Source organism: Anarhichas minor, unplaced genomic scaffold (assembly GCF_050575085.1).
Source record: "Anarhichas minor isolate MPS153535 unplaced genomic scaffold, ASM5057508v1 ptg000011l, whole genome shotgun sequence".
Lineage (NCBI taxonomy): Eukaryota > Metazoa > Chordata > Actinopteri > Perciformes > Anarhichadidae > Anarhichas > Anarhichas minor.
The window spans coordinates 4,137,426-4,425,783 of NW_027466457.1; the positions used below are offsets into that span (position 1 = coordinate 4,137,426).

At 41.3% G+C, this 288,358-nt stretch overlaps 17 protein-coding genes and 1 long non-coding RNA gene across 19 annotated transcripts in view; 7 read left to right on the forward strand and 11 right to left on the reverse strand.

Annotated features, from left to right (window-relative positions):
• Positions 1-1,227: 1,227 nt before the first annotated feature.
• LOC142947990 (kelch repeat and BTB domain-containing protein 13) lies at positions 1,228-3,888 on the reverse strand. The gene is given in 8 exon segments (XM_076089866.1): positions 1,228-1,410; positions 1,564-1,721; positions 1,865-2,019; positions 2,204-2,349; positions 2,480-2,831; positions 2,949-3,133; positions 3,241-3,429; positions 3,517-3,888. Coding segments are annotated over 8 exon segments (1,656 nt in total). The 5' UTR covers positions 3,805-3,888.
• A 560-nt stretch (positions 3,889-4,448) lies between these two features.
• Positions 4,449-11,938, reverse strand: chkb (choline kinase beta). Its single transcript, XM_076088968.1, has 11 exons — positions 11,415-11,938; positions 10,661-10,769; positions 10,376-10,489; positions 9,665-9,798; positions 9,469-9,573; positions 8,035-8,093; positions 6,617-6,704; positions 6,398-6,506; positions 5,690-5,790; positions 5,492-5,573; positions 4,449-5,404 (listed from the first exon to the last, which is right to left on the reverse strand). The coding sequence occupies exons 1-11, from the start codon at positions 11,909-11,911 to the stop codon at positions 5,333-5,335; spliced, it is 1,470 nt and encodes a 489-aa protein (XP_075945083.1). The 5' UTR covers positions 11,912-11,938; the 3' UTR covers positions 4,449-5,332.
• Positions 11,939-13,175: 1,237 nt separating this feature from the next.
• Positions 13,176-15,599, reverse strand: LOC142947875 (zona pellucida sperm-binding protein 4-like). Its single transcript, XM_076089744.1, has 8 exons — positions 15,152-15,599; positions 14,873-15,057; positions 14,682-14,779; positions 14,293-14,450; positions 14,017-14,209; positions 13,737-13,920; positions 13,549-13,624; positions 13,176-13,276 (listed from the first exon to the last, which is right to left on the reverse strand). The coding sequence occupies exons 1-8, from the start codon at positions 15,597-15,599 to the stop codon at positions 13,176-13,178; spliced, it is 1,443 nt and encodes a 480-aa protein (XP_075945859.1).
• A 4,371-nt stretch (positions 15,600-19,970) lies between these two features.
• LOC142947991 (zona pellucida sperm-binding protein 3-like) lies at positions 19,971-22,090 on the forward strand. The gene is made up of 8 exons (XM_076089867.1): positions 19,971-20,372; positions 20,461-20,579; positions 20,805-20,908; positions 21,016-21,193; positions 21,307-21,424; positions 21,509-21,591; positions 21,670-21,860; positions 22,029-22,090. The coding sequence occupies exons 1-8, from the start codon at positions 19,971-19,973 to the stop codon at positions 22,088-22,090; spliced, it is 1,257 nt and encodes a 418-aa protein (XP_075945982.1).
• A 2,160-nt stretch (positions 22,091-24,250) lies between these two features.
• Positions 24,251-50,610, forward strand: mapk8ip2 (mitogen-activated protein kinase 8 interacting protein 2). The gene is made up of 14 exons (XM_076089869.1): positions 24,251-24,315; positions 35,439-35,544; positions 42,499-42,732; positions 42,852-42,927; positions 44,061-44,264; positions 44,663-46,889; positions 47,159-47,367; positions 48,347-48,422; positions 49,156-49,328; positions 49,427-49,536; positions 49,658-49,780; positions 49,911-49,981; positions 50,074-50,172; positions 50,538-50,610. The coding sequence occupies exons 1-14, from the start codon at positions 24,251-24,253 to the stop codon at positions 50,608-50,610; spliced, it is 3,846 nt and encodes a 1,281-aa protein (XP_075945984.1).
• On the reverse strand, positions 30,853-33,658 carry LOC142947993 (gastricsin-like). Its single transcript, XM_076089870.1, has 10 exons — positions 33,603-33,658; positions 33,309-33,450; positions 33,093-33,210; positions 32,853-32,854; positions 32,603-32,719; positions 31,967-32,166; positions 31,729-31,845; positions 31,430-31,577; positions 31,150-31,248; positions 30,853-31,014 (listed from the first exon to the last, which is right to left on the reverse strand). Exons 1-10 carry the CDS (start codon positions 33,656-33,658, stop codon positions 30,853-30,855), a joined length of 1,161 nt encoding a protein of 386 aa, XP_075945985.1.
• Positions 50,611-52,405: 1,795 nt separating the features above from the next.
• arsa (arylsulfatase A) lies at positions 52,406-57,225 on the reverse strand. Its single transcript, XM_076088969.1, has 8 exons — positions 56,952-57,225; positions 55,888-56,128; positions 55,497-55,715; positions 55,157-55,326; positions 54,806-54,930; positions 54,355-54,482; positions 53,807-53,909; positions 52,406-53,703 (listed from the first exon to the last, which is right to left on the reverse strand). The coding sequence occupies exons 1-8, from the start codon at positions 57,170-57,172 to the stop codon at positions 53,408-53,410; spliced, it is 1,503 nt and encodes a 500-aa protein (XP_075945084.1). The 5' UTR covers positions 57,173-57,225; the 3' UTR covers positions 52,406-53,407.
• A 51,322-nt stretch (positions 57,226-108,547) lies between these two features.
• On the forward strand, positions 108,548-230,644 carry shank3a (SH3 and multiple ankyrin repeat domains 3a). Its single transcript, XM_076089871.1, has 25 exons — positions 108,548-108,865; positions 130,482-130,685; positions 133,337-133,408; positions 154,422-154,530; positions 154,898-155,049; positions 155,743-155,910; positions 158,760-158,876; positions 165,916-165,993; positions 166,471-166,537; positions 167,412-167,647; positions 167,849-168,018; positions 177,570-177,751; positions 178,175-178,198; positions 194,187-194,300; positions 211,874-211,949; positions 214,746-214,828; positions 216,112-216,236; positions 216,782-216,917; positions 219,923-220,003; positions 220,129-220,152; positions 220,535-220,662; positions 220,964-221,069; positions 221,653-222,179; positions 222,286-224,405; positions 230,074-230,644. Exons 1-25 carry the CDS (start codon positions 108,548-108,550, stop codon positions 230,642-230,644), a joined length of 5,988 nt encoding a protein of 1,995 aa, XP_075945986.1.
• Positions 230,645-235,913: 5,269 nt separating this feature from the next.
• Positions 235,914-238,854, reverse strand: rabl2 (RAB, member of RAS oncogene family-like 2). Its single transcript, XM_076088972.1, has 8 exons — positions 238,171-238,854; positions 238,027-238,056; positions 237,744-237,823; positions 237,551-237,630; positions 237,117-237,228; positions 236,830-236,927; positions 236,504-236,587; positions 235,914-236,247 (listed from the first exon to the last, which is right to left on the reverse strand). The coding sequence occupies exons 1-8, from the start codon at positions 238,275-238,277 to the stop codon at positions 236,167-236,169; spliced, it is 672 nt and encodes a 223-aa protein (XP_075945087.1). The 5' UTR covers positions 238,278-238,854; the 3' UTR covers positions 235,914-236,166.
• A 174-nt stretch (positions 238,855-239,028) lies between these two features.
• On the reverse strand, positions 239,029-241,386 carry cimap1b (ciliary microtubule associated protein 1B). The gene is made up of 6 exons (XM_076088971.1): positions 241,220-241,386; positions 240,923-241,126; positions 240,645-240,746; positions 240,437-240,558; positions 240,205-240,345; positions 239,029-240,125 (listed from the first exon to the last, which is right to left on the reverse strand). The coding sequence occupies exons 1-6, from the start codon at positions 241,365-241,367 to the stop codon at positions 240,033-240,035; spliced, it is 810 nt and encodes a 269-aa protein (XP_075945086.1). The 5' UTR covers positions 241,368-241,386; the 3' UTR covers positions 239,029-240,032.
• A 1,174-nt stretch (positions 241,387-242,560) lies between these two features.
• LOC142947995 (protein tyrosine phosphatase domain-containing protein 1) lies at positions 242,561-247,301 on the reverse strand. The gene is made up of 12 exons (XM_076089872.1): positions 246,899-247,301; positions 246,724-246,804; positions 246,227-246,345; positions 245,964-246,101; positions 245,575-245,846; positions 245,181-245,483; positions 244,817-245,071; positions 244,613-244,729; positions 244,409-244,510; positions 244,230-244,310; positions 244,016-244,126; positions 242,561-243,920 (listed from the first exon to the last, which is right to left on the reverse strand). The coding sequence occupies exons 1-12, from the start codon at positions 247,078-247,080 to the stop codon at positions 243,798-243,800; spliced, it is 1,884 nt and encodes a 627-aa protein (XP_075945987.1). The 5' UTR covers positions 247,081-247,301; the 3' UTR covers positions 242,561-243,797.
• A 1,471-nt stretch (positions 247,302-248,772) lies between these two features.
• On the reverse strand, positions 248,773-253,616 carry LOC142947412 (ADP-ribosylation factor 4-like). Its single transcript, XM_076088974.1, has 6 exons — positions 253,425-253,616; positions 252,628-252,708; positions 252,380-252,489; positions 252,061-252,132; positions 250,219-250,344; positions 248,773-250,124 (listed from the first exon to the last, which is right to left on the reverse strand). Exons 1-6 carry the CDS (start codon positions 253,489-253,491, stop codon positions 250,038-250,040), a joined length of 543 nt encoding a protein of 180 aa, XP_075945089.1. The 5' UTR covers positions 253,492-253,616; the 3' UTR covers positions 248,773-250,037.
• Positions 253,617-254,360: 744 nt separating this feature from the next.
• Positions 254,361-259,482, forward strand: LOC142947411 (uncharacterized). Its single transcript, XM_076088973.1, has 12 exons — positions 254,361-254,470; positions 254,610-254,653; positions 255,444-255,507; positions 255,718-255,849; positions 256,764-256,868; positions 256,951-257,012; positions 257,122-257,241; positions 257,338-257,383; positions 257,603-257,674; positions 257,825-257,978; positions 258,095-258,177; positions 258,269-259,482. Exons 1-12 carry the CDS (start codon positions 254,438-254,440, stop codon positions 258,422-258,424), a joined length of 1,071 nt encoding a protein of 356 aa, XP_075945088.1. The 5' UTR covers positions 254,361-254,437; the 3' UTR covers positions 258,425-259,482.
• Positions 259,483-260,798: 1,316 nt separating this feature from the next.
• neto2b (neuropilin (NRP) and tolloid (TLL)-like 2b) lies at positions 260,799-266,983 on the reverse strand. Its single transcript, XM_076089746.1, has 12 exons — positions 266,908-266,983; positions 265,681-265,737; positions 264,972-265,130; positions 264,220-264,468; positions 263,998-264,045; positions 263,708-263,835; positions 263,240-263,341; positions 262,835-262,961; positions 262,198-262,311; positions 261,527-261,657; positions 261,325-261,417; positions 260,799-261,248 (listed from the first exon to the last, which is right to left on the reverse strand). The coding sequence occupies exons 1-12, from the start codon at positions 266,981-266,983 to the stop codon at positions 260,799-260,801; spliced, it is 1,734 nt and encodes a 577-aa protein (XP_075945861.1).
• Positions 266,984-273,605: 6,622 nt separating this feature from the next.
• On the forward strand, positions 273,606-274,064 carry LOC142947996 (uncharacterized). Its single transcript, XR_012953433.1, has 2 exons — positions 273,606-273,651; positions 273,758-274,064. It is a non-coding gene; the product is annotated as an uncharacterized LOC142947996 (long non-coding RNA).
• A 2,178-nt stretch (positions 274,065-276,242) lies between these two features.
• Positions 276,243-278,808, forward strand: LOC142947997 (uncharacterized). The gene is made up of 2 exons (XM_076089873.1): positions 276,243-276,364; positions 277,250-278,808. Exon 2 carries the CDS (start codon positions 277,257-277,259, stop codon positions 278,115-278,117), a length of 861 nt encoding a protein of 286 aa, XP_075945988.1. The 5' UTR covers positions 276,243-276,364; positions 277,250-277,256; the 3' UTR covers positions 278,118-278,808.
• Positions 278,809-280,344: 1,536 nt separating this feature from the next.
• On the reverse strand, positions 280,345-287,887 carry terb1 (telomere repeat binding bouquet formation protein 1). Of its 2 annotated transcripts, XM_076088975.1 has the most exons (20): positions 287,570-287,887; positions 287,321-287,431; positions 286,995-287,126; positions 286,305-286,436; positions 286,065-286,125; positions 285,849-285,967; positions 285,545-285,673; positions 285,285-285,437; positions 285,054-285,185; positions 284,844-284,969; positions 284,443-284,594; positions 283,982-284,349; positions 283,825-283,895; positions 283,628-283,705; positions 283,287-283,520; positions 282,786-282,866; positions 282,588-282,653; positions 282,449-282,484; positions 281,393-281,469; positions 280,345-280,866 (listed from the first exon to the last, which is right to left on the reverse strand). In XM_076088975.1, exons 1-20 carry the CDS (start codon positions 287,604-287,606, stop codon positions 280,687-280,689), a joined length of 2,475 nt encoding a protein of 824 aa, XP_075945090.1. In that variant the 5' UTR covers positions 287,607-287,887; the 3' UTR covers positions 280,345-280,686. The 2 variants fall into 2 exon arrangements, with proteins under 2 accessions (XP_075945090.1, XP_075945091.1); XM_076088976.1 differs by lacking the exon at positions 282,449-282,484.
• Positions 287,888-288,179: 292 nt separating this feature from the next.
• Positions 288,180-288,358, forward strand: part of pdp2 (putative pyruvate dehydrogenase phosphatase isoenzyme 2) — a 3,389-nt gene continuing 3,210 nt past the window's right edge. Inside the window, exon 1 of the mRNA XM_076088977.1 lies at positions 288,180-288,256. The gene's annotated coding sequence lies outside the window, so the exon portion shown is untranslated. The remainder of the gene's footprint in view (positions 288,257-288,358) is intronic.

The following is a 288,358-nucleotide window of genomic DNA, read 5'->3' on the forward strand; positions in this document are numbered from 1 at the left end:
TGCAGCTAATACAACTACCTACATGCAGAACTGAATACGACAGATACTTTACCTATGTCAGAACAGAGTCAGTATAATCCACTCAGGCAGAGGAAAGCTGTGACTTTGTGTCAGGCAATGAAATTCCTCTGTACTCAGGCTTGTGTGATCTGTGTGACTCCAGTGCCCTTGATGTGGCTTTCCTCAGGTAGTGAGGTCAGAGCTGTCGTCTCCTGTGCTTTCCAACCCTCCCTCCCTCTCTCCTCCTTCCCCAACTCCATTCTCTGGCTTACTCTCTCTCTCTCTCCCCTCCCCTCTCTGCCTGTTCCTCTCTCACCCGGGACATGCTTCATTTTGTAACAAGACACCAAACATATACAGAGCCTAACCTCATGTGCCTTGAGGTCTCTGCTATGCAGCTGAAAATGCTGCAGTGCTGTGTGAGGATGTAACTGAAAGCAATGTGACGTTTCCTTTTCAAGTACTGAGAGTCCCAGCAGTAGTTAACTGTGATAATACAAATGAAATGGTGTGATCAGAATGACAGCATACAAATCTCAGATTATTATCAGCAGATTCATGTGTTTAGAGGTTACAGGTTAGAGGCCTAGAGGCATAAAAGAGAAGATAAAAAACTAAAACATTTTTTGCAAACCAACGATTTTAGGTCGTACCATCACAACTTTAAAATCAAACAATAATGTAAATAGTAGAGGAGGACATTTTTTATTAATGTTAACCACAAACACAAATATAAACAAAGGGAGACATCATACTCCTGTCTTAGATTAGGTCTTAAATGTCATGATTCCCTACGTATACCCTTATTCATGAATTACCCTTATTAACCAAGAAAAATAAAGATTTTGAATCTCTTATACAAGGGAGAAAAGCAGAGATACTTATACAGCACCAAGTCCGTTTTCTTAAAAAGCAGTCTATGAAGTAGCCTTCCAAAGTGCAAACTGAACCCGACTATAACACATTTATAATATACAATGAAGTCAGGTTCTGAAGTTGTCAATATTCTTCAATTATTTTTCTCGCTGTGCTTGAGGTATACATCTAACTGTAATCTGCCTTAAAACTTAAAACAAACGGACTGGGATTTTAAGCACAAGAGATAATGATAATCCATATAGGGGAGTTTATCTTCTTATGTTTGAGGAAGGCTTAAGCACTATGACATTCAGCCACAAAAAACAATCACAAATTGTGTGCAGTATAGCAAAAGAGCTATCTATAACATTAAAAGTGAAGATAAAAGACAGCTTCATAGCGGGTGGAGATGGGTAGAGGAGGAAGAACTCTGAGGGAGAGGGTTTGGAGATCCATCCTTGCAACAGTGTTGTGCTCTATACTTGGCATCAGCACCTGTTCGTCTACAACTGCCCCCTGTCCTGCAAATGCCACTTTCTCAGCCTTGTGCACCTAAAAAGAATAAAACCCATTTTTACTTTAGTTAAACATATTAGGCATGAATATGAAAGACGTCTGTGTGCTTCAGATACACATAACTCTGCTAAATGGGAGGAAGTAGCCATGTTTTATTTTTATTTTTTAATCAACATATCTCTTTCGCACCTGTCCCCATCTTTGTGACTGCACACAGAATGATGTCACCACATTCTCTGAGTTGTTGCCACCAATCACAATCAGCCTGTCAGTGGCACCCAGGAAGTAAAGAGTAGGGAGGTCTGCATCTGCTCTGGTAAGGGTGGGAAGCAGTTCAGACCAGGAGTCTAATAGACAGAGACAATATAGAAGCACCATTCGTCATACGTCCTGATCAGTGTGTTAGAAAATAGTCTGTACAAGCTGTCTAGGCTGTAAAAAAAAACAACATATTCCTCTTGCCAAACATTGCTGTGCTCTTCTGCCTTACCTTGACTTGTGTTGTACTGCAGCAGCAGTTTCTCTCCAGTCCTCTGGATGCTGCCCAACACATAGAGACAGTGTCCAAGGCTAGTGGCAAGGGGCAAATCATGGGACAAGGACATGGTGAACTGGAAGTCAGTGAGTGGCAGTGAGGAGACAAACCTAAGGCAGAGATCATATTCAGTCACTAATACACACACCTAAGGCAGAGATTATATCCAATCACTAATACACTAACAAATAATTAAAGGATTACTTTTCTGAAGGGACCACACATCAATTAGAAAATGTGTTTTCAGTGTCATCCCAAAAACCTACCAGCTGAACTGATAAAGAGGACACAAACCTCCATGTGTCCTCCCATGGATCATAGCACTCTACAGCTGTATAAAGAGATGTGCTGGAGTCTGGGGTCACCAGTGAATCCAAGTACCAGCCTCCCACGGCGTAAATACAGCCTTCACAGGCCACTGCACTGAAGTGCCTTCTGTGCTGTAGATGCAACAGATGGGGACAGTTTTCATTAGTGTGAAAGAAATGACTGCGGAAGGCCAGGCAACTTTTATTTTGGTTGAGACGGATTGGTCATCTGCTTAATTCACACGGTAGAAGACTGTCTCACCTTGAGCAGTGGAGCTGTAGCGGCCCACGAATGAGTGAGGGGATTATACCTAAAGGAAGCCATCTTGAACTCCCAGCCTCTCTTAACAGGCTGGCGGTAGCCTCCTATTACATACAGGTAGTTATACAGGACAACTGCAGTGAAGCACCACTTATCAGCACTGAAAGGAAGCTCTGTAACTGGATACCAATCTCCGCTGTCCTCTGACCGCTTTAGGGTGAAGATATGTCAGGCACGTTCTGTTTCTGGGTCATTCCAAGAAGTCAGGTTCTCTTTCCTAAGGCTGCAGAGACGTCTGTCTCCTTGAATCCTCAGGTGGACAACTTCGTCCTTCTCTGCATCATTCAGACACCTGAGGAGTGAATCAGTTTTAGGGACAAGAAAGAAACATAAAGTCAACTCTGTCCTTGTAGCAAATCCTGATTACAATCCAAAGATTTCATCTCATGTACCGTTAAGCGCTGCATACTTGATAAGGTGAGGAAGCTCCAGCAGGTTTCTACTCAGGTAGGTGAACACTGTCATCTTCAGCTCCACACAGCAGATCTCCTGAGCCAGACTCAGATATGACAAACAGTTACCTGGGCTGAGTTCATCTGCGAGGACTGACAAGCACCTTGAGAGGAAGGCCTCGGCCAGGAGATAGCTGCTGACCTCCAGAGTTTTAAAAGGGAGAAAAAAAAAAAAAAAAAAGAGTTGGTTGGTTTTGGGGTGAATCACGGCGCTGATGGAAATCATGCGATGTCGAATAGTGTGCATACCTGGATGTGTGTGCCCAACTCCTCCTGAGGGACTTTAAACTGATCAAGGAAGGAAAACTCAAGGAGATTGTGGAAAGCGGAGGAGGACACATGTTCCAGGTGGATGAGGCTCTCTGAGGTCTCTCTCATTCTGGACCGGGACAAGGCTCGGAAGTACTCACTGCACTCGGAGAGTCTCCCAAGATCCACCTTAAAAATTAATTAGCAAAACAAAGTTTCTTCAGCCTTTTTTTAAATGAACGTGTACGGTTGGGAGGTTTGTGTTTTGTTACTTACATGGAATGCACATGTGCTGGTTTGGACCGTTACAGTGGTTTCGTCTCCATCTCCAGGGTGATATGTGCGAAGAGCCTCATTGGTTTTCCACTCCGAGTCTGCTTTGCATGATCCTGTATCTGTGATATCTGGGGATGCTATATGACTTTTGACTGCTGGAAAAGCTCCCCAAAGCCTTGTAAGAATATGTTTTGCCCACAAACCTATCCACTCTAATAGTATCATAAAATGTTGCCTGAGAGGATTCATCACACTGACAGAGTGTTGTTTGGATCCACGTTTAGACATTACAACAGTTTTTATACCGCCTGCACGTGTTATTTGTTTGAACTCCAAAGGTCTAAAGATGCAATGCACCTCTCACACAACCACTGCTCCAATCACGCTTTCAGAACGACACTGTAAGAGCTTGAAACAAGTGAAGACAAGTCCCCTGAGGAATTTAAAGCAGCCAATTCAATGGAAAGATCGAGGACGAACAAGCAGTTCAGTCCATGTTCCACTGGCTCGTCTCATTCTCCATGCTGCAGCTCTCACTGATCGACTTTGTGGAACAGCTGAGACTAAAGATTAAAGACCACATGCCGACAGAAACGGTTCATTAAAGAAAATAGTGCAGTGAACAGCAACATTAAATCTTCAATTTCAGAACTCCTGTTTGTTCCGAGACAGATCCAGTCGATTCAAAAGTGTCCCTTGATCTTCGAGCGGCGTAGTTTTTTTCCGGGCTGGTCTATTTTTGGCACATGGAGGTGGGACATACAGTCAGCCCTCTGGGTTCAAACTAACTCTGCTCTTGACATCACCATGGGCCAATCAAGTTTGATCTTATGAGCGTAACTTCCATGTTCGACAAAATGCATCAATGCATTTGTTAAAATATCTTTTTACAGAAGGATACGTAGTATATAAGAAAGACAGTACAGCACTGATACAGGTTCTAAGCATACATGTTTATTAGTTTTTAAATGATACGTCTGTTGTGGAAAGAGGACAGAAATCCTACTGAGAAATATAAAAAAAGGGATCAGAATAAGTCCAAACCCCGCTTCACATTCAAATAAGCCAAAGAGAAAGTCATGATGAGAATTTATTATAATATAGATCTTACTTCATTCTGGATCTAATTTAAGCACTTCAGGTTGACATGGTTACATGCATATGCACAGATGGACATTTTAGTTAACCTAATACAACAGGTCAGAATGACAAAAACAAAAACACAAGCTGAATGGAATACGGGCAGACAGTTAAACTGTGCAGTCAATAGATCCAATAATTGTGACTTAACTGCCTTATGCTTTGTAACCGTTCTCTTAAATTTACATTATTGTTGACTACGGTGGTACTGTTTTAAACAGCCCGTGTGCAATAATTTGCTGAATGTGGGTAAGTTTTTAACTTAATTGGACCTTGAACAAAAAATCGGAATACAGAATAAACATCAGAAGAAAGATGTGAGGTAGAAGGACAAAAAACACGAAAGCAAAGAGATACACAAAAACCTACCCACACCAAAATGACTAGAACAGTAAAATGTACAGTCTGAAGTTTAAAGACAGGATTTCTCTGGCAGCTAACATTACAATAGTCGACCGTCAGAGTGACCGAGCCTCTCAAATGATTAACAACAACATTCAATACTAAAGAGCTCGAACAAAATGTCCCACTGTGTGGAGAGTGGCTTCAATAAAAGGGGTTGTGTTCAAATCTAAATGTCCATCCTTCATCCAACATTGCTTGTCATAAGGAGAGCTTCATAATACCGGAGTTTCAAGAACATAACACAGTCGAAAGAATAGACATCACATTCAGATCAACATGGTGGAAATCCGGAGAAGAGCTTTTTTTGCTTGGAGTAGGCATCAAAACGACACATGGCATAGTCCTGCAAAACAATATGGTTTACCATGAGGCACGGTTTACTAAAAACATCTGGTGTATTGAACTAAATGTAGTATGTTGCTCTGCTTACCATGTATCCAAACTCAATCTTGGATATCTTGGCTTGAATGATGGACCACAGCCCCCAGAGGAAATGTGATGCTAACGCGTACCTACAAATCAGAGCAAACAACGATGGAGACATAACAAAGTCAGGGTTCTGGTGCTTCTGTTGTAAATGTTAACTGTACATAGCGCTGCTGTATATCATTGGAACACCACGTGTTACCTGTTAGCTTCAATTATCAGGTCCTCTTCCATCTGTGTCTGGTCCATGGTAATGTCAGAGTGTCTTCTCCGCTCTGCCAAATAACCTCTCATAAAATGAAGCTGAAACAAAAAGCAAAATGATTCGCGACATTTTATAAATGTAGTAAGTTATCATCTCTTGATGATTTATTACATCCTCGTTTGTTCAAGCCCTTTCTATTGCCCTGCACAACAGTGAATATTGCAAAATAATCCCTAACTTTGTTTTCATTTGGTTATCTTCAGACGGTAGTGACATTAGTTTCAGCCATTGGGGGAAAAAAGCTCCAGTATCTAATTTACAAAACAATTGCTTAAGTGTACAGAAAGATAAATTATGATTTAAATAATGGATATAGCCCTCTCTTCAACTCAAAATTGCGCTACCATGTTTTTGTGGTCGGAGCACTGAATCTGAGCATCACAGGGGAAATGGAAAATCAACTCTACAATCAAACAGTATTTATCAGAGTGACACAAACAATTGGGAACATTTGTATTAACTGGTAAATTCGTTGATGCAGCATGACTGTAACTATTACGGTTTGTATTTGAGATCAATATGAAGGCACAGTTTGAAAATGGGTGGGGTCCGAGCAATGGCGCTGGAAGTCGGGGGTTGAAAGTGGGGGAAGGGGCCGTTAGAAAGGTGGACTGTCTTTGTCAGCTGTTAGGGGTTTGGACTGACCTGCTGCTCTCTGGTGGGATAGTTCTCCGGTATGGCTTTGTAGAAGGGCCACTGGTTATAGGTGTAGTCATACATCCACTCACAGAAATGGTTCCCAAAGTCAAAACCCCTACACAAAAGAAAACATTATGGTGTTGATCTAGAATTGGAGCTCAAACCACTAGTTTCTAAACAAAAGATATCAATGTGGTTGATGAACAAAAAGAGTTTACACTTTACCTGTAGTTGTAGCTGCTGTACTCAAAGTCGATGAGCATGAGTGTATCTGTTGAGTGCTGGTCCTTGTCATCCAGCATCAGAATGTTGCCTGCAGCGGCACAACAACCATCATCATCATCCACACGCTCTTATTTGACCTACCGTGCGGTTTAGACTAGCGGATAGTTTAGCCTAAAACTAAAAACTATTTCTGTTATACTGACAAATATCTGAACTATTCAGACTGGTCACCACACACAGGATGATGCATGTGAATTAGTGCTGGGCGGTATGACCAAAAATTTGTATCACGGTATTTTTTAAGATTCTGCTGGTTTCACGGTATTTGTTTTCCCCTTGACTGTGTTTTTATATAGGTTTATAGTGGCTTACTCTACTGTCAGGAGTACATAGAATATAAAAACATGTTAATGTCATCATGTGTAAAGGCTTTGCTTACTATAGGGTGTGCTCGTTTGTTCGTATAATGTTGGGATAGCAGTTAGGCTGAAGTATTTTCGCCCCGGTAAGACGTACCTTGAATCCAGTGTTTTAATCATTGCTCTGAGCCCGTCTTTCTCGACTGTCTGTAGCGGGACCATGTCCTTGCATAGCTGGATCGTTATTGCGTTCGTAATGTCGCTCCGCCGCTTGCTTTTCTTGTCATATGCAGCGCTTCGAGCAAATGCCTCTTCAAGCGATGTGTGACCCTTTGGCTTCACTCGCGTTAACGTTACCGGTTGACGACCGAAATCACACTCTTGGTATTCCAACTCATGTTTTCTGCTGAGGTGATGGAGAAAGTTGCTCTGTTACAGCAGTGGCTCGACACACTTTGCAATATATAGTCTTTTGGACGTCGGATTTTTACAGGATTTTACTGTAGCGACGGAGCCTCTCCCAGCTGTTAGCAGACTGTTGTGCTCGCGGGCTAGCTAGCGAGCTGTACCCAGCATGCCGTTCGGCGGTGTAATTTTATAAATGTACAATTATTAGTGTTACAAATTGTTTATGTGTCACAAACTGTTGTGTCGTGGTGTTTTGTCCTGTTAAAGAGCGTTAGTTGTGGGTTATTAATTGTTGTTATAAAGTTATAACCATGACGAGGGGTCCCTCTCAATACACTTAAGACAACTAGCTCCGACCGCAGCGCCCTTAGTAGCGAACAATATATTTTGCTGCCTGTTGAAGAGCGACAGCAGTTGGTCTCGGCTATGTGAAAAATTCTTATCATACGGGTAATTAAAACTGGTATAACCGGTATACCACCCAGCACTAATGTGAATGTGAGCTATTTCTATTAATACCTACACCCCAGCCTTCTTTGACTTATGTTATATACTGCTCTCCTAAGCAATGCGACAGTGAAGCCAGCGGGCTGATCAATCAACCCAGATAAGAGGTGTGACGATACAAGAGGAACGAGGATCTGTTTTTACCTTCCTGGACGTCATTGTGGCAGAACACCACTGACGATGGAGTCGCTGCCAGCAACGCACTGTTGTGGAGACGAGAGCCAGATGAACAGAGTAGGTGATGACAGAAAGATATTGTCAGTGTTGCATTCACAGGTTAAAATCTAAATTCTTGTGTAAGCAAAAGAAATGATGTACCGTATTTTCCGCACTATAAAGCGCACCGGATTATAAGGCGCACCTTCAATGAATGGCCTATTTTAGAACTGTTTTTATATATAGGGCGCACCGGATTATAAGGCGCATAGAATAGAATAGCGTCGTAAGCGTGTCTCTTGAAAGGTGCCATTTTGGGGTCTTTATACACACAAGTGGTGTTGGACTAGGAGTAAGCACAGTACCGGTGTTTACCGCGGTGCGGCTTTGTAGTTTACCAGTCGTACTGAAACATTTTGACAGAGCGCCGTGTACAACCAGTATGGATCAACCAATTAACCAATTGATCCATATATAAGGCGCTCCGGATTACAAGGCGCACTGTCGTTTTTTGAGAAAATTAAAGGCTTTTAAGTGCGCCTTATAGTGCGGAAAATACGGTAATCGAATCAGATATGTCTTTAGATGACTGCTGCAATACACCAGGGGATTTTCATGCAGACTGCTACTTATCTACAAGATAACAAATGTTCTCATAGATAACACTGACAACAAACACCGGGCTGATGTTCTGCTGGCTGCCGAGGTCAGACTGGTTGGAGGACTGATGTCGTGGAGGCACTGGGACAAAGGTCAGCCATTAGACTGAAACCAAAGATGCAGCTTCTTTTCCCCTAAACTATTTTTTTGCGGGCAACAAATCTCAAACTATAACCCTTACAGCCTTCTTCATGTAGCATATACATTTTCAAATAAATATACATAATGTTTAAGTCCCAATGGGTACGTTTCATGACATTTAGTTTGAATACGGCACACGTTGGATGAATAGAAATGAATGTAGCCGAGCATATGCTAGATAACAAGGTACCCAATGTGCTGTCTCACATTGGTTTTCAGAATCAGGTTCTAAGGGTTACTTTGAAGCCCCATTGGAAGCAAAAAATGTCTACAAAGACGTTTAACTGTTTAGTTTCCCTCCTCTGTTCCTTTGATCACCTGGGACACGACGATAAATTGTGTTTGTTTTTCGTGGCCTTCCAGCATCAGTAGTTGAACGGGTTAAACTGCCGCCCTGTCTAAAGTCTAGATGGAAATTTGTGTGAATACACAAAATACAAACAGTAAGAACAGCATCAACATTGTGTAACTTAGAGTAAGCAACATGACCAACCATCTTGTTAACACTTGTTACAGTCATTCCTTAACTGTACCTGCCACAACTTTAGGGCTTTATGTATAGCACATGTACAAAGTCACTCCATGCAATAAACAGCATTTGTGAACTGTGCCCCAACTCACCGGAGGCTCTCCAGCTCAGCAGGTAGGTCCAACTTCATCAGCTTCTTGTACTTCTTCACATGTGCTTCACGCAGGAAAGTGAGGGACATCACTTGATCCATGTATCTGATGGAGGAAAAAAAAACACAGTATGATTAATCAATAAAAAACAGGCAGCTTTAGTAAAAGACATAGAGTGATTTCAGGTTGTCCGTACTTGTTAATGGTCCCAAAGAGCCACTTAGGCTCTTTGTTAAAGGGCATGCTCATTTCATGGAAACGGGCCAACTTGGTGGCAATCTCAGTTGATATGGCTGGATTTGACAGTTGATCCGTGCGCATGCGAGTATTCTGTAAAAACAGAGAAATACAGATTATACAGATGCTTCCTCTACATTAGGAACTAGATCAAGTAAATACACTAGGAGCTTTAAATCTACACACGTGATAATAATAATACATTTTATTTTATTTATATAGCGCTTTGATGGCGTTACATAGGCAACTAAACAGTTTATAAGAGAAGATAATCCTTTATTAGTCCCGCAGCGGGGACATTTACAGGGTTACAGCAGCATAGTGGATAGTGCAAACAAGAGACTTAGTAAAAACAAGATCAAAACAAGTATTATAAATAAGTAATAAACAGTAAAGAATATTAAATAAGTAAAAAAGTTTTAAAAAATCCACGATACCTAAAATACAACTATAACTAAAAAAATAAAAATAATATATATATATATATATATATATATATACAGACAGAATAATTGTTGTATTGTGAACGTATCTTTAAAGATGTATTCAATAGAATCTGCACATTGTAGTTCAACCCTTAATGTTGAATGAATTATACAACGCATTTTTATCTTATGAAAGTCAAGGATACGTGTCACTATGTCTCCACACGTTAGGTGTGTATTCATACCGGAAGGTACTGTTCCAAGCGTCCTTCAGGGAAGACGCCGTAAAGTTTTGGTCCTAGAGTTCGTTCCGCCAGGATTGCAAACATCACGCTCTCCAACACCAGGGAGTCCACTCCCTACATCACAGGAAGACAGTCAGACACAGTGTGATGCTCTTTTAGTTCATACGGCCATGTGAAGGAAAATGACACTGCTACGGTAGATTGACTACAATGGCGGTATACAATTTTCTCCCCATGATTCATGGTGAAATAAATTACTGAGGATCCCCTACTAGGCAGACCAACCTGTAAGATGGCACCATATACTCTGAGGAGCACCTGGTGAGGTTCCTCTCCCACACAGTGTACACGGTCCGGCAAACTACACAGGTACAGCAGATTACTCAGTCCACCGCTGCCAAGGAAAAACACCAGCGTTATCCCATCAGAGCAAAGTAAATTCAACCCCACAGAATCTAGTCACACAACACCAGTAGATCGCTCTTAGAATGATTTTATTGGGGGCGATGGCATCAACTTCTATCTAACTATTTTGCCATCAAGTGACTGATCATTTGCACGACTTATTTAGCCGTGCCACACTACTATGAATATGTACAGAATATGCTCTTAAAATTTCTACATTTTGCTACTGTATTTTATTTCTTACACTGCTTTTTTGTGTTTTAATGACTGTTTTTAATGTTTCAATGATTGTTCTTAATTTTTTTTAAATCTCCTTTTCTTTTGCCTTATGTTTTGATGCTTTTATGTGAACACCTTGTTGTTGAAATGTGCTATACAAATAAACTTGCCTTGCCTTACAACCCATATATATTTATATATATCCCACCCATAGTGTGTGTTCATATCTATACAACTGCAAATGTATATCGCCTGCTTGCGACACATGTAAATACGTTTTTCCTACTGCATATATCTCAGTGCATTCATATCACACCGTTCTTACTGTAGATAGCCTTTCTTAGCGCATGTATATCCACCCTACTGATGAGGTAAAGAAGTAGGCCTACTGCAAGCTGCAATTGCCATTATTTACCTGACGATGCTGATTTGAAAATCACCCTCTTTGATGGTCTTCCAAGACCCTGACAGAAACTCTCGGCACCAAGTAAACGCCCTGCCCCTGGTGTCCGGGTCGACCTCCTCGGTTCTCCCATCTCTGAACGCCTCTGCCTCCGAGTCGTCATCACAGTTTGCCGCAAACAGGGGACTCGGGGTCCTCGCGTTTCGCTCGTTGACGAGGAGCGTACTTACCGCTCGTATCTTCTCCGCCGGAGGACCCCCAGCTTCTGTTGTGACACTCGGGATGTTGCCGAGAAGGCCCGACCCTTGCGTCTCCGCTGTGCCGCCGCAGTTGCTGCTGGTGGTTACATTTCGACTCGACTGCATCGTGAGTTCCCGGGCGAAAAGTAAAGGAAGACCGGTGTGAAATGCCGGTCTGAACGAGCATAAGGGACGCACTGTTAACCGCAGTTCACTTGTTCGGCTACTTAGCCGGAAAAGCGAAACATAGCGGTATGGTTTAAGCCTCATGGGGGGAGGTTGACGACAGACGACTGTTCCTATTCGCACGCGCAGTAAGAAGTGATTTGCACTCATTGTTCGATGTCCAATCACAGTTTGATTCCGCGTTAGATTGTTCAGCTCATTGGCCGTTGCGAGGAGGTGACATTGTACGTCGGCTTCCCGGTATGCTGAAGGCTTCTGGGAAATGGAGTGTTTTCGGCGTATATACATCCTTGAATGAATAATTTTGTTTTTGGTACAACCATGGGTGTGTGAGTAATGTTATAGATTACATTATAGGCTACGATAGTCCACTGAGAGATGTGGTTTTATGGTGAATGCAAGTTCTGAACGTGTTTTAGGTTTTGAGTTGGATTATTAATAAACTCATATCGGCCTGCCGTTTTAAAAACAAATGGGAAAGGTTAGAGAAAAGTATGAAAACATTTTTTTTTCTCAAATTTTCACAGTGTGATCCCTTAAATTAATTCCAACACCCCCTTAGTGGGCCCTGACCCCAAGGTTGGGAACCATTGTTGGACCACCTATTATGTCAATTCTTCTTTTCTTTATATTTATTCATATTACTGTGAATTATTGTCTTAAAATGTGTTATACGTTTATATTTTAATTTACAACTGTATTCATTAATAAATACAAATTACTGTTTGTTTCGTTCTTTGTGATGTGTTAAGCATATTTATTTTTCACTGTATTATAGGCCTAACTGCTTTAAGGTGTAGCATGAGTGGTAGTTAAATGTGCAAAGGCATTCAAGAACACTGGCATTGTCCTTTAAAGACTTTGAAAACACACAGGATAATATACAAGTTCTATATTCCAATCAATCACAAATGACTTTAATGTTTTATTAGCTTAATGCAAGATGTAACTAGGTAGGGCTAAGTCAGCTGGTTTATTTAATTAGTGGTTTTAGTTTATTCAAAAATTTAAATTGACATCACTCCATAATGGAAAGCTTTTTGACAGCCACTAAATTGTCTCTTTGTTTTGGTTCCCTCACATTACTGTCAGAAGACAACGCAGCATCTTATCTGACCTTCTGGATGTTAAGAACTTCATGCTGAAGCATAGTCATATGTATTTTCTATCATAATATGATTAGCTTTTAGGCTACCTCTGTGAGGTCACAAGGAAAAAATGTATCTGAATGACATGGTATAAGACCAGACCACATAATTCAGCAATTTAGAGATTTATTTGACACTCAATCACTGTTTAGTAAGCTTCTGGAACAGATATTTCATGATAAATTTCTGTCCGCATGCTATTACTGAATACTGCTTGGGTTGATGAGGACAAGCTCCTTACTGCTAACCAAGGTGCTCTCAGCTGTGGAGCCTCCATGGCCTGAAGCAGCAACGTCTCTCCCTGTGTACAATACATGGCAATGGTCAGTTGCTGTCAGACTTGAGGTTAAGACACAAGATGATGCACATAAAACCCTTTAGGTGAGAATATGTTCAGCTATGAGTTTCTCTTGATTTTTATACCACAAACCGTGTTGTTCCTGTATAACACTTGAAAAGCATGATCTATTTAGCTCCCCATATTCATTTTAGTCAAAAACAAGGGCAATAGACTTCAGACTAACACCATATTAATGGTGTATATATCATCAAAGCATATACCATACTACTTACTCTTTCTGAAGCACCTGGGTTCACAATTATTTCCAAGAGTGGGTTGGCACACAGCTGTGTCACAGTGGATATACACCTAGTAAAAAACAAATGTATCGTTTAAAAATAATGAAATAAGGTGATATTGAAAATAATATAAAAACTAAACTAAGCTAAAACCTTTTTTCTTAGATAGCTGGATCCTATACCTTTTCGTGGAGAGGAACCATGGCCTCTGCATTTGCAGTCGTTTTCTTGCTAGGATGGTTAGCTACAGTAGTTACAAATGTGAACATCTTGAAAACAAAATGTTTGTAGTGGGTTGGGTACAAGATATCTGGGGAATTCACAGGTATCAAGACAGTCTGGTAACGGTCATCACGGTATGGGCAGCTGTGGCAAGAAGAGAGAGTGTAGAATAGGGATTGAGTATAACGTAAAAAAAATCTACAATAAATCACTATTTTCAAGTAAAATCAACAGTCTTACCCGTCAATCAGCAAGTCCCACTGAGGAAGACTATGAGCGTAGGGGTTAGATGTTGCCCAGCATCTTCCAAGAGTCAAGACAAGGTTGGGATCAGTCCTCTCCAGCATTCGGACTTCAACGTACACAGGATCCCTGAGCACCTTTGTGACGGGGTAGTCAGAATCCATGTAAAAGGAGTTGTAGGCCACGTCCTCTGCTCAAGCAGAAAGAATGGGTGATGACACACTCACAGCAAAATGAAAGAAACTGCACAAAATGTATCTCCTTCACACTGACCTTCCATACAACCCTTCATAGTACACTGTCCATTGCCCAGCCTCAGCTCCACGCGCAGAGGTCCAGGAGCTGCAACTGGGGGTGGTGGAGGAACAAGGCCAACCTCAACGACCAGAGCCTCAATCGAGGAGCCGACATATCTACACTGGAAAACCAGCCTGAGACAAGGAATGAGGTCTATGTCAGTCAGTCAGAAAACCATTGGAGTTTGTCTTCTAAAATGTCACAATTAACTAACCCTAACCCATTGTAGTGACTTCAAGGTCAGTTTACTGTATCCTCTGGATACCACTGAATTGTCTGAAAACTTAAAGCCTTAGCTGAGCAGTAGAAGTCGCAATATTTTATGTTGTGACCACTCAGTGTTAAAGAAAGAAAGAAAAACATACTCATATTGGCTGTCCCTGGTAATTATTCCGTAGGGTCCCATAGCGACTTCATATGTGGAGGACATCCTGTTCTCATAGATAAGAATCCCAGGCTCGTCCTACAGTAAATTGACAGTGTTTCAATCTTTGTAACTACTGGAAAAAAATGAATACCAATCAAATTGAACAGTCAAATGAGTTGCAACCCTTACATTCTTGACAGTGCCGCAGGCAGTGACAGGGAACTGGTATACGGCAAAAGCTGAAGTGGTGCCAACAGGACTGCAGTTTTCATCATTTCCAAGGAAAGAAATCGAGTCTAAGTCGAGGTAGGGTAGTGTGGCGTCTCTGGCCACCACCACAATAATTTGGCCGTCCTTGGTGCACTGAAGAGTCACTGAGAACAACAAATTTGAAAGCAAAGATGAGTGCTCATGCTATTCTCTTTGTAGATATCTATGTAATTCTGAAAGGAATAGAAAAATGCTTACCAGCTTTGCCATAATAGCAACTTTGTCCATCAAAGCAGCAGTTTAGAGCACCACAAGCTAAAGCAGTGGTGCCACTAGCTCCACACGGTATCTTGTATTGATCAGCCACTTCACAACTGTGAACTGTGTCTGTCGGATGCAGAGGCTTGGAAGACACCTGAGGCTGCCACGGAGACGGCGGAGACACCTGAGGCTTCCACGGAGACGGCGGAGACACCTGATGCAATTGAGGTTTCAGGGGCCACGGATTCTGCGAAGTCACCTGAGGTTTCGGGTGCCACGGATTCAGTGGAGTCACCTGAGTTTTCGTGAGCCACGGATTCACTGGAGTCACCTGAGGTTTCAGGGGCCACGGATTCGGTGGTTTAGTTTGCTGATACTGAGCATCAGCCAGATAGCCAATCATGGCAACTGCCAGAAGACAACCACAAATCAACTTCATTGCCATGGCTTCACAGCACAGTGAACACCAGATGCTATGAATAATATATGAATTCGCTGACTTTTATAAGGTATTGGTCATGTTGACTTGTTGATGACCCGCACCCGATTTGCCAGCCTCAACTGCCAATCAAATGCTCCAGTTACTGTTTGGTGTGTGGTGATGCAAGGAAGAGATTTGCCAAAACAAAGTGAGAACACAGAACAAATTACAGGAATTTTAGAGGTATTGCATTAAATGATTATAACAGTACACATAATTGTAAACTTCTTATTGCATGGACATTAATATTTATTGATTAGTATGTAATACATGCTTGTTACAAAGTGCTTGCAGATTGTTATTGATCCTGAATGAAAGAAATTCCAGCTTGTTTATGCAATTTCCAAAGAAGAACCTTCACAGGGTCTGTATGACCTACAATGTGCAGGTCACGCTGTATTTGTGCAGCAGGACAAAACAAATACCTCTTCTTTTCACTTAGTGTACTTACCATTGCTGAAAATTTTGATTTTAAAATCAAATTGAATCGAGAAGTATTCAGAATAACCTAGATTATCATTTAAATTTGTCCAGTTTAAAGAATAAGTAAAGTGGTTGGAGTAAGCAGGCAGTCTGTGGGTATATAGCAAGTCTTTCCATGTTGAATAGCTTGACAGGATCCACATTTCACATATTAGATAGTAATATATTCATGACTTTAGATGTAACTCAAACTAAATAGTCTCGCAATACCAACGAGCAACATGTAGAGAAGTTGACGTAGTATTACAATGACCATTATTGAAAGTTACATTCTTGGTCTTCCTTGCTATCTTTCAAAGGATTTATTTTGACATAATCCAGATGTGTGATGTAAAACACTGTATTAACACATTTACTACACTCACTTGTTTTAAGTTGAAATGTGACTATGGCAACCATAACATGAAACATGAATTATTGTCTCTTCACATAACAATGGGGTAGAGACAAGAATATACTGTATATATATATATATATATATATATATATATATATATATATATAACATACTGATTTCTGTGCCAGTTAAGACGTGTATGTCTTTATATTTCTTCAGAATTTTGAAGAATCTCTCGACGTCATAATTAAAGAAATGCAGGTTGGACTGTTGACACAAAGGACTTTTGCATGATGTGTTTCGTTTGGAAGTCTCAAATGTGGCTGTGGTAGTAGAGGAGAAGAACTTCCCACATGAGCTCAGAGATTGCCAAGTTATTGGGCGCAATCTACTGCTTACTGCATAATATGAAGTACTACTTTGAGTTCCTTCAGAGGGTTATCATGAACATTAAACCAGACCAATGCTCAGCAAGAATCCATGGGCTCAGACATAAACTGCTCAGATATTGCCTGTAAACAAATGAATGCATATCAAGCCCCTACTAGGAGGAAGCCGTTATTTTGGACTTTTGCATTGTTCTTCACATAAACACTGTTCATGTTTTTATCAGGTTTGTAGAGATATGGAGAAAGTAAGTCAAGTATGGATGACAAATTAAAAGGTGAAAAACCTCACACACTGTTCTGAACTGTACGTTTGGTAGTTTAAACCTGTAACCTTTTGTGAGGCGTCTTTGTTTCATAACAAAGACAAACCAAATTTTTTTTAGCAATGTGTTAATTCTCCTATTCCCAGTTTTGAAAGTATGTGATTAACTCATCTGCTTTTTGATACTTTATCGCACAACATTTTCTTCTTTTTTATATTCAAATTTTATGAACCTGATGTAATTATATTAATTTGTTTCATTGTACAATCCACTCCACCTGTCTGTCTGTCTACAACCCCACCTTCTGTCTGCCCCTCATTTCCTCCACTTGAGGGCCCGGCCCGTTCATCGCTGCTTGCAGCTTTAAATACTTGTTAAATTGCTTTTTAGAAATGAAATAAAGACATCCTTAGTTGAAAGTAGGGCTGAATAGATAATAGATCCTAATAATAATAATAATAATAATAATAATAATATTAATAATAATAATAGAGATATCTGAGCTATAGTTTGATAAATGATGACAGTTCCATATGCTACATTTTCACCAGGATGCTGTGATGTAATCAATTTGCAAAAAAGTGTTATTGTCAGTTTCTCCAATAGGCTAAAGAGTCCTCTTTGTAGGCTATAACTGGATATCTTTAACTGATGCGGAGGAGAGAATAATCCTTAAAACCTGGATCGACTTTTAGTAATGCCACTGCATGACTCGTCTGTGTTAAAATCATTTGTCATGAAATCCCTTGGCCATGACGTAAGCACCCTCTTCAACAAACAGTTAAGTATTATAGTCAAATCATGTAACAGCCAATCATTTTTTTTTCTATTGCATACAGCTTAACCCTTACATACTGTTAGGGTCAAATTTGACCCGTTTTGACATTTGACAGCAGTAAAACTAAACGTCATTTTTTTAGCCTGAAATTTGATGACTTTTCCTAAAGTGACCCAAAATACACAAAAATGAAAACATTTAAAAATGATATACTTTCGTACAGGTGCTACAAGTTTTTGCACACTGAGGCTGTTTCGGGTCAAATTTACCCGTATCTATTGAGATGGATTTTAGATCTACCAGTTTGGGTCAAATCAAGGAAAATGGTGGTTTTAGGGAATCTTGAAACTGTGAAACTGTATAGTCTGTGTGTATTTTTTATGGGACAGTGGTGACAGAGTTCAAGGGGGACCTCGACACTGTCACGAGAACTGTCTGTGTTCCCACGACATTTGCCCAGGTTCCCGCAGAGACAGACACCTGCTGGTCTTTGAAGTGGCATGGGGGAGCCTCGAAACAGTGAAATAATAAAACAGCACAGGAGTGATCATGGTGCACAAAGGGAGTCATCCAGAGGTCAGGGGGTGCCTTGTCACAGACACAGGATCTGCACCTGCAAGCACAAGCAACTGCAATGTAATAACATAATCTACAAAGTAACAAATTGGAATCAATTTGGGTTGGGAGGGTGGTGGTGATTTCAGTGACTGACATCATGGCAGCAAGATTTAGTGTGCAACAGGCCCTTGATCTGTTCTTCCAACATGAGGAGGTTGATAGTGATTTGGAGGATGTGTCAGAGCAGGAAGACAATGTGGAAGAAAACTCTGATTGCTGACTGATTATTGACTAGTTTATTATAAGCATTTTATTATGTAATGTTTTGTGTTCTAAGTGGTAAATGTTGAATTAATATTGATAATTATGATTTCTTATGATATAGCAGTGAGGACAGCGTTTAATGGTTGCAATGATTAAATATGGTTATATTATAAATTCCAACAGATCCAGAATGTTCATGCCATTTTCAAATTCAATACAATATATTGGTCATTGTGGCTTTTATGTTTCTATGTCTTATGTAAAACAGGACATGATAACGTGTAATAGTAGAGGTTTTTGTCCAAAAACGAATGTTGTAAAACTTAAAAAATACACTCTCCCTGCTCTCTGAAACATTTATTAAGGATTAATCATACATTTATTAATGAGACATAGGCTATGTAGACATTCTAAATATATCTATAGTTTAAAATTTGGTATAGACACTTACTATGAGGTAATTCTTGGTCTGGGTCAAAATTGACCCGAACCATACTGTGAAGGCATGACATATAAACAGTATGTAAGGGTTAAACAGATACAAAAACACAAAAACAGAAGGCAAAAACACAAAATACTTGTGGTGTTGGGCCCGATGTGTTTAAAATTTGTATATTCAGCCTGCTCAATACATTCTTGTGCGCCCCTTATGTTTACATTGGGCCTGCTCACAGAAATCAAATGCCCTTCTATGGATTTAAGTCTGCCCCCGGTCTGGTTGGAGCCTTATTGATTTGCAGTCTTTCACAAAATGTACTTTGGCAAATAAAATGAGTTTGACATGCTGAGGGCAAGTAGACCTAACCCAGGGTCAGCATAACGTTTTTGTGACCGCTACTTTCTGAGTACATGTCAACCAACTCTTTATCTTTTCTTACTTTCTTGAACAAAAATACATTTTAATGAAAGAAATAAATTAAAATTAAAATGACCCTAATTTGTGTCAGCACATGAATGGTTTTGTGTTCATTTCTACACACTGCTTGTTCATTCTTGGCACAGTGGCATTGTATGCATTCAAATAATGAATAATCTAAACCCAGCTAATGATGCCTCATCAGAATTGTATCACTTTTGATCAACAGCTGCAATAATTTCATTGGCTGAGGTTTACTCTCATCAGATATGATGGGGATTGGCCAACAGAAGGGGCGGGAATGTAATGGAAGTAAACATGCTCACTCTATTATAAAAGTAGGTGCACATTTCCATCTTTCTTACAGCACCTAGTGAACAGTGCAAGTCACTTGTTGTTGTGAAGCCATGGTGATGAAGTGTACTGCTGTGTGCCTTATGGCACTGACCTTGCTTGGCAGCTTCTGTGATGCTCAATACCAGAAGCCAGGAAAACCTCTCGTGGATCTCCAACAGACGAGGCAGTCATTTGAGAAACCTCTTACCTGGAGATACCCTACAGATCCCAAGCCTGAGGTCCCAGTCGATGTGCCTTTCGAGCTGAGACATCCTGTTCCTGCTGCAACTGTTGCTGTCGATTGCAGAGAGAAGATTACTCATGTGGAAGTCAAGAAGGACCTGTTTGGGACAGGCCAGTACATCAATCCTGCTGACCTTACTCTGGGAAACTGTGGTGCTGTCGGAGAGGACAATAATGCTCAAGTGTTAATTTATGAGGCGGAACTGCAGGAATGTCTCAGCTCATTAGCGGTAAGCACAATGAAGATGCCAGTCACTGAAAAATAACTAAGAAATTGTAAGGAATATTAATTAAAACTTTGGTTTGTTTTTTATTTAGATGACAGAAGATTCCCTCATCTACACCTTCATGCTGAACTATGTTCCCCGACCTCTGGGGGGCTCTCCTGTGGTGAGGACCAGCCAAGCTGCTGTAATTGTTGAATGCCACTACCCAAGGTATGTAGACTATCAGTTAGAGATGTGGTAATAAACAGGCAAAAAAATGAATAAATAAATAACCTAGAGTCACATAAAAATCTTAAACTGATATGTTATCGATTTCCCTTGGCAAATCCAGTAACCATGATCACCAAATCTGATTAGTGCATTCCAATGGCAGATGCACAATAATGTGAGGATTACTTCAGTCTGCATTCTAAGGAAACATATTTAATCCTTTAGGAAGCACAATGTGAGCAGCCTTGGTCTTGATCCCCAGTGGATCCCATTCTCTGCGGTTAAGGTAGCAGAAGAATTCTTATACTTCACCCTGAAACTCATGACTGGTGAGTAAGAGTAACAATTTATATGCACATTTTAGCTTTTGTAGAACTGTGATTTTAAGTATATATGTATGTAAACATGCCTAAAATGTCATTATCTCATTGCACAGACAACTGGCAGTATGAGAGGCCAAGCTACCAGTATTACCTGGGAGACGTCATAAATATTCAGGCTGTCGTCAAGCAGTACTTCCACGTGCCCCTCCGTGTTTATGTGGACAGCTGCGTAGCTACTCTATCACCTGATATGTCCTCCAGCCCCAGATATGCCTTCATTGATCACAATGGGTAAGGTACTTTAATGGTTTAATTGAAGTTGTTCTGTACAGTGTGAACAAATCATCACAAACACATTTATTTTGCACCTCTAATGTTAATTTGTATTTTTTCTCTGCACACAGGTGTTTGCTTGATGGTAGGATCACAGGCTCTGGCTCTAGGTTCACGTCTCGGTCTGCAGACAACGCTCTTCAGTTCCAGTTGGAGGCATTCAAGTTCCAGGGTTCTGACAGTGGAATGGTGAGCATTTAATAATTTCTGTTATACATCAAAGTCATTAGAAATACATCAAATAATGATCTAAACCCTTTATTATTCTAACAGCTCTACATCACCTGCCACTTGAAAGCAACATGTGCAACCCATCTCATCGATGAAAGTCATAGAGCTTGTTCCTGGAACAACGGGTGAGTCTGCAGGTGTGCATGATAAAGTGTGATTGGAGGATTGATATGGTATTTACTGCTTGCATCTCTCTTTCTTAGATGGATGGAGGCCAGCGGGATTAATGGAGTTTGTGGCAGCTGTGAAGTCCCCGGATTGGGACATCCACATACCAGCACCGGCACCGGCATCGGCACCGGCACCGGCACCGGCAGCGGCACCGGCACCGGCACCGGCACTGGCAGCTGGCTAACTCCTGGAAGGAAGGTTCGTGATGTGTCCGAAAGTGAAGGTATGTTACTGAAAAATAGATTGCCTAAAGCATTTAATATTAGATGAGGGAAATTGAAGTCAACATATTTTTTTACACCATTGTTGATGTTATGTTACCATCATCATGATAAGTGAGACAATCACAGTGGTGCATAATGTGACACATGTCTTTTGTCCTACTTTCTAGTTGTCGAATGGGAAGGTGATGTCACCCTGGGTCCCATCCCCATTTCAGAGAGGATGGTTTAACTCAATTCCCTGCAATGGCTATGGCCATCAAAATAAACAGCCTCAATGGTTCAGAACTGTCTGTATGTTATTCACTTGCTTCTTGTTAATAGTTGAAAGTCACCACATTTACTTCATTAATTGTAATCAACATTTGACATATCAAGAACATAATAAAAGCGTAAGAACCAGAAGAAGATTAAAGTGTAACTTGCTTTATTTTGTCATCTGTTTAATGCTACATATTACATATGGAACACATCTCTCCAGTTCTTAGACTGTAAATCCTACCATTTGATGGAAATAAAAATGCAAGTGGGTGAGAAGCTTGTGACATTCATTGGATAGAACCATCACAGAAAAGGCAAACCTTTTGCTATTATCTCTTCAACTGGACGCTGACCCATAAGTAAATAACTAGAAAAATAAAATAGACTATGATTTCTTATTAGTAGACATCATAAAGTTAATAGCCAATTGAATAAATAAAACAAATTATTAATAAAAATGAAAGTTTAAAGTAAAAACGACTTCATCACTGTTTGTTGGTTTAATGGTTTAGTAAATCCTGTTAAGTCTAAGAGCAATATGCAATGCTTTGTTAAAGGCTCGTCAGCGTTTCAGCGTTGAGTTAATATGTACCGCCCCCATGTGGCAAAGATGGTAATCTGCAGTTGAGCAATATACAGTACTCTTCAGTACCACAGTCTGTGAACAGCTCCACACTACAACATGTACACAGTACAACACAATACAACACAGTACAACATGACGCCTTTAAAGTCTGAGGTGTGATTCACTGATTGATTGTTCACTGTGATCCAGTGGTAAATAAAAGGAAAAGAAAACTGCAACCATCTGCTTAATTAAAGCAATGCCAATCTCAATGTAATTAATGCTAATGTATTTTTCTCCGAAAGACTGTTTTTTGGAGAAAAAAGGGTATTAACTATAGGGCTGTATTCTTTATGGCTTATTGTGATGAATGGTAAATCTAATGTCCAAAATGAATGATAATTGAATGCCGGAAATGAAAACGTGCTTTTAGACCTTCCATAATACCACATATATTATTATTGTTATGATAACATATACGTTGCAGTATAAACACTGTAAAGTGGCATATATTGTTTTTAATTCCTTATTCCACAGTGAAACTAAAACATAACAGTCGTTTTATATGCAGCACCAAACGTGTTTTGTATCTTACACTGTGGGATTTTCGTTTAGCATTTTATTTTCTGGCACTTCCCTCTGCACTGTAGCTACGTTTCATCCTGTCTGCCTTTGCGCTCAGTATACTGACCTGTTTTCGTTAGGTAAAGTTTATGTTGCTCTGTGCTCTCCTGCTTGCAACACTTTATCGTTTCTGTCTCTTTGTCTTTATGGAGATCAGGATTGACAAAAGTGGGATGTGCTCCAAAAAAACCCAAACGCATATTTAAACGAGAGTCACTCGTATCCACACTAAAACACGGGCGTGAATACAATTGAAACGCATGTATTTTCCGGGGAAGCCCTGAACCCCCCCATACACTTTGGAAAGCAAGTTTCCAACACACGTTTTGGCTGCTTATTTTACTGTTAGTATAATTCATTGTAATTTTAAAACTCTACGCAAATTGTTTTTTACGCAACGGGTTTGCTGAGCTACATGTCCACCCAGGACAGCCTGCTCAAACGGTAACGGCACTGACGTTATATCGTCTCTGCTGCACCCCCCCCCCCCCCCCCCCCCCCCCCTCCCCTCTCTCTCTCTGCCGGTCTCCGCACTGCTGGCGCGTATCCGTTGTGTGTCACATGCAGCATCACAGCAGCAGACATTTGACGAGGATAAAGACGACTGCGGTCATATTCCGCACGCGTATGCTTTGCGTGGACGTATCGGGGAGGGGGGGACCAGGATTGCATTTTAATTTCCGCGGTGTTGTGCACGATCTCTGAAGATCCCTTCTGCCCTCACACCCTCCCCTCCCCTGCTTGTGTGGATGGTTTACTGCAGATTTGATGGTGCTGAGCAGGCTCGTCTGATTGAAGGCTTGCGGCCAGGGGGGCATCTGTGGGGCCGCGGAGAGAGACGTCTCTGTCCACGGCTGCGTCTGTCCTCTGCCCTGTGCTTGTGAATGGACTGCACTCCCTCTGTGATTTTCTGCAGTTGCTCTGAGTCATTTGTGGAAGAAGATGGCGGACAGGGCTGAGATGTTTTCCCTATCCACTTTCCATTCCCTCTCTCCTCCTGGCTGCAGGTAAGAGCTGACATGTAGAGCGACAGTGGGGGGTGATGGGGGACGACGCACACGGTTGATGAGTGGAGGAAATGACAGCAAGATGACTAACATTTCTATCCGTTTTGTTTTGGTGACTGCAACAAAACGCACATCCAATACCTTCGGTAGTAGCCTAATGGGTGTTTTTGAATAACCTGCCGGGCCTGCTGCTGCCACCCTGCGCGCCAATAGGTGCTGCAGCTGATCTGGGTCCGTTTTTTTGTGTGTTTTAGACCTGATACGTTCCTTGAAGACAACTGTTTTTGAAAGACAGCTTTCATTATTGTTAAGTGTTAAGAAGGGTAAACGATAAAATAGATGACAAATGATTGATCGTAAGCTGTCGCGTCAGGCAGCCGCCTTGCGCATTCTCTGTGTGAGGCCCACGCCCTGTTGAGTCCAAGCAGGCAAGGGCATGCTGCCGAACAATGATTTACGGAAGTCCTATTGATATTGTTTCAAACGACTCGAATGTGACCTCTGCGACACACAATATGACAAATCTGACTGAACACAACTGCGAATGGTAATCTACTGTTACCAGAGATCAGAAACTTCTGCAGAATTAGTGACAGCTATATCATTTTTCTCCAAGGTTGTTTTTTTGTTGCTGGAATATTCAGACCGGCTTTGCCTTGAGGCAGGACTATGTTGGATATATATGATAGATATCCTTGTGTTTCTATTTGATTTCCATATGCAATAATGGCCTGCCTAGTGCTGCTGATGCAAGGCCTTCCTCTCTGTTACCAATGTCAAAGAACAAATCCCATAGGCTATAATGCCACATTTCATTGTCTCTGTGTCTGCCTCCACATGTCCAATGTCCTTACAGAACGCAATCACATTAGCAAGTCAGGCCCCAGTGGATTTCATATCCACTACATGCACTCATGTGGGGGATTTAGTTACACACTGTAGCCTCATCTCATTGGCCAGATCATATCAGATCAATAGACCTGATTTTTTGCTTGATTACCAAATGACCTCAGTTCAGAGCACAGATGCAAGGTTTGGCCATTACATCAATATTTTAAATGTACAGCGTTGGCAAACAGCTGGAGCAAGCTTATCTTTATTTATCTTTTATTTATCAAAGAAATAATGGAATAACTCTTCTCTTCAGTCTTTTGACCCGCTTATATTCTGTCACTGACTCCAAAGTCTTTCTTGCATTAATTCAATGACGTAGAGATTGATCAGTTGCACTCTATTGTTTTCAATTACTGTTGTGTGCATTCAAGAGTAAACACATGATTTGTGTTTATTTTGGGGCAGCTATGAATCATTGATTTCAGACTGTGAAATACCAATAATGCACTTTGATTAAATATTTGGAGCATGAGATGTCTGTATTTGTATAGACATTGTTTTTTCCAGTAAAAGTGCATTGCTCATTTAATAATTTGTGTTCATGGGTGTGTATTTTCCTTGTAGTATGTGTCTTTTGTCTTTGTGTTTTTTGTGTCTGGCTGATTCATGGATGAAACCACCAGTGGTGTGATGGTGAGGTACAGTAATCTGCCTTACATAACCCTAACACTGTTTCCAATGGGCAACATAATCCGTAAGGGAGCCTGCCTTTCTCTCCTGAGCTTCAGAGATTTCTATAATTTCTCCTGCACCGAGGGATCCCTCTCTCCACTATCAATACAAACCTCAAAGGATACATATCAGCCTGTATAAATGATGCACTTTACAGTTGATGTAACATTTTATTTCTGTTGGTAAGAGAAAATGTGAGTAAAATCCCCTCCAACATGAACGGAGAGACATGAACATTCTCTGAAATGTCTCTTATATTTTCTCTTACATTTCTGTTAAGAGAAAAAGTAAGAGAAGTCAACGCCAGACGCACCAGACATTCTTAACCATCCAGATCTGGTCTTGTTAGGGGGATGATTCCCACTTGATCATAAATTGGAGGCTTGTGGTTGGTGATTAGCATAGGTAACGCCCCCTAAAACACTACAAAGGGAAGGTGTTGTGCTTTGTGCAAACACTCTGACACATGAATTGGAGAGATGCCACCAAAAAAACGGCTGTGAGAAGAAGAAGAATTTTAGCAGTAGGGACATTTAGGTGGTGTTGAATAAAATTACACAAAGTAAACATGTGTAGAGAAAAATAAAGATGCAAAAGCAATATTTAAGACATTCAGAAGCTGAACGCTGTGAGTGTTTGGGAGGGTTGGGTTCGGATAGTGGGTTCCATTTTGGATCTAGTTGGTTAAATGAGTTCAACAAATCACTTGTATTTTCAATTTTCAAAACATTCTCATTGTGATGTAGCAAAATAGCATAATGTATGTAATCTATCTGGCAAAATCTGAGCTCTGGTCCTTTAATGTCAGTCCCTATACATTTTTAGATATAAAGTTACTTCTTAACCTTGAATTAAATTCTATGTTACTTAATCAATCTGTTCATATCAATACAAAATATATTTAACAATTTAGAAAATCCATTAAAAATGGTAAACATTTACTTGTAGCTTCTCAAATCTGGGTATTTTCATGGTTCTCTTAGTCTTCTATGACAATAAAATGTATGTATTTTGATTTTCAACTGTTGATCAGACAAGCAAGACATTTGAAGCCATCGTTTTAGGAAACTGTGATAGACATGTTTCCCTTCTTTCTGAGTAACTGATGAATCAAGAAAATAATTGTGAGATTACTGATATCAATAATGGAAGTAATCTTAAATTGCAGCTCTTGATAACAAAGGATCTGAACGGTTTGGGATTGGATTTAAAATATATATATATATATATATATATATATATATATATATAATTTAATAACGTATTTAAAGATTTGATATAATTCTGTCAAACCTCATTTGTATTCCTTCATCATACATCAATATTTTAAAACTAGACTACTACACCATTTCCAGTAAGCGTCCTTCTGATTTCCCCCCTCTCCCCGCAAAACTCACATGTTTAGCAGTCGATGTTCTACTTTTGCCGTCTGACTCTTTGAAGGCTGTTTGAGAAGGCAGAAGGGGGGAGGTGAGTGGTGGGGATGGTTACATGGGGTAAGAAGCTTAAATCAAATACAGATCCATTTTAGCTTAAGCATTCCATTTCTGCCTCCCTCCTGCTGCATTTCATCTCTCTCTTCGTATTTCTGTATTTCCTCTCTCTTTCCCGCTCTTACACAACCAACACTTGCCATGTTTTTGCATGTCAATCATTGCAGCGGCTGTTGCTATAGCATTGTTTTTCCATTCAGCAATAATTAAATGAATGATATTCACGCAGTCCATGAGATTTGTTTTCCATCAATATGACTCCAGTGAGTGATTTGCTAGATGAATTCAAATACAACCAAATCAACTTGAAAGCATCAGCTCTGAGCAAACCGATGCATCATTTCCACCTTTGGTTCAAAGATGGCGTAATCTTCAGGTTTGGATCTGACACAGACAACAGAGGGGGCTTCATTAGGTTAAATGTATGACTCATGTGTATTTGTCTGCGTGTGGGTGTGTCTTACGGAAGACTGATGGTGGGTAGAAAGCCTGGGAAATTGATCTTGTTAATGAGTCAGTAGCAACCACATCAGATGTCCTTGGCTTCTGAAGATGATGATGTTACCGGAAAGCAGGCACTGACGGATGAAAGGCAGCTTAATTACAGAAGACAGAGGGTCTTTTTCATTTCTTCTCATATTCTTATTTTTCTCTCATTTCCTTTTTTTGAATATATCTGTTATTCTGCTATTTTTACATACATATACAACTTTATAGGCATTTACTTCATATTACTTTGTTGTGATTTCACACTCTCACATTGCAGAAACTCGAACAATCCAATGTCGGGCTTTATTGCTTGAAAAATGTTTAAATGATTAATCGATTATAAAAATGTGAAAGTGTGTAAAATAGATTTGCTTAGTTAAATATAGCATATAACAAAACTCAGACAGAATTAGACAAGCAAAGATGACAGTGTGCTGGTTTGACTATTTCTGGTCTGGACATGACAATATCAGAGACGGCTGAGAATAACATAACAAATGTGGGCCGGTTGGATTGTTTAAGCCTGAGAACGTCAAGAACAAAATTCAAAGAAAGAGCATATCTACAGACACACAGAGGTGGTAGCAAAACCTTAGCAGTGCTAGTGAATGCTGGGTGTGCCATTGCAGCAACATGACTGGCACCAGTGAATGGTCATTTTGTGCTGACTTGTTTTCTTGTGGTAGGATTCTCATTTTGCTCAGCAAATCACAGTCCAGAAGAGGTAGAGACTGATGTGATGCAGGCCTTTTTTTCTGCACTATATGGAGAATGGTATGAGTGGTAAGCCTCAGCTTCACATCCTAATTATTAACAATGATCGCAAGCAGTGGTGGAGTGAATGCAAGGGATGTCACAGTGTGCTGTGTACACAACATGGCGTGACAGGAACTGCACACTCACTTGGATGCTGTCTAAACATCAGGCAGAAACATGGACATGAAATGTCGACACTGCAGTGGTGGCTGTATCTCACCAACTGATGTAGATTCTGAAATCAAAATCATGCGGAATATGTCAGAAAGGGACATAAACCATCCAAGAGAAAAGAAACGGTTTGTATGTGTGCATGCATATGAAGTGTAGCTGTACCTTTGTGTGCGGATTGGGACTGTCGGTGTTTTCCCTCTTCAAGGCGAGGACAGAGGCCTTTGCTCTGTGCGTTGTTCTGTGTCTGCAGCTTCTAACTGACACACATTCTTAGGTTTTGCAGTTATGGGGAAATGGGGCCACACGCTATTGTGACGTGCATTGCTGATCTACAGGAGAACTCCAACACTAAGCAGATGAGCACACAAACAAAATGGAGTCTGGAAACGCAGCAGAATAGAGAACGGAGGACACCAGGAAAGGGAGAAGAGAAAAGACAAATGTCAGACAATAATGAAGGCCCAGTTCATCCAAATTTTCTCAATTACCTTTTTTTATTTAAATCCAGGTTTTGGGATATCTAGCTCAGATTTCTGCCTCCACCCCAGTACAGTGGAAGATAATGGAATTTAGTTAGTGGAGAAAAACATAGAAAGTAACATAGACTTTTTTTTTTTACCAGAAACTGGGCCCCTGCTACTCTGTAAATCCACACACTTAACTATAAACTAGAGTTTTCATCGGAAATACAGCAGTTTATACTTTTCTTTCTAAAGTTACAACACTTCACTCCGTTGTGCGGATTAGCCAGAGTAGCAGACACTGTTTCTTAAAAGTGGTTGCTACAGATTTTTTTTAATTGTAAATTTCTAAAGCTATGAGCACCATAATGGGGTTTCGGTTCGACAGACAGTAAAACAAATAAAATCACAGCTACTCGCATGGCTAGATGTTGCAATAGTTAAGTGAGAAAATATGTTTCATTGTAATTTGGGTGAAATTAAATTTGAATGTGGTATTGTAGCACATGTTGGACATCAGTATATTTAGTTTAAGAAAGAGACAATCACAAACATTTGATGACTCTACAGCAGCTTTTTCTGGGGGCCCAGTTTTTAAAGATGACAAACCATCGCGACCCAATCCACAATAGGCCTTATCTATAAATAGTGTGAAGAGCAAATTTGTGCATTAATGAATGTTTACTGCCATTTCAGCATCATTTTATATTATCTTAAATAGGGTAAACCAGCCATTTCGATATATGTTTGATAAATCACATTTTGTGCATGTTTTATTGAAAGAAAATCCACATATTAGATAATTTATAAACTAAACCAAATAAATGCATTTAGGCAGAGTTTATTTTCCTATCATCAGTAAACGCTAGCCTTCATTTTCGATTCAATGTTATTCAAAGGCTACAATTATCAGAACAATACCGAACATTCAGGCTCTCTCTCATGTGGCTCAAAGGTGTACTGCAGATATAAATATTGATGGAGAAAGTCTTTACATTTATTTGGTTACCATAATACAATCTCCTGTGACCCACCTGTGTGTCCCGACTTAATCTTTGGAAATGACTGCTCTACAGCTTGTATGCATTTTATCTGGAGTGGCAGGTTGCTTTGTGCCATGAAGATACAACAAATACAAAGATTTGTATTTGTCCTGTGCACTTAAACCTTTTGAATTCAACATTTCTACTTGCTACATGATTCTCTTCTTCCTCCCTCCTTGTCCAGCTGAACTGTTCCTCTGTTTCTCCATAACCCTCCAAGCCTTAATCCACAAACAGAACATGGGACTTTACTCCACTTGTGTGGTGGTCACAGCTGCCTTGGATACAGCTATACTGGATACCGATGTTTTTTCCATGAGCTAGTGACTTTATTTCTCCAGTTTTGGTTAAGACATACATTTTGACAGATGGGAAGTTAGTCTTGGTGGCTCGTCTTGGTAAGACACGTAGACCAATATTGCATAACAATATATCTCAGAACAAAAGTTTGAGATGAACCAATGCCTCAGGTTCTTGGCAGTGTTTGAGGGGAAGCAGACTAAATCATTATTATCTGACCATGTTAATGGTCAGGTTAGCTTACACTGAGGACACCTAGACAGCTGCAGCAAAGCCGAGACGGTTGGTGCGGTCGTAGATCGAGTAGTACTCTCTGAGGAACACATCTCCAAAGATCCACAGGGGCCGGCCATCACGAGAGGGAAGGTAGGTGGGGGTGATGCCCACTGAGCAGAACTGGTATCCATTCTGGTAGTGCTGGAGGTGGAGACGGGACATTTCGTAATGTTCATAACGTTGCACGCACACCAACAAATACAAAAATATGGCATGCACATTGAGGCACACACACACAAATGTGTGTTTATGCTATTCATGCATGTAGTAACTTACCTGAATGATGTAAGCAGAAGGAGGCAGCGGGAAAGACACGCCGCTGATAACAAAGCTGAGAGTTGGCAGGTTGTTGATCTGGCTGCAGTCCACCATATACTGGAGATCAAGACAAGAAAGAGATAGTGTTTGAGAGCGACAGAAACTCAGACCAAAACAAACTGGCCTAATTTGTACATTGTTTCATAACATTCCGGTGCAGCCTGTGGACAGAACTGTATCTTAATGAGGAATAATAATGGTGGCTTCAGTGTGACCATGTCATCTGTTCATTTGTTACCTGTCCATACTGGCTCTGTTGAGCTCCAATGGCCTGCATGATGGAACCCATGAGCTGGCTTGGGGCCGTCAGCATGGAGGTTCCAGTGTCCACAATGGACTGGCAGCCCTGAGAGCACCAGCCAGTCTCTTGACCATTGATCTGGAATCTGCAATGCACCACATATGCCAAGAGTTTTAGTTTTTTCTTGCGGTCTTAATAGAACAAAGAAAATAACCACTAATCAAGGCAGCAAAACTCAGCAGTTATCAGAAGATCATCAGACATTTCATGCTGATGAAATGTTGAAAAGCACAGACCCATCAACGCCAATCTGCCAGTAGGTGTCAGAGGTCACAGGGGTCCAGTAGATCTGGCCCTGGTACATGCTGTTGTCCACTCCTCCGAAAGAGAGCATGCTGCCCTGCTGTCCTTCTCTACACCAGACCACAAATAAAAACGTATCAGCTCTCCGGATGGATATACAGTAACATCTGAGGCCATGTGTCCATACTATACATTTTACAGTACCGAATAGAAGCCTTGTGGCAGTTATACCTGGATAGGTAGAAAGCAAATATGTCGGCATTCAGCAGGTTTTGACTAATCATGTTGTCCATGACAGGGGTCTCTCCTCCAGCTGATATGCTTGGGTAGGACAGGCCGAGGATGCCGTCAAACTTTGCCACCACAACGTTCTGACCAGGCTCGTTTGTGCTCAGACCGATCTCCTGGTTATTGATCACAATGCCGCCAACCTATGGGTCCAAAACTGAACAATACGACGAGTAAGATGACAATTCATAGACTGTTTTCATACGTGGTCAAGCCTCAGCCTATATGACTGTAGACAGCGCCATTAAATAAAGGAGACCTCTGTTGATTCTATACATCATTAAAATGATTCTTCTAGTTGAGTGGTATTGAAAGTATCTTGTGTATAAAAATGTATATTTCCTTGTCTTTTCACTAATTCAACACTTAATACACACATAACAAGCTGCTGCACTGATTTTTGTGTATGGAGACTTTCTTTGGCCACACCAGTGTTAGATATGTTTTAACTGTGAGACATCACTAATTGAGGTGATATTAAAAATGTCTGCTTTCTGGCAGTTCTCTGTCTCAGATCCTAAGACTGGTCCAGTCTAGTGTTAGCAGATGTACATGGTTTGTTTGCTGGGTTTGACTCACATTGACAGTGTCATATTCAAAGACTCCATAGAGGCTTCCAGCTCCGTAGGGCAGGTAGAAGGACTGTCCCTTGTCAGAGTAGGTAGACGACTGCTGGGGGTTGAACTTTGTGTGCGTCTGTGAATCCCATAGATCGGGATTATCTCTGGAGCCATTTCTACAAACGTGTCCTAATGCCTTGCAGAGCCGTTTGACATTCTAAAAATTTGCTTGATTTTAGAAATCATGGGCTGAATCTTATTTTACTAACAGCTGCTGGCGCTTGCCAAAGACCGAAAATACGTAGTGGCATGCCTGTAATTACACTAGAACTCTAAATCCCATGTATGTACAATATGTAATCTCTTGGAAATAGGATGACTAGTTCTGCTCGCTTGGCCTATATCAGCTTTAATAAGTCCTCAAGAGGAGTTCATCACATGCAAATATGCTCTGCAGAGTGTGACAAATGAGGGATTTTGTCGTGAAAAGCCTGTTAGTTTTTACTCACTGCAGGCCTGAGTGTTGCAGTAGACAGAGTCCACCCACAGGTTGGCAGAGCTGGTGTCAAACAGTACTTGGAAGGACTGGGGGGGTGATCCGATACTGATGGCGCCATAGTAGGTGGTCTGGGGAACAAGAAAGATAAAGAGGTAAAGACAAGTACAAACCCATCAGTCAATGCTGTGAACAGTATGTAAAACTGCCGAAACCTAGGATTTCTTACATCGGCGTAGTTATTGATGTACATGTTGGCAGAGCCGGCAAACTCATCAGCCTGGTACTTGAGAGCTGGATCCTGGTAAGGCAGCTCGATCCCTTTCTCTCTCAGGGCCTCACGCATAGACTTGTGCTTCTGCAGAGGGATCCTGAGGAAGGAGGAAGAAAAAACACTTCCTATGACTTTCACTTTAGCAGTGGATCTTCAAAAGTACCATTTAGCTCTTTGATATAAAAAAAAATATTTTTATATCACACAACAGGCACAGAATTGAAAATCACAGAGAAATAGTTTCCTTACTTGACGATTCCCTCTGCGAGCACCACGCAGACCAAAACAGCGACAAGACACTTCATGATTCCTCCTGTACACTCTTGGATGGATACAACTCTGCTTGGATCTGAACAGGCTTTTTATACACATGTGGAGGCCCATATCAGCCAGAGCGTCATCAAAACTTCAGTCATATTAGTTCAGGCAGGGTGACCCTTAGAGGCTTTCTCTTAGAAGCTACATACTTGATTTGCACATCTAACATTAATTCAATATACCTCACCCCCTGTGATAGTAACACTCCACAAACAGCCAAAAACCTCCTAACCAAACACATTATAGAACAAGGACATAATAAGATGTTATTCATTTGGGTATTTCAATTTGTCTCTTTAAGTAAAGTACTTATTTGAATCTTATTTAATGTACCATAGCTGAATATTGCTTGTTCTACACGAAAATCAATAAGCTATGTAGGAACCATATTTAAATCTAAAAATGATAAATGAAGAAGTATCATGAATGTGTGTGAATTGTTGTTTATGAAAATGTATGCTGAGTACTAAACTATGACTTTAAGTTTGGATTATGAATACATTTCTAGCATTTTTGTAATAGGAGCTTTCTGTAGTTTTCCCCCAAAAATGGAAATCCTCAAGTTGCATCTTTAGTACAATTTTTCTCCAATTAGATAATACATATCAACAGCAAGGTCAAGCTTAATAGTTTGTGTGTAACTGTAACTTTCCACAAAGGAAAATGAACGAGTTATATCAAGGTGTCAGTATCAGTAGCAGCTTAATTAACCACACCATTTTACAAAACCTTTTGTGCTGTTCAGATTATCATAACTTTTAATATTGTTTAACTTTTCACACCTTTTTTCCCTTTGATAAGCGTAAGGACTTATATAAAATGTGTTTATGCACATTAACTGATCGTATTCTCTATGCTTTGACTGAATTATATTAATTGACCAAAGACTTATAACAGGCTATATTTACTTTTTATCTCTGCCATGATTAGCTTTGTATTTTACCTGTATTTTCTGTCAGTAGCACCTTGCTGTACATTAAAGCAGACCAGTAGCATGGGGCCGGTCTGATTACAGTGACTTATTCATGACCCCCTTTTGTGATACTTTTAGATGCATCAGCACGTCCTCATTTTCTCCATGGCACCAATGACATTGTGTCGACAGGACCCTATATGACCGTGTGATGTAAGCTTGCATCCATACATAATATGCACTGTCCTTTTCTTCGTAGCAAAGCTGCAATGCAGCATTTCCTTCAACACATAGCGAGCTAACCTCTGTAGATTTGAGAGCCTGCTGAAACTAATGGGGCAAAGATGAGATAGAGCCTAATCAAGAAAACTTGCAATGCCACAGCTTCCCTGCTGTAGTGTGCTGTTGCCGAAGTTCAGAAACTCTGGTGCAAGAGGCAACTGCCAGTAATTCACTGACAACTCTGTTAATACCATTCACATCTTGCATGATCGAATTTAGCCAACTTTATTTAAAATATAGGCATTTAATTGCTGTACTTTATGTGTTGCTGTTGTTGCTTGCTGCAGATGTCATTCTGCACCACTGGAATGTGTCTCATCTTGTTAGTGTGGATTGTTATAAGGGAAGAGAAGATAGAGGACGTGGGTGTGTGGCTGCCTCTGTCCAGTATATGTGACTGGGGCCCAGCTAAACAGTGACAGTCCATGAGGTAGAGCAGGTCTCAGTGTGTGGGCATAATTCAATGAGAAATTCTCCTCTGGAGCGTCCACCGATGAAACATGCATATTGCAGGCATGAGTGTTCTTCGTCACAACATAGTAGTGAATGTACTGTCTCTCTTGTTTCTCCAGGCCAGCCCACGACATCAGCTTGGAGGAGTTTGATGATGAAGATCTCTCTGAAATCACAGATGACTGTGGGATTGGACTCAATTATGACTCTGATCCGTATGAGAAGGTGGGCCACTCCTTTGTTGTTATGTTGTTTCTTTTATTTCAATTTTTACCATTCCTCGCATCTTTTGTGACAACGCAAATGGACATGAGTACAGTGCATGTTGTTTTACTGTTTGCATGATGGATTTTCTTCTGTCTTGCTCCTCTAAGGTTGCTTTGGGTGAATTCTTATCACACAGTAGTTCATTAATGTCAATGATGTGTCAATCTGCAGGTAATACAGAAAGGAAATAGCAAGCGTAGTAGCAAACTATATTCAGCCCTAACCCTTGTAACCCTTGTGCCTTACTACAGATATTTCTGGCTTTTTCATTTTTCATTTTATGATTATTTTGTGTTTTTTTGTGTTAATGCAAATGTCATAAAAATTGGTAGGGTTGTGAGGGTTTTTTCAAAATTTTGGAAGTTCAACCACAGCTTCTATAATAAGTCTATAATAAACAGTGTAGCCGAAATACAGACACTCAGCTGCTTAAGAATAAATATGTCCCCATTGAAACCCATTAAAACCACACTATTTTGACAACCATAGCGTACGTTCTATTATCTCAGGCTTTCAATCTAAAGCTCTGGCTTCAAAATTGTAGTTTTTACTATATTCCACCATATTGAGCTATTTTCTCATGTTTGCCCTATGAGGCAAATATGTGCTATTTCCACTAAGGGCATCACAGTGATATTATGAAACTGTGTAGCAAGTGTATACAACTAAAATAATTTATGTGTGTTGATATGGATGTCAGAGAGTGGTATATGTGTGTATGGAAAAAAGAGTGTGTGTGTGTGTGTGTGTGTGTGTGTGTGTGTGTGTGTGTAAGAAGCAAGAGGTATAGACATTATATTGCACTGCAAGTCACAATTCCTCCCCCCTCCCTGTCTCTCTCATTCTCTCTGCATCTCACACGTACATACACACACCTTCACCCAACACAGAACACACAGGCTTTCAAACTTAATATAATATACCTCGTAGGTTCAGTACATTTCTGTACATGAGTAACAGTATAGGCTATTGAGCTTTGTAGGTAGGTAGGTAGGTAGGTGTGTGTATGTGTGTGTGTGTGTGTGTGTGTGTGTGTGCCTACATGCATGTGTATTTGTTTGCATGACAACATAAGCCAAGAGTAAGTGGATCTCCTGGCATTTTTATTTCATTTGCTTTGATTTATGTATTTTTTACGTACATTTATAAACATGACCCATTACAGCATAAGCTCATGCACTCCTTTATGTCAGGCTTTCTGTCTAGAGGTGTCTAAAGGTACCAATAAGGAGTTTTTTTCTAAATCTTACATTGAGCAAAGAATAGCCAAAATCAATGTATGTATAGTTGTTTAATGTTCAGAACTGCTTATTTACATATAGCTATCTTATGTAAGCCTCTGTAGCTCAGGAATTTTTATCTAAGCTACCAGCACTGCAGTCATCACAGTCATTACTGTGATGACTGCAGTAAGCCTCGTATACCATATTTTAATACCAGGGACAAAATGAGAAGCATGCATGGCTTTAGTGTACAGAGTGAAGCATTCTCCATGTACTCTGATAATCATACAGATCATTATAATACATACTGGATCTGAGCAAACCGTAAACATTCACTAAACTCCTCGGCATATAATATAAATTCTAAGTACTTCCAAGCATCCTATTCAAGTGACTGTGTTATGAAGTGTTATGCAAACAATTGAGTCATTAGCTGTATCATCCCAAATGTCTGACCAGCTTAGACCTTAATTACACAACTATTATCTCATATCCTCTCTCTCTTTCTGTCTTTCTGTCTCTCTCCATCCTGTGGGATGTAAATGTTTTATGGTGGTGGCGTGGAGCCACAGCTGCAGCAGAGGGTGGGTGACCCAGTGCAGTTTGCTGCTATGCAGAGACAACCTCCGTCCCTCCCTCTCTCCCTCCCATGTGTCTTCCCTTCCCTCCCTGCTTTGCAGAGTGTTGCTCAGAGACAGAGCTCAGATTCCCTCCTCCCTTGTTCTCTACCACCTCTCCACTCCCTTTTCCCCTTAAAGCTTTGCGCCACTCTCTCTCTCACTCACTCTCTCTCTCTCTCTCTCTCTCTCTCTCTCTCTCTCTCTCGTTCTGTTGAGGTGACTAGGAACGGGGATTTGGCTCAGGGATGGTTGGGTTTAAGCTCTGTGCTAGATATTTTGCTTCCTCCACTTTAATCCACCAACAAAACACATTATGGATAGAAAGCTGCGTTTCACATAGCATGTGAGGAGACCGACAGAGAAAGAGAGACTGTAAAGGGTGGATTTATTTTTCTTGTGCCAGAGAGGTCATACAGCAGTAAACCATGCATCAGTGGCCTCTGCCTCCTCCTACCTCCCTCCTTCCTTCCCTTATGCACACAAACAAATCAGACACACATCAGCAGAGGCCCTGACTGCTCTCTTCACAAACAAGAAAGCACAGAGCAGAGATAGTGTCTGTCCTTGTTACATCATTGCCCAGAGGAAGTCATCTTGCTGACATGGGATGGATAGGACACACCCAGTTGCCCTCTGAGAGTACAACAGAGAAAGAAAGGCGAGACAGAGAATTTCGTGCGAGTATTTCACATGGTATTTGATTTTGCCTGCATCAGTAGGGTGGGTGACACTCTGTCAGCTCATCAGCAGCAGCAGTCCCTCCCTTGCGTCCCGCACTCTGCTGATGAGGAGAGAGGCTTCTGGTTTTTACATCAGTAGGGTTCAGCCATACTGGGCAGCATGTCTTTGATGTTTAGGAAGAACAGCCAAACTAAACAGTGAGATTATTTCTCCGGCCCCAATCCCCAGCTCTGATTAATTCCAATTCGTTATGGGGTTCAGGTCTTAATCTGCATAACCCTTTAGATCAGTACTTCGTGACAGGAGCACACACACAAACACGCGAACAAAAAAGAATAGACTCACACACATGATGCCTTAAGATATCTTATCCTACCATCCGGAGCAGAAGGCAGGCAATTAAAGATCGTTCACATGGGTTTGTTTTCAATGTCTGATTTTATGTCTCTGAGGAAATGGTAATTGCTGGCCAAATGCCAAAACGCTATTGCATTTCTGGCTCCAGCTTTCCTCTCCATGATGTCAGAGGGGATTAGGTTTGACAATGTGTTTTCAACCGTGTGATTTGATTTTTTTTTCCCTGACCTTTCATTTTTTTTCAACCGAGCACATCAACATAACAAGCAGAGCGACCACAACAGAGGGAGCCCCTCCCTTTTTTTGTCTCTGAATCTTTCCTCTGAGTACCACATAAACACACACACACACACACACACACACACACGCCCTGCTGCTTTCTGCCGCATCTCGCCCCTGATTCTTCACTTCCTGTCTCTCTAAGATCCGTCTCTCCAGAGCCCTGATTGAACACCATGAGTGCATACATAATTCAGTATGTGTCTCAGCTGTGGTGTCTGTTTCTCAGCTGTGGTGCTAGTTTGAAATGTGGAAATTGAGAGATGCACTGATAGATGGAGGTCATCACTCACTAGGTGGTCTCCATTAATAGGAGGCTAATCGACATCTGTCGCGCACTCCCGCAAAAAACTGACCCAGACGACGAGCCACATTTGGTGAATGGGCTTTACGTGGGCGCACATGCACCCACACACAGACACAATTTATAGTATCATTGTACAAACGAAACCAATTTAGGGGATACATTTGGGACAATAGCGATTATGAAGGTATAACTTTATTCATGATCAGGATGTGAGCTAAATGACCAATGAGTGTAGATGTAGTAAATAGTAAGTCATCTCCATTTTTCCATTATTGAGTGATCCAAGACTAATGGCTTTGCAGGTGTGTTCAAATACAATCATGCAAAAGACAGACAAATAACTGATTGCAACATGATCCCAGCCAACAGATAACATCTGCAGTAATTGGGCAGCATTGCATTCATGGTTGTATTCAACAGATGTATATGGGCCTCTGCCGGGAGGTTTTTTCACCTCCACTAGACCCTTCCTGTTTTTTGTTGACCCCGCTGTCTGTTAGATCTTACAGTAAAAGACCACTTTATTCTAAGCCTCCACTGAGATTTACCAGTCCCTGGCGTCCATTTCATTTGCAAAGCACGAGCTCAGATTGTTTCTCTCATCTGTCCAGAGTTTTTCTCTGTCAGCTGGTGTGCTCAGTAAGCAAGATGGCCCTGCAGTTCAACCCGAAGCCTCTTGTCTCCCCAGTCAGGACAGCGCTGTATAGTGGAGCAGTCATCTCACTATGTGCAGCAGCAGAAGCAGTGTAGAATTACCCATTAGCCTGTGGTCTGCTAATTAGAGATCAGACAGCATCAGACACTGCCCTATTGGAGAGAAAAAAATGACTGTATAAATATTAGTCATAAGCAGAGCTGTTAAAAAAATCACAAGTGTGTTTATGACTGTGAAGCAATACAGTTTGAATGCATTTGGGCGTGTCTGTGTATGATACAAGGAATACCATTTTAACTTTACAATAGTTTAATTTCTATTGACTGCAGTTGCGCTCTCCAATGCTTCCTTCTGTGTGTGTAAGAGGACTAAACTCATTCACAACACCTCCTCTGCCAGCAGGAGAGTATGACTGCATAAGTCTGCTGACTGACAGAGGAGGGACAGTCACGGGTATATATGGGTTGTCCTTGGGAACTGGAGACCATGTGAATCGCGTCTCGACAACACATAGTTCTCATCTATAGTTCTCTTTTTTTTTCCTTTAAGTGTGCCTGCCTGTGTGTCAGGTGGCCTCGCCAAAGGATGTCTCCTGACAGTGCAGATTATTCTCCCAAGCAGATGTGGCATTTTCACAACCTCGCTGATGGATGTCTCGGTGTTATGGATTGATGTCACAGAGTTATAGGTCACATATCCCCAGTGATGGATTATAATGGGTCAGTGTGAGGAAACAGCATTGTGAATTTTGACAGTAGATTATGAAGCAAGAATGCTTATAATGATGGACTGAAAGGTTTCTCAACATATATGCTGTTACGACTCGTGGAACCACAGGGAAAAACAGGACTCAATAGCACAACCCAGAGAGCAGGATAAGGTGCAGAAAAGCAGACTTTACTCCTCAGAAACAGGGTTGCTACAAAGGAGATCCGTCAGGTCATCAGGCAGGGATGAGGCAAAGACGAGGTCAGGAGTAGCAAGCAGAGATCACAAAAAACAGGACCATTAACACAAGGAAATCGCTTGACACAGGGAACAAAGACGAGTTGTGGGTGATTACACACAGGTGGATCCAATCAGGGGCTGGGCAGACAATCACAAAGGCGGGAAACACACAAAGGCAGGAAGTAAAGAGTCTGAAACGAGAGTAGAGGTAAGTAACACAAAATAAAACAGGAAACATTGAAATAAAAGATAAAAGAAAACATAAAACATAAGGAGGAAGACTAGACATGGCCCAGACACAAACCTTTAAAAACATTTCTTCACATCCGATAAGCTAAATCACGTAAAAATAGTTAATTAGATGTAGGTATGCATATTCATGTGAACTCTCTCGGTAATAGATTGAGTGTTAATGTTTGTTGCTGTGGCATAAAGTGGACGCACCAGGCGTCAGCAGAATTGTATTGGCTGTGCGAGAGGGTGAGCTTTGATTCCTCCATTAAAGAGACTGCACTGAGAGGCAGAGAAACTGCTGCGCTGTTCAAACGGCAAAGCCGAATAAATCAATAAGTGAGTAGGGATGGGACGATATGGACTTTTAACGTGGCTCGTGATTAAGAAAACAGTCACAATAAGTTGATCGTGGTGAATTTCTAATATTGGGATAATTGGGAACGTCACAAGTGACTTGAAAAAGCTTTCTAACTCGCTATCATGGCAGAAAGCCTGACTAAGCCAGAATTTTGGCCAGGATAACCACGACATTTTCATATTGTCACTTTTGTCTGCTCTGTAAGGTTGAATGTAGATCAGAGATTATACAGTTCCAAAAGCAGCTATGACCAATTTTGTCTCGTCAAAGAATGTGCAATTATCTCTTCTTCCATGATAAGCAGCCAGTGTCAGATGTGTGTCAATAAGCTATTTTCTAGACTTCTCACCATCAATAATACACCTTGTATCTGGCAAACATTAAAGCTACACCGCTACATTGCAACATATACACACTCTTGGAGGTGTGGTCTGATAAACCTCACAATCATTCAGTGCGCTGCTTTCCGGTAAACCAGCCGAAACTTGAGAGACTTCTGATTGATCCGTTCTCATTTAATTTCCCCTCCTATGTCCTTCTTTCATCTTCGTCTTTCGCTCACATACACACTATTTCTCTCTCCTTTCTCTTCCTAACAGTCCATCCTCAAGACTACTCCATTGTTCTGCTCTGCTTTGCATTTAGTGACTTAATTAGTTTAACCTTTTCACCTTTATCTTTTTCCGGGGAGGTGGTAATGCTGCTGATGCTGAAGCCTGCACTTAGCTTCTGTGTTTTATGTACTTACATGCATGTATTCAGACTTGCACACACACACACATGCACGCACGCACGCACGCACACACACACACACACACACACACACACACACACACACACACACACACACACAAAACACTCTAGGCTGCATGAAAAAACATCAGCAAAATGTGCTGTGGCTGTTAATGTGAACTCTGTTGCAGTGTTGCCCACTACAGTGCTTTTATGTGTGTGTGTGTGTTTTACAAATGCCCTGTAATCAAAGAACATTGTGTTGCATGCTGTCCATCTGTGCTCTCCTTGTTCTATTCATCTCTCAGACAGGCCTGTTCTTGGCAAAGCTTTAAAATGAAAATGGAAGTAATAGGCAGTGGACTGAAGGTAGCAGCTTTTTCCCTTTGTGTTGGCTCACTACATAATAGTTAATTTGTCTGAAATAGGCTGAAGGTGGGAAAGTATAAAGCATCCTTTACTTTATCCTCTCTACCCCATTACAAGTCTCTCTCTTTCCCTCTCTCTTCCGGCATCAGGACTCTCTCATTCTGGAGAAGAGTGACATGCACCGCCCAGTATGCTCCTTCCAGGATGACTTCCAAGAGTTTGAGATGATTGACGACGAGGATGACGATGATGATGAGGAAGATGATGAAGAGGTTGACCCTGATGCACCCCCGTCCCCCTCTGCCTCCCCTCCCCTCTCCCCTACTCTTGGCACACTGAAGAGTAGACCCACCACACTAAACCTCACCACTGCTGTGTCACAGGTAAGCAGCCTGAAGCTGTGGTCCAAAGCACACACGAAACACAGATTATGTTTAACTCTTAGTCTTTGTAATTGTACTGTACATTTTTATGAATATCTCCTTCTCTCTCTTCTCATTAGGATTCACTTAACAATAACAGCAGTCTGTCCCCAAAGAAAGGAAGCTGGCAGGACTCTTTACGCAAGACCTCACAGGGTAAATACACACAATTGTCTCTATAGATTTGGGTATGGACGATTTTTTATTTATTTTAGTTGTTAGTCTACTACACATGATACTTCACAAAAGATGCAGCTTATTTTGACTGACAAGATTTCGGTTAATCTTTGGAGAAGTTATCAGAAATAATTGTAATTAATTTGCATGTTGCAGGAATTATGTTGCTTCATCGTTTTTCATACGTTGGATGCAGTACACCCAACATTCATTTATTTGTCTGGACAACACTATATGGAGTAAGCTATGTCCTGATCATAGATCAGGCATACTGTATGGCATACATCGAAGCTTTGCCTTGAATGGTTTTAGATGGATTTCTCTCAAGAGAAAGAGAAAGAAACAATTAAACATAAAAAACTAGAAAGGTGCACTTAATGAGAAGCGTCTGCAATGTTGTAATGTTTGAATGAACCCATAATTGGATCTCACTCGCACATCTCACTCATCAGACATGCTCTCCTTTTAATCACGTATCAGCTCTGTCTCAGGGCATGACCGTGATTTGAAGCATTTATTTGTGCTTCAAGTCTACCTTTTAGACAATGCACGGGTAAACTTGATGTTGATGCCCAATAAAAATGCACTGAATAACTGTGTCTCTGGCAGCAGCTGAGCGGCGGGAATGCCTTCATCTGTGTGTGTACCGGTAGTTGTGTTAGCTGTTAGCTGCTAAACAAACCGTCGAAAATAATCGAATTTAACAAACGTTTTCTAACCACTCAATGTGCTTTACACCCATACACTTATGGCAGAGGCTACATGCAAGGTGCCACCTGCCCATCAGGAGCCTTTAACTAATTCACACATCCAGTTTGGTGCAGCAGTATGTCAAATTAGCCGTGGACAGACAGAGATGCACACGCTCACTCACACACGCAGATACACAACCGATCTCATTATCTCTTCGCAGAGATATTAATTACTTGCCACAACAGTCAATTCATTAGACATTCTGTGAGACATTTTGTTTTTTTCACATTTTTCATTTTTGAATTGATTGTCCCAGATGGGCAGGTTTATGTTGCCTTGTTTAAAATAAAGTCCGCTATTATAAACAATCCTTACACTGCAGGCATTACATTGAAAATGAATATCTTCTCTACCTGCAGGTCGTCTGTCTCCAACCCACTCGTGTCTGGAGGATGGTAGCCATGTGACAGGCCAGTGCCTAGCCTCTCCAGTTTCCCAGGCACCAGGGTCTCAGAGCAAAGGTACACCACCAAAACAGGCAGGGGAGGGCGGGAACCCCCAATCCCCTCACAGGCCCCTCCTTTGCGACATGGAGGGCAACAGGCGAGAGAGGCCCGAATACGGTAACATAAAGGCCAGCCTGGCAAGCTTAGAGCTCATTCCATTATCATCAGTGTCGTGTAGTGCCGTGATGTTAAATGGAGTGATGTGATATGAATACTCTATTTTAGGGAATCAAATTATTGTGTTTTTAAATGAAGAGTTTGCTGGACTTGCTCATCCCACATCTTCTTTTTCTAAACTGATTATTAATTTAAGAAAAATGTCTCTTTGTTATTCTTTAAGCCCTTTTTTTAATCTCCTCTCTTTAATTGTCCAAATTGCCTCCACAACTCTTATGACCTGTCACCTTTGACTTTTTTCATTCTCTACATCATCTTCTCCATAATCCTCAATGTCCTCCTGTATTTTCATTCTCTCATGGCCTTTGTTGTGTCTCCTCACCTTTTTATATTCACAGGCTCATTTGGTCAACACAAGACCCACCCTCGCTCTGGTGACATCACTGAGCCAAAGGCAGACCCTTTAATTCAGACAACCAGAGTACCTTCTGTAGACGAGCACTCCCAGTGTTCCGACACAGAGGTGGACCACGACCTCAACAGTGACCACAACCACAAACATTCAAACCGGCGTGCCACTGACACTTATACGATCACCAGTGAGTCAGGTGTGGAGCCTGAGAACGACTTAGACCTAGATGGAACCAGTCGTTGCTTGTCATCCACTGCACCCATGGGAGCCAACGACGGTGCCGATACACCCTTCTCTGATGAGGAGCTGGAGAAAGATTTTGAGGTGGAGTTCATGTGTAAGGAGACGTACGACATGGTGTGTAAGGAGAATCGGTCGTCATATGTGGAATTCCCCTCCATTGAACCCGTCTCCTTCTCTAGCTATGTGTCCTCCAGCCGCTCAGATGCTCTTGGCCATTCCAACAGTTCAGATGCAGTAGTTTCTGCCATGGAGGCAGCAGCTAACGACTCAACCTCACCTTCCTCAGACCCAGGGATAGCAGATATGAACCAGCATGGTTACATAACTTCAGACCAGGACAAGGACCTCAGCTCTCCAGGCTCTGACTCTGACATTGAAGGGGAGCTGGAGGCAGCGTTTGCCTGTGGAGGCCCCGTGGTCTCCAACATGATCTCCTCTATCTCAGAGACAGAGCTGGATCTGACCAGTGATGACAGCAGCAGTGGACGCTCATCTCATCTCACCAACTCCATTGAGGAGGCCAGCTCGCCTACATCAGACCAGGAACTGGACCTGGATACAGAGTTAGAGCAGGACAGTGACATCGTGGGACTCAAAGCGTCTCTACTCCTGGGCCAGCCTGACCCAATCAAAGAAGGGTCTACTCTTCCCTCTCCTTCGCCTCTACCCTCACCTACTATTGCTACACCATCCCCTGATGACTCACCCGTCTTACCTCCTGAGTCCTACGACGATGATCAACCTCTGATGGGGACAGATGAGCTGTCCTTTGAGCACCAGGCTGACCCAGATGAGACTCTGCCTCCAGCACAACGATGTGAGGACAGTCTGTCCAGACAGATGGTGCTGCAGATAGAACCAGACCACAGTCTGGAGAGCTTCAAACGCTCCTTCTACCTGCCAGTGGGACCCAGGCTAATGCCCAGTGCAGATGAATATGATGGAACCAGTGAGGGAGACTCTGAATCAGAAAGCGAAGACGACCTGAGTGAGAACTCAGACTCACCGTGGCTCCTCAGCAACTTGGTCAACAGGATGATCTCAGAGGGCTCGTACCCAATCAGCTGTCCTGAGGACTGCTTCAAGAGGAAAGTGTCTGTGTCAGACACCATCTCACCATCCTCAGACATTGGAGAGGGAGATGGTTTCAATGATGAGGACCAAGAGAAGAAATCAGAATTGGAGGGATCAGAGGAAGAAGAAAAGGAAGGTGAGGGGTACAGAAAGGATATGATGGAGCCAGGAGAGAGGAGAAAGAGCATGGAGACTTCAAAAGAAGGCGCAGTGATAAGTCCCTGTCTGTATATGAACAACCCTACTGGTGACACCATAGCCCCATTGATCTTGGAGCACTGTGCAACCAACGGAAGGGGAACCACAGATTTCAGCTCCAAGTATACCACTAAAGACTCTGAGAAGATCTTCACAGACAAACTATCTAAGAACGCCAGGAGACAAGAGGAAAATGAAGAGCCTAATAATGACTTGATGATGCTGGAGGGTAGGAAGGATCTGGACTCACCGAGCCTCAGTGAGAGTGTGGTCAGCGACAAGGACGAAGGACGAGAGACGGAGCCCAGGCCAAAGAGCCGTTCCTCAGCATCTCTTGAGCGTATCACCGAGGTTAAACACAGCCTGACACTGGATATACCCACTGCCCAGACTAACCGCTGCTTTAGCCTCACCTACTCCACAGACAATGACGAAGAGGAGGATGACGGAGACTCTTACCCATTCCTGGGTGGCTTGAGGAAGGAGTCTTACCGGGGTAGTGACTTAGAGCTTGACAGTTCACCACCTATTGATTCCAGTGTGCAAGACCGTCCCTTACCTGACCATGACCTCCCACTGTGTAAGAAAGATCTGGCTCTAAGGGAGCCGAACGAAGAGGATGAACTGGCCTATGACTCCATGAAGTACACGTTAGTGGTGGATGAGAATACTACGCTGGAACTAGTCAGCCTCAGAAGGTATGCTCTGAAAATTAGTGAAATGTGTGGAAGCTAAATATAAACTGGAGTATGAGTGTGTCTGTGTATAAACTGAGCAGAGCAACTGGAATATTCTTTGCATAATTCTTCTACTAGAGCTAATATTGTCTAACATTTCTTTAAAATGCTCTAATTAAACACTACTTCAGAATGATGTGCCTTATAGTAGTGAATCAAGCTGTCTGTCAGTACTTGTGGATTACTAGCCCTAATTGGAAATTTGAAACGGACAAACTGTGTCCTATCAGGTGCACCTCCGTTCTGAGTGATGACAGTGAGCTGTCCACACTATGTGACGAGGAGCCTTTGGGGACAGGAGAAGTGTGCTATGGTCGAGATGATGAGGAAGTGAGGCCAGAACTTCTCAGTTCTTCTGAGGACTCCTCTCCTGAAGCTGACCTCCCATTCTCCAAGAAGTTCCTCAATGTGTTTGTCAACAGCACCTCCCGCTCCTCCAGTAAGTTGAGCATAATGCTATTTAGACACTGCACCCTTCCTTAAAACTCTCAGATATGTACTTGCAATCAAAGATTTTTAGTGATTAAAGGAATAGTTTGTCACTTTGGGAAATACACATATTCTCTTTCTTCCTGAGAGTTGAACATCTATACAACTCTTCTATTGGTCAATTAAATATAAAACTACAGTCAGGAGATGGGTAGCTAAGCGAACTAAGACAAAGTATATCTTGCGTGTTTCATTCAGAATGCACATAAAACCAATACTTGTTGTTTTTACTCTTTGGTTTGTTAATAAGTGATCTTCAAAGGTGTTGGTTTTTACCTTTGGATGGAGCCAGGCTAGCTGTTTCCCCCGTTTTCAGCTTTTATGCTAAGCTAAGCTAACCGTCTCCTGGCTTAGTATACACACATGAAAGTGGTATTGATCTTCTCATCTAACTCTAGGCAGAAAATGAACGTCCAAAATTCCAAAATGTGGAACTATTCCTTTAACCTAAGGCCCCTGTAAATAATTTAGCATACAGCTAATGGCCCTGGAGCATCTTTGCTAAAATCTTTCACTCAGGGTCCTCAGAATGAATATACGGCATTGGGGTTTAACTCATCACTGTCAGCATTATACATTAACATGTGATCTAAATTTGGCAGGGAGCCCACACAAAACCTATGGGAGGGCTCTGCTTCCCAGTACATCCATCATCAATCAGTGCTCTCGCTTCAAGACTCATGTCCATAATGAAGGGTGATTTGCATAATGAAAGGCTCATTACAAGGACTTTAGTTGCCATTTCTTTTTTTACAAATCCAATTAGCTTCCATTTAGACTTCCTCACATAAAGGTTATTTGAGAATGTTCCCCCAACAAATAACAAAAAATATTATTTGTATTTTATTTTGGACATTTACCTTTCTATTTGAAATAAAAAAGTTTTCAGGGCATTAAAACAGCGTAACTGGTGTCTGTTTACCACGTAGGCACAGAGTCCTTTGGGCTTTTCTCCTGTACCATCAATGGAGAGGAGAGGGACCAGACACACAGGGCAGTCTACAGGTAAGACAATCTACAGTACACTCATTTTTAATAATGGGACCTCAATGTGAATTGGTGCAACAATCATATTTATAATTAACTAGACCAGCCAGGTCGCCAAATCGGTCCAGGGGCGTAAAGTGGGAGAGACAATGGCCCCTTCCCCACATCCTACCTCCCTACTTCCAGGGAATTGTGAATGCCATTAGCTCCAATTTTCAAATTACCATTTTGTGTCTGGGGAAAAAAAGTCCTTGAGAAGACAAACAAAACAATATTTCTTTCGAGGTTTCACTAATTGTGTTACGGAGGAGAGCAGATGGCCAAGCTAAAGCTGAGCTCGAGAGCTGCAGGGTGACCAGTGATAAGTACATCAGCCACCACCTGTGTCTGTGCTTGTGTGTGTGTGTGCGAGCTAGAGGGAAAGCTACATGCACCTCCTTTGTATACACGTACATGTTGTGAATGTATTATTCTGTATTTGCTTTGCCACGGTCCTCTATCAGTAAGTACATCCCCACATTTAGAGCTCGTTGTCTTCCTCCACCCACCCCACAATCTTTTCTCTGTCAGCTGTTTCATCCCTCTTCTCTCTCTGCTCCGCAATGGGAGTAACCTGAAACTCAAACAGACGCTTCCTGATCAAATTACCTCCACTCTATAAGATACCAAGCAGCACCGATACCATGTAAGACAGTGTGTGTAACAGTAGTTTCTGTTTTTTAGTCCTCCTCCTCTCTGCTGCTCTCTGCAGGTTCATTCCCAGACATTCAGATGAGCTGGAGCTGGATGTGGATGATCCTTTATATGTAGAGGAAGAAGAGGATGACTACTGGTACCGAGGCTATAACATGCGGACAGGGGAGAAGGGCATATTTCCTGCTTTCTATGCCCATGAGGTCATAGGCCAGTCCAAGGAGCTGTTGGGTGAGTTGAGAGACACACCAACTGTTGTTTCCTCTGCCTCTCTGTTAGGGTCAGAAAAATCACATGTTCTGTACGTGTGTCCATGTTGCTCCCCGTAGGAATGAAACGAAATCCAGCATGGATCGAGACTTTCAGCGTTCAGTTTTTGGGGTCTGTTGAGGTTCCTCATCACCAAGGCAACGGCATTCTCTGTGCCGCCATGCAGAAGGTAAGTGGAAAAACAACAAAACATTATGCGCGATCACACAAAACGGACCCAATCATGTATGACATACTGTGTGCACCATTAAAGCATGTTTGTTTTGACATATCACAATATTTTCTATTAGATTGCAATATCAAGAAAACGGACGGTACATGTGCGACCTCCTTCCCTCTGTGAGCTGGAGATTAGCTTGCAAGGAGTGAAACTGATCATGAGCCTGGAGGATGACTATGACATCCTTGATGAGGTATGGAAAAACAAATCATAAATAAACAAATCATAGACAATTTATCCAAAGTCAGTCTTCCCTTTAATGTGAAATAATGTGGCATTGATAGCTTTTTTTCTTTCTTCCTGTCTGTCTCTGCATCTCATAGTATGACAGATGTAGTCACTTCTTCCAGATGAAAAACATTTCCTTCTGCGGATGCCATCCGAGGAACAACTGGTGAACAAGCACATTGGTTTTCTGCCCTCGTGTCAGCAGCGTACAGTGTAACATCTGACTGATTTCTTCATATTGTTTTCTTCTCTTTGCAGCTACTTTGGCTTCATCACTAAGCACCCGATGCTGAACAGATTTGCTTGCCACGTGTTTGTATCCCAGGAGTCCATGCGACCTGTAGCAGAGTGTGTTGGGTGAATACAAATCACATTATTAAACATACAACAAGGCACGATAATGTCTGTACATCTTTTTTTTATGTTTCTCTCAATTTGTTTGATTTGATATGTTTACTCCACTTAAACTGTAAATGCACTTTTATTGTCAACATGCTGTGTTAAAAGAGATTGGAGAATTCTATCATATTTGAAGTGCTTATTAATGGTTTGCATTTGTAGTCTGATCTCAAAGTCCTGGATTAAAGTGCATCTTTACTACCAATCACTCTCATCTGTAGTTGCAACAGTGATCGGGTATCCAGGTTTATTTTGCACCGTAGAAGGCTGTCTTCTAACAGCTGGCAGGTTCGTCTTTAGTCATCTGTCCGTCTCTTCCGCAGACGAGCCTTCCAGGAGTACTACCAGGAACATCTGGAGTACGCCTGCCCCACCGAGGACATCTACCTGGAGTAAGAAGTGTTGCCATGACGACCACCTTCTTTCTCCGCAGCTTGTGTGTGTCCACCGGGTTTGCCACCAGAGGGCGCTGTCAGTGGGGTCTTCTCTCCATTGTAAAACGCTCTTCTGTGAGATCTTAATTTTTACAGTATGCTAGGCATTTGACTGATTTCATTCATCCCTCTCTCTCTGTTTATTTCCGTCATCTAGATGGATCGATTGCCTGTTTCTTTGATCTTTTTCTATGATATAAAACTAAGATGCCGAGCACCTGTTTATTTAAGGGTTCCTCTTTTGAAATGAAAACAATATACCTACTACTGCTGTTTCACTCTGCATGGCTAGTAGGGTTACTGCACACAGACACACTAAGAAATACACATATCCATGAGAATGGCAAGCAGCTCAACAATCAAAACGGGAATGGTGTAGAATCCAGAGGTTAGCGTTTGATTAACTGTAAATATGTATTTGTTCAATATTGACAAACTGCTAATTTGATTTCTACCGATAGTGACATTGGAGCAAAGTAGAGAGAGTGCAGTGAACTGTCCTTGGTCCGATCTTACCCTTGTGTCGCGTACGAGACGTAGTGTGTGTTGTAAATACGTGTATAGAAAGTAGACATACAGGCGCCTCATCCAGACTAATTAAGAAACACTCACAGCTGAGACTGATGGAGGGGATTTTGTTTTGTTGTGGGTATTAATGACTCACTCTGACAGGAGTAACTGCAGGTGTAAGAGATCTGAAAGTAATGACTTGTAATGAACTTTGAATGTCATTTGCCACGGAGATATTTTATTCAGCTTGGATTAGGTGCAGTGAGTGTCAGCACATTCGGATGATATGACAGAACCGTTTTACTTTTGTCCCGTCCTCAAAGTTGCACTGCTTGCTGACCTTCACACTGGGTAGCTTTCATAGGAAATTCTTCAACTGTTAGATTTTGCAAATCATAGATCACTGTCGGCTTTGCTTTGATTGATGTGCGTTTCAGGTCAAAGAAAGCAAAGACCCTCTGAAAAGCCATATTCTTACACCTCCGACTGTTTAACTCTGGTTGTCAGTGACGTCCTCGTCTCCGTTTTCTTTTGACTTGACAGTTTCAGTGAGGGAAAAGGAATGACTTACCGGTAGCTACGTGTCAGTAATACTGTTTTGCAGTGTGCCTACTGTACAGGGAGAGCGTCCTGCTAATACTTGGTCCTGGTATCACAATGTTATCAAACCTTTAATGAAGCATTAAAAGGGAGGTTTTATAATTATGTAAACGGTTAGACCTTGATCTTGTTTTTAAAGTATGATGGATAAAAGGGATGACAACATCTTCCCACGTTCATTTATTGCTCTTAGTCTAGTTCAAAGGTTGAAGCATCATTCACACATTTCACAATAACCTACTCTGGGGTTGTTGTAGCTTACTATAGCTTACAGTCTAGTACCTTATATACAGGAGGAGAGGGGTTATATTTAACAATTAATGCACTCACTACAGAAATATCAGGCTTTACCACCCCCCGACCATCCCCATTGTTCTTTCACACTGTTTAGCATCTTGTTCTGCCGCTTTCGGTCATAGTCCACAAGAACAAACTCCTCAGTTCACTGTTGATATGGCAGGAGAGCGGTAGGGTGTTATCTACATATGTATCGCTGTCACTTAGATCATGTATATATAATAGCGAATCTAAGATAGTGCTGTGTCCTTTATGTTGAGTATGTTATGAAATAGTATGTACATGACTTAAAAAAAGAAAGATCACAACCAGACAAAAACCCCCCGAAAGAAAAGAAAAACATAAAAATCTGTGATCCGCAATAATTTTATTTCAGTGTCTTATGTTTCTTCACAAGATGTTAACTCAGAATCTGTGAAACAGGTGGCTTTTTGGGTTCCTGCCAACTGCATAACTCTCTGCAGACAGGCTTCAGCAGCACATTTAGGGCACATTTGTGAGATGTGACATCACTAGTGTGACACACACACCCACCAGACTACTGACCGATCTGCTGTTAGAGCTGAATAGTGACCGAGTCAGCTTCCACTGGAAAACTATTATTGCATCTTGCCGATTATAGTAATCACCTTTGAGCTCCAACAGTGTGACCCATCGCTGATCTGTATCTATTTGCTTCTAATTATGTTTTTCTATCTCATCACAGCACAGTTAAAACCGCTCTTTCCACACAGCTACACAAAAACCTCCGAGGATGATCTAGTCCCATATAGCCGCTCAGACATAAACAGTTAAACCAAACTTTTGACTTTAATACATTAACAAGATTCTTCACTGTATACTTAGAGCAAAACATTGTGACAGAACCAACATATCCTATCTTGTATCTTTAAAAACAAGGACTTGTAAAATTAATGACAATTCCAGGGAAAAACAAAGAAAAAAAATGACAAAAGAAATCACTCTGCCTTGTCATGGGTTTGGTCTTATGAATAAAATATATGCTTGATGTCTGAAACCTTTTTTGTTGTCTTTATTGTTCAGATCCACTCTTTATTGTTCGTGTGACTGCAAGGCATTTCACATGAAACCCAGACATCTATTCAAAATGTTGATTCCAAAGAATGTTGAGGTGAAAATGGAATCTATTCAAATAAACAGTACACTGTTATACAATAGTTCTCAATGTAGTCAATATAAATATTAAGAAAATCATCTCCTCATTGAGGAAACTGATTGTTTGCCATGTTACTTTTCAGTACAAACTCTTAATTATGTACAGAACAACCTCATAATCAGTGCAGTACCTCCAGCCTGTCCCACATCGTTAGCGGTTGTGGGAATTTGTCCCGTTAACACTTGCAGCAGCTGGGCTTGGGGCTACACTGAGGATTGCAGCAAGGCTCCAGGTTCGGGTCTGATCCTTTCGATATCTGGCTCTCTCCAAACACCATGGAGGCTTCAAACTGCCCCTTGACTTTCTTGATCCTCTCCAACACGGCTTGGAGGTCGGGTCTTCCCATCAGGGGGAGAGGGTAGTGCTCTGAGGGGTCGGCCTCCAGGTTAAAAATAAGAGGGGGGTCGTGGGCCTTGAGGACTGTAAATAATGAGCAGTCTTGGTCCGGGGTAGTACTGCTGTGGGTAGCACCTGAATGCACAAACACGGACAAGCAGGAGTCAGAAATACCTCAGCTCTGACTGTGTGATTATGCTTCTTGACATTTCAACTGTGCACACGATGCCTCTTGTACCTCGTGTATAGAAGTGGGCCTTGTACTTCCCAAGCCTGAGAGCAAACAGACCATACATCTCACTGGGGTCTGTGGGGTAGAACATCATCGCCTCCCTTTTACTCTGCAAAAAACGGTAGAATTAGGTGAGGTTGGCAGAGCATACCAGCGACGGCACAGTAGACGCCATTACCGTCCAAAGTAACTTTTTACCGTCCTCTGCGACGGAATTTACAATCAGATGTTATGTAGCTCACCCACACGAGGAGAAATTTGTTTAAATTCGCAATACAGCTACATTTTATAGATACTAGAATAATTACATCAAATAGTAGAAAGGAAATCATTTGATTTTATATATTTGATTCCATCAGCACAGCAACATATCTTCATGTGTGTTTCGTTGACATAATGGCATTATGTCGGACTGTTTGTTTGTGTTGTCCGTCTGCTGTCTACCTTCTGCCTGCTTCCATGTGAAAGCACCATTAGAGATAATAGAATTAATACGTCAGCTTGGTTTTCACATTATTTCAATCTCTTCAGAGTGTGAGGTATGATGTCACTACCTTTCCTTGGTTGACAAGGATTTCTGTCATATCGACCCCATCCAGCATCACCCGGGGTAGTTTGGCTCCTGCCAGACTTGCAATGGTGGGGAGGATATCTAGAGTGCTGGCCATCTCATGAGTCACACCTAAAGAGATGCGTACGGAGAAGGAACAAGCGACAATCGCTAAAAGGCCACGTGTAATGGGTTTGCATTCATTTTAATATGGTATTTATATTTTCATACTGGATTGTATGAAATCAGTGAAAAGACTTGCGGTATGCTTTTGAAAACGGTCAGCAGTAAAGCTTAGCATACGTGACTGAAATAAGCAAAACCACCAGTACGGTCTTTGAATATATACACCAAGTGGTCGGTGTAGAAAACTCTGGTGTAGAAACCTTTTTGTTTTGTACTTGGTAGCATCACTCAGCCTAAACTTTTGGTGCAGAGGATTAAGGAGTCCAGACCTGGCCTGATGGTCCCGGGCCAGAAGGCGATGGCTGGCTCTCTCATGCCCCCCTCATAAGTGGTGCCCTTTCCACATTTCAGAGGACCAGCGTTACCTCCACGGGACATACGCATAAGTTCGGGCCTACACACGGAGACGGGAATAACACAACATTTGATGAAAGGCAGTAAAAGCATTAGCATAAGAAGGCAATAAATCAAATATAAAAGAGGGCAAAGATATAATGCAACTTCCCCTTTGAACAATACTGTACCACAGCTATGAGGAGGGAGAGTAAAATGTCTGCATAAGAAACTACAAATACAACACAGGCCATAGATTCATAAACAAACTGGCAACAAAAACCAACCCATTGTCTGAAGTGAAGAAGACCAGTGTGTTGTTGATCACTCCTGTCTTCTCCAGAGTTGTCATGAGGTTTCCTATTGTGTTGTCAAACTCCAAAAGTGCATCTCCAAATGGGCCCCTTAACGAGCGCCCGGCTGCCCCTGGACCTGCATACTGGGGGTAGTGGGTGTGCTGTAAGAGGAAGTAGAATACTGGGTTTACTGCCTCGCTGCACTACCAGTGCACTCACGTTTTGCCTTCTAAAGACTTTAACCGACCAGGAGAGAGCTCTGATTCTGCCCTGATTGTAAATGTTGTTTTGCTCGAGGGGTACACCATCAAAGACTGTCTTTTTTGCTTACATGGGAGGGATAGTAGAGGAAGAACGGTTGTTTTTTCTTGGCTGAGGAGGTGATGAAACTGGTTGCAAAATCACCGTAAGCCCTTTCCAGATCGAGGAAGTTGACTGGCTGCTGCTTGATGACCTCATTTTGCATTAGTGGGACAGTTACAGTGGCAACATCACACAATCCAAAACACTTAACAGCTGGAGGGAAACAAGTCAGGTTCTGACAGGGGCCCTGGGAAAGACAGAGCGAGACAGAAGAAAAATAGACAAAAAATGAAATAGACACTAAGATAGACATTGCAGAAAATAAATCACATTACGCTATTTTTTAACAATTACCAGCACAGATTACTTTTCAAAACTTTGATTCATTTTAGTTTGGCACTCAATTCAATTGCACTGACCATGTCATGGGAGTAGGGGATCCCCAGGTACTGGTCAAACCCCTGCCTGGTTGGAAGAAAGGTCCCGTTGGCCCCGACTCCTAAGTGCCACTTCCCCATGGCAGCAGTAGCATAGCCCACAGGTTTCAACACTTCAGCAATGGTGGTCTCATTTAGAGGAAGACCGCCTCTAGAGCCTGGGTACAACACTCCTGGGTAGATACCTGAGCGGGTCTGATAGCGCCCCGTCAACAACGATGCCCTGGAAAGCCATCGAAGAGGTAGGAAGGATGGGAAAGTGTATAATGTGTGTGGACTAGAGAGTTCAGTTTTGCAAAATGTGGCTAAAAGAATATAAGGCATGTTTTACTGTAATTTACAAATGCCTTTGAACATGGAGATATTCTTCAACGTGAACCAGCTGTTGTTACACACAGAGAAACTAAGTATAAGGATGTAAACGGTGCAGAAACTAAGTATAAGGATGTAAACGGTGCAGAAACTAAGTATAAGGATGTAAACGGTGCAGAATATGAAAAGCAAAGGAATAATAGTTCATCCATGCATCTATTTTCTATGCCAGCTTACCTTTTCCAGGGTGGAGCATTTAACAACATGCATGTATAGTGGAATTTTAAAGTCACGGCTAAGAAATGTAAACTTGTTTCCGATTGTGTTGAACAATACTGCTGATGAAGTGACATAATGTTTTGATTTAGTTGTGGTGTATCATTGTTTGTGTGTAATATACTTGAACAACTACTACTAAGTTATAATGTGTTAAATTGAAGAAGTCAATGTAAGCCACATTGTGAGACACAATTTATTTTTTGCAGAGTTATCAAATTGTGACAACATGCACGTTTTCTTTTTTATTACATAATTATTGTTTGGCTGGCACGCACGCACGCACGCGTAGCCACATTTTAAAGTCAGAAACAGCAAGCAATTACGGGATTTAGCGGGACTTCCACATAGAAATGATTGTCCAGGTGTGATAATCTCTCGGATTCTCCCTCTCACCTGAACCGTACATTTAAATCAACCAGCGGCGGTCCTGCGTGAACAACGGACAGTGTAACTACCTGGACGGGGTGCAGACGGGACTGGTGCAGTAGAAATCTGTGAACCGGAGTCCTCCCGCTGCCAGGCGGTCCAGGTTTGGAGTGAGTGAACTGGGGTGTCCATAGCAGCCCAGGTCCCCGAAACCTAAATCGTCTGCGAAAAGGAGGACAAAATTCGGCGTTGAAGCCGAGCAGGTGTAAAACAGGAAAATTGTCAAAAGGTAGAAGCGGATGTTGTCCATCCTGCGTCGTTCTTCATCTGCGTGAAGATACAGGCGCTGAGAGGAATCACGAACCAGGAACCAAAACAAAACGTCACGTGTTCAATTGCGGAAACTGTCGCGTACAGCTGACGTCACGCACAGCCAGGAAATGTAGTTTGGACCAGTCCACACAATTCAGGCAAATTAATGTTATTTAAAATAAAGGAAATTGTGCAGTACCCTATTTATGAAGAACAATTTGGACTTTTCCTGTCCTTCGTGAGGAAGGTGGTTACAGCTGTTTAGCTGGACTTTGATTGCCAAAGCACATTAGTTTGTATCAAGACATCCTTGTCTGGTGACTGTGCCTGCTGTGGGAAGACAGAGACTGTCCCCAATGTCCTCAGCTGGTTATGCCTCCTGAATGAAATTGTGGGTCTGAGGGCCTGCGGCTGAGTTTCTGTCCTCTGTGGTAACCTTGGTATCTGCCTTTAATGCAAACTGACACGTGGTCAATTACGCAAACAAGGTGAGAAATAAGTCACCGGTGCAGTGCTGCAGGAGCCACCGGTTTGAGGAGAAATGGACGTCACAGCTGATTTAGTTATGTACAGACTATAGTCCAGTTCTGGGCCTATTCATTTATTTATTCTCAGAGTCAAGCGTCAGCGAGTTGGACAGGACATGAACAGGAGGGTACCACCTGCATTCAAATGAGCTGGCGTTGTGTGTTTGAGAGTGAGACAGGTGCAATGGGATGAATGAGAGAGAATAGATGGAAATCCCTACACACGTGTCATTTGAAGCACCAGAAAACTTCACTCAGGGCAATTCCCAGGTGCTTTTATGCAAAGTGATGCTGACACCTGAAACAGAATCAGTGAGGAGTGGCCTGATAGCGGAATTCTGATAAAGGCTGTTTACTTTGGTCCGGATGAATTATGCAACACATACACTGTACATTTTCACCACACACACCATTTTGTGTGTCTGTGTGTGTTTGTGTGTGTGCGCACAGGTATGGCTATGAGTTAGCTCATGTGCTGTCCAGCAGCCTTAGGGATGCATTGATGTGGCGTCAGCTGATACAGAGTTTTCATTTACTATTCACTTTCACATTTCTCTACAGGACTGACCTACATTCAGCAGCTACAGTAGTGTGTGTTAGAGCTAGAGAGAAGAAAAGGAGAAAATGGAGATAAAATATATAAGAGGCACATGATCCAACTATTGCTGCAATTTTGTCAGCTGTTCGGCTTCTCTCTTTTTAATGCTGGGGGTAATATCAAACCCACCCAGCCATCTATGGATGATACAGATTTACGTCAGTTCTGTACATACTTTATGTGTGTAATGTATTGTGTCATTGACGTATATAGCCAACAGAGTGACCCTGGGGGAAAGTGAAGAGGCAGGCTTACTGCTTGCAGTAAGATCTTTTACTTGACCTGCTGAACTTAAGAGAGCGTGCACATAAACACACACTTGTACACAAATATACATATGCGTACATGCATAGGTGGATGCTACGTAAAGCCAAAGATTAGAAATATGATCACTCTGAGCTTTTGAAGAGCTACCTCCCTGCAGGAGGTCTTATCTAATCGTCGGAAACCCTGAGCTCTGGAAACATCCCTGCAAGAAACAACCTGGTGCTTTAAGCCTGGAGGGGGGCCACTGGCATTCCTCCTTTTGCATGGTAGGTGTTGATTTCATTAATCCTGTAACTTTTAGTGGAATACCTAGAGGCGGCATCATTGGGGGCAAAACATTTATGATGGCCAGGTGGCCCATCTAATGGACAAGCCTGTCTCACGGAGAGGAATAAGGAGAGCCACTGTGCATAAATGACAGGCTGTGTTCTACACAGCCCTGCCTGCACTGTGATTCAGTAAAAGAGGACTGCTCTGACCTTTTGCTGTCAGTAAATGAAAACTGTTGTCAGAGACGAACGCAGAGCAGAACAAGTAGCTTGAAGCAGCTGAGGCTACATAAAGGTCCTTACCCCGGCCCGTGTGTGTGGATGGTGGATATGTGTGACATATGTGTGTCCATATGTCTGCTAAACTTCATTTGCCATCTTCTCTGGACTGTTGCTGATGATGGAGTCGCTGAATTTACTTGGGACTGAAATTTGGGCGTCTTTATATAAAATGGATTGCGCCAGTCAGAGAGAGACAGGCTGTGTCTGTGAATCTTGAGCAGCTTTTCGCTTTGAACATCTGCTCTCACACTTTTTTTTTGCGTTTGTGTCTCTCCGTGTGTTTATGTGTGTGCACTTACAAGTCCGTGCATGTGCTCGTAATGTGATCGCTTCAAGCCGATGGAGGTGTGGTACAAAACAACTCAGAAGAGTCGATGGAGAAAATGAATCACACCATCCAAGCTCATCCCTCAGTCCAGAAACAAGGAGAGAGGGAAACCAGCAGGGAGAGGCTCTCTCCCCGCCTCTTCATCTCACCTCTTCATCTCCCTCTCCTCACCTTCTCCTTCTCCTCTTAAGAATTAGATACCCCGCTGCACATGCTTCTCTAGTTAAGTTGGCGTCACAAGAGGCACAGCAGGAAATAATTGGTATGTGAGCCAACAGTAAACAAGCACCGATGGGTCCCCTTTTTCACCGTCTTCTTGCTGTTCGTCATTTCACACAACATTAACAGTCTGAACCTGTGAGTTAAACTGTGAAGTATAACGCAGCAGTGTTTGTGGACTGCTAGTCTGTGTAGCCTAAATCAGCTAGAGAAGGTGCCGGTAAACAGTTTGAGCACTAGTGGGCACCATTGGATCACAGTTCTCCTCACTTCTGTGCATGTGTCGGTCTCTTCTTGCCATTTCTCTTAATGAAACTAATTTCATGGCCTCTCACCTTTTGTGGTAACATGCAAATTACTTGCAGACCGCTGTTGAGAAGGTTGTAGTTGATGTAGGACTACTGAGAGGCATAGCAAAAGGAGATAGATGGATCGATAGAGTGCAAGTGAGAGAAACCGAGGGGGGAGGGGGTAGAGAAAGGGAGGCAGGAGGATAAATCAGTGGATAATTCAGAACCATGGACAGCCCTTAATACTTTTGATTTAGCTCTGCCCTGACAGCAGAACGTTTCTAAATGAGCATGCCTGCTATTATCTTGTTGTCATGCAAATCCATTTTGAGCAGCATTTGCCACAACATCTTTGAAGTTGCTCCTGAGAGAAGATATAGTGATGAATAAGGGCAAATTGTAAATAAACATCAAAAGTGTTTCATATCCTGCGGTTTTCATTACAGACTTCACAAACAAACTGCACTTTAGCGTGGTAAATAACAGTTATTACGCATATTATCTGTATGATATTAGAAAAGCTTACCAACACAGTTTAATTTAGTTTAAATAGCAAGATTACATCCACGCTATGTAGACAGCCTGAGGTTTTCGCTTAGATGTCTGAGCAGCACATTTTGCAACAATCTGCTGTATGAGCAGGGATCAACCAGTCCTTTCGATGATGAAAAGTCATTGTTATTCTGGCTTGTGAGCTGAGGGAGCAGTGATAGGAAACATCCTAGCAAATAAACAGAGGTTCATTGGCACAATAGAAGCTGGAACAGAGCACAGAATTATGCAATGAAATCTAACAGGCCTCTGTGGAGCAACATGAGCTGAAGAACTCATAAATGTTCGAGGACCTGCTGGGGTAATGTGCACTTTTGTCGATGTTCTCGGCCCATACAAGCTCTCATTGCACTAAACTTAGAGCACCTGTCCACAAAATACTGAAGAGACGTCACAGTCATAATGAGTGTAACTGTCGTTTTGTCTTCACTGCATGCACACATTGACAGTCAGATGAACGCCTCGTGTTATCCAGTTGATGTGTCCCTGTGTGGTTCCTGCTGCTTTCTTATGAAGGACTACTGGTGGTAAGAACCACCTGCCCTTGCAAGTATTTCCTCTTCAACTGCCTGATGCTATTATAAAGAAAGACAGCCTGAGTGGCCCTCATGTCCGCTGCCATCCTCCAACTACCCTCCAGCTGTCATCTGCTTCCACACTGCAAAGCTCCACAAGTGATTCATTCTTTTTCAGAGTGACTCCTGCATCACCCCTGCTCTCGTCATGCAGACGACAGGCCTGAGAGATACACAGAGATGACTCGAGGGGAACGGGCCTGCAACCGAGTAAGATGAAATATTCACAAAAGTGACTTTCTGCAGCATTTGTTGGGCTATGAGATAACTGATGTATGCTAAGCTGAAAATATTGAGATGAGTGTTACATGAGATAAATGCCAAAAATGTGTATGAATATTGAGATTTATCATCCCAGCTCCTTCATCTACTGCTCAGCTCGCCTTGAGATGTGCTTTGGCTCAACTTGTCCTCAGGGACAAAAAACTATCGGCTTTGATTGTAAACAACTCTCTGTCTGAATTTATTATCATCCGCCACAAGTGTATAATCACAAAGGCCAGTTCCTCGTGTCTACATTTACATATTCATGCAAATGCTGTTGTTGAAAGTAAATGGTAATTTCTTTCATTTTCCAATTTGAATTGTGCATTGTCATCATTTGGAATTGGAACAGACATAGCCAACCCACTAAGCTGCACTGTATTCCTCCCCTAGCTTCTTGTGATTGATTAGAACGAGTAACACAGAGCACTGTGTGGATGTAACAAATTCTGACTTACAGTACTCGGGTCACTTTTCCTGTAATTGCCATGCTACAGCAATTAGCAACAGAGACACTAGTACACATACATATCACATTGCAAAACATATTTAAATCTTTTCTCTCAGTATTCATCATTCATCGCATCGGACAAACTGATTTCAAAGACTTGTAAAATGCAAACAGAATATATTTCACAGTAGAAGACGTAAACACGATTGTTAGGCCCTTCATTAGCAGCTTCAGTGCTTTGCTCACTTATTGTATGTGACCAGATCACTCTTAATGACTTTGGAGCCGCACACCGTATGAATGAATGCAAAACGCATGAGCTGACATAATGATTATGCTCCCATTTGAGAGTTTATCTTGATCAGCTGTTGGTAGACGTGGCTTCATCTGCAGCTCGTCCCGAGTACCGGGCGGATCTGATAGAGGTAAGAGGAGATGATAAAGAAACAAACAAATGGAAAGGTAAGAAATATCAAACATCGGAAATAGTATTCTGACGTTTTTTTTGTTTATTTTACATTCGGGTCTACTTACTAGATTGCATTTGTGCTTCCAGCCACTTATCTGGACTCTTCTGCAGATGGATTTTGCTCAGTTGTCATGTTTTATTGATTAAAAAAAAATGTAGTCGTATACATATACCTGTATATCGCCAATCATTCATTATCTGTTTATATACCAGTTGCGCTTCACAGTTATAGCTGCACATAAACACATAAAAATGATCTCATCTCTATTGACAAATTCATTATTGCGCGTTATAAGCCATTAATTAGTTGCTTATACACTTTTTATAAATGCTAATCGGGGATAAGAATAAAGTGGTTCCCTTTGGTATTTAATATTTCTCAACTTCATAATGAGGCTTAGTGTCTGACTACAGTAATGCTCATCATCCTTCTTACTGTTTCCAGTGCCAGATTGCTTTACTCACATGAAATTATACAATTAATGAATGAATTAATTAACAAGTATATTAATACAAAGTGTCTATTTACAGTTGACTCTGAATTAGCTATTAGCCACATCAGTTTGAGGAGAGGATCTTCATAGCTGATCCTCACTCTCCATCAAATAGGTATTTAGGCTATCACACTGCATGTCAGCTCCCACACAATAACGTTCCTGGGGTTCCCCTCTGAGCAGATCTAGATCCTTGAATCAATTACCTCTCCAATACCCACAAACCCAGATCCCATTTCTTTGCGTCACGCTCGATAAAAGCTATTCCCTGTCTTTCGACGCTGTCCGTCTCTCTCAGCGCCGAAGCTGTTTCTCATTTGTCTCATCTGATCTTTAAAGTGCTGGCTATTTCACTTTTTGAAAAGTGACTCAGACAACTCCCAAATGTCATAGTTTAGGTCTTGGCTGTACCTGCCATCACATCCACAATCTGAACTCATATTTTTCCTCTTTGCAGAGAAAAACAGCAGATGAATACAAAGAATTCTCATGGCAGCGGAACCAACGTTTTTTTTTCCTGGTTACATTACTTAAATTACTTTTACTATTATTATCTCTTCAGCACTTAACCGCTAAGAAGCTGAGAGCAGTTTGGGTTAGAGTGCTAACTGACACCTTTATGTTGCTTTACGCCATGCTCATTATTTGGAAAAATCTAGCTTTGTCTCTACATTACTCACAACGAGTCTGAAGATGCCCTGTTAGTACTTTTCTATGCTTGAAATAAATTGTCTTTCATTTATGTACAAAAACCCTGTCTGTTTAAATATGCTGATGTTCAACAATTTCAAACAAGAATGATCAATAGCTGTCATAGCCAGACACTGATACACACACACACACACACACACACACACACACACACACACACACACACACACACACACACACACACACACGTATTCCTTTGTGGTGGGCACAGAGGCTAGTGCCATGTTTTCGTTGATGAAAATGCAGCATCTACTTTGCTGACAACAAAGTCTTATGTGGTCTCTGGTGAAACAGATGGAAATGTACATCAAGTCCTCGCTGTCAACAAAATAAAACTGTCAGAATAACATTGTTAATAAAAGGAAAGAGTTGCACATGGGGATAAAGTTGTGATAGTACAAAAGCACGAGAAACACATATTCAAAGAAGTCCATTGAGGGTAGTGAGATAAGAGGTGTGTTGGTTTAAAGTGGATTAGAGACAAAAGAGGCAAAATAAGGATAGAAAAATAAATAGATTGGATATATTAGTTATTATTGAGGGCACCTTGGACATTACAATAAGGTTTGAATTAGTACCACCCTTTCAATTGATAATCAATAATCAATGGAATCATATCGGAATGAAATCCTATCGAAATATCATCAAATATCGAGATATTAAATTACCTATATCGGAATAGAAGATTTTTGTCATATTGGTGAAGGAGCAAATAATACAGCTGCAACAATGTAAAAACGTTTGTTTTCATTCTGGCTTTGTATTGACATCCCGTTAACTGTTCTGCCTTCCTCTGTCTATATGGACGGCACTTGACACTGATCAGTTGAAACCAGCTGCGCCTTTCCTTGAAGGTGACCCTTGTCAGATTTAGTCAGCATTGTTCAGTTTCACCATGAATATGTAAATTGTCTCTTTTGGCTCCATTTGAGTTGAGATCAATTTTAGGCTGACGGGGATTGACTGTTAAATACCCAGAAATCTCATTGACATGAGTGACAGGCTCTGCCTTTCTCAGGAGAGTGAGAGGAATATTAGGATAGTTGAGCAAGCGCTTGTGTGTGTGTGTGTGTGTGTGTGTGTGTGTGTGTGTGTGCATAAAGTATAACTGTACTGATAAAGATGCCACGGCTTGAGAGTGGTAATTATAAGAAGTAAATCCTTATCCCTCTAATTCCAATCTGGTAAAATGCCTACCAGAGAAACAACATTTTGCTGACTTTCAATGCGGAAAAAGATACAGGGTGCAGATATTTACAGCACAGTACAGATAAACAAAGGCTGAGTTTCCTCTCAGGCAGACACACCGAGCATTCCTCAATTATTTATGCAGGCGTGGATTACCTCTGCAGACAGGGAGAGTTTACTCATAGGTAAAACGTGATCTGTTTCACTCTATCTGCCCAACTTTCATCTCCGTCAGACCCCCTCAGCCATATCATCCCGTTTAACTCCCCAAGAGAACCTTTGAACCTGATTCCTGATGAAACACGGGCACACACAAACACACATTGAAACCTAATGACTGGCCAGTTGCTGAAAGGCTTGCCTCCTTCCTTTTCTCACAGAGGAGGTATTCAGTGCCCCCCTGCCTCTGTCTGGTCTGTCCTAGCCTGGCTAAGATCGGCTCAGTGTGACTCAGTCCAGTCTGTTCATCTCTGTTTGAATGGCCAGGTACTGTTTCACTCGGCAGGATCCTCTTACTATGGACAACAAAGAGAGGCCGCTATACCCTCCTTACACACACACACACACACACACAGGAACAGTCAGAGTAGTTGGGTCGACAGCCCGAGAGCAGCAGTCACATTTTCCCAGGTGTCTGCCTAGAAAGCTGCAAGGGAATCAAGTTCTTTACAGACTTTCAAGGGAGCAGATACAGAAACTTCCTTCATGGTGGCTGGAGTTTCCTGCTTTTTCATGACAGAATGATTCTGTACTTGTATACTTAAGTAAATTTGCTGGCGGAACTCAGCAGTGTTCTCCTCCTGCTGTTTGGGGTCCATCTCTTCAGGTAGGACAGAGCAAAAGATGAATGAATGAGTACGGACGTTGTTGAGTTCTCTCTTTTCTTGTTTCTAATTGAAAAGATTTTTCATACCTTCATGTTTTTCAGCAATATTACATGAACTGCCTCACAGATACATTGCATACTTTTGTATTAATTGGATTTTAAATTTTAACCATAGCATTGGACCTTATCATTTTTCCTTATAATCCTATTGTTGTATTTCCACTAAATGTTCATTAAATAAACAGTTTGGTTCAGCTCCTATTGCATTAAGATACAGAGGTGACAAAATCTCTTTTTGAATTTCCTCTCCTGGTTTATTCGATGTTTTCCATGTGTGCGAGGAGTTTCTTCTCTTGGAAAGCTTAAAATCAGTCAGAAACTGCTGCTTTATAGGCCTGGAAGCCCATTGTGTCATTATATACAACTTATCTTGACATTTCAATTTAATTTGCAAGACAAAGTTTAAAACAATAAGCTCCAATTCCTGAATCATAACTAAGACCAGCACATATATCAAGGACTGAAAGAGCCAAAACAACAATGTCAAGAGAGCTGGATACGTGTATATTTTCCCACGAGTCCGCAATATTCGAGTAGCTTCAATAAAGGAAGCAGCAGAACCAAAACATATCTCTAGGTAATAACACAGGATGAAAACATACATTTCTTGCAAAAAACTGCAATATCCAAGAGTCACTATTAAATCAAAGACACCATGAATACAAACAGTGTGAGGAACCAAATGAGAATTGAGGTTTATTTTCTTCAAGTCATCAGAATCAGGTGGAAGCACAATAGATAGGGAAGCTATAAGGGAGGAAAAAGTGTTTCTCCGTGACTTCCCCTCCATAAATAAAGTCTCACTGAGAACACGAGCTCCATGTATTAAAGTGTATAAGGGCCTATGTCTGCTGCTTACCTCCCGTGCTGTGTTTGATTTAAACTTTAATGACATTTGGACAGATTAAAACAACCTATATTCAAAATTACGGCGTAGCTCACTAGATGTGATGATACAATTTGATGAGCTTTCCATTTCTTAAAAAGATGTTCCTTATCATCCTGTGTCTCGGCTTCAGGATTGTTCATGAGGAGCCTCAGTTGTTAAATAGTGTTTGTTTACATGCAGTGGAAAAGGGAGTCAGTGGGTCTTCTCTGCGTCCTCTCCTGATGGCCTCAACATGCTCTGTGTCTCTTTTCTCCTTTCATCGCCGCTGCCCTCGGGGCTCCTCCTCACCCTCCTCACCCTCCTCAACTCTTCCATCTGTTTCAATTAGCAGGAGTGCGGGGTGGAGCGCTGAGGTCTATCGCACAAGCACAGAGCTGCAGGTGCACCTACAGTATAGAACGCAGCTGACAACCAAGAGTCACTCTGTGCCTGTTCGGAGTTACGTTGTCTCAGGTGAGACTATGAGGCGGTCTTTGCTATAGTAGGGAGCTGCATCAGACAATCAGAGCCGAGACACAGTCACAAGCACTATCCACCCACCCTCCTACTTATCTATTCCAACCCTCACCTAACTCCCCCACACACAGATTGGACTTCCCTCCTGCATCGGTGTGTCTGCTGTGCATGCATGAGAGTGTGTTAGTGCTCCTATTCACCTTGGATGAGCAGTGAATGTGCCTCTCTGAGCTTAATTCTGGTGTTCCAGTATTATCGAGCACTCTGCACCCTGATAAGAGCTACTCGGGGATTTTATTCCATCTTTACAAACTATGTTATTGGTGAGACAGACAACCTTGTCTTGTTTTACAGCATGTGGATCCGCTCGTGCCTTGTGTTGTATATTGTGTCAACACACAGGTGTAATTTATCCATAAATAAAACATTTAATTGGTTTGTATCTAGTGGAGTAGTGAGGACATCTGGTATGTAGGCCTTTTTCTGTCATACAAATGAAGTGCTTTGTTTATAAGGAGGGAGGGTGCTGTGGAATGTGCTGAACCCCAGCATTGTGAATCGTTGGCTGCTGTATTTGAATAGCTGAATTCTAGGTGGACGTGTAGCATCTGTTCCCGTCAGAATCGTGCTTAAATGTGGTCTCGTTAAGAGTAAGGAAGACTTAAAAAGTTCCTCAACAAAATATATGTCTGTGTGTAATGCTCACATGTACTTGGGCCACTTTTTCAGTGAAGAACAACTATGAGAAGGGAAATTATATAACAAAGGTAAACTGCTGTGTAATTGATGGACTACTATCTCTTTTGCCCCAAAAACTGCAATGAATGATCCCCTTATTTTACAGCGTTGTGTGCCTACAACCGGAATTTTTAATTTCCTTTGGTGGAAATGTTAACTGGGGTTGCCTAAACACGAATTAACAAAATCGGTCAGATTGTTTGGCTGAATAATAGTGTCCTTTAAACCTGGCTTTTCCCATTTTACATAATTACTGGCTCTCAAATACATCTCTATCACGTCAGAAACAGTATCCAACTGTTTAAATAAATTGTCAATTGTTCCAAATTCATCATTACCATAATCCTCTGCACTGTCTTCACTCCCTCAAACGGCTCAATCTAATCTACATCTTCTGATTGAAATAGTTCAATACCCGCTGGACATTGCATTTTTCCCTGTCTGCCATTTTCTCTCCAGTCGTCCTCTGGCCTTGAATCTTAAGATCCCAGTAGATCGGTATGTTAAAAGTTCAAGACTTTCTTCAAAGGCCCGAGGTTCCAGCGGTAACTATTTTAGCTGCTATGTAGCGAAACATCCCTCCTTGCTTGCAAGAGGCAGACAGTCCTTCAGTGGGGTTTGTGACTAGAGGGTAAAATCATGTCATGGCTCCAGTTTTTGAGTTTTTTCAGCCCTCAAGCCACGAGAGTTCAGATATTTTTTTACATATAAAATATTTACCAGGTCTTTTGAACCGTTGCAAGTTGAATTGGCCACTTACTTTCAGATGCTTCGGGCGGAATTTGAACTGATCGGTTTTATAATTATACAGTACATACAGTACAGGTCCAGATGTCTGCCAGTCTGTGTTCCCACTCCCGCACAGAAGCAGGAGACTGAGTCATTTCAGCCCTGAATCCATCTTCTAGTTCTTAGCAAAAGGCTCACAGGCGGCTGGTAATGTAGTCATGAAGGTGATCAAAAGCCTTTAGATATGTACATCTGTGTGCCCTGCAAATATTGATCGTGTTACAGCCTTCTACAAAGGGCTCTCTTTGACCCACATGCTCCACCACTGAAATAAAACTGAGGACCTCTACGTTTGGGATTGGCCTAACGAATGGCAGTCAGGTCAACCAATAGGCCGCGAGGGATGAGTGATAGAGGATGTGATACCAGCAGAACAGAGGCAGATGCTCTTTTGACTCCCTGTCAGACAGGGAGAGATGCTAATGACATTCTCCCTTAAGCACTGAGGAGATATATAGAGAGAAACACTAATGACTCTCTATCTCTCCGGTCACTAGCAGGTCTGCAGACAGCTTGTTAAATCTCACAGCAGACCAACAAGCTGTTATTTTGCATGTTTGGAGGCAACTACACACAGAAAATGTCTGGCATTTAAAAAAAACGTTTGTGCAATTAACAATGTCTATGATGACAATTTAATTTTTTTTTTTTTTTTTTTACAGTGGCATCCTTAGTGCAAGTGTTTCCCCTTATACACCTGCCAACATAGTGGGCATTCTCTGTGAGCGTCGTACCAGAGCATGGTTTCATCCGTGCAAAACAACTTTATCGTTATCTATATCATTAAAAATATGGTTTGACATTTGCTTTCTTGTTGAGTTATATGAGATGGCGAGGGAATGACCTGTCCTACTCTACCTCTGATTGGCTGGTAAACCAATCAGAGTCAGGTCATGCCATCGCCATATAGAAACACAAAACATTGCATCTTGACTGTAAGTTTATCTTTGGCATACAGACACAAGAATAGTATCAATATTCTCATCTAACTCTTGGCAAGAAAGCATCAAAAAATCACATTGCCCTCCTCCTTTGAAGTGAAATGAATGAGGAAGGGCAAACCACAGCGTGTTCTGTATTTTGCAGTTCAACCAAGGAGGATGCCTTTCCAACTTGTTAACTCCCAAACTAATATCTGTTATTGTTAATGGGGAAAGGCAGAGCAATTGCCTCTATTACAGTCTCTTCCTCAGAGAATCCTTCCTTGATTAAGGAAATGATCATGCCCCAGTGTGGGATATAGATACCAGATATACATGTGCAGGCTCACACACACACACACACACACACACACACACGCACACACACACACACACACACACACACACACACACACACACAAAAGTTACTACTACTGGACCGTCAGTCATCAGAGTTTACAGAGTAAACAGAGAAATTACTCACTAAGCTTCTGCCAGTTGTAAAGCTGTTATTCAAGGTGTATAAACATCCATGTGACTTATCTGCATATTTGTGAAATTGTAGGGCTTACGCAACATTGTTATTCTCAGTTGCCAAGCAGTTACATAATCAAAAAACAAAAAGAAAGCTAACAACAGAGAAAAATTGGATGGCTGAACAATATTACAAACCTCCTCATCTCTAGAGAAGATTTCAGCATCATAAAAAATACAGGCTTTATCTAACTCTTCCCAGGTTTCACCATCTTTTTTTCCTTCTCAATAATAAGCATTTAGACTTCACAAAGAAATATGTCTCCCTCCGCCTGGTACGGTGTTTCTGTCTCTAGTCATGAAGCTTCAGGGGAATTCTGAAGCTCTGCCTCTCTGTCAGAGATGCCTACAAGGGGAGCCACCGTACAGGATGATTGACTGTTTGTCTCTAACCCCTATCAATGATGAGACGAGCACTTTGGGGCGAGAGTCAGACTCATCTGTCACTTTCAGATCCCCTCTTACCCTATACGCATCAATCCCTTCCCTGCTGTTACGCTTTAACAAACATGCGATGGGGAACTGCAAAAACACCAAGACTGAAGTCAATGAACTTATGGGCAGTCACTGGATAAACACTGTGTGTGTGTGGGTGTGTGTGTGCTCACACGAGCCTTTTTTTTTTGTTTAACATTGTTTTGAGAAGAAATTAGACACCGACACTGAAATTCTGTCCAGCTGGATACTGTAGCTGTAGAAATTAACAATCAGCTGAGGTATTGTTGGAACAAGAGCGTCCTGAGTTGTACAGCTGGGCTGCCTCTGTGAAACATCTGGAAGCAAACTGTAAGTGCTCTTTGATTGAAGTATATATTTTTTGTTGGACAGAGCTGTGATGGAGTGGAATTATTTTTTTTCTTAACAAATGGGTCAGCACATAGATGACCCGGAAGACCTCAAAACATTTTAATGTGATGTATTTGTAAAGACTTAGTTGACATTTCGCCTCTTCTTTCAACAGATAGTATCTGATTCATTTTCCTCTCAACAGATAAGATCGTGTCTTGAATGTGACACCACACAGAAGCTCACAGGGTTTAGAGTTCAGGGCTTTGATTTAGTCATTTAAATAATTTATCATGGAGATTAAAGGGTGCTGGGGATTATTGAAACAGCAGCACATCATGGAACCATGTCTGCTACAAAATTGCATTCCTATAAAATTAAACTGGACTCTCAATTAAGTTTTGAGGAAAACATATTTTCTACGGGATTACGGTGGCAGTATTAAACAATTTAAAACACGCTGTCAATCAAAAACAATAAGACAAAAAATCGTCCGGAACATTTTTATAATTGGCTTAAAAAGACTACAAAATTGAAACAAAACAAAACAAAAGTACACCGCTCACACGGGAAACAAACCGTGTGAGCAGGGCTGTATCATGAAATGGTCTCTGAAGCGTCACCACTATTATGATCAGCGGAGACGGTTGTATTCAGATCCTTCATCCTTCAGCAAGTAGTAACACAACAATATAAAATACTGTAAAATAAGTATAAAGTTCTGCGTTCAATTCCTTACTTCAGTGAAAGTGAAAGATATTATACAAGAAGCTGGACAAGATGGTTAATAACAAATAGTTTAATCTCAGTTGTCAATAATAATTCACCCAAATGAGAACAATGCATAATACAGTGAATAAATTGAGGTAGAACCAGAGGTCATTTATCTTCTCTCTTCCATTATGTCACATATTGCAGAATCACCAGTATAGGTAATCATAGGTAATGCATCGTTAGAAAATGGCATGGATGGCTACACTCTTCTTCCTCCCTGAAATATTCATCATGACATTATCGGTTTATGTGTTAGTTTTGCAGGTTCATGTGAGCAGAGTCCCGGCAGCATTAGCGGTTGATTCGCGAAGGTCATGTCAGAGCCTTTCAGCTGAGTTCTGAGGTGTTTAGTGTCTCTGCTCCGGTTCACCCCTCCTGCTGATCTAATCGTCACTGTAATGGCAGTGTTGACTTTGCCGCCGGCTTCACTGTCTGTCTCACTTTCACCGCCATTTCGTCTCGCCGTCTCTTTCTCTTACTTTACGTGTCTGCCCTCTATCCCTCCATCTTCAAGGATTGATTCAACATCTATTTTCCGCCATGTGTCTTTTCCCTTCTCTGCGTCCGTCTTTTTTGTTGTTGTTACATTTAACGGTAATGCAACTCTCACTGGCCACTATGGACACGGTCTGTCAGTGGTAACAGTATAGTGTTACCTTTGAATTGGCAGAGCCACTCATTCTATATTTCACACCAATGCTGGTAGAGGTTTGATTACAATCTAATAATTGTGCATGTAGGTCGATAAAACAGGAGATTTAATAAAGCCATTGATTCGTTTTGTAATTGAATTGACTTGCAACCACCCCAGCATTACATTTCACCCAGATCATCATAGAGCAATGTGCACTGAACGCCTGTTATTGGGTAACTCAAGGCCGCTTTCATGGCAAACACTCAAACTCTAATTGAATGCAATGTTCTCAATCAGAGTACCCTTGCATCGACCATGTTGTTGTGTGGCGGAGCAGATACATGTGCATGAGTGACATGAGTTGTAGTATAAAAACAAATTAACATGTTACCTAGCTTAATGTTTAACAAAACAAACAAGGGGTATGCCTTGAAACACATAGTTCTAAATGTTAAGCCTTCTGAGGCATATTGTGATTTTATGCAATACAAAAAATAACTTTACTTGACTTTAGTCAGGCAATGGAGCCCTCTAAATGTCGGTAATGTCAAAGATGGAGCCAATCAAGACAGACCCACCAACCTGTCCTGGAGGGGAACAGGCTTTATAGATTGCTGCCATACCCTTAACCTGGCGTCCATGGTGAGTCAGGCAGCAGCCAAGCAACAGGGTTCTACCTATTCTATTCACACGTTTGCTTTATGTGTCTGAAACCCTCTCAAGGTCCGTAGTTAGCACTGAGACAACTATGGCATGCTGTGAGGTGTTGTTTGCCTGCTTAAAGCTCTTGTGTATAGCAGAAGGCAGGTGAGGAGTGGCTGTTTGTCCCTGACTGTTTTGTCAAGTCCAAATGAAATTATCCACTCAGTCAGGCTTCTTCAATTCAGAAAGAGAGAGGGCTCTTGGATTAGTGGCAAGGCATCTTCAACTCTGCAGCTCCAATTTAGTGGATAATTTCATTTTGACATGATGTTGTACCATCGGGATGAATGACGTTAACACCTGACCGCTTGTGTTTTATTGGTTCATTATTATCACTTACAGACCTGTAGTTGGGAGAGGTTTTTGTGATTGCATCTTACAGTGATGGTACTCTGCTGAAGCCACTCTTGTGTCAGTTTTGACTTAGTGACCTAACTGCTCTGTGGTCTACAGAGACTGAGAGATTTCTGTGTCACAGGGTTGCATTATTGGAGTGAGCTTTATTACAGGGCTTTACACTAAGCACTTTAACTATGCTCACACAACTAAGGCAGCAATATCTATTCACTCTTGTTTTTAGATGGTTGACTTTTTCATCCATCCATTGCGCTCTTATTAGCAGCCCCCAGCACTCAGCAGTGGTTAACTCAATTAAGTAGCTCCGTTGTAATCCGTGAGAGCTGGAATGACAGCCTGAGCTATCATGAAGCTGATGGAGGACTCAGTCCTAGCTATAACCTGCTGTTTACATGCAGAAAGAGCTGGCCTCTATGGGGTTCGGCTCGGAGATGGACAACATGCACAGTTGGACATTGATTGAGGAGCTGCAATTTACATGCTGCACAGATGTGGAACAAGGTCTCTCTGCTTCTGCTCCTGGGGGATGTTGCCCACAGAAATAGGATAGAGTGCGTTTGTCTGCTGGGATCCAACATAGACATTAGTAAACGGGCAGAATCATATCTGTTGGAGGGAAAGAATATACAGCCAGGTAAGCATAGAATTAGACAGAAGAACAGACAGACAGACGGCAGTCATGCACAAATGTGCACACAAAGACACATTGAGTGGAGTAAATGCAATTACAAAGAACCACAGGGGAGCATATAAAACAATACGGTTATTACACTTTCATTATCGGCAATATCAACATTGCTTAGCCATAGGAAATGGGGTAATATGATTATAACAATGTGAATTTGATGATTGCAGTCTCTTTCTGATTGAACTATTGCGTTTTGGTTTCATATAAATTGGCCTAACCTAATTAACAGTGTTAAAACTGAGTTCTGAGGGTTTGTCTTTGAAGTCCTTTCCCTCTGCATACAGTTAGAAAAACGTGTCTCATGTGTGGAGCAGTTCCTTCTCTCCGCTCTGTGCCTTGGTAGCGCACTCGCTCTCGTCACGATTCAGCTGTTGGCCAAAAGCAAAGAAAACAGAGAAACTCATTACTGCTCTTCTGGCTCTTCTGGCCTTCCAGTTTTGTTTTTTTCAAGTCTGCAAAAACATTTCAGAAATAAATACCACATGTGTGTGTCTGTTTTTGTGTGTGCCTGTGTGTATGTATGAATCAGTGATGCTTAGTGCTGTTTCATAGGAACTTTAATAAGACCTCATAAATCTGATGCAGATACGGGTCTTTGGCCTTGCCCAAATATGGATTAGCCTTATTTTATGTCATTGTCTGTTTTCAACCAAATCTATATAAACATCGACTTTTGCCTTTGTGTTAGTCCTGGACCCATTGAATTCTATAAACATTTTTACATCAAGAAACTTACAACAGGCTGATGCATGCATGCAAAATGCTTAGCTTTAGATACTGAAAGCCATATTTGGGCAAGGCTAACACACTCCTACCATCCCGATTAATGTGTCTCTGTCACATCTCTTAGATGTATTTCTCTTTATCAGATCTTGGCCCAAGTTGTGCCCTCATTGTCTGTCTCTGCTTTGCCAGAAGTGGCCACTGGACAGACATAGCCAGGCAGAGGGCCAGACAATCCCTTTAGAGGCAGCGGATCTCTGGCTTCTCTTCTCCTAACTCTCAGTGGCTCTACACCACCAAACTATCAGCCAATAACTCTATGAGGAAGGCTGATAGGAGGAGTAATTAGTGCTCGGCAACACTTTGATGGAATTCTTTGTGTGTGGGGGGGGGGGGGGGGGTGGAAGAGAAGAGCGACCGAGGGAAGGACAGAGAAATAGAGAGAAAGGGCTCATCCTTGTGGAGTCACAGTGCCCCCTCTACAATAGCAAATCAAGAAAAGTGATTGCATGTAAGGGTGGTTTTCCAGACCTCATTAGCAAAATGGTTTCCAATGGGGTAAAGGTTACGAATCAAAATTCAGGCCAGGGTCTGCGGGTATAGATAACACATGCAATCATGATGGCTGCTGTGAGGATTCGGGCTTTGAAAGTGAATGAATATGAAAAGAATCCTCTTGTATGCATATCTGTGCATGTATGAGAGTGTGCGATCAGCTGCACGTCTTCCCATTGACCTCAGTATGTAGTTTGCTTTTTAGAACAGATGGTCCTGGGAAACTTTCGCTGCTTGTATAGGTCAGTGCTTGCTGTGTCTTTTATTAAGTGCGTCCTTCAGTCTGTTTCTGTCCTCTGAATGTCCTGTACAGCATTTGTTGCTAAGTGACAGTAAGGTCAGAGCATCACTGCTGTTAAATACATTCTCAAATCCTATACTAGGACTTATTATACTTGGTAATGTGAGAGTTGCAGAGATCTTTGGTGATTTTAATCCCATGAAAATATGTAAATCTCTAAGATAAAAATTCCAACACAAATGACCAACCCCACGACTGGAGTCCGTTGCAAAACCCGTGTCTGTGAAAGTCATTGTAGTTTCATCTCTATTTGGGTTCTTTTATTTCTTCTACATTACAATTTTCTTCTGTTTACAGTCAAGAAAAATGGTAATTATAGTAGTGTTGAGCAAGGTTATAATGCATTTCCTGCACAAAACATCAAGTTCCCCCTTGTTAAATCAAAACGTTAGAAAATGTACGGCCTTGACTTAAATGTTATTGTCATTTGCAAATGTGTTCCACAAAAAAGCAGAGATAGGAGCCCTGGTTTTTCCAGTACAAATTTCAGAGTGTATAAGCAACAAAACTGATCGACAATGGGATGAAAAAACAGAGACACAGCGGAAGAGAACCAAAAAGAGTGTTTGCTCCAGCTAGTTTTTCTACCTCAATCTAGTAATGCTAAAACAATTATTATCTAAAAAAGACACAAAAAAGACTCTTTAAAGAACCACAATGACTGTCATGTTTTCCAATATTGTGTTATTCAGTTCCAATAAACTGAATCGAGTAAATAGAAATCATTCTACTTCGTCAGTGACATTAAGGTCGCTTGGTTTCAAGGGAGGCTCGGCACCAGGAGTTTGATTTCCCAGTTGGAGTGGAGACCCTCAAGAATCCTTCAGCCTGAAAGACCAGTGAAGAGAAACGCCTCAATAATTTTGATTAAAGCTCTAATCCCCAAACATCTGACACAATTACACCGATTAACACAGGTAATTACACTGCACGCAGGCACACACACACACACACACACACACACACACACACACACACACACACACATGCGTGCACACATGAGATGAGGGAAAGAAATGTTCAGGCATGTTTGTATCCGTTTGTTTAATTCTGTATGTAAAATCTTGCTTTTCTGATAAAGTTAATTACTAGTTAACTAGGCGCTATATGTTTTTTCTCAAGATGTATTTTAAAATGTGCAAATGCTGCAGAAATGACCATCGTTTTTGAATCCGTATTTTGCTTGGAAACCATATACTCATTGAGAGAAAATCTCTGTCTCACAACAAAGAGTCAACCAGCCAACAAACAGCCCATTGACTTTGTGAGGTACTGTAGGTTCAGGTTGAGGGTTGAGGGAGATGAGCACCGAGGGCTATCTGAGCTCAACTGATGTCAGCTGGAGTTTAAGGTGGATTGCTGATACGCTTCTTGGCAACCAGGCGAGTCACAGAGAGGTGAGAACAGGAAGGGAAGACCGACTGATGGACAGGAGAGGGAAAGGAGGAAATGGAGAAAGGCGGAATGTCAAATCTGGTGCATTGGAAGTGATTTTGGCAGGAAACCTAAGTTACCATAGCGACCTGGTGAAAGCTCTGCAGCAATAAGAGGCGAGAGAGAAAGAAGGAGAGCAGACCTTGAGGTGTTGTGTCTCTCACTGTCTTGGTCTTTCATAGCAATATTTTTGACTTGGATGTTTACTTAATGATGTGTATAAATACATAGCTTCGGCAGAAGTGCATAACCGACTCTATGAATACTGAATACTTATTATTGACATAATCGATGTATTATTTAACTTGATGATCAGGGGAACACAGGTTTTTGCGACTACTTTGTCTCTTTTAATATTGAAGCACAGTTAATCAAAGCCCTGGTTAAAAGGGTATGAAGCTGAACTATCCATTTCCATCAGTGGATGGAGCTGGTAGTCTTTGATGCGCTGGACTGCTGACTTCAATAAGATTATTCACTAGCATGAAGATTCAGATATGGGTTGTACCACAGACAATCAACGGGATAAGTGAACACACACAAGCGCACACACACTTTTTTGAACAGCGCCCATGAATTGAATGCTCAGGGCAATTCAAATACATGACAGCTCTAAGAGCACATAGCACTTTACATCCATGTCAGCCCACCAGCACAAACACAGATACAAAGGGGAGGAGTCAGAGGTATATCTGTCTATGTAACAGGATCTCCTGGGATTTCTTTAGTGCTTAATATCCATCTGCCCAAAGATGCAACAAAAGATACACACTTGGCAGAACACGATTATCCTTGAATCTGTCTCATACTATTCCTGTGTCTCACTTCCTCTTTGTCTCTACTGTATTTGATGGCAGACTGCATTAGTCATGTACCAGACTGTAATACCTCAAAGTTCTGCTGCCATCATTCTCCAGGCGTGGAAGAAGTAACTGTTATTCAAAGCAAAGTAGCTACACCACAATATAAAAACACTCAGTGCATTCTTTTCTTAAGTACTGTAAAGGTATCAAAGTGGTATCAGCAAAATGTACTGATGTACTCAATATGTCGAATTGATCCTTAATATTGATTTCGTAATCCAGTATCAATATATTATATTGGATTATTACAAATGATGCATTAACAACAGTTGATCAAGGTGGAGCTATTCTGAATCCTGTTGGTTCGTTGAATCTGTAGATTGTGTTGAATAAAATAATCATACTGTTTGCTTTGGATACAATTTTTAATCTGAGAGACAACTAATAACTCGCGATCAAATTAAATTAGTGGAGTAAAAGTACAAAGTAGTATGATATTTAAATGCTGAAGTTAAGAACATGTAACTCATTGCAGTTACAGTATTTAAACAAATGTACTTAATTTCTTTCGCCACGCATTTTCCTACAGTTCGAGCTTCCTTTAACGCCTCTCGGATTTTTTAGGCAGATGAGCCTTTGAGAAGCCTACTTATCGACAGCGTGTTTAAGAGGCATTGATGGACAAATGGGACTCATCAATCCCCTCCATTACATCCTGGTTCCTGGTCGATCTCACCCTCTCTCTCTCTCTCTCTCTCTCTCTCTCTCTCACTCTTTGTGAATCCTCTACAAATGTCAAACAAAGACATTCCTTGGCCAGTTCCTCACACTTTATCACCCAGGATTTGTGTGTGTGTGTCTTTATGTTTGCATGTGTGTACTTGTCAGTGTATGTCTTGGTCGACATTGCTGAAGGGCTGCTTTGTTTGTATGATCCCGAGATGCGTAGGAAATGGCACTCAAACTGGAGATAGTACAACGTGACTCACTACCATCACATTTTGTCTGACTGTTTACTTGAAGTCGTCTTTTTAACCAAGCAGGGGTGGATGGGTAATAAATCATCCCATCTTCAATTGGAAAGACGTTCAAATCACTACATGTTTTGTCCTATTTGGAGAGATTGCCACTTGCGTGTGTGTGTGTGTATGGGAATGTGTACAAGTTGAAGGCAACAAGTGTTGAGAGCTTGTTTATTACATCCGCAAGTGATCAGCTTAGTTTCAAAAGGCGATGACTACAATGATCGATTTCATGTGCTGCTGATAGTTGTATGGTATCTATTGTGCCTGTGTGTGTGTGTGTGTGTGTGTGTGTGTGTGTGTGTGTGTGTGTGTGTGTGTGTGCGTGTGAGAGAGAGTATGAAATTGTCTGGCAAAAGCTTTCTTCTGTGTCGCTCTGAGAAATGCTGTGGGGTCACCATGGTTAACAGCAGGCATGCTTCTCTTGCTTACATTCAGTAGAGCGAGATTTTCCCATGTGGTGAAATCAACAAAAAACTCCGTTCATCCACTGACCTGTAATACATATCACAGTGCTGTATTTACAAAACTAGAATCATTTTTTGATGACCTCGCTTCTTGTTTCACTGTCTGGGGCGTTTGCCATCATGGAGTCTCGTCCAGCCAAGTATTGGTTTCGTCACTGCTGTCAACTGTCCAGTAGAGGGAAAATACCAAAAATATTTATTATTTCAAAGACTTTTAAATAATAAATATTTCCGAAAAATGCCAGAGACACTTTGAGTGTTTGCTGATGTTTTGAGTAAATAGCTGCAAGGTGCAAGGAAGGAAACTGTAACTAATCAACAATTCATTGAATCGTCCATTTGTTGGCTCTGAGTCACAAAACACACACACACACACACACACACACACACACACACACACACACACACACACACACACACAGCAGGACAAAGAAAACAGGGGGAGGTGTCAGCTGGTAATTGGCGTTTTCTCTTTCATGAGCAAGTGTTTGTTTTTATGTCAATTAACAGAACAAGGGTTCAGCTTAATGAGGCTAATGAGGAAGCTCCTCATTTGGCTCTGCTAGTTTAACGATCTGTCGGTGGAGGAACAAAACACGCTAACACACATTATACACTCAAATTCAAGAATTAAAACTGAAATACTTATTTGTAATTCGTATCGTTGCCTGTAAAACTATTGGAATCTAAAATCGACAATCAACACGATTTAATCATAATATAGTTAAATCTGCTTTTCAGCCAAAGAAAATGTATTTAATAAGCATTACGCTCCACCCAGTTAAGACTATCAACTTGATTATTTAAATTATTAATCAGGCCGAGTCATCGTGACTAATATTGACTGTAATCAGAGTCGCTTTCATGGCTGATGATGAGTACTCTCCGTTTCCATTATCATCATCATGGGTATGGTTGTGCAATCTACCCCATAGTGATGCATTCAAGTATGATGACGCTGATAAGGCTAATCAGCAATTAGTACTGTGGAGAGAGAGGGAGAGAGAGCGTCCATGTCTGTATGTGTGCATATGTAAGTGATTTTCAATGTGTTGTTGAGTATGTGTTAGCGTGCGTTGTGTATTGGCTCTGGTGACAGCCGTGTCAGAGTTAGTTCGGTGCAGCTCTTCCAGTGGTGGTGGGATTGTTGTGCAACAGTGAACACTGTTGAAGTGAATGCTCCACTCGAGAGCTGTAAGCACCTTCAAAAAGAGTTGAACTCATAACCTAATGCATAATTATCTCCATCAGCCCTAATCCAAATCCAAATTCAACTCAGGTAGAGGACTCAGAGGGGGTTGTGCTTGGGGAGATCTCTCCTCATTTCCAGTTTGCCCTTTAACCAATGATTTGCTTCTTATGTGCATGTGTAAAGAATATCTGGGTTGTTCATCTGGAGGAACAAAAAAGATTTACCACTTAAGATTTAAGTTGATGTCAATTTAAAATTTCACGTTATGGTCCATCAACTTCTCTCATAGTCGCCATTTGTTTCAAACAAAGTGACATGAAATGTAATTGACTTCACTGAGGCAAAATGACTCTCCTTCACAAGGATCGTTTGATTATATTCCTTATAAGTGAAAGATTAAAAAAAAAAGTGGGGATCAGACAAGACATTTTACAAGAAACATACTTCAATATGCTACTTTTGTGGATTTTTAATTATCTAAAGCAGACAGAGAACCACACTTAATATTATCTGTCTATCTCATCCGTTATACAGCTGAGAATTGTTAAAAGTGCCTTCATGCCGGGTAGCTCTGTGGTATTTGCTAAACCCACAACCCCTTAAATGGGTGTCCTTCACTAATGGCTAACCATATTCCCAGGTTGCTCCAGCAAATCCTTGATGGTGGGCTGGAGACTGCAGGCCATGTTAAATGTGTGATAGCAGGTGTTTCAGGTTGTAGTCATGGTGGCTTGTTTTTGTCTTTCTGTTTGATTACTGTTTCTGTGTTCAGCATGGCTGAACACTGAGCCACACAGCAGCACGGGCTATCTATCTTTCCGCACGGTACGCACACACACACGCACACACACACACACACACACACACACACGGTGAAACAAAGTAGAGTCCAATTTATAAAAACCACCAGCTGTTCACACTCATCAAAACTATCATAGACACTGCACTGCATCTGAGACAATAGGACACACAATAGAATCTCTTTTACATTGATGAATTCAACCAACTGACATATGAATATGAACTAAACTGACACCACAGATGAAGCAAAATGTGGCCGTTTAAACATTGACATGCACCCCAGGTCAGTAAATGGTTTACCTGGCCCCTGTGGCCCCACAGCAACCGTTTTGATAGTGGGCACTTTGTCTGGTTCTGACCTTCATTTATCAGGTTGTTTATTCACCCGTTTGCACAGTCCAGCCTGCCAGCAGGGATGTGGGAACAGTTGATGATGGATTAACAGAGAAAGACATTAGGATTGGTTCAAAGCCAGGAGATGAACTCTGTGATTTGGTTCGTTATGCTTCCCTCCCAAAACCCTCCCTTCCTCTTCTGCTCAGTCTCTCATTCTCTCACACTCGTTGCTCAAGCCTTCTGTTACTTTCTCACATTTAATACAACTCACTTTTTGTATTTATCAACGTTTTATTAACATCCACAACCACATATCCACACACATCCAGAGCCCTATCGGCCCGGCGAACATTTTATCTCATTATTTTGTCTTTTTATCCCTGTGTTTCCTTTCCATTATCTGTTCAATTTTCTCCTTCTTCACAAACAATTAATCAAGATCCCGCAGCCAGATGCAAGTCATCTATCTCTCTCCCTCTCAGCCCTTCCTTTGCTCATCTGCATGCTGGTCTCTGTTTACGCTCTCTGTCTTTTTCTCTATTCATTATTTCTTTCTCTCTGTTTGTGTCTTCAGTGGCTGTGTATAGATTATAAACTGCACAGAGAGAGGATGTCATGTGATATTGTGCTTCCCTTTTCGCTGTGATCAATGCGGCTTGTTAACATGCATATGCTTGTTTCTATTGAGCCTGGCAACATCTGATCAATATCCGTAGTATAGACACTCATCACTAGCAGCATCCTTCTCAGTACGCATGTGCTCGCAGATCAATAACAATGATCCCACTTCATTTACATCCAGAGACCATTCACAAAACAACTCGAGGAGAGTATAATCCTCAATAATTCTGATATAAATCTGCCATAACTGTACATGTCAGCTAGAGTACCCCAGTCTTAATGACTTGTCCTTTTTTATTTGACAGTGTACAAAAGGAAACGGCCTGCTCTATTATCGAAATGATAAGGAAACGGAGAGTGCCTCCATTAAAACATAGAGCATTTCAGTATTTTATTCATACTATCATCTCTCTTTTTTTTTCAATGCAGCCCCCTTACCTTCTCCTCATACTGCTTCCACTACTTTTCTGTCTTTTACTATATGCTGTGAAAGGGATTTTCCACTGCTTGCTGGGCAACAGTCCAGCAGAGATCTTGAGAGATGGAGGCAGAGAAAGGACCAAGGAGAGGAGAGAAAAGGGAGTGGAGGGGTGGGGTGGAGGTGGACTGAGGGATTGCACAGAGGGTGGCTCCTGCCAAGGCGGCACAGAGGAAGGTTTGTATCTGTGTTTGCATTAGTGGTCCCGTGTGTCTTAGCAGCCGCAGCAAAGGACCAGTTTGCAGCATCCCAGATCTGTTGTTGGGGTTCTGCTGCCAAGGCCAACAGTGGGGCCACACAGCCATCTGTCCACATGTACCAACACACTGGTTAGCGGCCAACCACTCAGAGAGTCAACCTCTCCCTTCAGCTGCCTTTTAGAGCCAGAGATCAACTGAGCACTAAAGGCATGATAGGCTATTATACGAGTGCATTTCAATCATTTCAATAGCTATGAGCCATTTGAGTGGACATGTCTTGTCATTATAGTGTTTAAATGACATCATATTATCTCACGGCCAGCCTCATTACAGGCGGACTTCAGACCCAAGGAGAATTATAATTTAAAAGCAAAATGAAGTCCATGTGACCCTCAAATAACCCTCCGTCCACATCTCTTGATTAAGGTCAGTCGTGCTCATTGTTCTGCTCTGGTAGGCCGGAAGCAAGGATATGCATTCAACAGTTTTCAGTTTTGCCTAATATTAGCTTTATTTATTTGTATACCAATTTCAGATTATATAACGAGTTGTCAGGGTACAAACTCTGCTCTGAACTATTATCTATGGCACTTTTGCCACAGGTCATCAGTTTATGCTTTTTGTTGGTATGTCTTGTTTCCTGATATATTGCCTCATAAAGTAATCTAATGTCAGTGTTGAATATTAACACATTTGATGTAAGTTCCAAGGGAAAAAACATGTTCTGGAAGGAAATGTGATGACACTATCAATCACTATAACAAAATCAGGGAGTGTATCTTTAATCCCAGGTTTAGAAAGTTTTAATGGGATCTTGAGACAACGCCACTGAATGCCAATCACACTTCAGCAAAGAACACGTCATCATAGGACGATGACAGAAAACACTCTGATATATGGCATGGTATTCAGCTGTTATGTCCTGTGCCTGCTTCTGTGTTGTCACAACCCAGATTAGCAAGAGTATTAGAATACAATAGGCAGTCATCCCGTCTATGTCTTATTAAATGGCCCAGTGCCGTGCTCTGTGTTGTCTGAGCTCTCCTCTGTGTTTGATATCTCATTTTGCATTCCCTCTGTGCACAGCCCTCGTTATCGTATTCCTATGGAATGCACTGGCGTTTGACATACAGACACCAAAGACTCTGGCAGCATTGCAGATCAACTGCCTCTCACAGCAGTACTCTCTCCCTGTCTCATTGTGTCTCTTCCTCTCATCTTGTCTTGCCTCTAGACCTCAAACAGGTGATGGACCTAAGGGATCACTGACTTGTTTAAGCATTCGTTTGATTTGAATCAGGTCACTGTGCGTCTGCGGTTAGATCAGTGTGTATCTGTGTGCGGCGTTGGAGATGACAGGGAGGCGAGGCAAGCATGAGGCTGATAAAAGGAGTGTTTTTTTTGCCATTTGAGGGGTTTTATTATCACACAGGCAGATATTACAGATGATCTCAACCACGTGATCTGTGATTTATGCTTCTGTTTTTTTGCGCCAGTGGGTTCATTGTCTAATGAGTAATGCAGCCAATGTGTTGTAAATCAGTCCTTTGGTAAATCATTTGATCGTGATATAATAATGGCAGGAGGGACAATATTGCTTTACTGGAAAATGGCAGTGGTTTAACGGGGCAGAAGTCAGTGAATGTGCGTGTGTAACTAGGGAAGCGATGTAGAGGGGAGACTTTGATCGTCTTTTTTTCAGGAACAATCATTTCTCAATGTGTTTTGGCTCAGAGTTTCATCAATGACTTACTTGATCTAAAACGATACAAGCCTCAAAACGTGCTTCACAGAAAACTTTCTGGATTACTCGACACACTCCCCGAAGCCTCAGCACATAACATCACTATAAATACCGCTTCTGCTCACCAGAAGATACTTTATATTGTCATGATGGGAACTTCTCATGTTCCTTGCAATTGCAACTGGAATGAACCCTCTACCGCTTAGCAGAGACTTTTTGGTGTGTTGTCTTGTTTGCATGTGGTGTGTGACAGCCCTTTGATTCATTTTGGTGAGAGATGTGCCCATTTTATATTTAGTAACAAAGATACTTTTTGTTTACCTAAGGTCAAGTCAGCCTTTTAATATAGCCCAAAATCACAAATCACATAGTTGTCCTAAAGGATCTGCACAACATACAACACACTCTATCCTTAGACCCTCAATTTGGATAAGGAGAAACTTTACAAGAAATCCTTTTGCAGAAAAAAAGGTAGAAACCCCAGGACGGACAGATTACACTACAATAACAACAATAGTACAATTATAATGTGAAGAATCTGAATGACAATGTCAGGTAAATAAAGTCCACATATGCTCCACTCACTACCCTTTTTTTCTGGTGCTTTCAACATCATCTCACAGGCTTCATCAGCAGATGGAGTTTGCTCAGCTGTGACGGAGATGGCTCAGGTGTCATATACTTTGTTTTGTTTGCAGTTCTAACGTTGGACCCACAGCATGTTAGTTTTTACTCATACAACTTAACAGTCAAAAACAATAGGTCATCATTTTGTCTTTGTTCAGTTCTTGCTTATCATTGAGTATTTTTTCATTTTTAGCGCAGATATTCACTTTCCTTCTGTGTTTGAGGTCCCTTCAGTCTGTTCCTATTTCAGCTTCCTTCTCCTAAGCAGTGAACCTCTTTTGTCGACCAAGCTTTCTTTTGGAAAGAGGTTCCCCCTCATTGGTCAATGTTTTTTAGATCAGCAAGATATAAAACAGTGAGTTACTGTTTTGATGAAGCACTTGGCAATTTCAAATAGTAAACTATACATTTATTTATGTGAAAGAAGTAGATACAATACACACTAAAAAACATATATAGTTGTTGCTTTTTTGCATAAATCATTACATTAAATGGGTTCCAACTGTCACTTAAAACAAGCCATATCAATTGTTTTCCTTTGGTTGCATGAGCACATTATATTTTCTCTGAGCAAGGAGGGAATTAGTAAATCAACAGTATTAGCTATTGAGGTGTTATTTATAGCCTGTGGCATGTGTTGGGATGAGGCCAGATGGACAGCTGTGATCCTATTACCTCTGCTAATTCTCACTGTTGTGTGTCTCCCTCCAGATCCTGCATTCCCACAGTAGACAGTACACATGGACAGGTTTGGTTCTTCTGTTCATTAACTCTGGGCAGACCTCTGAGTTCTCAGTCTATCCATTCAGAGAGCAGGGCTGATCACGGTTCATGGTACGTGTCTCTAAAGAAGGATTTTGTTCGTATTTGGTGTTGTAATTAGATGCTGGCATCAGTGCATTGTACTCTGTGCTGTGTTGCCTTTTTAGTGAAATGTGGGGAAGGTATGCTCTCACAGAAATGCATGCGTGTTTGGATATTCATTAAATCTCCTGAATATTTTTTATACACAAACAGGTTACATGAAAGCAGGAGCTTTTCTAAAAAATAAAATGATAAAGTAGAATAGAGTTAAACATATTTGTTATGAAAACCATATGATTGAGCCAATGATGAACACATCTTTGGATCATAATCACAATCTAAATAATTTGTATCTATCAGGCTTAAAATGAGGAGAAAACGAGTGCACACGGAGGGCAGACAGGTGGGAGACAGTGCTGATCAGCAGCTGGATGACTCACGTGCAGCTCATTCATGCTTTAGACACAGTGCTGGTTGGTCGACTGAATATGGCTCTTCCACTTGTAAAACACCAGCTTTTCTCTTTAAAATATTTCATTAAAAGGACAGTAAGGTAAAGTGAAGAGGAGAGCTAGAGAGTAAGTGAAGTGTGTAGTTCACAATTTTTATTTTTAAATTTGTGTATCTGTGTTAAAATCGTAGCTGTTCTGACATTTTTTTGCAATAACAGTCTTAAAAACCTAAACAGACAACACACCAGACTAAAGCCGAAAAAAAATATAATTGAAACAATACAGCTTTGAGCAAAGATTCCTGGTTATCTATACATCTGCTATGTTATTTAAATGTTGCCTGAATGTCAGCTCTCCCCACCTGCATTGGGAAATGGCACAGAGAGGTGTTTAAAGATGAATGATTATGAAAAATAAACGTCATTTTTGTTAAACTGTTTAAATGGCTGGTTTCAAAATGGCAGTAATTGTCTTGATGTGTCAATGCTTTTGCATTTGAGACATTGTTATCATGTCCCTGTCTAATATGCATGATGACTTCATTTCCTTTTTTTACCCAAGTCTGTCTCATGTTGCTTATCAGTTGGTTGACAAAAAGACTTGGTAAGATGGAGGATAAGAAATGTTGTTAAGATCTTATCTTTATTTCCTGTACAGGAAATGTACTCTGGGTGGAAATAGTGAAATGAAGGATATTTTATGAGGTAAATTGTCATTATATATTTCAGTAGACATTAGTTTTACACTATTGTAATGTTCCAACTCCTCCAGTAGAACAGAACTACCACATAACACCACGCAGTTATCCTCTGTAGAAATGTATTGACAAGCATTGCTGCATTAGTGTGTTTCTCACGACGTCTGCTTGCTCTGCCTGCAACAACAAGCTGATGTTTGTCAATTTGATCATGAAAGTTCATATCAACAGACAGACTGTACACACAATAACTATGTAGCGACATTTCAGACACCTTTTGAAGTATGCGAGGGTATTTCAGATTTTATGAGCACGGTAACTTGCCTTTCCAGCAGTTGGGTGGAAGTGAACAAATACATGCTTAACATCCATTTCAAGAATTACTCAATTAGTTCATTTTTCTTTTTAATTCAATTATGTTTGCTATGTTTCTAAAGTGCATTTTAATTGGTACTCTCAATTGGTAACATTAATTCGTACATTTAAAATTTTTTGAAAGTATGAAATTTTTCCTTTTTCAGCAAAATTTGTTTGAATTCATATTCATTATAATCATAAACTACTTTAATTGGAGTTTTGCATCTTAAACAGAGCAAGGACACAATTAGCTTACTATGACAGGCAGTGCCCCAAGGCATCAAGCAGGATATGATCTTTATCACACTCACCATCAGCCCTCTGAGTGTTAAAGTCACTTCAGTTCCTGGATGCAGAGAGTAAGAAGAGAGAAAGTACAAGGGCAGATAAGAGGACACGTCAAAGGCCTACAAAGTAGAGAGTGAAAACCAGAGAGGAAGGCTAACATGTGTTATGTATTTAACCAGTTGTGTCCTTAGTTTCAAGTTAAGAATGAGATAAATTGATTAGTACCCATATAGAATTCGGTTTTGAATGTTTGTTTTGCACACTTCTCGCTCTCTTCCTCTGTCTTCGTGCCATTCGTCATTTGTCTTAGTCACTATCTTCCAAAACATGCAAATTGAATCATAATTATGCAGACATCTTAAAAAGGAGTATGGAAGGGCTGCTTTCCATCTTGCCTGGTTTGCCGTTTCTCCGAGACCTCTGCTTAAAAGCCTGGCTGCCTCCCCAGACTCACAATCCCATTTCTTGTCTGGCCAGCTGGTTTCAAAGTAATGTGCTGAGGTTTGATGTTAAAGAGCCATTTCTTTTCCCATGCCGGTGTAAAATCACCATCTGTCTCAGTGTCTGCTCTGATTTAAGTAGTCTCTCTGCCAGACCGGCGTGCAGATGCAACCCCACGAGACCAGCGTCTCACCTCGTTGCCTGTACACTTTTTCAAAGCATGCATACTGCATATGACTACTGTTTATTACTTGTACTGTAACGTCTTCTCAAATAACACATATTTTGACTTTTTTGCCCAAGACACCGTCATACTGTAGTGTACCCAATACTTAGATATATGAAGCTGGCAAATATTTGTACAAACTCTTTGTTTATGTGGTACTTACGATTACTTCGTTTCATTGTGCCTCTACACCCACGACAGCCCTTTTTGTGTATAGTTTGTGCGGCTTATATGTTTTTGGTGGTTTTCGTCCAACAACAGGAGCCTTAGTTGATGTCTGTGCATTGATGTCATCGTCAGTCAATAAGTTATGTCAAAAAAGGAATTATCCCTTTAATTATTTTCCCTTTATCAGAGGTTGGCTTTAGGTCCCACAGGTCTTCTCATTCATGCGTATCTGTGCACTTGCTTATACAAACACATGGACACACAAAGTATTTTAAATAGTAATTATAAAACGCAGATCTAAGGCCCTTGCCTGGTAATTTGTTCCAACAGCAGCATTTGAGAGACGAGATTCGCATGTCGTGTGTTAGCATATTGGTAAAAGAGAGGAAAGAGCAAAGCCTGCCTTTAGACTGACGGTTAATTGACTCAATTTCAAATGCATGCTTCTCTCTCTCTCTGTCTTTTATTCCCTCTCTCTTTATTTATCTATCTTCCTCTCTGTGATCCTCTGGGCTAAATGAATGAGAGAGCAGTGAAAGGGTGTTTACAAGATTAACAAATGCCTCAACACTTAGTCCGTGTATATGAGCGTTAGTCGGGGTCTGTGCTGTCCCAAAGGGGCTGTGAGGATTACACCAGCATACGATCTACCAGATGCTTTAGTTTTCATCACAGCCCTGCATCTCGCCGAACTGATCTAGAACTATTATACCTGAACAATCTGAAAGGGCTTGTATATTATACAGTGGAATAGCTGGTAGGACTGTCAATGAGAAGCCATGTAATACCTGTCCATTATCAGTTTGTACTGTCAACCCAAAATTCATTAATGTTCTTTGCTCAAGGGAAGGGATTATCATAAAGTTATATACCTTAATCACTTTATAGTGAACAGACATGGGCAGTTTTCTCTGTTGCTTTATTTTTCCTTTTTCTCATCACCGATCCTCCTCTCGCTCTTGCTCTCCCTCTCTCTCTCCGTCTTTTTCTCCTTCTAAGCCTTTGTAGGCTTAGAAGTGATTCCACCAAAGAACATTTTTATACAAAATCTGTCGCCTCAATCTGGGACTGTTCCCGTACATGAAGGCGACTTAGCACTGTAGAAGATATTTTATTCTTTCTTTTCTAGCTTTTTCATGTATCACAATTAGGCTAATTCATATCCAGGAGAGGCGAGAGCATGCGAATACAGAGTCATACGTTGATATCGAGCAAGTTTCTGCAAGAAATAGATCTTGACCACCTTTCCACATCAGTAGAACATTTCCTGCTCCTGCTGCATTCAGCTGAGCAGTTGTGGGACTGATAACTTTCAGTGAAGAGATTCCCAGAGCTCGATTCCGGTCCCCTTGGTGAGTAATTATAAAGGGTTTGATCATGAAGTTACAATAAGCTGTTTAATTTACAGGCTGTCAGTAAATACTTGCACAAAAGATATTTACACACACAGCAAAATGTCCCCTCATGTTTAAAAGAGTGACAGGTAATTACCATTGGCAAAGGGTATTGACACCACCAACGGACAGATGAGAGGATACGCTCCACTGAATTTTTCCTTCTAATTACTTTCTCCCATACACTTATGGGAGCCTCAGCCGTGTGAAGGGGTTTAGTGTGGTTTACGTGTTCATGTGTTTTTGAGTGTAGCATGTGAGATATGCCTGTGTTTTGACCTCCCAGTGCCGAAGTGAGGATGCTGTTCTGCCAGAAAAGCATCTTATAAAGCCGTTAGCAAGATGAAGGTGCACATTTTTTCCCTAACAGTTACTCTATAAACCAATTGTAGCTTCTTTTGAACTAAATTACTCCAACACTCATTTCGCAAACACTTTTGTGACAGTACTATTTGTTTGGTTAAATGCGTATCTATTTTTAGCTTTAGTCCCAACTCAACTGTATGAATCAGCACTCTTTTGTATCAGTGGTAACAGGTTTAGGAATTAATTTGCTTAATTTACTCTATTTACTTGAACCTAGCTTCCCAATGAATCATTTGTTTGCAAGAAAATATTTTAACTCAAGATTATAGCAGGGGTGTAATGGTACAGAAAATCCACTGCTCAGTATGCTCCTCGGTTTCGGGATCACAGTTCGGTATGTTTTTGCTAATAAAGAGAAGACAGAAGAGGTATATTCAACATTACAAAGCCGCTGATTAATTCTTACTTTCACAATTATGCCACTCAAATACTGGCATATTGTGAGTATAGTATAGTATAGTGTGGTCTTATACTCCGCAATAAACACTATAGCATTAGTAACTGCCGCATGGTTTGAATCTGCAGTAGGAAGCTGCCTGAACGCTGTGGGGAGGAGTGGAGGTTTATCCACATACTTCCCCGACTTCAGTTTAATCCTTGTTGTTTCTACTTATGTCTGCATATTCCTTTTCTTAGAGCCTATAGGAAGATGACCCCATATACAGTAACAGTAGATCTGTTAATTATCCAGAGAAGGGAATTAAGCATTAATACATTATTATGTGTATAAGGTCAATCCCAAGACTGGCAATGCCACTCATTAGTCCCTCCCTATTCATCTCAACCACTTGTGCTCTCAATCCCTTGTGAGGCTTTTGTAACAACCCCTCTTACTTGCATATTCATTTTCTAAAGAATATGATGGAAAGTAGACTCAATGGTGTGTGATGGGAGGCAGTGGAGGAAATTGAAAAATGGAGGAGAGATATGCAGATGTTAGAGCCTGTGTGTGTGTGTGTGTGTGTGTGTGTGTGTGTGTGTGTGTGTGTGTGTGTGTGTGTGTGTGTGTGTGTGTGTGTGTGGGAAGGAGGTGCATTGGGAAATGATGATGGCCCACCCTCCAAAAAATGCTTTGGATCAAAGATGGAAATGTAGGCACTGTCCCATTATCCCGTACAGGCTTAGTGAGTGGCATTGTAGTGAAAAAATTAAAAAATTAAGATCAGCCAAGAAAATCGCATTGGGCGCAATGTATAACAATAGTATGAACATAGTGGGGTTTGTGTGCCGATTTGAAAGGATTGTGATCACCGTAGTACTCGCCTTGTGTACAGTATGCAGGATGTAGAAAGGAACTGTCTCAAATATAGCAATATGAAGTGTTTTCATCTTTTCTGTGATATTTCTGAATGACTGATGCACAGTTATACAGCTAATGTTTTAATCCACTGTTATCCACCACACAAAACTACTAAATGTTTCCCAATATGTATGTTTACATGAATGCATGTTTGTCCCATTTGTCACACACGCATACACACACACGCACACACACACACACACACACACACACATTATTTCACCCCTGAAGATGCTCAGACGTGTATGTGCTAAACGTCTGTTTCAGTGGCAGGGCGTTACACAGCGAGCCCTTGTCCAAGCTGTTGGGTATGAGAGTGCGGTGAGCTGTGCTTTGCTTTTACTTGCATTACACATTCATTTTTCATCTATAATCCTACCTTTCCATATTTTTGTTACTGTTCCGAGTGGTTTGTGAAGCACAAAAAGGCATTGGACGCGACAGCTCTGAGAAAGAGGCTAATCATTTTTTTTTTCTGCACCCTATTAGGCTGAAGGACTACCGTTTCACATTCAGGCAAATGCATGTGCAATCACACACACACACACACACACACACACACACACACATACATACACACACACACACACACACACACACACATACACACCTACATGTGTAAAGCACACTCAAAAAAGCACACAGATCGGTGTAGCTTACGTGAAATGAACACCTCTTCTGTAAGCCCTCTCCAGAGGCTATTGATTAGCTTCCCTCCCTGCAGAGTTGTGAGTTTTTATTTTCAGGGAATGATGTATTCTTAAGGAAATGTCAGATGTCAATAAAGAAAGGGAATATGAGTAACACAGTAGTAGGGCTGTCCCAAATACCACTTTTTGGATGGACGGGGGCGGCAGACTCAACCTGCAGCGGGCACGGGACCGCCGTGAGCCACTCGGTTAGTATGCAGCTCGGACTTGTGTCGTTAAAGCAGCAATTCCTTTGTTACACAAGCAAAGGCTTCCCCCACTTTGGTAACCAAAATTGTGTCATGTTGTCCCGAGGGGTTAAAAAACAAAACAAAACGAATATCTGAATACAAAATTTGAAAACTGAATACCTACCCAACGAACAAATAGCTGAATAGTCGAATACTCGGTTCCAGTCCTACATAGTAATCTTAATCCAAACTCAGTGTTTTTATATTGCTGCATCTAAATAAACCACTTCTGCAAAATCTTCTTATTCCTGCCTCGTTGTCAGCCCCTGGCAGGAGTCCTGCTTAGTAATAACTCTCTTCGGTTAAGCTGGCGCCGTGAAGCCGAGGGGCAGCCAATGAATGACAATCCATAAGTGAGTTGCCATCAAGATAGCCAATAAATGGCCGTCCTTCCGAATATTCATGCCACAACTTTAGGCTGGTAGGCATTAATGGCAGACCTTTAGTTTATAGCACCATTTGGAAAACAAAAATGACTCTCGTGGCCATTGCCCGCATTTCTGCAAGTATTGTTTAATACAGACGTGACACAAAATCATAAAGGCAAAATGTGTATATGGTTGTTTATGTAGTTTTTCTTCAGGCATGTTACCTCATGATGCCATACCAACCATACTGTCACTGTGTAACTATCCATAATGTTCTTCTCTTTACAGTACGTTACTGATGCTTCTATCGAAAGCAACTTACAATAAGTGCATTACACTTCATCAAATATGCTATTTACTTCAAGTGCTATATTTAGAGACAGTAAGAGATGGTAAACTATATTTATATTTTTTTGGAGCAAGGTGCAGTCTGAACAGAAGATTTTCAGTCTGCAGCGGTAGTGTGGATTTTCTGCTGTTGTGATGTCATTGTGGGGTTCGTTCCACCATTGGGGAGTCATCATTGTCGAGCGTTAGGCAGGCACTCTTCATAGTCAGGGAGTAGCAAGCCAATTGGCAATAGCAGTCAACGGGCTGGGGTGCATGGTTTGACCATGTCCTGGATGTTGGAAAAGCTCACCAGCAGCATCATTCTTTACCCTCGTGCTAACCTCCGCTTGCTAGCTACAGCGGTTCTTGTTGATACCAGAATTTGTAACTGATAAGCCCTTTGGAATCTGTGTAACAGCTTTTTTAAATTCTCAAAGCCCCAATTCTGTGAACAACAACAAACAACTTTTTCTAGTGGAAACCCAGCAGCACTATAAAGTACAAGTCCTCTCAGTGTTATAGATGACATCTTAATTGTCAGCTTTGTTTCCTCAGTAATTTTAGCGACAGTTAAACGTCTGGCAACTCTGTGACTGTGCATTGTGTTGTAACCCCTCCCACACCAGCCCAAGCTGTCTGAGGAGCATGTGCTGTCCTCAGTCTCTTGTTAGAGAGTCTGCTCTGCCCACCTTTGACTATGTCACCATTGTCTCTAAGGTGCATTTGATAATAAAGTTATGTTTAACCGCACCTATTATTTCCAACATCATAAACTATCCACTGCTCTGGGCCCACTGCCAGTACTGTCATTGCAGTGGTAATACGCCATACATCAACACATGTGAGGTGTGTGTATGTGTGTGTGTGTGTGTGTGTGTGTGTGTGTGTGAGTGAGCATTTTTTAGACAAAGTGGGCATGTAGGAGTCTGGATTCGCTACATGTCTCACAGTGCTCATCTTTTTATCAATGGACTACATCTGATACATATGCGCTGGGAAATTCATCCAAGTGTCCTTGTCAGAGATTAAACGTGTGACTCATTTTATGCAATAAGATACATTAAATCCATGTTTTAATGGTTGTGTGATCAGTGTCAGTAAATACATAAGGGGACATGAAGACAGTGATAGTTCAGGTATGGAATGCAGAAGCCTGTAGTTTTGTGAATGAGTTTCTGCACCCGTTGCCCTGTGCAGTCATGTTCGATATGCTGCTTCTCTCTCTATTGCTCAGCTCCTACTGCTGTACTGTAATTACTGCACTTGGCAGACAGTCACGACACATCGACAACAGACACATTTTGGATGTGGGGAGGGGATGAGCAAGAGAAAAGAGAGATGTGGGGGAGGGGAGTGGTGTTCTGAGGGAAAAAGAGCACCACATCATTTTTTCACAGATTGTTTGTGAATAATTACAGAGCTGGGAAAAGTTTTGAGAGCATTGATAGAGTTTCACTCCACTTTGAGTTTGCGCATTGACATTCATCTGCATGAATCGACTGTATACTGTAACTGTGCTGTTTTTTCTAGACCTTAGACGAGAGCTCAACAACATTATCTATCGTGGAGGGATGAACATTGGCTTCTTGAAATAATTGTTTGCTCCATAAAATCATTAATGATTATCCCCCTTGTAGAAATAATTGTTTCTAAAAAAAACCTGACAAGTGTCCATCATGAATATGAAGTGATATCCAAAATGGCATTCAACATTTTCAAAGATATTTATTTTACAGTGATATGGCAGTGTCCTTCACAAGTCAAATATTCATAAATAAATATGTAAATATATTGATATTCAACCTGTAACAAAGAAGTGGTTCTCAAACATTACTTTTCCTTTTAAAATGTGTTTCCTTATCTTTGGGTTAGCAGGAAAAAAACGGATTGTTTTGGGTGCACTGCACAAATAATAACTTGAACTGTATACAGAGACAGGCAAGGAAATAATACAATAGTATTAACTATGCTGATTAGGCTGTTTAGTTTGCTATACATGTATGATGTAAGAAATTCTGTAGTATGCCATCCTGCAATTTGTTATAACTAAAACTATGATGAGTCTGTTGAGTAAGACATGTTGTTGAAAGTAGAATAGCTTCCATGCTTAAACAAGAATAGCTTTTCTTTACCTCATCTGACAATATTCATTTCAAACACCCGAACGTTGTGGAGATGACAACAAGTACAAAACATGCCAAGCCAATGTAAAGCCTGGGATTACAATCAGCAGTGTTGTGCAAGTTCACACAGTGCGTGAGTGTCGTTAACTCACTAGAGTGTAAACGACACTCATGTTCATGTTGATTCGTTTTAAACATATACATTCGGTTCACTGTTCACCAAAAGTAAGAGCATTTTCAATCAGACTTTTGGTGCGTTCATGCACAGCACTGAGAATTGGTGACAGCTAATATCCTGTTCATGGTATCATGGTTGTAAATAGCCTTGCATATCAAGTAGGGCTGCTCCAATAAGGCATTTTAAAGCTGGTACCAGTACCTTTTTCAATGTTATAATTCAGCCGGAAATACACAGAAATATTCAGATATTCAAATATTTCTGTTTCATGGTATTCGATGAAATACATAATAGCAGCAAGCAGGCATATCGAATAGTATTTATCCTGGCAAGTCATTGACACACACACAACCACACAATTAAAGAGAGACTGAGGCTCTATCCATGGACAAACTCAGGATGCACTGAAGGGCTGTCACTTTCAAATGATGTCTTGATACCATCTGTGCACCATTCTTTTTGCCATTCTTTTGTACCGGTACCAACTGGGCTGGCAAATTCTAGCTATTATTTTTTAAATTCCTATACAGATTATGTTTTAATATGATAGACCTTGTCGACTGGCAGTTTATGAATTGTTATCACCTCTTAAAGTAATAGACTGCTGTCTAATTGGGAAAGTTCCTTCCCTGGCAATCATCTTCTTTTTCATCATATCCTCTCCCTGGGGTGTGTCTGGACTACTGGACACTCATATATACTTGTAATAAGATCCTAAGCAGTGTCTAAATAACTATTATTTAATACACAAGGTCAAATCATTTTACTGTATTTTCTAATACTTTTTCATAAATTACTTACTTATAAACTGTTTTATCCTTCCTCGTAAATACATTATAATTTCTTCTGAATGTGTTTATAATGCAATAGACCTTTATATAAAGGGTTACCATATCTTCAAAAAATATTATAGAAAAATATAAATACAGATATGAGGCCAAACTCACATTTTTCACTTCCCATTATTATATGTACATACTTTAACAGGATTTGTCTTTTCAAAAATAATAAGATGTGTATATGCAGATTCAAACACATTGCTATTATTACAATGAACAACCTTTACGACTGTCTTAGTTGGCTTAGGTACAAGATTACATCACTGCTAATATGATGTTGGCTGTTTGCGTGCTTCTTGGAAATTATGCAAAGGTGCTAATATGAGAAAATAACAAAATGTCTAATACATAAGAAAAGCTGTTCCTGTGAGAAGGCTAGCATATGTTCCTTTACCTGTATTAACCACATACATATCATATTAAAGGTAAGGTTTTGCCCTCTCAGATGGTCCAAATATCTAGTCATGGCCCACGGTTGTTGGTTAACACATTTTGCTCAAGAGCACCATGTCATCTGTGGTTGTGTTGGAAGGTTGGTAGGTTCATCCTCATTGTTGGGCCAATTATTTGGGTGACCACAACTGATCACACTCAGTTGGATCCAGTCTGCCACTACCATGGCCAGTTGAGTCCCACGATAAAATCATACAGTGTATGGTGTTAATAATTCTAATCAATTACCTGCTTAAAACAACGTGTTGCCTGTCATTGTCATGAAGATCATTTTTAAAGTGTTAGATTTTTACAACAGGAATTGAGACCACTGACATCATGTGTGTAGAAGTGATTTAAAAAGCGCTCTGAAAATGTGGATTGCTGTAAGCAAGAGTGATTTATAGCCTATATCAGTTCATACAGGTTTTTGTGCAGAGCCACAGCTCCCTTGAAGCTCACTCAACTTAAAATCCACACCTTTCCATCCAACATCTCATTCAAATTTAGCATTTTTCCTCCATTACTGTTCCATTCAAATTGGCTAAACAGACTATTCTTCTTAAAATGTGTGTTTTTGTTTAATAAAGTCCCAGACAAGATTTTGTGTTGTTGCAGGATTGTGATACTGCCTTTTGACACATTAATCGGTTTCAGATTTTTTGACTGATGTTTCTATGCATGATGCCCTACATCAGAGCTCCAGTTTGATATGTCAAACTGCCACTGGACTGGACTGTGACCAAGATACAGCATTTTTACCGCACAGATGACAAATGCAGATCAATAGTAAAAGCTCAGGAATAGATGATAGATGGCTCCTTTACCTCTCAACCTGGTTTATACCTCTGATTGAAAGGGATCATATCGGTTGGTCTGTATGTGCTCATGAATAGTGGCTTACATTCCGTCTGTTTGTCATCTGACTTTCCCCACATGTGCTAACATATTAGGAGGAACACTTTTATTTGTTTCTACCCTGCTACCCCTAATTTCTCCTTATATAACCCCATTTAATTTTTTTATCATTTCTGCACGGATGCGGGTGCATAAAAGCACACTCAAAGATAGAATGCTTTGGGTTTAAGGGCAGCAGTGGAGTAAACAGCGTGAAATATTTATTACTGAATAGAGGGGGGATGCCAGGCCATAGTTCCACATCGTTGTTTGAGGCAAATATTAAAGCCACATCCATGTTACCCCCCTCCCCCACACGCACACACACACACACACACTTTATTATTCTATCACAATTCCCGCTGCTTCAGCAGGAATACGGTCGACAGTGTTCCACAACAGAAACAGAACATGCACTCATTGTGCATTGACTTATTTAGCTAGTTGTGTAATTGCAGGCCATAATTTAATCTGTTATAATGTACACTTAAGTCAGGTATTTAATTATTTTAAAGCTCGGGAGATTGCAAAGTTTTACGACGACTTATGTCGTTTTCAATTTAAATTATGTCACACTCCACAGCTCTGCTGTTGGATCGGTGGCTTCATTCTCTGAGAGTGTATATGAAAGTAACAGGGAGGCTTTGGGAGAAAGTGCTTTGATTAAATATGCTGGTTTGGAGTTACTTCCTTCATCAGGGGTGTTCAAATGAATTCAACGAGGTCCAGTTAGAGAGAATTTCCTCATGCAAAGGTCCAGAGCATCACAATAATGACTAACTTACCCTATAATTTAGTCCCATGTATATTGAAGTAGCCTTCCAGTTATATCAACATCTGTATGTAGTCAACAATTGACTGTCAAATCAAATAAAGAACATTTAATTGAATATCTCAAGAACATTTATTGTCAGTTTTCAAATTGAATTGGATGAATTATAAATAATACATACTCTAATAATAAATAAATAAATGTTCTTCTCTTACTTCAAGTAAAATAAGGTCTGCATTTAAGAATGTAAAATATTTATCCTTAACTTTTGAATTGTTCTTGCACTGCAGCTTTAAATTCAGTTAATTCAGGTGTGAAGTGATGTCAACCAAAAAAGCCACGATATTTTATTCATCTTATCTTCTAAAAAGAGAAATGAGTGTGCAGGGACTTTTTGGTTATTAAACCACTTGTTTCAGCTCTATTCTCTCCGTTAACATCATTGTTGAGCAGTGAATTCATGTGTTAGGATTCTGATCATATTGGGCTCATAGATTTATTTTCTGTGCCTTCATTTCAGATGTGAGCGGGTACGTTTGCTCAAAAGATTTGCGCTGTGTCTCGTTGTGGCGCTTCACATTGCCGCTTTTAATAATCGCCACGGTCTATGAACATGTGAGACACACTGGTTATGAACTGTCCGCGTAAGAGTCTGTCCATTCTCCTATTAAAGGCTCTGGTCTCGCCGTCCACATTTCTCTTTTTGGAGAACGTCATGTTAAATAACTTCTCTGACTCACATATTTATCCGACTACTCTGTCTCTCGCCCGTCTCGCCCATGTTTGAATATCTCACTCAAGCCGTGATGCTTATCGGAATACACATATTTGATTGGCTGAGTAGCATCACGTGATGTGATTTACAACGCATGTAATTGGTCGGTGTGTTTCCTGGACCGCTGAACGAGTGCTGTATAGGTTAGGAAAGCTGCGCCTGTTAAAATAGAAGCGCTGCATCAAAATTGAATAATTTTTAATTATCCATCGCTTGTAGGTCCGGGTCCAGATACAACAGCTTTACGTCATTAACCGTCAAGTCTGTAGGCTACGCGATCGGATCAGATTGATGCTGTGTGCATGTCTGGATGCAAGCTATTCGTTATTCCTAAGTTCTTGACTAGATAGGGATGGTACCCTAAACTGATCGAAAGTAGAAGTTATTGCATCACTGAATGAAAACTTTGCTGCCACTCCCTGATTCCTTTTTTAGCAACATGCATCTGACTCAAGACCACAGGTCAGCTGATGTAAACAAACAGTTCAGTCTAAGAGTTGTCTGGACTATTGGAACATGGTTATATGTACTGTGATACAGGAAAAGAATGTACTCTGGAATTAGGATGATGGTGAAATGGCTTTTGAGTAAAAGTTGTCTTGTCCTGTCACAGCTCTGCCCCTTCTCTCCTGTCACTCTATCGCTCACTCACCTAATCAGCTCATTCAGTGCACCTGTTAGTCACACCCACCTCATCAGCTCAATCACTCTCACCTGCTCACTCTGCTGCACCTACTATTTAGACCCCAGTCTCACACACACACTCATGGCCAGATCGTTCTCCGCAGCTATGCCTGACTTTCCCGCGTTTACACTCCGACTGGTTTCCCTTTGCCGGCCCTGCCGGTTTGGACTTCCCCGCCTGTCCTCTGCCCCGGCAAATGACTCAGCCTGCGTTTGGGTCCACCACCACTCCCCGTGACATGTCCTGCCCTGTATTTTAGCACTACTATCGCAGTGCCAGTTGGGAGCATGTGCCTGTTTGGAACAGGTTTATTGCTTTGCACTCGGTATTGACACTCAACTTTGACACTGCACATTCTTAGGTCCCCGACAATACACCCACCGAGTGTAGATCGAATGAGCAGTTTTCAAGAACAGGCTGACGGACAGAGATTCCTTGCTTTTTAGATGTTGAAATTAACAATACAATGGATTAAGCTTTCCTAAAACCCTACTTTGGCTTTTAGATAGCTTTTATGATCGTCATTGTTTAGCAGTTGAATGACAACAAACTGCTGCAGTTCTTGTGTATGGTTGCACTTTTGGCCACACCCTTATTAGTGATATTCATAGCAGGTGTCTGTCTTCAGCAACAGTTTAGAAACATCTGGTAGTTCATATCTTATTTATGGGTATATAGAAATGCAGTGTGCATTTACTCTTTGATATTACTATTCTATAGCTTAAGCCACTAGCTGCAGTTAAACATTTAGCAAACAGGACAATATAGAGCACTAAGTGTGCTCAGGAGGAAGTGTGTAGGACTTCTAACAGGCTGTCCACTTAATGCCCGGCTTAATGATTCAGAATCGACCACACAAAATGTGTCACCCTTTGCCCAATCGGAACACCTGTGAATAGGAACGTATTGAAACTGCACTAGGCATCGTGGCAGTATTGTAAGCTAAATTGCACAAATCCTGATTCCCCACCCAGTAAAACATATATTTGATAGTATTAAGCTGAGCCTGGCACAGTGACATCCTTGACCTCCCTATTATCCCAGTCTGCCTTTTAAGAGCTGTGGTGGTGTGTGGAGAGATAAGGCAGAGCAAGGTAAGAAACGGGTCTTAATTGGCTGGCAGGCTTTATGAAACTTCTCTCTGGGGAGCCCCATTGATTATTTATAGGCAGCCTGCATCAAAGAGCCAACTGTCACTCCAGCAGCAACCCTGGAAACACGGAGATCAACAGATACTGTACATCCACAACTGTCTGTGGTCATAGAGAGAATTTATGAACAGAAAAGGAATTGTGAGAAGAATCTTTGAGGATGCTGGAAATGGATTTTGGTACACACAATTTAATGCCTTAGAAAATTAATTTTTGCATCTGCATCCCGACAAACGTATTTAAACCTTACACACAACTTGTTTAGAAACATCTGTTCATTGATGGATATAGACGGATCAAAATGTTCACGGCAACATTGTTTACCTCACTGTCACTTCAGTCTCAATTATTATTTTCTGCTTTGTTTCTTGCATATTGTTTGATTCAGCATATTTATAGAACTGTATGTGTCTGTGCTATTAAATAGTGTGGTACCACAAAACAGTGTTGGAAATGTCACATCAGCTCAAGTGATGCATTGCCCAGTCTCAGAACTAATTTTTTTCTGACAGAGCGTAGAAATAGCTGTGTCCTCAAATGTACTCTTTGCATTTTAGTGGAAAAAAAGCCATATTCCATAACTGGGAAAATGTTTCCCTCTGTCAGTTTGTCACATTTCCAGTCCTGTCTGCAGGGGTGACGGATTGAAAAAGCCATAGTGAAGGAGCTTGCCAAGCAGGATTTCCACCCTGCCAACCAAATCAAAACATATATTGATATTATAACTCATAAAAGGTATAACATTATGATTACCCTGCTGTGAGCCTAGGACTATCACTGGAGCTTTCATGTACGTTAACTCTATGCGTGTGTGTGTGTGTGTGTGTTTGTGTTTGTGTGTGAGTGAGAAGAAGAAGGGGGCACATCTGCTTGCTGTGTCAGCCCATGTGAACTGGATAGAGAAAGTGGCTTTGGGATGTGGTGTAGCTACTGTAGAGTATTGATTCCAAAAGCTTTTAGCGCATGGCTAATTTTCCATATGGGGCCTCTGCATGTGGCCCTGGGCTCTGAATGGGTCAGGCAGTGTTTTGTTTACACTGAGTGGCTAATCTGTGTGAGCTGTCTGTGTATTTGTGTGTGTGTCAGAGACGGGGAGATTGTGTGTGTGTCTGTTGACACCTCGATTCTCTACACTAACCGCATGTACAAACTCGCACAAACAATAATTGCATTTCTATATGCTTGCAGTTTAAAGTGGGCTCGGAGTGCAATTAATAGAAACTATTTGTAGTTTTAATTTCAGTCAGAATGTTTGTAAACATATCCCAAATTGCGATCTCGATCGATACCGTTTGCTACCAATGTTCAGTAATATTGGCGGGCCGTGCATTTTAAACCTGGGCCTTCTGTGCTCTCCTACTACAGTTGAACAACTACGGTGCAGATACATGAACGTGACGCTGCGTCACGTCATGCTGCGTCACGGACAATGCATAGTCAAATCAACGTAATTAATACAATGACAACAACAAAGTCATAAGAACCAGTCACATATATTTATATGACAACAAAGCATGACGCATCAATCCAGCAAACCTGCAGCGGATCCACGCATTCCACCACACAAGAGCACGAGCCATTCAAATATTATTCATAAAAACGACACGATAGACAAATGAACAGTAGTAACGTTACTGCAGATGTAAACAAACGCAGTTTGTCACTTACCGAATGCTGTTCACTTAAAGACAAAGTCCATCCTCCTTTCTTTGTTGACAAAGAGTTTAATCCCATGGTTGTACGGTACATCGTTTCAGTTCCAGTAAGAAGTCCTTCTCGATTCATGGACGCCAGTGACAGTCCAGCCTCCCCAGTTGTATTTCAGCGGTTTGCGGTGACCGGTTCGCAGCGGGGCCGGGATCCCACCTCCGCCGGCGCGTCCGCCGCTGACCAGCTGCCCGCGGACCGGCCGCGGGCGGACTGCGGTTGTGGAGCTCCGTTTCCCTGCGAACGTGTTCGTTGATCTGTGGATCCACTCGGGTTTATTCATCGTATTTATCTGTTTTAAAAGTGAAATGGATGTCTAGTCTCTTTTGAGGTTAGCTCTGCTCAAAGACAAATCAGCCAATTAAGACTGATAGCCTGAAATATCCCGCATACAGGTACTGCAGAACACAATAGCAGATGGCTAAAACCACATTCTCCCCCTTTTTGTTTGACGCTTCTCAACCTTACCAATGAATTACCGTCATTCACATTCGCTATGAGAGAGATGGAGGTATCAAAGGAATGAAAGATGGAATGGATGGAAATGTTAAGGAACAGAGAGATAAAGTCTGTGTGTGTGTGTGAGTAAATGTGGCCCCGGGTGACTTCAGTTTGTGAGTGGCCATGACATTTGCTTTACCAGGTGTAGAGGAGCGTGAAGCAAACTGTGATGGGGTCTGTGAACAGTTATCACATTTACTCCAGGCCACAGGCTATGTGGCTGGTTTGTCTAATCTGACTGTATGTAATGCTCTCCCACCCTCTCGCTGGCTCTCCCACCTTCCTTTTCTGTTATCACTCTGCCACCCTCCTTTTTCTTCCACGCTCCCTTTCTCCTATTTTTTTCTTGGCCCACTGACTGCCTTAGCCACATCCTCTCCGACCCTCTCTGCTTTATGCTACCTCAGTCAACTTACCTTTATCTTTCTCCCTCCCTCCTTCCTCAGCCTCCTTTTTTCCCCAGTGTGGACGTCTGGTAGGGGAGCATTTAGGGCTTGCTTGATGGCTGGCTGTAGATTTCAGTTGTATTTGTGAATGCCCTCATGTACAGCTCAGTGGCAAAGGACTTCAAGGCTAGCTAGGTAGATGTTTGAGATACATGCATACATTGCACTGGATCCATGCACGTACTGCTCTGTATGGTCATGAATTATTCACTTTGTTTTCACTGGACTGGAGCGCAAGAGATGGCGTATGAGGGGAAGGGGTAAAAGAGATCTGAGCCGAAGAGAGAAAAGGCAGTAGCTGTTAGCTGAGGCATGGGCGCTAGCCTTCTTATAATTCTAGTCCACTCTAGTTAGACAGAGGATCTGGACTGCAGTGTTAACCTATAGGCACTCATAGCTACTAAATGTTTTAAAGTTAGCCCTGTTGCCAGCCAAGTCTCTAAACAGGTGTAATATATCATCACACTATTCTATACACATTATTAGAGGAGCAGGGGAATTTTGTCATTCTACAATTAAAGAGAAAAATGACAAATGATAATTATTATCCATGCCCGGTATAAGCCAATGCATTTTTTTCAGGCCAGAATCAATGTCCAACTATTTAATGAAGCAGTATTTCTCATTTATTCCATTCATGCCGTATAGTTTAGTATTGTATATGCCGGTGTGAAATTATTTGATTATGATTTTTAATTATTATTAACCTGTGAATATTTAAGTTATGTTTTGATAATAGCTGGAACAATTAATCAATTAGCAAAATGTTTGCAGATATATTTTCTGTCCCACTGATCATTGAGTTACCCAAGTGTTTCAGTTCTAGTTGTAGAATGACAAACTCAGACACACCACAGATTCATGCCTCAATCTGAAATATTATAGATCTGCCAGAATAGTCTGTAGAACCCTGTGAACTGCACTGTTGAAAGTTAAAGGTGCATAATACGAGATTGGGAGCATTTGGATTGCCACTCAACGCCTCTCAACATGGCGCTGACGGTCGAGACGGCGTTATCAACTGTAACATATGAGAGCAGTGCAGAGCTGCGGCCGTGAGCTAGCCAGTGGGGCACGCTCACGTGCACTAACATGCACGGAAAGCACAAGCAGCTGGCCCGGCTATGTAAACAAAGAACGGAGAAGCTCTGATAACATCACACACAGAAGGAGAGCAACTTCATTCTCTCTCTCTCTCATTACTCCATTATATCTTTACATAGCAAATAGTGTTTTGCTGTTATATTAATTCGCTGAATGTTGGTTATTGCTCCTTAAAGGTCAAAAGAGGTTTAATCAAGATGAATGAAGAAAGTGTACTGCATATAAACCCCAATTCTTTATTCCCTAGCTTTTCTTGTTTTCAATTTGTCCAGCCAGATAACATGTTCCCTGTATGTAGATCTCTTCAGGTTCTGTTGCCCACACAGTTTATCCTCCACACAGTTTATCCTCGTATGATGCAAGTGGAATGAAATCCCTCCCTGGCACCGCCCCTACTATCTAGGGGAATCAATGTTGCCATTGGCAAGCCATTTTAGGTCCCTTTGCCACATTCACAGGACTTAATCCTTCTAATTGTGTGCTCTGGTGTTATTTGTTATGCAGTTCATGTATTCCGATATCGGTCATTAAAAAAAATTCAAGTGCAGGATTCTGGCTGATGATATTGACAAATACACAACTAAAAATGATAAATATCTTAAGTTGTTTGAAACTAATAACAAAATGTGTTGTAATTGGTTGAGATATGTTGTTAGTCCATTGTGCCAGTTTTACAGTAAGGGCACAGAATTGCTTTATAGTACTGTGAATATTGAGGCACCCTACAAGGTCTGGGTGAGAGTTATCAATTTCCCTTGCCCTAAAGACCTGGCAGGCTGTAGACGATGCAGGCAGAGTGATCTGCTAAATCCTCTAATGTATTAGGGCTACCTGCCATGCTGCTTCTCCAATGCTAATGGGATTATGCACTGTAGAGCTGTAGACTGTCCAGCAGTGGCAGAGTACTCGCATGCAAGCATCTGTAGTGCAGCCTGGGATGAATACATACCGCTAACCTTCTGCTTGATGAAAATAACAATGAGAAGTAAGTGTGAAAGATGCACCAATTGCAATTTTCTTGGCGGATTCCAATTTTTTAAAAGTCTGACCTGTTTCCAATTTTGGCCGTCATCTTTCTATGAACTATCATCGACAGCAAACACAAACACTATTGTAACTTTTCTTTAAAGGTCGTAAAGCTCTGCGTAGCCCTGCACTAAAATGATCAACTTCTCCTCCATATTTATCTTGAATGATGTTTATGGAAGAAAAGAAACATATCTGTCGTCTGTGATTGGTTCTTCCTGACACGCAGTTGAACTATGTTTGTCTAAGCCTCTAAGGGCTATTGTTGGAAAAATTCACTCAAGCCAATGTAAAAAATCATTAATCACAAGACATTTATTCTTGCAAGAAGGAACAGAGTTGAAACACAAACAAGTTGATGCATCAAGGCTGTTCGAAGATCTGTCTCCGAGTCTCTGATATTTATACTAAGTAAACAACATGCAGTGGGCTGGCACAGGGTAACGCACACACATTTTGCGCTCACACAGCGTAGTCTACGTATCTGGACACCTCAACAATTCGTTCTAGTACAAAGGTCACTTTCTCGTAAATCATGGTCGCAAATCAGGCCTGCGTAAGTATTGACTCCTCTACAGGTTTATTATGGCTTTCTTAGGGTAAACAGCTTGAAATGTTCTTTCGGCCGTCAACTGCTTCTTATTAATAGACTAAACATTTGCTGAGACTGGTGTTACAGAAGTTCACACGAAACCATTTGAAGGCCTCGAAAGCTTACGTGAGGCTTTGTAAACGCAATAATTAGTCATTTAGATTTTTCCCCAACAGCTATCTAAGGGGTTTATGTAAATAGGTGACTTTGAATTGAATCGTGGAGCATTTAGGATTTTCAAATACAGTAATATTTGTGAACTCGGAGCATATAGACAGAATAGCTATTTCATTTGTATTTTTGGGTCTCGATATCAGCAGCTTCCACGTCTTCTCTGGGCCAACTTTTGCCTTTCCATCCCGATGTCTGATGATTGGTAGAGCTTATGTCGTGATGCTCTCTCTCTTGAAACTCATACATTTACCTTTTAATTAAGTTTACAAAACAAAAATATGTATGTGACATGTGTAACCAGTGAGGACTTATTCTTCATTAATTACCCACGCAGAGGACACAGCAGAAGAATGTTGACGTCTGATTGTGTGTAAATATTCCTGGAGCCTGTATTTCTGTGAGAGTCTCTTGAATGTTTGTGTGCACATGTGTCTCCATATATATCTGCATTTGTGTGTTCACTGGAGAGCCAACATAGTCTTGTGCTACAGCAGCTTCAGAGCGTTCATCACTTGTATTCCCCCTGACGTGCATGCTTTAAATTCCATCCAATAAGAAAATGCTTTCTCAAGGCTGTTGGGTCAACTTGCACAATGATGACACTGAAACACAATATGGCATAGCACTGACTTAAGATCACAATTAATAATTCACAGACCTGCCACAAATATTTTACGCCACATTTTCTTTCATGACAAGCTCGCTTATTCAAATGGTTGCTTTTGAAACTGGCAATACTCAAGCTCTTACGTATTTGTGTTACACACAACGGGTACCAATCTCCTCTGATAAGCATTCCCATCGTTGTCCTGAGTTCAAGCTAATCTGACAGCATGAACTGAACCAGCATGTTAGTTGGTCAACACATCTTTCTTCATTAAACACGAAAGTCTCAGACTATGAAATCCCTTTGGATGCCTGTTTTACAAGGCACAGATCAAAATGAAGGTCAGTTTGACATTATTAGCCCTTAATGACAGTACCAGTCTCAGTGCTTCACAGGGCCTGCATGATGAAACAGAAATTGAAAACAACGCCCCTTTTGACAACGACCCTCAATGGGAAGAACTCCCACAAAAACCTCAACCTCTTTTATGACAGCTTGCTCTGTCTATGACTACGTGTCACTGTGTTTACATGGGAACCATTTAATCAGCGACACCCCTCGTAGATAAAGTGAAGCATGAAGGCCAAATCCTGCACGACATTGATCCGCACGAACAATCCCCCATTGTGTCCCGACGGCACGACAGCGTGCACTACAGCAAGAGCAACAATGTGTGACGGCAACCGTGTCGCATTATGGCCACTGTAGTATACATATTTAGCATATTAAAAAACTTTAGTTAAACACTATTCAAACACACGTGCAGTTAATACTAAATATCCATTTTCATGCAAATGTTGAGCAATCCTCTCCCTCTATTCTGCTTTTTCTGTTTTTGTTTTATCTATTTTGTTCTATTTAAAGAATAAATGTGTCTCTTTTTTTACTAATTGCATTAGGATTATCATTTGTGCAAATCACAGATTAGAGTTAAATAATGTTGCACCCTTTTATGAATGTAATTCCTTCAATCTTGCTTTATCTATGCATCTCTCCTCGGTTTTATTTCCAAGTTTCGCTGGTATTTATCTTCTCTCTGTGTTTTTACCCTTCATCTCTTTGTAATCTCCTAATACCCCCTCCTTTATGCCCATTCCCTCCCTGCCACCCTCCTCCCCTGCCTCTCTCTCCCGCCCTCTTTTTCTCTCCCAGGCGAGTGATGCACGCTGCAAACCGTGTGTGCGTGTAGTGTGAGCGAGAGCCATCGGTGTGTGTGTGTGTGTGTGTGTGCGTGTGCTTGTGTGTGTGTCTGGAGAGAGAGAGAGACATAGACCGAGCCCCTAACACGGAGCATGCCTCTGCGTCCGGCAGCCGGCAAACATGAGCCACCCAGCCCTCCACGGCAGGACCAGCAGCAGCAGCATCACACATACACATACACACACTCACACACACTCACACAGCCTCACACACACACAGCAAACGGCAGCCAGGGGGCCAGCACTGACCGCGGCAGCTCCCGGGAAGAGGACAGCGGTGTTCCCATTCCTGTCGGTGTTCCGGCTTTCCGTCCCGGTGCAGAGCGGAGCCACAGTGCGAGAGCACCCATGGAAGAGCCGACGGGCAACACCGTGGTCATCCGCATTGGAATCCCAGACCTACAACAGACGGTAAGAGCTCGTTCTGCAGCCACTGCTGGAGAGAGGATAAAAGAGAGGGGAGCTGCCTCTCCCCCTTCCTCTCTGAATGGGAGCTTTCTACTTCTCTTTTGTCTGCTTTTTGGATTTAGCTTCTTTTAAACATCTTCAGTTTTCTCTTTTTTTCCCTCTTACTTTGTCCTACGCACTCTTTTTTTCCTCTTTTCCCTCTCTTTCTCTTTTTGGTATGCACACTCGGTGGCTGTATTTGCTTGCTGGCTTCCGGGGGTTCCACTCCCCGCCTATTCCACTGATGTCTTGCTATTAAATCTACCTCATCATTAACTGGGCTTCAGCTGACTTTGACAACTGGCCACTTAGGGTGAGAGCGGGGGAGGGAGGGGAGAGGGAGGGGAGGGGGAGAGCAAAGGCATCAGGGATAAAGAAGGCTATACGAGGCATTATAAATCCACAGGAAGACACAGAGTAGAGAATCAAGATAGTTACACCTGAACTGTGAAACTTTCCCTCTCTCTGTTGCAGCTTCTTGCCCAGACAGAATAAGAGATCCAATCCTACATTCTTCTTGATACAATCTTTGCGCAGGAACCCTTGAAGATGTAGCCTGTGTCTTGTGTAGTATTGCAGCCATAGGAAAAAAACGCAGCACCATTAGACTGTGACATTGATCCTTTCCTCTGTTTATTTTCCCATTTCAACATGCAGCATGCAGAGTATTCTCTTCACAAAATCCCTGTGACCATACTGAAGTATGTTTCTTCCTGAATTTGTTTGCTGCAGAAGGTGGAATAGGGCAAATGTCCAGTTCCCAAATATGTTAATTGCATTCATTTTTCAAGCTCTGCTATTGTAAATCATATGGAGTCAGCAACAGCTATCCTGTCGTGTTTGAGTGATGGTTTGGGCACTACAACAACAGCCACTCTTGATGAATGGTTATGTGTATTTTAGCTCTTTTTAAATAAGTACTTCATTCTTTACTGTAAAGTAAGTAACATTAACATTACATTGTCCATACATCACAGGTTAGAATGATCTCCAACAGAAAGTGATTACCTCGAATTGCATATAAATGCAAAGAGGAAGAAATATTTTACCCATCATTGGCTGTAGAATGAAATACAGTGTTATCAATCCAACACATCTCTAAGCTATGCTCTCTTTCTCCCTGTCAGTAGCATGTGACAGAAGATCACACTATTAGAAAGATACCATGTGACATTTTACATGTAACAACACAGCATTAAGCCTTTTATTACTAATATGCCCCTGTGTCAACACTTATACTTACCCCTCTTCATCTGCTCTCACATTTCCAAAGGAGACATCATGGACTAATGGCAGAGCAAACTGCAGATTAAACCTTTACAGACAGACTATTCCTTCTCAGGTACTCGGTTGGCTTTCTGTGGGTGGTTTAGTTTGAGTATGCTTTGGATTCTTTCTCCAGACATTGATAGCAAAGGCAAGAGGCTGCTTTTCTGTTTGTTATTGTCGATTACCTCATTGTTGTTGGCTTCTTGGCTGAAATGACCCATTGTATTTTAGTGAGGCACTGCATGCAAGAAATCAAGATAGGAAATTATAGGAGAGCAGTTGAAAAGAAAGCAGAGAATTCCCCAAAGGTGCTGCAGAATCGCTGTCTGTGAACAAAAACTGCTCAAACACACGCATGGACGCACGCACACATACACACACACAAAGATGTACACACATTATGTACTGTATGCACGCATACACAAGCACACTTCAACATGCTTTTACATACTTGAAAACACTCGGAACACAAACATGCACACAGGCCCTTAAATCCTATTAATCCTATTGCCAAGGGACTTCCCTTAATGTGCTTATGTGATGTAAAGATGCTCAACAGATCATTCGTTTCACTTTCAAGGAGTCATATTTAAGTCCAGTATACTGACGAGCACATGCAGCGTGACATTGTGATAGACAGAAAGAAAAACAGAGAGGGAGCCTGAAAGTCTGACAGGCAAACATAGAGGCAGATGACAGATGGCCAGACTCTGACAGTTTGAATCTTTTATGGAGCAGTCAAAAGTGACTTGTGTGTACTCTGAGTGAGCAGGAGATTACACTAGAATAGTCAGCCTGAAGTTGGATTACACACCTCCTGCCGTGTTTCAAGCCTGGATCAGCAGAATGTAGCGCCATGCAACACTTTTCCTTTTCAGCAGGAGAGAAGAACAGCACAGCTCCATGTGGTAGAGTGAGTTCTAAAGTCCAAAATGACTTAATCCTCACACTTCTAAACCAAGGCCATTATTGCATAAAAGAGTTTCTCACTCCTTGGTGCAACACAAGTACCAGTCTTGGTAGTATGGGACAGTAAAGCTGCATTAGCAGTTGATACCGACGTTTGTTCAGTCAGATTTTTGGGTAGATTATTTGCGAAAATGGTGCTTTTTTTTCCGTAACATAGATATCATTTGTCACTCATCATATCCAACTCCACCAAAACTCTATTTCTATGGTTGGTTGAAAAAAAGAGATCGCTTCCCAATACTGCTAATGGGTTTCATTCATCTCCAACAAGAGAGGGAGACACTGACATAAATAGTTTGCCTCTCTTGTTGTCTCTTTTTTTGCATTCCCTCTCTTTATTCTTTCACAGAAGGTAATTTACTGTCAGACGTACAACAGTGTGATGATGATTATTCTACAAAATAAAAAAAAGGGAAAATACCCACCTTTTCCCATCCATGCACTGCGTGTCGTCATCGTGTCTGGGTACTTTACCATACACCTATACGTTTGAGGCGTCTGTGCAGCACGTTTACTGCTTGGAGAACAGTTTGGTTGATGGTTGTGCAAGTCCAGAATCTCGGCTCCATCATTCTCAGCCTCCCTGTTCTGGCGTCTCACATGGATGACTTAGAGGCCCCACCTTACCAAGTGCATATTTTTGTGTCCACTTCACGCGTACTTGGTTGTGCCCATGGCCGTACCTACCATTGAGGTCACTGATGTCTGGACGTCAGTGACCTCATTTGATTACAACAACTTGAGGGAACTGTACAGGCATGGATTCAGATAACTAGATAGTTTAATGAGTTGACTGCTAATAGTTCAATGCCATTCATCCCCAGACAGACATTATCTGACCAATAGCTTCTATGTGGTTGTGCTATGTTAAACAGTGACCAGTGATGCCCGAAGTTTAGTTTCATTTTCACCCCTATGTAGCCCACATGTGTTTATTTCCTTCACTGAGACAGAGAGAAATTAAACAACTGTCAATCAAAGCTCAGCTTTGAGAAGGCAAAAGATACGGGACAAAATAAGGTGACTGAGAGAGAAAGAAAGAGAGAAGGTGATGGGGGTGAGAGACAAAGAGCAGGTACTATGGACTGTGTCCAGGATAGGGTTAGCATTATGTCTCTGTGATGTTCAACAAAAACTCACCTGATCAGACTCAACAATGACATTACCACAGAAATATATATGTCCTATGGTTGATACAATGGAATCTATAGGCTCAATTAAACAACCAAACACCTAGCATAATTATGTAATAAAAGTATTATTGTATAAATAAATCATTGTAAGATACCCATTTTGTTTACGTTTTAGTACTGAGACACATTTCTATAATTCAAATCCAAAATGAAGCAAACTCGAAAAAAAGAAGGTGTTTATAATTTTATTAAATTATTTTCAATAAATATTGGTAGGATAGACAAGTGAGGAATCACAGAAAAAGGGACAGGCACTGAATACAAAGGTGGAGAGAGAACAACAGTGTGAATTCTCTTTTACTAATCATTATCAGCATTCATTTTCAGATGTTTTCTGATCATTTCAGCCTCTTCTTTATGTTCAGTATGAATCGTTCATTGCAACATTTAACCTTAATACACACATATTACTTCATGACAGACCATGTATGCTAATGTCCAGCAACATGGATTTAAAGCTATTGTTATCAAATGTTTGCCCTTGCATGCCCCTGAACCTCGCTAGTAAGCCCAGGCTCAGTTTTTGGACCTCTGTATTTCTTAAACCATGTGTACTGCAATGGTTTTGCCATATTCAGTATATTGTTGCTGCTTACATCATACACTCTTAAACTGTGTGCCTTACTCCCTCAATGGCATGTTTGCACAAACTATGGTTTGGTCTGTCTCCTCTTTTGACTGTCCATGTTCCCGTGTGGGGATTTGCTTTCCAAGGTATCTCCTCTAACCTCATTTTAAGCACTCTCCATATCTGCTGCTGGTTTGAGATATTCTCCAAGCTATTTATTTTCAGGAGCAATTTTACTGATGTACTCATAGATGCTTCATGCTTCATTCAGAACACTGGCCTTGACTCCTCTCGAGCTGGCATACAGTCTTCGGAGGCTGGAATTACGATAAAATGATCTGTGAAGATTTTTTATGTTATTGATGTAAAGATCAAGATCAAGAGTAAGAGTGTGACAGCCTGCAAGCAAGAGAAATTAAACTTAAATTAAAATGTAACTTCAATTGGTTTATTTGATTACGAAGAAAACAAAACCTCACAAAAGCAGCAGAGTTGCAACAAGGACGACGAGCCAATTGCCATAGCTACGTTTAAATATCTGATGATGGGTAGCGCTTCTGTAATGGCCTCTCCACTGCACTGACAGTTGAGTACTGGAATCGCAAGTGGAATCTCATCTTCTTCTAGCCGCCCTGTATCCAGTACCTGCTATGTAGCCTTCTGGTAGTTCGATCTTTTAGTCCCAATTATCATTTTCTTATCAACGACCATCTTTCCACACTGCCAGTCTCAATGAAATTCATCCATAGTTGTTGTGGTTCCATTTAGGGTGATAGTGTTGTTTTGCCTTAGCCAGTCAGAGTGGGAGCCCTCTTAAAATACAATTGCTCCAAACTGTACTTGTTGGTCTGAGGAATAATCTATTACAAGATAGGATAGTATAGGATGAACTTAATTTACCCCCAAAGGAGACTGGAATGCCACCATAAACAAAGACATACACAATACAGCAACAAAGACAGAGACACAATGTACACAATATGTCATCTACACAATGGATAACACCAAAAATGGTCATTGAAGGGAAACACACACTTCATTGCAACATTGATAGGAGGGACAGCAAAAGCCAAGTACACAATCAATAAGAGAGATCAGTAGCAAAATCATAACAACAAAAACAATGCAGGTATGCAATGTACAACCACGCAAACAGCATGCTATGCAAGTAGTTGCTGCATGCAGTGAATTAATAAATAGCCTAACTGCTGCAGGAACAAAAGTGTTCTGAACCTTTCAGTGCAACATTTTGCCAACAGGAGCTGGTTGCTCCTGCTAGTCTTTATTAAAGTACTGTAGAGAGGATGGTCGTCGTGTAACAAAACACTCCTAAGCTTCCTTCTGGTTCTCTGCTCTGTGCTGGCTTCCAGAGAATCTGGAGTCAGGCCAATAATGGATCCTTTCTTCTTGATCAACGTATTGATTCTGCTCCTATCACAGCTGTAATGCTGCCACCCCAAGAGACAACTGCATAGAAAATCGGATGCGCCAGATGGGAACTGTCTGCGTATGTGTCCACACTTGACACTTTACTGCGACCTGACTGAGCGGATATTGATTGAATAAATTTTGTGGTCAAAGGAGCGGCTGGAAAACGGAAGACAAACACATTTTATTTCCTGTAAAAAAATATTTTGCTGCTTACTCTTCCTCCGTTCAGTATTAGTAGACTTGTTTTATTAAAGAATAGCCACTAGACAAGCTCCGCTAATTCCGTGATCAACACAGAGTAACTAACTCCTGTGTGCGGGGAAGATGATGCAGGACTTGCGTTTGATAAATCTGAACTAAATATGAGCAAGGCCACCTCGGCATGTGGTTTGACTGATTGGATCCCAAAGCAAGAAAGATCTGATGTCAAAGCATACAGACTTGACAGTTAATATGTCCTGGTTGCATTGACAAGACTGTTACCATGGTCATTTATTGAATAGCTTTTTAACTATAATTGTAAGCAGATTAAAAACAAAGCAATAAAAACAAAAATATATATATTCTCCTCGGTTGTGGACAGCCCTAGATAATTGGCACCAATCCAGTGCTGTAGTTACTTGAAGAGACTCTCATGTTATCCAATTCTTCATGTTATTGGATGGCTGCTGCTGTGATAGTGACTGGTTCCTGCTCTGGGAGAATGTAGTCTGAATGTAGTCTGCTTTTACATCTGTTATCCATTGAGCATTGGTGCTATGCGATGATTGTTTCCCCCATTATGCTTTATCAGTAGTCTTCGGCTTTGGCTATTGGCGGGTCTGCACTTGTATTGCACTGTAGACAGTTTTTTTTGTGTTCAAAGCATTTAGAATTTTGGCCGGTGATTCTCTGCTGTTTTTCCTTAGTCTGGCTGCCAGCATTGTGAACCTTTTGTGAGCAGTGTCCAAGGCCTCAGTTAAGGACATCCCATCGTATTTCTTTAGTCACCTTTAGTTTTCCAGTGCGGACACCGGTTTTATCTTGCTTTCATGATCTTGATGCTGACAAAAATGATTTGCGTCGGGTATAGTGGTTGTGGGGATTATGATATCTCGTCAGTACTCTAAATTTTGTAGTTGTGATAACAGCTTTATTTCTTCCATTTTAGAATGGTCAGACAGTAATGTTGAGTTTGAGACGTAAAGATATAATGGTCTATCTACAGTATATCACTGGGCATTGGACTTGTTCTCCCTATGTCAATTAATCTTTTTTTTTAATAACTTCTTGTACCAGACTGACCAGATTCTCTAACATCTGATATGGACTTTGGATGTATGATTATTTTCATTATATCCATTTCTTTCTGTCTCTTTCTCTCTGCTTCCTCTCTCTTTTTAGCCTCCTTTTCTCTTTTTGTCTTTTGTCCACACTTCATGTCCTTGTCTCTGCATCTGACTTGAGCCTTACACTCAACAGTGGTTTGACAGTTCCTCCAAACAAATTCACACACAGAGATTGACATATGCAATGTTGCATCAGTGATTGGTGGGCATCTCTCTGAAATGCCTCCCATGCTCCCAAGTTGCTATTTTTAGATGTATTCACAGTGGCAGCAAGGGCACAAGACGTGGCTAGCATATTCCTACATCTGTTTGCCCACAACAGCCATGAAGGGAGAGAGCTACAGAGAGATTTGACCCAGTGTGACACCGTTACCCTTATCCTTATCTTACTTGCCATTTATTCCTCTTCCATCTGTCCACTAGGTCCTACACAAAGAGAAATATTGCAGAGAAAGAAAAATGGGTGGAAACAAGAGTAGGGTAACAAAGCAGGAATGTGTTTTTAAATCAGCTTTGCCAAACCACTGTTCTTACAGAGAACACAAACGTTCCAGCGCTAGTATCCCCCATACAGACCAGTTTGATTCTCAGCTGTGAAGCTTCCACTCTGAATTGACCCTTCGCCAGGCCATCCCCCATGCTGCTACTCCGTCAAGCTGTCAGAGGTGCTATGGTGCCCACACTGACACTAACTTCATTCCCTGAATAAGTATTGTCTAATTTTTGAAAAAAAGAGATTTCAGAGAGAACCAGACAATAGGGTGGAAACAATGCGTTTGAAGGATAAATCCAGAATGTCAAACAGCAGCGAAGACAGGTTATAAAGATGAAGATAGAAGCGATAGCCTACATATCACAGAGTATCATAATTACACAAGTAATTCAACATTTAACCATGACTATCTAGAATCCACAAAATCAGCCTGAAAATGTAGAAAATCTGAAACAATTGAATGAGAGTCTATGGAGCGGCGCCGACTTAGCAAAGGGTCAATTCCTATTTAGCGCTATGCTAAACAAGCTTGTTCTTTGTTTAGTGCAGATATTAGCAGTCCTGCATTGGGGAGAAAGGGAAAATAACTGTGATCGGGATGTAACAAGAGACTTAATACTGTTTTTGGGAAAGTGCTTTTGATTACTAATAAATCAAATCAAAAACAATTATTGTTCTCTACGGGATAGCCAATTCTCATTTAAATCTGTGATCGGTTGATAAGTTATCTCTATTATATTCACTCACCCTGTTCACTTCTTCTCAGTTGTTTATCTGTCTTTGTTTTCCTTCATCTCTATCTGTCAGAGTCTAGTCTGAGAGAAACCTGGGAATAGATGGAGACATTAATATTAGCCCAATCATACTGAGCTTTTGTTACAGGTTTGGGCTGGATATTCATTGTCTTTGTGCAGGGGGAATAACCCTCGCCATTTTAATAGTATCTCAATGACCACAAAGGAGAGGACAATATATTTTAATATGGGATTTCTTTTTCTAGGCATAGCATAGTGTGGCCTCCACCAAAAGATGACATTGTCTACTTTGTAATATTTTATCAGACTTAATCTGTATGAGTAAAATGTTGAATTGAGATTGTATGAAAAGTGGTAAGAGCTCTTAAAGGACCTTGAAGGCGATTGTAGCAGTCAATACATTAATACTATACTCTCTACCTTGCTACCAACCTCTTGGAAATTTACACACTAAAAGCTGCTACATTTCCCTTAACAGCAGGGGAGATCGGTCTCTACTTTTGTATTCATAGTGAAATGAGTCTATCTTAGCAGTAGCTCAGAGGTAAGCTCCAAAGGTAGAACATCTTTGCTTTTCACTCTCCTTGTCCTTTGCAGTGACAGTGGGGTGTTATAACTGTTTTAGAGACCTGTTTGTTCAACTTTATGTTCATTTTGAAGCCCGTAGTTTGTGCTGCTACTGTGTACTGTGAGATATTTCTAATATTTGTGCTCTCCTTCTACCCTAGAGAACAGTTTTGACATCATACAAAAATCTTTTTGATGTATAATTAATAGTGCATTTGAAATGTGCCAAACCCAGCCCTAGTAGTCATAAATGTCAGGGAGTAAATCCAAAAATGTGAAATCACAACCAAATGCATCAACTATACTGTCTATTTGGGGTTGTTGCGATATACTGGTATTGACGATAACCGTGATATTTGAAAAAGATAATATTGATGTCAAGGTAATAAGACACATATGATGATATTGTGTTAATAATCCATGCTTTAAAGTTATACTTACAGACTCTCTCCACCACTTGTATTTTGAGTAAAATGAATTTAACTGATAGCCTTATTTCGATTTTCTTCTGCAATTTTCTATAGATATCGCAACATGTTATTGTGAATTCATTTCGAAAATCTGATATTGTGACAGTGAAGGGATTTCTTTTTAATAACCATAATGTCTTTCAATCCCATAAAATCACGTCCCTTTACTTCTTGTTGTTTTGCAATTTTTTATTACATTCGACATCTTTACCAATAGAATTTAGAATGTAATGAGTTTGACCGTTTGATTCATTTTCTGTTGTTTCGTCGTTACATTATCTTACATTCATTGTACATTGAATTGATGGCTCAGTCAGTTGTCCAGTGTGGGCTAAACGCATAGATGTCTGACTTCTCCATGGCCTGGTCACACACCTTGTTATTTAAGAGCAGAGAGATGCAATCTTGTCTGACTCCCAAAGGGTGAAATCTACCTGTTACTGTCTCTCAATACCTTTGTTTTTAATTGTATGCTAAAAAGAGGGATACTGTGTGACTGGCAGTGAGGGCTAAAACAGGGACAGAAGGTAAAGAAAAGAAGTGTTTGACAAACTGATGCATCATAATATAATCCTAAAGCTGGACCTCACAGTGGATGATTGCGATCCTTCCCACATGACATTCAGTCAAATATTTTCATCACCTACACAAATTTAATTGAATTATTTTTTCTTTTCAAAGACGAGAAGAATCGGGATCAAAAAAACTAAAATAAACCAAACTCTTTCAGAACGAGTTTTCATAAGAGGAGTGTAGTTTCCACATTATTGAACAGTATTTAGTAGATAAATAATTACACACACGTTGGATATAACTAGTGAAAAGCAGTACATACAGAACCAAAACAGCCTGACCACTATTAAGATCAAAGATGCTGTACCACAGCAAAGTATGAGGCAAATAAGTGAGAAAAACAAACAATAGCAGGAATTCATAATGACTGTTTGACGTCTTCCAGTTTGCCTTTAGTCCCCTAAAGCCCTTTTCCAACACTATATAGCATGATTGTTTTGGGGGTATACTTTTTAAATTATTAATCCATTTCTGCTGTAAAATATAAAGTTTGAACAAGTCATCAATTTCCCTTTAAAAATGTATCAATTAAATGAATTGTGGCATTGCTACACAATGGGGCAGGGATAATGACAAGTGTGTTATCATACTCAATGGTGATTGAAGAAACGTGTATGCTTGAACATCTTTAACTACAGGCCCCATTGGCCAATTTGAAAATTTCAGCAAGTTTCCTTGGCAACCAGCTAGGGTGCACTGCTGCTCGGCACACCCTGAGAGTAACTGGCTGAAGATATGCAAATTTAAGGAAACAGAAACTAAAGGGAAGAAAGGTTCAGAGGCAGGATAAATATGTCCTGTGAAACAAAAACATTCCACGCTTTAAAATGTGTGCATATATAAAGCGGTAAGTTTAAAGTCTGTTTATTGACTGCAGACGGCACTGTGCTGCCTGTCTGATGTGGCTGTTAAGATGCAGGATATTCCTCTTCGCCGTGATGCTGTGATCCTACACGAGGGGATGAGAAAAAAAGTGAACATTTAAAATGCGGTGTGTGTATAAGAGAGACTGAGGCAGACAGCGAGTTTGGCATAGACAAAGTGGTAGAGAAAGCTGCTCACGAATATCTGAGCAATACCAACTAAGTACTGTACATTTGTTGGTGTGCGAGCTGTGCACTGTGCACTATGTGTGCAATTCGGTAGTCATGAAGGTCTCCCATTCTTCACTCATTTTCCATTAGCGCCTCAAGTCTCTAAACAATTTCCATTTCGGGACGCAGTGCTGCTGCAAGAACTGAACCCTCTTAGTTCCATATACTGTCGGTTCTGTGAGTATAACAGATTATAACAGACTACTACTGTAGCAATGTTAACACTGTATTCCCACATCGAAAATCTACCAGATTCATAACCTGTGATTTGCAGGGCTTCAGAGAGGAGAGTTCAAGAAACTTTTGCGGTCATCTGGTACGAGCGAGGGAGAGTTTGCAGTACAAACGAGAACAAACACTGAATGTGAAGTGGCTGCCAGTGGCCACCGACCGGAGATTACAGCCTGCTAGCTCTTTACAGATTCAGGTCCAGGGTCCTCTGCAGATGAAAGATAAGGTTCCTCTGAGTCTCAGCATTTAAAGCTGCTCAATTTGATGCCAGAACTACAGATCTGTAATCTCTCCTTCTTTTCCTAGATCACAGTGTCCGTCGCTAATACACTCCCTCTGTTCTTCACTTTTTTGTCTCTTGCACACAGCCCCTCTTTTACAGTAGTACCCTAACCCTTTTCTCTCTCTCTCTCTCTCTCTCTCTCCCTCTCTCTCTTCTTCTAACTCACTTTCTCAAATGCACCCCCTACTAAACTGTTAAGACCTGCAACTGGCCTGCTACTTACTTATATGCAACATTTGCATACACCTGCAGACAGAGAACATATAGAATTGCAGCTCTTTTAAGATTCTGATCCAAATGTCAGTCATGCCATTTGTTACCCATATGGCAATCCTTGACATAAACCTTCGTGGAATTACAACCATTTGTTGCTGTCTTTGTAGATAATCATTTATTTGTGGGTCATTGTACACTATCTAGTACGATAAAATAGGCATTAAAACCCTTTTTTTCCATCACTGAGATTAATGTTGTACTGCTGCTATAGCACTCAGTAGATTATCCACACATCCTCGCTTTCCGATCTGCTTTCCTTGACAACATACCACTTCAACGCAAATCAAACTCAACTATTCGTATCAAATGGACAGCGTGAATCACGCACCATTGTCTATAATTAGGGAAATTCCAGCCTCAGCATTTTCTGTGTGAATAGAGTGTGTAGTGTGTGTTCGCACGGTGTCTCTCAAGGTGTCTGAATCTTGATAGTAGCTCATTAATCTGAGTTAATTGAATCAATGCTGTTTTCCTCTCCTTGTCCCAGGGGTATAGTATGGTAATAGTTCAGATGTAAACCGTGGGGTGCTGTGTTCACTTAATACTATGGGATTCGGAGATTGACTCAAAAGTCCATAGCTGCGTTTCTGTTAGAAGAAGTTGGTGCCGGCCCACATGTCCTGGAATATTTCAATATCTCAGACAAATGGGAGAAATTCTGTTCTGCGCATACGTTAGCCTTTAGCCTACACTTTAATTTAAAAAAATTAAAAAGTTAATTCATTTTTTATACGGTAATATGTGAGGACATTTAATTTTAGCCTGTTTTAATACAATTCTAATGGTGCTTGTAGGGAATTATTTTGAGTGGACATTATGACCGGAAAGATTGAGATATGTTAGACTTCAAAAAATGGTACCAGATAATGAAAACCCTGATACATAGATCCACAGTTAGTTTCCTATACCCAGTAAGGCTTAAGATTAAAGAGAGAGGCTTGTTCACCGTACTGATAATACCCCATATCACACAGATGTGTGCTGTTCAGAGTGAGCTCAGCTGTAGTATGTGATTACCTAAAGGGGTCAGACGGTCTCATTTTACAACAATTGCGTGTTTACAACAATTGCGCTGGCTGGGATGGACGCAAATGGAGACATGCTGTGTATATATTTGTTTGTCCGTAGCCAGATGTGTCCTCATGACGTGCTCACTTTTAACGGCAATGTTTCATGGTTGACTTGGGGCATGCAGTGACGGCAGGATGAGAGAAAGATAGCCGCTGTTTGTTAGCACCTAGGTGGCTGAAGAGATTTCATGCAACTGATGCAAGAAGGATACTTACCGCCCATGGCATTTTATTTGAAAATGGTTTCAATATGCTGAATTAAATGTTCTTTGATATTAGGTTTGGATTGATTGATTTTGAGTCACCATTAATGCATTAAAGACTATGCAGTGGGGCCTTTAAGTTGTTCTTGTTACAGAACCAGTTTTACTCAACTAAACTTAAAATGTAACGACAAATGGGCAAACTACCAAAGATGCGTTTAAGAGAAAGAAGCTCTTGCCTGTTCAGCGCTTAATAAAAGACTGAGACAAACTACTGACCAACACTCATACTATCAAAGAAATGTATTCATTAAAAATTTAAGTCACAGCATAGAATATCAGAAATCTAATTTATCATAGGTTACTGCTGTGGTCGATGAATATGCTTCTCAATGCTTTATTGTGTGTGCGTTGTTGTAACACATCTTTCTGATGTGAAATTGCTTCCCACGTGCCCTGCATTACAGTGAATGTAATGTGTGGCCTGATGCCGCTGATGTCCTGTTTAATATCACATGGTGTTTGTCTTCTGCTACACTCTGGTGCTCTTCTGACAAGAATGTAAAAGGTCAAGATGTTTTCTTCCTGGCTTTAATATTTTTGAAATGTTGTCTAATTGATATCTGCTTGAACGTGTACATTATTGAAAGCTGATGTTGCGATGTTTTTTAAGTCCAGAATAGGCCGGTTGACAATCATCACTGATTCTCACTTGAAAACACACTATTGGATTGATAGACTTTTGTTAAGCTGTTTTCAAAGAACAGATAGTGTAGGTAGAGACTAAGGTTGTGGATACAGAGGGTTACATTTGGATGCCTGTTTATCTAACATATTTGTTCGTAGCATTTGCATGTAAAGATATTGTAGACAGAGAAGCAGGGTTGAACAGACCCAGGAAGGGGTATAAAGAGACAACGAGTGAGTCATTTACATGTCAGGCAATAACATGTGCTACCTCTTGCTGCTCATCTATTATAAATTGCAGCCTTAACTGCACTGTGAAATATGGAGGTCTGAAAGATAATACACTATTAGTTTGTATCCCTGTTGCTGAGTTTACTCCCACTGGATCCTCAGATTGAGACAGAGAAACATGTGCACCTACTATCTCTTGGACTCTGGCCAAACAGAAGGAAACTCAAAGCAGAGAGCCAGGGGAGGATAACAGGAGGATACAGAGGCAGTTCATGTGGTCTGTCTGTCAAATTAACCTTGTAAACATTTGTTCATAGTTGATTGCAAGCACAATGAGCATGCATACATACCCTACAGTCGAAGAACGCTATTGTTGAATTCATCCACGTTTTGTATGATATGGTGCTATACAAATATATTTGAATTCAATTGAATATATGATCTGGTTTCCAAGGGAACAATCACAAGTTAGCTTTGCTAGTGATCTGTATTGTCCCTTAAGGGCATTGGTTAGGAGGACTCTTAGCTCTTCCCACATCCAGTAGGAGAGTCAGCACTGTTAATTAGTGCATATGTCATCTGCGCAGCGACAGCCAGAGGTCTTGGGAGATGGCAACAGGGCTGGGTGAGAGTCATTACACTTCATCATCTCAACACTCCTCTCTTCTTCTTTCGCTTCACTTCACTACTTCTCTTCAATCTCCTTTCTCTTCTCTGTAGATGTATCACTTCTTGCTAAAAGGCAACAACAATGCCCTGTCTCTTTCTATTGTGGCTGGATGCCATCTGCGCCTTTAGAGATACCAAGTCATGTCTTGCTCCATGCATCATCCTTGGTTGCATAATCACTAACAAACGCACACAAACAATACAGATAGTAAAGCACTTTTGGGCCTTGATTTAAATTTAGATGGGGAATGTTGTAATGCGTGTTCGTTTTCACTTAGTCGACCTGTTTGCACTTACTTGAACTTGTGTTCACACTGGTTTGTATTTTTTTATTTCCCACTCAAACTAAATCACTCCACCCATAGCTTAATAAGCTGTTGAAAATTCTAGTGTAATGCATTTTGCGTCATTTCTGTGGCATTAAAAAACAGAATATAGCATACTACTTGTGTTCATTAATTCAGAACTTTGAGCCAGACTTAATTAGATGATGCAACTATAATTAGATGATGCAACTAGTCAAGAACAAATACTTAGTTCCTCCCATCTTGTTTTTAGAGACACACCTGCAAAGTCAGTTTGGAGGTAGAGGAGCATGGAGTTGAGCCTTGATTGTGCTCTTCTGTCCACGGATTGTAGAATTATAAGAATGAATGTGTTTGTGGTTCTTAGAGGCCTACAGAGAAATTAACAACTTCAAACTGTTAGGATCTGGCAGAAGCAGGTTGGTCATTAGCAAGAATGACAATTAAATCATTGATATGAATACAATTGTTAATATCAATAGGATTATTAACATATATTAATAATAACGGGGCACCACCCTGGGATCAGGGACCAATAACGAAACTGTATATAAAGTCTCAAAATTGGTCAATAGTCAAAGTACTATTCCTCACTCAGAGTGAACAGTGAAGGGTTGAATCTGAGCACTGACTATCACAACAAAGCTCAGCAGTGTTGAACAGCACTATTACCACAGCAACAAACACAGCACTTATGTTACACAGCACTGAAGGAGACTCCCTGGTCCATAAAATACACAATACAAGATAACGGTACAGTTAAACTTAAAACAAAACAAAACAAGGTTAGAAACACACTATGACATATCTCTGCCCAGACAAAAGCCTCTTACTTTAGATCGCTTGGTAGTGTTCCTTCGGACTTCTTAGTTAACCGGCGCGCTGATTCTCGCTTCCATGATTTTCCTTCTAGAGGTTAAAGTGGCGGAGCACGGGGCAATTTATCCATTTCTCCTTCAGGATCCAATAATAGTCCAATAATAGTCCAATAATAATGAAGGCGTGCGCCAGTTTATATAGCCTTGGTGACGTCATGGCCGTGTCACAGGGATTCCCTGGGGTTCCCGTGGCTCTCGTCCAATGAGGCACCAGTGTTGTGGTTTGAACCAAATCTCACACTCAGGTGAGATTTTGACGACTGATGGGAGCTTGGCGCGATTTCACAATTTAGGCTTTCAAAATGACATGCTGGCCTCTCTCTTTGTTTCAACCACACGGTGAAGTCCCAGCAAAACCTAATTAGCTTTACTTTCCAAATGCCAAATGATCAGTTTTGCTTTTTACGCCATTTAATATGGTGATTAGTTGAAAAGGTGCAGCCCTCTTCATCTTCCTTCGTGCTTTCTTTGTTCGTTGTCAGAAGTGTGATCTACAGTTTTCCCCTTATCTCCCTCAAGCCCTTATACTCTCCTGTCCAATCATCCTTCACTTATGTCTCTAATTTAAGCAGACAAAAGATCAAGGCTTGGCCCTCGATTAAAGAATGTGAAGACGAGAGGGACACTGAAGAGAAGAATGTTCTACCCCTGGGTGTCTGATCTCAACCAGTGTGTGATTGAGTTTGACATGGCGAGGCGTTGATAAACACACAAGGCCACACTGGTTGCACTTGTAAACATACAGGAACACAACCAACACAGTTTGGCAGAAAAACATTATTCAGCATTTCTTTCGCAAAATTGCAGCTCAAATGTCGTGGCCAGCCACGTTTCTGCAGTGTAGTGAAGCACCTCTCTATCCAACATAAGTCTGCTGCAGTATCTTATTCTTTTACTCTAATATACTCTTATCTTGAAGTAAAAAGTCCCTTTTAGTTCTCCTTAGCTTTTATTTTTTTATCCGCTTCGAAGATCATTTTAGTGTCACAGCAGTGTAATAGGAGCTGCCAGACTGTATGACTTTGATGCCTCAATGGACTGCAGAATTCAAGCTTGTTCTTATCATACATTTCTACATTAAAATGGCTAAACTTCAAAAATGTAAAAAGGACATTTAACCATAGCAAAGCATTAAAGTGTATATGGTCGAGTATATATAATTTAGTGCTGCAACAAAAAATTATTGTCATTATTGAGTTATCTTCAGAATATTTTCCTTAATATTAATATTAATGTGTTTCCGGGCAGCAAGCTGCTTCCACTGCATCTGTCACCAAGAAATCCTGTCACATTTGACAGCATGTTTTAACTCTGCTACCGGTAGCCTATGCCATGATATAGTTAAGCTAATTGAGGCTGTTGAGGCTGGTGTTGACAATACATGTTTAATTGATTTATTTATACTCTGCTGGTGAAGAAATATTTACATTTATTCAGGTAATTCATGGCAGACATTTAGACTTGTCAAAGCAGAAAAAGCACAGGTGGAATTATTTGCATTCATTATGTTAATGTTGGCTAAGTGGGCCGGTTCCAGTTCTGCATGCTCACCCGCTGACATGACTTAAGGGGAGCCATCATTAAGGTTATTATTTACATTTTTCCTGCTTTGATAAGTCAAAGAGCTGCATGGTCTATATTGCTCTTTCCACAGGTTTGTGTGGCAGTAGTATAATATAATTTATAATTTACATGCATTTTTTAATACAACATGATGTGATACAACAGCATTTAACAACAGTTTTAGTTATCAGTTGAAGTAAGTCTCTGATCAATGAGTTGCTTTACCTCCCTTGTATTTACCATAAGTCAATAATGTCTTAACTCAATAAGACAACATAACTATAAGAATGACATCCTCATCCTGAAATATCAATATATGTGATTATTCTTGCCATAATCTCATTTGACATTGCATGGCTTTTCCATATCTCATGTAGGTAGTGTGGAAATACTCTATTAGAAATAGATCAGTATACTCTGAGAGAAGTATTTTAATATCAAAGTCCACAAAGTTTCTAAGAACTAGAAGAGTGGCAATATATTTTGTGGATTGAAATTTCAATGACAATACATTAAAGCCATTTTTCACTATCTTGCTCTTTCTCTCTCTCTCTCTCTCTCTCTCTCTCTCTCTCTCTCTCTCTCTCTCTCTCTGATTGAGTTACTTTATTTGTTTATCTTCATTCTACAGCATTCATGCTCTTTCTTTTTCGCTCACGCTTTAAATGTTATATCCAGTCTGGTCGGCTCTGCATTGCAGTTCAAAGGCACCACTCAGGCGATTCAATCATAGCCCATCATGCCGCTCTGGGACACTTAGAGGGAAGACCCTTGCTTTCAATGGCACCAAGGAACCACTGCAAAACTGTAAAATACCTGTCCATTTATTTGAAAGTGAGCATCTGTGTTCTCCATTTTCTGTAATTTTGCTGCTGTGCTCCATGCACTCACAAAGACAAGCAGAGCAAAGACGGGAAGGAGGGAGATTTAAACCTTTCTATAATGTTATCAGAAAAACACATCAATTACCAGGTCAGTTGATCACAGATCTTCTCTTTATAAACTAACCCCTTTACAATAACGATCACTATTGAACCTTAAAAACTGCAGTCTTCATTTTCGATTAATTGGATTATGAACACAATGTGTAATCCAAGTTCCAATTCCAGAAGCCCTGTTGACAGGTGGACGCCAAATAACATCTACCTTCAGTTACAATCATTGAATCGTTGGAGTTACTATTCACTTCATCGACCAGATTTCTTCTCTTTATGAACTTTTACAGTCATTTTGCAGTTAGAAAAGACTGATGTCCTTAAATCTTTTAAATTAGTATAGATTACGATACAGTAGTGAGCAAAACTCCATTAACCATCTCCCTAACTGCACCCATGTGCATTTGATTTATTCAGTGTTTATGGACGTTTTTATTTATACGGTATCAACACAAAACATGCTGCAAAAACCTATGAGACATAAGTGAGCATGGGAATGGCCATCAGAAATGTTCTAAGCCCGAATTCACTTTCACAATTTATTTGAATTAATTGATTAATAAATTATTTTACGCCGGCGACCGCCGTGGCCAGATGCATTATGTTTTCGGGTTGTCAGTCTGCCTGTAAGTCCGTCTGTTCCATTCTTGTGAATGTGATATCTGAAATACCTCTTCAGGTTCCCAGCTTTCAGAGGATGTACCACTTCTACGTATACCAGTGACTTTATACTGTATCTACCCCTGTCCACAAACCCCGACCCCTACAAAAAAGAGCTTATGGGTATTGCCTTGGCTTTTGTGTTGGAGGTGAAGGTAATCGTGGACCTCTCGTAATTTTCTTGCTCTGAATACAGTGAGAAATTAGTTCTGGTTAAGGATGAAAGCCTTGTTGTTAAAAAACACATCTGAACCAGATATTCAGTATTGAATAGACAATAGAAGTTAGAGATATGTGTATTCGTTTGTGTGTCTATGTTCATTTATTGCTGTGTGGCTGCGAGTAGATTGTAAGATCTCCTTGTTTCGACTAGATTGTCCCAAGTGGACTTCCTAATCTTAAACCTTTAATCCCTCCATCGTCTCTCAGTGTAATAAAAAAGACAACCTATCTCATGTGAAGATGCAGCTTTTCAAAGCTTTATTTGATGTTAGTTTTGGGAGTTTTGGGAAATATCTTCCTATCCCCTTTGTTCCCCAGGTGTTCAAGTAGAAGTAGGAAAAGTACTTTACAAAAGTTGGCAGCGGGTATGTATGGATATGTTGCTGCCTATGGCATCTTTCTGTGAAAACACAGATTTACCCCTATGTATTTTTGTGCATTATTCTGAACACTGTTTAAGTGGATCGATGCCACTACTCAGATGTGTAAAAATGTCCACCATCATTGTAAACATTATTCTGAGGAGGTAACTAAAATTTTTGTGTTGAAATACAAACAGCTGGCTTTTATAGTAAAACAACACAGGCACAACTACAAAACTGACTATTTGAAAAAAGGGCGAGTACCCTCAGAAGCCTAATGATACTGATGTCCAAAAGTGTGACTCCTCATGTTCAGAACACAGGTTTGAGCACACACAGTAGATTGATCTCATCTTGACTTGTCAAAATGGTTGGAGGAAACATATGTGGCTGAAAGGGTTGTAATATTGAGCTTCTTCCTACCACAACCATTTTTTAAATGTAAATTAACTGAATACAACATGCTATTCTTGTAGTCAACAGTTGGGAGCTTTGAGGCAGAATTTACAATGACCCTAATCCTATATCTCATGTTCAAAAATATAAATAAAAAAAACATGTAAAAAATATTCTCAAGAAAGAAGTTTCAGAACCACTTCCACAAACAACACTTCTGACTCGGGTGCATACTGTATCCTCCACTGCTTTTGGTTCAGTTCAGTGCATTGTTCGACATTACCAAGCACGCAGTCCTGTGGCCTACAGGATAAGACGGAAGACATTTCTAGACATGTCCTCGACTGGTTCTCCTCTTCCTGACCAACAAAACATTTTTTGTTTTGTGGATGATTTAACGTCATCAAATGCGAATCATTAGTGGGACCTTTCTGTTTTCTCTCTGTATATGCTACTTTGGGAACATATTTTCATCACCGCAACATTTCATTTTCTATGCATGAAATCTATGCAGATGTTACGTTGATACTCATTCAAACCCAATGACGTCTACAGGCTGATTACTATGCAGAATGTACCAAAAGACTGGATGTCCCACAATATTGCCACTCCTTTTGCCCCCTCGCCGTAACATTATGTCTGCCTTAGTGTGTAGGTGTTATTAAAAGGTTTAAAACTAAAACACACTGTACAATGACATTTGTTCAGTCGTGTTTTTCTTATGAATATATCAAAGGTTAGAATTATATCTCTTAGTAATGTATTCTACATGCTCTTATGTCTTTGCACCAACAGTAATGCTTTTCCTTTTTTTTTTTACCAGGCTTATAGATTTTGTAATGGCTGCACTAACGTTTCAGTGAGAGCTGAGTGTGTGCATCTGCACCTGGACATCTGCACGTGGTTGTTAGTTGTGCTGTATTGCTGTGATAACTTGTGGTTTTCTCAACAGTTGTGTGTGAGTGTCACAAACACAGTGATGCTGAACAGGATAGAGTTGAGGTGCCGAATCAATATTGCAGGCAGCGGTGATTGATTTATTACTTGTGGGTTTTGCACACTCCCTCTCTTTCTCTCTCTCTCTCTCTCTCTCTCTCTCTCTCTCTCTCTCTCTCTCTCTCTCTCTCTCTCTCTCCGGCTCCACAACGTGGTAGATAAAGGGAAGTGCTCTGCTTTGCCACAATAATCATAATCCTTAACACTCCGGACAGAGTGAGAAACAGCGTAGTTATCAAAAGTATGTGCGGTTCAGTTAACAGTTAACCAAACTTTATCTCATTTCTTAATATCTGTATAATGTATTTCTTTATACATTTGTTTATTAGAGCGCAGAAGTTAACCAAATTGATTTGGTTATCTTCCCCCAAAGGCACACATAGAGTAACTGTGAACTGTTTCATTTATGACTGAAGATAGAACTGCTACAGCTTTTTGTGGAGCAGTTATATTTCACAGCTTCATTTTTCTCACATGTAGAATCAGATTTATGCTGCTGAAAAATGGGTGCCAGATGAGTGTTTCTGTAAGAGCTTTTGCTCTGTATTAATGTTTTGTTTACTTTAGTATGGTAACTACCACTGGCTTTCAGGATGACCTTTTGTGAAAAATAATGGATAATGGTGAAATGCTACCATACTTATGTGAATTGCTTATTATAATAAAGGACCTAGCTTCTCCCCCCGGGCATGACATTGGAAGTTCAATACATTTCTCTGTAATGAAATAATTTCTATTTAATATTCTAGCACATTTTTCAACACCTTAATGTTATATTTAAGTTAATTCAGTAAAATATCACTCTTCAATCTCTTGGTTTAGCTTAACTCAAGTGCAATATGTGATATTTAGAAAAAAATGCCGTGCTTAACCCTCTACCCTCTTTTGCTCTTGTCTCTGCAGAAATGTATGAAATTCAATGTGGACGCTCCGATCTGGCTGTCCAAGCAACGAATCCTGTGTACTCTCAACCAGAGCCTGAAGGATGTACTCAACTATGGCCTATTCCAGCCGGCTTACAACGGCAAGGCTGGCAAGTTTCTGGATGAGGAGAGACAGCTAAGGGAATACCCCTTCCCATCCATCGCTCCCGTACCTTACCTGGAGGTAGGTATGGATCATGTGTATGTATGAGGCTTTAAGGAGTGTTGGCAGGAGAGAGCAAGAGATAGAAAAATAAGTGGTACAGTACATGCCACCACACCATACATAATCTTTCTGTATGTACCTCCAAATAATGGGATGGGGGGGAGTCAATTCACATAAGAATTGTATTTTTAACTTTTATAGTTTTGAATCGATTCCCTTTTTCATTCGTTGAGATAGCTATGTTGATGGAATGTAAAAGGTATCACCCAACTACAAGGGCACAGTGCAGCGACCGAACCGTTTAAGTGTTTGGTGTGTTTTGGATTAATAGTATTAATAAAGAGCCCTGCACGATATAGGTGGAGTATTTCATGAGTTCCACGCACACCATGAGACTAACATTAGCAAACACTGAGCACCAGAGTCTAGCACTAGCTAACGAGGTTATTAGCAGTAGTATGCTACATAGAGCATATTGCTAATACTTGCCAATTATTGCATCTAATGATACTAATAATTGACAATAATTCCAATGCTTGTCCAGTTAATAATCCAGCCCTGGAAAAAGAGAAGGCGACTGAACAGATATAGAAATAATGTAGTAGTGAACTTCCTTAAATAATGTGAGATCACTATATAACATCAAAGTGAGGGTATATGCAGCCCCCCAGTATGTGGCAGCTATTTAAAATTGACCTTTGAGGGCCACTGTAGTTGTGCCTCAGGTCGTTTTCTTCATATACACTAAACACGCGATGCCTGTTGCAGTTCAACCATCTTATAAGTTATTGTTTTTGTATAGTATCGGCTTTAGTCTTTTTGAAGCTGTCTTAAAATGCATCACAAGCACACACTTGCATGCTCACACCGCATGATGGTGCGGGTATGTGCATCATTGTGCATGCAGTGTATGCTTTTCCTGTCATGGTGTGTCAGTCAAATCTAGCAGCAATGATACCATGCTCAATGACAGTGTGTTTTCTGCAATGGCTGTCATCTCTTGGAGATAATTGTGTGCTTGTCCATCATGGTTTTTGATCTCAGAGAAATGCAGGCGTATAAAGAAGTGTCGCTTTACAAACAGTCGTTTTCTGACTGACCGTCTTTGTTTTCACTAGTTTTACGATGTGTCAAGATATGAGGAGCATATTACATATTTACTTTCCACTTTGAGCCTCAGTTTAATTTAAATCTCTGATGCATTGGGAGATACTGCTATTATTATTAACTACATTATTACTTATGATAGTCCCAGACTGCTTTGTAATATGTCTCCTTATTTAAATGACTTTATTCTTTGGTGGTTTAGTTTTGGGCTATATCAACAATGATGACTGTGAATTTTCTCTCTGCCTTCGGATCAATATCAGCAGAATAATGGTTTTGGCGTCTACTAACAGGAAGTGGAACATGAGTGACATGCCATTTACAAGTGGCATAATCGTATGCCAGTAGAACAGCAATGACATATCCTAAAACAACAGTCTTACTGTATACAAGAAGTTTCTTGTTGTATCTGTCTCGTCTCTACTTTAAGTCTATAGCTGAATGAAGGTGTGGGCTCCGATCAGTTTGTGTGCTAGTGTCTGCTGCTACTCTGTCGGAGCACTGTGTGGGTCATTGATTGACCAGCAGTTATTCCCTGAAGCCTGTGGTGTGTAGAGATGATTGACAGGTTTGGATTAGCAGCTCAACACCGCTCAGCTCCATTGTGGATTTACCCTTTTGGTGAACGCCACACATCGGTGGAGAAACAGACGTGCACACACACACACACACACACACACACACACACACACTAATCCTTGCATGCAGGTGCACACACACACACACACACACACACACTAATCCTTGCATGCAGGTGCACACACACACACACACATACAGAATTGAAATACATCCGAGTCCTGGACAGTGAAAGTTACACATTTTTACAATTATCAGGAGGAGGATCATAAGCACTCTGCAACAAACCTGAAGAATTATCAGGTTTTGTAAATGCAGCTTGTTTGTTGTATTGAAAGAACACATATGATCCATTCTCAGTTAGCACTGCTCTCTTAGCTAACTGATAAGATTAATGTTGAGATGTTCAGCTCTACAATGGGTTCTGCCACAATTTTCTAATTTCAAATCTTAAGTTTTGAAAGTGGGGAAAAACACTTTTATTTTTGATAAATTAATCCATTTGTCTTTTTTTAATTTGTCAAACCTGTATGCAGTGTCCCCGCTGCATATTTGTTCATTTGAAATTGGAAACCATTTTTTATTGTTTTGTGGTTTATATTCTTTACTCAAGCTTCCATCAGCAATAGATGGTTTTTCAAGCAAGATGTAATATGCGGAAAAGATGACAAGTAGGAACATTTGAAAAATATGACAGCCGTATACACGGAGATATTTGGTCCCCTAATGTCATTGCATGGTTATTAAATGAGTCAGAATTTCAGTCTCTCGAATCTCTCTCTAGCTTTCTCTCTCATATGACAAGCCAATATATTTGATGGAAATTATCTGACATAGTTTGGTCTGAAGAGCTTATAACTGTGTGAAAAATGAATTATCATTGTGTATTTTGTGTGTAGTGTTTTTGTTAAGCAGTCAAAGCACAAACAAAGAGACAGGGTCAAATCTGCCTATAGCCTCTTATGTTTGTTGTTGTGTTGCAGTTCCGCTATAAAAGACGTGTCTACACCCAGACTCACCTGGATGAAAAGCAGCTGTCCAAGCTCCATACCAAGGTAAGACCAAACACCTGTGCACTCTGTCAGCCTGACATCTGCAGAGCTTATGCTTTGTGCAACCTTCTAAACTGAGTGAATGACACATATGCTGTACACAGAACTTTGGCCAAAGCTTGGATAGAATGGAGGCCAAGCAGTTACAGCAAGTACTGGGAGGCTCCGGTTTTATGCTCTATTTTTCTATACAATGTGTGGAAAGAGGACTTCACTGGCAACTTGACTAGGTGTGTTTGTTGGTTCATTCATGTGGAATTGGAGATCTCTATCTAGGCCATGCAGGGCACTAAGAGCTTTGCATGGGGGACAACCTATGTGTGACAATGTCTGTTTTGTGCTGCCATAGCACGTTAACATGAACAGGTGAAGATTAAGGTTTCACGTATTTCCAGTTATGTGTATCAACCCGATCCTGTCTTTCAACAATCGTGTAAACATACTCAGCAGGTAGCACTGTAATGCTCTTCCTTGCTAAACACATAATATCCTGCAGTACACAAACATGGAATGGAACATAACATGTGATATATTTTATATATATTTTGTTTCATTGAAAAAATAATACTTAACAGGACATTCAAGAAAAGGCTAAAGCAAAGTTCATACTTTGAATACATTGAATATTTTGACATAGTCTGTGTGCATTTTGTTCTCAGATCAGGTTGAGACTATGTGTAACAGCCATTTGTGTATTGCTGTTCTGCGTATTAGCAATTAGGTATGAGAGCAGGTTCGGTAAAATCAGTCTTTACTTTTTGGATAGGCAGGCTCATGCACAGCAACAAAAAAGCAGTCTAAACTGGCAAATAGAACCAAAGAGGCAAAGCTGGCAGATGGTGGTCAAGGGCCAGCAGGTGGTCACAAACACAGATCCAGAGCTGCAGAATAGGACAAAGACTGGCACAGTAGGGCTACTGAGCATCCTAGACAATTGGCTGAGCGTGAATACTGGCTGGGCACTGCATATGTATATGGAGTAATGGGGAACAGGTGTGGAAGAAGGTGACTAATCAGGTGATCATCTGAAGAAGGAACTCAGTGGGGCCCACTAGTGGACAGGTGAAGAATGACGGATCTGAAAAATCCGGAGATGTCTGTAAGTGATGCAGATGAGGTAGATAGAGATGATTGTGTGTGTTAGAGTGTGTACATGTGGGTGTAATACGTGGAACAGACAGCAGAGAGAATTTAATGGATTTGCATCAAACCCCATCGGAGGGCAGGAGATTTACTCTGGAGATAATTAATAGTGTAAATTGTGTGTGTGTGTGTGTGTGTGTGTGTGTGTGTGTGTGTGTGTGTGTGTGTGAGAGAGAGAGCAATAGTGGGGAGCTGCTGTTGCCTACCAGTCATGTAACTGCAGTTTTGATCATGTATGCATTAGTCAGTTCTTTTCATCCTGATTGTCAAAAAAACATTTTCCAATTTTAGCTCAACTTTACTTAGAAAATTACATTTTAGTTTTCCAACATATGCAGAAAACAATATTGAAACATGTTGCATCCTATAATAACCAGATGAATAAAAATCCATCAAGTAAGACCATTAATAAGCTGCTGTCACCTCTTATGTGTGATACATGTTCTTAGAAGTGCTTTTCTTGCTGATAGACTAATGCTAGTGAAAACAATTTAATGGCGGTTGCTGATTTAGCTTTGTAGTGAACTCTGTATACTGTACATCCCATAACAAAATGTTATCATATTGTAAATCCTTGCCATCATAGTTTGAGTAAATAGACTAGAGTGCCTAGCACAGTGGGTGTTTCAAGAGCACCTTCTAGTAACAAAAAAAAATTCAAAAATATTTGTAAAATGGTCTCTGTAATTGCACATTTTGCATTATTGCTGCATTGTTGTCTGCTACTTGTACAGTTGTAACAGTAATAATTTCAGCTGTCTTTACTGCTTTTATCTTGACTGCGTTTCTCAGATGCTTTCAACTTAGTTAAAGACAGGCAGGACAACGGCACTTCAGAACAATTAGTATGTCCAGGATGTTTCAAAATGCTATTCGAGTTTGTAGCCACATTTTTTCTGTCAGAGTCTAATTCCTTTGTAGAGACTTGTCAACATTAAGTTGAACATTTGGAAAGTAGAAGCCAAAATGTGGCCTAATTTGTGAATCAAAATGTTGGGAATCAAAATAGGCCACTTAGAAAGAGAAAGGACTTTGAGTTCATTGTTTGGCCATTTTGGCCATCTTCTGTATGCTCATGGCCAATAAGGGTTTTCTGCTGCGCACTTCTATTGAGAAGAATGAGAGTGAATGAATGAGAGGGAGATGCATGAAAGCCGTGATAAGAGGGAAATATTGTCACTCATCTAACCAGTCTGGTGTGAGGTGCTGCCGTCTGCTACTGTGCTACATTGCTATATGACAAAGTACATGAGTGTTACTCAACAAGATCAGCTTCTGCCCGGCTACAATTTAGATGGTAACTTCATACAATATATCATCTGTCAAAAGATGATTTGTTGTGATTGACCTGTCTCACAGTCCAGTAGAAGTTGAACTGGTACAATTCTCAAATGTAGAAAAGAGTGTGAATCACCCAGCCTTGAACACTATCTCACCGAGTACAAACCTGAATGCATGACTGGGCAGTGAAAGCCACCGTGTTCTTTGAGCTATTTTGTCTCAGCGATGAGTCCAGGACAGCTGTGTTATTAGAGAGAATGAAGGTGGTAATTTGTCAGTACATGCTCCAGATGCAGTCATATTAAATTCTTGTTTTCCTTACTAATCTGCATGTCTGTCAACACAGAGACGTCTGCCAGAGAGACCAGTCATTATAGAAGGTGTCGGGTGAAATATCTTTCACAGTGCATGTATTTATAAAATACTGGTGTTTATGTGTAGCCTACGTGTAAAATATTTTGTATAGATTTACACTATGGATGATTGGTAAGGTAACTATATAACCTAGTTGCTGTAATAGTATCCACTCCTTCCCCCGTGAAAGTAATGTAGAAGGAATGCACCTCAACCTATGATACTAAATCAGCAAACGTGTTGATGACAAAGCCAACTGCTAATTAATTATATATGCTTAATATCTGCTTAATAAATGCAGATGTATAAAAGGTTTCCTTATAAAATATTATAAATGTAAAAATTGGAGTTTGGGTATAATGTATGATTTATAGCATCAGTAGTACTGCAGTATGCCAATTATTCAATTATGAATGTTGAAGGTATTTTACAGGTCGCTGTCTGGTAATAAAAAATAAATTATCTTGTGTGCATTAGCGAAGATGAGCTCAAAGCAAGTGATGTTACAAAGTAGCAAAACATTTGCCCTCTCTTTTATCTGAATGGCACATGTGCTTCTTTTTTTGCATAATGACTTTCAGGGGTAAAGAGGGAAATCCTGTTACGGGAGACTCTTGCAGCCTTAGCAGTACGATGTTCACTATTCATCCTGCAGCAAGCTGCCCTGTTAGTCAGAGGTCAAGCATTAGCCTACTTTGCTGGTATGGAGCTCATTAGCCGCAGGCTAAAGTTTGAAATGAGGTCATAATTGATAGGATTTCCCATAATTTTTTTCCTCCTTCACATCCGACCCAACCAGGCCTCATCACCCTGAAACTGACCTGGTTAACCAATCAGGGTGGCTGCATAGAAAATGTACATAGTATACTTTGTAAAGGTAAAGTAAAAAGAGTGCATGTGTGTGGGTGTTTGGTGTCGGAGGTCAGTAATGAACAGCGCTGCAGAATGGGTGGCTTTTTTGCAGTGCGACGAAGAGCTTCCAGTAGTAGAATTTTTCCAATCCCCTATTACAAAACAGCCCTTTCAGCAATTTACTCAAACTGCCTTAATGACTTGACTTTTCCCATTAACATTGTCTTAATTACTGTATTACAGTATGGCATCTTTACTCTGCATATATTTCAGCACTTACATGTCACTCTACATGATGCTGTCAGTATATTGAGATTTTAAAACCCCATGATTTTTAAGGCTGCACATCACATCAAAGGGAAATATTCTAGATGTGTGTATCTATCATCCACTTTTCACAGTGACATGTTTAGATCAAGACCACCTACTTCTTGCTGCTTCAACCTGCCCTCGAGATGAATCAGTACAGATGCATGTGCCCTTGTGAGGAACTCGTCACATGTGTTCTGGAGAACAGATCTCATGCATTTTAAAGTGGATTGGTCTGTTGTACTTTTGCAGCCAATTAAAGATATACTGTATAGACACTAGGGATGGAAGATCAGATGGTTGGATAGATAAAAAGATGCTCTATATACAATGAAAGACTTGGGCATTATAGTCATAGAGATGGCGAGGCAAGGGGTGGGTTGGAAGAAACCAAAGAGGCATATAAAGTAGTGGACAGCATTTAGTGACGCACTATTTGGTAATGTGGTCACGACTCCTCAGAGCACATTGCTAGAGTGAAGACATTTCAATTGTGCTCGTGTCGTAAAGCAGTAGAGAAATTGCAACATCAAAATATAAAATGCGTTAAACCTTTGGGTAAAAGATGGTTCAGTATGATTCACAAGCTAAAACAATGCTCACATTAAGTTGTTTGACAGAGTACATGTGTAGGAAAAGCATAATTCACAAAAGGCTCCCCCATAAAACCAATTGCAGAGTAATGCTATTCCTCCTACACTGAGGCTTTGTATTGCTGTTAGCAGCCTATTGTATTTATGAATGAGAATTCCTGCATTGTTTTCAATTTACAATGAAACCACACAGAGAATGTAGCTCATTGTAGGCGTGATATTGTTCTGAGATGCCATATCCCTCCCAGCATTTGCACAGTGCTTAAACCCTCCCATCACTGCAGTGATATTGCAACTACAGCAATTAAGAAATTTGATGTGGGGTTTCTGAATAATACTCCCATATATACACATCATGCACATACACACACACACACACACAGCTGCATGCAGGATGAGAGGATTTTTCCAATGGGGAATCCCTCATACACAAAGCTCCCCTTATTCTGGATAATCCCTTAACAGGAAGAGGAATTTAGTACATTAATAAAGGTAGAGATATACCTGGGTAGAAACAAGAACATGCACTTGCACGCGTGCACATAATTAAACAAATACAAACATGGAAGAATATTTTACCAGTTGTAGAGAGCTGGAATTGTTTATGCTGATTCTAATTTGAGATGTTTGTCTCTCTGTGTTTTTGAGGTGAGGTGTGAATACACAAGTGTGAGAGTACACATGTACTGCACATTCTGTGTGTAGTTGTGTAGATGGGGTTATTTGTACAATTATAATATCAACAATTGTGCAACCCGTTTGCATTTAAATGTAACCATAATTTCAGGAAACTGCGATACAAAAACATGAGCATTAGTCATGAAGTTTCCACTGTCATTAAACACTTGGTTTGGATTTTATTAACAGAGATTGCACCAGCATCCAACGCTATTTTTATGTCCTGTTATTTTCTTTCACACTTTGGGTATCCTTGTCTTTCCTTGCTTCTACACCCCACCCACTTTCCCTCTCATTTTCTCTTTCTGTATTCCCTCTCTCTCCTCCCTCTAGTTTCCCTCCCTCTTCTCTTACTCTCTCTCTCCCCACCCTCGCTCTATTCTCTCCAGCATCCTGCAAAATCACCCCTTACCATCTCTCCATCTGTGAATGCACAGGAGTCAGTGTGTGCGTTAGTGCTTGGCCGAGTGTTTGTGTGAGTGAGTGACCGTGTGAGTGTGCATGTGCTACTTTGACAATACGAGAGGTAGTAAAGGAGAAGAGGAGAGGACAAGAGGAGAGGAGACGAGGAGGAGGAAGGGGACTGGATATGGCCATGTGGATGATATTTTGGCATTGGGACTGTAGCTGACCTACAGGGAGCGCGTGTGTGACGGGGAGCGTGTTTGTGTGTGTGTGTGTGTGTGTGTGAGAGATGGGATCCGCTCTGGGCAAAGGACAAGCAGCCGAGAGAAGAGAAAGAAAAAATAAACAAGCCAGGAAGGCCAGACTCAATAGTAAGGTACCCCAATTGCTCTCATCATCTCTCTAATTAAATTTGATCATTATCTCTGCTGTAAACATGTCTTTTTCCTCCTCTGTCTCTCTGTTTTTCATACTTTGTACCTCTAATAATTCCCAAACACTCCCCAACTCATTCCTGTCTACCTGTCTATGCTCGCGCTCTCTTTCTCTCTCTGGCTTTAGTTCTGTTGTTGTGCTCTGCTGCATGTTGGCTGTGTGCATAGCTGGTGCAGTCTTCTCTGAAACCTTGACAGAATGCTAATGTTTTTTTGTGCACTGGTTCAGTTGCTAACCGTAGGCTTGGATCACTGTGTCTATTTGTGTGTGTGCCTGGTACTCTATGTCAGAGGATGTGTGAATGTGTGTTCTAGCTGTGTGAGTGGTTGTGTTTTGCTTTTCTCTGAGTGAGTAAGGCAAACATCTGTGTGTGTGTGTGTGTGTGTCTGTATATGGCAGACATCCCTGCATGCAAGTGTGTGTGTGTGTGTGTGTGTGCACATGCAGGTGCACTTGTGTATGAAAATGTGTTAATGCATGCATGCATGTACATGACGATGTGTACGTGCCAGTAGGTCTCACAGCCAGACCTTTCTCCACAGCGCTGTGTCAGAGCTAAAGAAAGGTCTGCCTCCACACATTATCATTCTGGTATAGGGGGAAAAAACGCTCTTGCTCGTTTGTAGTTCTTTAAACCAATCACAGTCTTCTTGGGCAGTGCTTTGCCCAGGATGCAGCGATAGTGCCTTTGTTAAATAGATGGGATAGGATAGCGGAAGGGGAGGAGAATGCCTTGTGAGGTACGTGGTCAATGGCAGACACATAACTACAGTCCACATCCAGTGAGTCAAATACTCCAGGACAGACTGTCTGTCTGTCCGTTTGTCTGTCTGTTATCATCATGCTCCGCTTATGCTCTATGATGGAGACGACTTCACTGCGTGTGCGTTAGTGTTAGAGAGAGTCAATGCTGCAGAGAGCTGAAAAGAAAGCATAATATCTGGGGCACAGTGGGTAAGCTTGTTAAGCTAAGTAACTGCTACATACAGTGTTTTTGTGAACCTCTGCTGGGAGTCAACAGAGCTGTCAGTCTCAGTCAGTGAGGGCTCAGCACGAGGCAGCTGCCAACAAGAGATGCCCTGTGGGCAGCTTGACCTGAGCTGCTGAACAAATGGGCAGCCTGACCTACTCCACAAAAAATGTCCCACACAAAAATGTTTTCCATACGTCCATTGGGTCAATTACTGGTACAGTATAGAACTTATCTCTCATCTCATTTACAGTTGTACATATCATTTTTGTTGTTTTGTAACTTTGTTTCTTATATGCTTACAAATCCAGTTAGTGTAAGTAACAGCCATTAAAACTACACACTGCACTCGAGTGTTATTTTTGTTCATTTGTTTTGGCCCTGGCTTGTAGGGTGACAGTCTTATTTAACGTTACAGATGCCTAATTACAGCTAGGCAGCTGCTCCCACCCTATGTGTTTTTGTCTACTGTGTGCTACTGCTTTTCTAGCGTAATTGACTTGGAATTGCAGCACTCTACTCTAATGTGTTATACTTCGTCACCAGAGTTTCTCATCTTCTCTCTTAGTCTTTCACATAACCTGAATAGGGTGTGTATGTGTGTTTAAGATTAAGAGCAAGAGAGAGACATTGATTAGACAGATTAGAAAGAAGGAATTGATTGTATTGTGTTCAGTATACTCTGAAACCAGGCCATGTATAAACTACAGCCCCAGGCTCCTCACAACACACCCCAGGAAGCTCTATGTCTGTCTCTCTTAGCAGGTACTGCTTGTGTTTTTGGGCTCTTTGGAAATAACAAATTTGGTTAAAATGTGTTGCTCTAGTCTTAGAAGACGTAGACCCTCCACCAGACCATAGAAACGACAATGCAGTCAACTCCACATTATCCACTAAATGCATATATGGTTCATACTGAACAGACAATTCTGTGGTGGATGACAATCACACACACCACGGCAGCAAAAAGCCAGCGGGTACAAAGCTCCACATATTTTCTTCTTGTGTTTGTTTATGTGTGGCGTGTTTCTAATAGGTAAGACACTACCGATCACCACCGATGATGGAGTGGAGGTACCATGCATTTTTCATTCGTCCATCCATTTAGCTGAACTGGAACTGAACTTGCCGTTTGGTCTTGATGATGCTACACCTCATTGCACAAGTTCATTTCACAATAGAGAAACAACACATTGTATAGTTCTTGCTCCATACAGCATAACATCCCACTCGCAGAATAATGTCATTCTAGGTCAGGCAGTCAGTATGAATAGTTGACTGTAGAATAGGATGCCAGAGGCATAAAGAACAATAGAGTTCTAATAAATGCCTGGCTGAATATACACACTACTCACATACCCCTGCATCAGCCTGAAGCGTAGTGGCTGCCCTCTTCTGTTCTCTCAGCTTGTTCGCAGCCAATCAATCAATCACTGACTTTTTATTGAAAGTGTAGAATCCTGAAGAACTGAGAAGTAAGCAAGTAAGCAGATTTCAGTTATATTGGGTTAAATGGGTTAAATATAATACTTTATTGCCATTGAAACAGGTTATTTTTGTAATGTGACTGTCTGTTCCCAACTTATCTGTTTTTTCCTTTTATTCTCTTACCTTTATTCATTTAATTTTAGTTTTGGGTTACTTATAAGTTAAACTTCTGGGTTAGGCTGTAGTGAAACCAAAAGACAGAACACATAGCAAGCAAATAACAAAATAGAATTTAAGAGAAAACAACCACTTTAATAATATTACTGTTAAAAGGGGTTTTAAAGAAGTGATGGACCTGACTTTTAGAGTATGTAATGACGTGAATAAAGGTTTTCAGTTTTGACTTTAAGATTTCGACTGAATGTGCTTCTTTAGCAAGGTTCAATAGGGGAGGAACGTGTGTAGCTTTCCTTTCAGCAGTATTTTGACACACGTGTTACTGGGCTTAGCTCCAGCTATCTTTTGGTCTGTTTAGTTGTGTTTCAATCCTCTGGCTCTGTCCGCCTGCTGCCCGCCTGCCTGTGTCCTGGTGTCAGTTTGCGTGTCTGCCTAGAAGCACATGACTGGACCTGATTCAGCTCTTTCTTTCTCTGGACTCTTTGATTCTGATGACAGCATGCATTCCCCCTGCTTACAAACACTCACAGTCATGCATACAAACAACAATAGAGCTCTATTGTCATATTTCATGTGGCGCAATTTATGGACTGGAACGTAAACTGCCCACTTTATTCATTACTCAACCCAGTATCAGTCAACCGCTGTTGACACATGTGGCCGAGAAAAGAAATCTACACCTGGTCAGCTAGCATTCATGAACCATGAATGAACCATTTTTGATCCTGATACAGTGGGAAATATGTATGATAATATCCAAAGAAACTTCTCAAATCAATTCTGTAGCATAACCAACCTCTCCATCACCGTCTGTATGCTCGGCATGTTCTCAACTGTCATATAGATATATACTCTTTTCTCATCCCGGTCCTCACACACAACATTGCCTACCTTTCAAGCAGGTGCACCTGATGGTTTACAGTTGTCAGAGAGTCTGCCACCTGGTCTAACTTGCATGATCTCAGGCCGCATCTTGAGCTTACTCCACATACATTGCTTTGTTTTTGTGAGCCCTGCAGCTCGGCGTAGATTGCAGTCAAGTGCGGCCTGCTCAGTGCTTCGGGGAGTGCCGAGCAATCTTGTGGTATTTTTGTGGCCAGGCTCTCCAATCGCATTTGCTACTTTCATCCCCTTTAAAGACAAGGCCCTTTGGCCAGACTCATTAAAAAGAAGATGGCCCACATAGGTATTACCCAGGTTATTCTGTGTATTGGACAGAGACACCAGGATAGGACTGACAGGAACGAACAGTCTTGGGAGTTGTTAGAGGAGAGATACGTTTTAATTGCACTGCAATTTTTCATGGAACAGTGTGCCTGTTGATTTGCAGTGGAAACTGTAGAATAATTAAAATTAATCAAACGTTTGATGTGCACATCGGCACTGTGGTTTCTGTGGGTATTTACTCGTTGCACAAACTTTAACCAGGAAAATACCAGTTTGATGTTGTGACACTGCGTTCTGCGCCTTGAGCAACACGAGAATGGAGCCCATAGAGCATCATTGTAACAACACCCATGAATGGCCTGTCTTTCATACAGCTTGTGTGCGTGTGTCTTTGTGTTGTCATTAACACAGATCTGCAATTTTAAATTTGTGTGTTCGTGTTTATGTCAATGCCTTCTTTTTTTTGTTGCATTAATGGGGTTGGCAAGTAAGCCAGAGCTCATTGTTCTGATGGAAGAGACAATGCTGGACAAAGCCATGCTGCCACTGTGGCCAGGAGGGTGGGTGGAATTGGTTGAGCGTACAGCAGAATGTGTTTTGGGGTCCGTGTACAATAAGCCTGTGCTCTGCATGTTTGTGAGTGTGTTGATGAGTAGGAAAGAGACCGTGGCTTCGCCGTGCTTTGTTCCAGCCTCTAGCCAACCCTATCGGAGCTAGTTCATACTGTCCCGACTGCCCAAACTGTAGTTCATTAAGAGGAATACAAGGAATTATAAAGAGCTAAAACATATCATCCCAGTGCTTCTGAAAAGGATTACTCAGGAGGTACCATGCTGCTACGTTCAGAGAGAGCTACGAGGAGTTGGGCAACAGAGGTTAGACTTAACACTCTACTGCTAAAATGACTCATCAAATGACCTCTGACACTGTTCTTATATAGATACCAAGAAGATGTTTAAAGTAGTTTGAAGCGTTTTGTTTCAGTTGTTTGATTGCCAGCTTTGATTTTTCCGATTCAAAGTTTGTAGCTTGGCGTTTTTTCTTTGAGTTCACACGATGAACTGGTTTGATGTTTGATTCATTTGACTGCAACTGCTGATTTCTTTTATTTTTATTTTTACTGTTCAGCGTATGAATGACGCATCTTTTACCCCAAGAGGAAACGACTGATCACATTTAGTGAAGACTTGTTTGTGTGCTTGCATGAGATCAATTTGTCTGCTCTGTTATGTACCTGATATGGTTTGAAGTCATACTGGTGTGTGCATGCTGTGTCAGCAGATGGCTTGGGCCCAGGTAAAGGCTGGCTGTAGGCTAGAATGCAGAGAAGAATTTCTGTTTCCTTTCTCTTTGAAATACAGAAACAAATCTCAGCTCAAGGGCTGTGTTAGATATCGCGCCACAAGGGACACTGGTGGAAGTTATTTAGAACAGGTATTACGATCATTATGATAATGACTGAGTCTCATGTGAACTACTCAAGCTGTGGGATTGGGCTTCTTTCTAAATGCTCACCAGAGAGGTGTAGAATTGAATTGCATTTTGCACAAACACATTTACAGTCAATGATGTGTTAGATGTTGTTGCTATAGTAACAGCACCCCATCACTGTCTTTGAGGTGTTTTACTGCACTCATTCATTATGAATGAAATGTGCGTTTAGTGGGCTAAATTCTGAATCAGTAAATGTAATTTGTGTGTGTGTGTGTGTGTTTGTACATATACGTGTGAATAAGTCCAGTGCTTTTTCACGTGGTGTTGGTTTCCCCCTAAGCTTAAGAGTGTATCACATTACTCAGAGATGTATTTCTCTGTGATACAGTGAAGGTTGAAGATTCCACTCACAGAAAATCCTATTCCTTGGGATAAAGTCCGTACTCTGTCATACAGTACATTGGTCTTTTTGTAGCTGTGAGCATTACACTTTAAGCCTGTTGGGTATGGATATTGGAGATTACTTAAGCTCTCGCTCCCTCAGACAAACGTAAATCGAGGCAGAAGTTCTTATAGACACACACACACACACAGATGAAACACAAACACACCAATCTGTTCTAACAGGCATGAAACGGTACGCAGCAGCTTTGTGTCTCTTAGGGGACTTTAAACACCCACATTAAACCAAGGAGATTAATTAATATGTTCCTTTATTGGACAGATTTACTAAATCCACCAGTAAGATATATTGTTAAACATACACTCTGCCTGTCGGCGGTGGATTTATAAACAGTTCAACTGTCAATGTGGAAACCAGCATTTAGTTTTTTTAAAGGAATACATGACATGGAGACATTTTTTGCTGTAATAAGATTGGCTCACAATCAGACAATGGTCAGCACGAATACAGCCTGGAAACAGACAAAGACCCAAACCGTACAGAATACAGTGATTCCCAGAGGATTTTGTGAGACTATGGTGCGTCGACCACGGACCCTCAAGGGGAGTCTAAAATCATACTCCCCTGGAAGAAAATGTTGTACGTTTAAAAGTTAAATGTATCAATCTGGTGGACTTTGAGAGCAAAAATTAGAAGATATATGGAGCACTTTGTCCTCTTGTAAACAATTTAGTGCTCTCGTTGTAGCAGTGGTGGATTGTAACTGTTGCCAAAATTGCCGGTCTGCTCGGGTTAACAGCCAGGAACAGGGGGCTCCGTCATTACACCCGCTGGGAGAGAGGATGCAGCGTGTCCATGGCCCAGGGAGGCTGCAAGGTCCAGGCGAGGGGTTTACACTGCTGTGGAGGAAATGCACACGGAGAGGGCCAGCCAGCACAGCCATTGAGAGTAAACATATTTTCAGTTCCTTATGAATCTGTGGTGGTACGAAATAGACTGTGGCTGGCTGCCAGAGTATAAACTGTAACAGGATTTCAAATCATTCAAAGGGACGTAGCCACAATGGTACATTTCACTTGTCCTTGATGCAGGGCTGGTGGGTCAGCAAACATGACCTCATCTAAACCGGGGATGGACTGAAAAGGGAAAAACCGGAACAGACATCATATCAACATATCAACTGCACCTGAGCCCAAGAATAATCTGACTTTTGGCTCACCTTTGGCTGTTTTAGGATAAACATCTATAGTAGTAAATTACAGTATTAAACAACAACTCTACAGTGTGTTAGTAGGTTGTTTCTGTCAATGAAATGTTTCCGTCTTTTATTATCTTTACGTTTAAAGAAAAACCAATATCGCAGGCGATAAGAAAGATTAGAGCTGTAGATAGATTACTGCTCCACTCTATTTGCATCTCTTTTGCTCACACTTTATTTCCTCTTCTATCTCTCCTCCATTCCCTCCCCTCACAGGACCCCATTCACTTGTGTTTCTGCCACACCATGTCATTTTGTTGCATATTTAATGGCAACATGCTTCTAGACCTTCATACTCTGCAATAAATCCATGAATTATAGAATAAACCGACAAATAAAACTGGCAAAGCCATTTGCGTGTTTTTTTTTCTTCATTTGATGAGAAGAGGTATACAAAGAAGAGCCTCTGTTTAGATAGGGAACCCTGAGTCAAATGGAAGCAGCAGTAGACCAGTGACAGCTTCTTTAGGCAGTCTCTACTGTCACGGTTTGCTTTGTGGTTTTGCCAAAGACTTGAAGCACATCTTAGTATGCTTAAACATGATGCCTCTTGCTTTTATCTTCCTCAGCAAGGGAGCTAAGTGAAAAAACGGCATGCTTTCCTTTACTTTCACTTTTGACTGAAACTACAAGCCCATATTTATACGAGATTATTAAAAAGACCCATTTCTGTAAACCATACAGAATACATACTGTACTACTACAGTAATGCATCAACTTCACATTGCAAACCTCGCTTTAATCATTTGTCCTGCTAACTTATCTATCTACATGTATGTTATCTATTTTATCTAACATACATTTCCTGCTCTTACTGTCGACCCTTATGACTCACCCTGGCACTACTTACCATAGCCTACATTTATATTGCCTGTGATAGAATATGCCTCATATTCCAGATTGAAAATAAACTCCTGTCTCGAGCAGCACGTTCTTGTCTTCATCTCATCATGCACTACTAGTCTAATGTCTTTTATTATGTACTGTGATTGTACAGGACATTCATTTAAATCCATTTTGTCGCTTCATTTTCAGTTACATTTGACAGATATTTACTTTTGCTAAAAAACTTAAATATACTTTTAATAAAGCACACAAATAAAATGAAAAAAAAAACAGGAAAGAAACTCTTAGTGTGACAAATACTGCCACTGCTTTTAACAGCTCTTCCGTGAGGTGGTAGTGAATGTAGCCGGATACTGCGTGTATCTAATATGGAGTTGTGTCTCTCTAGGTTTGTGTGTCTAATTAAAATGCAGTGCCCCTGCTGCAGGACTGCCTTTGTCCAAAGCAGACGGGAAGACGGAGGTCAAGGCTCGCCCGCTCTCGCTCCAGCCTTTATATGTATGACTGTCAACAAAGCACAGACAGAAAGAGAATCAGGTACACTGTGTGCCCGATAAGATGTACAGAACTTTGTATATATTTTTTTTATTAACAGATTGCTTACAAGTAAATCATTTAATCAAATTCACCACAGTAGTTTCAGTTTTGTTGCTCATCAGTGACACTGTTGGCTCGGATTTATCTGACCATCACTCAGTGTCACAAGACTTTTCCACATCACTGTCCAGACAAGCTGAGTAGAGAAGTCACCTGGCATCTGAATGAACTTCACGGTACAAATGTGACAGCTCAATGCTGACAGCGTAAACCTGATTAGTTAGAAGCACAAACTAGCCTCATGCGAGTCAGAAGTTGTAGCCTCAGTGAGATCAGTGACACTTTTTAACAGTCTACTTTGTTGCTCACTATCAGGGATTACACTATGAAATGGTTAACTTCACTATGCAATGCTTTGAATCTGAACCAAGAGCTTTGAAGCAAATTGTACATTTGCATTTACAACTGCTGGGTCCGTCACGTGATGCCATTGGGCTCAAAGATACTTCTTTTTTTTTTTACCATAGACTTACATTTGGAAAGCAACATCAGCGGATATCTTAAATCAACTTCCCAGTATGAACACTGGAATAGTCCTTATTAAAATCATTATGTCTGAAAAGTTGTCTGAAAAGACACTGATAGCAGAATCCAGAGTTATTTTCCCTCCTTTGTTTATGTGAATGAGACCGAGTGCTGGGACGGGGTAGGGAACTGTGCTTGCTCTATCAGCCCCATACTGAGGTAGATATTAAGAAAAGATCCAGGTGATTTAATCTGAATTTTCAAATCTGAATTATTCTCTCCAACGCTGTATCCATTTCTCTTCATACATCCGTGGTCTGAACTCCTTCTTGTGGACTATAGACACATGAGTGTATGTCACATGCCTTGATGGATATTTTTGACCGTTATGCTTGTCTTCACGATACAGAATCTGTTATGCAGCCTGCACTGACAGCAGGACCCTGTTTCAATGGAGTAAAGCATTACTTCCACGTCCTCTGCTCTATCCCAACTGTTTAGGCTGTACTCATATCACCCTGATATCTGACGGTCCCCAGAGCATACCCATGACCCACTACACTAGCTCCCTGTGTTTATTGCCTTAGCAGTTGTGACGCTTTCGGGCATGTGTGTATTTTACGGGCCAGCTCACATTAGGTCAGTATATGATCCTCCCGAATAAGCATCATGTTGGTGAACATTTTAATTACGACTCATCCATGGCGCACTGTACTGTAGGCCAGCTGTGAGGGACCAGGGGCTATGTGGCCATGTGGTAATGAGTGTAAATATAGGGCAGTGAAAGTGTCTGACACACATATGTACACGCTGTATGGATTACACATGGATGCACATTAGCTACTGAGCATTGAGTGTGTGTGTGTACACATCCTTTTATGAAGCTATGACAAAAGAAAAACAGAGGAGGAGGAAAACTAAGGGAGAATAGCTGCAATACAGAGTGAGTAAAAGAGGCAGGGAAGACGGCAAGGCAGGCAGGGGGAGTCGTGTAGTCTCTGTAGGTTCTGGCTTCCTACCCAGGCTTTTATCAGGGTGTGTCAGATAGATACCCCCCCCCCCTTAGTGGTGGAGACAAGAGCCTCCTCAGGGTACTGAACTGAAAGAAGGAACCTTTATCATCTTTCTCCTGCTAGCTGGAGTAGCAAGGTGCCAATATTACAAAAAGTCTGTAGAAGGCAGAATCCGTCACTGTGGTGAAGTTTCATTTTTAGGTAGGGGGTGTGTCTCAGGTTACTAAATGAACACAAAGTCAACATTGATATTGGAGTGATTAATGCATTACTTTCCAGATTTCTGATTGCTTGTATTCATAATCTATTCACAAGCAGATTCTTTTTCAGATTCTTTTATAGAAATGTCCAGCAGTCGTAGCACAAAAGTTCCGTAGCCGTCTGTGAAAAGAATGCACAGACAAAAATCACAATTGTATCAAAGGTAGCACAAATCAAACCCTTTAGTTGAAGATTAATTTCGAGCAGAGCAGATGAGGACACTTTGGGCAGAGCATCAAACTGTATCTGCAGGATATTTTCTTGGTTTAACAAGTCGGTAAATTGCCATAGATTCTCTGATTTGATCGTTGCTGATGTTTCTTGCTCTGCTGCACTGAGATAAGACACTATCTTTAATTTTGCCCTTCCTCTCTTCATTTCTTTGTTTGTCGTCCCCACTCTTTACTTACTTCATCCAGCACAGCAGGGTTTCACCATCCTCATGGCAGTAGTGTATGTACAAAGCTGCATAGACCATCAGTCAAACTCTTTCTCAATATTTATCTGTAAATATGTGATCTCCTTGCAATTTGGTCTGTGTAATGATACTTAATGGCTCAGCCTGCAAACTGTGGGATAGCTTAGAGATAGAACAATACACTCTGTTTTACTATCACGGCCTCAGCAAGCTCAGCCGCAAACTGATAGATCATGGCAGATGGAAGAAGGACACAAATGCAATGATATGTAACAGAAATAATCACATGACATTATAGACCAGTTACAGGTAATAGAGTTTTATTCTGACTAGCTTTTTCACGACCTTGGGCACATTGCAGCAGTTTTGGTAAACCGTCCATTTTGGCAGTGCAAAGCTGCCATTTTCTTTTCCCTCAGTAGTATTTCTGTCAAAATATAGTACTGTCACTTCTCCAGACCAAACACGTATTGTTTGGAATGAAGTGTGGGATTTAAGGAGCAGTTTAGGTGAGACACAGTAAGTCTGACAGTTTGAAGATGAGCTACATGCTTGGTTTACTGCGTGACGGTGACAGATGAGTATCTACGTAGGTAAAGAGTTTGCTGCTGTATTGGTTGTCATTATTAAATGGCGACATGGCAAGTGTCTCTGCTCATTCATTGGCCAAAATAAGTATGGTGTGACTAAGACCACATCTTTCCTTCGAAAGTTAAACATGATGTGTGTGCTGTTTTATAACTGTAGTGATGTGACTGAGGGTCTGAAATGCATTACACCTGTCGTGTTTTAAAGACTGTACATGTATTTATCCGAGTGTCTCTCTGAGTGCACCTCAGCTGCTGGTATGGTAATGGTCTGTTACCTTCCTCTCCCAACATGTGTACATGAGCATGCATGTTTAGTTATTCATGACCATATGTACATATGCACATACGTGGTTGTGTGTTGGGCACCACAGTGTACCACAGCTGTCATTTTTAATTTCTTGTTTCGACTGATTCTGTCTCCCTGCTAGGGTTGCCCTTCCTCCCTGGAGAGGATAGTGGTTGTTGTGATTTAGATTCCCATAGTGACATAAGGTGCATGTGTGTGCATGTGTGTGCGCCAGTGTATCTGATGCATTTTACCAGTGAACTATCATGTTATCTGTGGAGGTAACTACAACAGATTGCTTTACATGAAAACGTGTAATCAAATTGTAGCGCTGTAAGAATGTAGTCATGAGTAAGGCATATCCTAATCGGATGGAGAAGTGGTGTGGTGCGTTTGTTATTCCCCTTAAGATTATTGAAACTACTGTAGCAACAAAAGCAAACTGCCAGGTTTAAGGCTGGTCATATGGAAATTGATTTGTACTTCACAAAATTAGGGGCATGTATTGCATATTCTGTGACTTTCCCGAAACAAGAATTGTGCTTCTGCCTGGATATAGTTACCTATTGTATGACTTCACCAATGCACATACACATCCACTAACATTGAGCTCACTCACAGCTCCTCAACCGTTTCCTGTTAGTGTGATTGATTGGTGTTTCTGTGTTAGTGGGTTACAACTTCCTACGGCAGTTCACTGAGACAGGATAGCATGCTGTTACAAACAGGGCTGACTGCCAGAGAAGCCTACATGCATACAACAAACATTTCCCTCACACACCTTGTATTTAGCCTGCACATCATTTCTATAATAATCTGACAAAACAATGGCGTTTGTGTTTTTTAAGAGCTTGAGTGATTAATAATTTAGCTCACTAGATTTCAGGACATTTGCTGATGGTTTTGATGTTTATTATTTTGTTTTCTATTAAATGTTGTAATGGAATATAAATACATAGACTATCAAGGATGATATCATTGCTCCTAATGGTCTTTGCCCTGTTTATCATCCACCCCTCAGTTGTTGTCAGGCTACATCACCATAACTACCTTATAATAACCGTAAGTCATTAAAAGATTTTTAAAAAGTCAGTTTTCCTCCCAGCCTATGATAGGCATTCACATTCATATGATTGAAACTTGGCAAATCAATGAATGAAATGTGAACAGATTGGGCTACGACTCCTTTTCCTACTCCTTTGAATTTTTTCCACTTTATTTTTTAATTTCCCTTGAATTTCATGAACTGTGGAGGAAGATTGTACCCCACTTGCCAATCACTGCCACGTCCTGCTGCGTGTGCATTCACAAGCTTAGATGATGAATGAAAATGAAAATGCTGAAGATAGATCTATCGACAGTGAAGGGATTGCTACTAAAAGTAATAGGTAATCAGTGCACAGATGGTTTGAATAAAATGATCCACACTCCTCTCTCTGTACTAGCTGAAGGCGTTTCCGCAGTATTTTTGTTGTGTTTTTGGTCAGGAAGAAAGAGAATTGCAGTATCTAAAGGAGGAGTCATAAAAGACATGCAGAGATTTAAGCTTGGATTATTTTTTTATATTGCCAAAGGATAAAATTAGCCAATTTTGGAAATGTTTTTGAGCTTGAAATATAAACTGTCAACTTGTCTTATCTATTTTTTTAAAACTTAGATTGATAGGTTTGGAATTTAAGTAAATGTAGTTCATTTCATATCTAATTGTTATTCAGGAATATATTGAAATGTGTATGAATTCTCTTTTGATTAAGATTTTAGTACGTTATTGAAATATTTTTCAGTTTCATGGCAAATTATTGGTCTTGCAAAACAACAAGCTAATTGTATCTTGTCACTCCACCTGTCTGCACAGGGCTTTATCGGACCGTCCGTCATCCTTTTCTTTATTTGTTTTCTTTCTGATTTGTCAGTATGTCATGGTAACTCGGAAAGTCTTTGCACGTGTGTGCATTTATAGGCGTGTGTTACAGAGAGAGAAAGATAGCGAAACTGAGAAAATATGAAGAGTTTATTGAGACCCTCGCCAAAGCAGATAAATCATTACAAATGCTTATCATCAGCCCTCTGTTCAACAAGCAATAAAACACACATCAGTGCCAGCTGATCACTGGCAAATCATCACCGAGTCTCTTCATGGCAGTATCCGAGGCATTGTGCAGGACACACACACACACACTCACAAACACAACCTCAATGCTCTTCCCACTCCTGTGTACATTGGCTGCCAGAGCTGTCTTTGTATCCGATCACCATAACAACTGCCTCACAGAGCATCTAAAAAAAAAAAACAACTCACTCAGTTTGACTTGGAGATGGTGAGAGTAGCAGTCGGCAGCTCCACGCAGCATGTCGGTGTGGTGTGCATGAGCAAAAAGGCAAGCTTGTAGAGGCAAGCGGGCTGCAGATGACTCGGTGTGAAGGGAAAGGGAGAGTGTGATGTGACATTCGGAAGGTGCAGAGTGTGACTTTTAAAGAACGAGGGATATGCAGTATATGATGCCACACACGGTGAGTGTAAAAGGCTGCCGAGTTCTGTTCGCATTCTTGCATGTGAGTGTACATGTTTGTATGTGTTTAAGTTTGTTATATTAAATGCCTTGTGGTAATTAATTCAGTTGTGTAAAATGTAAATGTGTGTGTGTGTGTGTGTGTCTGTGTCTGTCTGGAGGGTTTTGCACATGTGTTACGTAATGACTGAGGCTGAGTAACAGAGAATTCATTAGTAATGAAAGTTTCCTGTGTAGCTCATTTGGTATACTGCAGATATTGTCTCTGTAATTACATCCACAAGATTCATATTCGGCTATCGTCCTTGTCCTCATTGATATTTTATATGTTCAGTATTAAACTATAGTGTAGTAGACTCGTTTTAATAATTGCTATTTTACTTCGTCTTTTTTTAAGTATAGCAAATAGTCATTAGCTACTTTCTGTGCTATAATATTATGTCTCAGATATTCCAAGATAGATTGTTGTCCTGATTCTTCAGGCTATAGTAATCTATTGTGAAATGTTAGTGCTGCTACCTTGTTCACAGCTTCATTTTTCACTCTATACTCTACAGGCTTACACCCATCAGCAGAGGTGATGAATATTTTTTCATCATAAATCACAGAGGAAATTTAGTGTTTGTGTGTGTGTACAGTATGAGTGTATTAGGATTCCGGTGGGATTTGCACGTGGGTTTGTGCATGTGTCTCTGCCTGTTTTATGACTATGGTTTAAACATCAATGTTAGATTCAGTGATGCAATAGCATTGCTCTCAGGCACTGTACAATATTATGACCATTACATTTTCACTCTAAATGTGACGTTAGCCTAAAAAATCTCATTTTCTTGGCACTAATATCCAAAGGAAAGGTCTTCATTTCAGCATTACTTTACAGCCCTTTCCTTGTCTTTTTTGGTCTATCCTATTATAGCTTATATATATCTACTGCACATGGCCCATTTGCTTGGCATGACAGAACAGAAATAAAACCTTCAAACACAGACTGAGAGAGAGCAGCGACTTTAGCTTTCATCTCTGAACTGCATTATTAAACATCCCCATCCACATGAGTCTGACATCAACCAATCACAGCTGTCTTTTCCTCCACCTCCCCCCCCCCCCCCTACCCCTCCCTGCTCCCTTGTCTCCCTCCATTAGGCAAACCTGAAGAAGTTTATGGAGTATGTGCAGCAGAGGAACATTGAAAGGGTCTCAAGGTTCCTGGAAAAAGGCCTGGACCCCAACTTCCATGATCCAGACACAGGAGGTGAGGAAGTCTGTACTAAGAACTATCCCACCTCCTCTCTACTTTAGTTAAATAACAGTATTATGCTTTCTCTTCATCTTTATCTCCCTCTCTCCCTCTTTCTGGATTAATTTCCCTGTTTGGTGACCTGTCATCTGACAGAAGAGCTGTGAAGGGGGAGGGGAGGGGGGGAGGTTGAGAATAGGTTGGTTTCACACCAACAGGAAGCAATCACAGCAGTCAAGGCAGTTAGTGTAGTGTGCTATTTTGTCATCAAATATTGACATCTCCAATTGTTGGATGTTCCTATACTAAGAAGAATGCACAATAATGTCACTGAAAGTAAAAGATGTTATATTGTTTGCTTGCTTATCATTACATTTTACAGAATGTCCTCTAACGCTGGCAGCACAGCTGGAGGGATGTGCAGATCTCATCAAGGTGCTAAAGAGTGGAGGGGCGCATCTGGACTTCAGAACAAAAGATGGCATTACTGCCCTGCACAAGGCCGTGCGCGGCAAGAACCATACCGCACTTATAGTAAGTGTAACACACACACACACAATTGTCGCAGAAAGCTGACTCATCTCTTTTATTTCTTTTGCTACACCAATTGCTTGCTTGCAAACGGAGAGCTTGCAGGTATAGGCAATCTCTGGTAGAGGGGGCTTGAGCAATTTAGTACAGAGGGTGCTTGAACAATTACTAAATATGTGAGGATTAACATGCCCTCTTTGAATGGGCTGGCGTATTCATTGAATGGCCTTGTATATGTCTGGTTTGAGGAGGCTTGTAACCTAAATGAAAGGATTTACATGAGTCATATAATTGATTTCTTGTTGAGCCAGAACTGTTGAAAATGGAATTGGTCATTGCCGTTATCCAAATATTCAGTGTCACTGGGCCGTGGAATATACATAAGCCATTGATGCTGTTTGGTATAGTATGTCTTCAAAAGGTCATGCTTATTTCTCCAAATAAAATTAATAAATAGTTTATTTTCAAATTATTGTATACATGTCCTACAGCACAAGAATGCTTCTAATCTCTGACTGAATGATTACTTTGCTGAGATTTTTTCTTGAGATAGCATTTACTTAGTGTTAATAACATATATATATCATATATATACGATATAGAGCTACTGGGCTTATTGACCGTCACATTGTGACTCAGGACTGTATGAAGTAATCAAAGCATTATTCCCCCCTAACCTTCGTGGTATCCCACTAGACGCTGTTGGACTTGGGTGCATCGCCTGACTATAAAGACAGTAGGGGGTTGACTCCTCTCTATCACAGCTCGATGGTAGGAGGAGACCCCTACTGCTGTGAGCTGCTGCTGCATGACCATGCACAGGTTGGCTGTGTGGATGAGAATGGCTGGCAGGAGATACACCAGGTAATAAACGCACACACACACAAACACACACTCACACACAGAACAGTGATGGGTTGTGTGCAGAATACAAATGTAGGTGCAGGGTAAGAGGTCTTGTGTAGTTTTCAGAGTTTCATTGAATTGATTTTTGTGTTTCCCTCGGTTTGAGAATTTATTTTGTGGTGGTTGAATCCCTTGGGGGGGGGGGGGGGGTCATATGCAGGTCCAATATAAGGGATTGGACATTTACCACTTTGGTAGTCTTTTCAATCAATTTGCACTTTCAACTGCAGATACATGCAAATACAAACATTTGTAAATGTGTGTGGGTTGAGTGCTCAAATAAATTTAAAATCTACAAAACCGTTACTGATTCAGTACTGTTCATTGCGCGACCACCAACACCTATACATGTACTATACACACACCCACACATATTGAATGCTCATTTACTCAGACATATGCAGTGCACCAGCACAAATACTGAAGACTACTTAAATATCATGAGCTATACGTATGTGTTTCTGTACTTCGTGAAGTAGAGGCCTCCAGAAATAAGGAGTTACTTGGACACAGTTACTCATTCTAATGTTGCTACAGCTGTATCTAAACCAGTGGCTGGCAGTGCAAATATAGGTGTCCATCTGTGTTAAGTGTAGAAATAGGTCCTTGACCTACGAAGAGCAAACAAATAATGTGTTCATTTTACACTCATACCGCCTCAAGGCCTGCCCTGCTCTGTAAACTTAATGGAGGCTAGTGCCTACATGCTGTTTTTGTTTGTGTCAGGTCTTTTTAGCTTCTATCTGTGTAGTGACAGACAGACACTGGCGGTCTGAAGGTTCTTGTGCTTTAAATGGGACTCATCACCTCTGTTGCTCACACTGAATATCAATAAGTGCAGAGGAGATTACATTACATTACAGTCATTTAGCAGACGCTTTTATACAAAGCGAATTACAATTCAAATTCTATCACATTTCTACACCGTAGGCACAGCTACGGGAGCAATTTTGGGGTTAAGTGTCTCAAGGACACATCGACATGCGACTAGCGGAGCCGGAGCCGGGGAATCGAACCGCCGATCGTCTGATTGAAGGACGGCGCTGCTATCCACAGCTGCCCGAGATGTTGAATGGCAACATTTTACTCGTGAGAAAATAGGGGAATCAACCTTCTTTAGTCTTTTCTAGAAAAGAAAATGTAACATCAATATTTTAATCGCAGGAGATAACACCACACTATGTTTTTTAAATATAAATATAAATAAATAAATATAATGACTAATTTGAGGTGAGTATCGAAACCCAACTCTACAATATCCCGCTGCCATAATAACACATCATTGGCAGCTATACTATCTATAATATAACCACAAAGTGGTCTTCTAATACCACTACCAACACTGCTACATTTGTTGTGGGTTTATCTGACAGCAGGACTTGAAGCTCTGCGGTATGAGAATATTCTTTTTTGCCTTTTGTGTGACATTTTTTGTGAATCAAACTTGCCCACACAGAGTGGAGCAGGTAGCCTTATACGAGGATTGTAGGGGTGTTAACGATGCCAATGCTATCTGAAACAAGCAATTTACTTAAGGTTTGTGCACTTAAAATAGTTTTGTGAAACCGACTTGGAGCAGAGAATTTCTGTAAAGAAAATACGAAAATGTTCTTGCATATGACGCCCAGTGATGTCTTCTCTTTGGGCTTATAAACCATTTCTGTCCTCAATTCTGCTGAAGTGTGTTCAGGTACTACCGTGGGAGCGATGCAGAGGAGCGTTTGTTTGTTGAAAAGTGTTCCTTTTTAGTTTGCAGATACAGTAAGGGTTTAAAGTGGAAGGATATATGGTATTTCAATGCCGTATCAGATCATGTTTTTTGTGTTTAAGCATTCAAGATACTGTACAATAAATCCAAAACATCCCTCAGCCCTACACATTTTCTCCCCATTTTATTTATTTCACCTCCTTCCTCTCGTCTCCCCCTTTTTCTATGTCCTTTCCAGCATTAGTATTCTAGAGGTATATATCGTGTACAATAGGATACACTGCTGAAGGTCTGATAACCAACAACAATCCCAGCATCATTTGTGTGCTGTCTCACTGCTGTCACACACTCTTAGCGAGACAGAACACAGGAGGGAGAGAACGATTGCTGGGAAGAGTTGGTGTGCTTCTCTCAATGACACAGGACAAAACCCCGGAGTAGAAGGGAAAGAAGAGAGAGGAGATGGATAGAGATAAGATGAAAAGTCTATTGCTCCGAGTTATGTGAAACGAAGAAGCAGAAAAAAAGCACAACTCTTGTCAGAATAATTTTAACTCACAGATTTGGCCTCAGGTGATACAAACAAGTTTCTCTCTTGCTTTTAGAGACTGTTAAAAGCATGTGTGAGGAGAATTAGCCCAAGGGAAAAGAAAGGAAAAATATTCAACAGTTATAACATTTCTGAGGTGTTCATGTTTTAGTTGTTACAATTTCTGTGTAGCTCATCTGTAGAAACATGTATTTGGGCTGCCTTTTATATTTGAGAGTATTCAAGCTATTGCATCACTGCTCCAACTATATGTTGTGGCAAAAGAAAGAGGTACGTTGGGCTATCTTAAAATACAATATAATAAAATAATACATTAAAAGCGCCAGCTATTGACTCATTTGGATAAGTTGCACATTCCTTTTACTTTCCTGGTTAAAGTCCAGCGTGGGGCCTTTGTCACACCTCGATACAACAAAGATGACTGTAAAATGTGCCATACTGCTCATGTATATTTTTTCATAGACAATGTATGATGGCTCCCTTTTGACTTTGTAAGTAAACTAGGATTTGTTTTGTAAATAAAGTAAATGTGTGATTATGTCCTTTCAGGCATGCCGCTATGGCCATGTGCAACACCTGGAACACCTGCTGTTCTACGGAGCTGACATGAGCGCCCAGAATGCATCTGGAAACACTGCACTGCATGTGTGTGCTCTCTACAACCAGGTACCAGTTATTCAAATAAATATGCTCGTGTGCTTGAGAAGTGGAGTTTTCTGTGGAATTACATTCATATTGGTTAGATGTGCGATACACGATTTACATCCAATGCCAATGTTCAGTGCCAATGCAAGAGAAAGTCTCATGCTTACATAGCATGGCGAAATGGCTGTTTGATGCGTTTACCTTAGTGGCCAGGGCTCAAATCCCGTCTGAAAGTCTGTTGGATTTCTTAAATACAGTAATTAACAATGACCACAATCTTTCCCTCAACTTACCCAAGAGGGCTTAGAAGCCTAAACCTACTTACTTACTTGTGCTTATCGCTCCTTTTCATGGATCATAGGCTGTTGACCACCAAGTCAAGAGTCTCCTGTCCTGGGCTTTCCTTTATAGCTGTTTCCATGTCAGGCCGCTCTGCTTGATTTCAGTCTCGAGGTCCCTTTTTGGGCCTTTTGGGTTCCATCTGGTAATGCTGGCATTGGTGCCATTGGTGCCATTGGTGCCATTGGTGCTGATGGTATCTGGATCCACCTCAGGCAGCTGTTGATGAATGTTTGCACTGTCGTCAATGTGGTCTTGGTTGTCCACCATGTCTCTGATCCGTGTAGTAGTGTAGTTGGTGCTAAACTTAACCATACCTCAGCCATACTGAGGTAACATAAATATTGTCTTTGTTGTTCTGAAGAGTCATCCAGTACCAATGTTCTGTTTGGTGAGTGGGCTGGTGTTTGCGTCTGTGAATTGTAGCATCTGTGTGTGAGCATTACGTGAGTTTGTAAGTGTACATGCACACTTGTGTGTAGTTGAGTGGCATTCTGAAGCAGAGGTATCCTTTACCTGGTTATTATTTGTATTTGTTGCCTGTTATGATAATGGCCTGAAAGGGGAGATTGAAGAGAAGTGGTCCAAGTGGGAGTGTGGCACCAAAGATCAGAGATATTTCTATCATGTGGGTTTTCATCATAGATTAATGCACTCTGTCTGCTGCAATTTGGATGAAAGCAGCAAACAGTATTTTGTTGTAGTTTATCATTTTTTGATACTCTGCATTTGAAATGCCTCTGATACCTTCGGGAGTATCAGTGCCCGGCTGGGACTGTGTGCAGTTGTACAGTTATTATGAATCTGTCCTCATAAGGATCAATGATTAGCTTTGATTCTTTGTATTGAATCAAGCTTTCATTCTTTAGTACACACTGAGGACCTTGATCTATATTTTTAAAGGCTGAAAAAGGTTTTAGCAAATGTCCTCATGAATATACACAATATAACCATACAGAAATGAATAAAACAATTTTAAAAATGTGTGCATTAACAACCAATGGGTGCTCTGGGGAATATTTATGCCGGCAGAAAGGTGTTATTTGGCACTGACACATAATAAACTAAAGCGCCCATGTTCATGGTAATGAATATCACCCAGTGCAACAATAATGTGTTTTTAATAGTTGTAAGACAAAAATAAATGTCTGTAGCACGGAACATGATGCCATATCAATAGGCTAAATTCATTTTCATTTTGGTCTCTTCATAGGATTTGTTGGAAATAAGAAAAATCTAAAACATTTCCAGCCTTATTCTTTTAGTCATTTTCTATAATTTCCACAAAAATCAGCATCACATTGATACCTCTGAAGGAAATTGTTTGTGCATACCTACCGACCTTTGTAGTCCCCAAGTGAGGCAATTTGCACTGCCTGAGATGATGGTTGGGGTGGTGGTATTTGTATTGCACTCCACAGTATGTGATATACTGGAAAACTTAAATCGTTGTTGCAGCTTATAAAGTAATAATATATTGATAGCAGGAATGAAACAATGTGTGTTTTAAAATAGGAATGACTGTGTTCTGTCTCTATCCGGAGAGTTACATGAGGACACTGGGAGGTAGGAGCAGTGGAAACCAGCGTACTCCTGGGAAAATGATTAGTGTTGTCCTGGTTGGTTAGAGGCTGTATACATGAGAAACGTGTAACTGGGCGTTCTGGAAGAGGTTTTGTCTTCTCCTTCATTGGAAAAAGAGATTAGTGCTCAGTTCATAAACATTAAATGAGCACTTTACTTCATTAACAAGTGAAAAATGTGTGTGTGTATGTTTGCATGTTGTAATTGGAACTATGTATTCCAGTCATGAGGAATGACCTGCTTCAACTGGACTGGAACACCATAGTATAGTCTCATGAGAGTGAGAGAGACAGAGTGTGTGTGTGTGTGTGTGTGTGTGTGTGTGTGTGTGTGTGTGTGTGTGTGTGTGTGTGTGTGTGTGTGTGTGTGTGTGTGTGTGTGTGTGTGTGTGTGTGTGTGTGTGTGTGTGTGTGTGTGTGTGTGTATTTCACCATGGGTTTTGGAAGCACAGCATCAAAACGTAACACATGCTGTTCGTAACACATCCACGTGACTAAAGTCACTACATGTTAAAACACTTCTCAGTGAAGGGAGGGCCAGGGGTGGTTGTGTGTGCGTATGTGTGTGGAGCAGGAGTGGATATAATAAAAGAGAGAATGGATACATTTTGTTTAATCTACAGTCTAGTAATGGATATGCTCCCAGCTCTTGTGTGCTTCCACCGCGAAGGATGAGTGTTCGGACGCCACGTTGAGCTGATTGATCACAGAAACGATTTCTCTCAGCATGGTTCAAACCAACTCGAAACAGGCTCGGATGCTTATGTACCATTACAGAAAGAAAAAGGCTGTCTTTCTTTTCTCACAAAATAATCAAAAATAACGATAAGAGTATCGATAAGGAACCTAACCGATTAGCAGTATTGATAATAGTACTAGTATCTATAACATCCTAACGATACCCATCCCTACCGGGAGTAGTTCGATGGCGAAGATCAATATATCCATGTGGAGAGAGAAAAGAGAGGGAGTCAGAAAGAGGTTGAGAAGGTAAGAGAGAGTGGATGAATGGCAAGATAACATAATCAGCAGCAACAGTGAAAGCCTGATCAATGCTCCCGTTGCGGGGGTCTGGCTGGCCATTAACATTCACTGACTGGGCTTTTAGCTTGGCGCAAGTGATCAGCAGCAGTGAATGAAGGCATGGTAGGGGTCTTTTACCTGGCGGACAGATCCATGGGAGCTGGTTGGATAAACGATTGAGAAAGGACACAGTAGGTACTATAGTGGCAACAGGGGACAACACTGATGAGTGAAATTAAAGAGAGGTTGTGCAAGACAACCAGTCAGATTAATAAAATCTTGGGACAACTCTTTAATAAGCTGTATAGAGGAAGTATCACTGTACTCTATGTTACAGTACTTGTATTATGCTGTTGTTGTACACAATAATGAGGAAGATTTCAGCCCGAAATCGTGCTTCTTATGTGCTTTAGATGTTAGTCACAATCCAATGTAAAAACAAGCTTTACTTTCAGTGGAGGATGCCAAATCTGCTTCAAATCTAATGAGAGAAGAATCCTCAACTGTATAAACATGGCGGTGAGAGGTACCATCTGTCACACTCTTTACACATGACTGACCCACGTCATTACTGTAAAGTACTTGACTTAGCTCACTGTGTATTCCTGTGTCGAAAATGTAATCACATCTAGCAAACCATGGTGAGGACTACTGGAAAGGTTTTCTTAATGAATTCCTATAGGAAGCTTTGGAGAGAAGAGCAAGACAGATGGCCCACACTGTAATTGGCCTTCGAGCACGCGTGTGCGTGTGCGTGCGTGTCTGTAATGCATCTATGTAAATAACACATATTCAAGAATTCAGCTGTTGAGTGTCATTCATTTGATTATTTAAGAAGGTAAGAGTGTTGACCTCAATACAAGACACAAAAACAGTGAAACAGGCTCGGTATCTTATAAAATGCACGCAAAGGGAGCGATTCAGGTGTGCCAGATGGGCTTTGCGTGTAACCCTTAGGACCAGTGGTTCCTAAAGTGGGTGCAGAAGCATTGTTAACACCTCCGCCAAGGAGGTTATGTTTTCAGTTTGCTTTGTTGTGTTTGTCAGCAGAAATACGAAAAAATCGTTGGCCCTATTTTCATGAAACTTGGTGGAACGGTGTAGAATGGGTCAATTTTGAAACGGTTTGGCCTTAGCAGAGGTCTACACTCTCCATGTGCCCTTCTAGTTTATATTATGCATTTCAACACATTAAAAAACATAATTTTACGTTAAAAGCAACAAATATCAAAATCACTATCTTAAAAAACTGACATGCACAGGCTACTGTTATGCCACTGCTACCTGACATGCTACTGACTCACGGTTGCTGGTCGTCATAATAACAAAACACACTTTCCAGCTGGGAGGTTTTTCAGGAGCTCAGTAGTCTGAAAAATAGTGAACAGCAGAGCAAGTGATGGAAAGTTTTGACACTGTAAACAGAGCTCAAAGAAATGCTGCTCTCAACACAGTCGGAGAGGACTGAATCTGAGTCGCGCAACAAAACTAAAATCCGTCTCACGGCTTGGCTAACGGCTGAAGAGAAAGTTTTTTGCTGCTTTTGGAAGACGGATATCTATCATCGCATTCACTGTGGTATTACACGTCCCCAATGTGATGTAGCTCTCTTATCTCTATACATGAAAACAAGGCAAGAAACTGCCCATACAACCTTAGCGGTTGTATGGGCTGTTAGCAGCAAGAGTATTCATGCATTATTCATAACACCTGCTCCATTTACAAATACCCCCATGTTCACCATCTATGTATACATGGACCTTGCAGGCTTGCGCAGGTTTACAGTGCCCCAGTTGGCACCATGGTCATTACACACCCTGCTCAGTTCAGGTACAGCACTCATAGCTACCATCTTATGTGTCTTACCAGAAGAGGGTGCCACAGTGCATCAGCGTTAACCTCATACAGTCGTATATCTGGTATAATACAAGAGTGGTTCATCAGATACACCCAGCTTGATGAGCTAAATCCCATGGACGTTATTAACTAAACAATATGTTGAATTAATATAAGCGAGCATGTTCTTTAATGTGTGACTCAGTAATGACTGGAGTCACCAGCCGTTGCACTGATTGTAGAGCCAGGCTATTCCTGCTAATTCTGCTATCAGTGTTAAATTACATATCGACCCTCGCCAGTCAGCACATAGACACATAACCATGTCTATCAATCTATAATTGGGCTTTTTCTTTTGCCAGAGGGGCCTGTGCTCATTTACACACACAACAATATATGGTAATAGTCTGACACACAAGATAGGTAAATGTGTGGTTGTGAACTGTTGAGGATGTCTGTTTTGTGCTTGTTGGAATGTGTTCCTACTATTAAAGGAATCCTAGCCTATGCTTTCATACCCGCAGGTATCTTTTAATTAGAATTTAGCCATTGCTTTGAGATCAGACTCTACGTTGAATGACTTTTATAATAACCATTGTCTTACTACACTCACTTGCAGTCTTAAATGATATGTACAGGGCCTCTTTTTCATTTCCTGCTCTCTTTTTCTGTTTCTTGTAACTAAAAGATGTAAATTGATACAAAACTAGCGCTGGATTTTATTAGCTTTACAACTTCATGGTCGCTGTGCTTTGAGTGAAATGTTAGCAGATTGTTATAACATAGTAATAGTGCATTGTTTTCACCAATGCCTTAAAGCCTTTGTTTGTATCAGTTTGAATGGGAATCATGTCTAAAATTGCACAATTCAAGTGTAATGTTTATCTATCGTTGGCTTCACAAATGCACTAACTCATTCTGGCAGGGGATTGTTAGCTGTCAAGTAGCTTTTGTTTGCATTTGTCATTAGCGAGGACATTAATATGAATCAGTTGTTTGTACTGGACAGAAATCCATTGTTGCAAATGGACGGAGTCGTTGTTGCATCAGCACCATGTAGCTTTAATGTCATCTGAGAATCCGAACAGTGGTCATTTGAAATTGTGTGTTCAGGTCTTCATTTTCAGCTGGAGCATTCCTGTAGTTCCCTTAGGTATTTGCTATAAATGCTTGAATTATTCTGTATGTTTGCCAAAAACTGGGTGCGCTTGTAGTTGGGGCACATTGAAAACAAGAAAAGAGCAGTATCCCATGAGAACGCATGGTAAACCGGAGGTTGGGCGGGGAGGAAGAGAAGCCACGGATACACACACATACATTGTATTGTTAATGTAATAGTCGTCGTCAAGAATTACTTTGAATTAAATGCAGTAAGAAAATACAGCATCAAGAGTTCAGTTGCACCCTGTAGTGATATTATAGTTATTTGAATGTCAACACAAACCACAACTCCCCGCCGTCTGTTGCTTTTACAATCAGACGGAGGAAGTTTAATATTAAAATCAATCAATGATGCAATTATTTAATTCAGTCTTGGATTTTGTCGAGGTGACATCATTTTATTTTAAATGTTTTAGGTTCTGCTCCGTCACGTTTATATGGGAACAGTTTGGGACAGAACATGTGTTGTGGTGTGAGTAGCTCAGAGTCTGCACATGGCTTCTGAGGTATATGTGTGTGTATGAGTACGTTAAAAGAGAGAGAAAGAAAGAGAAGGCAGTGTTGGCATTGATTGATTGATTAACAGGTAAAAGGGAGTTATTTAAAAAGGTATATTTCACTAATTTCTTCACTCTAATTATAGATCTTCAAATGTAGACAGCAATCACTTCCAGGACAACTCTGCTGTTAGAAACAGAAAAGTGTCCATATTTGAACAAAGATAGTCTTTCATTAACTCATCATGAAATATTAATTAAACCACCCCTATATTCCAAACCCACATCATCTTAATGGTAGGTAGGTTGTGGAGAGAACAACATGTACAGCACAAGGACTTTTCAAAGGGCATCCTTGTTCACTCTGCACTGCCTCTAGAGTTGCCTCTGTTGGATTCATTATTAAACAGTTCTCACACTTGCATACATTTAATCAGTGGCTACCTTTGACAGCAACATTCTCACTGCACAGCCTGTTCATTATCATAATGTAGCCATTATTCAAATTTTATAAACCAAATCATGTCATTTTTTTTTTTTTTTTAACATGTTTTTGCATATCAAATACGATGACACTTTTAAGTCCGAGCCAAACATATACATCTCTCTGTTGTCATTCAGGATAGCTGTGCACGAGTTATCCTGTTCCGGGGGGCCAATAAGGAGATAAAAAACTACAACAGCCAGACCGCCTTTCAGGTATGTGTGGTATCCAAGAACCACTGCATGTTACTGTGTGTGTATTAGCATACCTTACATCTTGCTGCTACATTGAATCATTGATTGCTATTAAAAACTTAAGCAGTGTAACGGCACCCAGCCACTGCTGGCTTACCGTCGCGGTCTGTTTCTGATTTTCAGCCTTTCTGGTTGATGAAGTCCATGTGAAATTGAGACTGACACTTCCTGTGCACATCAAAGTTAATTTGTTTGTATATAAGGCAGGCTGTTCCGCACAGTGCCCAGAACATTGACACACATACAGATGTTACACGTCTACCACAACAAAGGACAAAATGTGTGAAACATTTATTAGGAGAGTGAGCGAAAGAAAAAGATAGGATGTATTTATATTCATTTGTGTGAGTTGTTTGATTTTAATAGCTGTTCTTCCCTTTCCGTCACATGTGTTTTCCCCTTTCCCTTCCCTTTACTCTTCTCTATCCCCACCTCCAGGTGGCTATTATAGCAGGAAACTTTGATCTGGCTGAAATCATAAAGGTCCACAAAGTATCGGATGTTGGTAAGTTGACAGCAGTGGTATTTCACCAGGCAGACTGAAGAATGGCTGAGTGTAGACAGGGGAGAGGCTCAAGGAAAGTGATTACAGGTTATATACAGAAGTGAAAATGGAAATGGAATGGAAATGTAAGGGGTGTGGAGAAGGTTTCAGGGATTTATTGGATCCATGCTGAGTTGAGCTTTTTTTTTTGTGTGTGACATGTACATACAGGAAAACTCTGCCATCTAGTGTAGACAGGATATAATACCCTGTGAAATGTTCAAATATTTAACAATCAATTTTAAATGGAAATCATATGTGATGTTTGTAATGTATGCTTCTCTAAATTTGAATGATAATGTTGACACTTCATCATTACACTTTAGATACACTTTACCAAGCCAGTGTGCTTGTATGTGTGAACTTAAACACACGTTTATCATTTTATGAAGAGAATACTTAATTCACAGCTACTTGAAAAAAATCCACTGATGCCATTATCAAACTACTAAACTGCTTTCCTTTATCTGTATTTGGTTTACTAATTTTTCAGTAATAAATATTAAAATATGATAATTATATGTAATATAATTTAAGATTCACTAGGAGCTACCATGATACAATATTCTCATCTCTAAGGCTTTGCTGCAGTACCATCAATACCAGATGTATCGTTGTATCACTTGATCCGTCTGTAAAAGTATGCGTATAGATTATAGCTGCGTAAATATGTTGCAAATTAAATGGATTCAAGTTTGAAACAAAATTGAGTGACCGTGAGATGTGCGGAGTTGAAGTTATTTCCCCATCAGACCATTCTGTTCGTTGTGTTTGCTACAGTGGCTTCACGTGATAAAGGTGTAAAGAGTTTCTCGCTGTCTCTTTCTCCTCTCAGTGCCTTTCAGGGAGACCCCGTCCTACACCAGCCGTCGACGTGTGACACCTGGCCCCCTGCCCTCGCCACGTTCCTTGCTTCGCTCTGCGAGTGACAACAACCTGAACGGGGACCACGATCACATCCGCAGTCAGGCCCCGAGAGAAATTCGTGGCCGTCAGGGTCACTCCCCTGTCCCTTCACTGCGCAGCCTGCCAGCTCTTGGGCAGCAGCAGCAGCACAGCAGCCTTGGAGAGGTAAGACGGAGCTAGTGAGCCTCTGCAGGTGTGTTTGAATTTGTTATATACAGTATGTGTATGTGTGTGTGTGGGGGTGTGTGTGGGCATGCACATTTTAACATTTTCAAATTCCGAGTAGATGGAAAAAGTGAAGGAAAAAATGACAATGTTGTACACGTGCTGCATATGATACTCACCTCTTCTTCTGTCCTGTGCCAGAGCCGTCATGGAGAGATCCCTGACAGCAGTCTCCAGAGTACGGGCAGCTCCAGATCCTCCCATTCCCGTTCGCCTTCGCTACATCACATGCATGAAGAGGACAGGCCGGTTCCCAGAAGGTCCCACAGCCATGGCTACCCTCACGGACACGGCCATCGTGGAAGACTCAGGTCCGTAAGATTTCAAAGTCATGAGATAAGATCACATAAGACAGGACAAGATAAGATAATCCTTTATTAATATGTGTAGCATTACAGCAGCAAGGAAGATAGTGCAACAAAAAGTGGCATCAGCAAAAAACAAAACAGGTATAATAGATAAGTAATTATACAGTAAAGATAATAAGAATAAGGTAACCTTAAAACTAACAAAAACTTAAATGAGATATAACATTATTGCACATATGAAATAGGAAAAATCAAATGTTGATATTGCACCTGAATGAATGAATTGATAGATTGCGTTTTTTGGTGTGTGTGGTCTATTGGGAGCAGTGTTGATTGTGAGTCTGACAGCAGCGGGAAGGAAGGATCTGCGGTATCTCTCCTTCACACACCGCGGCTGAAGCAGCCTGTCACTGAAGGAGCTGCCCAGTGCTGTCATATGGTCTTTCTAGTTTCTCTGATTTCTCAACTTAACATGTTTTTAAGAGATTTGTAAAGAAGCAAATCTCTCTCTTTATGTTCCTAATTCATGTCTCACACTTACCGGCCTTGGCAGTTATTCACATAGATGATCTGTGATTGACCTTTATTATATTTAAACCACATTTCAAAAAGCAAAAAGTGCCATGTGTCCATCTGCTACCGTCTGCTACCGTCTGCTACCGGTGATAAACATGACATAACATCAATCGGTGCAAAATCCCAGGCACAAAAAGTCGTTTCCTGTTGAAACTGTGCTCGCAACCAACCCAGAAAAGTAATCTGTATAAAGCATAAACTAGGAATTGAATCTGAAAATGTTCAGATTCACAGTGGCTGATTGAAACACTGATCAGTATGAGGTCTGTTATAATTGCATTTGGTGTAGCAGTTGTGTGGCCCGTGCTCCTATCAGGGTATGAGAACAATGATCAGTGGCATGGTGTGTGTCTGGCAGCCGTATTTATGTAACAAGCTAGGATGAAATACTGCATTTGTCCTGCTAGGAGGACGGAGGGCAAATATCACACTTCAAATCGCTGTGTGTTTGTTGCTGTGTTTGTATGCGAGGGCATGTATGTATAGCCACTTGAACATAGCAATGTGCATGGGTGTTTTCACAGTTCAGAGATAGACAGATGGAAAGTGGCTAATAATGATCACATTGGGGACCAATTGAAGGCTGCCAAGCTGTGAATGTGTTTGTCGGTTTGTGTGTGAGAGATTGAGAGACAGCGGATACATTCTGAAATTAGAGCTATGAATAATATCATTGGGCGAGCCACTGAGTTCAAAACAGCTTGTCACTCGATAGATACATAAATCCACAGATGTAGTTGGGGTGCTGGAACACATCTCCTGCCTTGTACATCGAACCATTAGACAAACTGAACAGTAAACCAGGGCTCTGATCACATCTCGGAGCGATAGATTTAAGTGGTTTACTGACACTTTGTTTGTTAAGGTTTTTATTATGATCATATGTCAGAGCAAGATCATCGATGTACAGCACACACCTAGTGTGGGTCCTGGATGCCACACACTGTGTGTGTGTGTGTGTGTGTGTGTGTGTGTGAGAATGAACCAGTCTGATGTCTGACAGGGGAATTGCATTACAGACACAGATCCAGCCATACTCCCGTCTCCCTCTAATTCTCTGCTGTCACTTTACTCAATCCATCACAGACTTTCTCTCCCTCCCCCTCTCCTTCTGTCATTCATACAAACACATGCACACAGTGCCATTAATCTACTGTATGGTTTGCAGGCAGAGAGCAGTCAACATCCTTTATTAGATCATGTAACATGCACACGTCACACCACATAGAAACTAAAGCTCTGACGTGTGTGTGTGCCTCCTCTCTTTTTATCAAATGTTGTGCCCCATTTATGGTAACAAACTAAGTGCATCCTATTCTGCTATTTCTGGCTCTACATTGGCATTAGCGTTCACTGACAGAGGAACATATCTTTTGCTCATTGTCATTGTGCTCGTTTTCCACAAGGTTGATGGAACAGAGTGCACAGAAAAGAAAAAGAAGATAGCATGGTTAGAATGTCTGCTGTGTCCTGCTCTAAATGGCCTTCTGTAAACAGTGGAGTTGAGACTCTTTTGCATTACCCTGCCTTACACCAAGTAGTAAAGTGAGGTGAATGTATAAAAAGCCCAAAACGAGCAGCTGCTCTCCATGGCCTGAACCTGCACCCAAGTGGGACTGATGCTGTCCTTGATTACTTTCCCTCTAATATTTCTCCCTCCCCGTCTCTGTTTCTCTCTCTGACCTTCTGTTTATGGCGATGGTTTCACTCGAGGCATTATGGGTACCAGGGGAGTGTGAAATTAGTTTGGCCGGTCAACAGCCCGCCCGACGGCAGACTCCAGCAAGTTCCTGTGGAACTCACCATCACTTCCTTCTTGTGGCACGTGTGCAGTGCTGCCAGGGTTCAATAGCTTGGTCCAGGCTTTAGCAGGGATTTTAGATGGACACACAATAGTAAAAAATACAGTTAGGTCAGCTTTATTAGGACTAGATCACATTACAAAGACAAACATGTGGTTACGACAATCACTCCAGATAATGCAGTTGACAATATAATAAGACATGACACTGGATGATGATATTTTATTTAGAACAAAGCAAGTTTGCTTGTGTCATAAGAGGTTAATTGGCTACTTACCATGATGTGCTGTCAATACAAAGACATAATTAATCATCAAGAGCATTCTGTCTTGACAGTGTGTCAGTGTCTGAAATTCTGATATTGAGATGTGCACCTTAGGACCTACCCATCAGTCGTGGTTTGGAAGAAAAGCTCTGAAGCGAAATAAATACCGTATTTTCCGCACTATAAGGCGCACTTAAAAGCCTTTAATTTTCTCAAAAAACGACAGTGCGCCTTGTAATCCGGAGCGCCTTATATATGGATCAATTGGTTAATTGGTTGATCCATACTGGTTGTACACGGCGCTCTGTCAAAATGTTTCAGTACGACTGGTAAACTACAAAGCCGCACCGCGGTAAACACCGGTACTGTGCTTACTCCTAGTCCAACACCACTTGTGTGTATAAAGACCCCAAAATGGCACCTTTCAAGAGACACGCTTACGACGCTATTCTATTCTATGCGCCTTATAATCCGGTGCGCCCTATATATAAAAACAGTTCTAAAATAGGCCATTCATTGAAGGTGCGCCTTATAATCCGGTGCGCTTTATAGTGCGGAAAATACGGTACATATTATGTTACAGAGCGGGGGATAATCAACTATTATCTTTTCCATTTACAGTTTGTCGCTTCTGTTTCGGTTTTCCTAGAACAGCAGAGAATGTGTGAACACAGAATTCACATTTTCGACCAACTTCCTTTGTAATTGTTATAGGGATATCACTTTGTACCAGTATTTATTAACTTTGAAAACAATTATTACATGACATCTGACTGGTTTGGGCAAGAGATATGCAAGTCTTTTTCTAAAAGTCGCGTTTATTAAAGCGTTTCCAGCACAGGTTGTGTTAAATCCCCACACAGCAGGCCATTGGTTGAATGACCCTAGCCTTTATCTGAATAGTAGAGGAGATTTGAACGTGGGGGGGGGGGGGGGGCTAATCCCCATTTCAAGTAAAGATGCAGTCACACAACAATACTTTAAACATGTTGTCATGTAAGGTTGTCGTGGTAGCTAGTGGTGCCATTGAGGAAGAAACTGGCATTATTATGTGTTGTACCGGACCCATCATGATGAATAATGGCATGAATAAAGGCAACAAGCCCAATATGGGGGTGTCACGTTACCTTCCCCCTTTACAGTCTTTGTTTGTTACTGTTCTCCTCACCTCTCCCTCTTTCTTTGCATTAGTTACACAAGTTGCTGTTGGTGTGTAGATTATACATGGCGCGTTAACACAGCCAAAGGGCTGAGCTACACAGAGAAGAAAGGAGGACAGGAAGAGGAGGAGAAGAAGAGTTGAGCTTATTCTGCTTCACCTGTGGAGAATACACATCAAAGGAGGACACACTAGTATTGGTCTTTGCATAGTTTGTGTCAGAGGGTGATGCTGATAGGCTAACATTAATCTATTTTGCATCTTATCCTCCGTCTTTGTTCAAAACACTGATGCTCTCTGCACTGACCTGGCCACACACAATAAATTAACACAATACAATCGGGTCATGCAGTATAACGCCCCTCATAAGTGTTACAGCCATTTACAATAAGATACATGCACAATATATAAAACTGACTAAGAATTTAGCATGTCTGAATGCATCAAACAATGTGGATATGGACTACAAATAGTAGAGTCTCCCCCGATTGTGTAACCGTAACATGCCAGTAGTTTAGGTACCTTATTAACTCCTCTTAAGAATCTTCTGCCACTCATTGCGGTCTGGGTCGTGAGAGCAGTAGAATAACATGGAAGCCTTGATGTCCCTCTTGCCAGCCACATCCTCAAGCTCTTCCTGGAGGATTTTGAGGCGTTCCCAGGCCAGATTGGATGTGTAATCCACCGAGCGTGTTATGTGTCTGCCTTGAGGTCTCCTTCAGTTTGATGTGCCCATGAGGGTTTTACTTTGAGCTCCTTATGCATATCTAAGCCCTTCACCTTTTCCTTGAGGGGTGAGCCCAGAGACCCTGTGAAGGAAACACATTTTTGCCTTCTTGTATCCATGATCTCCTTTCCGATACTTTCCAGAGCTTATGGCCATAAGTGACGGTTAGAACGTAGATAAACTTTGAGCCTTTCCTTTAGGCTCAGCTCTCTCTTCACCATGACAGTCCAGTAAAACACCTACATTACTGCAGGCGGTGCATCGATACACCTGTCAATCCCAGATTCCTTCTTACCCTTGCTCGTAAACCAGACCACAAGATAATTCCTTCAGTTTGATTGGGAGCAAATTGTTTATGACTCTCTTCAAGCTGTAGTCAAGTACTGGATGGCTCAGAGCAAGGCCCTAGTTCCCCATATTCCCTCCATACACCCTCAGGGACTTTCTCAGAAGTCTTCGTCAAGTTCATTAAGCACTTAGAGCCTTTTGGAGCCGGAGTCTCTCCAAACGCCTTTTCAACAGTCTATAGAAATCGGCTCAGTTGCTTCATAAAGATAGGCAGTGTAAATGCTATACGAGCCACGGGACTATAGTTTGGTCATTAAAAAGCTGAGTAGGGAACACTTTCCTTACACCATTCACATAGAAACGTTTTCTAATACAGTAAATCAGAACAAATGCACATGCAAAAAGGTATAGAGCAAATATTTTAGTGTAGAGAATATTGGACTGAAAAAGACGCCAAAGCATATTGATGTTGTCAGTTTTGGCTATTTAGTTTGTTTATTCTTAGGTTACATGTTGATCACACCGATTGAATCCTTCTTCTATTTGCACTTGATGGCAGTCTCTTTGAAGCATAAGCTGTCCGTGTAGAAACAGATTTGCTGTTCACAACCTGAATATGTCCTTCCCCAATGAGTCCTCAGGACACTTCCACCTTCAAAGCCATAAACACTCCCACATTGCACAAGAACGAATGGCACAGCACATGTTCATTCAAGTGCAGCAAAACAAGGACAGACAGATGATCATTAGGATGCACAATGTGATGAGGATTATGACTTTGTTTATAATGTGCTCATCTCACCTTAGAGAGTTGTGCTATTTGAGCCAGATAAAAAAAAAAAAGCCATTTACCTGAGAAGACAGAGCAGTCAAGTGTGAAAATGCTACAATGAAGCAGCTTATTTTGATAGCATCTCTGTAAATGACATTTTGTGACATTTGCAGTTGCATCTTCAGAGCGATGTAGGCAGTTCATAGATTTTGACTACAAACTGAGACAGCTAGACTCATTATTGAGCTGTTTAAATGTTAATAACCTGTCTTCAGTGGTCTCATTGATCCAAATCAAGCATCTGATAGCTTGCATGCCCAGGTTTTTTTTATTAATTGAGAATTCTGATAAGGGCCACTTATCTAAAATAATCTCAAATTTGATCCAATCTCGAAAAAAACTGATGAAAAGGTGAACGGCATTTAATAAGATGCACATGTTTGCTCTTGATCTTGCACACAAATATACTTCAAAACCCCATCAACTGATTTGTTCTAGATATCTATTTACACAAACTGAACAGTTTGTTTAAATTAGCTCTTCCCATTCTGAGTGCTGCTATAAAAAACAAATAACTTTTGGTGAAACCAAACAACAAATTCATGTTTCAAAGATACAGTTAATAGCATTTATACAGCTATCCACAAAGGGTGGAACCCCCATACTGTAAACTATTTAGGATGAAACATTTATATTTGCAACTTATTGTATTTGATATCCCTTTATTTGCATGAAGAATAAAACAATATTGGGTCAAGGTCACTGATATCTGAATAAGCTGAATTACAGCTTCCTCATTCAACAGCTGTATAGTGTTTTTTTCGGTGTGAAATGAGAATATAGACAGAAAACAGTCAGTTGGGATGCCAATGATATATGACAGTTGACTGGAGATCCGAGTGCATATTATTGACTACTGATCAGTGCATTTGTTGGCTATATCTTCTTTCCTTTTATTGACAGTTGCCATCGTTACAGAGGCAAGGCTGGTGTCCTAGGAAACCATGGCGCTTTTGTAATATACTGCATTATAACTTTGTGTGTGTGTGTGTGTGTGCGTGGATGCAATGGATCCTTCATCTGTATCTTGTAGAAGCTACTTATAATGAGGCAGAGTGAAAGAGACGGAAAGAGAAAAAGGATGCAACAAAGAAAAGTAAGCAAGAAAAAGAGCTGTTGCAAATGTAGCAGAAAACGGTGAATCATGTCATCATGCAAAATTCACTTACCAAGTGGCATGTTTAAAATTGTAACACCAATGCTCATTGGTTAAAAAAAAAAGTAGATATCACGCTGAAATGAAATTGATGTATTGATCTCTAGGTAGAATACTTTTTCATATCCAGTTTTCAACAGGACTATGAATATAGGCATGAAACCCTTGCAAAATCATCAAGAGATGCAACTCTGGAGAAAAGCAAGAACACTGAGTATTTGTCATGTCCCTCTTGAATGCAGATGAGAAATAAATTAGAGATACTAAACAGTTTTTTAAAGCTTCCTTTAAAGAAGAGTCTGCTCTTTGCTCTCATTTGGTCTAATTTCAAAGTAACTGTACAAAGCTTTCTGGTAGACCCTTCCAACTGTATTACAGCCAGAGAGGATATGTAATAATGTAGAAGTGCAGTCTGAGATATTACCAACCCGTGGGCAAACTATAATACTAATTATTCTAATGGTAACTTAAGAGTTAAAGTGCATTTTTATTTAAAATGTTGAAGTGCAGTTGCCAATTTAAGCCTCATACTGTGAAACACAAACTCGTCATTAAACACGAGATAAGAGCAGGAACCACCTCCACCCCCTCCCTTCTGTCTGACACATCGATAACATGTCTACCCGACCGCCATCAGCTCAACTGCAGGGAGCAGCTGAGGTCAAGCTGTGTACATAATCTTACAGTATGGTGTGGCAGAGGTATGTGAGTGGCAATTTGAGCCATTGAAATAGATATAATTTAAGGGATCTAATTTTTGTTTGCTCTCTCTGTCACTTTGACACAGTCCCATTTCCCTGCTTCTCCAGCCATCCCCCCTCTTCACTGTGTGCTGCTGATGTTCAGTGCCGGGGCTCAGACATTAACATGCGGCAGCTATCCAGCCCCCTCAGTCCCTGCGGTAATTGGAAAGCCGTCAGCAAGCCGTTGTTTCGATGGAGAGAGGGGATGGGGGGGCAGAGAAAGAGTGGCTGTGTGAGATGGGGAGAGCCAGAAAAGCAATAGAGAGTTGGGGAAAGAAAGAGACAAACAAGACTTGATATGAGGAAAGCGGTAAACAAACAAATGGGGAAAGAAGGTTAAAGGGCACCTGAGGCTAGAATCAGATGAATGAAAGAAGGATGGCCATAAAGTGACTGATACAACGTGCTGGGGGAGGAACTCAACGAGGATGAAAGGTGCATTGACAGGGATGAAGGGTTTTAAAGATTTCTAGTCTTTAAAGGAAATGTTGCAGAGAAAAACAAAGTCAATCAAAGTCCTGTTCATAATCAAGTTGTAATATACACTAGCTCACTCTCATGCAAATTGTAGATCAGATTAGCAAGAGTGTCGGATTTTATTAAATATGATTAATATGTATGTATGGGTTTTTCATGTATGTTAAAATATGCTCGAGGGAAATCTTTGACAACACAAGCAGCAGAATGATGCTGAATGGAACTTCCACCGTGGTGGCAAGGTACTGTAGTGATGAATGGAGACTAGGCGGAGCTCTGCCGCTGCTGTATTAGAATTAACCGCCAGAGAGAGAATGAAGGAGGGTGAGAGAGTGAAGATGCAATGCGAAGAAATGTTGAGGAGGAGAGGGATAAGAGGGGGATTTGGAAGTGAGAGAATGAAAGAAACAAGGAGGGGATTCAAGGCAAAGGGAAAGAGGGAGGAGCGACAATTAAACCAAATGGGCTGGAGCTTTTTGCCCCCCGCCCCACTGCACACACACACACACACACACACACACACACACACGTACATACTCACACAGCCTGCCTCAGGGAGCCATGGCGCATGCACGCTTGCAGGCAAACAGGCAGCAGGAGATCAATCGTGCTTTGGGACTAGTGTGTGTATATGCGAGTGTCAGCGATGTGTTAGCATCATGCTGGTGGTGGTGTATGCCATGCTAGCGGAGGTGCAATGTTAGCAGGAGTGGAGGGGGCTGTCTGTGTATGTGCCTGTGCGCACGGCTAGAATGCACATAGAGGGCTTGTGGTGTGTGAGCGAGCCGTCAAAGGGTAGGGGAGCCGCGAAGAGCAGCAGCAGCAGCAGTAGCAGCAGCAGCAGCATTGTCAGAGTGTGTGTGAGTGTGAGTGAGCGAGCGTTTGCGTGTGAGGGGTGGAGGGGAGAGGAGAGGCAGACGCGGCGGGACTCCCAGGAGAAGGAGCGGGAGTCGGGGAGCAGACCCAGCCTCTCTCCTCCACAGCAGGAGTACCAGGACTCAAGGACGAGGCAGGATCTGTAACCCAGCTTGGAGCAGCTGGAACTGGGGACACACAGGGATCTCTCTCCCTCTCTGGAGGGGGCTTCTTCTGGAGCCCCAACTCAGGATGTGTTTGACTGACGGGGGCTTTCAGACGGATCTGACAGATCCACACAGAGAAGGAAACAGTGCAGTCCCTCTTATCGTCAAACATTTTTGCTTCTACCTCGTGTAGGATACGGGGGAGAGGGGAGTGAAAGAAGGAGAGGGTAAACGGGAGCAAAAAGGGTATTGTCTGTGCTACTGAAGAAGGAAGAGAGGGAATAAGAGGAGGAGGAGTGTACTCTCCTCTCATGACTCTCCCATTGAACACTGATTGTTAACTGTTGATCGACAGGCACTTGGACTTGTTAATGAATTCTCCCTGGCCAGCGTAACAACCAGGGGGTGTCACCAGGTTGCTGTCCCGCTGACAACCATGTCGGTGACCACAGGCTTCAGTTACCAGCTCCCTGGAATCACCACAGTAACATATGTGTTTGTTTACAGCCCTGGCTCAGTGCAGAGAGACCCAAGCCCCCCTCATCACACGCCTCCAGCACTGACGGGCCCCCGTGGGCCCAAACGGAAACTCTACAGTGCTGTCCCGGGACGTACCTTCATTGTGGTCAAGCCCTACACACCACAAGGGGAGGGGGAGATCCAACTCAACCGTGGAGAGAGGGTCAAAGGTAGGTTGTCTGCTAATGTTCGTCTACATGTTGTATCACCTTACATAACCTAACTCTGTGACTTCTACTTCTGGACTCCACTGCTGTTAATGTTCTGTATTTCATCACTGCTAGTTATGTGTAGGATGTCATGTACAGTTGGTGGCTACATGTGGCTCTCATGACTTTCAGTGCTGGATTAGTTGCAGAATAAAAGAGCAGACATTCCTGTGCTCTTATACGTCTCGGATACAAAGCACACCATTACTTCACTAATCATTCAAGCTGGAAGTCATTTCCGTGTGGTTTGAGCTTGACATTGTGAATTGTCATTTCGTCCATTTGTAAAGGTGCTGTTTTCTGCTTTACACAGGGGTGCAGTGGCTTTGCGTTCATGTGTTTGTGTGTGTGTGCTTTTGTCTCTCCATCCACGCTTCACTCAAGACTATGACTGTAATGACGTAGAAGGTAAACTCCATACTATTCTTCTCACCCTGTATCTCTCCCATACACCTCAGTGTGTCAACACTACACCTGCAGTGTAGCAAGTAGTTCCTGGCCCTGTTTGAATCCACTTGAGATATGTGTGCAATCTCAGCATAAATCTGTGATTACTTCAAGGAGAGGGCATGCAAATTCAAACAGGTCCCGTGTGCTGTTGGTTGTTGGTATGCATACACCCCCTCTGTCCTTCTTCCCCCTGAACATATAACTGCTTTTGTCCCTCCTCATATCACCCGTCCACGGAGACCCAGCTTCACATTGACCCCACACCCTACATCCTGCCACTTCACATACATCACCATGGATCAAACCCACATTAGCCTAATGGAAACAGTTCCCTCATGATCTCAGTAAGGCCGGAGAGAGAGAGAGAGAGAGAGAGAGAGAGCGGTCGCACTCATGCTGAGACCTCTCATGTTCCTTTCAGATCTACAGAGGCACAGGAAGTCCAGATTAAGGGTCAATTTGGAATTTCAATTTGGATTTTTTTGCAAACAACCACACACACAAATATTTGGATCAGCACTAGTCTAAACCCACTCACAAGAACCCTTCTCTCTGCCTGGATACATACTGAAGTATTCCCACCCGTTCCTACAGTAGATGTTTCCTGTCTTGCAGCTTCTCTGACCTTAAAAACATTTACTAATCGCCCTCCTCCTGTCTGCTTTGATGTCTCGTCTTTATAGTATTGTGTCTGTTTTATGGAAACACAGCTGCCATGTACACATGAATTACTAATACAGATGATGAGCAATTCAGACTCATGTTTTTGCCAAACAAAACCAAATGATACAGCATCGTCTGAAACAGTGATGACGCAAATGATGTTGACACAAATGTTATCGGAAATGTGATGACTCAACAGCAACCAGTATGCCTCTATCTACTGAATGGATCTGCTGTCACTTGCTTTTCTGTCGGTGCAGCTGAATCCATAACCCTGCCACTAATGTGAACACACAGTATTTTGCTGTTCTTTCATGTTGGCCATGCAGGAAACAAGCTCCCAGTCGCATGGCTGCCAGCACCATGGCCCAGCCAAGTAAACCATCTGGCTGTGATATGCGACACTGACCGTCATAGCCATTACTGTGTTGCATTCACTATGCTTCTGTAGTCCTGGGATAGAGACTGAGAAATACGTCACTGATGTCAACTGGTTGTTGAACAAGTTCTGTTTACTGCATGTAATCCTAGCAGGGAATGACCAGTCCTCCTTGTGCACAGAGAGGCTAGGCCCGAGAAGCCACTTCCTCTAGGGATGGATGACCCTTGGTTTGATACATAATGCATTTCATCTAATCTGCATTCATAAATGGATGAGTTGCTAATAGTAATAGGGCCCATTTGCAATGGAGGACAAGAGGCGGCAAGGCAATTGAAAGAGAGAGCAGACGATAGGAGGATTAATTTATTCATCTTTTCCTTTCTAATCCTCCAGAATAAGGTGACGAGCAAATCAAAAACATCTACACCTTAAGCCCCTGAAGTAAATATCAATCGAATTATTTGTACCTTGAAGCTAACCCTGATACTGCTTCAGACTAAAAATATGTTGATGATCCAATTATCGCCTCTATAACCCCCCAAACACACGCACACACACACATATATGTACACAGTCACTCATACACTCATCTCTGTCTTCTGGTTCCTGTCCTCACACCCTTGTTAATCACCAGCCATACCAGAGGGGCATCTTTATGATGAGATCAGACTGGGTAAATCTCACTAAATGATTTGTCTGGTTGTGTTTGTGTGTGTGTGTGTGTGCCGTGTGTTAGCACCTATGCTTATAAGCATTAGCATAAATGTCTATTAGCTCACCTGTTAGTAGGACAGATTGGTGGCCTGTTGAGGCAAGGACTATTGTATGCTGTACAGGGAAAGATGTGTCTCCCCATGTATTTTAATCAAGACCATTGGTTTTGTTCTAGCACATTCCTTGTCAAGTGTGTTGATAGCTTAGCCTTTTTTCCAACAAAAGTTAAAGAAGTGCACAATAAAATGATTTCTTGATTTCTTTTTTGTAGAGATGGACGACTATCTGGACTCAGATGGTAAATAGCGTATTAGCAAGGCTTTACATGGCACTTTGTTTCGAAGTCTTGATATTCTGATGATTAGTTGGCTGTTGCTTACTGCAAGATATTCATCACAATTTGAGTAGAAAATGTCTCAAAATGTATTGAGAGCAAGCTGTTTAACCAGCTTCATTTTACAGCTAAAGAGTGCTTTTAAATTCCAAACCCCGTTTTCAGTAAACTGAAGGGTCAATTATTGATTGCTTTTTTTTTGCACAGCATTTCTGTATTTTTGCAGTGTACAAAAGCCAACTAAAATGAAAAACTCCTGTTAGTCACTTCCTGTTAAGCTTCCCCATAAAAATGATCAGAAATATCTAGTATGTAATCTACACTGTAGCAGTATGGAGGTATATTGATGACAAAATATTTGGGAGAGTGCAAAGCAAATTCTAAGTGCTAGTCGTCTGCAGGTCAGCCTTTCAGAGCCCACAGGCACAGACTCATAAGAGCCAATCAGAAGATTTGAACGTGAAATCCTGATCGTTTCTGAGACTGCTTTGTAATTTTTTTGTATCTGTTTTGGAAGCTTTTAAGCACTTGAGATTAAGTTCAGCCAAAGGCTGGCAATTTAACTGGTCTCTGTATGTATTCATAATGGTAGGTTGTATTTGGGCCACACCTATTCAGAAAATAATGTCATTCTGAATTTAGCCACAGTTCCAGCTTCAAGATTCTAACTTTTTTATTCTCTATCGCATTATGAAAGAAAAATGTTCACTTAGGCTTACAAACATAAAAACAGACACACATGAAAGACACCCATGAACTTGCATTAAAAAACAAACAAATGTTCGTAATAATAGTATTATTATTTTCAGTTTGAACCATTGTTTTTAAAAAAAAACCTCCATAGAGTTGGATCAGATCACAGTAAATCCAACCACCGCCTATGAGGCTCATCAGATTTCTTCAGGCATTATTCAGCTGAGTGTGACAATGGGCCTCACTCAAATGTTTTTCTTATAATGGTTCTAATAACTTTCTCTGCTAAAATTAAAAAAAAACGAAAAAGAAATCTACATCTGGATCTGAAAAATCACACGAGTTAACACAGCCACTTTAATTAAAAAGCTGGTAAATACTTTTTCATTAAATTGACTCTCAAAATAACATAACAGATCATTTGCGAACAATTTATATGTGATTTTAGTCATTTAGCATTAACGCATTTTGATTTGTACGATAATACAGGTACTGCTATAATCTACATCTGGTGATTAAAGAGTGCCACTGTCCCGACCTTTATTTTGAAACTAGAGGGAAGAGTTAACAGGATGACCCTTCACTTCCAGGTCGAATGGAGCAGGTGAGTCTCTGGTCTAAGTTTGTGCTCAGGGGAGTCGGAGTGTACAATGTGAGCGTACAGCTTTGATCATTACGAGAATACCTATTGCTGCTCAAATATATATAATATACAATTATTTTGTTCAAATCATCTGTTAAACCCGCAATTATTTCATTCCTCGCCCTCTCAAACGTTGACTTGCATACTGTGTAGCACTCTACTATGTTTTTTGCTCTCTCATATATTTAGTTATCTGCATAAAGCGGTAACCTATAGTATGTTGTGGTGGGATAGTAGTAGTAACTTAATTGTAGATAGCAATAACTATATTTAGGTTTGAGCATCGTGATTTAATTAATGTGTTTACTTGTACCGTTTACAGTAATAAAGTATTATTATATATGCCTTATAGCTGACTTCCAGTATAATGAAGACGATGACGATTATGCCACTGGCATTAATGATGATGATGATGAACATGAAGGTAAAATGAATATTTTTGTTTTTAATTTTGAGAGAAGGATGACAATGTGAACGTTTTTTTCCATTCTGCTACCACAAAGAAATGATGTGAATGTTGCAGGCTTAGTGACTTCAGTGAATGACAATCTTTATGCATATTTTCAATTTCACAATTTTGATCTACAGTGTGAACCAATCGGAAAAATCCTTCATTTTCACTTAGACTTGCACAAGATGCACATATGTACCCCCATGGACAACAGTAGATGGGCTTTAAATGTGTGTTTCAATGCCTGAATCAAATGCTACAGTACTGTAGTGTCCCCATGAGCATATGTTTTAGCCAATCAGTTTCTCCTCCACGATGAAGAACTGCTTGGAAAAACTCCGTCTTTCCTCAGTGATTGTCAGTCCATCGGTCTGCTGTCTGAAATCAATGTCTCTAGACAGCCTTCGTCTAGACAAACAGCCCCGCTGTCTAACAGGGTCATCCACATTCAGCTCTCCAAGCACACTCTTAGTCTCATGTAATGAGACGTTTGTCCTTCTTCACTCACTGACTGCCACTAGACCACAAAACTAGCAGGCACTTGGTATCATTGGCTGTTTGAGGGTATGCATTTGTGTGTGTCTGCTTATGACAGTTCAAAGAAATGGATGGTTACAAGATGATCAGATTTTGTGGTCTTTCTGTGTGCACATGTGTGTATCTGGTCACAGCTGTGTGTGTGTGTGTGTGTGCGATGATCCCTTCTGCACACTCCATTAACAGGTTGCCTGGCCCATGCGTCCGCCCTCTTGCATCCCCCCTCTCTACTCATTCCCCTGCTCACCCCTGTGTTTGTTTCTACTCTTCCCCTTCATTGATGTAATCTGATCTCATCATGCGTTTGGACATCTCTTGATAGGCCACTTACTATCCCCATGGTAACAAACAGGGACACATGCCACTGTAACCTGGTCAAGCTTTTTGCAAACTTGTGACCCCATACACACCCACACTCGTGGACACAAACACATTTCACACACACACACACACTTGCTCAAAGTCAACACTAAATTGCAGGTGCAACGGTAACACACAGGAACACAAAGACATATTCAAAGGAACGGATGTGTGTCTCAACATGCTGGTTCCCCCACTGGGAGCATTAACTGCACATTCAGGACATTGTTCTCTTCAACTAGGTGACACATTTAAGAGCATGCTTTCATAACAATGTATTACATCTCTCACACACAACCACACACACACACACACCACATACACCTTCTCCAAACGCCATTATAAATCTTGCAGACAGCCATGAAAATGAAACCAGCACAAGTAACGTTGAGATTAGACATTCACAAACATGATTAATGGGGTTTTGCCGCACCCAGTGTGTGCAGAATATTAACACCGCTATGGGCAACAGAGGATATCTGGACCAGCTATACGACACAAACGTATACACGTATACTGAGTGTTCATGTATTATTCCGGGTCTAGCTTCACACAGGCTCAGAAAGCAGCTGCTACTGCTGTTATGCTCTCTGGGAACATGCCCAGTAGCTCAGCCATTCTCTAATGCTGGCACACTGATCACATGTCTTAGAACTGCAAAAAGCTTTCTGTTGAGCTCATTGTCTGAAGATATGCTTCTCGTCACGTGTACTTAACTGTCTCCAACAACAGCTACACATACTGTATATGTACGTTGTTGTGCGTGTGTGTTTTGAGCTGGGCCAAGAGCCAGTAGATTATACAAATGAAGCACTGCTCATTACACATTTGACCACAAAGCTCGCTATTGTTAAGACAAAAATGCATATTTATCCATCTGTTACCAAGCAACAGGTGCTAAGTGCCTAACAGCTCTAACATGTCATTTTTAGACAGAAATAAAAATGATGAAAATGTTTAAAAATAATTTGGTGCTAAGAAACAATATTCTTTTCGAAATATTCCTCCATTTTATCTTTTTATCGGCTGCTTGCAAGTCAGGTTGGAAAAGAGCCTGTGATCCAAGTGTTGAATTTGGACTAAATATGTTTGCTTCCCACAGTGAGCCTGGGTTGAATTACCGGTAATTAGACTTCCTCTCTGTCTGGTAGTAGCGTGAAGTGTACTGTGTGTGTGTGTGCGTGCGGCATATGTGTGGGTATTTCTGTGTATGTGCAAGTATGAGCATCTCTCTATTGTTATTTGCATCATACAGTGTGTATGTGAGGCGTGCATGTGTGTAAATGTGTTGGTGTATGTCTGCCTGTGTGCTTGCCTTTGTGTGTGTGTTTGTGCAGCACAGTGTAAGTAATTGCCTCCCACAAGTTAGATAAACAGCATCCTTCAAGTATTCAGCAGCCAGCTGTCCTAATATCCGAGGCACATATTAGAGAAATGTCTCTGTCTTTCTCTGCCCATGTTCTGTCTGTCTCTTTTACTCTCTTTTAAGCCTGTGAGCACATAAACAACAAACAGGTTTGGTGTTTTTTGATCATTTATTTTGGAGCAAAAATGTTGCTGTAGTTTCTGTTTGTCCTCCACTCATTTACTTGCACTTCATTAACACAATGTGAGACCTCACTGTATAGCTTTTGACCTCATGTCAGCGTATTCAATGCATTTAAAGTAACCGTATAGTTTGACAGAACTTAGAGGCGTAGCTACCGAATGTTTGTGGCGATTTTGATGCATATGTGTGTGTCTAAAGAGAACCTCTACTGACCGGTCATTGTTGCATGTAGAAACCAGATTTACTCAGGGCAAGAGGCTGTAGCACATGTGGCCCTTTGATACGATTTTAATGATGGCACTGTTAAGTCACTAAATTGTCGAGATGTTGACTTGTCAGCGGGATCTAATCTATACAAAATAAACATGAACGTGAACAAAGCTTTGGCCAAAGAATGGTTCTCTAGATGTGATTTTGACAATGGTCACATCCTTTTTAAAGACTCATTTTCAGGTGTTGAAAGTCATTTTCTGATATTATTATTATTCCTGTGATTACCAAGATATTCTCACTCAGATAGTAGACAGGAAAAACTTTAAGGTTCTCCATACGATATACAGAGCATTGACACAGCAGCAAACAACTATTTGCAATGTGAAGACATAGTGGAGTAATGCCTACCTGAGCAGAGAATGAAGTCACTCTTTCTGTGTGTCATATTTTGAGTTTGTTTGCGCTTTGTTTACATAGCTGGGCTGGCCATGCATGGTTTTTAGTGCATGTTAGTACATGTGAGCGCCCCACACAGTATGGTTAGCTCATGGCCGCCACTTTGCACTGCGCTTATATAGCGGTTTAAGCTGATAACGCAAATCCTGAACGACAACGTTATCGCGGAAGAGTAGCACCCACCCTTCGGTTCCCCCTCAAGTAAGCAGCATTGTTGCCATTGTTTACACTGTTAGCGTTGTTAGCATTTTTAGTTGCTTCCGCCAACTCAGCCGTTGACAGCCCTGTGGAGGGAGAAGATATGCTCTGAATATTGTATTGAGCACCTTTACATTATATATTCCTTTTCTTTCCTTCGGTTAAAAGTGTGTACACTGTATTCCTAAGAGAACCTATTAACAAATATATAACAATGATAGCCTCCTTCCTCCTTAGTACGCATGTTCTTACATTTCTGAGCTGTTTCCCAAAAGCATCCTTACTTTATCACTGACACATGTTAACTACCTGCTAGCTATTGTAGCTACAAGAGGGATGAATACAAATGTATCATGCTTAAAAAGAACATTTCAAACATATTGCTTTCTGTTTAGTATGTCCTCATTCCTCTCAGCAATCCACACAAGGAAACCCCGAGAGGCCACAAGAATATGTTAGGAATGAGATTGTGTGTCCTATGTCCTATTAAAGGAATTAGTATTATCACAGTATGGACCAGAGGCAGCATGGGTCAGTTTATTAACCGATTTCACTTGTTGGTCATTCATAACGACGTTCAGAGGTGTGTGTGTGTGTGTGTGTGTGTGTGTGTGCATATGGGTATTGGGGGGGGGGTTGCTTGCGTGCATGCGTGTTATTGATACTGGACATGGTCACAAGCCCAAGGCAAGGACATTGATGTCACAGCTAACCTTCTAGCTGTCCAATCAGAGTAGCAGTGGGGTGCAAAGTCCCGCCCACGCACCTACCTGCTCCCTGCTGAACACACCACCTGTTCTCCTGCTACACTCTCATCCTTTTTGTTTTTTCTCATCTTTTTGTTTTCCAAACATGCCTATACGGTGCATCCTAGCTCCCGCACTGAACCCCTCATTGAAATGAAACCCCATGCCTGCCTAACATACATGTCATTCACTGAGATGTAACCTCTCACAAAATGGTAATTAGAAACACGGCATAACCAACAGTTGCGGAGTTGATCAGTATATGAATAAACACGACCAGGAAAACTGCTGCATTAACAGGAGCCATTGACTGACGCAGATACATATTCAACAGAAACATTGATATACTTTTGATTTACAATCACTCTATTATGTACAATGTGACGCACACTGTTTGAGTTGGACACGATGAGATCAGGGCTGAACCAACTGACTGACTCCAGATGGTTGTTAACAACAGGCTTTTTCTGTCCTGCACAGCGACAACACACTTTGCAGTCATGGGTGTGAAAATGTCATGTCCTTACCCAGTAATGTCAGGTAGAGTCGCTTTTTACAAATTTTGAAAAACCTTTTGTCCTGACCTCTTCTTGTGGAGCTCTCTCTCCAAACGCACACAGAATCTCCCTGAAATGAAAAACAATCAAACGAGAACAAACTCATTCTCACTTATTAATGTCGCTAATCCATGCAGCCACATGGAATTTCAGTCAACAAGGCATTTTGTCATGTAATAATATGTAGTGGAGGCTGGAGCATATGCGCTGGTCAGCTCATTACAGCATTAATCACAGCATGAACACCATCATTTATGTGACAACCTGACTCGTCAAACGATTAGGTGTGTGATTAACAACTCAACAACAAACAATCTATCACTGATCTATTAACAATCAACAGACAATCAATGGTCGGTCTTAAGCTAATCAATCACTGGCACTCTCTGATGGAGAACTCGACTATTGTCTGTTCCTTGCTGGTCAGTGTACCAGATGATAAGATCCGGATATGATTTTGTCAAATCAGTTTGTGTCCATGTTTAATGTAGATTTTCTTGCGTGTGCCGATTATTGTGCATAATATACTAATGATAACTCACTGTTGTATTTAACATAGTTTGTTTCTATGTCTGTGCCATCAGAGCCAGGGTTACATGTGATATTATCCTGGACTAAGGAAAAGAAGAAGTTAAGACATAGGGTGACTATAAGGTGGTCAGTTCTATTTTTGTCTCCACCTGAGGGTTGACACAGTAGGAGAGAAAGAATGAAACATGGAATAGAAAGCGAGTGAGAATGAAAGAGGAGGAGTGTCATGTAGCCCTCAAACCTAGGAGGGAGGGAGGCGAAGAGATGAGAAGAGAAGAGGGATCCCTCTGAGTCAGCCTTGGAGTTTTCCTCCCTCCTCTCTTCCTCCGCCTCCTCCCACTATAATTTACAACACTCCCGCCTCCTCGTCTTTCCTTTTTGTCTGTAGCCTTCTTCCTTTGACTTTGCTGTCATTCACAAAAAAGCCATTTCTCATCGTTTCCTTTTTTTTCTTCTTAAACTTGTCAAATCTCTCTCTCTCTCTCTCTCTCTCTCTCTCTCTCTCTCTCTCTCTCTCTCTCTTCACCCCCCCCCCCCCTCCGACTCTCTCCCTCAGTTGAATACTGATGAGCCAGAGACTGCACCACTCCCTCGCCCTCTTCTAAGTAAAAGAAGTCCAATGAGGACGAACATGCAGCAAACCACAGCTCGCGTTTGACTCAGAGCAGTGTGACTCTCCCTCTTGCTTCTTATTTATTGGCTCTCTACTTCATTCAGTCTTCTATCTACTCTGGGGTCCACTCGCCCCTTTCCACATCACCTTCTTCATTGCCAGCCACCTCTTCTTCTCCTATTTCATGTCCACCTCCATCCTTGTCGTTAAACCTCATTTATCTAATCTATTCTTGTATAACCTGTTGACTATATAATATTCAATCTATATGATTCCATATGTTATCTGTTCTCCCCCCAGAGCATTAGCATGTATTCTCCTACTCATATATTACAGCTAATAATGACCGTCCCTGTTGCACTACTGTACATAGTCATCCCCCTTTCTCTTCCTCGTAGAGTGCGTGTGTTAGCGTGTCTCTGGTTCTGTCCCCCTTGTTTCATAAAGACGCAACTCTGCTCTCTCTCTCTATTACACTGAATTGAACTGAGGTTTAATAAAGAGTGGAGGGATCCAAATCTAATAACAGCTCCACTCAGGTTATTGGAATGCTTTCCACTCTCACCTTCACACACTTAATGTGAAGCCCACACACACACACACACACACACACACACACACACACACAGCGATCTAGGCTGAGATATATACTTACTCTTTATTCAGAAAAGCCTTACTCAGCAAGTATATAATACCTAATACCTAACATTACATTACTCTTATGTACATCACATGCAAACACACAATAGTGCTGTAAATTGTTTTCTGTGAAGCATCATAACAAGTTTTTTTTATAGAGAATAATGGGATTCCCACATGGGGTTCTGGGAGCAAACCCAGAGGTCAGGGCCCTAGGTGTATTCATTTATATATAAATATGTATCATTGAAAATGATCTAAATACTCTTAAGACTTACTGGAAACTGTTGGTTAACTTCACTTGAGGTTGAGGTTTCTCACTGTTTCCCTATACGATCATGTTTACATTATGCAAATGTGGATTGTGGCTGCAGAAAATGTACAGTCCATCACTTTAGATGTTTCTTTTGGATATATAACTTATAACTTATATAATTTATGTCTGAAGACCACAGTTCAAAAATGAAAAGGCAAGTGTGACATCATTTTTGTTGAGCACTTCAAGAATAGTTAGAGACAGTTGGTTAGAGAGACAAATTTAAGAGGCGGCACTCCACAATGGTACCATGAAGTGGCACAACTACTTTCATTCAGCAATTAGGAATTAACTTGCACAATTGGATCAATTATCAGCCTAATATCTTATTTTTCACCTTTAATATTGCTATGTTCCAATATTTCCATTTGGTATGTGAATTATGACATCAAAGATGCACAGTTTCCCTGTGTTTCATACAGCAAATCCAACGTGTAGAGAGCCTATCGGAGCATTTTATGGAAATCAAGTTGTATTTTGGCTTTGGCAAGTCTTCCATGGCATCCCTGTCTGAATCAGTTTGAGTGCATCAGTGGCAGAAAGCCATCAGCCTCTCTAAGCATAGCTGCATCCTCTCTTGTCTGTTTCTGCAGGCGTTTGACGCATCCACTGTTACCTGTGAAAAATAGGTTTGTTTATGTGTTTTGAAAAGACTGCTCCTTTCCTCACCAGCTGTCAATCATGTATTTATTCATGGCTGCTGCCTTCACTCCGTATGAGCACATCTGCGTGTCCGCTGCTTGGAATAAAGAGAAACAAAGAAGTAAGAAGGAGAAAGAAAATGAATGACTCGGCTCAAAGCAATAGAGCGTAGTAAAGCAAGAATTAAAATGAGCTCAATTCGTCATCGCGTACACACAGACATACACACACACACACACACACACACTCTCTCACACACACACACTCGAGCAAGGGTGCATTGAGGCTTTCAGGCAGGGTGTGTGAGGAGTATAAATAGCTCTGCATCCTCACTGAGGCTATTTTTAAACCAGGAGCCTTGACTGACTTAACCAAGGGCAAAACTCAAAAGTTACATGAACACACACACACACAAATACTGTACCAGACTTTCCGCGAGACGGCAGACTTCTTGGACACTCGTGAATAACTGGGCACCTGTTGAAACATAGCTCTTTCCCTTTGTCAGCTGTGTCTGTCTTTAGCTAGCTCTCATCTCTCTTCGTCGTTGCTGAATGTAAGCCTCTTTCTGTCACATTCTTTCCCTTTGTTTCATTCGCTTGGGCTCTCTATTATGCTACAGTACTCCCCTTTCTGCTCACATCTCATGCTTCGTTTGTATTTTATTTCTATATAAACTCACAACTTTCCATTAATGGCCCAGTGAGGTGTTTTTCACAATGAGAACTTGCTGTGGATTTCTATGTGGCCGTTCAAAACAGGATTTTGGGCAATGTTACAGAAGATACAAAGTCTTCCTGCACAGTATACAGAAAATGTGTACCTGAGCAGTTTATTTGTCATTTTGTGTGTTCATGTGTGACTGTGTGTGTGCATGCCACCATATGCTGTGTGTTTGCACCCACTAGTTTGCCTGTGGAGGTGATTATGAATCGGTGTGGCAGGCCACCGCTTCAAGTGATACAGTCGAGATAGGCCCGACCTCTGATCGCCTAATGTCCAGCTGAGGTGTTGATTGCACTCTGTACTGAACTGTTGTTTAGTTAAGCCCCAATAGACCTCCATATTCAATGGAACAAATGACATTCATTGGTTCTCTCTTCTTAAAGACAGTCTCCAGTGTTTGCATGAAGCTGAGTCCAGCCTACTGTATTAAAGTGTATTTATTTTCCTGCTTGAGGTCAGCTGTCCCTCATACTTTAGTTACGTGTAATTATTAGTACAGAAGACATCCATGAGATAAATAATTGCATTCTTACTTTTGACCCAGGGATCCAGTTCTTGAGCGGTTGTCCTATTTCCAAAAACTCTAAAATTAAGTCAAAAAGGAAAATGACCATTCAGAATGAGTATCAGGTACTTACAAACACAATTTGATCTGCCCTTGCCTGCCCTTTGCATCACATTTCTAAAGCATGGTTATTTCTTTGGTTATAGAAAGCACACATCAAAATCTCATTTGGCCATGAAATACCTTCCATCGTCTACCACGAAGTCTTTTGTGTCAACCTGCCCTGTCAGAGTGCTACCCTAATCATAGTTTTGAGCCACAGAAAACTATGCTGACAGTGTTTGAATGGGGACTTTATCACATGGCAGATGCTAAAATGAAAAATATCACTATCAGCAAAAGTTTGTCATGCCCATCCAATTTGTAAAAGCATATGAAGAGCTAATAGTCAAATGTCTCTTTTGTTTATTGGACCTTTTTCACGCAAAGTCACCACTGATCTTTCCACCACTCCGCTAGAAATACTTTATCACAAAGTGTGACTTAACAACATTCCTGAATGAGCAAATGTAGTTGTCTGAAGTCAGACAGACTAGTGCCAATTAGAAACCACAGCCTGTGCTTTTTCAAATGCAGTTGCATCTACAAAGGTCAGGAGTGACTGCTTTGTTCCTGCAAACCTGCACAGCTTGTAGTTGGATTTGATTTTACTGCTGTCAGGCTTTTTCCCACTACTATCTGCAACTGTAGCTCTCCACATGGCAGTGGTCCCAAAGCGGTCTGGTTGGACCAAAACATCAACACGGGACACATATTGTAAATCCTTCTGCACAGACATGCACTGTTTGAGTTCCTTCCTGCCACTTGGCTCCTATGAGCCCACATCTGATTCACATGGACAGTTTTCATGCCAACACGTTGTTGGCAAGCACCAAAACTGAGAGGTAGGAAGTGAGAGGCTACTGAGACAGCAGGGAACTCTCTAAGTACATCTGAGGGAGTACGCATACTATACATGTATGCCTTTCAGCTACTCGGACATATACATACATGCATGTAGTTGTGTCTGTTTGTGATATAAATATAAATTTACTTTAAATTCAAAGTGTCTCTTAGACTTACACTTTAAATTAACCAAAATAATAACTCTAGCTGTTTTTATTAAGGAATTAATAGTGTTAGAGTGGCAGTGAAATTTGGTTTACAGTGTTTATTTTTTCATGTGTGTTTATGCAGACTCTCTGCTATCACATGCTGAGGGCATTATCAATCATGTTATGTTGTGTTTTAAAATACTTCTTGGCTCGTGTGTGTGCATGTTTCACTGACCTTTTCTTGACTTCACTAACAATCGAATAATTGGCTTGATTTCTGCATTTAGAGTGTCCGTGGTGCGTTTAAAGTTGATGGAGTTGTTTACATATATATATATAATATGTATGTGTGCCTACGGTTTTGAAGGTGTACACAGATATGTTAGATCTGTAAAACAGTGACTTTTGCTTGCAATCTCAGATGCTCGGTGGTTGATTCTGTCCGTATTGTGAGGTGTTGGTGTCAGTGTCAGGGACCAGAAATGGATTAGTACCGGCGCTATAAGGGACTGAGGGAAGTCAGCAAAGGCAGCCGAGAAGATCAATCAGAGGTCTCACCTTTTCTATCATTTCTGTCAATGGAGAACAGAGAGTACAGCCGGCACCTGTCTACTGCAGGGACACCATTACAGTATAGACAGACACCCTGACAGAGACAAAGAGGGGGATGGAGACGATGACTAAGAAATCACTCAGAAACACAGTGAAGGGGACTGGGAGTGAAAGTAGAGTAGACTAGAGACAGGCAGAGACAGAGAGAGAGAATAAAGGGTTTGAACATGGAAATAAAGAGACGGAGGGAGTCCGTTCCCAGGAGACAGTCAGGGTAAAGTTGTGTTAAGCTGTGATCAGAGAGGGGGGATCAGTCCACGTATCGTCTGTGTGCTGAGTGTCATGTTTTTGCAGCGGGAAGTCGATAAACAGCCTTTCTCCTCTCGCACGCCACTTCTCTCTTAGTAAATGTATGTTTAGGCTGGCAGAGGCGAGCTATTGGGGGGGGGGGGTTAACTTTGTGTGCTTCTCAAGTGCATTACAAGATAAAAAATAAAATAATAATGAGCATGTACATACAGTAACTTGTATTTTCAGCAATGATAGTAAATTGTTCTTTCAGCAGCAGTGTTGGATTATGACTTGTAGGAAAGCGTATGCACTTGGGATAGTCATACACAATTCAATATATCATGGAAACAAGTAAATCTCCTGTTAGGCCCAACATGTAGGCATTGATTATATAATAGTCCAGGGGAGGAGACAGTAGTCAGCTTTACGAAAATCTGAAGAAATCATGCATTGACATTAATAGTGTAAAATACACTCTCCTGCTCTAGCCTGTTTCTACATGTCTGTCTTTCAACAGGACGTGAACGGACTTGAATTTGAAGGGAAGCAAGATGTGGGCAGTGCAGCTGTAACACCTCCAGAAAACAATGTGTTTGTGAAAAGATACAGCGGGGAATCTTGTGAATGGCTGATATTTGAACTTTTATCATGCCACTGAAGATGAGGTCCAACTGGCTGCTTCTCATAGAGCCCCAGGTTACATCACCGTGACATGTCCCCATGCCAGAGTAGGATATAGTTTGGAGGAAGTAGACTACATCATTTAGCAGGATGCCTGCTGGCTGCAACATCATACTGCCGTAACCTAGCAACCAGCTTGGAAGAAGGGCTCGCTCAGGCAAAGCTTCAGTTCCAGCTGGTGATCTCTGAGGAGTGTGTGTGTGTGTGTGTGCGTGTGCGTGTGCGTGTGCGTGTGTGTGTGTGTGTGTGTCGGTCAGCTTCCTGGGATAATGGATGGGTGTTGTAGAAATGAGCGTGCTGGCTCAGTCCTGCAGGGAAGATCAATATCAACTATATATTCATCTCTAATTACCACAGCGGAACTTAGAAGGAAGCTCTTTCTTTCTCCTCCCCGCCCTCTTGCTCTCCTTCAACATCTCTCCTTCTTTTTTTCTTTCTTTCTTTATCTCCCTTTTGTCTTTCCTCTCCACTACTTCATTTACTCAGTCTGTCTTTCTCTGTATTTTTTTCAAATTAAAAAATCGTTTATCGGCATGAAAGAGAAAAAAGCCTGTGTTGCCCAAGCGCCTTAGTACGGTACATTAGTTGCAGACCAATATTTTCACATTACAGTTTCTCCTGTCTTATATCGGCTTTATGTGCATTTGTAAAACAAAACTATTTCTCTTTTCCTCTCACTTGCACCTCCTTCCCTCTCACTCATTCCATCATGACTTGGACATCTAAATACCTCTCTCTGCTGTATTGCCCTTTGTCCTGTTTTGTCTCTTTTCTCAGGCTCTACAGGCTCCACAACCTCCCAATGATGACATGTTTTATGACAATATTTGACAGACTGTCTTGATATTTTCTCTTTTCAGTTCTGAGTATAGGAGAAGGAGGTTTCTGGGAAGGCACGGTCAAAGGGAGGACAGGCTGGTTCCCAGCAGACTATGTGGAAGAAGTTCAGATGAGGCAGTATGACCCACGGCTAGGTAAGACGTCTACATGCACACAGACACACACTGTCACACTGCAATACGTTTTTATCTTGCTGTGTCGCTCTGGTGTTTGCCCATAGCTCTGTCCGTGGTGCTGAAAAGCAAAGTAAGTCCTATAGCCTTTGCTAAGGTTTCGGAACATCTGCTAATTTATTTGTGATCAAATAAACAAGAAATCTGGCAGTCAAAATATTTAAAATGAATGTTTATGTCTTAATAGATGTAATTGTTTATTACTTGTACCAAAAACTAGAACATTTAAAAAATAAATTCATTGAGAAACCTCTTGTCCCGACCGAAAACCGCCCGGTGGAGGATGTGTTGGTGACTATCCACACGTCCTAGAGTCTGCACAACAGGAAGCTTTGGATCCGCTCACAGAGAGCTGTGTTAAGCCCCATATCTCTGAGCTTGATAACAAGCTCGGAGGGCACATTGGGTTGAATGCTGCACTCTAGTGTATGAACAACATTATGTGTTCCTCTGGTCCAAGGAATAGGGGGATGGCCGTTGATCTATTTGGCCTGTATGCAAATTGCATTGGGTCCAGTGAGCCGGGGGCGGAGGAAGTGAAGGTTTTGACTAAACCCTTAAAGCACTTAGTGATGGTGTAACTGAGTGGTAGTTGTTCAGGCAGAGGGGACAATGGTGGTCTTCTTCAAACATTTGGGACTACAGACTGGAGAAGTGACATGTTGAAAATGTCTGTGAAGACATCTGCCAGTTGAGTCACACTCACACCTTGAGGCCAGGGATGCCAGGTGGGTAAATCCTTTTGAAAGATTTTCACACATCTGCCCTGAATAGTGCTTGTGGGCAGGTGTCCTGGGCCTTTTGTGCTTTCTCATCCAGGGAGGTGATCTCAAAGTGTGCATAGACGTTGTTCAGTTCATTTAGGAGAGGTGCAGACATTATCTCAGCACTGCTGGTGTCCCTCTTGTGGTCTGTGATGGTTTTTAGTGCAGACCGCATGTTTCTGGTGTTGGAGTTTGTGGCAGTAAGACCCAACTTTGTCCTGTATTTGTTGAACTCATCCAAATCACCAATCAAGTTGTAAGCATGCTTTAAATTTGGCACAGACTTAACCCAGGGCTTCTTGTTGTGGAATGTCCGTACAGTAATCCCTGGTTCGACATCATCATTGCATTTTCCAATGGAGCCAATGGTTCATGTATAGTTGTCCTGAAACTCAAACCCTCAAGATCAAAGGCCAAGTCTGCCATTGAGGTGTTGAGCCAAGTCTCTACTGAATTCATCCAGCTTATTAGACAGTGATTGGACATTTGCTGGAAGAATAGTTGGCAGAGGAGGCCTGTTTTCAAGTTTCCTGAACATGAAGACCAACGTTCGTGTCCTTCATTTGCTTTGTCTCCTCTATTCAACAATGACTCAAGAAATGGTCAGAAGACCTAGATCCCTGCCTTTGCCTGCTGCAAGGCTGACAAATGCACCGGACAACATTGCCACTTCATGTAGTGACGGCCCGGTCAAGGCCTGGCCACCAGATGCTCGCCGACAAGCTCAGTGTCCTGGGTGAGGTGCTGTAGCTCCTTCTTGACCGGTTCATGTGGAATCTGTGAATAGCACTTGGTCCGGCCCCTCCCCTAGGACCAGTTTGCCTACGGAGACCCAACCAGGAGCCATTGCCCCCGACAGCACAACTGCCAGAGTCACAGCGATGCGCAAACTCCATCAGGATAAAGTGTCGCTTCTCGAAGGGGTTTGAGATATTTGTGACTTTTTATTTCATTGTAAACTTTTGTCATCACTTTCTTGATTTCCTAATTCATTTCAATTTAAAATGTTCTTTAATTAACTACCGACATCATATGCAGAACATTTCTCAGTAAAATATATCGCCTGTAACGACCCCTCACTGCCTACAAAATTAAATATTGATTCTATTTGGGGATCTTAATGATCGGGAAATGATTGAACCATAATGCACAAAGTGGCAATGACTTTAATTGTGTTTCCCTACATGCAATATTATCTGCAAATTTGTCAACAAGAAGCAAGAATGTTCATACAACTCATCTGTTACCATGTTGAATAGACACCAGTATGAGATTGCGTGAAACAACATTTCTTTCTACTTGACACATACTGTTAGACTACAACCATTTTGTAGGTACAAGAGTATACAAGAGGCATGGTTGAAGTGCTCTGCATATTTATTCTCATCTAATATACAGAATGTCCTCCAGAAAAACTTATAAATTGGCCAAATGTTATGGTTAATCCCTTAAACTCTGTTTAGGGGACAGTTAAACAGTTAAAAACATTTACATAGGCAATTGCAAGATTAAGTGCACGTTGTTCAGGAAATGCAACAGCAGACTACCAGTAAACTGTCATGTCATGTCAACCTTTTATATATTACTGACTGCTCTGTTAGTCACTGTTCCACTTTTAATTACAGTGTTTTAACTTTCCTATTTGTTTTTTTAGCAACAAAAATGGTAAAATTGAGTGATTCAAAACATGTGGCATAAAATGTAGCAATGTAGCAATGAAATGACTCAATGTTTTATCATCTGTCTTTTGGGCAGCCAAGTACACAGCCAAGAAACAAATATACCACCGAACATCAAAACAGCTCTCTCAGTCACGAATGAAGGAGCATCAACACTGTAAATCTGATTGAAGGTCAGCACTTTTTAAACTGTTTTGTGTGGATTATATTATCACACACTGTAAATGCATGCTGACCATGATGAATCTGTCATCCATCCTACTGTGACAGATTTGAATGGAACCCTTTGTAAACAACTGCAAGTACATCAGATTAATGTGACCACATCCCGTTTAGTCATTTAATTAGCAGATGGCACATTTCTATTGCTGTCGTCTCAGGGGCAACAACATGTGCAGCATCATGACAAGCATCTGGTCACTGTTTGAAAAAGTTTACCGAAATGCTGCAGCAAGTACAAATATTGGAAATGAGCCAAGGACAAGTTTAAGCATAAATGTCTCCCAATATCTTGTGTGTTTATTATGCATCGACTGGGGACCTACTTCCGGAGCAGTTGGGGCATTTTCCCTTTTTCAAAGGGTTGTTGAGGGATTGGGGTTACCTCAGAGTATGTGTGAAGAGATGAGAAAGGCCGGAATCTCTAAATACCCCATTTAAATGCATTGTGAGAAAAAGATAGGGAAAGGTGGGAAAGAAAGGGCCAGATAGTGAGTGAGACGGATGGTGGAGCATACTCTAAAAGACAGCAAAGTGGAGATGGCAGAGCGTGTCTTTCAGAGAGAAAAAGAACGAGGAGAGGGAGGGAGGGAGATGGGCCTGATATTGAGCCCCGCTCACTCATAAATCCTGAAAAACCCGTGGATACCTATTTTTCAGGGATTAAAATTGTCTTCTGCCTTCCCTGTCCTCCCTAGCTGACTCTGTGTATTGTTTTCTTTTTGATATTAAACAGGGAAGCTCGGTGTTAATCATCAGCATACATTTATTCTTACTGTAAATTAAAAAGGCCGATGGTTCACCCTCACAAACACTAAGCACATTTACACAGTGGGTCCCTGTGTTAAGTGTTGTCTTATCTCTTGTTATACGCCAAATATAAGTAAAACATCTCTCTTTATTCTCTTCTAATAGTTTTGATGACCTTGTACTCAGGGTTTATATACAGATGGATCCAATCAGATTAAGGTGACTGGAGAACTCCATCATATACTGTATAAAGCCACACTTGGCCATTAGCATTTGGGTTGTAGTCGCTTGCAGAAAGATATCATAGGAGGAGGTGTATGTGTGTGTGTGTGTGCATGCGTGCATGTGTGTGTCTGTGTTTGGATGCCAATTGGCAAAAACTTTGATTCAATTTCCAAAGAATGTGGTTGAGGTCGGTGTTATTTATTTGTGTGTCATCCGCCACCTCCTGACATACTAACGCAGTTGAGGGAGGTGTGGGCCGAGGCCAACTGTCCTGTACAGCCTTGTATCTCTTAACAGCTTTGTATCGCTCTGTTTAATGTAAACCTCTTTCATCACTAAACTCCATCCACATATGCTGTTTCTCATACAAATATGTCCCATTACGTAAAGATATAGACGACTAACTTCTTTCACTGACTCTTTAAACCAAGCCCCCAGGAACAGTGCTGGGCTCTGAAAAAACATATTTGGTATTGTGGCCACACGCAGTACATGATGCACAGTGGCCCCAAAAACCCTTTTCCCCATACACATTCACCTCAAAAGGAACCGCCATAAAAAGAGGAATACATTTTTCAAAACACCAAAAGGACTTTTATTTATAATCAGACTGTTATCCATTCAGCACACTAGAAGAGTCTAGAAGAGTTACTTGCAGATAAAAGGAATTAGATTATAAATGTCTTTAATGATCAAAATTAAAGTATATTATACAGTACAATATATTTCATATTTTATTTAATAACATGCTAATTTCTGAATTTACTGAGGCATTTCAAAGCCTTAACATAATCAGTGATACAACAGCAGAATAACACACACTTGGACACACAAACACACACAGAGTTGTTTATCTGAAGGCAACCATTGAGGCGTCACTGACAGTTAGGGCAATATGTCTCAGCCTAGTGAAGCAGGAAAGACAGCCCTGTCTACAATTAAGTAACCCTAATACTACTGCTCTCTCTCTTTCTTATTCTCTCTCTTTCTCTTTCTCTCTGCCACTGTACGCCATCCATGAGTCATGACACTGAAGGTGCTATCCTTCTTCATCTATCCCTGCTTCCATCTCTTTTCACTCCTCTCTGCCAAGTTTAAAAGAGATGGAGACGGGGTGAAAGACATAAAAAAAAATGTGATGATGGAAAAAGCTGTTTCAGTTTTGGAGCGTGAGAAAGAGAGATGGAGAACGAGAGAGAAATAGAAAGGAAGCAGATGACCATGTGAAAGAGGGACAGTTTAAACCATCACTGACTCTATTGGCTGTTATCTGTCACCACACTGTTCTGCTCTCTCTCAGCATGGCCAGGGCTACCTGCAGCCAACAGTTCATCTTCAACCGGTGCTGGAGGGGACAGACGAAGGACAGACGAAGGCCAAGTGTAGAAGTAAAAGGGAAAAGAAATAGGAGAAAAATAGTAAAGAGGAGGGCATGAGCGACTGACGGAGAAAATGAGGGCGAAAAGCAAGGCTATTGATTGAATTCATTAAGAGTACAATGAGTGATGCAGAGGTGAAACGCTGCTGGCTCTGGGCAAATGGCTGATCTGTGTTTTTGTTGGGGAGGTGTGCAGTATCCATGTGTTATTGCAAATCATTGTACGGTTACCACAAAAAACTGAATTGAATCAGTCCAGTACAATATACCTGAATGTCGTCACAGATCCTGCAAACACCCAAATCCCTCTAACACACACACACACACACACAGCACACACTGTATGTGGGGGTTAATGGGAGATGTTTACCCGTGGTAATGGAGGGAATAAAGATGTGAGTATGAACTGCTCTTCCCTTTCTAATGATGCTACCAAATTGCTGGGGGCCACTCATTTTCAGCAATAGAACTGTTTAATCTGTTGGCTACAATCTGTTGGGATCTTACAGCCCTCAAGCCAAAAGACCACTCCCCCCACCCTGCTATCCGTCAATAAGAAATGGGCATGCTACAGCCAAATACAGTGACACATTCTTCCAAATGGTAAATAAAACCGCAATGCATTTTTACCAGCCCCAGATTCCATCATATCAGCCTTAATTTTTCTTAGGTCGCCCTGCAGCCTCAAATGTCCTTAAGGACCTCTACACACACCCACACACACCCACACACTCCCAGCATAATAATGCACATGTTCTCTGTGGTGGGATAAGCAATGCTTGATTTTCTCAATGGTTTGATCTCTTAACAAGCGTGCAAACTTCTTTCTTTTCTATTTCTTTTCTCTTTGCGCTCATTCACTGTATTCCCTTGCTTTTCTCACACCGCGGCACAGTTGAATGACTCACAGCCGCATGAATCAGCTCAGTCACATCCAGCCTGAGCTATTTTTAGCCTGCCCATTAAGAAGTTTTGGAGTGTGTCTGCACTCCCCTAGAATGCTTAAACATCAGCGTTGCTGCGGCAGCTGAGAATGACACGAGCAGAGCAAGTTGGAGGATATGGTAGAAGAGAGAGGTAAGAGGGGACAGAGAGATGGTGCAATGGATTTGTGAGGGACCATACAGGGAGTCCTCTGGTCAAAACTGTGGAACTATCAGCATCGTTTCCCAAACAATTGGGGGGTCTTTGTGGGCTTTTTGTTGCTTTGTTCTTCCCTCGGCCATGTCCGAGGTGCAAGGTCAATAGCTTTCGCTACTACAATGATGGATTTCAGTTGTTATCTATGCCTATATAACGCATACAGTGGTTGAAATCATGTGACAATATTTCATAATGAGTGGTACTATCATTCTTTTGAACATGTTTGTGCACATTGTCACCTTAAAGATGAATATTGAGGGCTTTATTTGAATGGGGAAATTGCAAATACAATTTCAGCCTACTGTATATTACTAAAATATTAGCATCAGTCAGAAACATTCTTGTCATAAATTTATTATTAAGTTAAATCATAAATGGTGTTCACTTTGTTGTAGCTACATTCAGAGCAGCTTCCTAATTAGAACGCCATTCTGTTTCCAGGCTAAAGCAGAATCCCACAGGAACAAGTGACAACTCTGTACACGTGCCAACCTACTACACAATTGAGATGTAAATACAAAGGCTTGATTGAATCAAGAAAGACAGATTAACTCAATAATTAATGAGGCGTGTCAGTCAGGGGAGATGAGTGCTCTTGGAACATGAGGACAAAGAGATGGATAAAAGACAGACCAAAAGATGTTCTCGTAGTCCATGGGGACAGGGAGCCACATGTGGATGGTACAAAGAGGAAAGGGTCATTGTCAAATAATGCCTGCAATGTGTATTGCAAGATTATTTGTCCTTAGATTAAACCAAACAGTTTATGGAGAACCCAGTTGCCAGAATGTTGGCATTGTACATTTCTGCAAACCACGGATACGTTGAATCTCGACATTACTGAACCAAATGTTTCATATCAACATTCATAAATGTATGTTTATCAATGTTATCAACCACTCTGTGCTCTTGCCTGCTCCATCTCTCTATCAGTTTGGGGGTCCTTGGCCTGAAAAATGTTGAAGACCCCTGCTTTAGTGTACGAAAAAAAACGAATATTGCTCTGATCCTCCAGTGTGTCCTCATTTCCTATCAAGCCCGTTGTGCTCTCACAGTCACCTTGTCCATCGTTTGCTCTGATTTATTATAGCAGCAATTCTACATTTTATGTCTCATTGTCTGTAGTTTGAGGGTTTTCGAAGGTTAAACTGCAAACTGAGCCAGCGCATCAGCATAACAAACAAAACAAGCATTTAACTTTCAATGACAAACTACTCTGAGTCAAGTCCTCTCATGGAGCCATACATTTGTCTGTACAGACCCAGATTACACATGTATGCTCATGCACACACACACACACACACTTCAGTTACAGTCTGTGTGGAGTCAGCAGATTAGCATAGCCAACTAATCCATCTCATTAGAAAGCCAGAGAGAGAGATACAAAGAGTATAAACCACAGGTTGGAAGGCATGTCTTTAGTATTAAAGTTTAGCTGAGTCAGTGCTACTGGCAGTTCAAGAGTCCTGCCGTTTACCCCTGTAAAAAAAAAAGTGTCCTCCAGTGTCATATCTCAAGGTGTGTGTGTGTGTGTGTGTTGTGTTTGTTTGTTCGCAGCAGAGTGATGGCCACTATCTGTACTTTTCATCAGAAGTCAGTCGAGTGTGTTGAGCCATCTCTCTCTGGAGGACAGATCCATATCAAATCATAATAGATGGCGATCCTATTTGAACGATGAATCAAAGCTGAAGCACGTCTCACAGTGGAGCAGAGACATATCACATTTGACAAGGGCGGCATTGGATGACAGCAGGTCAACTGCCCACGCACGCGTACACACACAAATAAACAAGCGTGTACACTTTTGCAGGTTGCTGCATTTCTCTCTGAAAGTCAAGTCTATTTCACAGTGTCATGGCTGCTCTCGCGCATCGCATTCATCTGTAGTAGTCGTTCTTATGAGTAATCGGACACAGTTGGTTGAATCGTATTGTAAACATGAACAGTTTCAAGGCCATGACTTGATAACTATTTTTGTTTCACTGTTGTGGGTGTCAAGTCTAGAAAATGTGCCGACACACATTAATATCTGGCAGAGCTGTAAAGCATCCCTCTCACTGGACATGACTAATCACACGCCTACCTTTGCACCAAGCCACCCCTGATTTGTGTCTGTCTCCATGTTTTACTCTCCACTTGTCTCTCAGCATCACTCTCCTGTTGAACTGGACAATGGAAAATACAAATCTCTCTTTTTTGAATAATTTCACTCAGGCTGTTACGTCCGATACAAGCATCTAGAAGGAGGAGAGGTGCTTGTGACTGCAAGTTGAACTTAGAGTCATGCTCTAGAGCCTGATGCAATTCTCAATGTTAATAAAAGATCCTTGATTATATATTTTATGGGCTGGCGTGCATAACCAGTACTACATTTATTTTATATTACATTTTTTTATAAGCAGTGCTCATGTTGGCAGAATAAAAGCACTGCTTAGTAAAGTTTAATAGATCAATAGACAATAATCTGGCTTGAATTTTTTGAAAACAGCTTGGGAACCACTGCTGTCTATCATACGACTGAGCTTACACCAGTCAACTGCTTAACATAGCGGCGACATTGATGATTCAGTAAACATTGATGAGTTCAACTTGACGATTCAGTTTGAGATGCATGTGTTCCTATACTGAACACTCCTCGCCTTCACTTCTCAGAATATGTGTTTGTGTGTCTGTTTGCACCTCTGCTTGTCCTGACCTTGACTCAAAGGTGTGTGTCGGGATGAGTCGTCAAAGTGTCTTTGAAGAGCTCGTACAGTTGCTTCTTGTTGTCTGAATTAAGTTGAATTATTCAAGGCTTCCACTTTGACAGAGCGGAGGTATTTATAGCCGTTGGTCTCTGCCTCCGACACTTACACGGTAACAATGAGCTCTCTGAAGGCTTTTCAACAAACCAACCAATTCTGAGAGAGAGGGGAGGAGGAAAAAGAAAGACAGCAGAGATGTGAAATATATACTGGAGTTGTTTGCTGGAGGCTGAAATAAAATGGGACATTAAGACCAGAGACACTAACACACTGTTTTCTTAGCTACTCGCCCAGGAAGTCTTATTTCACTCTCATAACAAAGAAATCGGGGAAGCCTTTGCTGAGGAGTTTGGAATAGCCTTCTGCACAAAATGGGCATTTCAGGAGTGCTTTCAATCATCTCTCGGCGAGGATGAGAGGGCGGCCAGGCCCGGCTCTTTTCAGTGATTCGAGCTGGGAGACGGACCACTGGCGGGAGGGGCGACCTCCTTGTCAAAGTCTCAGAGAGGAAGTTGTAAAGATAGAGTGGCAAAAAATGGACTGCTGTCCAGTCATGGTGTCAGATCTGCCTGTGCTGTGTAGTAGGATAGACGGGGTGGTAACAGTTGTGAAGGCAGAGCATCCAAACTACGCATGTCGTGACTTGTACTGGGGTAAGTCACTCCCTGTCAACTCTCTGCACTGTTCTGATGTCACCGCACGACTACAAGGGAGGGCAGACAGATGGCTCTCTTGCAGTCGTACTGCATGCAACGTTAAAATGGTATCTTGTAGGAGAACCTAAAAATAGCCCCGTCTGTAAATGTGAGAAACTTGCAATATGACTCGGCACAAGATGTAGAAAATGTAGTAAAGACGGAAGAGTCGTCTGTCTGCAAGCGTACAAATGTTTCCATTTTTAGAACTACTACACATTTAAGTAACTATGACTCGGAGCTGGATTCAGTGCAAATAAAATACATTATAATTTGGGAAAGTATTTGTCTACTTTTCAAAAAAATGTGTCACACAAAAACTCATTAAAGGTCTTCTTAATTTTCCAATTAGATGATAATTAAAGGTCTTATAATTTGTCCACTTTTTCCTTTGTTCTTGCTTCCATGGCCTGCTCTCTATCTCAGCCCTTCGCTGCTGCACTAATGGCAAGCTTGTTATCTTGATTATCATATAAATTCCCAACAACCTTTTATTGGTCTTAATGAAATAAGAGTGGGCAGTCTGTGCTTTGATCAAAGCGCCTTGTTGAGTTTATATCCTGAAACCATCTCTGCCCTCCCTCATTCGCTACAGTGTTTGACTGTAAGTCTTGGAGTATGTATAAATGTAGTAAGGCTCACCAGAGAGAACTAAAATCAGCTGACAAGCGTGATGTAACTGTCCTCATCTGAAACATTTGTTCAAACACGTGAAACATAATTTGTCTACCTTTTGTTGACCTCTTGAGATTGTGGGAATAATTATTGTCCTTCTTCAGAAGCCAAGGTGGAAGTAGTGTGACCTCCTAAGGACGAGGTCAAGGCTGATGTTTGGGTGAACAAAGTGTGTAACTTTAAATACACTATTTCTTGTGGCTGCTTCACAATAAAATCCATGCCGTGTTTCACCAGTGGAACACTTGTTATGTGAAGCAGCAGCAGTAAGATGACTTTTACATTTAAGTCGAGTAATGCTCGAAAAGAACCCGTTGGTACGTCGTGATGCCCAGCCTTGTCAAGGCAAAAGTGATTATAGTTGTTTTGAACTGCGGAGTAAAAAGCCGGCTGTCGAAGCAAAACACTATATTCGTTTAAAAATGGGGATAGCTGCGCACATTTCCAGACAGTCGCTCCTGAAAGGCATTTGCTGTGTTGCACTCAGTTGTACACATGAAAAGTGGGCAAAAATATGCGTGTCAAGAATGAGAAAGAGAGCTAGACATAGAAGTTCAAGCATGACTCCTCACCTCTACACAGCAGGCCAATCATGGCTTGAAGGTGGTTGTGAATGTCAGATGGTCATGATCAGAAAGTTGCAGAAGTCTTTGGACACAGCACCCCGAATTCAGACATAGGAAGGATGAGCGGGGAGGGAGATTTTAAAGCTCTACCACATGTCTAACACCCAGTTCTGATGGAGGACAGCAGGGGTCACTACTAGGCGGACCGCGGTCCAGGTCAGGACCCAGATGCCGTTGTATCTGGACCCTGGACCTACAACCGATTATTACCGAACTTATTACATTTTGACGGAGCGCTTCTATTTTAACAGGCGCAGCATTTCTAGCCTTTTTAAAGAACATGTATTTATTATTAGAGTATGCATTATTTATAATTCATCCAGTTCAATTTGAAAACTGACGATAAATATTGTTGAGATATTATTCAATTGAACTTTCTTTATTTTATTTTAAAGTCAGTTGTTGACTACATACAGACGCTGATACAACTGTTAGGCTGCTTCAATATTATATATGGAACTAAATCATAGCGCAAGTTAGACATGTAATGTTCCGGACCTTCTCTCTAACTGGACCTCGTTGAATTGTAATTGAATTCCCCTGGAGTACAGTACACTGGCGCTGTTAGCAGTAACTTTATGCAGCTGTGACGAGGTGTAAAGAGACTGAACTGTAAATAGTGAGGCTGTTATCAATGAGACAAAACGCTGGATCATTTTCTGTGAGTTCCTTGTGTGTGTAAAGGCAACTATAATCCAGAACTGGGATGGTGGACTCTGCTTCCAACAATGGAAGTTAATATATAGAGACATTATATACGTAGCTATTGCAGGAAAAATACACCATATATTATCAAACACTGGTTTGATTTTTTTAAGATTACAACTTTAACCAAAGATGAACGGAAGAGATGGCAAATCAGAAAATACTGAATATGTATTAATTAATTGTCTCTGGAACTGTCATATAGGTCATTGATGTTTTCACTGTCAGTCTGTTGTACTGCAGCCGTCCATTTCTGTCTTGTATTTAATCTGCCTGCCCTGTCGGTCCACTCTAACGTTCTTTCTCTCTTTCTTTCCTTGTCATCTTTTCTTTTTGTTCTGACACCCTCCACAATTAATGAAGCCACCCTACATTCTCATCATTCTTATCATGTCCATGTATGCAGAAAAAGGGCTTGATTTTACTAGAAAATATCTAGTAGTGCATCATACCCATATCAAAAGTGTGTGCTCATACAGTTTAAGTTTTGTCACCTTTGATGTTGAATATTATCCTGCAGCTCCAATCCACGTGCATGGATTAGTTGAATCCCTTATATGACACAGCCCCTGCTTTTAGTCTTTCTTTTATATGTTTCTGTTCCCTGAGTGTGTGTCCTCTCTATCACACTTTATTTTTGTGAGCATGACTAATTTCATCCAGGAATGAAAAAAATGATTTACCTTTCTTTTAAAGTCTTATTCAAGAATCTTTTGGTAGAGGAAAAGAAAATCAAGAATAGACAGATGAAGATGAAGAGGTAAAAGAAAATTAAGTTATTGCTTTGTCCTCTGTGCTGTGTTGAAGTTTCGTATCCACCTGCACGGTCCAGAAACTCCCCGTTGAATCCGTGGAACGACAGGCACATTGTGTGACAGCACAAAAGAGAAAGAAAGAGAGTATGATTCTGTCTTTATTTTGCTTTTGCCACAAGTATCTCACCGGCTGTGTGGCTCTTGAGAAGTTGTTACACCAGAGGGTCCAGCATTGTTCTGATCAATTTAAAGTGTTTTAGTATTCAAGGTGTAGGGAGCCCTCAGAGTTTACTACAGCACAACATGAACGAGGAGGCAGAACGAGAGAAGGAGAAAAGGAAAGGAGTGATGAGTGGGGGTGTGGAAGGAAAGAATTAGAAAGTCAATGAGGCTCCCTTGATAAGTGTGCATGTTTGTGTGAGTGTGTGTGTTTGTCTGCAGGTCTTATCAGTGGTAAAACAGCATAGGTTAATTCTCATTCAGCAGGGCTCAAAGACGGTGTGTGTGTGTGTGTGTGTGTGTGCGCCTGTGTTGGTTTGTTATTTCCGTGCATATGTGTGTGAGTGATGTAGCTCTTACGTCCTTCAGACAAGGACAGTGAAGGTGTTAGGATTTGTCCAGAATAGAGAAGCTCTGTGAATTGAGACAGGATCGTTCACAGCAAAACACTCAGAGATGTAGCCGGTTAAACAGTGACAAAAAGAGCTGCGATTTTACAGCATTAGCATTATGTGCTAAATATGCTTGCGTCTCTACTATAACACACTGTGTGTTCACAGCTATCACCAGCAAGAACAGACTAACAGCTTATTCTCACATTTTTATGAATGAATTATTGCTAAATATTTTGCACGCAGAGCGTGAAAAAAACAATGCTGTTGGTAAATTCGCAGTAATAGAAAGGAAAAAATACCTTTTTTTTTTTACAGCTGTAAGCTGTCATTTTAGCATTCTTGACATCAATTTCTAGTCATGTGGTGCTGAGAAGAAACATATGGCCTTCTGGCACTCTTACCATGGTTAGCAAAATAAAACAAATAAAAGTGATGGGCCTTTATATTCCCTATGAATAAAGCTTTAATACGTCCTACCAAAAGATCTACTCGAGCAAAATCTGTCCTAAACAGTCAGTACAGGGTGCACATACAGTATAGCGCCCCTCCTTCAGTGCCGTATCAGACTTTGAAATTCACAACAACTTATTCTCACCTAAGATAAAAGAGTTTGAACCGTTTCGTGGAATCTCCAGCACTGTTATTTCGATCGGTGCAACAGTGTTGTTAACCACTTGATCACAAAGAAGCTAAACTGAGTCAGTGAATTATTTTGACCAGCAGGTGCCCCGAGTGCATTCCTGAAACCTTGAATGTTCAAGTGGCTATAGAAAGCCTCAATGTCTTAGTAAGTCTTTCCCCTCTTTTATCCAATACTCTTTATTTTCTTCATATAATCTGCATTTGCCTTCATCTGAAATGTGAAATGTATCCCCTCTTTTGCAAGAGAGAATTCCTTCCATGAAAGCCCAACTGTGCTTTGATCGGAAAATGTAAAAGCTTCAATGAGCTTTGGCGTCGAGGTAAATGCTGCTGACTCATACCAGTCTGTGATAGAGATGGAGGTGAAATTCTGATTTATAGTCACTATGTCTGTCCATCAGCATGCAGCTCAAAATAACACTTTTACTTTGACCTCATTTTATGTTTTTCTCCATTTTATGTGCTAGGCACTGTTTTTATAAGGACGCTATTACCACCATCTGTGTTTCTGTCATCAGAAGGAGCATCAACAGTTTAATGAAAATTATATTATCTCCAGATATCTTATTAAACCACATTCTGAGGCCACCTCCTAATGTGCACTCACAGGCATTCATCCTTCATGTTGCTTTCTCCTTCTGTGTGTTTACGAAATACTATGCTGTTATACTTCCCTATTTTATATTTATGTATATTTGCTAATGTATTATGATAAATTGTGTTAGAGGTTTGAAGGTAACTGACTGAAATGTTTAATCTGGACATCAATAATGTCTCCAAACAGCGACAGTATTTCTAAAGCCAACAAACTGCCGTGTTTGTCACCGACTCGAAATAGGTGCTTATCTTTTTATGTGCTCTATTTTAACATGACTGTATAACAACAAGTTTTTTCTTTGTTCCAACCTCATTGCGCTTATCTTCCCTCTGACAGCCCAGATGTTGTAGCTCTGGTGCAGATTGGAATATGCTTCCCCTTGTTTAGTTCCATCTGTTGCTAAACCACGGTGTCCTGTACTACGGAGCAAACCAAAATAATAATACAAATTATAATAATAAACTCTCCTAATGTACTTTAACTTAAGCAGCAGTCTTTACTTACAGTGGATGGCCATTGTCATGACTCTCGTACACTAGTGTGTGTGTGTGTGTGTGTGTGTGTGTGCGACTGTGTGTGAGATAGATGGAAGTGGAGTTTAGGTTATCTGTGCTATCTGGGCACTGCCTTTAGATGCTCTTGGGCTGTACAAAATAAATGACAACTGTGATGAATGAGCTGCATTTCACACTCTGAGACTGCATCTGGTATCACAAGGTGTGCACACACACACACACACACATGCTGTACTTTTTCTTTTTTACTTTTGTCCTTTTTTGAAGCCAGGGCTTTTTGATGATGTGTGAAGCTGAATGTGCGTGTGTGTGTGTGTGTGTGTGCGTGTGTGTGTGTGTGTGTGTGTGTGTGTGTGTGTGTGTGCGCGTGTGTGCGTGTGTGTGTGTGTGTGTGTGTGTGTGAAAGCTGAGTGAGAGCTGTAAAGGACTCTAAATGTCCAGGAGAAGACAATTGCTGACTCGTCCACAACTTTCTACCCAAATATCAGCCTCTTCTTTCATCTCTTCTTCCCTTTGACAACCACGTCTGTCCTCTCAAGAGCGGACGTAGAGTAACCTTCTAAGCCAGACAAAATACCAATCAGCTCTCACCTCTCTTTTCCACATTACCTTCTCTGATGACCTCACAAAAAACGGATTTCTTTAATGCTCACACAGTCTTGATCGATCTGAAATCTGTTGATGTTGTTTTTGTGAGGAAATTACATTCATTTCCATATACCCACTTTCCCTCAACCTGCCTTTTCCACCTCTATTTTAGTTAGTGATTTTGCACATTTTATAATACCGTACAATTGTCTTAGTCATCCAGGTTTTAAGATGTCACAGCAAATTAAAAACAATTCACTGAGTTTCCTGCTGGCAGCGAAGAAAGCTAAAGAAACGGGGCCTGATTGGAGGGAAGGAATGTTCGGTGACACCACTTATCTGCTGCTACAATGTTGCTAAAACGTCATTACCTCGGCTGTTTTCTAACATACCTATAAACCCAGTCCAGGGAAGTGGGGGCCAAAAGGAAGATGCCCTCTCCGTAGGAGTTCTCAACCACCCCCTCATCCACGGGGATAAATTCAGATGAACAACTAAAGGTTGTCCTGTAGATTTTTCGATTTGTTCTGACATGCATTTTCACGGAATTACTTTTGTCCACCCTCAGAGAACAGACATGAACTTGTTGCATTCAAGTGTGGATGGCTTGTGTGGGTGGAGAGAACAGTAACTGATAGCATAGTAAGAGCAAGACATCAAGACGAGTTTCAGTAAAGAGAATATAAGACGTGCTCCTTGAATGCAGATGCTGCTGTTGGAGAAACTGGTGTCTCTTTTGCTTTTACAAGCTGAATTTCCTCCCTGTATTATTGATCACTGCAGCATAATTATGATTTTAGAATGAATCAAATGTTTCTCCTCCCGATAGACTGAACCCAGAACTTGATGTTTGATGTTGAGACTGAATAGATGTCCAACTCGTTTCTGGCTGCACTGCAAATTATTTTTAAATGTCTGTGGCTGATAATATCATGAACATAACAAAAATACACCACGTACAAAATAGCTCGAGACGGGGCAATTGCATCACCAAAGGTTTTTTCTTTTCCATGAAAATGTTTTTGAGGGAGAATTTTCCCTTTCAACTATAAACCCCCAGTCAAACACATGACATATCACCGCAGCCAGTGACCATGAAGGTGACTAATACCAGTTGACCCCATGGTTCTCGTTCTGGGAAGAGATGGACCTTGTTATGGACAGAGCATGGTTTTGTAATGTGGGGTGCTTTCATTAAAACAGCCTCCTGCCTGAGAGTGAAACGTGTAGTGAGGGAAGAGGAAAGCTACACATTTGCAATCCTGCTGAAACAAATGAATGTGTAAGAATCAGAGAGACTGAGATTCACACAGCAGTGCTCTTGGAGAGTGAAGAACACAGCACAAGTAAAAAAGATTATAATAGAACGGCAGATAGAGAAAATAAAAAAAGGCAGGTGAGAGAGGATGAGCAGAGGACGATGGTTCAGACTTTAGAAGGGCTTTTTATTGTTTTTGCCCTCCTGGTGTGTCACCAAGTGTCAGCGGATGCCGTCATCAGAGCTACAAATTGCTCTCAACTGACAGTCTGTCACTCACACACACAGTCAGATGGACAGGCTAAAGTGGATCTCAGGATACCAGCCACGTCAAGTCTGCTCACTTACTTTGATCTCTTTCCCTTCTCACTCCTGACATGACTCTTTCTTTCTCATACATATACAAGATATGTCAAACAGCTTGATGAATTGCCTTTATTAGATAGCAGACAGCAAAAGTGACGGGAAACAGAGAAGCAGCGGGGACATGTGACCAAGGTTACAAGCCAGACTCGTGGCTTCATTCCATGTGTCTCACATCACCACCAGGACGCCCCTCGCTCTCACAGCTTTGCCCAATTAAGAGTTTCTGTGTGGCCTGAAAGGTTGTTGGGGTGTGTAGTCAGCAGATTGCTGTTTAGTGGAGGTGCAGTGTGTATTATTGGGATGGGGAGAGGGCATCGATCTCTATCAGTACTCCCATAGGATAAATCCACCCACATGCACACACACAAACACACACACACACACTTTAATTGAGCTCAACACCGTACTATTCAAAGCAAGAAGTCTTCTTTGTTTTACTATTTTAATATTACCTATTGAAACGGTAACAAAAGCAGGTTGCATACAAACACATAACCTGATGAGTAACTGACTTTTTAAGTTAAATGCACTGTTCAACCCAGTATGAAAACATGTATCAAGTTTAATTTAAAAAGGGCTTCAATCTGTTTTGCAGAGACCCGGGAGGACCGCACTAAGAGACTGTTCCGACACTACACTGTGGGATCCTACGACAACTTCACCTCATACAGGTACAGCCTCTTTCCTTGAGCTAGCATGCTGCTGCACTGTGCAGGCCGTGTGAATTGGTGTATACTGAACTGCACAGACTGTATTGGTCATATGATCACAGAGCGCTTCCCTGCCTGAACAGGGTTAATGGAGTCCATGTGAGAAGGTGTTGGAGTGCTATGGAGCTGCTGCCATCTAAAGGCACAAGGCTGTTAGTGCACTCAGTTCTAATTGTAAAGTGCACATTAGATTATATTACGTAACTCTGTTTGCCACTTTGTTTCCGTCTGTATGTGCACTGTGCACACACATGCGTAACATGCTCTCTGCATGCATGCATGTGGGCACATGCATTGTTCTGTGCTTCATATTTATACGATTTCCTGCCAGGATGTTCTTATTTAACCTGTTTAATGTTCTAATATTTTTTTACTGTTAGTCCATGTCTTTCTTTCCTTTGTGCCCTCCCTGTCTCAAGCTGACATTTATTGTGTATAAGCGTATCAGTCAGACCTCTCTTCTAAATCAAATGTGTTATCTGAGAGTGGAGTAGCAAGCTATGTGTGGTTTTGTTATGATGCAAATTTCGGCTTTAATGCCACAGTGTGTCAGTCTGAGACTCGGCGCGAGTCTGAGTGAGCATTGTTTCCACCCACTTTCTCAACCTTTCATAAAATGTCAAGTTCTTGCATTCTAGGTTTTAGTTGGATTAAATATCATCTTTGTAACCAGGGCTTTAGGTTTGTAGAATTAGCATTACCACAGTCACACACACACGCCTGTGATAGCGTGGTATGTGTATATTTACTTTTGGAATGGCAGGTATAGTACCTTTCAGCAATATAGTTTAGGTGAGAGCTGGGAAAATACAAACTGTTGTAAATTTCTGGCTTTCCAGATCTGCAAAACAAAAAACTAAATGAACACTGCAAAAAAATCCCAGCAGGTTACAGCTATGACACTGAGGTTTAAAGCGGTAGATGAATGTCGGATATGAATGTCGGAACAGAATACCAGTTGCACATGCAAGCCAAAGGTCGAAGTAGAACAGAAACGTATTGAGTTAACTTGCACAATTTCTTAGATAGAACAGCATTCTGAGAATTAGAATCACTAACGTCAAAGGACAGGATTTATTTTGAGGAAACATTTACCGTTTTAAATTATTGGTCTTGGATATTTTTTTATTGAGTTATGTAGGCGGATAGAGATTCTGAACAAGGAGAGTGAGCGTATGGCATATTGGGGCACAGAGCAGAGATGAAAGCATAGTGGATAAAAAGGTTTGTACTGAAACAAAGCATCTCGGTGATGCTTAAACAACACTGTTTTCTGTGCATAATATTTATAGCAAAAGTGGATGGATAGGTTTTTATGAAAACAAACCTTTGACCTCCCTTCTGCAGAAAGGTTTGTTACGGATCTCCTGGCTACAGAAGCAGGAGCTCTGTGTTCCCTTGGTAAGTCTGAGAGAGTGGAGTGTAACTAAGCTAATGGAGACTGCAGCCGCCTACTGAGTTGCAACCTGAACACTTAGCCCTCCACTTCCGCCTCAGCTGTGAGGTAGGATGACTGATACTGCTGAAATTCACAAAATACTACAAAACTCCAGGCTTTTGTCAAGGTGTTCAGGCTGTAAACTGCCAGCAGGCCCCTGAGTTAAAGTTATGGTGTCAAAAGACTGGAAAATACGCCGCCATTCTATGATCGTTAAGTTGAAACTAAGGAATATTGGGTTACAGCCATCTACACCTTTTTATTTCACAGTTACATTTGATTGTTCTACATTAAACATGTCTTAAACGCCTTTAGCTTTTAGCCCTATCTACATCTTTCACCATCATAAATGTAGATTAAAACCATTACAACTCATTCATACCGCTTACCTGAACAGTACCAGTCAGTCAGTTTCAGGAGATGCGTGATGGATATTTTTTGCACACACATCCAGCCTTCATTCTGACATTCGCTTTGCTGCTAAAGACTGCTTTACTAACTCGGCTTTGGTTTTGGCTCATAGGCTTTGGGCACTGATGAGTGGCTTGAATAAATACATTTAAGTTTGTGCAGAGATGCACAGGTTAACACCATCTAACAGCCTCCACCCCTCAACACTCAGGGAAATCAGGCAGTGATGAAGTGCTCACTTACTTTTGCCTGCTATTCCCTCTGCCATTAATCAGGGGATACTATTGCATCTCAGACATCTCCGTCAGATTTTTAGTAGAAGGCCTCCACACCCTCTGCAGCTGCAGTCTCATCTGAGGGATCAGCCAGAAGATTGATTCACTCTTAGGTTTTATCCCAAAGATACTTCAATCAAGAGGACTTCTCTCTCTCTCTCTCTCTCTCTCTCTCTCTCTCACCTGTTCATTCTCTCTCACTCTCTGTCCCTCTATCTGTGTGTGTGTGTGTGTGTGTGTGTGTGTGTGTGGCTCTCTCTTTCTCAAAATACTAGTACAACCCCTGGTAATCATGAGCTGTGCTTGCTTGGCTTTTAACTTGATTGGTTAATAGAAAAGGAAAAGAAGTACAGGTGTGTGTGTGTGTGTGTGTGTGTGTGTGTGTGTGTGTGTGTGTGTGTGTGTGTGTGTGTGTGTGTGTGTGTGTGTGTGTGTGTGTGTGTGTGTGTGTGTGTGTGTGTGTGTGTGTGTGTGTGTGTGTGTGTGTGTGTGTGCCTCCATCTCCTCCCACTTGTCAACAACCCCGACCCACCCTCTTTACTCTGCTACCCTCCCTCTCGCCCCTTCTCTCTTTGTTTGTGTGAGGATGGTGTTGGATTCATACCCGCTTTCCCTCTGCTCTCTCCTCTACAGTGACTATATCATAGAGGAGAAGAATGCTGTTTTACAGAAGAAAGAAAATGAGGGATTTGGTTTTGTCCTGCGGGGAGCCAAAGGTGAGACACTCACACACACACACACACACACACACACACTTTTGCCAAATTATTCACATTCACTACCGAGCTGTTATCAAGAGTTTTGATGCGAGAAATAGTTTGTTGATCTGAGTCACTGAGTGCGGCTCAGTCTGTATTGTTACTGTGTGAGTCAACAACACCACAAGCTTCGGTCAACACTCGGTGTGTGTGTGTGTGTGTGTGTGTGTGTGTGTGTGTGTGTGTGTGTGTGTGTGTGTGTGTGTGTGTGTGTGTGTGTGTGTGTGTGTGTGTGTGTGTGTGTGTGTGTGTGTGTGTGTGTGTGTGTGTGTGTGTGTGTGTGCGTGTAGCCCCTTTGGTGGCGTCATCCTTGGCTGAGCTGTCGGCTAGCTGTCCCATCTGTTCCCCACACATGGCGTTCAGCTTTAGTAGAGACACACTCCTCTCTTGTTCCTCTCATCTTTACTCAGTCTGTCCTTGTTTTCGGTCCTCTCTGCTCTCCTCCACCTCCTTCATGTCCTTCCCGTCCATTATCCTCTGTAAATATTTTCACGCCATCGCTTTCGTACCTTTCCGCATTTGAACCGCTATCGTCTCTCTACTCATCTCCATCACCGCAATTTCATTTTTACTCGTGCACGTGCGCCAGCTCCCTGCTCACGCTGGTTACCATGGCAACCCCTCTCAGGCACCTTGGCGGGAGTCTGAGTGTGCGTTACTGCTCCATCACTCACGGAGCGATGATAAACACACACACTCGCACATGCACGAACACACACTGCAGTTCACTTAGCGGTCCTCTGAGAACCCTCATGTGTCAGTGATTTCGGTGGCACACCGCACTCACTTAACAAAGTGTGCTTGTGCACTGTTTGTGTGGCTATTTAGTTTGAGACATGCATGCAGTTGTGCAAGTGTGTGAGCATGTGATTGTACGCACCTGTATGTATGAATACCATCGTTTAGGTGCAGCAGCAGTACACTAACTAGTATCCCGGCCTAATATCGAGATCTGTATTAAGGAATAGAACTAAAAGCAGTGCGAATGGGTTCATTAAATCTTTTTAATAAAGCTAAAAGGGACGTTTTTGAAAAATGTACCATTGCCTCAAAGGAAATTAAAATAGAGCAGATTTAAACCAGCAAGCAACATTTTCCAAATACCTATTACAGCATGTAATACATTTTCTGTTTGTGATCTTGTTGTGGTCATTGGCAATCTCATTTACTAGAAAAGCAAAAAGGAATCAAAGGAAGCTATAGATTTCTCTAAAGTGTTTTCTCTCTGTGCTTCATCTCAGCCGAGACGCCCATCGAGGAGTTCACCCCCACCCCGGCGTTTCCTGCCCTTCAGTACCTGGAGTCTGTGGACGTGGAGGGAGTGGCCTGGCGGGCTGGTCTGAGGACAGGAGACTTCCTCATTGAGGTAATTAAAGACACTTCACTCGCTTCCTCTTCATGTGTATCTGCTGTTTTGCATTAGTGAACAGACCGGTGATGGCCTTGAACAGAAACCCTAACAACGGCAGGATTCTGCACAGTTCTATGGTGGATCTGATGCATAGTTCTTCCTGCGCCTGTAAAGAGGGTTTGTAGAAATAAAGCTTCTTTCCTGAACAGCGTCATCATGTTTTTGTTTTCTTCCTCCATCCGGTCAATGTGACCTCACAAAGGTCTCTGTGATCTCACAACATTCATGTACTATTCATGACAATTTCATACAAATGTATAATATGATAAACTTATGAAGTGCTGACATTTTGGACAGACACAGCTTGACTTGTGGGTGGAGGTATACAACTGCAAGGCTGTCATTTTAGTTTTGAGTGTTTGGTCATGTGAAGTATTCCACCTGAATTTACCAGAATGTTGTCCTTATAGTGCTTTAATGTTTGCAGAATTGTGAAATGGTTGCACTTATGTCGACTTATCTCATTCTGTCTTTGTGTGTGTGTGTGTGTGTTGTCTTAGGTAAACGGGGTAAATGTAGTAAAGGTGGGCCATAAGCAGGTGGTGTCCTTGATCCGGCAGGGGGGCAACAGGCTGCTGATGAAGGTGGTGTCTGTGACACGCAAACCTGAGTCTGAGGAAGTCGTTCGCAAGAAAGGTAAATACCAAAGGATGAGCTCCACTGTGTCTAAAAGGTCACAAAAAGGCTTGCCCCTGTATTATGGGAAATCTTGTGACATGTAACTATTATTAAGCATATCAATTAGTATGAACAATTATTTAACTAATTGTGTAGTAAACGCTTCATTATAGTTGATTGGGTGCTTTAAAGGATTTTAGCATTACACGTACTTGCTCATAGGATGTCTCAGTTATTTGATCATGCATTTTATAACTGTAATGGTAATCTGTAGGTTGGTTTCATGTGCAGAGGACACGGGAAGATATGTGTGTTTTCTGTTGTCAAGGTGATTTCCACCACGTTTCTCTGCTGTAAATTCGTGTGGTTTCCATGTCAACCAAAGCTCGCCATTACTAAGCTCCCACACAGTTCTGGCACTATGACCTCAGCACTGTGTGTGTGTGTGTGTGTGTGTGTGTGTGTGTGTGTGTGTGTGTGTGTGTGTGTGTGTGTGTGTGTGTGTGTGTGTGTGTGTGTGTGTGTGTGTGTGTGTGTGTGTGTGTGTGTGTGTGTGTGTGTGTGTGTGTGTGTGTGTCCTTTGCGATTATTGAGATATGAGACTGTGAAAAATGGGTTTGACCTAGTTTCATTGTATAAACAAAATGATGTTACTCAGTGCCTTATGGTATCTCTTAATCGCCATCTCCTCTCTCTCTCTCTCTCTCTCTCTCTCTCTCTCTCTCTTTCTCTCTCTGTGGTCTTTATAGCTTTTTACCTTTATACCTTATGCCTGTTTCTTAAAAGCATCTTAACTGAAGGTTCACGCTTTGAACTGCATGTCACAGTCTTCCTCTGTGGATTTATTAAAGCTTAAAGGTTGACATTTTGGATTGTGGCTCATGAGACAATAAATGACACTCTCATTTCGGTCGGTCCAATATTTGCCATTTTATGAGGGATTATGTGCCGGACTATTTCTTGGCTCTGAGAAGTTGAGACTCTGGGTCTCCACTCTCAGTTATTGGTTCTGACCAAGAAATTATCATTTTGGTTTTTTTGTATTGATTAAACAAACAAGAATGTGTTAATTAATGAGCTTTAGAAGTGCTGGTAGGCAGGTTTTTTACCTTTGCTGTTTCCCCTTGTTTCCAGTCTTTGTATGCTAAATTAAATAAGAGAAGTATCGGTCATCTCATCTAACTATCTATGTCTATATATTAAGGCATTTGTGGTTGATGTGTTCTACTATATAATGTAAAATGTAGGCTTGTGTGTAAGCTGCTGAGGACCACAGATGTTTGACACGCTATAGAACGAGTGAGGTAGACTAAACAGACAATGGATGGTAAGATTCCTTTATCGTAAAATCAAAGAAAAGATGGACAGACGGATTCAGACAGTGCAGACAGCTTTACACAAGATGGTGAATGTTAATTGTTTCTGAGCTGAAATCATGATTTGTCAGTCCTGTTTCAAACTCCTAAATGTCTTCGTGTTTTTTACATCCTAAGCTGTGCAGACCGCCCTGTCCTGCTGCACTTCTTCTCCGCTGGGATTACTCTGTATATCGTGCCGCTCCTTTGCAGAAATGCACAGCCTGCTAGCTCTGACACGCACTCACACACAGAGACTTGCAGGCAAACAAAATTTCTCTGCACCATGCGAGGCCTCACCACTGCCACCGTTGCCATGGTGACTACCCTGCATGTTTGAATTAGGCATTACATTACAGCAAAAGCATCTCTCTCTCTCCCTCTGACTCTCTCTTTCTCCCTGTCCTCCTCCATCTCCTCTGCTCCCTGCTACTGTACCAGAATGTGCAGACCGGTGAGGAAAAGAAGATGTTTGATACGGACTGTACCGAGGATGCCGTTCGTACTCTAGATCTGCAGCTGCTGACGACAGCGGGATAGTTAGGCGTTAGTGAGGCACTGGGGCACCCGTGGGATTTGGCGATCTATCGCTCTACAGTAGTGCATTGAGTGCCAGCTGGTCGATCTCGGATAGAGTGAGCTGATCTACTTGTATTGTGGAGTAATGATAAGAAACTTGGGTTTGTCATAGCATGTAGAGACTGCCGCTGTATGTGGCTTTATGATTTGTGTCCGACTGCATGGCATTACGTCGTTACTGCAGACTTAACATGCTGAAATACATTACACCTTATTTTTCATTTGGTTGATTACGGTGTTTATTGTAACCTGATTTAAAGCTTTTTATTTAAAGCTGTAACTCTACCGTTTGCATTTGGAGCTGATATTTGTTAGATGTGTTTTACCGCTTTGGGTGAGACGATAACAGCCCAGTTGCCTTGTGTGTGTGTGTAGTAGGATAGGGAGGCTCCGATGCGCTTTGGGGTACAAAGCCTGCACCGCATCATTTTCCTTAGCTGTTGAATTTACTGTCATCTCTTCGTCTGTAAGCCCACATGTCATCATGTCCTTCCTCAAGGAGTTTTCTCTGTGTATCTGCATGTGGTCCCGCATGTGGGAGGATATGCATGTGTGTGTAAGCCGGTGTGTCGGCGCCTTTCTTTCTGATACACTCCTGCTAAATTCCAGACAGGCCGCATATTAAAAGTAAGATGGACAACTTTCTCCCTCTCCTTGCCACACTAATTTTACTCATTCTGCCTATTGTGGCAGACAAATTGCGTTATGTGTGTAATGGGAGGGTTCAGAAAGCTAGGGATGTTACAGACTGGACTGAGCTGTACATTTACTGCCTCTGGGCTCCTCAACAGAGACGAAATCTTGCAGCACAAAGACTAGAAAACTGAAAGTCTTGGAGACAGACTGAAACATTTACAAGCTGTTGGACCAACAAAGGGCAAAACATGAAGAAGTCGGGCTCCAACCGTAGCCTGAACAAGGTCCTGGCTAAGTGCGGGCCGTCCAGTTCGTCTGAATTTCACCAGATCAAAGCAGTGAAGACAGGATGGGCTGGCCGTCTGGGGGATGCCAGGAGGGCACTGAGCCGCAAATCCAAAGGATCTTCATCCCCCTCAACGTCATCTTCAACACCATGCCTTTTTTCCACAGCTCCCCCACCACCCAAGAGAGCTCCCAGCACCACCCTGACATTGCGCTCGAAGTCCATGACCGCTGAGCTGGAAGAACTGGGTGAGTGCCAGATAGCTGGCATGCAAAACTTGGTGTGTCTCCTAACTTTTAGAGTAGTCAATTCTTCTGTTGGCTTGTTCTCGTGATTTCCCCTCCTTTGCTGACGCTATCTTTTTCCCACCAAGCTTCTGCTCGGAGGAGAAGAGGAGGTGAGTCTTAGGCAAAACTTTGACACCTCTCTGAACATCATAAAGATAATTTATCACTGCTGCATTAATCTTAGCAGTGTTGATTTAGAGCCGAAGAGCAGAACACTTGAAATATGCGGACTGTCTTTCTCCACCTTTTCTCTCTCTGTCCCTTTCAATTCATAGTGCTCACTCCCTAGTGGTCATCAAAGAAACACTGTATTGAGATTTTGTACAATACCATGCATGCCCTCATATTTTAGTGTATAACTACATTTTGGAGATTCCCTTTTTAATCACAATTTTTAATCCCTACTGTGTTAGCAATGTCAGAAATGATGACACAATGTTTCCCAGGTCTAACGCCTCAGTATTTAGTTCTGGCTCATTTCCTTCTCAACAGACAGACTAGATGAGATGTTGGCATCCCAGGAGTCTATCTTGCGTTCTCAGCCCTCGGAGGCAGATTACAGAGCAGCTACTGTCAAACAAAGGCCTACCAGCAGGAGAATAACACCAGCAGAGATCAGTGTGAGTGCACCTACACACAGCACACTGGCAGACATGTTGGCAAACATACAAACTCAATATGATGTATAACACACTGCGCTATGTAACACTGCACGCATGTACACAAGTATGCTTTGTGCTACTTTGTTGTTGGTATTCTGTATACAGTGCCGGAGTTTTAATGAAGCTTTAAAGTCTTATTTGTACACTGCACAAATATAGTTCCTCATGGAAAGATTAAGTAATGATATTTGTTTTTTAATTAAAGGCATTAAAACTGTGTTTCACTACACAGTAAATTCCCTGTTTTGTTGTGCTGCAGTCACTGTTTGAGAGACAAGGAATGACTCTACATGGAGGTCTTCACCCAGGCATTGAGAGAGGTCATATACCACTACCAAAGGGGATGTCCAGGACCAAGTCTTTTGGTAAAACAATCACCCATCCTGTACATATTCAAATAAGGTGAATGATAGTGTATCTTATGTGCAGTACGCTTATAGGTAATATATTGACATGTAGAGAATATAAGAAGCTTCATTCTTTTTATGTAAAGTTGCATCATTACACCCACAAAGAATAGCATGTAGACAGCAATACAACAAATAGAAAAATACTGAAGATGAAGCTGCATCTTCATCAATTCAATTCTAAGTTGTGGTTGACAAGAAATAATGTGCAAAAGTGCTTAAATGGATATTCACGAAAACACAAGTACAGAGCCATTTCAACTGTATATATACACATACATTATTAATACTATATTAATTATTTTCCTTGTTCTCAAGAACACGCATTAAACAAATGTTCAATTCATTTGTAATATAAGTAAAAAACAGTTAGAGTTACAAGTTGTATTAAAGTGTGTGAGTTAACAGATTTACAGATGGATGCATTGCAGTTTATTTTTTAGGAAGCAGCTGTGGACCTGCTAGGCTGGTATAAAATGGTCCAATTTCATGAGCCTACTCCCTGTCACCAGAAGGTCTGTGCTCTTCCCTCCCTCATCAGGTGCCACTGAGGAGGATCGTCTGTCTGCCCTTGCAGGCGAGCACAGATTTCCCCGCAGCTCCTCTATGACAGACAGCCTCCGAGAGCACTCACAGCCCCATCCCATCCCTCCACCGCCACAAACAGCACCTCCTCCTCCTCCCTACTACCTAGACACTGGTCCTCCCCCAGCCTTCTGTCCCCCTCCTCCCCCATCTAGGACCCAGAGTCAGGGCCATGAGCCTGGGGGACGCTCCAGCTTCAAGCCCTCCTCCTTGGATCTACCTTACGAGGCCGCTCACCAGCAGGCCACACACATAGAGAGACAGAAGAAAGCCCGCTCCATGATCATCCTGCAGGACTCTTCACATCTACCTGTAGAACCTACAGAAATTCCCCGTCCTTCTGGTGCTACTCCACCTGAGCGAATCAAAAGGAAGGGTCGGGTTATTGACAACCCTTATGCTAATGTAGGACAATTTAGCATTGGACTGTACACACCCACCAAGCCCCAGAGGAAGAAAAGTCCCCTGGTTAAACAACTACAGGTAGGTTACACATCGGGGGTGGTCTTCTGTTTAGTTTTGCTTTGCTTTAGTATCAAAGACCCCCTAACTTTAAAATATTTGGCTGATTTTTTTTGTCTTTATGCAGGTGGAAGATGCACAAGAAAAAGCTAGTTTGGCCTTAGCTACTGCCCACTCCAGAGAGAGCTCACCCTCAGGACGACACTCATATACCCATGGACACACACACACCAGCCGTGCAGACTACTACCAGCAGCAGCTGATGGCTGAGCGAGAGCGTATCCGTGCCCAGGGAGAGATGATGTTTCAGGGTAAGGGCCCCTTTGCTGCTGCAATAGCTGGAGCAGTGAAAGACCGTGAGCGTCGCCTAGAAGAACGGAGGAAATCCACTGTCTTCCTTTCTGTTGGGACCATGGAAGGGGCGTCTACCACCAGCTCTGACCCCCCCTCTCTGACTCAGTCTCACTCCATCGATGAACGGATGCTCACCAGAGAGCTGGGACAGCTGCCTCCCCCTGCCTTGGCCCTGAGCCCCTCACCTAGTGGGACCACCTTTATCCATCCGCTCACAGGAAAGCCCCTGGACCCTAACTCTCCACTGGCTCTTGCGCTGGCCGCAAGGGAGAGAGCACTGACCTCCCAGAGCCAGTCCCCAACTGGAAGCCCAGAGCCTAGGACTAAACAGGAGCGGGCAGTATTCATTGACCCTCAGACCAAAGAGTCTCCACATGGTGAAGGGGCACCCACAACTCCCCCTTTTTCACCTAAAAGCGCCAAGGCAGCGGGGTATGGAGTTGGATCCTCCCCAGCATCTATTTTAGTTTCCCAGCCCACAAAACCACAGTGGACCACATCACCATCACCTTTATCATTCAGGAAGGAGATGGAGGCCAGAGTGGAGGAGAGGAAGGAGGAGAAGAGACTAGAGGATAAAAAAAGTATGTTGATTAGTATTATGGATACCTCGCAGCAGAAAACAGCAGGGCTTATCATGGTCCATGCTACCAGTAACGGCCAGGCTGTCGGGGTGGGTTCAGAACTAGAGCAGACACCTGCCCCAACATCCACTGAGCCCAGTAAATCTCTAAGTCCACGGGCTAAATCTCCCAGTCCTACGGTCTCCCAGCCCCAGGCCCAGCTCCAGCTCCAGGCCCAGCCTCAAACTCAGCGTCCTGCCAGTCCAGCCCAAGAGAAAAGCCTGGCTCAGGGAAGCTCTGAGGAGGATGTGGATCCGTACACAGTGACCCTGCCCCCTGCAATATTGTCCTCCAGTGATGAGGAAACTAGAGAGGAGCTACGTCAGATTGGAGTTGTTCCACCGCCAGATGAGTTTGCTAATGGGCTGCTGGCACTGGCAAAGGCACAGGCACAGGGGACACCAGTGTCCCCACCTAAACCTGCCTCCTCTCCCACCGCCCCTACAACACCAACACCCAAAACTCCCTTTACCCCAACAACCCCAACTGTGACACCCACCCAGCCTCAGCCTCCCCAACTGGCACCTCTACCCAGTGCAGCAGTTGTCTCAGGGAAGCCCTCTGACCCTCTGGAGCCCCCGCCGGTGGGCGAGTCTGGCTCTGCGGCTGACTCAGGCGTGGAGGAGGCTGACACACGTAGCTCCAGCGACAGAGAGCGAGACCACCATCTCGAGACCACCAGCACCATCTCCACGGTCTCCAGCATGTCCACATTGTCCTCAGAAAGCGGCGAGCCTGCCGACACACACACCACGCACACCTCCTATGCCGACGGGCAGACTTTTGTGCTCGACAAGCCGCCAGTGCCTCCTAAGCCCCGACTCAAGTCCCAAATAGGAGGCAGTAAAGGCCCTGTCACCTTCAGGGACCCTCTGCTGAAGCAGAGCTCTGACAGCGAGCTGCTATCACAACATCAGGCTGCTGCTCTGGCTGCTGCTGCAGCTGGAGGAGCTGGGCTGCCTGCAGGTGGTTCAGCCTCAGTGACTGGACTAGCCCCCACCAAGCCGCGCTACCTCTTCCAGCGGAGGTCCAAGCTGTGGGGGGACCCAGTGGAGCCTCGTGGACCAGGGGTGGGGCTAGGTATTGGGAGTTTGGGCAATCTTGGTGGACTGGGACTGGGGCTGGGTTTAGATGAGGGAGCAAAACCATCTGTTATGGGGGAGCTCAGTTCACGACTACAGCAGCTAAATAAAGACACTAGGTCACTGGGAGAGGAACCACTGGGAGCATCATTTGACCCGGGGAGGAAGTCACCTGTGGCAGGTGCCAGGTAAGAGAGAAGCTAGTAAAATTTACTCCGAAACTGTTTTAAACACTGAGCGCCAGAACAAATGGTTTTATTAAAAGTCTTTTACTCAGATGATGGCAGAGACAGAGAGAGTTAGCAATCTAAAGAAAGTCCACTGGCCAGCACAAATTACATTATTAAATGAATTATAATTGTACACTTGTCAGACATTTCTTTTCTCTTGTTTGCCAAAATTTCATTTATTATTTAAAAGCAAACATATTTCTAGTCTTCGAGTTTATTTTAGTCTTAAATCTGACAACATTTCTCTGGAAAGAGGGAAAGCTTGAGGCTAAGTTAAAGAGGGCAGCCTCAATTTATTTCTGTGCATGATTCGATTTTACTCACATTTTAAAACATGCAAATGAATCCATATTTTAGCCAGTCCACTGTGATGGTAAGCGGTAGTGAGATCAGAGGTCCCCAGCATTGCTGGCATTAGCTTCCCTGACAATGTTAGTGTAACGACATTGTTAATATGTGCTGTACCTTTCTAGGGGTCGTACAGTAAGTTGCAACATCAGTAAGTAAAAAGCAAATTTGAAGCATAGAAAAGAGGCAAACACAAACTTGGTTCTCACACAGCGACTGCTACAGGGTCATCTGAAGCATCTGAAGCACAATGCTGTTTTGTCTGTTATCTGTGGGTTTCTTGTTTTCACACCATACCTGAAGGTACAATGAAGTCCTTTATATTCCTGCAGATGTGAGGACACCGAAGAGAGTAAACCTTAAGGTTATAGCCCCTAGGGTAAACTTAAGCTTTTTTTAAATATAATTTTCCTAACAAGCCTTTCAACTAATCCCATTGAAAGATAACAACCCTTATATACATTTTCTTTCATGTGTTTTATTTTAACTGTTATATGTTACCTTGTTTGCATCACCTGATTTATTCACTTAGAGTCTGTCGTAACAAAATTTATTTTAAAAAGAATATAAAATATTTGGCTAAAGGGTTTAAATACACATAATTGGTTTTAGAGATATACAGTAGTACTACAATTCATGCCTCTGGGTCTAAAGTGCTCCTTGTTTCTATAGTTACAACTCTACTCCTTGACATACTGTTAAGTGGTCTGGGTAATTAAGTGCATACTATAGACAGTAGTAGTCAATAAGGAGACGGTAGTGTGTGTGTGTGTGTGTGTGTGTGTGTGTGTGTGCAGTAATAGTAGTAGTAGCAGAACTGGTAGTAGAATAGTATCTGTTGGTGCAAACAAGGTAACAGGGCTCGGAGGCATGCACTTCCTGAAAGCCTCTCCTCATCTCACACGCACTCTGTTGGGTTCTAACCTTTGACCCTGTTAGTAGCTACCTTTCCAACTTTCCAGAGTCCTTGTTCAAATAATACGTAATACATCCTTATATCCACATTTCTTTGCAGCCATCACTGATATAACTCTGATAAGACCGCAAACGTTCCTTCTTATCATCGCCCCCCCATCCTACCGTAATATCAGTGATAACCTCAAAGATTTAAGGATGCATTTTCAGAAGTATTTGAACATGACTGAACTATAATGGTGTGTCACATTAATATCATCCCCTCATGATCTTGGCATTAACAGCCATGTTAATGATGCGACTAACAGACAAGTTCTGAGGTGCCACTGTCACATAAATGTCTTCTCTTTTGATCTACTCAGGATTTGGCCCAGTTGTGTTTCTAATGATTCGGCAGGTTGTACGAACAATTGCAATTTTACTTTACCATAAAATTGACACTAATTGATGTTAATTCTAATGTGCTGTTCAGAAGAGCTCCGGAGTTTGAAGGCACTCTTCAGATGACGTCTTTTTAAAGCCTTGCTCCTCAACTTTCTTCTTCTCTTGTCCTCATTTCTGTTCATATGAATAAGGAGGGTGGAACATTTTGCTTTCATGTTCACTATACTTCACTGCTGGTTATGAGGAGCTAAAAGATATGAGGAGACATTCCAAGGTTTACAAGATGTAAACATTGACTCTTTTGCAGTCCTCTCGTCGTGTTAACATGGGCAGGAGGAGCTGACCAACTCCACAAAGCTGAAACTACAGCGCTTCACATTTTTGTGTTTCCATTCAGCTGTCAACTAAATTAGTTACATAGCCATCAACGAAAGGAAAAGTCTTGCAAGAATTGATCAGTAGAAGGGCTATATTGGGTCAAATCACTCTCAATATCCGCGAGCACAAATGAGATCCACGGACAAATGAGATAAAAGCTTTGCAAGCAGAAGAGCAGTGATAGAAGGAGTGCGCCAGGGGACGCTCTTCGCGCTCAGAGCACGGTTTTCTCCTCGCAGGCTTCAATTTTGCTCACACGAGCAGAGATATTCTGCGCGGAGTGATGTGAAAGCGCTTGCAAAACTAATATGCGTATGCTGTTTGAGTTTGACCCGCAGGACCTCTACACAATGAGGCATGGGTCTCATTTGTGCGCGCAGATATTGACAGTGATTTGACCCCATAGGGCGAGTAGTTATTGGCCTTTCAACATTAGACTTTGGCAGAATTTTGTAACTCTTGTCCTCTACTTGTTGTTGTTGCTTCTGGACATGTTTGATGTGGAATTTAGCTACAGCACCTCCATCAATGTAGCAATGTCATGTGTTTAGGCCATCTTTTTTTTATTTTTATGAAAACAATTGTGTAAGCATAGACTATGCTGCATTCTAAAAACATTATTAGCATGCCCCGCCCCTTCACCAGTAGTGGACTACTATTACTAATACCAAAATACTTTTCGTCGAAGAGCTCATTCATCCATTTTACTTAAGACACTGCAGTGCTTGGGTTACCATATAATTAAATTTAAAGTCACCATGTGACATTGAGCCAAATTCAGCCACCAGTCATTGGTCCGTACCGCAACAACATCGTGATCCCTGGATGGAGCAGGTGACCATGATATCAAACACAACATATCATGCAACACTCACTCATGATTGGGCTCATCCTCTCCATGCAATCAAATTCATCCCCACTAAATCCATCCCAACAGTCGACCCCCGGCTGTGACAAAAATGATCATGCACACCATTATCTCTCTCTCTCTCTCTCTCTCTCTCTCTCTCTCTCTCTCTCTCTCTCTCTCTCTCGTTTTTCCTCACCCCCTCTTTAGTATTTCACATGTTGTATCGGCATCCCAGCATCCTGTAATGTTGCTCCATCACTTAACTGTGTCACATTTAATCCACATGCTGCTGTATTTCGTCTCTGTATACACCTCGTTCACATGCAGTGTATCATCATAGCTTTGGGTGGTTTAGAAACCTGTGGTTCTCATTGTATTTCATCTGTGCTTTTTGGTTTTCTGTTCTTATCTTTTAATGTAATTTGCATAACTTTGTTTTGTTTTTCAGTGATTGTGTTGAGGATGGCCATGGTCCCTGACTGTCTTGCTAATTGGACACTGTAGGTTTCTTAAACCACACTAAAACAGCACAGAATATATTTGATAATATATTTTGAATGCGTATGCCTTGATTAGAAAACACACCTACACCACATTCCTTAGATACAACTGATATAAATGCAAATATAACTACTGCTTTCACGATTTATATATAGATGTGTTTACCAACAAGAATAAGCTCTTTTAGTCCATCATTTCAGAATGAATACAAAAGCAAACAAAAGTCAAGGGACATGTGCCCGCCTTCTATTTGTTTGTTTGTTTTTCTTTTGTTTGTGCAGTGTTTGATATGTGAATAGTGTACTCATTTCTCTCTCATGCAGCCCACTGGTCAGACCTTCCAGTGCCGAAGCATACTCTGCTGTCTTTGTCATGCCTATACATCAATAACACCATCATATGCACTCACATAAATTCATGGATGCAACAACACTCAGAAAGTCAGATGCACATACCTTGACACACACACACACACACACACACACACACACACACACACACACAATGCCTGTCAAAGACAGCAGAGTTGGCTGAAGCAGACAATAAGTCTGGTTGGCAGGCTGCGTCTCATGGAGTGATGCTAACATTCTCTCCCATTGCTCTCTCTCTGCTCACCTTGCATGCTCCGCCCTGCTGCTCTGATCTGATTGGTCTAGAAGTGACTGTGCGCCCAGGAGGGCAGGACGACTGTGTAAGTGCGCATGGAGCTCATCTCATAGCCGTCGGCTCCCTGTAGTCTGGTCATTTTTCCAGCCATGTGCGCTGCCTATACTTTTGTTTCATCACACTCTTTAGTGCACACCAAAACACATCTACACACATGCAGTAGAGGGATAACACCTGTGGCACACCTGTAAAAAAGACACTCACTAGCATGCATGAGTAAAGCAGACACCATTGCACCATCTCTGATCACATTTAGGCTTCTGCTTCTTCCTGCTTGCACCAAGCTAGACAAAATCCATCTAATCCATCCCTCTTCTCCTTTCTGACCATCTTTTCCTCCATTGGATCAGTAGCAAATGAATCAGCCACTTTTAAACTGTTTCACCAATTTATATTATTTTTTTTCAAAAGAGGGTCAAGTGTGAAAATGAAGATAAACCAGCATTTATTGTACTTGTGGAAGATACTGGAATAACAGCATCAGATTCTTACTGGTTAAGAATTATTGCCAGATTTAGTTTGTACTAATACAAACTGCATTCTGGCAATAATTCCTAAAATCTTCCTCTTCATGCTGCAGATGGTAAGATTACGTTTTTTGGTCACTGAGACTTACTGCATTGAATTAAGTGTTAGCTGCACTTCGGTGCAGGGCTTTGGAAAAAGGATGCAGCTTTTTGTACCTTCATGTGGCCTTTGACAGATGTGATTAATGTCACCTGTTTTCTTTATACACTCTATCTCATAGAAGTCATTTAAAAAAAGCATAATTACTGCTCTGTATGTCATTTTTCTAAGTAATGTGCAGCTGCCTGTGTTCAGAGGTGTGTGTCTGTAGAAAAAGTGTGTGTGTGTGTGTGCCTGCGCGCAGTATGAATTTCTGTATTGTAAATATGAATTCAGTGCTCGGTTACTGCAGTTTCAATGTCAGACAACAATTATATTTGATATTCTAATCTAGTTCTAAGATGTTTGCTGTTTGTGGGTCCCAGTGATCACTTCAGGAAAGCGTATTGTATCACTATTCCATAACAGGAAGTCGATTTTGATTGAGTTCATTACGGGAAAAATACTTTCAGTAATGGTCAGATGGGTCTGTGAAAATATTGACATATTATTTTCAAATGCTGCCTTGTAATCCTTTGTATAAGTTCATGTATTACTTGAAATAGTGATGAGTCTTATGTTACGTATGCATGATTGAGTAGTACATCGATTTTTATCCAAAACTATAAATAATCTCAGATACTCCAGCCAATGAGTGCAGCTTGCTGCTTTGATGTTGCTGTGTTTTGAGTATCGTGTGGTCTGCCTAACAGTCATTAACCTCAAGCCTACACTAACTTAACCTTTAGAGGAACTTACAGCGGTCAATACATATAACCCTAAGCTTGATCTCTTTTTCCTCTTCATTACTTTTACTTTGTTTTACCTTCACTTCCTCTGCTAACATTCCTGAAACCCCCTCTCTCTCTCTCTTTCTCTCTCTCTCTCTCTCGCTCTCTCTCTCTCTCTCTCTCTCTCTCTCTCTCTATTTCTCTCTCTCTCTCTTTCTCTTTCTTTCTCTCTCTCGGTCTCCACCAGACTTTTCAGCAGCTTAGGCGAGCTCCACACCATTTCTCAGAGAAGTTACGGCACCACATTCACCGTCCGCCCTGGCAGCCGTTACCCTGTCAGCCGACGCACCCTAAGCCCAGGATCAGGCTCACCTGATCGGGGCGACCCCCTTGGACGATTCTCAAGCTTCGGTCTACCGACCTCACCGACTACACCGCCACAAACCATCCTCAAATCCTCTAGCCTCAGCCTACCCCAAGAGCCTAAAGAGGTGCGCTTCGTAATGAGGAGCTCCAGTGCCCGTTCCCGCTCTCGCTCCCCGTCCCCATCACCTTCCCATTCCCCCGGACTGGGGTCACCACTTTTAGCCCTCAGGCCCTTCCATCAGAAACCCCTCCACCTCTGGAATAAGTACGACGTAGGAGACTGGCTGGACAGCATAAATCTGGGGGAGCACAGAGCAGGGTTTCAGGAACATGAGATCGAAGGCTCTCACCTCCCAGCTTTAACCAAGGAAGACTTTGCAGAGCTGGGAGTGACACGAGTCGGACACCGCATGAACATTGAACGAGCACTGAAAATGCTGCTAGAGAGCTGACCCCTGCCCTGAGACACAGCAACAGATGGAGAGAAAGACGACGATAGAACGGGCAAGACATAGAGTTGATGAAGGGGAAAAGATAGGGACCGCTCCTCTTTTACTCTGGCTGCTTTTATGTTCTGCATCACAAATGTTAACCTGTGTACATTAGCGACACTTTATGTTCTTGTTCTGCATTAACACCTTGCACTTGGCACTGCACTGAAGAGGGGGAGTCAACACGTGTTTCCCCCTCTACTTGGCCCTGAGTGTCTGCCCACCACCTTGCCTGCAGCCAATTAGATCAGACCTCAAAATGGGCTCCGGTCTTTCTTTGCCGAGGAGAATCGCATGAGCTCCGGTTAAAATATTTGATTTGTGTAAGCTTCAGTTGTTTCCCTAGTAACACCCACACTTTCTCTCTCTCACTATTCCCTCCTCTCCTCTCTACCTCTATCACTCCATCTATTAGGCCTCAAAAAGCCTTTCGCAGTTTGAGTAAAGGAGGAGGAGGAAGACTTTTGTTTTCCAAACAGAAAGCTCAGTTGCCTTTCAAAATATTTATAGAGAGACCAACAATGATGAACACAGGACTATGGACATAGTGCAGACACAGCTCTGACAATGTGTGTCTTCTCTATACCTGCTGTTGTTTTTAAACCTAAGACTTTCGAGCCCAGAGGTGGAGCTCCACCTAGTAAACCACGGGAGAAAACCTCTCCGCCTCGGTACTCGGACTGTGCTATCTATTATATTTGGAGAATGTTTAACCAACACTCGTGGCTTTTTTCATAATCAATTTTTTTGGTTTTCCAAAGGGAATATTATATATAGGTATTATATAATATGATATACATGTATCTAAATATAGCTTTCAGAAGAAAAGACAATGTTGCAAAGAGGAAATGTAATAAATTAATCTGCGCCTGTTTTTGGTTTTTAGTATAGAAGGCAGAGAGAAATCTTAAAATGTATTCCACCAATAGTTTACTAATTTCTACCAATTATATACATATATATATATATATCTAAATATATATTTGAAATTTAAAAAAAAAAGTATAGAGATATAGATATGGAAATGATTTTCTTTGTCATAGGTATACAACTTTCCTTATGGTCACCCTTTCTTGAACCGTAGCATGACAAGTTGCATCATGTCTTGGACAGAGAGTTTGATGTTTGTTTTTATTTTCATATGGTCTTCCTTCATACTAAAGGGCATCCCGTAATGTGAGGCTGAGACCCCAGTTGACACCCATCCCTACTACTTCAGCTACAAATCACACTCACGTGGTTCTGTCCCAACTTGATCCACAACAACAGACAGTAAGGACCACCTAACGACACAGCTAACTGGTAAAAGAGGCACTTCATCTTTTGCCTGTTTATCACTCAGGGATGGATGTTTGGGGCACTAGCGTGGAGAGGCTGTTGGCTGTTTTATAACTATCCATTTCAATTATTATCTGTGAGGACAAGTTAACACCACCACAGTCTGAGAGCCAGCAAGATTTCCATCCCTGTGAACCCGATGAGGCTTCTCAGACCAGGCTGCACAAGGTCTGGTGTAGTGAAAGAAGGAAATACTGGGATGTTTTCTCATCACCAGTAGAGAAAGAAATGGTCATGGAATTTAGCAGAAATCTTTCATTTTCCTTTTTTTTTGCTGCAGAAGTAAACTGCTACCAGAAAATATGTTCAACCTGGCCAAAGTAAGATAAAAAATGTTAAAATAAAGTACATTTTGTTTTCCTTAAAACCTACTTTTTTACGACAGAAAAACTTGTCATACACAGGCTTAAATTAGCTAGACACAAAGCCTGTGCCCTTCTAAAATGCCACTGCAGGAAAGGTGTCTGTGGTTTATCAGGCTGTGGGGATGGGAACGCCTCTGGAAGGTCTTACAGAAAATTCAGTTTTTTACAACCTGGCTGTGTCTTGCAACATCGCTACTTCCGTCTCTACGGTTTGCTAAGTGAGTAACATATTATCATAAACGGTGGCAGCAGGAACTCTAAAAATAAGAGCCAGGTTGTAAAAAGAACTGAATTGTTTTCTTTAACAATACAAAATCTACAATTGTACTCATGAGTAGCTTCTGCTGGCAGTGAGTTTTATTCACGCAACAAAAGGCATTTTATCCATAGCTTTTCTCTAACAGATCTCTTATTACCACTAAAGACCTACGTACATCAGCAGCATCCAGTCAGTACGCCAGGCAGTTTGACTTGGGGAGAAGTTGTGTGCATTTCTTTTCTTTTCTCTCTTTCTTTTATGCCAGCAGTTTCTAAGAACGGGTGGTAATTTAACGTCGTATCTGGGTTGTGGGAATAGCACTCACTGCCTCACTGTGACCTCACTGATTATTTCACTTCTGACTCCAGTGTTACGGAGTCGTCAGACTCATTTTGGACGTTTTTGTGTTCGTTTTTATCTTTTTTATTCTTTTTTCCTTTCACTGTTGATTTGTTACCCTCGGATACTGTGGGTAGATTTTGTAGCGTGTGGAACATCATACTTAGATCTTTCACTCATTTGAATTTTAGAGTGACAGAAAAAAAGACTGAAAAAAATGAATATCCTGTCCATTCTAAACGTACTTACACTTGTAAAAATGAACAAACTACAAAAAAAAAAAAAAATCTTTTTTTTAAATCACAAGCAATGTAAATATGATAGATTTCATATAAATTTTTGAAAAAACAAAAAGTATATAGATCTATATATGAATGTTTGGCATATATGCATAGTTAACCACCTGTGGAAAAGGTGAGCAGATTTTATTCTTTCTATGAACTCTTGAACTTTGAACTCTGAACTCTGAACTAGGGGAAGATTTGCACAAAACAAGGTGACAAGGTGCTAACATAAAAGCCACCCATCATCCAAGCGCATGTGTGCATCTGGATCCCCCGAATCTCTCTGTGTGGTCGTTCCTCTTCACCATGTGTGTATGACTGTGTGTGTGTGTGTGTGTTTGCAAATGCTTGTTTATTCCCATTTGTTGTGTGTATTTGTTTGAGAGAGAGAGAAAATGGGGATGCACGTGACAATGAGAGAGTGTATGGTTGTTAGGGTTTACATCTTTGGAGCTAGTCCACTATAGCCTTACTGTGTTACCATCAGAGATTCCCGGCAGTGGCTGTGTCACACAAACACGCGCACACAAACAGATAAATGCACACATTCATTCATCCTCTATATAGTGAACATCATTGCCCTGCATTCTTGTTTTGTACTGAGTTACGTCTTCAAAAAAGTGGACTGCTCTGCCCAAAGGGAGAGACAGACAGACAGATCACCACAGGGTATTGAACGAAACCATTGTTACATTTTACGTTGCAAGACACCACCATAACTCACCTTTTAACTGTGTAGGTACAGCTTATGCAGTGTCACTGTTTTGTACACCCATTCCCAGATGGCATTTGCGCTCCTTACCCTCCACTCTGTCTGGCAGCACTCCTTTTTCCTTTTTCAGACCTTCAGTTTCTGAGTTTTGGATATGCTATATGAGGCGATCCAGTGAGGAATAAACAACACAAAGGAAAAATGTGCCAAAAAATAACTTAACTTTTAACTGTATATTTGTGTTTGCTTTAGGACTATCTTAGTTACAGCATTATTGTGCTGTTAGACTCAATAATATGGTGCCATCTCCTGGAAATCTTGAGAACTACAGACATTTGTTTGATCTTCCTGTATTTCCTACAGGTGGAAATACAGTCACTGTTATTATTTTGTAAAGAAGCAGGATATTGTTTATATATAAACATATGTGTGTGTGTGTGTGTGTGTGTGTGTGTATATATACACACACACACACAACACAGCCTGTGTATATCTACCTGTGAACTTTGCATTAACATTTCTATTTGCATTTTGAGACAAAGTATCACAATTGCTTGATTTTACTGTGATGATGGTTATTTTCCAGCTTGGCTTACTGTTCCCATATAAATACAATCACAAACACTGAAGACGTGGAAGTGTACAGTCTGGACTCGCACAGACTGGCCTGCTTAGAAGAAACTAAGCTGTAGTGAATACTTAGTTCGATGGTTGTGTAAGTTTACCACAAATAAAGGTGCAAAATGCAATGTGTAACAGATTTACACAACATTTGGTGAAATATGTTCAGTGAAGGGTTATCTTTGTCTTATTTTCTAATCAACAAAGCACAATCTAAATAGTGTAGGGGGAGCAGTGTAACCTTTTTAAAAACCCACTGGAACCAGTGATCTTATCATCAAAGGTTTTTTTTTTTTTCATTGTTGGTTTTCTCCTTGTTTGCACTGTGAAGTTTAGACTGGTGGAAGTATCCCTGCAACGCCTCAGCCTCGTCTCACCGGTGAACTTCCCCTTCTCAGCATCCAATGACAAGGCAAATCCCAGCGACGTCTGGACGCTTATAGCGTTAGAAATCCTCCATTTCAAGATGAAGGCACTGGTCGAAGTAAATGTTAACCAGACGCTACCTAGTGTTCCTCATGCAAACGGAGCAAGGGTGATGGTGAAGGTTGAGGCAAGATCTGAGATGTTGCCCGGGATATCTCCACCACAGAGATATGTTTGTTATATTATGTAATAAATTTATAATTAAAACATGAACTGCATCAAAGTATTGTTCCTGCTGATTCAGTGTCACGGTGTAAAATTATATTCCAGCGTGATTTATTATGAGTAAATGCCACAGAAAAACAGTCGCATATAATGCACTATATATATAAATAATTGAATTGTTAAATCGAGCGACACCTTCTGCCAGAAAACTGGTTTAATGTTCTTCAAGGCAACATTTCTGCTCATATGAATATACACACAATCACCTGGAAACCATCATGAAGGACACGGCTGGCTGAACATTTCACAAGTTCAATGCAGCCGATGTCTACTCGTGTATGACTGGCAGCTGTATCTTATAATGTGTTGAAGTTGACAACTTACTGCTCTTGTGCCTACTGCTGCAACACAGCAAGTCAGAAAGACACATGATAACAATTTGGTTACATGGTACATTAACTTTTCATTTAAAGGGCGCTGAAAGCAGACTTCACATCATAAAAGCAGCCAACAGATGCAGCTCCCCGCTGGCATTGCACACAACACTACGAACAAACATGGAGGACAGCAGCAAATACAGTTCATAATTACACGTTCTCTTTGATCTGCTTGAGATGCTTTTCAATGCTTCACATTCTTATTACAAAATAATACACGTTCAGCCTCATTGTGGGATTTTTATAGTTGATATTGTTAGAAGTATGAATGACGAGTCTAAAAGAGCAGCTAAATACACTTTATTAAAACAACACAATTCCTATTTATTCCACCAGGTTTATTTCCCTGCCTGCCAGAGTCATTGGGCAGAAGGAGGGCAGTGACTTAAAACCTGACTAAAAGTCTGCCAACCTCCAGTGGTATGAAAACCCATCACCAAAATGACATCAGGACAAACGATGTGGCTGTAGAGCATCGACGGGAGGATAACTTATCCATGAGACGACAAGAGGGTTTGGAGGACTTGTAAACATACGTCAGACCACCTCTGGATTCTCTGCTTTCAATGCGTCCTCATCTGCTTCTGAATTATCTTCCTTCTTCTCCAGGTCAAAGTTCTGTTTCATAAGTACAACAAATGACATCAACAGAGTAAAATAAGCACACGCGTTTTAAGTTGTATTAGAGTTTATGAAAAGGTTTTGAGTAAGCATCTGAGAAATTTCTTTTAAACAAAACGGTAGATTTTAAACCAATTATGGGATTTCTTAGGGCATGTTTTGTTCTTGTCGTAAACATCTTTTAGTCGGGGTTGTAAATGTAAATGATGAGCACGTCAGTGATCAGACTGTTTAGGTATTCAGATAGATGTACCTCTAATTCTTGCATCACTTCATCCATGAAGTCGCTGGGGTTTTGCTTGTAGTCCACTGCTCTCTTCATCATCTCTCTGAACATCTGTTGTGACAGTTACAGTCAGAACTATCAACATATATTCAAATGGTCTGGACAGTTAATGAGATACAGAATTATAGGGTGAATTTATTTGATTATTTGGTTTACAAAAGGAGCCTAGTCATTCTTGTTGTAATCTCATACATAGTCAAATGTAAAACTACTAATGAGTTGGAAATGCATGAAGAAATGAACTTGAGGATTAATGACATTAACGCTGCAGTAAAATAAGCACAAGTTCAAACCTTAACAACATTAGTCCCATCAGCCGCTGATACAAAGTAAAATGGGAGTCCTTGCTTCTTCCCAAAGTTGAAGCTTCTCTGTGTGACCTTCAAATCAGCTGCAATTACAAAAAAACAAATGTGTTCACGCCTCAAAATGTGGTCAATTAATCAAAAGGATAGAGCAGATAGACAATGTGTGCACAAAAAAACAACTAGTTTACTTGTCCTGAGGTAACATTAACGTTTAATACAATCGAAAGAGACGAACATTCATTGTTACGTGAAGTGTCAAGAGTCAAACTCACCATCAATTTTGTTGGCAACCACACAACAGGGTATCTCCGGTCTGTACTCTCTCAGCTCCTTATACCAGCTGGCCAGATTCTTATACGTGATCTTCCTTTGAACATCAAAAACCTAAGAGAAAGTAGAAAGGCTTACAAAAGAGTGACAGTGTGGCTTCCCCAGTTCAACTGGTGCTTTCCAGCAGTCATCCAACAAGTCCATAAAACCCCAAATATTACTTAAACCCTTCAAAGCCAAAGGAACAGGTTTAATATGCACTTGAGAGGTGGAACTTAACAAGAGTGCATTGTGACAGAAACAGTTGTTGAAGTAATCAATCTGAAATACTTTTCTGAAATACTTTTTAAAGTCACTTGTTGTTCCAACTCCCAGAAAGGGCAGGCTAGATGATTACTGGAAACGCACCCGTCTTGAAACCAAGAGTGTGTTTTACCATGATGCACGCATGTGCTTTGTGGTAGTACGAAGGATGCATGCTCTGGAATCTCTCCTGACCAGCGGTATCCCAGAAATCTGTGCATTAAAAACAAAAAACACATCCCTGCTGATTTAATCTTTACTGAGGTTTTCAACGGGGTAAATGCGTGTCCTGTGGTCACTGACGGCAGAACAAAAGCAATACATACCTACTGCTACAGTCTTGTTTCCTACAGTGGCTGTGTGTTTGTAGAGAGTCAAAGCGTAGGTCGACAACTGCTGGGGACGACTGTAGAAAGAGTTAAGGGTCTTAATCTCTCTGAACAAACGCTCTGCGTTGTTGGAGGCCATCTCGACCTTAAACGGGAGAGTAATGTGCTCACAATGGCTGTAATAATAACCATGGTAGGACGATATAGCTCATATACAAGTGAGAAAAATGATTGACACAGGTAAGTTTCATTTTAAATTTCTCCAGCTGCAAATGGATACTATTCGTCCATGAGAAACCTCTCCATCAGCCTAGGAGAGAGAGAGAAAGAGAGAGAGGCAACAATAATCAGGACAACACACACTCTACTGAGGAAGGCTACTGATATTACTAACTCAAAACAGTTTACTGCAGCTAATACTCACTTCGATTTACCGACTGCGCTGTCACCCAGACAGATGATCTTCACCTGTTCGTCTGAATCGTATTTTTTCTGGTCCAGTTCAGGGATGCTGCCAATGTCGCCAGCCATTTTAACGTCACTCTCTTTTTAAACTTTGTTCCGCTTTGATTGGGATGGTTGTATAAGCCAGCACTGATCAATGACGTTACCTGGAAACAATGATCTAAGCTCCGACAGGAGAGCTAGCATCCGACGGCTTCTGGCAACGGAAAGGAGCGTTAGCTAGGTTAGCTTCCCATCGGTTAGCTGAGGTGAACATGGTGTGGTTCGGCTCGAGACCGCTAATTTCATCGGTTCGTCTGTCCTCCTCACATCGACAAAACTGATGCTTCCTAAAGCTGAGAACGGTACAGACACGGTAACTGATTACATTTGTCTTTTTAAAAGTCTCTAATGATTACTGTTAACTTCACAATGCACCTCCATCGGCTGCTAATTACCGATCGGCTAACGTCGCAAACTGACGTCGCGTTGATAAGACTTTGTTAAACAATGGTACTTATCCAGATGCCGGAGTCTGTCTGTCTTGTGTACATTATGTTTTGTCTATCACAAGGAGAGGTTCGCTAGTAGATGCTCTACACTCATCAAGGCAAGCCAGATATTAAAAGCGTGCATGTTTCAAGACGCCTATGTCTGTTTTCGTTTCTATGCAACGGGGACGCCTGATGGACCACCTCGTCACGGTTTCTGCTGTCCTTACATGTGCCTGTCAAGAATGCTCTTCGATTCTCACAAATATGGTTAACTTTAGGTTAGTTGTTTTCTTTTTGTTGAATGAAACACAACAAAATGCCATGTCTGTTTTACCGTTAGGGAGGCCATTGGAGTACATCTCCCTTCTTCACCTATTTAAGGACGTAAAGTCCAAAGGTGTTTGGAAATTGCACGCTTTTCTTTCTTTTATGACCTTTTTTTAACAAATGTTTTTGCTGCTACTACTAGGCCCACTACGACTGCTATTACTACTACTACTACTGCTATTACTACTACTACTACTGCTATTACTAATACTACTACTTTTACTACTATTACTTTGACAGTAAAATCGTTTAGCTTCAGCTTTTCCTGCATTGTAATTCAGCTTTTAGCTTCTTTAGATAATGCATTTTAGTATTTTCAACAATGCTTTGCGATTGGTTTCATCTTTCATCACTCCAACGCATTTTCTGCAGGAAATGCTTTTTTTCTTCTTCTTTTTTTGTCATTTAAATGTTTATTCGTCCAAACACACCAACTCCATACACAGATACAAAAACTAGGCCTGTCAGACACCAAAACAAAACAAATAATAAATAACAATAGAAATAATTTAAAAAAACAGCAGAATGAATAATAAAAAATAAAAAAAACTTAAAGGCAGCTACAAGAAAGACTTGTAATGAATAAACGTGCCTCTTGCATCCCTTGGAGCCCAGGCTACATTCAATTTTACTTTTTTCTAGTTATGCTTCTAGTTATGCTTTTGGTGCCTTGTCCGATTACAAATGAAACTGCAGACATTTATAACAGTTACTTACTGAAAATTTTAATTATCAAATCAAAATAATCATCAGTTTTCTAACACAACAAGAAATAGATACCTTGAAAAAAAACATGGTCTAAGGGAATGGTCTGAAATACGTTACATACGTCAAATTTCAAATAAGGAATACTTTGTGTTCATACCCTGAAAAGTGACAAGTACTGATACAAAATGGCCTTTAGGCATTGCAATAAAATCAGATTTCATTAAACCTGCACAGTTTGCTTTTTGTTCTTTATTGTGCTTTTATTTTTTTTTTACTTAATGCTGTGGGAATTTCCAAGATGTCATACTTGACATTATTCAGGCACCTCTACAATTAGGGGTACAATGAATTCCGAGTGACGCAGTCCAAAAGAGAAGCTTGGAGCTTTGGCTCTTGTGGAGGTTACCTGGGCAGAGAATAATGTCAGTGAAGGAACAAAATACAAAAATATTTGGGGCCTGATGATCAAAATAAATGTTTCTTACCCCCTCAGGATTGTATGCACCAGGTCCTGGTTTCTTTGTGTTTTCACCAGGTGGGAAGTTGCGTCCTGTCATGCTAAAACGGGGAGGCTTTTGTCCGTAAATACGAGGGTCAACAACTTTGTAGGCAGCAGGGCCAGGAGTCTGGATGGGGAACAAAAATGTATTGAGAACAAGTAAATCACAAGGTTTCTAGATGGGGTTTTTTTTTAACGGCCGTTTGACATTCACATACCTTCTTCAGGTCCTCATAGAAGGTTCCAATTTTGCTGCGGCCACGGAATGAGAAGGTGGGAGCTGCAGGTGTCAACACAGTGTTGAGCCCCAGCACTGGGGGCAGAGAGTAGGAGGCTGGACCTGCAGTTTGAGCGACAAGCAAAGTTTATATTGTATGCGCCATGGAACTTTGTAACCCACAGCTGACACCAAATACAACATCTTACCTGGTGTTTGGATTTTGCTGACGTCTTTGCTCCTCCCAGTCAGAGAATAAGCAGGAGCAGAGTGGAAGCGCAACGTTTCTGAATGCTCTGGGGAGTATCTTCCTGAAACACCAAAGAAAGTTATATGAAAACACTGCTTACAGGTAAATTCCAAATGATAATAGTGTGCGTCACGATGAAAGCGGCATATTGTCAGCGTTCAGTGAATAGTCTCAGATTTGAGCTCAGCAGTACTCCATTTTCATATTCACAAAATCTGTGTAATTGTAATTGCTGACCTGGTCCAGGGACCTGGAACTTTTCTAGCTCCTTTTGACGGCTGTGGAGTGAAAACGCAGGAGTGCCATCTCGGCCCAGTCTGGTGATGTTGGAAGGGATGAGGTATTTTGGTCCAGGGCCCTCTGAATCATACCTGCGTTCACGACGTGTCCCAAAGCTGAATATTGGTGCTTTGTGTTTAGTAGGGTCATGGTTAGAAAAACCTTTACGGAGGAAAAAAAGACAAATAATGTCAGTTTTAAAAATTAATAATTGTGTCGGTGGTGAATACGGCTTACTGGTGATTTATGCCATACCTACGAGTCCAGGCAGTGCATACTTGGGTCCTGGATTACCATAGAGGGCAGCTATGGGCCCTCTTGGCTTGTGGGGCCTCCAGGTCCCAACCCAGTTTATAGCGCTTGCCATTATCCTGAGAGAAAGATGGATTGTGACCGACAGCATGTTGATGAATTAGCTTTTAAGTTATCAAGAAAAACAACAATGTTTCCCTTACTCAGGGTGTCTTTAAATTGGATGTGTAGCTCTCTTTAGAATTAGTAAGTAAGTAAGATATATTTATATAGCGCTTTTCACAGACTAAAGTCACAAAGTGCAGGAGCGGTATTTCAAACATAAATAACACAATGTGACCATACAAGGGCCAATAATTTACAAGGACAGATTGTAAAACATGAAATGTATTTAAGAAGGCACAATAAACAGAAAATACACAATTATAACATAGATTAAAAGCAGGCCCAGAGCATAAATTTGACCCAAACGCCAGTATAAACAGGTACCGTATGTCTTGGGACAGACAGATAATTTAACACGTTTGAATAAGGGTCTGTCTGATGCTTAGGGTTCTTTAGAGTCCACTCTTAACTTGGTAAATATTTATTTAGATTATTTGCTGCAAATAATTGGGACTATTTGCAACACGCTCTTAAAGAGTGGGTATTGTGGCAAAGATTTTGATGGCATGCTGTTAAAGCCTGGAGTTACTAATGGAAGTGCAACATTTAAACATTCAATAATCATTAAAACCATTAAGTGAAAAACATATACACATCTAAGGTATATATTCAGTTTAGTAACAATAATGTGTCTTCTGTTTCTGTGGTTGATTATTTCCCATACTTGTCACAGGCAATTAGCGTTAAATCATGAATAATTCTATTAGTGGCTTCTGAAACTACAAGTAACATTACACAGCAGTGAAAATGACTGCAGTAGTCCACTGTCACTTAGTTAAATACATTTTAGGCAAAGTACATGGAATAGATGCCTACTGTATACTAGTCGTTTGTGGGTAAACATTAAACACCAAAACCAGTGAACACATCATACACCCAGAGTATTCCGTAACAAAACCACAAGATGTCTACCAAATGCATAAAAATTGACATGCTTTCAATTTAGTTCAGTTACTGACTTTAAATGAATAAATTCATTATTTTACCTTATTTATCCTGATCCTGCTGCGAGTGCCACTCACTCTCTCTCTCTGGAATTCGGCATGAGCATTGAACCAAAACACTGCTGTCAACTTCACTATGACAACTTACCATGGAGACAACTTTCTGACAGTGTCAACAGCAATTCCGAATATGTTTCTTATTGAAAACGCAGCATGCTGCAGATGGTGTAAATGATTTATTAGGCATGAAAGTCTGAAACAGGCCAAAGAATCACACTGTGGATTTTACCTGCTAGTATACGAGGGTACGGTAGCTTACATACTATTTAAGGTAGCCGACAGTAAACATTGCATCAGTGTCACTATTGAATTCTAATGGGGGGGGGGGGGGCTTTACTTCAAGTTGAAGTACCAGCAAAATATTCAGGACTGGTGTCATAAGTAAATTAGGATTAGGGTCCCACACTCTCTTAGGTGCACCCAGCGGACTTAAAGTAGATCAATCTTCTTTATCCACTGACTTTGTACCAATTGTTCATAATTGGCAATGGATGCTGGAAAGGGATAGGGATGTAAACTCAAAAACCTATCTTCTTCCTATGTTCCTTATGTTGTTATTGGCATATTTTTGCAAATTTTTTGCGCCACTCAGCGGCTTTAATTGGATGATATCAGTAAGATTTGGGGACTGGGGCACCAGAAGCTAAATCTTGCCATGGCCTCCAAAAAGACTAGTAGCCGTCCTAATCTGCCTTTTTCACAGCAGACATTTTAACTGGTCATAGTAGGAAAAGCACAGGAGCCCAAAGGTGTTGCTAATAACATTAACCATGGCTCTGTTTCTATTCAAGTGTCCCAGGAAGCCATGACAATGTAACAGTGAGCATGCACAATGCCAGGACCCTGAATCTAAAGAATAAATATCTAAACTGCATTTAAAGCAAATAGTAAAGAGTACTCATGGCATTTAAGTGTTATTGTGTGCCTAACAACAATGGAGTTCTGAATGGTTATTATAGTTCTTAGTCCGCATAACAAACCCTCATAGCTTAATCATATAGCTATCAAAACCTATTCTGGCACCTTACCAAGAGCCTAGATCCATCAGAGAAAAGCTGCCATTAACTGATAGCTGCATTTGGCCAAGAGGGCCTCTCTGCCGTGTGCAGCTGCCAGAGGAAGCAGGGTAGACGTCAGGAGGGACGGCAGTGAGTAAGCCAGGTGAGTTCCCTCTACCACCAGCTTAAACAGATCACCGGGTATCCCGTCAGGTGGTTAAAACCCCGACAGGCTTGGTGACCCTGACCCTTTAAACGGAGAGCTGGTTTATTTTATAGTCCTGTATCGAGGCTTAACTCCCGGACCTAACACTATAAATGTAAAACAAAATTGCCCACAATCAGGTGCCAAAGATGAAATAACTTTTTAAATAAAACTGCTCTGTTAGTTTTTGTTATTTAGATATAGACTCTTCAAAGTGTAGCATTGGTGCTGCAGGCCCTCCTGATGTACGTGCAGATGTGAAAGGTTTCTCTCAAACTCGCCTTCAGGACCTTAATCAAGGTTGCAAGGCTTCCCATTTCCTCCTGGGGGTGCTGTTGATAAAAAAAAAGGCTAATTATTATTTCTAATGGAACCACACACACACACACACACACGTTAACATACTTTAATTCCACATGTGTCTTACCCTTGTAAGTGCTCGCCCCAATCGTTGCAGCACTGCATCCTCTCTGTGTGGACACAAGCTGGTCACTGTGCTCACACAGCTCAGTAGACAAGAGATGGTGTGTCTTTGTGACTGTAATGATGTAATATTGAAAATAACTTTTTAAATCTTCGCCAAAGAGGTTAAGACTTTTTAAGAAGAATACTCAAGAGTCAAATGATTATTCCTTCTTCACCTTCTTGAGCACACTGAGAGACGTCCTGTTGTTTGCTCCACAACTCAAACGCTCTACATCCTCTGCACTCAGAACAGGCTCCTGGATGAGGGTGGAAGAAACACAGACAGGACTGAGAGAAAGCACGGGAAGTGAAAACAAAAAAATCAAAACTTCAAGGTGTATTTTTTGCCACTGACCCTCAACTTGTCCAGCCAGGTCCACAACAGACAACTGAGGACCTGAGGATCTGATTCGGTGACCAGCAGAGCCCAGCCACAGTCACTGCTGTTCAGTTCCTCCTGTTTAAAAGGCGAGTAACAGTATTAAGTCGGTGGTTTTAGAGCTCAAAATCAAAGTGACATGTTCTGATGTAAACTCAGGTTTGCACCAGTGTTTTTCACCTGCAGCAGAGCCGATCTTTGCAGTATGGTTTCTCCTCGAGGACCATGGTCTGCCATTGCCTTAGCAACAGCACGGGCGACTGAGGTTGGGCCAGGATAATGTGGATTTCTGCCAAACTTTATATTACATCAATCAGTTTTAAAGCATTTATATCAAAGCTTTATTTGTTAGCTACATTTTCTGATATTAAGAATCACAGTTACCTCACTGTTAGAGCTGTATTTGGGAAGTGCCTTTTTCGCTGGGCACCTTGACCTCTTAGCACAGTTATTGTTTGTTGTCATGCTAGATATGGGGATGTTGAGTGTATGAGATGCCCTTTTGGTGGTCTGGTGGCCTGGTGAAAGTGGGGCAAGCATTGGACTACCGGGTCTCAGATCAGGTCGTATCAAATTCTGTACACACCACTGCCTCTCATTTCCAAGTGCTGGGGTGCAGTATGGACTCAACTCCAGATCCTTCAGGACAAAATGCAACAAAGTGAGAAACGCCTCAATGACCAGTTTGATTTTACAGCAGACATTCAGAAACTGTATGTAATTGTAGATAAATAATGTGAAATTGGACCTCAATTACTGCGATCTTGCTGAGGTCAGAGTCACTGTAGCTGCGTTTGTCCAACAGCACCTCTCTCTTCCTCTCCAAGAATCCCAGTGGCTCGTCCCAGGAGGACACCGACCCTGAGCTCAGCCACGCCCCCCTGTGACCCTCCCTCAGTAAGGGCAAGTACTGTTTGGACACCAGGGTCTCCCTCACAGTCCTGTTCAAGGTCCTCAGTACTGACCTCTTCTCTAGCTCAGCCTGGATCTCTGGAGGAGCAGGGAGCCCCAGGGCTAAGCAGGACAGATGCACACACAGGAGATACACCACCTAATGGGAGGACAGACATGAGAAGGAGGTTAACTGTTTACAGGTATGTTGATGACAAAGGATTAATGTAATATAATGATAAGGTCCGGACCTTGGGTGTATGTCTGAGGGTGCGTGCCTCCTGGCCATGCAGCATTATTGCCTGTCGGTTTAGGTAATGCTGCAGGGTGAAAGGGGCTCCATGCCGCATGCTGAGGTCTGGGTACTGGACCAGCTGTGTGCCAAGCAGGCGAGCAAAGTCAAACACCTGGCTGAGCTGCGCCCGGGTTTGGATAGAGCATGGCCTTTTAATCCTTACGTAGTGCACGGCCTCACTCGGGCTGATGCGCAGGGTGTAAATCAGGTAACAGGCTATGAGGACACCTGTTGAACAGCAAGAACACATGAGCAAACACACTACATATTCATAAGTGCATTACATGTGCACAAGCTGACACACACAGTTTATATGAACAGTAGATACAGTACTTGTATGCCTACCTGTCCTGCCCAGGCCTGCGTGGCAGTGCACAGCCACCCTTCCTTCCCTCACTGCAAAGGCCAAAACCTTCACCCCATCGATAATACCGACGAGGGAGGACACACCGAAATCTTGCATCCCGAAGTTGTAAAAGTAAACTGCAAATATACCGATATGTGAATAAACCACAGCTGAACGTTAACTGTTTCTGCTTATTTACATTTCCCACGTTGTTGAGTGGTGCAGTCTTCCATGTGGTGTATTTACTGTATCAAGATCTCACTGTCATTGTCCATGAAGATCTGTGGAGAGTATGTGAAACCACTTCCAGGCTCTAGGGGGGGTCCACAGTGAGCATGCTCTCCAGGGAGCTGCATGTTGATGATTGATCTGATGTTCAACCTGGGAAAAAGTGATAAATGATGGTTGACACTAGTGCTGTGTTTATGTATCAAAAATAATATTTATTGTTATAATAAATTACTTATACGTCCACAATGGCATTTTATTTTTTTTGTCTAATTAAAAAGCAATGTCACATGTCTTATCCACATTTTACCCCATTTTATTTTCTAAACATATTGTATTTCTCATCTAGATCCATTTTACCCAATTTTATATTGAACTAATTACCTGTATGTGCACAAGGGGTGGTACAATGATAATGTTCCCACCTTTTAAGCTCATAATTCCTACAGCTCCTCATGTATCATGCGTATCCACACACTGCACAGGCACACAGGAGAACAACACAAACATTGCAGGAATGATAGTGATTACCTTTGAAATTGTTCAATGATGTTGTACTTCTCTATTAGATTATTGGATGGTCGTGCCATGGCAATAATGTCATCTGTCAGCCTCCAATAGGAAGAAGTTGATCATTAGTAAATTGTCACGTACTGTTTTTGATACGGCACCTGACACGGCAACATCTATGAGACTGCAGTCTCACCAGGAGGAGAAAAGGCCTCGAATGGCCTGTTGGTTTAATTTCCAACACTCTGGTCCTTCGTAGCGGCAGTCTATTCCTCCACAGGCCAGCAGACAGAGGAGCTTTGGTGGGATAGCCTTCACTAGGTTCTCCCTGGCCTGGGAGTAGGAAGGCTGTGGTACTGGTATCAAGGCCGGCAGCATCCTGCACCGAGAGAAAAGCCCAAGATCAGCCTGAGACGTCACACGGTAGATGTGCAGGACTCTGCCCAAACTGGGCCAACCTCATGTTACCTTCTTGTCACACTGTATGTGAGCTTTTGACAAACACACGGCTTCTTAAACTGACAATTTTTGTAGCTTTGCGCTGTTGCTTTTTTCCAGTAATGTAGCAGAGTGTAAAAGTCTCAATACTAAAGTTGTTACCAAAGAAATTTGCCGGAAAGAATATCAAAAATAGCAACATATTCAAAATACAATGATTATATAATATTCTATAAAATACGATCAATAAAATGTGAAACTTACCCTTTTGATTATGTTGGACAGTGAAGCTGTAAATCCCATTTAATGTGTTGCCGGCTTTAAGAGTGCAGGAAACTGAAAACTGTAGAACACACGTGCTCCTCTATGCTGACCCACAGAGATACACACACTGCACTGACCCAGCTCCACTAAGCCTGATTAGCTGTCATAAATACATTAGGAGAGACATTCACACATGATAGAAAGCCAATTATATAATGCTTATACCTTCACCTATTAACACTGTATGAAGGTTCTAATTACCAGGCACCAGCTAAAGCTTCAGACATGATTTTACTTAGATTGTGATAGAAAATAAGAATTGTTGGTCTCACTACTGTTAACAAGCACCGATAGGATTCTCCTTTACTTTGAAAGAACAACTTTATGTTCATTTACCGTCCAAACACACCAGCACTCACTTCACCTTCACCACTTACCAACTATCTGAACCGATTTGAACATATTGTGGATGAAAGGGTATTTCAAAACTTGACTTCCTTAAATACACGAAGCGTAAATAAACAGGTCTTCATTTTAAGGACCAAGCATGAGGCACAGAAAGGCCTCTCCCACGCATAACATATGGTTTGTTACTGTAGTGTACTTTTGTATTATTCAAACATGTAGAAATAAACTCTATACTCTGTAAATGTTTCTGATTATCTGCATATGTGTATGGGCTTGGTTCTTATTTTGAAACTGACATTTGTTTCAAAATTTCCTCTGAGTTTCCACAGACCCCAACATAATTCAAAGAAGTAGAATTAAAAGGCATCTTTTATAGTGTTGTTTGCTTCCACTTCCACTTTAATTTACATGCAAACTGCCACAAAAAGACTCATTTAGTAAACAACCATTTACTGACCGCAACATGTGAAAATACACAGAATCATATGGATTAACATGCTGGCATGTTCTCTCCCAGGTATCAACAAAGATCACCTGCAGGTCAGGCAGGGTGGTTTACACCTGTAAGAGAGCCGCATGACGGCTTATTTACACCCACGACTCTTTAGTTCTTATGCAAAATGATTTTGCTTGCCTCGGGTTCTTTCCTATATGCAGAAGCATAGGTTTTAGGAAGTGCAGTGGTTTGAAAGTGAGTTATATTTAACCAAAGACAGGCCAGGAGCTAGAGCTGTGTCTTAGGTCACAGACCTCAACACCGTTTACACTTCCTCCTATCAGGCACAGTTCGTGATAGAAGATGACAGTTGAGGTTTTTCTTCGTCAGCGATTAAGAAACAGATTTGACCTTCCATTAATACAGTAATCAAAATGCTTTTATAGTCCATTTTGAATGAGTAAAAGCTTCAAGTCCAGATAAAAGTGCCTGTCCTCATCAATGAGTGGAGTCCAAAACGCAAATTTGTTTTAACGCTGTCTTTATTTAGAGCTTTTTTTTTTTTTGTAAAATAATTTTTGGGAATCATTTTAAGAGTGGCAGCTCCAGCATCTGCAAGCATGGGTTGGAATGTATACACAAAAATAAACTAATGGGGCAGGTATGCTTTAGTTTCCAGTATTTGCCTTCAGACAGTACAACAAACTCAAACAACAAAAGAACATGCTACTTTACTGCGTCGCACTGACATTGGCCATGTGTCAACACTGAAAAGGCGCTTCCTTCCTCCTTTCAGGGAAACAAGATGTTCTGTTAGTGTGTCAGTAGAAATGAAAAATCTAATTAAATCCCATTTTCATGCATGGGGGCTATATATAACAACAAAAAAGGCTAGAAGGATGTAAACAGTATGAAATCCTGGTTGATAGTTAAGTTGTAAAGAAGCAATGTACATTCACACTAGCGTGGTTCTGCTGCACCTCAGCTTACACTGCAGAACAAAAGGAAGCGTCTTTCAAAAAACAAACAAGTCACTTAAGCACCTAATGAGTGAGCATAGCCTCAGAATGAGATATGAAAAGGATTAGTCAGATTTGTGTTAAGCGGGACCAGAAGGCACAATATTCCCTTTGGATCCATTTACTGGGAGGCCATGTGGTTCCACACAACTATTTATCTGGAAAAAAAATCAATGCAATCCTCGTCCATCTCATTCTACGGGCTACAGGCCTTTACAGAAATGAGTTGGCATGAGACAGAGCAGGGAAGAGCAAAGGGTGAGATAAGCAGGAGGAGTTGTAGAGATGACGTCCCTCACCAAAGCTCTAGTTATGTTATCCCCCAAGGTTCAGCTCAATAATGGCTATAAGTCAAACAAGTATACAAGTGGTCAATTACTGCAAATTCTGCCTAGACAGCAGCAGAGGTGAAAAAAAAAAAAAAAAAAAAAAACTTCAATCACTTCATTTATTATTTGTTTTCATAAAATTTCCCCTAAACGGCCATTTGCTCATCAGGCAACTGGATGTGGAATTACAAATTGTTGCCATGTAAGAGTTGTGGAACAGAAGGAGAAAACAGACTATATCAACAGAGAATAAGGTAATGCTAATGATAAGAAAAGAAAAAAACAAAAACATGTGATATTAAAATTCCCCAAAGACGATTATATATTGTCCACCAGCCTTGTCCTCTTTGTGAACATTGGTTCTGGAAGAGCAAATGTTTCTGGATTGAATGTCTGTGCCTCCTGTCGAGCCTCATCTCTCTCAGTTAGGCCGAGCCTTCTTTAGGTCTTTAACAACTCTTTGGATAGCCAGTCAAGTCCCTCATACAGCCCAGTGCCCTGGGTTGCGCAGGTTGACTGAATGTGCCACTGTGGGGTAAGAGATTATACCAGTTAAGATATGAGAAAGATAAGAAAGCAACTCTCAGATTAATCTTACTGCATGTTTAGTCAGATTACTTACATTTTTGTGGTGGAGGGTCTGTAGGCCAAGCTTGTCTGAGAGTTCGCTGACTGATAAGGCATTGGGAAGGTCCTGTTTGTTAGCAAACACCAGCACAATAGCGTCTTTCAACTCATCCTCAGTCAACTAGAGGGGCAGAAACAGATTTCAACATCAGCTCGAAGATTTCAGAAACAGATTCAAGAGTGATTATATTCACAACATGCATTGACAGTGAGATGATATTATAGGTCTGTCGTGAATACGTAGGAAGTCTAAAATCATTAGAATTACTCAAGGCAGTATAGATACAGTACTGTATACCAATGTAGTCAGAGTACATGCTTCAGAAATGCAAACGATGGACTAAATGCACAACAATAAGACGTGGTTCATATCCCTCAGCAATAATGCAAAAATAAGCAGTTTTGGGGGGGGTCCGTTGGTAGGGGTTCCACCTTAGCTGCAGCTTTTTTTTTGCTGAGGAAGGTTCCTAACTGAGTGAATTGACCCAGAAGTCTCTCAGTGGCAACCATGATGAGAGCTGGTCGAATTCTTGGAACGCTAACAAAATTTACGTCAATGCTTCCTTTCCTATCTCCTTAAGCAGAGGGTACTCTGGATCATCCTTTACAAAAGTAAAGGAGATCGTAGTGTCATTTAGGAGTAACATTTAAACCGATGCACGATTTTTCTTTTTTTACAGGGTTATCTCAGTTTATCGAGCCGGCACGAAACACCGTAAGAACGCGTCGGGGGAATGTCGAAGATGTGCTTTTAGTAGTCCATCTTTGGGGCAGACCCACGTCAATAACATCCACCGCCGCAGAATTATTTAGCCTAATGTACGTGCAGTCTGATTCTCTTAGTACCACGGTTGTCTTTTCCTGAGACCATATCAATTTAATTATCCTTCACATCTTTCCTTGACCTCATGACGTTTCTCGTGGAGATCCAGGAACAGTGGGAAGTGTACGACAGTGTTTTTGACTCGTCGACCGCAGCCCACTTCTTCACAATGTCCCCGTTTGAGTCTAGCCTTTTAAACACCTATTGCAATGAACGGGTTACGTCAGGAACACTGAGGAAGCACAAAGCAATTATAATATGAGGATTAAGGCTATTGGGCACTTCCACCATTGATGTGCTCGGAAGAAGTTAACATTGTTACCTAATGATGTCAAAATCCATGGGCTAGCCATGCAACATGCACATCAACAGATCCTGCTAATTTCCCAAAGGGATGAACAAATACAGGTTTTAGTTTGATGAAATATCTTAGTCAACAAACCTTTTTTTCCCCCACGACTAAGACAAGACGATGAAGGGACAGCACCAGCGTCATTAACCATTATCTGTGACTATGTCAACATGCAATATCTTTGAAGGACTAAAACGCCTTGGTAGCCAAATCCTTACTGCGCAAGCCACTTAAGATCAAACTGCAGAACTTTGGTTGCATATGACAGCAGCCTCTCTCTCCCCCATTTCCACCACTAAACTCTTAATCTGTCCAATAAAGGGAATAAAAAAGACCAACTTAACCAGAACCTTTTACTTTTCTTCTCCGTTACTCCGTCTCAACCACACGCTGCGGCCCTCAGTCCCTCAGATCTGACAATTGTTCCAATACATTGCAAGAGGTTTGCGGTTTGAGTCTAGTTCGGTGGTTGATTAATACATATTCTGCATGTTGAGCGGTGCAAACTAAAATTTGATTAAAATAAGACTTTTCATCAACTAAACTACGAAGGATAAAAATGACTGAAACGTGACTAAACCTAATACATGTTCTTTTATTTAAAGATGAAAACCAAGACTGAATCTGAAATCGCTTCTAAACTGAACATAATACAAACCTACCATCTTCTTGAGCTCGTCTGAAGATTCTTCCACTCTTTCTCTGTCATTGCTGTCCACCACAAAGATGAGGCCCTAGACGAAACATTAACGGTGTTAGTTTTCCTTTTCTTAAACTAAGATGCTGAGAAATTGCCAATAACTGAATATGACTGGTTGGGAGAAAATAAGTATTTGTGAAGCTTCAGCATTATACTTTGACATGAATACTGGTCGATTACAGAACTTCACCGACACTGCATTTTACTATATCAAACATGGGCGTAGCTTTGCATTATGAAAGCGGAGTCGTCCCACGGCACCGGGGCAGTCACATCCATACCTGCGTGTTCTGGAAGTAATGTCTCCAGAGGGGTCTGATCTTGTCCTGGCCACCCACATCCCACACAGTGAAGTTGATATTTTTATATTCTACCGTCTCCACATTGAAACCTTTACACGGGAAAGAGAGTAGACCGATCCTTATCGCATTGCACACAAAGTTAAATGAGTCAAACATGTTGAGGTACACATTAGACGATCAAAAGGACTTTAAGTGATCTTATAAATCAGTGTTAGTGTGTCTCTTACCAATGGTTGGGATGGTGGTCACGATTTCACCAAGCTTCAATTTGTACAAGATAGTTGTTTTCCCGGCAGCATCCAGCCCAACTAAAGTGGAAAAGTTGGATTAAAATCAACATTTTATTAATTACATTAACTTCATCGAGAACATAGGACTCCCTAACTATCCGGAAACAGGATTTAAGATTAGCACACAATGACACTTCCATCACAAGGAGCTAGTCAGCGCTAACGTTACCCAATAACAAGTTACACAAAGCAGAGAACAGAAAACGCCAACAAGTTACCAATAACAATTTAGGTTAACAAATAACATTTCTTTATATGTGTTAAATAAATCATCAATAAACAACTTCTAATCCCAACTAAACAAAACGTGAAGTTAGGAAGTGTTAATAGACCCACTTGGCAATTGCGGCCAAACTATCTTTTATTAAAAAGCTATTCAAATGTAAAAGAATAAATAATAATTCGTTATATTTAAGCCGTTTTCAGGAAGAAGTTGTCGTTTGCAGACTCATTGCCAAACTTCTTTAGAAACACCCGAAATGCAGCTAACGTTATGAGCTAACTTAGCGCTAGCTGGGAAAGCTAACGTTAGTTATATCACACATACACTCTACAACTGTAATACTCATATGGTTGTACATTTAGTTTTCATTCCGCTGCTGCCCCACTGCTGTACTTTGACAGTTTGATAGCCGCGCTGCCATTGAAAGCACATCAAGACCGAGCTAGCTAACTACTTATCGAGCTACTATCTAGTGTGTGGCTAGTTAGTTAGCCGCACAGCCTTCACTCACCCATCAAAATCCTCATTTGTTTTTTGCCAAAAAACTTATCAAAGATCGACGACATGGTGAGCCCCATAGCTGCTCGATGATGTCTGACTATACTGTAAGAAAGAAGCACTGATATTAGCCACAGCAACACCGACGTGTGCTAGTTGTACACTGATTCGGTTATAGGACACTGCCGAGTGCCACGTCCGGGGCCAACGTGGAATCTACGACGTCACCAGTTTGAATCAACTTTATCAACACACACATCGCAAGACATCGTCTGTAAACATTAACTTTTTGAGTGCACCGTGTTGTCTTTTTAATACACATACAAGCTGTTCTTTGTATTCAATACACCCCGCGCCATCACTGTGTAGTCCGTATTTAACACGGAGGAAATGACTTGGAAGTTTTTTTCAATGCTGAAAACTTGTTTTTCATCACGCTGTAAAATGCAGGACTGTTTCGTGCTACTAGATGTCTCTGTATCACAGATGTTTATCCTGAATCGAGTAACATGCTTCACTGCACTCCACAGTTCACAACACTGTCTCTCATAAACAGGGGGGGGGGGGTTATGAGAGACAGTGTGTGTGTGTCTAGAGCTGCTTGTTATTAATGCAATACATTACAGAGAAATTGTCATGACAGTTGATGGTAAACATTTGGCACAGAAGCAGAGAAAATAAGGACATCTAGTGTCTACAACTGTTATTTTGGAAGGAAATTGAAGCATCTAACAACGAAGGTCCAAATAGTACGGGGGTATTCTGCTTCATAGTTTTAATTTCTTGAAAGACTGGTAGCAAAACAAAGGAAATTCCCATTGCACCTAGGGGTTTCGATTTAAAAGTGTTAAGCACACACTCAAAGCAGGTGGAGTCAACACAGCAGCACATGACAAGGTATGCACTTATAGAGGTGTGCTTTGACAAGAAGTCATATTTTCACAAAGGCCTGTTATGGAGACGGGTTATTTAGCTGTGCCCAAACAGAGTGTGCATTTTGAATAGATTGATTATTGGAGATTCACCATGAAGCTCAATGGTACACTGAGTGGAGATCAGGTAGGCACTTACACTTAATAGCTTATTTTCTGTGAGTGATTCAATTAATTAAAATTGAAAACAGCTTCTTTCAATAACAACTATTGGGATGGAAATAATACATTTCTGGTAACATGTTTGAATTCTGTTTTTTCTTTAGATTGATGTTCTCTCCACTGTGTACTTGGCGTTACTCACTCCCAGGTAAAATGCTTTGCCATATGTTTTCTCTTTCATACTTGATTCCTTACTGGCAATGAATGTTATTTATTTACATTGGGAGTTTTTATAGCAACCAGATTATGGCATATGAAATGAGTTGTACAGTAAGACTATCAGCAGAATAACAATCTTATCATTTCAGTTTTCTGATCAGGAGAGGTTTGCCAGACTAGCATGGCAACATTTAAGAAGCGGCTGGCTTATGTATTCTCTCTCTGGCTTTCTTTAGTGTTCTTACCTCGTGTTCTATTTTGAATATTTCCACCATGTAAATGTAATGAGTATTCAGCACTGAGTTGTAGTTCACAGGATATTTTCTGAAAACTTAAAACTTCTTTCAGTAAACTCAGTCTCCCTGCTGCTGTGTACTGCTTGGTTTCTTTCTTTTGCTTGTGACAAAGAAAGCCAAATAATAGCTGGTGCTCGAGAAAATGCAGGAAATAAATCAGTTAGTTAGTTAGTTATGGAGCCAAGAGAAGGGTTATGATGTCATCGTACAGCTTTATATGCAGGTGTCACATGTGTCTGAGGTAAGTTGTCTTTCAGGCATCGGGGCCTCTCTCATCCTCAGACACCGACCAGTGCAATAAACCCATCTTGTCTCATCTTTAGTGTTGATGTGGTGCCAAATGACTATGACTTTGCAACTTTGTGTTCATCATTTATTTCAAACCTTATACACGTGGTCAAGAAATCAACGCAATGCTAATGTCGTTTTGCCCAAGCCTCTATGGTGTTGTATAATACTCCACATATCTCTGATTAACTGCAGCGTGATTGGGAGTTTTTCTGTCCTGGTGGTTTCCTTAGTGAGATGGAGGCACCTAAAAGAACAGGTGAGTCAGGTTGCTTGTACTTATGTATTTGTGTTACTGTATGTTGTGTGGTTGATCAATAGACTATATATATATATTCTATAGTTTTTATAGTTTGTTGATGTTTTGGTCCAGAGTATTTCAGTCCTGGGAATTTGTTGACTTTTGTCTTCTTATGCATCTCACAGTTTTACAGCAGAGCAACATCCTTTACATGTATTTGTTTTGCAGGTGCACCTCCTGGTGCAGCTCGCCCTGGCAGACCTCCTGGCCGCTCTGATCCTGATGTCCACCAGTGTCATGAACAAAGTGGGCACTGACAACAACGTAGCCATCTGCCAATACAGCCTGCCGCTGTCACTGGTGAGAAACAATTACTTTCACTTTGTTAGTAATCATTTACAAGGTTGTTTCCTGGTGGGTGGGGGGTCATGTCTGAGGTGTAATGTACTTGAACCAGACAGGGACTTTAAGAGGGGCTTGGGTAAATACATCCACTCAGATTTTGGTACTTCCCAGCTGAAGTATCAGTCTTCAGGGTTTAAGGTCAGATCACTATCTCAGTGTCACATCACTGCAGTTACTTACGATTGTAACTACTGAGCAGTAAAATAAGTCAAAACGTTGTGTTCATTATATTACATCTATAAAGCAAAGGGGCTGGCGGTTTTGCTGCTGTGTCATGTCACATTGTATTTCACAGTGATAAGAGTTAAGGGCAGAGTAGTTATTGATTTTACATAAAACAAATGTAAAAGAATAGATCGTCGGAACAAAAACAGTGTTACTCAGTTTCATTCAGTTCAGATTGTGGCTTTCTTTCAAAATGCAGATTTGAAAAATGTTTTGCCTTTTAAAGTCCAATATTTATTCAAAGCAAAATGTCAGGTTACATTTCTGAATAGATGAAAATGAAATGACCTCAAGCCTAAAATGAATAATTTAATTGGTTGGAGTGATATTCTCAAAACATCCCAGTTGTCCTTAAACTCTAATTTAATCTCTTCAAAGAAACTATTAATGGAGTAGGACAAGGACTTTTGTTTTAAACTAGTCACTGCTCACGGTGTACATGTGTGCTATGGTATTTAATGCATGCAAAGAAAAACTATTACCTTTGGGAAGTCATAACTAATCAGATTCAAGTCGTAGGGTCATATATATATATATATATATATATATATATATATATATATATTTTGCTTCACTGTATATTGTGCTGCAATAAATTGTTATACTTGACAGTTGCATATTTGTGTTTGTCCATTCCTTTCCAGACATTTTATTTAATTTCATTTCTGCTTGTGGTGGTTTACGCATGGAAGTCAAAGAATGCAATCCATGGGTGGAGAGCAAGTCCCACAGAGGACGAGAGGGTGCAGGTGAGGCTTCCACTGCATTTGTAGATTATAGTTCGTACAAAAACAGTAACAACTAATTCAATAATGTAATTCTCCCCATCAGTCTGGTTTACAGAGTCGGTGTAGAAGGAAAATAGTCGGTATATCTGTATATGCCATTGTTTGGTGAGTTTGTTAACAGCATACTATAACTTGAATTACCTCTCCAGCATTTTTAGACGTCATCTTGGTGTACACATTTTAATTCTGTATCTCTGTTTTTCCAATATCACAGGTTGATGCCCATTGCAATGTACTTAGCATATGTGCTCACTTCCTTCATAAAATCTAGCCCGCTAATTCCAGTCACTGACAGCTCACTTATTGTCCTTAATGATACCAAATACTGCACCAGGTGAGCACACAACGTTTATTATGAACTTACACTAAAGTCACTGCAGCAGGTCTGTTCCCCTGCCTCTTTTTGACCTTTTGATTTCCTTTTTCTTAGTTGTATTTTGTTTTTGCATGTCTGGAGGGATTCCTGCTCTGATGCTGTGAGTATAAAACTCTCTCGACACTTTTTTAAACCAAAAGACTCTTTGTATACACATTCACTTAAATTTCCAGTGTTTTCATTTCACAGCATTTGTTCTATTATTGTTTAATTGTACTGTATTTGATTGGCATTGTTACATATTGTATTTGTTATAAAAGCACTGTGTTATAGTTTGTACTGTAATGTGTCAAAGCTATCATGTTTATTTTCTTCCCAGGAAAAAATTCATGACACTTTCATCAGAGTTTTTCTTTTCCTCATTGTGCTACCAGTGATGCTGTCTTGCTCTGTAAGTTATAAGCAGTCATATTACATTTGTCATTTACAGTTTTGTTTAAATATAGTTATGACTTATAATTTCACAGTGCTATCTAAAGCCTTGAATTAAATATTTACATGTGTGTAAGCAGACTGTAATCATTTTTTTTTCTTGTTTCAGGTCATTTACTATAAGGTTGGTAAATGGTATGAAAGACATGAGCAGGAAGGTCTATTTCCTGTGGAGGGAGATGGACGTTCAAGAAGGAGATTCAAAAGAGTGTTTTCTACAGCAAGAAATATGGTGATAGTCATCTTATTCTGCTGGACACCAGGTACACACACACACACACACACACACACACACGTATTTAAATCTAATGTACCACACCTCATCAAATTTAAATCAATATCAGAATGATGCCTCACTGTGTCTTTCTTTCTGCTGTAGCTCTTTTCCTCATTCTACTGTCTATCCTGATGATCTGGACAAACATTGAACGACGCAGCCTATTTGGCCTTTATATGGTACAGGTATGTTTCAGAAGGGGAAGAATGTAAATGAGAAAATTTAAATATCATCCGATATCTGAGTTGCAGATTGCATTATTTGTATTCCTTTCAGGCTGCAAGTGTGTCCCTGCAAGGCTTCCTGAACAGTATGGTTTACGCTTGGAGACGGCCCAACTTCACGGAGGCCGTTCTTGGGGAGAATACACCCCTGGTGGCACAGCAACGCCTGGCCTTCTTTGAAGAATCACTGAGTAGCTCAACGTGCTGAGAGACATTTGTTGTGCTGCGGAAACAATATACTGGCCTGAGGCAGACTGACCCCACGCCTGCACACTTCATGACTTCATGTCAATCTAGACTGAAACACAAAATGATCTCATTTGTGAGCTGAGGATGAAAACAAATTGAAGAAAAAGATGAAGGACACACAAAGACTCTTTTTAAAAAACAACAACAACTGATTTTTTTCATGAATCGAGCAACGTATGGTAGCATATTGTTTTGTATAAATGGGGACAAAAAGGACTTCTGGATGAATTGTAGAATTGTGTTGTATTTATATATGTGCTATTAATGTACTGTTTTATTCAGATTTAAAAGATGCCATTAGGAATTATCGATATAGTTATTTTGTCATATTTTGTCACATGTATTTATAAGGTGCTTTTTAACCAAGTGTTAATAATTGACTTGTTATGCAACAGTCCCTCTGTAGTTCAAGACAAGAATCATGAAAAATCTGTTAGGGTTGTATAATCTGCATTCCCCGCCGTGTCATTTCAGAAGCATGTGTCGCTTATACAATAGAGTTCAATCTGAGGGGCATTTATGAGTTGGAACAGAGAGGAATGCTGAGTTGCTGTAGACAAAGAAGGAATAAAATGTCTGCAACCATACATGTATCTCATAAAGAATAGCGTGTTGTTGTATAACTGAAGTCACACATCAGGCATACATGTTATATGGTTGTTCAGTGTTCACACACACAAGCACACGCGCAAGGATCAGTACACTTTAATGTTATGATATCCTAAACTTCATGGTCATGTTTAAGCATGAGTTTGTCTCTGAGTTGAAGTCTCTTTTAATGGTTGACAGACTGCAGGCCAACCTGTTGGGTGTTTGATCACCTGACTCACTCATTTATCCACTGTACTGTAAAGTCATCTTGTTATATGAGATGAGATGTGTCCAAAATGATTTGCCTGTTTAGTAACAAGTTTTTGTTTTTCCATTGTGTTCGTTCCCTTGTATATGTTGAGCAATTATCACAGATCCAAATTGTTGAGTCTTTTTACTATGATAAAAAGTTATGCAGCATGCATCACCTGAGCCTTCTGATCTCATTTTAATTTCTTTGGAGCAATCCTCTGATGTCAGTACCTGGGACAGAAAGAGATTTGATAAATCTTGTTCCTTTAAACATAAGGCCAACTTTTGAAGCCTTTAAGCAGCACAGTACAAGTCATTATGAATGATCCATTCACATTTACAGACTGTTTGCTCTTATTGTTATTCTTTTGGTCATGAGTAGAAAGGAGCCAACCAGAGCAAACCTTTTATTATTGTATTCATTATGCTTGAGCATGACAGGGCTCACGGCCATAAACTGCACCCATAATGTAGTGACAATACTGCATGTTCATGTTTTGTCTCTGTGTGTACGCATAGTTGCTCCATTAATTATCTGCCCAGTGAATTTTCTGAATATGGATGTCTGAATGTGTTTTAATCCTCCAGCTCCAAGGTCATCGAAGTAGTTTGGCACGCTGAACACATTCTCATCAACATTCTCATTGGGTTAAAAGCAGTCTATCGTAGCCATCTGTCAAAGGTGTACACTGTGCACATGTGAATTTGTTGTCCTGAGGGGAAAAATAACAGGAAACGGATCTCTGACTTAATCAGTTAATAGCTTTTACATGGTCTGTTTTAAAAACAAATCTCCATTAGACAAGTTAAAACACCCATCAGTTAATTCCGTGTCTGCAGGCAAAATATAAAATGAAACTGAAGGTTAGACTTTGCCAATGCCAAACAGTCTGGGGCTTTTGGGGGTTATATACTTATAATATAAAACATAGCACTCATCATCATACTGACAATTAATATTATAAGGGAAGTTCCAACCAGCATACTTGTGTGACACACCTTTTAGAAGATTCCTGATCAACACACACACACACACCTGCCGAAATGTACATATTCTTTAATACAGGTGATAAGAGATGAACAGAAACTGAGAGGTGATTTTTACATTATTTCCTTAAAACGTAACCACACGCCTGAACACTGATTGAATACATTTTTCAACAAAATCAATTTGCTTTACAGTAAAATGTTTTCAACAAAATACATTGAAAACAAGAACAATACACAGCATAATTATCTGTCACTTTTACACTGATCCCAAATATGATAGCAGCTCTCTGTCAGCTGTTTCAGAGTTCGAATACATTTGGCAGTGCTCAAGTATCTTCAACTTGTTTGTTAAGAACTGCTCTGTAACAGACCCTGTATGTCCCAACCTCACTGTGAAGGAGGCGAGTGAAAAAAGAGAAGTCAAGGATTGCCCCCAAATTGTGGCTCTGATTGAAAAGTTGTCGCTGCAGTATTTACAGTGCCAACCTTGCCTTTTCTTTTCAGAAGTCCATGGACAAGGATCTTTGCTGGGCCATTTCATAGTTCCCTCTTCGGCCTCCTGCTCTGCGTACATACATATCATACCTTCCATCTTCCTCCTCCTCTTCGTCCTCCTCCATCACTCTATCCTGCCGCCCCATCGCTCTATCCCCCATACCATGATGGCCTTGCAATCGTCCTGGTTTCATACTAGGCCAGCTCTTCTTCCGCATACTGCTGTTCAAGTCCCTGGAGGGAGGCAATGCACTTTGAAGGTCCCCTGTGAAAGGGGGAAGCTCCAGGGATCCTCTGCCCATGTCATGTGCACCTTGACTGGCTTTGACGGAGTTGACAGAAGCCTGAGAGCCACAGTGGTGTTCGTGAATGCAGCGTGAGCCTGATGAGGATCTCCTGAGCGCCTGCAGGGACTGGAGTTCTTCTGATAACTCCCCAAGGTCCCCAGACATATCCTAAAAAAGATAATGTTGCTGAGTAAAATAAAATAACCATGTACAGCTAACAATGTATCAAAGTAATCAAACTAACCTTGTCTCTGAGAGTAAAGAGTTCATAATGCGGAGGGTCAAACACCTCCTGGAAGTCGCCTCGGTGGAACAGGTTATTCTTACGTACCAACACCTAACCAACACCAAATTATGACTCAACACACTTGATAAATTAGCTTTTTATACACCAATATTTTGTGATGCGACACTAAATAATAAAAAATAACATCACTCTCTATTACCTTCTTTCGTGGCTGTTTCACTTGCACCAGGATGGAGATGATGAGGAGGAGTAGCACCACTCCCGTAGACACACAGATTACTGTCCCATGAGTCTTTGTGATCTGGTGAAAAACACCTTTGCTCTTTTTCTCTGGATGATGGATATGAAGAGTGACAAAGAGAGATAAAATATGAGAGACATTTAGAGGCGCAGTGAGTACCTCAGTAAATTACTTGCTGCCCTTCCCATCAGGACAGTCTGTGTCTTTGGTTGCCAGGAACAATTCAGAGCCTTCACTAAAAGCCAGTTTTACTGATAAATAGCCGACCCAATCAATTGAGATGCTTAAGAGCCACTAAACAGCCACGATTCTTTAATGGTGTTTTTGCTAGAAAGGCGTCAAGGATGATGAGATCATGATTCTCCTTCCAAGAGGACATTTCTTAAGGATATTCTGTCCTGTCCAACATTCACCAGTATGCACTGCTTTCTGGGAACATTTGAGAAAAAGAAGAGAAAAGGGGCCTGTGTGAGTGTCTGTTTTAAAGCCAGAGATCCTCAAGCAGGTGTGAAACAACAGAGACTGACACAACATACATCAGATTACATAACGCTACACAGCTCATTTTAATACAGCACAGCAGATTTTCTAAGAAAGAATTGCAAAGTGCTTTGGCGCAACTGGAGTACCTTTGCAGTTGCTTTCATCCCAGGGAAAGACACAGTTTTGTATGCCGTTGCACACCAGAGAAGTGTTGATGCACATGTTACTGTGGCAAAAGAATGCACTGCCTGAACAGGGTGCTGAAACACAAACAGGTGTATCAGTATGTGATGCCAACAGAGCCAACATACGCTAGTTACGTTACGTTGTTACGCTACTATTTAAATACACATGATCTTTTTTTATAACCTTAACCAAGTGGTTTTGTTGCCTAAACTGAACCAATTGTTTCAAAATGTTAACCACAAGGCATTGTGTGTTTCTGCAAGAGTGACACAAGGCTGATATGAAACGTATTTTTGGTTCAGAAACGTCAACATTCGACATATACCGTGGTTTGCTGAAACATGTCAACAATGTCAGTATTTTTTCTTGTTGAACTGGGTTGGGCATTTCATACAACTGCTATCAAGAAACCTTTACTCTTTAAAAAGCTGGAGAATCGAATGGAAACCACAGGAGGGTGCTGCTGCTGCAAATCTGTTCACATCATACATCCAGTCCACACGCTGTGCTTGTCACAGCTGCAGAAACTAAGCAAAAAGGACAATGGCAAAAATGTCAAAAGTCAAAGGTTCAGAATATTCTGAAGGGGAAACTCACGGTCTGCAAAAGAAGTGAACAGCATCCGGAAGCGGCTGAGACGGCTTGTCTCGTCAGCCCACATCCTCACTACTCCCACACCGGTGTCCAGCATGATGTCATTAGCAACTGTACTACAAAACTTGGCCTGCAAGAAACCACACACCATTTTCTCGTATAGTTTTGGATGTGTAGTCTCATTGAGGCCAAGGTCTGTAGAACAGTTGCAACTTCAACATATTAAAAATAAAATGAGCGTGTTTGACAAAGAAAAAAAAGATAAACTCTATTGTGTAGCAAAAGGAGAGAAAAACAGAGTATAATGCAATACAATGTGCAATAAATACACTACATCGTATTGAGGTACTTTGATTTTACTGGCTGCAGTAGCCCAATGTATATTACACACATTACAAAATATATTACCTTTAGGTCCTCAATGGCATTACTGCCATCATAAACAGCCACAAAGTTCTTCTTACATTCATTTGAGTTTTCCATCTGGTATTCCAAGAATCGCAGGTAAATCTGGAATAAGCAGTGAGGAGAGATGTACAGTACATGTTCATTTTTAATGCAGTTCCTTGTATTTTGCTTTGCTATAAGATGACATAACGTTTGAAGGCATCACTGCATTGAAGGATCAAATATAAATAAGTTCAGGCCAGCTAAATTGTATGTGTACTTATGTTAAGTGTTGGATTATGAATACATATGTTTGCTTTATACCTCATGTGCGCATATGTCACGCTGTGGATGTACTGTCAGGGAATGTTGAATAATAAACAAACTAAAGCGCATTTATCTAGGGTTTTGAAGAAACAAAGCTTATTCTGTTGTTGTGCATAAGATAACTGCCAGAAATGTAAAACCGTAGCAGGCGACATGCCATACCCTGTTGTTCGTAGGGGCTCGTATGGTCCAGATGCAGTCCACTGCCTGGTCTGGCTTCACTTTATAATCCTCCTCCACCTGACTGGAACGGATCAATCCGTCAGCCCCAGTCAGCTCAAACTGACAATCTGACCCACGGACAGTGACAAGAGGCAGAAAAAGGGAAAACAGAAAAGAGGAAGGTGATTGGAGTTGATGGTGAAAGGAAGCTGCTGTGACTTTGCATCACATATTGATCTAAAGATACAACTGAAGTTATTTGAGTAGGCTGAGCTGTGTGGTTGCACTACCTGGGATGGGGTTTAAGAGTCCTCCCACGTGCAGATGAAACTCGGGATCTTTTGAGGGAAATCAGTGGAAGGACAGATATTTGAGTGGCTAATAACAGCAGAGACATTTGATCAAAGCATTATTTGAGAAGACTAGATGGACATTCACTAAGTACCAGGATGGTATAGTGAGAAAATTGACATACAAGGATCAATAAAACCATTCCACTGTGTTTTAATCACCTGCTGGGAAGCTGTACTGGACCTGAAAGCCAATCCCCTCCAGCTCTTCATCACTGAAGAAGCGGATCCACAGGAAGCGTCCGCTAGAGAGGACCAGTCCAGGACTGGCTGAGCCACAGAAGCGATTGATGAGTGGCGAGAAGCTGAAGGGACCGTCCCGCACCTCGATGTGGTCGAAACGACATTCAAATGACGCTTCGATGTAGAAGGTCTGATGGAACAGCAGCTCTATCCTCTGGCGGGGCAGGGCTGAGGGAAGCAGAGCGATGTTTCACATCTGCACAGATGTGACTCAGGCATACAATGCTACCAGAGAATGGACAGCGCAGTGAAAAAACATTTGCTCCTTTCAAATTTTTACCCATGAACTACTGTGGGTCAGACTGTTTTGTGAGCTCCAGCAGCAACTACAGGGAAACTGATGCACAAAAGGACAACAACGTTTGATTCATTCTTTGGTGTGCAAGATCATGTGAAAAAGTTATTGCCTGCAAGCTTGTTTGTACTTAAAATACTACAGAGGGAAAACTTGGTCAGTATTCAAACACACAGAATAAATTCTAAAATAACAATAACCCAAACACCAGTGTGACCAAGACAGATCATTACAAATACAAGTGTTATTTTGTTCCAAGGATTCCCTTTAACGTCCATCGGAGGGATCTGACCTAATTCAACATTTACAGAAACTCTGTACACAAAAGCTCGACTTTTTAACAGCAGTGAAATGATCAGGCTCAGTTGTTGGTTACCTTCCAGTACGTACAGGCACTCCTTGTTGGGAGGGTATGTTTTCGGGTAGTTTGGGGAGCTGAAGGTGCCACCTTCTGTGTTTCGTTCCCAGTTCCCACAGTGATGAGATTGCTTCGGCCGTTGAGAAGGCCTCGCCCCTTTTGATGCTGCACCTCCATCTGTATGTATGGCAGCCAATAATTATTCTGACATTTGATGATGGAAACATTATTTGTGCACTTTGAAGGCAATAGAAACCTGAGAGTTAACTGTATAGCTAATTGTGCAAAAAAACTTCACTGATCTTTAATTCAAATACAATTTGTGTCTTTATTTAAAGGGACAGTTCACCCCAAAATCAAAATACATATTTTCATCTTAGCGGCAGAGCTATTTATCAATGTAGATTGTTTTGGTGTGAGTTGAGATATCGACCATAGAGACGTCTTCCTTCTCTCTAATGGGACTATAAGGCACTCGGCTTGTGGTGCTCAAAGCGCCAAAAAATACATTTGAAAAATGTAACAGCAATGTCTCTTTCCAGAAATAATGACCGGGTTACTCAAGTCAATCCACAGACCTTGTTGTGGGCAGTTTCATGTACATGAAAACAATCTAGATTGATAAATAGCACGAAATGTAAGAGGAAAAATATGTATTTTTGATTTTGAGGTGTTCCTTTAGTGTAGTCCCTCTATCCAAGGTGTGCAGTGAATGTATAAATCGTACCTTTAGTCTTTTGTGCCAGAGCAAATCCTTCCTCAAGGAACAGGAGAAATATCAACACTGCAAAAGAAGCCGACAGCGTGTGAAGAAGAGTACAATCAAGGAATACAAGAAACAGAGAGAGCTTAGCAGGATTTGTGTATCGGTACTTGATGTCTTAGATGAATCCCTGAATGTATATAACAGGTCAGGTGAGGGCAATTTAAAAGCTTGACAGGGACAGAATAAGGACACTCTACCATCTGCTTGCTTAACTCTTTCTTCTGTTATTAAATCCTCCTAAGGTTCCAACGCAGTGGACGAGAGCAGGAATGAACTGTTGACAGCTACTGTCTGCCATGATCCTGTGCAAAGATCTCTTACAGGAAATATATAAGTCTTTGTCATGAAGTCATATTTTGTGCCACATTTGTGTCTATTACATAAAATATGACATAAATGGAGCATCTAGCCCAAGGGCACCAGGCCACTTAAATGTTGCTTTGAGTTTTTACCAAAGTGGCATGTTGACAGGTTTCTGTAAAGGTCTACTCACAAGCTGCAAGGCAAAAAAACAAACAAACAGCAGTTATCATAGGCTGCAGACACAGCATGTTTGTTATATGTGACTGTGAGACTTGTGTACTATGGAACAATAGTACACAATACTAACGTCTTTGTTCTGGCATCCGGCACTAAAGGTTGCATCAGTTGTTGTTGATGATTTATTGGTTGTCTTCTTGCTTGTTTGCAAACTGCGCACATGGGCCTCTAAATTCTTAATTACGTGTTATATATTAAATACATTTAATTCATGTTTTCCACTGAACCACTTCACACAGGGACATTGTTATCTGTGTGAGTGTGTGAATGAGGAACTGAAGCAGCAGCAGCCCACAGAGACACTGCATGCTGATGCCAGAAAGAGATTTCACCCTTTCGTTTTTTTTTAATTTGTATTTATTTATTTAAAAAGTTGTCTTTACTTTAAGAGTCCATAGTGCATCATCAGAGTTGGGCGTATTTCTGTCTTTTAAAATGTCTCGTGAATATAAAAATCAAAAATGATCATTTTTTTGACGCAAAATGCAGACTGCGCCTGAAAATACCAAGTGTGTGACAAGAGTCAAGAGTCTGTCAAGCAACTCGAACAAAGATTATCACAGATTAGAAACTCCCGCCTCTCTTGCATCTCTCCCAGATAAATCATCAAACGGCCTAAATCACGCAAATGTGGATTATCCCACTCACCTACAAGCATCCTCTCAGCTGAAGTCCGTTTTCTGGGATTTGATTTCAAACTTGGCCAACTGTGTATCCCTCGCATCCCTCTGTCAATGCTACGCGTTAGAGCGTGTTAGACCCACCGAGTTACGGAATCCAACTTTCACCTTTTTCATCCTAATTCCATTGGTCGAGATGAGAGAAGCCTCTGGAGCAGAAAACCCACTTCTGACTCACCATCAGTATTCCCTTCTTATGGAATAAAAAAAATAAATCAGATGAGGTCAGTTTTCCAGCGCAAGGACGCATTTCCTGCAGCGCTCAAGTCAGTCTGAGTTGTCCTCTCAAATACACGGATGATCTGCGGCTGCTCGCGGTTTTAAGATTGGGCTCATTTGGCGCGAGAAGGGGGAAGAGCTGATTGCGCATGTGCATCATCATATGTGAGTAATAGGTAATATGATTATCCCCTCATAGCCTATTTGGCATAATGATGAATTGCATCAGGAATTCCCATATTTAAAAAATGAATTTGCTGATTAGGGCAAGTGTCCAGAAGGCATATGCGCGCACACACACGCACACACACGCACGCGCGCACACAAACACACACACACACAGGACACCTGTGCCAAAAAGCTCACTGGGCATACATCAGTCACAATCTGTGCGTTTCTTTGCAGAGCAGACATCAGGGCACATTCCCTGTTTTTCTTGAAGGACACATGGCGCCTAAAGCCTAAAAAAGCTGGCACGCAGAAAGATGAAGACGGAAGCCAAGAGTTGGTGTGATGGAGATTTTTCCTTGATGTGTTCCCTTTTTACGACTGAACCTGTCACCATGCAGGTCCACTGCCAGATGTATTCCTCTTTCTGCTGATTGTAACTGCTTTAAATCAGTGACTTTGCTTACAGATAAGGACAATGTCAGGGGTGCACTAAGCAGCGAAAGACATTCTCACTTTGACAAATGCCTGGGAGCAAATGAGAGAGATAATGTGATATCCTCCCATCCTTTCCTTTCACTCTCACACTTCCATCCATACAAAACAGTGTGTGTAGTTTCTTCTAAAAAAAAAAAAACGAGCAAGAGGTACGAGCAGAAGTAAGACCGTAAACAGCAACAATGTCCCCATATGACGTTAAATTGGTCATCAAAATGTTGTTCTTCGTGGCGAAAATCTGATACCAGCCTTTCTACTGTTGTTGTTATTGTACTGATACAGTGCCCTTTACTAATTAGGGTCAAGCAACAAACATAACTTGCAACTGGAAAGTGAAACAACTTTTGTTGAACAGTTGCCACATATGCCATGGGGCAGTTTAATTAATCATGTGTCATAAGATGATCATATGTAAAATCTTATTCTGCAAAGACTGCTGTCTTCAGATTCCTTCTGAAATGTAGTGAATTGAAAGTTAGGTAGTATACTCAAGTCAAGTAACTATCTAAAATCCGATCCCATAATTCAGAGAATGGTTTTAGTTACATTAAACGACTGCTTACCAGCTACTCACAAGCAGTAGATGTGGTAAGACTATACCTTCCTGTTAATGTAATGTATGTTAGAAAAGTCGAACCTACTATTCGTTATTTTTAATGATGATGATAATCTTATTTCTTCCCCCCCCCCCCCCCACCTTTGGATTTCTGTTTCTCACGTAAAACTTGCAAAACAAATATAAGTGTGACAGAAAAAACAACAGCAGCCACCAAACTTCCCAAACAGCAAAGCACAGAGTAGCAAAATATCAGAAAGCCCGGGGGCCATGTTTTCAAAGTCTCCAAAGCCATCATTATTTAGTAACATGGGACCAATAGTATACTTCCACGGTAACAACCCCGGTGAATTAAAGTGGCAGAAGATGAACACACTCACCCATACAATACAAACACGTTGCGTCAGTCTGTTCTTAAAGATTACACTATTGCCTTGCGATTGATTATAAGGTGAAAGTGTTGACTCAGTGCTCCGTCAAACAAGTCTTCAATGTGCTGCATGTGTGTGGGCTCTCTCTGTAAGAACTGTTCAACAGTGAAGGTAATCAGACATATTTTTATAACGGCACAAGCTTTTTGGCAACCACCCAAAGGAAGGCAGACAGAAAAGTGGAACTAAAGGAGGGTAATGAATCCCAAACTGTTCAGGATTGTAATTAGCATTTTGATTGGAGTCTTAACCAGGCAAGTGATTGCTCTTATTAGCGTGTGCTTAAGGATAACATTAACATATTGAATTTGGCAGAGTCTACGGTCGAGTGAGCCAGGCGACACTGCTGGGCGAAATCATCTTTTACTTCCTCCATTCTTTCTTATTTTAATTGTGAACACATGAGTGCCTGTTCGTGTCTTGCATTGAAAAATAACTGAAAATGTCTGAAAGATCATTGCGCTTTCAAGGAAAAGGGTAATCTTTAAGGTCAGGGATTACAGCTCACAGCAGCATGTAACAATAGAGTTAAGAGGTCCCAGGTGCTCTTTAATAATAATAATTTCCACAGTAATACACGAACTGCTCGTGCTTTGAATCCATGTTGCTTCATCTACTCAGTGCAGTAAAACAAAACAGATTGACGTATTTAGATGAAAAGCACTTTTATCAGCTTCCGAGGAAAAGTCATTAAGATACCAAGAGCCTGTGATTGGCAGGAAATCCCTGTGGATTTGGCCTATTACTGTTGATGGGGAAGCACAGTGGCCTACACGTCCCGACTTTAATAGGGTGGAACAGATTACTGCATCCCAGAGACTTCTCATTTATCATCACATTGATTTGTGTGTGTGTTTATTTTAGCGAGAAATATTTTATTGCCTTTGCCAGCACCACGGGCTTTTGATATTACAACTGTAGATTATGTCACAACTAATCACCCTCATGCACAGCCCACTGTGTTAAATCCTACACTAGCTGAGGACACAAAAACTAAATCTTGTGGAGCAATGAATGCCTTTACCTCAATGTACCTCCAGCATCATTTACTTTTTCTTTCAGGTACTAAAGACAGTTCATGAACAACTTGACTTTATTTTCAACTTGAAATGTAATCATCCTCATAGGCGATTCCTTAGTCCGCTTAAGGTTCAAAGCCAGACTGTCCCAGCAGCCCCAGTCAGAGAGTTGACACATTTCTGGACAGATTTAGACGTATGTGATATCGTGGAGCAGGAAAAGCTGATGCTAAACTCCCTTCTTATCTCTGGTCCATATGACAACAGATTAGATGGAGAAAGAAAGGAAATAAAAATGATCTCAAATGTCAGAAAACTACTATACTGTAAGCCGTCAAAACTACCAAAAGCAAAATCCATTAAAAAAATGTATTTGATTCATTATTTAATATTTGAGATTACTAACTCCCCATTTCACTTTCACCCAATCCTGTGTTTTTTCTTCTAATCTGTTCATGCCCAGCCCTTGCTCCCATGTAGCAATGCATCTCTTCTGTATCATTAAAAATGGCATGTGGTTTGTTGTCTGCCTGATATGTGACCAATTCATCAGAGCACAAACAGTTTCACAGAAAACTTTGGCTTTCCACAAGTCTGCTATTTGCGATCCTTGAGTGTCACGCAACTGAATGCAAAAGCATCCGAAAAAATCCTGCTCCCTTTGCTTCCTCCTGCGTTTTGCTCCTTTTTCAGTTCAGAACTAAACTGTGTGCATCCTGCTGCAAGTTAATAATTTGAGGCAAACAGCGCTTTTTGTTATTCAGGATATGTCACCTGAGAATTTGTTCCCTCCGGCAATTTTCAAAGATGTGAAGTAAACCAGGAGTGAAGAAAATATTTTTGCCAAAACACCCTCTGACTGAGGAGAGGGATCTGTTGGGTGGATCTGATTTCTGGAAGCATTGCTTGCTTGTAAAACTTTGTTTACCTGTTGGTTCAGCAGACTAAACTATACAAGAAATGTTGCCAAAAACAATGTCAGATTAATGTAAGCAACCACATGAACATGTCCAGGTCATATGATACAGCAGATTCTAATCAAACACACATTTATGCACATCAACAGTCAACATAAGCACACTGAAAGAGTGCTGAAAGATTGTGCTCTGCTTTCTCTTTGAACTGGGGGTTCATACTGGGAATAATGGGCTCCCATGTGGCAAATAGGAGCTAAAAGACCCTTAAAGGTAATAATGACTTCCTCTTTTCCTCTGGTGTCAGACTGTGTGTGTCTGAACTCAGACTTTTGAAGTTGTTTGTGTCCTTTGTGTGTTGCTACAAGAGAGAAGAATTTACTTGAATTTACAGAATTAAAACAGATCCGCATACCAAATAGCTCCCGCACGAAGAATGATTTTTATTGCTGTTTAACGTTTGAGCCCCAGGCTCTTCCTCAGATTTAATTTGAATTTACAACAAAGTCTGCATCTGTGAACACACATGTGCACTTGTAAGCGTGCACACACATGCACTAATATGATCCTGGTTGACATAATGAGATGATGTCATGTCTCTCCCGACATCATTCCCTTCGGGACCTGTGGAATATCTTCATTCAATTTAAAGATTCTGCCTTTCCTAAATCTTGCTCTCTTATGCCATATGGCCAATCACAACAAGCGTTTCTAGGACAGATGGCCAATGGTAATGACCTTTACTCAAAGCAGGGTTAAGCCTAAGAACACAACTAGAAGATTAGTCTGGTTCTCACCAATTAGGACCCTCAGAGCAGGAACAACGTGAAGAAGAGGCAGTGGAAAGTGAGAGGAGATATAGATTAAGTTAAAACGACTCATTGAACTTTTCTGATTCAGTTGTTTATGACCAATCCAACTTGTGTTTTCTACACAATAGCTTCTCATCAAACAAAAACATGCAGACCATGCTCCATGCAAAATGTGCTCATAGTGTAATTATGGACCAGAGTGTTCTGCAATTCTAAACATTATAAGAAATTAGGCCCATTACAATATTCATCTTATACAAATACTACCATTGAACCAATGTCAAACCAAAACCCCAGTGCTGCTGCTCTCGTGTCAGTACGTTCAGCAGACATTTTGGCCATGTTCGACCCACAAATTCAGCAGCAATTAAAGCAGAGACAAGCTTTACTCCATCAGCAAAAATAAATCTTCTTAGCACGGCCTGATCTGTGGACGTGGCAGCAAGCCTGGAGGAGGATGAGTTCAATGCCACTGTAGGTTCTTCATGTTTTCAATGTTTGAATCATTTTTCATTTTTCATTTTAATCATTTTAACAATGATGATAATGATGGTAATGAGTTAATCGTGATGATGAGTTCGACATTTCGTTTTCTTTTCATTTTGGTGTCTGGTGAAAAACAATATGGATAGCATTGAGAGCTGTCTGGACCCTAAAAGGGATCTAACTAACTGGTTTAACTGGAAACCAGTTAGTTCTGGTCAAATAATCAGTTTGAGCTTGTTGAAAGTTTTCTATATTCCAGTGGCTTTACATAAAAAAAGAAATCCACTGTATGAATGACAAAATGTAGGTCAGTAATAAAGTTATTTTCCCAAAGTGCATCTGTTGACATCTGTTGAAAATAGGAATAATAATATGGTGGAAGATTTTGAGGATTTTTTTTTCATTTGATACCAGTTCAGCCCTCTGATTACTTGTCGTTCCTAAAATGCACTGAACTTGAGAGCTTTAGCGAAAATGACATTGTGCGTGCATCTGGCTGTAAACATGTTCTTTGCCTTGAGGGTTTCCCCCCCCCCCCCCTCCCTTTTTCCCCACTTTTTAATTTAGTCAAATATACAAAGCTGGTCTTTGCAATCAAGGCCTAAGCACTTAGGAAGGAGCTTTAGAGACATAATTAAAAGGCCCGAGTGGGAGAAGGCAGCTTTGAAACAAAGTGACAGAAGGTGTGAGTCTGATCAAGGTTGTTTGGCACATCAGAGAGTGAAAGAGGGTGAGAAAAGGACAGAGGGAGGAGAAAAGAGGGGGAAATGTGTCATGCGACTAGACTAGCATGGATTATCGGCTGTTGGCCAGTAAGAATAAGACACACAGGGCTCGAAGCCATCGTGCTTAGCTAAGTCATTTTCCAGACATACCACCCAGAATGCATTACAATTTTTTTTGAAAAGCCACAAAACAACTATTATCATAATACAATTACTGTTATTGAAAATGGAAGTAAAAAAAAAAATACAAAAAGGGGTGTTGATGATGAAACAATGAGAATAGACAGAGCGGGAGAGGGGGGGCACATTTGAAATGTTTTGTGTAGCTAGAGTTCCAGTGGCGGTCACAAACTACATTAAGTCAATAGTGTACATAATTATTTGTGTTTATTTAGCTTTAGTTACCAGCAGACTCAGTCAGGCCACATGCAAAACATTGACAATAATCAACAAGTTAAACACAATGAATTTTCAAAAACACTGCAGAGCTTTACTGCCTCCTAATATACTAATAATATAAACTAGTGTGACACAGCATACTAATCAAATGTACAGAATAGTAATCGTTTTATTGATAACAAAGGACGGTGTTTTCTTTTAGTGGCGCATTGAGCTGTTTGTCCGCTAAGTGGCGCTGAAGACCCAGTCAGCGCCATTGTGATCACGTGACTTTAGACCCGCTGGAAACCCCTCGTTTCTGTTTCCAATTATACCGGCGATACCTCAGCAACCTTCGTCCAGATGCAAGCCGACAATACACTTGTGTAACACCGCGCCAACATGTCAGAGAGGCACCGGGCGCTGCCGTCATGGATGGAGAAGAAGGAAGAGGAAGTGAAAGAGAAGGAGCCGCTGAGGAGCGGGAGAAAACGGAAAACTGAACGGTAGCTGACGAAAACAAAACAAACGGGGCAAAGCCTCGGTTTTATACTTCAGTTAAAGGTTTATTACGCCATCTTGACTAACGCATATGCACGGTTGTGTTTTCAGTGCTGCTTTCTACTGTATGAACGAGAAAGAGCTGGTGGAGGCAGCTGTTTCACATCTCACCCACGGTGCGTGCGAGGACGTGGCTCTCCCCACTGACCTGAAGGTGGCGCTGCTTCTCTCTTTTCTTCATTTTTTTTGAGATTTGGCGGAGGAGAATGCCAGAAAAGACCCAGTTGTTGATCAAATAATTTAAAATGTAAAAATGAAAACACGCCGATATTATTACAGGATGTTGAGATTATGTAAATAAAACAAACGAGTGTAAATTAAATGCATTATATATATATATAAAAATGTTGGGATCCTAGTACAGGCTTTTAACTTTATATATACCAAACATATGTTGTCCACTCAACAGTGTACCTGCATGTAGAACACTTAAATCATATCTAACACTATTTTTCATAGTGTATGTAAAATGCAAGATATTCCCTGAAGCACTGTGTAAAATGTGTTTGACCCCCCCCCCCCCCACACACACACACACACACACACACACAGGTTGAAGACAAGGCAGCAGCCACCACTGTGAAGATGAGGGGGAACTCTGCCTCTTCAAAGAAGAAGATAGCAAAGCTGGTGACTTTGGAGGAGGAGTCCTCAGACTGCGGTGATGATGCCCTGGAGACGACGTATGTTTCAGAAAAAGACGTGGACGTCACAGAGTTGGAAACAGTGCCGTACACTAACAGCCCGCAGCATCGGGCACCCGAGGGTCGGAGGTCAGGACCAGAACAGCACCGCGGTGGTCTTGGGAAGATTGAGGAAAAAGAGGAGCACTCACAGATGCCAGCAGAGGAGGATGACGCCTTACGGCTTGTGAGAGAAATCTTCTTTACGTGATGATGAACTTCAGAATACAGCATCTAAAACCCTGTTTCGATGAAAACTGTGGAACACTTTAAATACTTTGTTCTGGACTCCCAGATGAGCTTCTCTGATAATTCAGTGTATACTTTCAAGAGATGCTCACAGCGACTTTATCTTCTGGGGGAACTTAGTGGTCTCAGTGTTTGTCCACAGATTTTAGAAACAGTGTACACAATAGTTTTCATCCTATGTGCCATCAATACCCTTAACTCAGTAATGTGACGGAGTATGAAACACACAGACACTTAGTTGAAGTGTTTTAATGTGTTTTAAATGTGCTGTCGTCTTGTCTTGTGTTTGATGAGCCTAAGACTAATTTCCACCCCGGTCGACAATAAAGATGTATTGTTTTTATTGTACTGTACCAGCCATTACCCCACGGGTAAGTATTTCTGATTTTGATTTGTTTTTGTGAGATATTTAATTGCGCACTTAGCCATCACTTTCACAAACCAGTTTGTCTCGAATTAAAATAGCACACACAAAAGCAATGCAGTACGCTCCGTTAAAAGGAAGGGTAACAGGTTCATCACAAAATGTGTCATAAGACTCAGCAGCATAAGCCTTAAGGCATTCAGTGAAAACCTGACATGAAACAAAATAGTTTTAATTCTCATTGTAAAAAAAACAACAACAACACTGTTTTGATTATACCTTAGTCAAGCACTTTGGCTTCATAATTAAAGTTTAACAAGGCGGACTTCTTCTCCTCTCTCCCCTCTTTCACACAGGTCAGCACAGTTGTAATAACCAGCTCTATTTGCACGTGCACACATAAATAGAACCAGATGGTCATGTGTTCCCAGTTCACATACGACTGATAAGAGTAGCAAAACACCTATAATGCCAGGTCAGGATGAGTCGGCTTGATGTAGGCCATGCTAAACCAGAGGGCTGCTCTGTCAAAGGCCACAAGCACAACAGGAATGTACAAACCCAGAGTAACCACTGTGGCGAGGATGTTCATTTTTTAAATTTTTTATCTCAGATTCATTTCCACTGACAGGTCTCCCGTACCGGTGTTGCAGAATACAGAAATCCAAATAGAGAGCCCAGGTCTCCTCACAGACAGAACCGCCATAACAGAAGGCAGCTTAAGCCTTACGTGGCCTGACCTGAAGATTAAATATTCATGTTGACAGAAATCAATACACTTAATCAGTTGGAAAAAACAATCATAAGAGTGGTGCTTTTATAGTCAGAAAAAGAAAGATTAATCGTCAACTCCTCAGCATAACACACTTGTGAGCTACAGAAATAAAGGATTTCATATTCAACCTGCTGATCAGCTTCCTCATCTGTAATCGCAATGCATGTACATAAAATCGACTGTGGTCAACACTGAAAGCTGAAGAAGCTCTTGTGACCCTATTTAAACATGATGTAGTTTGAAACACAGAGATCAGGTTGAAACATGACACAGGTGTGGTCGGTTTACCAAGAATAAACACGGGTTCATGGGTATTAAAGTGGATTGAGTAAAGACACATTAAGCAGTTTAATCTAGTGTTGTTTAGGCTACTTACTGGCTGGGCAAGTGTGCAGCAGCCGTGGGTTTGGTGTACGGAACGCGCATATAAATCGTGGACGCGCATGGTGCGCGGCAGCGTTTGGAGGAGTCTGCTCTGCTGGTGCGCGCGACGACAGGCAGCTTGACGTGCGATCTTCTCCAAGTTGGGAGTGCGAGATCATCTGCGACTAAATCTACTTTTACTGCAACGGAAAACGGTTCATAAGGTTGGTTCCCGGTTCTTACTCGGTGTTGTTGCCGGAGCTGTTTATACTTCTGTTCGTTTTGGATGGATTTTAAGTTTGTTCAGCACGAGGGAGGCGGGGTCGTCTGCAAGGGTTTCTTTGTTCCTTTTTGCTTTGACCAACAATTAATGGCAATTGGCGCAGTGATGTTGTTCGTGTTGATGATAATTCTGAGATGGATGTCTGTCATGTCATGAGGCCTATATTATGAGTTTGAACTGCGGTAATGCGGATCCATGGTTCTGGTAGGAAGCACAACTGGATCAAGGTGTGGTTGTTTTTAGAGAATAATTAGAAAATGCAAAAACAAATGGAAATCATGACCTGTAATGTTCCTGACACGGGGGCTGTTACGTGATCGTAGTTTGGAAAACGTTTTCAGTGCGCGTTTAAACGTGCAGATTTTATTTAAATATAAGAGTTTAAGGGGTGGCGTGCAGTGCAAAGCACGCAAGAAAGATGCAATCAAATACATGATTAAAGTGCTCCTGTGGCACACCAGAAACCTTCCCTGTAGACACGCTCAAATCCGGACGCATATGGTACACGTTGTACATGCAGCCCCGGAAAGGTACAAGAGAACACAATGTACCGTATAACACGCGCACACTGGGACATGTTTCACTCAACCAGTTCAGTGGATCCTCAGTAGAAACCAGTTTCTCTCTTTGGTTTTTGTGGTTTTGTTCCCTTGATCAATTGCTTGTTTATGAAATGGGAAGAAAATCTCCACCTTTTTTATACTAGAATGTCAGCAAAAGTTATGTTAATATTGAGCGAAATAAAAGTTAGACTTTTTTTAGTTTTTGTAACCACTTACAGAATATAATTTGACATTTCATAACTCTTTTCATTGTCTCTGTACAGGTTCATCATGGGAAACCGGTTCAGCAGAGGGCGAGACGTCCTGGCCAGCAGTGCTGAAACTGCTGCAGCAGAAACAGCAGCTGCACCACCAGCAGAGGACTCTGGGATCACGCAGACCACTGAAACGGAGAAGCTGGATGTGGGGATTCAGGAGCAAGTGACACAATTGGCGTGTTCCGGCACTGAACAATTGGTGTTGAAGAGTAAAGAGGAGCAGGTTCCTGATGCTGACCCAGAGCCTGTGGTAAACGAAGCTCCAGTCCAAACCGAGCCTCTGGTCTCAGACTGCCAATCATCAGCTCCAGAATCGGAACCTGTTGCTGAGCCAAAACCTGTTGCTGAAGCTCAGCTTGCTCCAGAACCGGCTCAAGAGCCAGTTCCTGAACCCAAGCTTGTTCCAGAGCCTGTTCCTGAACCCGAGCCTGTTTCCGAACCAGAACCAGTTCCTGAACCCGAGCCAGTTCCCGAACCAGAGGCAGAAGTTGAGGCAGTCCCTGAACCCATTTCAGAGTCGGTACCAGCACCAGCTGAGGCTATGGAGCAGAAGACGGACCTGCTTAGCCAAGAGTCTCTCCCTGAGGTAATGATTTGTTCAGTCCCCGACGTAAGTGCCCAACCTATTGACATTCCTCCAGTCACCGCCCCGGTCGATGCAGAAGACATGCCAGCGGCCGAAGAATGCCAAGTCAGCGCTGAGATTTCTGTGATTCCCACATTCGAGGCCGAAAAGAGCGAGGAGACGTCAGCGTCTGCGGAAAACCCGACGGCGGTGGAGGCTGCAGGGGATTTGGAGCAGCTCGTGAGTGACTTCAGCCAGGAAAATATTAGTGGACTGCTGCAGGACATGGCGCTGAAAGATAATGAATGACCTTATCAGCGACCTCATTCCCGCCGATGACTGAGCTGATGTGACACCACGGCAGATGATTCATTTAAGAAGTGAATGGATAGTAGTTCTGTGAAACCCTCTTAACTCCTTACATGAATTCTGAAAGATGCAATGTTTTTTTTGTTTTTTTTTCCTCACTTAAGTGGCCTAATAAAGGCAAACATTTAATTTCTGTCTAAATGAACGAAAATGTGCCAAAGGGTGTGTTGGTGGGGCTTTAGCGGCACAGGGGGGTTATGAGTGTACTTGAGTGTATTACTGGACAACGGAGCTCTTCCTCTATGCAAATTCACCAAGCAAGAATTTAAATGAATTTCTTTAAGAGGAAAAAGAAGCCATTGTTATACAATAATGCCTTACAGGGGAAAAAAAGGTTGAAGGGAAGAATTTAGATGTTGACCGAGGACAAAGGGAAAAGCTCTGTGAGGTGGATACCGTGAGTGTGCAGCGCTCCATAGGTGACTGCAAAACTTGATGGGCAAGGGACAGTAGCAATGCAACCAAGATGGAGACAGTACTATCAGGATACAAGTGTCTAGTAAACATTTACGCCTTAACATAATCATCTTTGGACTTTGTAAAATTCTGTATCTTTCTTGTATTCAACAGGATTTCTTTTTTTTAACCTAAGTAGTGACTTCTTTTGTGAAAATAAAAATATTCTACCTATGTTATGGCCATCGTCACTGATTTATTTATTTTGAACTAGAAGGCGTGTTATGTCGTAGGTTACGGGAAGGGACTTCGGATGTGTTTTTACTGAACACACATTAGCTGCGAGGCCACAGCAGCTTCAGTAACTGTGGGCTCGTCGTGGCTTTGTTGGCCTAAAGAGTGGCTGGATCTGCTAAACGCACACATTGGAACGATCTGAGCTTTCTCCGTCACAGAGGGTGTTTTGTAACACACCAGTACATGTACGGGACATGACGTACATATGGAAATCGAATTCCAGCTCGCACGGATCAGAACATGTAGAGACGGAGCCTCCTCGCAGTCTGGTGGGTGAGAGGGGGGGGGGGAGCACATTCTTTCCAGAGGAAGGAGGTTTTTGGGTGGCCAGGGTCAAAAGTCTTCAGTGTGACTGTTTCAGTCCATGAGAAATCTGCTCCTCACATGCCTCCCCCCCCCCCCCTCACTGCATGCTGTCTGAACATCTTGACCGAGCGCTCAGTGGTTCGGTACGAGAGGCCACTTCATCCTGCTGAAAAATGAAATTTTGCCAATTTGACCGAATGAAGGAAGAAGTACTCTGCTGCATCGTCGCGATTTACAACACGTAGCTGCTCGATTTTAAACTACAATAATTCTTCTATGTCAAGACGATCATTGTGCATCAATGCAGTCTGCGGTTTCATAATCCATAATATGCTTTTATTCCAACCACACCTAACTCTAAGCAGCCTGCACCTCGGGGCATGGCAAGCCGGTGAGTCCCATGGTTTTGGCAACACACCGATGAGTCCCCACGGAGAGGGAGAGGCACTCAGACAGTGATCTGAGTCGAGCTCGCCTTTAGAGGTTTGTAGACTGACCTGGTTCTTGATAAACAGCCCGATTTGTGATTCCTGTCATACCAGAGGCTTTCAGCTCAATAAACCAAAGTGCTGGAGTCTCCCCCACTCCTTGATTGCTTGCCTCGCTATGGACTTCAATGGCAAAAGCATGAATCAAAGTAAACAGACCTTGTTCTTTGCTTCCGTGACACCGTGTGTAAAGGAAGTAACATATATAATTTATATCTGTTTCTTTTAAAGGGTCGAAGCAGAAGTGCAGCAATTATTGCTTCCTCTTTGCATTCCTCTTTTGTCTTCCTTATGTATAACCAAAATAGTGGTGCAATACACAACTGACACTTGCTGTTCTGCTCAAATTGACAAGATTGCTTGGGTCAAATCATGTCAAAAAAACTTCTTTCAATTAAGATCCAATATTATCCAAACTGAACTTTTTGGTGGACGTGTTGTGTTTAGGGCTGGGTCTTTTCATGCCACGACTCATCGGCACGTTGTGCTGTTGCAATCAAATCTGGCAGGCGTACATGTGGCAACACAGTGGTGCTGACTCATCAACAGGTGATAGTGCAACACAACAAGGATGTTAACATGGCCCTTCAAAGGTTTTTCATCATGTTCACTCCAAATATAGCACAATGCGTCCTAACAAGATCAAATACAAATGCGTATTTGACAGAGAAATGTAAGAATCTCAAACACTTGTTTTAATGTTTTAACATATAACAAAACAATTAACATGTTTCAAAGAACTGAAAAAAGCTGCACAAACTATTTTAAAAACAGTGCAAAGTAGGACCACCATATACAAAGTACTAAAAATCTTAATAAATACTGAGAGTACACTATGTTAATATATTAGGTAAATGCTTATTTGGATTATTTCCAATAAATACAGTGTGAAGAGAGTCAAAGCTATTACTAACAGGAGGCATTAATTCATCGGCTGGCCCAGGATCTCAGAAGACTTCCCCTTTCTGCAGCGAACTTAAATGCAATTTGACATTTCTGATGGAAAATATCAAATGTCTCACTTAGGGCAGATTTTCTCCTGTTGCCATTAGCCGCCTGTATTTCTTGGCCAGGTCAACATTGGTGCGTCCAGGTAGGAAGGGGTACGACCACAGGATGGAGTTCCAGGAGAAACCCAAAGTCTTCACACCGCACAGTAGGTAACGCACCTCCTCGCTGCTGAAGTCTGTCCTCCTCCTCCTCTGGTAGTTAGAAGGACAGCAGAGGAGGCACAACTTTGATTAAACATTGGACAATGTGTCAGATGCACAGGAGGGTGTGGATTAATGTTAGTTTAGTCCTGATTAAAAGCATCTGCTAAAGGCCTGAGTGACTAATGTTACATACTGGTGGTTTATCAACACATTGTTTAAATGACTCGCAGCCATTCCACAATATCCTACAGTTTTAAATTCATTTCCCCACCCTCCATTAGTCTCAACCTATTTCAGTACCCTGTGAAAATCAACTTGTTGAGACTTGAAGTAAGATGTTGTGTCATCATGTGCAAGAAGTCCTTTTGAAAGTCCTCCCGCTGATGTGTTCAGGGACGCTCCGACGTCTGTGTTGTAAGACCCTGCTGCTCATTATCAACTCCTCAACAATCCCAGCACGACATGTTTACCGCTTCAATGAACTACAGCATACAACCACAGCATTGAACAGCAGTTGGAAAAACCTGGCGGGCCGTATAGATATCAACATATACATATTCTTTCAGACTCTCACAGTGGAACAGTGCTCCGTGCTCGTCCTCGGCTCATCATCAGCAGTGTGACGTCCACTTTGAATCCCTCCTCTTGTCTCTGTGTGTGCAACATCAAACAGTCTGTGCGTGAGTACGTGTGGAAAACACTGCGAGGATGTCAAATATAAAGATAAGACAACGCTTTCTCTCTCTTGCACTCCTCCTCATACGTGACATTTTATGTCACCAGTTATGACTATTACAGCTGCACTGATGAAGTAGGCAAGAGAACAGAAGAAATCAAGACAGTAACGAGTTTAACAGGAAAGAAGACAGAGATGTAAAAAAAAACAGCTGAAGGGTTTGGAGACTGAATGAAAAGGTGAGCTGTGCAATGGAAGAAAAACCTGTTCTAGGTGTGCACTCACACAAAGTGAGCATTTGAAAATGCATTTGTCTGAGCGGTATAAAGACACAGTAAATGTCAGCATGTAGAATTAAAGCAAGAGAATCGTCAAAATTGGAAAGCAGGAGGAGAAAAAAGGGGATTGACGGCAAATAAAGCCACAAAATTAATAAATATATACTTTTGTTTTTTACAGTATAATGAATGTAATGCAAGTATGCAAAATCATAATGTGGGACAGACTAAACCTTCTTTCAACACCACTGGCTTAATACAAAAGCATCAGAAAACAGCCTCTCCCTCTCTCTGTGTCTCTCTCTGTCACGCACGCACACGTATGCACACGCACGCACGCACGCACACATACACACACGCACGCACGCACGCACGCACGCACGCACGCACGCACGCGCACACGCACACGCACACGCACACGCACAGAGTGTGAAACAGCTCCATACAGTTGTGCTGCTCTGAACCAGCTCTGGCCTGCACTGTGAGAACACTGGCTGCAGTTCAACATTCCTTCTGCTCTTCGGTTCGTCTGTTGCCTAGAACACACTACGGAGAGACAGCTCCCACCAAAGGCTCTCAATCATAACATTCACACGCACACACACACACACACACACACACACACACACTTACAGTAATCTACTGTAAACACCCGTATCTGAGAGCACACATCTACCTGCAGGAAGATCACATCTTCTCAGGGGAATTAAGCCTGGACCCGAGAGGAGGCGCAATGAGAGCAATGCTGTTCAACATGACAAATAGAAAGGACAAGAATACATTATATGTCGTCTATGATTATGTCACATACATACCGGTCGTGTTATGAGGGGTCAATGTCCCCTCTTTAGCTCCTCTACGCAGTGGAGTCAAAGCGATGCCTATGATGGAAGAAGAAGAATTAAACAGCTAAAGATTATTGTACATGTATGTTAGTTCAGTGGCCAACAACTAAATGTTGTTTACTGATTTGCAGTTGATTTGTTGTATGGAGACACGCTCATAGTTCTTACCACTGTGCTTCTTCCTGTGATGTTCCGGCAGGGAGCTCTGGCCTTTCCCTGCTTCTTTACGTCTGGGAGTCAGGCAGACCTCTTTTACAGCGGAGTAGAAATCATGTTATAGCAGCAGTTAAAGACAACAATATGCGTTTCATACTGAGAATATTAAAGTCAAGGTTATGAAGTAATGGACAAGGTTAAATGGAACAGCAGCAACATGCATGAGGCATGTTTACTATCTTGACTGAGCTATGCTCTTTGATGAAGGAGATGTTTACTTGTCGACATATTTTACAAATACCGCTGTCAGCAATGAAAGCATGCACAACACCCATAATCCAGTGCACCTATTATGCAGCGTATATTCGGGGCAAAGTCTGAAATGTTATAATATATTCTTGCCAAATGCAGTAATATTCAGCCCATGTTGCAGCCGCAGGTTAGCCAATGATAGCCTGACCCGGTTATAGTGATTAGTGATTAGTGAGAGACCGCCCATGAAGATGTCCTTACCCCTCCAGTTTCCCCAGCTTCTCTGTGGCTCTGCAGCTGAAGCCCTCTCATGGTCTGGGTTTGCCCGCTCGGCGTCCTCGTGATTCTCTCTCCTGAGCAGAAGGTTGCAGTGACGAGTCCTGAACCGCTCCGTGGCCTCCCGGAGCACCGTGTGCATGTCACAGCTGTGGTGGCAGGAGCTTTGCAGCGACGCAAAAGTGCGACTGGTCACCTCCTCAAACGGCAACACACAACCTAGAGGAGAGACGGAATTCAGCGGAAAGTCCGGGGCTGGCTTTGCAATAATCGAACTGAACAATCCCCTAAAAGTTGAAAAGAATAAATACAGTGAGTTCTCCCACCTGCACACCGGATACGAGACAGTGAGTGTTCCTCCACTCGGCTTTCCCCCACCGTGCTCCTCTCACAGTCCTGCAACTCTAAAAAAAATAAAAACACACTACTTGAATGGAAAAAACATGAGAAAACTTGCACATCTACTCAAAACAAAAAGCAAAAGCAAAGAAGTGTGTTAAAGGTATGAAGCTGTGACTCTCACCTTCTTCATCAGAACACTTGATCTCTTCTGCTGCACTGGGCCTCACTGATGCTGGGGGCTTAAACAACCGTCTGAACAAAAAGACAGAAGAGAAAGAAACAATGAAAGCTCTCATTTCATTATTAAGACGTAATCAACAGTGAGGAAGTCTACTGACTCGTCTGCTGTACGTGGCTCTCTGCCTCCCTCTAGTGACTGCGGATGGGAGGACATTAGGGCTCCAGTACCGTTGCACACTGAACACCACACAGACCCTCCACTGCTTCCAGCCTTCTCTCTCTGCATACTTAAATGGGAGCTCACTTGCTTCAGTTCACTGTCATCCTTACTCTTGACCACATTCCTTACAGTTTGAAGCTGAATGTTGTGTTCACCCCCTGCTTCTACATGCTTGCGAGTGCTGCTCTGTCTGTATGCGGCGGGGACGGTTTTCATGCTCTCCTTCTGCTGCAGAGGCAGAGGCGGTTGGCCGAGACCTTCACTTGAAGTTAATGGCTCTGTGTCTTCCTGCTCATCCTCAGCCTCCTAAAGATGGACATAAGCACACATCACGATTCACCGCTCTTCATGCTGATTACACTATGGCCACGTGTGTGTGTGTGTGAGTGTATATCTGACCTTTGCCTGTCTCTTCTCCAGCAGGTCAATCCTGCGCAGCAACTCTCTGGCTGAGCCCCTGAAGCCTTCCATGTTCGTAATAGAGTCCACATTTTCCCCCTCCCCCTGTCTCACTGTCTGACCAGGCACTTCCAGGGACATGGCTTCACAAACTACGACAAGCAAGACATTATAACTCCATATTCTACCCTCATATTCTTCAATTGCATCTTCTATTTATTCATTTTTATATTCACACTTTGGATCAGGAGTTTCTGCTATAAATGATTCGGTTTCCAAAGTTAAATTCACACATGCCCAATATAGAAGTAAATGTAAAAAGGAAGTGGATACTTTTGGTGACAGTGACGCTCCTGAGTTACTCACTGAGTAACAGCACTGAACCCACGTTGGTGACTTACTGGCCTGTTTGCAGGTCTGCAGTATGAATGTAGCAGCCTTGCGAACCTCCTCACTTGTATCTTCTGTGAGTAGGGTGATGATGAGGGGCAGGCCTCCACACTGCACCAACTGGGACTGGTGCTCCTCTACAGGCAGGAAGGAAAAAAAGACATTTAAGAAAAAGACATAGATAGCATAAATACTCAAGTTGTACTACTGTGCAGTCTTACCAGAGGCCTGAGTGCAGTGGCCCAGAGTGAGTAAAACAGAGAGCCTGTCCTCAGGGTCCAAGTGTGGGCTAGCCAGCAGGGAGAAGAGGTGGGAAACCACACCATACTGAGAAAGACCCGAAGCCAGAGAAGCTAGAAAGAATACATTGTGAATGGAGAATGAGACACTTTGGTTGCTTAAGTGAAGTGTCCAGATGTGCGCATGTGTGTGGGTGTGAGAGTGATACGCACAGTTTTCTGTGATGCAAGCTGACAGGGTCTTGGATACAGTGACAGAGAGCTGGCACGACATCAAGCTTGTATCTGCTGCTGAAGCTAGACGAACCAGTGCAAGAGCGAGAGTATCCAGACACCCGGAGGCAGAGAAACTCTCCTGAACACAGGCTGCAAAAAAACAAAGAAGTGATTCACATTTAAGCATTTGAATATTAATGTAAATTAAGATAAAATAACACAGGTTAAGCACGAGCCATTCTGTCCCTTCCACTTACAGTTGTTGGAAACCGTCATTGCTATGAAGGAACACATGGGTTGAAAAATGTCAGTGCGTGTCAAATCGATCCGCTGAAGCCAGACTTTTATCACGGCAAAGGCTGCCACACAAATACGCTGACCCTCCTCTGGAAGACAAGAAGACACAGTTGAGCAAAAACATTTCTTTCTCTGACTCCAGATATGAACTTAATGTGGTATCCCATGGTTTTGACTTAAAAGTAGTCGCCTGGATGGCAAGCGCATCAATGTTTTACATACTAAATGAGTTAGCACAAGGCACAAATAAACAGATGACGTTACCATTTTGAGGGTTGTTGACACATCCACAGAGAGCACTGGACACAGATGCCCAAAGCTGGTAGGTTTGAGTAGCATTAGCTGCTCTCACGGTAACCTCTGTAGACAGAGGGGAAGTGGTCCTGCAGAAATGTATACGATTAAACGTATATATGTAGGTGCTTATATGAGTGGGTTTTGAAAACACAATTTTCAGTATAACTGAGAATGGCAAAGTACCTGAAGAGGTCCAGTAGGATATCCAGGCAGCCAGTAGTTTGGCCTAAAGTCTGTCCTGATTCTGCAGTAACACATGAGACACATGAGACCTACAGAAACTGCTCTACATTCAGTTCCAAACATATGAAATAGCTTTTCATGAGCTTGAACGAAACCAAATCAAAGAAAAAGTCACGTCAGAAAACATTGCAACTAAACGGGACAACCAATCCTGTAGCTTTAACTCCTCCGTGGTCTTACTATTGTTGGCGACCAACACAGACAGCAAGTACACAGACACTCTCTTCTGTGTCAGCGGGATGTCTTCTTTCAGCAGCAAACCAGCAAGGTCTGTAAATGTCTCCTTCCTGCAGAGATAATTCTTGCAATACACTACCAGAGGGGGAAAAAAAAGGTAATTTCCTGTAACTGACTTGCATTTGAAGATACCACATTATACCAACACAGTGATATTGTATTCATAGGACAGTACATTGGGCTTGTTGTATAAAATACACATATGCTGTATCTCAATCCAGGACCACGGCCTCTGACTATGTCATGACGTGGTGACTAAGCTATCTTATCTGTGTCCTTTGCAGCTTTTAGTTTCCCATAATCCATAGAAAGTGTTTGCCAGGACCTATTATTTAGCCCGTAGTCAGCTGTTTAAGAGCAACTTCCTGCCTGTAAACTGGGGGATTTTCAACTTTACAAGATGACTAAGACTACCTAAATGCATCCCGTGTGCTGTCTCGTTTGGGAAGGACACGCACATTCATCCTAAGCTTCAACTGCTGCAAAAGACACAGCTTTTTGGACTGCATCCTTCACCAGACGAGTCCCTGAATGGGGATTCAGCAACTATCTCACACACACACACACACACACACACACACACACACACACACACACACACACACACACACACACACACGCACGCATGCCTACCATTGGCCTCTGCTAACGTGCCTAGCGTAAAGAGTGCAGTCTCCTTGACATCTGAGCGAACAATGCTGGATTTGGAGAGGTTATACACAAATGACACACCTCCCATTTCCCTCAGCAGGTCCACATTATCCTCTGAAATAATGAAAATGAAACAGAAGATGGAAAGATGTCAAGGTGTTATGCTGAAGATTTAGAGATAAATGATTAGCATGCGTTTGTCCAACAACACATGTGAATGTTGAATAGAGCTGTAGGAGATGGTTAGTGTGTGTAGATGGTTAGAAGAGAGGACATTGAATGTCTGGTCACTGGTGGTTCACTGTTACCTCTCCTTTCACAGATTGAGTGAATGGTGAGAAGAGCTTGTTTCTGCAAATCGGGACATTTCATCTGAAACTTCAGACACTCGAGCAGCAAAGTGAGATCTGTCTTTATGGCTGAACAGAGAAAGATGAAATCAACAAGGTCATGTTAACCGGACATGAGTTACATTTGTAAATATATCATGTTACATTAGCAACGCACATCTACAAATACATAAGCTAAACTACATTTTCACAGTTGGCGTCACTTACTATTACGGCTTTTGCTGCAAACCCCTGTGTTGTCCATTTCTCTCTTTAAATGTCTAAATGTGCTATTGTCACCAAAATGCTACTTACAGAACTCGCTAGCTAACGTTAGCTAACGTTGCTAACACAATTCAAACATTCAAGCTAACGTTAAATTCGGGCCGTTTTTTAAAAGTTCATTTTTTTCATCAAGCTATTATGTCAAAACTTAAAATTAGAGTTAGTTAATTGCCACTTTTCACCTTACAAAAGTTAGGGAAAATTAAGGTTACAACATATTAACGTGAGCCATATTGACAGACAGAACTAACTGACACGACCACGAAGTTTGACAGGTGGGCGTGGCTTCGAACTGATACACTTGAAATAGTGTTTGTACGATTTATCGACTGTAAATCGTCTGTGTATATACAGTCCATGTTCTGATTACACACTGTGATTTAGCAGTGTGTCATGTTGCCACACCTTTATGACTGTTACCAGATAGATGCAAAACAAACACCTAGCTGTCACCTGGCAATGTTCCCTAAGTATCCCCAAACTATAAAATAGTCTCAAACAAAGATCGTCTATTTTAAGAGACCAGCCAGGACTACAACAGTGCGTCTGACGTCAGACGTTGTGGCACGTCGCCGTCATCTATGGAGTTCTGACGATCGACATCGATTCACGTGTACTTTTACTAACTTTGTACGTATTTAATCAATCAAGTGTTTATTTAGTATACTTAACGTATGTACCAAATCAATGTGTGTCTGTTTAGATCAAGCGTAGGTGTTGGTGTAAAATTCG

Excerpts from the sequence above, each read along its gene's own strand:
- LOC142947875 (XM_076089744.1), bottom strand. The coding sequence starts at position 15,599 with ATGGCAATGAAGTTGATTTGTGGTTGTCTTCTGGCAGTTGCCATGATT. Across the intron at positions 15,058-15,151 it reads TTGCTATTATGGCAAAGCTG|TGACTCTTCAGTGCACCAAG; the intron begins GTAAGCATTTTT and ends TGTTGTTCTCAG. Across the intron at positions 14,210-14,292 it reads TATGAAGGGTTGTATGGAAG|AGGACGTGGCCTACAACTCC; the intron begins GTCAGTGTGAAG and ends CTGCTTGAGCAG.
- LOC142947997 (XM_076089873.1), top strand. The coding sequence starts at position 277,257 with ATGGGAAACCGGTTCAGCAGAGGGCGAGACGTCCTGGCCAGCAGTGCT.
- LOC142947995 (XM_076089872.1), bottom strand. The coding sequence starts at position 247,080 with ATGCTGCCGGCCTTGATACCAGTACCACAGCCTTCCTACTCCCAGGCC. Across the intron at positions 244,730-244,816 it reads AATACAGCTCTAACAGTGAG|TTTGGCAGAAATCCACATTA; the intron begins GTAACTGTGATT and ends TGTAATATAAAG. Across the intron at positions 244,511-244,612 it reads AAAGATCGGCTCTGCTGCAG|GAGGAACTGAACAGCAGTGA; the intron begins GTGAAAAACACT and ends CCTTTTAAACAG.
- rabl2 (XM_076088972.1), bottom strand. The coding sequence starts at position 238,277 with ATGGCTGGCGACATTGGCAGCATCCCTGAACTGGACCAGAAAAAATAC. Across the intron at positions 237,631-237,743 it reads AAACAAGACTGTAGCAGTAG|ATTTCTGGGATACCGCTGGT; the intron begins GTATGTATTGCT and ends TTTAATGCACAG. Across the intron at positions 236,248-236,503 it reads AAGTGATGCAAGAATTAGAG|AACTTTGACCTGGAGAAGAA; the intron begins GTACATCTATCT and ends CTTATGAAACAG.
- arsa (XM_076088969.1), bottom strand. The coding sequence starts at position 57,172 with ATGGACAACATCCGCTTCTACCTTTTGACAATTTTCCTGTTTTACACC. Across the intron at positions 55,327-55,496 it reads TCCTCTACTATCCCTCCCAT|CACACCCACTACCCCCAGTA; the intron begins GTAAGCAAAAAA and ends TTCCTCTTACAG. Across the intron at positions 53,910-54,354 it reads TCCTTGTCAACCAAGGAAAG|AGTAAAAGGGAGGCGATGAT; the intron begins GTAGTGACATCA and ends CGTTTTTTGCAG.
- shank3a (XM_076089871.1), top strand. The coding sequence starts at position 108,548 with ATGCCTCTGCGTCCGGCAGCCGGCAAACATGAGCCACCCAGCCCTCCA. Across the intron at positions 155,911-158,759 it reads GCTGGCAGGAGATACACCAG|GCATGCCGCTATGGCCATGT; the intron begins GTAATAAACGCA and ends ATGTCCTTTCAG. Across the intron at positions 167,648-167,848 it reads AGCACAGCAGCCTTGGAGAG|AGCCGTCATGGAGAGATCCC; the intron begins GTAAGACGGAGC and ends GTCCTGTGCCAG.
- LOC142947411 (XM_076088973.1), top strand. The coding sequence starts at position 254,438 with ATGAAGCTCAATGGTACACTGAGTGGAGATCAG. Across the intron at positions 255,850-256,763 it reads ACAGCCTGCCGCTGTCACTG|ACATTTTATTTAATTTCATT; the intron begins GTGAGAAACAAT and ends ATTCCTTTCCAG. Across the intron at positions 257,384-257,602 it reads GGGATTCCTGCTCTGATGCT|GAAAAAATTCATGACACTTT; the intron begins GTGAGTATAAAA and ends TTTTCTTCCCAG.
- LOC142947991 (XM_076089867.1), top strand. The coding sequence starts at position 19,971 with ATGGTGATGAAGTGTACTGCTGTGTGCCTTATGGCACTGACCTTGCTT. Across the intron at positions 21,194-21,306 it reads GCCTTCATTGATCACAATGG|GTGTTTGCTTGATGGTAGGA; the intron begins GTAAGGTACTTT and ends CTCTGCACACAG. Across the intron at positions 21,592-21,669 it reads GCTTGTTCCTGGAACAACGG|ATGGATGGAGGCCAGCGGGA; the intron begins GTGAGTCTGCAG and ends TCTCTTTCTTAG.
- LOC142947993 (XM_076089870.1), bottom strand. The coding sequence starts at position 33,658 with ATGAAGTGTCTTGTCGCTGTTTTGGTCTGCGTGGTGCTCGCAGAGGGA. Across the intron at positions 33,451-33,602 it reads CTCGCAGAGGGAATCGTCAA|GATCCCTCTGCAGAAGCACA; the intron begins GTAAGGAAACTA and ends CTCCTTCCTCAG. Across the intron at positions 31,578-31,728 it reads TGGCAGATTGGCGTTGATGG|ATTCCAGATCAATGGTCAAG; the intron begins GTCTGTGCTTTT and ends GGTGCATTGCAG.
- cimap1b (XM_076088971.1), bottom strand. The coding sequence starts at position 241,367 with ATGCTGTCGGTCACAATCCATCTTTCTCTCAGGATAATGGCAAGCGCT. Across the intron at positions 241,127-241,219 it reads TGCACTGCCTGGACTCGTAG|GTTTTTCTAACCATGACCCT; the intron begins GTATGGCATAAA and ends TCCTCCGTAAAG. Across the intron at positions 240,346-240,436 it reads TCTATGAGGACCTGAAGAAG|ACTCCTGGCCCTGCTGCCTA; the intron begins GTATGTGAATGT and ends TTCCCCATCCAG.
- terb1 (XM_076088975.1), bottom strand. The coding sequence starts at position 287,606 with ATGGACAACACAGGGGTTTGCAGCAAAAGCCGTAATA. Across the intron at positions 287,127-287,320 it reads CTCAATCTGTGAAAGGAGAG|AGGATAATGTGGACCTGCTG; the intron begins GTAACAGTGAAC and ends TCATTATTTCAG. Across the intron at positions 283,706-283,824 it reads CAAGTGTTCTGATGAAGAAG|AGTTGCAGGACTGTGAGAGG; the intron begins GTGAGAGTCACA and ends TATTTTTTTTAG.
- mapk8ip2 (XM_076089869.1), top strand. The coding sequence starts at position 24,251 with ATGGCGGACAGGGCTGAGATGTTTTCCCTATCCACTTTCCATTCCCTC. Across the intron at positions 46,890-47,158 it reads GAACTAGTCAGCCTCAGAAG|GTGCACCTCCGTTCTGAGTG; the intron begins GTATGCTCTGAA and ends GTGTCCTATCAG. Across the intron at positions 47,368-48,346 it reads CAGCACCTCCCGCTCCTCCA|GCACAGAGTCCTTTGGGCTT; the intron begins GTAAGTTGAGCA and ends TTTACCACGTAG.
- neto2b (XM_076089746.1), bottom strand. The coding sequence starts at position 266,983 with ATGCGAGGGATACACAGTTGGCCAAGTTTGAAATCAAATCCCAGAAAA. Across the intron at positions 263,836-263,997 it reads ACTCTTAAACCCCATCCCAG|ATTGTCAGTTTGAGCTGACT; the intron begins GTAGTGCAACCA and ends TCCGTGGGTCAG. Across the intron at positions 261,418-261,526 it reads TGAAACAGCCACGAAAGAAG|GTGTTGGTACGTAAGAATAA; the intron begins GTAATAGAGAGT and ends GGTGTTGGTTAG.
- chkb (XM_076088968.1), bottom strand. The coding sequence starts at position 11,911 with ATGAGGCTTAAACCATACCGCTATGTTTCGCTTTTCCGGCTAAGTAGC. Across the intron at positions 9,799-10,375 it reads GCTTGGAACAGTACCTTCCG|AATACTCGCATGCGCACGGA; the intron begins GTATGAATACAC and ends CTGTTTTTACAG. Across the intron at positions 5,791-6,397 it reads ATCCCACCAGAGAGCAGCAG|CTTCATTTTATGAGAGGTTA; the intron begins GTCAGTCCAAAC and ends TTTTTGTTTCAG.
- LOC142947412 (XM_076088974.1), bottom strand. The coding sequence starts at position 253,491 with ATGGGGCTCACCATGTCGTCGATCTTTGATAAGTTTTTTGGCAAAAAA. Across the intron at positions 252,709-253,424 it reads ACAAATGAGGATTTTGATGG|TTGGGCTGGATGCTGCCGGG; the intron begins GTGAGTGAAGGC and ends TTTCCACTTTAG. Across the intron at positions 250,125-250,218 it reads AGACCCTCCACCACAAAAAT|TGGCACATTCAGTCAACCTG; the intron begins GTAAGTAATCTG and ends CTTACCCCACAG.